General features: G+C 43.7%; 3 protein-coding genes across 3 annotated transcripts; 1 reads left to right on the top strand and 2 right to left on the bottom strand.

The window, feature by feature from the left end:
• Positions 1 to 19,163: 19,163 nt before the first annotated feature.
• SLC22A2 (solute carrier family 22 member 2) lies at positions 19,164 to 49,512 on the bottom strand. Its single transcript, XM_044242776.1, has 11 exons — positions 48,786 to 49,512; positions 47,104 to 47,207; positions 41,309 to 41,463; positions 39,018 to 39,186; positions 34,081 to 34,195; positions 32,713 to 32,819; positions 30,921 to 31,135; positions 29,959 to 30,067; positions 29,017 to 29,129; positions 26,606 to 26,705; positions 19,164 to 21,301 (listed from the first exon to the last, which is right to left on the bottom strand). Exons 1-11 carry the CDS (start codon positions 49,449 to 49,451, stop codon positions 21,235 to 21,237), a joined length of 1,920 nt encoding a protein of 639 aa, XP_044098711.1. The 5' UTR covers positions 49,452 to 49,512; the 3' UTR covers positions 19,164 to 21,234.
• A 59,284-nt stretch (positions 49,513 to 108,796) lies between these two features.
• SLC22A3 (solute carrier family 22 member 3) lies at positions 108,797 to 200,442 on the top strand. The gene is made up of 11 exons (XM_044242763.1): positions 108,797 to 109,207; positions 154,886 to 154,989; positions 157,192 to 157,346; positions 158,807 to 158,975; positions 159,844 to 159,961; positions 185,377 to 185,474; positions 185,594 to 185,808; positions 192,818 to 192,926; positions 193,896 to 194,008; positions 196,740 to 196,839; positions 198,854 to 200,442. Exons 1-11 carry the CDS (start codon positions 108,797 to 108,799, stop codon positions 198,912 to 198,914), a joined length of 1,653 nt encoding a protein of 550 aa, XP_044098698.1. The 3' UTR covers positions 198,915 to 200,442.
• A 663-nt stretch (positions 200,443 to 201,105) lies between these two features.
• PLG (plasminogen) lies at positions 201,106 to 238,686 on the bottom strand. Its single transcript, XM_044242753.1, has 20 exons — positions 238,676 to 238,686; positions 238,466 to 238,578; positions 234,165 to 234,300; positions 232,813 to 232,919; positions 230,017 to 230,131; positions 228,320 to 228,459; positions 225,987 to 226,107; positions 224,296 to 224,414; positions 222,455 to 222,617; positions 221,617 to 221,762; positions 217,164 to 217,323; positions 212,831 to 213,012; positions 212,135 to 212,283; positions 211,170 to 211,263; positions 208,994 to 209,114; positions 207,981 to 208,055; positions 207,256 to 207,396; positions 206,424 to 206,530; positions 202,822 to 202,967; positions 201,106 to 201,482 (listed from the first exon to the last, which is right to left on the bottom strand). Exons 2-20 carry the CDS (start codon positions 238,512 to 238,514, stop codon positions 201,321 to 201,323), a joined length of 2,433 nt encoding a protein of 810 aa, XP_044098688.1. The 5' UTR covers positions 238,515 to 238,578; positions 238,676 to 238,686; the 3' UTR covers positions 201,106 to 201,320.
• Between the last annotated feature and the right edge of the window lie 49,672 nt (positions 238,687 to 288,358).

Genomic DNA, 288,358 nt, shown 5'->3' with positions numbered 1-288,358 from the left:
AATTCATGCATTCCCCCCCCACTATTCTTTAGTCTTTCAATTTTATTTTCTCTCTTTTTTTTTTCAACCAATTTCTAATTATTTTTAAAAAAGATTTTATTTATTTATTTGACAGACAGAGATCACAGGTAGGCAGGAGAGACAGGCAGAGAGAGAAGGAAGCAGGCTCCCTGTCGAGCAGAGAGGCCAATTCAGGGCTCAATCCCAGGACCCCGGGACCATGACCTGAGCTGAAGGCAGAGGCCTTAACCCACTGAGCCACCCGGGCGCCCCCCAATTTCTAATTTTATCAACTCTTTTTAAAAAATCTTTTTTAATTTTCAGTTTTACAGTTACATTTTATAGTTTTGTTGTATTTAATTTAATTTTTGTATATATATAAGTTTTTCTTTCTTTACAATTTTGGGATCTAGTTTTACAATAAACAGACCAAAATACACACAGGATCCAGTGCATTGCTCTATGCTGATCACCTGTCTGACTATATTCTCTCTTTAAAAAAAATATTTTTTTCAGTTTTGGATCTCTTCTTGTTTGTTTAGTGTATATTTCTCTGGGGTTGTTGCTGCCATTTCAGTATTTTGTTCTTTTATTCATCTATTCTCTGGACAGAAAGATAAGGTGGGAAAACTCATCTCAAAAAGAGAGTAAGAGTACTGGCAGTAGTGACTGCCAGTGACATAATCAGTATGAATATAAATAAGATGTTGGAACTAAAGTTCAGAATAATAATTATAAAGATACTAGCTGGGCTTGAAAAAAGCATAGAAGACACTAGAGAATCCCTTTCTGGGGAAATAAAATAACTAAAATCTAATCAAGACAAAATTTAAAAGGCTATCACTGAGATGCAATAAAAAATGGAAGCTCTAACTGCTAGGTTAAATGAGACAGAAGAGAGAATTAGTGATATAGAAGACTAAACGATGGAGAATAAAGAAGCTGAGAAAAAGAGAGCTAAACAGCTACTGGGTCACAAAGGGAAAATTCCAGAGATAGTGATACCATAGAGTGAAATAATATTAGACTTATTGGGATCCCAGAAAAAGAGGAAAGAGAGAGAAGAGCAGAAGGTATATAGGAGCAAATTATAACACAGAACTTTCCTAATCTGAGGAAGGAAACATGCATTCAACTCTAGGAGGCACAGAGAACTCCCACTCAAAAATCAATAAAAATAAGTCAACATAGAATAGTGAAATTTGAAAATCTCAGAGACAAAGAGAAAATACTGAAAGAAGCTTGGAACAAGAGGTCTGTAACCTATAAGGGTAGAAACATTAGACTGGCAGTAGACCTATCCAAAGAGACTTGGCAGGCCAGAGAGGACTGGCATGATATATTCAGGGTGCTAAATGAGAAAAATATGCAGCCAATACTTTATCCAGCTAGGATGTCATTCAAAACAGGAGAATGATAAAGAGCTTCCAGGACAAACAGAAACTAAAAGAATTTGAGATCATCAAACCAACCCAACAAGGAATATTAAAAGGGATCCTTTAAGCAAAGAGAGAGCCCAAAGTAACGTAGACAAGAAAGGAGCAGAGACAATATACAGAAACAGTGACTGTACAGGCAATACAATGGCACTAAATTTATATATTTCAATAGTTATTCTGAATGTAAATGGTCTAAATGCGCCAATCCAAAGACACAGGGTATCAGATTGGATAAAAAAGCAAGACCCTCAGATATGCTGTCTGCAAGAGATTCATTTTAGACCAAAGGACACCTCTAGATTTAAAGTGAGGGAGAGGAAAAGCTTTGTCATGCTAATGGACATTAAAAGAAAGCTGGGGTGGCAATCCTTATATCAGACAAATTAGATTTTAAACCAAAGACTGTAATAAGAGACAAGAAAAGACACTATTTCATAATTAAAGTGTCTATCCAACAAGAAACCTGATAATTATAAATATTTATTCCCCTAAAATGGGAGCAGCTATTTATTTAAGCCAATTAGTAACAAAGTTAAAGAAACACATTGATAATTATAGAATAATAATAGGGGACTTTTACATCCCCCTCACTGCAATGGACAGATCACCTAAACAGAAGATCAACAAGGAAACAAAGGCTTTGAATGATACACTAGACCAGATGGACTTAAAAGACATATTCAGAACATTCCACCCTAAAGCAACAGAATACACTTTCTTCTCAAATGCACATGGAACATGCTCTAGAATAGATCACACACTGGGTCACAAATCAGGTCTCAACCAGTACCAAAAGACTGTGATAATTCCCTGCATATCTTTGGACCGCAATGCTTTGAAACTGGAACTCAATCACAAGAGGAAACTTGGAAAGAACTCAGTTCATGGAGGCTAAAGAGCATCTTACTAAACAATGAATGGGTCAACCCAGAAATTAAAGAAGCATTTAAAAAATTCATAGAAACAAATAAAAATGAAACACAACTGTTCAAAACCTTTGGGATGCAGAAAAGGTGATCCTAAGAGGGAAGTATATAGCAATACCAAGACTTTCTCAAGAAACAAGAAAGCTCTCCAATACACAACCTAACCCTATACCTAAAGGAGCTGGAGAAAGAACAGCAAATAAAGCCTAAACCCAGAAGGAGAAGAGATTAATAAATATTAGAGCAGAAATAAATGAAATAGAAACCAAAAGAGCAATAGAACAGAACAATAAAACAGGGAGCTGGTCTTTTGAAAGGATTAATAAGATTGATAAATCCTTGGCCAGACTTATCAAAAAGAAAAGAGAAAGGACCCAAATAAATAAAATCATGAATGAAAGAGGAGAGATCACAACTAACACCAAGGAAATACAAACAATTATAAGAACATATTAGTAGCAACTATATGACAACAAATTAGGCAATTTAGAAAAAAATGGATGCATTCCTAGAGAGTATAAGTTACCAAAACTGAACCAGGAAGAAACAAAAAATCTGCACAGGCCCATAAGCTGCAAGGAAACTGAAGCAGTAATCAAAACCCTCCCAACAAACAAAAGTACAGGCAGGATGACTTCCCAGGGGAATTCTATCAAACATTCGAAGAATTAATACCTACTCTTCTGAAAACTGTTTCAAAAGTTAGAAATGGAAGGAAAACTTTCAAACTCTTTCTATGAGGCCAGTATTACCTTGATCCCCAAACCAAAGTCTCAACCAAAATGGAGAATTACAGACCAATATCCCTGATGAATATGGATGCAAAAATTTTCACCAAACTACTAGCCAATAGGATCCAACAATACATTAAAAGAATTACTCACCACAACCAACTGGGATTTATTCCTAGGCTGCAAGAGTGGTTCAACATCTTCAAATCAATCAATGTGATAGTCTACATAAGTAAAAGAAAGGACCATATGATTCTCTCAATATATGCAGAAAAAGCATTAAGCAAAGTACAGTGTCCTTTCTTGATTAAAACTCTTCACAGTGTAAGGATAGAGGGAACATACCTGAATATCATAAACGCCAAACACGAAAAACCCACAGGAAATATCATTCTTAATGGGGGAAAAACTGAGGGAACATGGCAGGGATGTCCACTATCACCACTGCTGTTCAACATAGTACTAGAAGTCCTTGTCTCGAAAATCAGACAACAGAAAGAAATAAAAGGCATCTGAATCAGAAAATAAGAATTCTCACATTTTGTAGATGAAATGATATTCTATGTGGAAAAACCAAAAGATTCTACTCCAAAATTGCTGGAACTCATATGAGAAGTCAGTAAAGTGGCAGGTTACAAAACCAACACACAGAAATCTGTTGCATTTCTATACACCAACAATGACACAGAAGAAAGAGAATTTAAGGAGTCCATTCCATTTACAATTGCACCCAAAGCCATGAGATACCTAGGAATAAACCTAACCAAAGATACAAAGGATCTGTACTCAGAAAACTACTCATGAAATACTCATGAAAGAAATTAGAGGAAGACACAAAGAAATGGACAAAGATTCCATGCTCATGGATTAGAAAAACAAATATTATTAAAAGGTCTACACTACCTAGAACAATCTGTATATTCAATGTAATCCCTATCAAAATACCATCAACTTTTTTTAGAGTGGAACAAATAATCCTAAAATTTGTATGGAACCAGAAAAAACCCCAAATAGCCAAAGGAATATTGAAAAGGAAAACCAAAATTGGTGGCATCATAATTCTGGACTTCAAACTATATTACAAAGCTATAATCATCAAGACAGTATAGTAATGATACAAAAACAGACACATAGGTCAAGGGAACAGAATAGAGAACCTAAAAATGGACCCTCAACTCTATTGGTCAACTAATCTTGGACAAAGCAGGAAAGACTATCAATAGAAAATAAGACTGTCTCTTTAACAAATGGTGTTGGAAAATTGGACAGCCACATGCAGAAGAATGAAGCTGGACCATTTCATTATACCACACACAAAAATAGACTCAAAATGGATGAAAGACCTAAATATGAGACAGGAATCCATCAAAATCCTAGAGAAGAGCATAGGCAGCAACCTCTGTGACTGTGGACACAGCAACTTCTTGCTAGACATGTCTCCAAAGGCAAAGGAAACAAAGGCTAAAATGGACTATTGGGACTTCATTAAGATAAAAAGCTTTTGCACAGCAAAGGAAACAGTCAACAAAACCAAAAGACAACTGACAGAATGGGAGAAGATATTTGCAAGTGTCTTATCAGATAAAGGGCTAGTATCCAAAATCTACAAAGAACTTATCAAACTCAACACCCAAGAACAAATAATCCAATCAAGAAATGGGCAGAAGACATGAACAGACATTTCTCCAAAGACATCCAAATGGCCAACAGACACATGAAAAAGTGCTGAACATTACATGGCATCAGGGAAATATAAATCAAAATCACAATGAGATACCACACCAGTCAGAACAGCTAAAATTAACAAGTCAGGAAATGACAGATGTTGGCAGGATGCAGAGAAAGGGGAACCCCTCCTACACTCTGGAAAACAGCATGGAGGTTCCTCAAAAAGTTGAAAAAAGAACTATGGTAAGACCCAGCAATTGCTCTATTGAGTATTTACCCCAGAGATACAAATGCAGTGATTCAAAGTATCACCTACAGTCCAATACCCACAATAGCTAAACTATGGAAAGAGCTGAAATGTCCATGGAAAGATGAATGGATAAAGAAGATGTGGTACATATATATACACAATGGAATACTACTCGCCATCAAGAAAATGAAATTTGCTATTTGCAACGATGTGGATAGAACTAGAGAGTATTATGTAACTCAAAATGTGTCAATCAGAGAAATACAATTATCATATGATCTCACTCATATTTGGAATTTAAGAAAAAAACAAAGGATGATAGGGGAAGAGTGGAAAAAATAAAATAAGACAAAATCAGAGAGGGAGACAAGCCATAAGAGACTTTAACCATAAGACACAAACTGAGGGTTGCTGGAGGGGGTGGGTGGGTGGATGGAATAACTGGGTGATGAGCATTAAGGAGGGCACATATTGTAATAAGCACTGGGTATTATATAAGGCTGATAAATCACTGACTTCTACCTGTGAAACCAATAATACATTATATGTTAATTAATTGAATTTAAATTTTAAAAATTAAAAGAATAAATCCACTTGTCCATATCCAAAAACTTTGAAGAGTGACCTGCTCATTCTGTGTGTGTGTGTGTGTTACAGGTGACTGTGATGATAACCTTTTCATGTATTAGCCCATGGGCCTTGTGCAGAATCTTCATGAATCATCAAGAAACACATTCCAGGAAACTATCTCATCTACTAATTCTGGTGGGAATAATGTAATGCACCTGGGAAAAAGAAATGAGTAGAGAAAACATAGCCTAACATTTAAAAGATTCAGGAATTCAAGATAAAGTGACAATCTTGAAATAACATAGCAAATATTTCCTTTTAGAAAAGGTCCCCTACCCCAAAGGAGAAAACTTTAAAAAAAACCCTCCAATTCATGTTCTCTGCAAGTTTCTAGCAGATGAGGTCATGAAAAGGAATTTTTTTTTTAAAGTAGGCTTTTATTATTAGTATGGAAAAGTGGACTATCCCGAAAGGAAAATGGGTGAAAGACAAAAACAGTCATTCCATAATAAAAAGAAAATTGCCAATAAACAAGAAAACACATTTACCCTCACTACTGACAGAAATGTGGGTAAAACAGCCATGAGGTATCCTCTTTTGCTGGTCGGCTTTGCAAAGCTGTCTGTGTGGGCAATGCACACGTGTGTGTGAGAAGGAGAAGGAAGAGGCCCATGTGACAAGGATATGGAAAGGCTATACTCTGGTAGTGTGTTGGTGGAATTAATTTGTAACACATTCTAAAGGACAATTTGAAGTATTTCAAATTTGAAATATTGGAAGTATTTCCACAGCTACTGTGGAAAACCGTGGGTCCTCCAAAGATTAAACACAGAATTACCATAGGATCCAGTAATTCCACTTCTGGGTAAATATCCCAGAGAATTGAAAGCAGTGTCTTGAAGAGATATTTGCACACTCACTTTCATGGCAGCAGTATTCACAAACAATATTTGGTTGGATATTGTTTAGTCAAAAGAGGAAACAACTTAAGAGTCTACTGATGGATGAAAGGATATACAAAATGTGATATATTCATATAATGGAATAAAATTCAGCCTTAAAAAGGAAAGGAAATGATGACATTTGTGACAACATGGATGGACCTTGAGGACATAATGCTAAGTAAAATAAGCCAGTCACAAAAAGACACTCTGTGCACACACACATGAGGTGCCTAGGGATGTCAGATTTACAGAGACAAAGAGAAGGGTGGGCGCCAGGCAGTCGGGGGAAGGAGAACGCGGAGTTCACATTTAGTTTGAGTTTCCATTTGGCAAGCTGGAAAGAATTCAGGAGACGGATGGTGGTGGTTAAACAGCAGCAGGAATGTACCCCATGCCTCTGAACTTAGAAATGGTGAAAATGGTAAGCATTTTGTGTATCTTACCGCAATTTAAGAAAACGCGTCCAGTAAATACACCATGTGGACGTGACTTTTCTCCATGTAGGGCAGAACAGTCCCAAGTGATCCACGTGAGGGAAGGAGCTAGGTGGTCTTGCACGTGTTTGACTCCTGTCTGGGTATTTCGCACTCACCCTTGATCTCCGCGGAAGTCCCTCTGGCTCCCAGATGAGGTCAGACCTCTCTGTGATCCTTGCGCTTCCCTCTGGGCTGCCTGTGTTAATCACTTCTCTGTTCAAGATACCTGGCTAGGGGGCGCCTGGGTGGCTCAGTGGGTTAAGCCACTGCCTTCGGCTCAGGTCATGATCTCAGGGTCCTGGGATCGAGTCCCGCATCGGGCTCTCTGCTCAGCAGGGAGCCTGCTTCCCTCTCTCTCTCTCTCTCTCTCTCTGCCTGCCTCTCTGCCTACTTGTGATTTCTCTCTGTCAAATGAATAAATAAAATCTAAAAAAAAAAAAAATACCTGGCTAGGTGAGTGTGTTGGGTGACAACGCTGTACCCTGGGACTGTAACTCCTTGCTGAATGTTGTTTCTTCTGCTACAACATGAACTCCGTGACCTAAGAATAACATCTCCTGTTCCATGTGGAATCTCCATCCCCGGGACAGAACTTGCACACAGCAGACACTTAACAAGTGTGAGTCAAATAAACACGACGGTGAACGCCAGCAAAATGTCTATGAATGTTTCGCCTTGAAGATTTTAATACTTTTTTTCTTGTGCCTCGTGATTGACAGATGTTTTTTCAAAAATTCCTGGAGACTGCATTGAAAGTAGAAGTCCTCACACCACAGGCTGTTAAAATTATTCAGGGCAAATTCCATTTAGCCGCTTTTGGTACTGCCATAATCCTTAATGTGCATCTCTCATAGGTGCTGGTATTTTTAAGCACTGGCTTTGCTGTATTTCTTCTAGGCTTCCCAGGACCTAAATAAACAGCAAATGACTATTGATGTCCTTCCAGATGTTTTGTTTACATTATCCCTCTCCAAGGAGAGAAAAGGCTCAAATCTTGGATTTCATGATAGCCAAAGGTAGGTTGTGTTAATTTAGATTCATCCCTAGAGAGTACTTATGAAGTCTGGGGTTCACCAAAGGTCTCTAAGTTAGGCAGAAATGATGTTTCTCCCTGTGTATTTCTTTTACTTTATTCTTGTGGCTACTTCATCAGATCCCACTGGGATGACAGTTTATTCTCCCCCCACAGAGAAGCCCTGCAATGTATCAAGTATTTGAGGGAGTTTATCTTATTGTGGCTTTCACCCCACAGCCAGATGTCACAATATTTATTGGTTTAGTTCATCAAAGCAGGCCATTTAAAACTTTGTTGGCTAATGCTTGCTTTTATAATAGTCTCTGAGGTTAGGGAGAAACATTCTTACCCCCTCATTTAATCTTGCTGATGTGGTTAGGTTGCAACATATCCAAGTGATAGTTCCCTTCTATTCTAAATACTATAAGCTTTGTTTTTTAAAAGCATGTCAAAAAATCAGATGTTATTCAAAGTAATATTTTCATGTAATTATTACCAGATTTTTATTGTCATCATCCGGTCTGAATGAATAAAAACAAATAGTCCATTTAATCTGACTGCTTTCAAACTTCTAAGGATTATTGGGTCAAATGAATTAACATTGTTTCCTAGCATGTCAAAAGAGCTTGAAACTTCAATGACCAAAGAAACTTGAGGACCCCCATGTGTTTCTGTTTCTAGATTAACATTAAGTTACTACAGTTTGTTTTTATAGAACAGGAACTGGTAAGGTCTTCCCTTGGCTACCACCTGGCTCGATTAGTAGCTAAATCACATTTAATCCTGGTTAGGAAAGTACCTTTTCCTCAAAAAAAATGGAATGGTAGCTAATTGACATTATTACAGGATCAAATATGGTCAAGAAAGATTCACAGGTATAAGTACAGACAGCTACAAAGTATATAACTCGAGAAATAGTGCTTTAGGAATTTAAAACTCCACATGATGAATTATAACAGAAAGGTAAATTTTATAAGCGATAGAGATTTTGAACTCAAAATGAAATCTTTTTCTTTTGCAATGTGTTCTGTTTTTCTGAGCATAAATAAGTAATGAACAGGAAGACTTCCACTTCGGACTGTTTGGACTAGAGAGTTAGAAAAGGAACCACAGAATAAACTTACATAAGAAAAACGGAGATAAGCGGAAAAGCAGAAAATAATTAAATATAAAATGGAAATGAAGGGAGGTGAACCATGAGAGACTATGGACTCTGAAAAACAATCTGAGGGGTTTGAAGGGGCGGGGGGTGGGAGGTTGGGGTACCAGGTGGTGGGTATTATTGAGGGCACGGCTTGCATGGAGCACTGGGTGTGGTGAAAAAATAATGAATACTGTTTTTCTGAAAATAAATAAATTGAAAAAAAAATTAATCAATTAAAAAAAAACAGTCTGAGGGTTTTGAAGGGGCGGGGGGTGGGAGGTTGGGGTACCAGGTGGTGGGTATTATAGACGGCACGGATTGCATGGAGCACTGGGTGTGGTGCAAAAACAAGGAATACTGTTATGCTGAAAATAAATTTAAAAAAAAAGAGAGAGTGGGACGCCTGGGTGGCTCAGTTGGTTGGACGACTGCCTTCGGCTCAGGGCGTGATCCTGGAGTCCCGGAATCGAGTCCCGAATCAGGCTCCCAGCTCCATGGGGAGTCTGCTTCGCTCTCTGACCTTCCCCTCGCTCGTGCTCTCTCTCACTGTCTCTCTCTCTCAAATAAATAAATAAAATCTTTAAAAAAAAAAAAAGAGAGAGAAAAAATTCTGGAGGGAGAAAATTGCTTACCAAATCCCTTCAAAAAAAAAAAAAAAAAAAAAGTAGAACAGGCAAACCCAAACCAAAATGCTCATCTTCTTTTCCTAGCAACATGTTCATCCTTAATCTAAGTGGGTCATATGGAATAAAGTCCTAATAACAAATGTGGTGCTGCATTCCTATTAGGTGTACATAAAAGGAGACATATAAATAAAAATATGAAAATGAAAACAAAGTAGAGGTGCACACTTAGATATGTGTGTGTGTGTGTGAGAGAGAGAGAGAGAGAGAGAGAGAATATAAAAATAAGAAAATGAGATAGACAAAATCTGGAATAGTTGTGGACAAAAGGGAGCCCTCACACACTGTTGGTCGGAGTGGAAATTGGTGAGGTCTCTGTGGAGGATAGACTGGAGGTTTCCTTTAAAAGTTAAAAGGAGAACTACCAGGCTTTCCAGCAATTCCACTTCTAGATATTTATCTGAAGAAAACAAAAACACCAATTTAAAGAGATCTGTGCACCTGCTCTGTTCCTTGTAGCAGTGTTTACAACCACCATGGCACAGAGGCAACCTGTGTCTATTGATAGATGAGTGAATACAGAAGTTGTGGTTCACATACACACACGCACATGTGCACACACACACACACACACATACACACACAGGGAAATATTACTCAGCCATAAAAAGAATAAATCTTGTTATTTGTGACAACATAGAGGGTATTACACTAAGGGAAATCAGTCAGACAGAAAAAGACAAATACTGTACTTACAGTTACCTGTAGAATCTAAAAAACAAAACAAATGAGCAAACAAAAAAAAGAAACAGATTCAGATACAGAAAACAAAATATTGGTTACTAGAGTGGGGAGTGGTCAGGGTGGATGAAATCACTGAAGGGGATTAAGAGGTTCAAACATTCAGTTATAAAATAAATAAATCAAGGGGCTATAACCTATGGCATAAGAAATATAGTCAATGATACTGTAATATCTTTGTGTAGTTATAAATGGTAACAATGAGACTTATTGTGGGGACCATTTCATAATGTATAAAAAATGTTGAAACATTGTGATGTACACCTGAAACTAACCAGACATTGCATGTCAATTATACTTCAAAACAAGAAAAATCTCTCTCTTTTCTCGCTCTCTCTTTCATACACACACACCCCAAACCTGGAATAGTTGTTGCCTTTGGTGTGATGGAGGTAAACCAGGGAGTAATTAAGGAAGGAAGTAAGGAAGGAAGGCTTTACAGATGACTCATATACCACATCTGCGCTTTTGTATGCATCACATTTTGCCTAACAAATATATATACATATATATGATATATATATATATATATAATTATTGTGTGAGTGGGTGGGGAGGGACGGAGGAGAGAGAGAGAGGCAGAGAGAATCTCAAGCAGTTTCCCCACTGAGCAGGGAGCATGACGTGGGGCTCAGTCTCACACCTGAGCTGAAATCAAGGGTTGGACGTTTAACCAACTGAGCCACCCAAGCTCCCCTTAACAAATATATTTTTTAAAAATAATGCATTAAAGATAATTGAGGAAATGCCAAAATTATGAAGTAGAAAATTAAAAATTACTCTTGCTTTCAATCACCACACTATTTCTCTTAACCATTTTGGGTGAAACTGTTTCAGACATGTCTTTTATTTTTCTTTCTGAAAGTACTTTTAATGTACTTGAAGCTGTTTTTATGAGTTAGGGTTATTTTGTGTATAAAAACTACCATATCACTCTCAAAGACACTGATGGTCTCAGGACCTCTAGAATTGCCCCTTGATATCTGCTCTCATGTGAAATCCAGCTGCTGAGGGTTTGATGAGTTTCTGGTTTGTTTTCTTTTAGATTGTTACAGGATAATTCTTCTTGCTATACTCACCTTAATTAAATTCATCCCTTACCTTCAGGCCCCACATGGGATCAGTCTCTATGTTGTTTCTCTCCCTAAATCCCCTTCTCATCCACCCCCTTCTCATGGCCCATTGAGGGTCAGCCTGGGCTGCTCCTGACCTCCTGCGGCCTGTCCCGCCATTCACAGTTCTCTTCAAGACCACAATGGCAAGGGTCAAGGCCATGCACCTGATGCCCCCCCAGCTTTCCCCCTCCTGCATATGCAGTACCTCAACCACACAGCACCTCCCAAACCTGCCACTGTCTCCACAGAGAACATTCTCCCTCCTCTGTATGGCAAAGCCTGCAGATTTTTAGAATTAGAGCTGGGTACCAACTCCCCAGGGAAAATTGTCCCCACTCAGCAAGCAGGACCCAGTGACTGAGACCAGCGGCTTTCTTCCTGTCTGTTCCCAGGCTAGCTTTCCACACTGCGCTGTCATTGCTTCCTCCAAGCCTGTGACAGCAAACCCCACATCCGTCTTGTTCACCTTGTCCTGATGCCTCGCGTGAGGCTGACTGACATCATTAGTCAGTTAGCCAGTATTTACAGAGTGAAGAAGGTCCAGCCCACTCTGCTCTTTGGCTAGCGGTGTGAGAGAAACCGCACGCACACCCCAGTCTAGTGATGTGGCACCTACACGGTAGCTTGATGTGATCCAACTGTGGTCGCTGTTACTTTGTGAGCTCCAGTGGCTCAGGGGCTGGGCTTTACTCTTCCTGGTGTCCTTGACCCTAGTAGTTCTGGCTGACACAGATGTAGTCACTAATGATGACATTCCCCAAGTTTTCCGGAGGATGAGAAGATGGCTTGGGAAATGTGCGCATGCAGGATATGAATATGGGCTTTTTCAGAATTCTTCTTTTTTCAAGATCTAAGATAATATCATTTCAGTATGGACAGAAAAATCTCAGTAAGAATGGCTGTCTACGAGAAGACCTTTGGATGGGTAAGTGGCGATGTGTGGGGCCGGCAGAGTTCTGGGTTATGGCCGTTGATGTGGGAGTCCTAGCTGGTGCCTGGTGGTGGGAGCCAGGGCTGTCTAGGAGCCTCGGGGTACACAAGCACTTACATGATTGAAAGCCCGGGCACAGGGATAGAGGGGTTCCCAGAGCTCAGCCGGGTTGGTTTCCAGGACTGATGTCCTCTGCCCCCACACATCATTCAGTAGCAGAATCCTAAGATTCTGGGTCATAGAGTGCAGGTCTCCAGATGGGGGGCCAGGAGAGGAGACTGCTTAGTCAGTAGGTAGGGGAGAGGGGAGGAGAGGCAGCCCAAGGACAGGGGAACCTGAAGGTTTAGTCTCCGTTTTCCCAGGACTAGTCTTGATAGAAGGCAATCCTCCTGTGCTCTGCCCTTGAGGGAAAGCGTTCATGATGTAGGATTTGTTGTGTTCTAGGCTTGGCGGGGATGGTATGAAATCATGCAGTCCTATCATACACTGATTTTCATACATCGGTATCTTGCTCCACACCTTCCTGTCTTGAAGAAATTGTTGCTAGAGATGTCTAAATGTGGATGTGAGCCTCAGATCCGTTTGTCTGATGATGTCAAGTGGAGTTGTTGCCACAAAGAGGTCTTTGCCCAGTCACTTTTGATTCCAGAATTTAAAGGGGTCAGTCAGGCTCACAGTTTTAGAGTTCTTGTTACAGATCTGATGCTAAGATTTACCAAAGAGAAGAGAAGTGTTTTATTCTTGGCATTTGTTCAGGGTAGTTCTTGGACACATCGTCTTACTCATTGATACTTGTGTGAGAAAAATAAAGGTAATTCTATGTTTTACTTAAAATATTAGCATTTGGGCTCAGGAGAAGCTGGAAACCGGCCTCTCTACTTAGCTGGCTCACAGGGTTTTGCCTCCATGATGGTGGTTAATTTTGTGGGTCAGATTGACCAGGCCTTGGGATCCCCAACTTAAACATTATTTCTGAGTGTGTTTGCAAGGGTCTTTCTGGGTGACATTAGCATGTGAATCAGTGAACTCCATAGACTGTCCCCTCCCCAGCATGGGTGAACATCATCCAATCTGTCGATGGCCTGAAGAGAACAAAATGTGGAGGAAGGGAGTGTTCCTCCTTTCCTTCATGCCATCCTCTCTTCCTGCCTGCAGGAGCTCAGACATGTTGCCCGGGGAGGGACACCATCAGTTCCCCTGGTTCTCAGACCTGCAGGCTTGGACTGAATGAAGGGCACTGGCTTTTCTGGGCCTCTTGTTGGCAAATAGATCGTGAGACTTCTCAGACTCTGTAATGATGTGAGCCCATATTTCCTTTTATGTATAGATACAAACATACAAAATTGTACTGGTTTATCCTACATGCATACATCCTATTGGTTCTGTTCCTCTGCAGTACCCTGACTGATACATTTCTCTCCATAAAACCACCTGAAGAACCCTCAGCTCTGGCTAGGGGGCAACATTCTGGAATATTCACCCATCTGCATCTACCAGCTGAGTTATAGGCTGATCAAGAGCCAGCTACATTTGTTCCTACCTCTGTTTTTTCTCACTGCTGTAATAATTACCTAATTTGATGACATTATGTAACCTGATAAAACAGGAGTGTAAAAAATGAATTATATTTTTATTGTAATTTGATTAAAGTAAGTCGATGTTTTTCCTGATATTCAATAAAAACGAGTCACTAAAAATGTCTAAATGTGAGCTAGTCAAATGTAAAAGAAAAAGTATAGTAAAAACCCTGGACTTTGCATTTTAGACCTAACATTTAACATCATTGGAGCCAATTGTTGGGTACTGAGATATCAGTTCTTCGAAGATAAAGATTTTGAAGAGGTATGGGAGGAAGGAATACATTTTATAAAATGTTACAAGAAACTCACAAGTGACCCTTGAAGAGTAGGAGTGTTAGTGTGTTAAAAATCTGTAATGGACGTTAAGGGAATTACCAGACAGAGAGAGAAAAAGAAAAACACATGAGCTTGCCCAGCAAGGATTGCAGTAGAGATTTTGTCCTTATCAGATGGTTGTTGCAGTTTACATTCCTTATTGGAATGTATGTTGAACCATACAGTCTTCATAAGCTTTTCAGCAGGTGTACGTTGAACACCTCTGTTCATGGTCAAGGCAGGATCAGAGGCCATGCATACTGACAACTGATCTATTTTCCTCTGTCTTTTTCCATGACTAGATCTACTGCCTCGTCTTGATTTATAAACAAAGCCTGGAAAACTTACAAAGAGAAGTGTTTTGTGGTTTATCTAGGAATAATACAGAAAATATTGCTGTTATTTTTGGTGAAGAAAATCAATTTTGTATAGTTTATTTCAACTTAAATAAAATGTGAACTTTGTTTAAAGTTCAAAAAAAAAAATCCTGGACTTTGGATTCAGATTGTTTCAAAGTGTTCTGAGTGCTGGCTCTTCTTTAAAGAAATCAGAATGCCAAATTATAAATAATGTGTTATAAGTGTGGTTTATGCAAGAAGAGCATGGGGAACTCCCATCAGGAGACCTACTTTTATTTATTTATTTATTTATTTAAAAATTTATTTATTTATTTGACAGAGAAAGAGATATCACAAGAAGGCAGAGGGGCACACACACACACACACACACACACACACACACACACACAGAGGGAGAGAGAGAGAGAGGAGGAAGCAGGCTCCCTGCCGAACAGAAAGCCCAATGCAAGATTCCATCCCAGGACCCTGAGATCATGACCTGAGCTGAAGACAGACGCTTAACCCACTGAGACACCCAGGTGCCCCAGGAGACCTACTTTTAAAGAAACACCATTCATTAAAGAAATATAAATATATTCTTTTTGTTTTAGGCTAAATTAAATAAAATTTCTTTTTACTAAGTGGGCATTAGGTAATGGAGATTCTACTAAGCATATCTTGAATAATATGGAGAGAGGGGTCTGCCAGCCCTCCATTTGCAAGTCACCTCTCAGAGTCTGCATGGCCAACCCCTTTTTTTTCTTGTGTGGGGGCCTTTTGGCATCACCATGCCCTGAGCACATCCAGAGGTCCCTGGTCCTAGAGGTGGCAGCCCAGCCCATCTCAGTGCTGTCGGGAGAAATCGACACAGAAGGCCATGCCCCCAGAGGGCTGAGCACAGCCCACACACAAAGGTTCTCCATAAATGTGAGCAGTTTTTCCTTCCAAATCACTAGATTTCTATCTTTTTGCCTGCTTGCCTGCTTACAGAAAATGACGTTTAATTCCAGGCACACAGAAAGAGAAACTCAGAGTCTAGAATATTAAGAGTATCGCCTTCTCTGTGCTCTTATTATTTTTTTATTCCAATACTCCTTCTGGCTTCTAGAGGTGGAGTTCTACCCAGAGGTCACCAAATTTTCTCCATGAGGGGCTGGATAGTCAATATTTTAAGATTTGTGGGCCAGAGAATATGAAGCTATTCACTCTGTTGCTATGATTATGAAACAGCTGTAGACAGTCTAGAATGAATGGACTGGGCTATATATCAATAAAACTTTACTGAGAAAACAAGCAGCAGTCTGGACTTGGCCTATGGACTGTAGTTTGCTGAACCTAGTATCTATAACAAGCATTCCAAACTGAATGAGAGATCAGGAAAATCTGGGAGACTGTATGCAGATTTGGGGTATGTATTTTTCTGTACAGAGGAATCATAACTTTCTTCAGATTTCAAAAGCATTTTAATCAAGAACTTTAAGAAACATTGCTCTAAAGAAATTGTCTCTTCTAATCCCCCATGGCATTTAATTTTTAAAAAATACTGTAATTTTCATGATCTGTTTTTGAAACTTTATTTTGAAATAACTATAGAGTCACAAAAAGTTGTAAAGATTGTAGAGAAGTCCTGCGCCCCCTTCACCTAGTTCTCCCAGTGGTTACATCTTACGTAGTTACAGTATACTATTGAGATCAAGAAATTAATGTTGGTACAATATGTGAGTATAGCTTTCTGACATTTTATAACATGTGTAGACTTATGTAACCACTGCTGTAATCATTTTCCATCTCTGTAGATATTTTTCCTTTCATGAATGACCTTGTGAGATTGGCTTTTATCACTCTACATAATACCTCTGAGATCCACTCAAGTTGTGTATCATTAATTTGTTCCTTTTTCTTACTGAATCGTATTCCTCAGTCTGGATATACCATGGTTTGTTTAACCATTCACTCATTGAGGAATGTTTTGGTTATTTCCAGATTTTGGCTATTATACGTAAAGCTGCCATGAAAAATTGTGTATAAGATTTTGTATAGACATACATTCCTACTTCTAGGATAAATGGCCGGGTGTGCAATTGCTGGATCAAAGGGTAATTGCATATTTAAATTTTTAAGAAAGTATCAAAGTGTTTTCCAGAGTTAATAATTTATTTTTAAAAATGGCATGAACATATGTCATGAACATGTATAAGAAAACATAAAAATGTAAAAATTTATATCCAACAGAAATAAGCCTTTCCTTGGGATGCCTGGGTGGCTCAGTTGGTTAAGCATCTGCCTTAGGCTCAGGTCATGATCCCAGGGTTCTGGTATCAAGTCTCACATTGGACTCCTTGCTCAGCATGGAGCCTGCTTCTCCCTCTGCCTGCCACTTTCCCTGCTTTATGTTGTGTATCTGACAAATAAATAAATTCTTAAAAAAAATTCTCTCCTTATGCACTGTGCAGTCTGGGACTTCCTCTTCCTAGGTCATTATTTCTGTATTATTATTCCAAATGTTCTTCATTGTGGGGGTCTTTCCATAGAGTAGCTATAAATTGTTTTCAATCCTTTTTAACTGATGAGTAGATATACTGTAGTTTATTTGAGCATTCCTCATATTTAAAAACTGGTTATTTCCAATTTTGGCTGTCATCAGGAAATGATGGAACAACTTTCTCTGAGATGCTTCTGTGTGCACACTTATGTTTCTCAAAGACATACATTTCTGATATTATGGATGCTACCAAAGTGCCTTCTTAAAGACTGTATCAATCAATGTATAAGTGTCTTCACACCCACATCCACCCTCAATATGGACTTTATTAATTTATATTAATTTTACTGATTCATCTGAGTGCAGAATATTTTGTTGTTATTTGTATTTCCCTGGTTAACAATGAGGTTCCACATTTTTTCTTAACTTAATTAACCTTTTTACGTTATGTCTGTAAATAACTATTTGTACTCTTAAACAATTATTTTTTCTCTTACTGTCTTTTTCTTATTGATTTTTAGTAGCTCTTTATTTCTGTTGTATATTAACCTTTTGGAAAATTTTTATATATATAGAGTAACTATTTCTTCAAATCTGTCACTCGACTATTGAATTTGCTTTTGGGATGTGTGTGTGTGTGTGTTCATGTGATATGTGTGAGTTACACAGCCAACATCATTTAGTTTAGTTTTGTTTTGCATAGTCACATCAGTCAGTCTTTTACTTTACGTCTCTTAGATCTTATTCTTGCCCAAGAAGTCCTTCTTATTTCAAATTATGGAAATATTCCTTTATATCTTTTCTAATGTTTCTGGTCTGAAAACTACTGGAACTAATGCCAGGTGTTTCACCTGGTACATTAAACCTGGAATCTTAGATTAGAGCACCCATCTTGACAAATTGGACCTGATTCAACATTATTTCATCCTCCTGGGCTTAGTATCACTACAATTCATTCTTAAATTTTCCCCCAGATTTCTGCCGATGTTACAAAATCTTGAAATTCTTTTTGTGTGTAAGGTATCTCTTCCCCACACTTCTTATTTCTTTTCTTGAGACAGGCTGGAATCTACTCTAGGCATATTTGGGCACAATATGGTGGGTGGGCTAAAGGTGTCTTGTCATCCCCTCAAGGTAACTGTATAAGATGAGGTCATTAAAACTCTTTAAACAAGGGAAAGTGTTTTTGTTTTACAGAAAGGAAGAGAAGCACTGCTTCTTTTGGCCAAGGAGGTTCAGGGGACTTGGTGGCTCAAGATTCTCAGATTCATTTGTGTCCACTTACAGTTTCTATTTCATTTCTCAGGAGTCCATTCCTTCCCATCCATTCTGCAATTCACATTTCAGAGGCATGTCTAGGCTCTGAATTTAATCTGAGATATAATTCTTAACACATAAGTTTAAATTTTGAGACTGCTTTTCAGTGGTATCAGCCTTGCCTCTACAAAACTCAAGGTCTTGAAAGGCTGTCATAAGGACCTCCCAATTTCTCTGGCAATGCCTCAACTTGACATTTGAAAGACTAAAGTTTTTACATTCTGTTTTAAAATTTCTCCATTGGAGTCAGAAGCAATTGGCTCTATCCCAGAAATTCTGTGGCAACAGACTCCAGTGTGGTGATGAAATCCAGCAGTCCCTTGGCCTCCCAAAGTCTTGCTTTAAATAGGTTCTTCATTTCGGGTAGTCACAGCTTAAATTTAAGTAACTGTTTTCTGACTGAATGTCGTAGATAGATACTGTCAGTATCTCACTTTTCCCTGGCGGTTACGGCATCAATGTGTTCAATCCCAATCACATCATTTAACAAACTACAGATTTTCTTATTTGGATATCTATTTCCTCGGTGTGGTCCCCAAAAGAACATTAATTTATGCTGAATCAACAAAACAGAAACCACTGTAGGTATTTCAGAGAGAGACAATTTGATACAGGAACTCATTTACAAAATTGTTGAGCAAAAGAGAGAAAGCTATGCTAGAGAGAGAAGAGGGTGTATACATAAGACCAGGAAACAGCAATTGCTTCTGGCTGGGGCCTGAGACCCTGTTCTTGCCTTGAAGTCAATGAGGCAATGATGTTCCTGCTGCTACTGCTGTTAAAACTGTCCCACTCCCATTGAGCTGTGACCAGGAACTGACATTCCTTTGGCTCAGGTGGCCAGCAGCTGTTACTGCAGCTGCCCAAGACACCTTCATGATATGGAAGAAAGACCTCTCTTGCTCCTATCTTCCTATGTGGCTAATGCTACCCATTGGTGGAGCCTTATAAGAAGCCAGGTGGCAAAGGGCCAGGAATGTGTAGTTGTAACACCTAGTGTTACAGAAGAGAATTTAGGACAAGTATGTGCTCTTTCTCAGGACAATACTGGGAGATGTGCTTCTTCGAAATGAGGGAGAAGACCAAGAATGAGGAAGACTTCTGACCTATGACACAGGGAATCCCACCCAAGAAAGAGGCACGGGGATTGCTCAGGAAGGTGGGGAAAGGAGAGCCCAGGACAACAGCTGGGCAGTAGACCTTAATGTCAGCCAGGCTACACTGGACCAGAAGGGCTGCAGGCTCCAAGTGTGTTTAGAAAGTGGGAGGGCTCCCTGGAAGAAAGAGATGTGTTTGAATGCACTGAGAGAATCATTTGTTTTATCAGAGAATTGGGGGGAAAGTGATGGTGCATATATAGAAAACAAGCAATAAAAACCAACGCCCAAGAGAAATAAAATGCCGTGAAAGAGTAGAGGTGATCATTATATACTATGTGGCTCAGCTGTTAAAAATAGTGACACAGCCATAACAATGTGAATGTCAACTTTCGATTGAATAAAAACATGATAACACAGAGTTTGAAGAGAAGAGAAAAGTTGTGGGTTGGGATGAGGAGAAAGCTGAAGAAAGCTAAACGTTCATATTTTATATAAAAAAGATCAATAGGTAATGTAATATTTAAACCTAAGAAGGCAAACACCGTCAATTTAAAGCTAGTTATTCAGCTATATAAAGATAAATCACAAGGGGAAAAAAATCCAGCTAAACTAGTTGAAAATTATTCCAGAGGCATTGATAGAAGAAGAATGGATTAAGGAACTTCTGTTTTTCATTATAGGCTTTGAAATATTTAGCTTCTAAAAGCTTTTATTTACTATATTATCTTGGTAAAATATTAATATAATTTTTTAAACCACAAATTTAGAGCAATTTTTATTGGAGTGAAACATTACCATGTTGGTTTAATAAGCCAACTTCAATGCTGCTCTTTGTCAAACTCTTCTCGAGATTTTTTGTAAAAAGCACACATTTGTACTGATTCCGTCTAAATAGAGGAGATTTCGTGATTACTCAGGTTGCATTTCTGATTCTTTCACTTTAGGTTCCTTTAAAGTGTAACCCAGATAATAATGAATGTATTTTAAAAATTTTCACACATGACACTGAAAGGCCAATTTAAAGTTCCTGATGTTCCGGACAACTTGATATTGTTTAACTGTATTATATGTTTAAGAAAGCAAGGTCTCTCTGTTTCTACTTAATTGTTTTTCAGATTTTTTCTACTTTGTTTTTCTGGCCCACAATTCCCCTATGTGTTTTGGTTTGATACCATTGTGGAGAAAGGAATAAAATAAAGAAATACAAAGATGAAAACAATTCCCAGCACCCCAATAGCACTGTCCTAGGAATGCTGGGAATGGAGTGAGCTGGTAGGGTTTGGTAGGATCTGGTCCTATGGGAAGATTTTAATACAGTAGGACAACAAACTCTATTTGACTATAGACCTAAGTTAGTAGGGTTAAAAGGGGAGTGAGGTTGAGTTCCATTGGCTCTGTGGTGCTTGGAGAAACATCTGTTCTGGACTTGTATCATCACAGCAAGGTCATGGCAAGGGTGGTCTCTCTTCTTAGTTTAAGGGAATGTCTAGTTTCTTGACTTGGAGATAAATCATCTTTTCTTTATTATTTCTTGGTCTGCAGTAATTAAAAAAAACATGGAGAGGGTATAAAGAAATTGTGAGGAGGCTGAAAACCAAAATAAAGAGGTAAGAAATAAATGGAACAACAAACGGATGTAAACTTTGTCTAGGCACAGTATTGCAGTGTTCTGAGTGGTGATTCCTAAAAAGAAAATAGACAGAGCTTGGTGAGTAACTTATGTGATGGAACAGTTCCAAAAAAGCTCTTCTGGAAATGGGACTGGCCTATGTTCCTTACTTAAAGTGGTCACTTTTCTATGTAATAAAGGAGGTGGATAATGACTACATTTAATCTTATATCAGTTAAAAATGATGATTGCAAAATCTAGACACTGTTGTCATCAGTCTTTGCAAATACAATTTTAGAAATTATTCTTACCAATGCTTATTTACTTTCCAACAGTTGGGCAAGTGAAAAATCAAATTGCAAATTTTCTCAATCATCTTATCTTTATGAATACCAGGAAGTTGCAGATACTCATTATAGAAATGCTGCTTTCTTCATCCTGCTGTTCCCTGTTATGCCCTTTGGACATGCTCTGCCTGATAATAGTATTAAAATCTGGAGTGGGTCTGCTCCCATGTTCCCCAGCTCCACACAAAATTTTCCCCACGTGGTGGTGCTTAGTCCTGTCTCAGCTTCTGGGCCAGTCTGAGACAGGGAGTATAGCAGAAGCCCACCCAAATCCCCTGGCAACGCTGGGGTTCTCTCAGGCTCCAGATTTAGGGGCCCAAGGAAGTTGGTGGTGCTCCCAGGGTCTCTATGTCAACAACAGTAACAACAAAAGCAGCAGCAGCAATAGCAGAAACACTAATTACAACAGGAAGACCAGCAACAACAGAAATAATGCCAGAAACAGGAGCAGCAGCAGTAACAATAGTAACAACAGCGACAATAGCAGCAGCAATAGTAACAATGGCAACAACAGCAGCAACAATAGTAACCATAACAATAGGAAAAACAAGAGTAACAATAGTAATAACAGGAACCACATCAGCAACAATAGTGACAACAACAGGAACCACAGCAGCAGCAACAACATCAATAGTAACAATAGCAACAATAACAGCAACAATAGGAACAATGACAGCAGCAACAATAGTAACCACAGCAACAATAGTAGCAATAATAGTAACAACAGGAAAAACAGCAATGATAGTAACAACAGCAACAACCGGAATAATAGGAACAACAACAGCAGGAACAACACCAGGAGCAATAATAATAGTAACAACAGCAGCAACAATGGCAATAATAGCAACAACAGGAACAGCAGCAACAATAACAACAACAGCAACACCACCAGCAGCAACAGTAACAACAGAAACAATAGCAGCAGTCATAATAACAACAGTAACAACAGCAGTCATAGTAACAAAACGAACAACAGCAACAGCAGCAGTCATAGCAACAACAGCAGCAACAACAGCAACAATAGCAGCAACAACAGCAACAATAGCAGCAACAACAGCAACAATAGTAGCAACAACAGCAACAATAGCAGCAGCAACCATAGTAACCACCACCACCACAACAGGAACAGCAGGAGCAAGAGCAGCAGCAGCAACAGTAACAATAATAGCAAAAACAGCAACAACAGCAACAGCAACAATAGTAACCATAGCAACAGCAGCAGGAGCATTGACTGTAACCACAGTAACAACAGGAGCAGCAGCAGCAACAACAATAGTAAGCATAGCAACAACCATAGCAGCAGAAATAGTAACAAGAACAATAAAAACAGGAATGATGGCATCAATAATAGTAATAACAGGAACCATGGCAGCAACAATAGTGACAATAATAGGAACCACAGCAGCAGCAACAGTAATAATAGCAACAAAAGCAGCAACAATAGGAACAAAGACAGTAACAACAACAGTAAACAGAGCAACAACAGCAGCAATAATAGTAACAACAGGAACAACAGCAACAACAGGAACAACAGTAATGATAGTAACAACAATAACAACAACAGGAATAATGGCAGCAGTAATAGTAATAATAGGAACCATGACAGAAATAATAGTAACCATAGCAACAACAACAGCAATACCAACAGTAGCAACAGTAACAACAACAGCAATAACAGCAGCCATAGTAACAATAGTAACAACAGCAACAAAAGCACCAACAGCAGCATCAGCAGTCATAGTAACAGTAACAATAGCAGCAGTCATAACAGCGACAATAGCAGCAACAACAGCGACAATAGCAGCAGCAATAGAAATAATGGCAGCAACAACCATAGTAACCACAGCAACAATAGGAATAGCAGCAGTAAGAACAGCAGCAGCAACAGTAACAATAATAACAACAACAGCAACAATAGCAACAGCAACAATAGTAACAACCATATTAGCAACAATAGTAATAAGAACAACAACAATAGGAACAATGGCATCAATAATAGTAATAACAGGAACAACAGCAATGACGGCAGCAACAAAAGGAACAACAGCAGCAGTAGTAGCAGCAACAGTAACAACAGCAACAACAGGACCAGCAACAATAGCAGCAGCAACAGTAACAACAATAGCAACGACAGCAGCAGTCATAATAACAACAGCAACAACAGCAGCACAAATCTTCATAAAAGTATCTGTAGATCACAGAGAAGATCTACACATAAAAGTATCTGTACATCACACCAGGAGAAGGCATATAAACCAACAGCAGGAATAATCTTGGTGACATCTCCCAAACCGGATGAACAAGCCTGATGGGAAACCTCTTACAAGTAGACGTGTCTGTGTCTCTCACAGACCCATGCTTCCCTATCTCAAAACCATTCAGAATATGTTTTAAAATTTGATTTCCACTCAATCATCTAGGGACAAAATCATCTGTTTCACAAAGCAGCTATGGAAACTTCCGTGAATAATAGGATGGCTATTGGACATTTCCAAAGAGCCAGGCACTTTCCATGCATGTATCTCATTACAAAAATCCAATGAGTAGAAACTGTTGTCCCCATTTACAGATGAAGAAATCAAGGCTTGGAAGAGTTAAGGCCACATGATGGGAAATGTCAGGACCTGGCCTAACAGGCTCCTCCTCACAACACATTACTGCCTTCCCAGCTTGGAGCTGCTGCACAAGCCTGGAGAGCCCACGATTAGAGATGCTGTGGAAGGAGCTCAGCATTTAGTCCACAGCTCTATGGGAAGCACCTGGTCTGTGCCAAATCCTAGGGATACAACAGTAAATGCGGTATAGTCTGTGTCCAAAGGGAGGCTCGTGTACATGGGAAGGTTCACTGAGATAGAGATATGAGAGGCTAGGGGACAGTTGGTCTAGATCAAGGATCTCAAGCTCAAATGTCTGCATGCACCAGGCAGAAATAATAAATGTGCTAGGCACGAGATAGTGGGGAATGTAGCTCTGGGCCTCCTCCAACAGGCATGACCTTCCAAGCCTCCAGCCAACCCTCAGCTCCTGCAAACTACCAGTAAGAGGAAATGCCTGCTCTGGGTTACCAAATCCCTGGAATTTTTTTCTTTAATAGATCCTGGAAATCCAGCTTATGTGGAATTTCCCACTTTAAAAATACCATGTGTGTCAAGCAAAGCCCTTGAGGCCCTGATGTCTTGTGGGTCACCAATGTGTGACCTCTGGCTGAGCTCAAAGGCCTTTTGTAATGTTGAGCTCCAAGTTCTAGGAAAAGCCTTAGACCACAGCTATTCTTTGCAGCACCATCTGCATGGGTGCCGAGTGTGTTAAATGGGAACATTGTGTAGAATGGATAAAATTCAGTTCAGTTCATGGTCCCAGCAAGCCAGAACTGGAATACAATTAAAATGAGTAAAAACATCTAAGCATACCGCATAAAGAAATTGTGGGCAGTGTGTCCTATGTTTCTCTTCATTAGACTTTCTTAAGTTTAATTTTTGAATAGGTTCCCATGGTCCAAAATTCGGAAAGTAGGAAAAGGTATGCACTGGAAATCCCTCCCACCTGTGTTCTACAGCCACTGAACCCACAGACTGCCAACATTCTGGTTCTTGCATATTCTTCCAAAGACACAGGTAAAGATACAGGTAAATATATATATTTATCAAGTAGTTGCCAAGTGGGGCTTGAACCCAGGACCCCAAGATCAAGATCTGAACCCAGATTGAGTTGGATGCTTAATGGACTGAGCCACCCAAGTGTCCCCCTTTTTAAGATTAGTAATGTATCTTAGGAGACTTTCCTTATCAGTGTGTATAAAGCTGCCTTCTTCTTTTAATGGCTGTATAGTATTTTACTGAATGACATACCATAATTTTTATAACTGGACTCCTAATCAATGCGCATTTAGGTTGTTTCCAATCTTTTGTTACATAAAAAAATTGTCTTTAATAGTAATCTTGTACATATGTCATTTTGTACATGTAAATTCCTGGAAGTGTGGAATTGCTCGGTAAAAAGGAACACACAGGGGCACCAGGGTGGCTCAGTCGGTTAAGTGTCTGCCTTTGGCTCAGGTCGTGATCCTGGGGTCCTGGGATCAAGCCTTGCGTCAGGCTCCCTGCTCAGTAGGGGGTCTGCTTCTCCCTCTTCCTCTGCAGCTCTCTCTGCTTGTGCTCTTTCTCTCTCTCTCTCTCTCAGATAAATAAATAAAAATCTTAAAATAATAAATACACATTTTTTATACTTTTGTCATATTGCCATCATAGAGATTTCAGCTGTGTATTTCCGCAGGCAATGTAGGACACTGCTTCCTCACATTCTTCCCCAAAACAATGTTACCAAGTGGTTTTGGTCTTCAACAATCTAAGTTGGGAGGAGTGGTGGTCATTCGTATTTCTCTCGTTATGTAGGAAGTGAGCATATTTTCATATCTTTAAGAGCTGCTTTTATTTTCCTTTCACTGAATTATATGTTCAAATCCTTAACCCATTTTTTCTTTTGTGTGGTTCTCATATGGATTTGTTAGAGCTCCTTATATATTAAGAAAATTAGTTCCTTATAGAGGAGTAAATATATTCTCCACATTTGTTATTATTATTATTTTTTTTAAGCTTCTGTTAGTTTTTCAATGCAGAATTCTTTGTTTTTATAAAAGCAAACTTATAGATCTTTTAAAAAATGAGTCTTGGATTTTTTTTTTCTGTACTTACAGAGAGACCTTCCTCACTATGAAAGCATGAGTATTTTTCCATGATATGTTCATTATTTTACTGTTTCTTTTTGTTTTCCAGTCTTTGATCTCATGTGACTTGGATGGTATGAGGTATAAATTCAACCTCAGATTTTTTTCCAACTGGCTACAGAGTTGGCCCAGATGTGTATGGAGGAATTTGAGCTCCCTACCTCTGCATGTTTTCAGCTTCGTCAATAGTCTCAGGCAAAGCCTTCCCTTTGGTCTCCGGGAGCAGCAACACCAGTCCCCCAGCGACCAAGCCAACCGCCGCTGGAAGCCAAACAGACGCAAATCACATTAAGAACTAAAACATGCCGCCAAACTATGGAAAGAACCAAGATGCCCTTCAACAGATGAATGGATAAGGAAGATGTGGTCCATATACACTATGGAGTATTATGCCTCCATCAGAAAGGATGAATACCCAACTTTTGTAGCAACATGGACGGGACTGGAAGAGATTATGCTGAGTGGAATAAGTCAAGCAGAGAGTCAATTATCATATGGTTTCACTTATTTGTGGAGCATAACAAATAGCATGGAGGACAAGGGGCGTTAGAGAGGAGTAGGGAATTTGGGTAAATTGGAAGGGGAGGTGAACCATGAGAGACTATGGACTCTGAAAAACAGTCTGAGGGGTTTGAAGTGGCGGGGGGGTGGGAGGTTGGGGTACCAGGTGGTGGGTATTATAGAGGGCACGGCTTGCATGGAGCACTGGGTGTGGTGAAAAAATAATGAGTACTGTTTTTCTGAAAATAAATAAATTGGAAAAAAATTAAAAAAAAAAAGAACTAAAACATGCAGGCTTTATAATAGGAACTTCTTTAAAAAATTACTACTTCTTAAAAAGATTTTGCGTGTGTGATTTTCTATACTTACATATTTCTCTTTTATCTCTGACTGTCCTATAAATATTTTGCTGATTCTAAACTCTGTTGGATTATAATTCCTTATAGGGAGATGGAATACTCAACATTTCGAGTCAAGGTTATTCTAGGCTAGAGAACATTGCCATAATATTAAGATGCACGGAGTTAGAAAATAACTCAGAAAAAAAAATCAGCTCTAAGGAAAGGAAGAACATAACCCTGCCAGTATAAAGCACTTAGTAATGAAAATTAGTCAGAAACTTGGAGCACGACAAGAACCCAGAAGTCGTGAATCACATATCACTGTATCATGACTTTTAAAAAGCATAGCCAGGCCTATACTTTTAGTTCTGATTCGGGTGTTCGAGAAATTCCTTTTGTTCCTTTTTCCTTTGTCAGCAGCTGTAATGTTTTTACACATGCTGGGGAGTCATAGTAAACATTCGAGTGTTTATGTGTCTTTAAATTCCCATTGACATTTTGGGATTTTAAAATTATGTTTTATGTTTTGTGGTAACAGAATGCAGGAAGTAGATGTGGAGCTTTCACTGGTTTTGGAGTTCCAAAAAAAATGCACACTGGCCTCTGTTTTTACATCTTTACAGAATGACAGGAATCGGGGCCACGGAGAGAAGTTGAGGACTCTGGGGGCGCTCTGGGTGTCTGAGTTCTGAGCCCCCACTCGCTGGTCTCAGAGCCCTGGGAAATTTGGCACCAGGCTCGTGACCATAAAGTGGGTTGATACTCCCACCTCACACGCTTGTACTGAGACCGAAATACACGCCTGCTTGTTACATGGCAGAACTTGTCACAGAGTTATGAATGAAGTAGCCACCTTCAGAGTTTCTCCAAACATGTAAAGATTCACTTGGTTGTAACTTGTGCAAATTTTACACGTATTTGCTGGCTTTGATTCTCTGCAGTGAGTGAATTAGGAAGAGAATATATAATAGATTAATCGAATGATCATCTCTTTAGCTTTTTATATTTGCAAAGATAAGCCTCATTAACCAGGGTATCTCTTTTTAAAATTTTTTTAATTTTAATTTTCTTAAATTAAAATTTTTTTTTTATTTCTTTTCAGTGTAATGGTATTCATTGTTTTTTCACCACACCCAGTGCACCATGCAATCCGTGCCCTCTCTAATACCCACCACCTGGTTCCCCCAACCTCCCACCCCCTGCCCCTTCAAAACCCTCAGATTGTTTTTCAGATTGTTTTCACATCTACAGCAGTGGAAAATTTCTCCCTCATACATCCCTTGAGAAGAGGAATGAGCATGGGCGCCTGGGTGGCTCAGTGGGTTAAGCCGCTGCCTTCGGCTCAGGTCATGATCTCAGGGTCCAGGGATCGAGTCCCACATCGGGCTCTCTGCTCAGCAGGGAGCCTGCTTCCCTCTCTCTCTCTCTGCCTGCCTCTCTGTCTACTCGTGATCTCTGTCTGTCAAATAAACAAATAAAATCTTAAAAAAAAAAATTTAAAAAAAAAAAAAAGAAGAGGAATGAGCAGAGGTACTTGTGTGTGACCAATGCGTGGCATTAGGAGAAAAGCCAGCTGGAAGTGCCCCCAGTGTGCAGAGCATCTTGTCTTCCCTCCCCCCAAATTAAGTGAGGGTTGAGGAAAACTGTTCATGTCTGTTTAAACCCACTTTTCAATGGAGGTTCCTAGAAAAATAGGTTTTCATTTAAAGATATGTCTGAGGATTTCTCACCAAAAACCACCAGCGGGAGCTCATGCCAGACATCAGTGAGCCGGTAGACCAGGAACGGTGTGATGATGCCACCGATGTCACACATGGAGGAACAGACAAGGACACCCAGATTCCTGAAATACAGGGAGCTGATTTAATTTCCAGCTTCTACCATAGAGTACTTATTCCCACCCCACCCCCAAATAAATCCAAATAAATCCTCCTCAAATCGCTAAAGTGCTGTGAACTGAAAAAAATGGTGTTCACCTTGTTTTCAACACACATAAATGGTGCATGATTCATAATTCCACTCATATTCTGTTGTACTACTTTTATATTAGCCTTTTCTGAAGATTTTTAATGGGGGGAGCATTTTTCACTTTTTACTTTGGTCATCTGTCTTCCCTGTACTGTTCTATGGTCCTGTTCATACTGTTTTATTTCTTTTCTTTTCTTCCTTTCTTTTTTTTAAAAAAAATATTTATTTGAGAAAGAGTGAGTTGGAGAGATAGAATGAGCTGGAGAGAGTGAGGGCCCAAGGGAGAGGGAGAAGCAACCTCCCTGCTGATCAGGGAACCTGATGTGGGGCTCGATCCCAGGACCCTGGGATCATGACTTGAGGCAAAGGCAGACTCCTAACCTACTGTGCCACCCAGGCGACCCTTGTTTGTGCTGTTTCTGATCACTATTGCCTATGGCCATTTGGTAATCCCTCTCTTGAAACCAGTATCTTCTATTCTCACTACACAGTAACTGTATTTGACCCTACCCTGTAACTGTGAGTTGTGGTCTGGCTACTGCCTTTAAATGTTCTTACCCTCTCTCGCCCTGTGGTTTGTTTTGGTTTTCGGTTTTTCTTGCCCTGTGTTTTGAAAAGGAAGGTGCCATCTGCTGGCACTTGTAGTTCTAGCCCATAAGCCTACACCCCACCCATCTTCTTCATGTTGAGGAAAATGTGCTCACCTGATGAACGTGGGGTAAAGCTCTGCATTGACCAGGCAAACCATTTCGAAGGCCATTGTAATCCCCATTCTACCCAAACACGCAACTGTAACTCTTAGCCAATGGAGATCTGAAGGGCAAAAATGCACCAGTCACACACATTGTACACAATCCCTGGTCTGCAAAAAGTGCTCCGGATGGGAAAGTCCACATTCCAGAATGGGATGAGAATGCAATATTCTTCTTCTCTAAAATCAAGACTTTTGAGCAAAATTTCCCATCTCTGATAGTTGGAACCTTGGACAAGATTCTAACACTCCCTTTAGACCTCAGTCATTAATGACAACTGGATTATACCAGTTTACAAAGCACCAGCTCTAATTTATACAGGCCATCCCCCAAAAACAGCAAAATATGGGCATATTTTAAATAAATGCTATTAACTACAGTGCTCAAAGAAAGCTCCCTGCTGCCAATAGGATTCTGTTGTACAGGTTTTTGCTTCTCCTAATTGAGAAGGCATTTGAAAAGGGAAGAAAGGAACCAAATAATTGTGCATTGGTTACATTTCCTTAAACTTTCTTATTTGTTCTGCAGGATGGTGCAGGGAGCTCAAGGGGGGTTACCTAAATAGTATCTGGGAAATGCGGGTATAAGACTTTAAGCCTGGGCCTGCTCTACCCCAAAGCCTATGCTCTCTGTTCTGAGCCAGATCAATGGCCTACGGCATGTGTCCTCTTAGTCTCTTGTTACAGCACATTAGAGAACAATCATGATTATATCACAGCAGGCAAATGTTAGGTATAATTGTTCTTAAAGACAGGGTGACCATATGAGTTTGTTCAGAAAGGTCCCAGATACTGTGTTCATTCTTTCCAAATTGACTTGGAAGATGAATTACATCATCTCACTATCAGAAGGTTGTGACATCCCCTCTTCTTGGGGTCTTGGAAGACAAGACGTCATCGTGGCTTGACACTTACCATCAGGGATGAAAACTGAGGCGAGACAGGCTGCCCCGGCCACCATATTTGATGCAGCCCATGGATACCGACGACCTATACGATCAATGGTGAGGATGATGATGAGGGCGGCTGGGAATTCCACCAAGGCAGAGAAGAAGAAGTCCAAGTAGATATTGCTCCCTGCAAGGCCCATGTGCATGATGAGGCCTTGGTAGAGAACAGAGCTCGTGAACCTGAGCAAAGAGGAGAAGCTCAGGTCAAGCCAAGCTCCAGAAGCAAGTCATCAAAAAGGAGAGGCTTCTGGAAAAAGAAGAGTTGATTGTGGATCACCTTTCTGTGTCATCTTCTTATTGCTCTTCCCTTCATTCTACTGCTTTTACATGATCTGGCCCACCACAGTGGCTGACTGGGTCCCCAGAACAGGGACAGGAGAAGCAATCGATAGCACTCCCTGGCCAAATTGAAAAGTAGGAAGACATGTCTTTCTAAAGTGACTTAGTTGGTAAAACTGTCTCAGGTTATTAGTGGTTGTTAATTATTTCTTTCTTTGTGGTCTTCTAATGGAACTGGGATCAAAGGGATGGACTACTTAATTCAAATTTTAGGAAGTCAGAGACCCAAACGGGGTACCAAATCCCCAAATGGGTACAACGTCCCTTCTTGCTGATTTCTCCTCTAACACAATACATAGCATTTTGACGGTGTTTTTTGGTTGTGTTTTGTTGACTGGAAGTGTTCATTATCTATAATGACAAATAAGAGGATGCTGGGCAAGAGTCACAACTATCCAGAAAAGGAAAGAAGGGTACAAAGCCAAATTTCCTGGCTGTATTTTAAAGGCAGTGTTGATAAGGTTGCTAAATGACTTCCTGAGGAGCCTTGCTTCTGTCTGTGATTCCAAATCTTCTTGTGGCCAGCATGAATCCTGGGACACACTAAAAAGAAAGTGAGCTGCACTGAGGAAGGCTTGGTGCTGAGTGAATGGCTCACAGCTCCAGGAACAGCCTGCAGATAGCAGAAATGATCCCGCATCACCACTGGACTGTAGAGCTCATGGATTATTCCTTGTGGTTTTTTCTCCTTCGTAAGTTTACTTCTTTCTCCAATAGACAAGAAAGGGAAAAGACCCTTTCCTTGCTAGCTCTGTGCAATAAGGAGAGATCGATACTCATTACAGGTATAGAACCAGTAGTTCTCAGGTTGGGCTCTATATCAGACTCACCTGGAGAATGTCAAAATATTGGTGCCTAGACCCTTCTCTTGACCAATTCAATCAGTATTTTCTGGGGCCGGGGTGGGGGTTCTGGCATTGGTATTTTATAATCTCGCAGGAGATTCTAAAGCAATGCTAAGGTTGAGAACATACTTATCTATGCTTTGAGACTGTAAGCTGATTTCAAACGCCTATCTCAAAAACTGGTATCAGAAAACGTGGCTATAAACGAGATCCCTTGCTGTCCACTATCCATACTTGTACTGGATCTAGGCTGTGTGACAGTGCTTTCTTTGTTCCTCCCCTAATGTGGATGATAGGGATTTAAAATAAAGTAGGAAAGAAAGAAAGAAAGAAAGGGATTTTTTTTTTTTTAGATTTTATTTTATTTATTTGAGAGAGAGAGACAGTGAGAGAGAGAATGAGCGAGGAGAAGGTCAGAGAGCGAAGCAGACTCCCCATGGAGCTGGGAGCCTGATGTGGGACTCGATCCCGGGACTCCAGGATCACGCCCTGAGCCGGAGGCAGTCGTTTAACCAACTGCGCCACCCAGGCGTCCCGAAAGAAAGGGATTTTAAAGTAAAAAATTTTCCTTACCAGTTGTACATCAAGATCAAAGTATGTTTCCTTATCTGAGGGGTTCTGACCAAGTCAAGAAATGAAGGATTCAGCTTCTCGTCAACTTCCTCATCAGGTCTGAGGCTCTAGGATAAAAACAGCAGGAACAGCTTTGTGTGGTGAAAGACGGTGTCCCTGGGTAAGACAGGGAATCACGACAGTACCTGCCTGACACCTGCTGAGGCTTTCTAATGAGCCTTTCACACTTAGTAGCTCATTTAACCTTGGCTATCCTGGAAGTTCATTTCCATCTTTTTTTTTACCCCCTTCCAGAGAAGGGGAAGGTAGGCTAGGGGGAGTTAGGACACTCATGCGCGTATGTCCAGCAGCACTTGTCAAGCACAAGGGGGCAGAAGGAAGCCCAGCTCAGGGGTCCTGAGGGCTGATGGCACTGGGCATGCTCTTTGTTGGACCAGGAGGCTCTGCTCCGGGACCTTGGCATTCAAAGCATCTCCGTATCACCTAGAGCTTGTTAGAATGAAAGACCCGGGGCACCTGTCCAGACAGGCTGAACCACTCTGCATTTCTGCAAGGTCCCCAGGGGCATCCTGTGCACAGATATTAATTAAAGTTTGAGAAGCCCTATGCTGTAAGAAAACAGTAGGTGGTGGAGTTGAGATTCAATCTCCAGGGTTCGGGAAGCAAACCTTTGCGAAAACCACTCCTTCCTACAGCAACATGGGTGTGGTGGTGGTGGTGGTGGTGGGGGCTCTGCAAGTCATGAAAATCATAAGTACTTACAGGTAACCTATCTTAGCTCCTGGCACAGAGACGATTACTCTTACTTTGATGGGGTTTTCTAATCAGCTTGATTTTCACTTTCCCAGCCTCTGTTGGATCAAAAGGCTTCAGCTAAAGACGATGAGGTCTTCCAAAGGCAAATCCACAAAACGTGGAGAAAATGGATGGACACCCCCATGATATGTTTTATTTCAGAAGGCAGGAGACTGCTCAGAACATTCTGGGGCAAGTTTCTATCAAAAATATTTAAAATTCCAATAAATTATTTCTGTCTGAAGACTCTTCCCTCCTAGAAAGAGCCCCCTCCCTGAGCATGTCAATGAATACCCAGGGAAGGAAGACACGGGGTACCTGGGTACCAGTGACCCCACAGCCTTGGGCTGCACACAATAGAAGCTTCTCATTTGCCTTTAAGTGATTTTTACTTTCCTTTTAGTTTTATGTTTTTGATTGATTTAGAATTTTTGACCAGGAACCATGAAGCCTAGTGCAACAGAACTACCCTGTTGCCTATGGTGAGCCCCTTCTGTAACTCCCCACGGAGAATGGCTTTCTCAGACCCTCCTGTCACTGTTCCTTGATCTGAGAGTTCAGCTGCTTGCTCACCTGCAGGGAGGCAGGCAGAGGTTTTCCATTTTTCTTTGCGATGTACTTCATGACCCTCATGGCTTTAGCACTTTTGTTCTGGGCGATCAGCCACCTTGGAGACTCAGGGATGCACCTAAGGTTTAGCACAAGTGTTATCAGTGCTGTTCAGTATGGGGTGTAGGGGTCTTCCTGAGCCTCTGTCCCTGTGAGAGATCTTACACAGTGAGGTTCCGTTGGGTCTACAAAGGAGATAAAATTGTGTGGGAGCTGCCCAGCAAAGGAGAGCAACAAAATGAGAAAGCAGCCTACTGGATGAGAGAAAATATTTATAAATCATATATCAGGTAAGGAGTGAATATTCAAAATATACCAAGAGCTCATACAACGTAATAGCAAAACAACAACAACAAGAAACAAAAACCACATCTGATTTAAAAATGGGCGGAGGAGGGACACCTGGGTGGCTCAGTGGGTTAGGCTGCTGCCTTTGGCTCAGGTCGTGATCCCAGGGTCCCAGGATAGAGTCCTGCATCGGGCTCCTTGCTCAGCAAAGAGCCTGCTTCTCTCTCCCCCTCTGCCTGCGTCTCTGACTACTTGTATGTTCGCTCTCTCTTTCTGACAAATAAACAAATAAATAAAATCTTTTAAAAAAATGGGCAGAGGATCCTAATACACATTTTTCCAGAGAAGACATTCAGATGGCCAACAGGTGCGTGAGAAGACACTCAACGTCACTCATCACCAGGGAAATACAAATTGAAACCACAATGAGATGTTACTTCACATCTCTTAGAACGGCTAGAATAAAAAAGACGAGAAATAACAAAAGCTGACAAAGGTGTGAAGAAAGGGAAATGCTTACACACCACTGGTGGGAATGCAAACTGGGGCAGCCACTGGGGGAAACAGTGTAGAGGATCCTCAAAAGATTAAAAATAGAGTTACCATGTGATCAAGCCATTCCACTTCTGGGTGTTTATTAGAAGGACATGGAACTACTTAATTCAAAAAGGTATACACACCCCTGTATTTCTTGCAGCATTATTTATAAGAGCCAAGTCATGGAAACAACCTAAGGGGAAACAACCTAAGGGAAACAACTACACACACACATACACACACACACACACCACAATGGAATATTATTCAGCCATATAAAAGAATGATGTCTTGCCATTCCACTTCTGGGTGTTTATTAGAAGGACATGGAACTACTTAATTCAAAAAGGTATACACACCCCTGTATTTCTTGCAGCATTATTTATAAGAGCCAAGTCATGGAAACAACCTAAGGGGAAACAACTACACACACACATACACACACACACACCACAATGGAATATTATTCAGCCATATAAAAGAATGATGTCTTACCATCTGTGACAACATGGGTGGGCCTATAGGGTATTTTGCTAAGTGTGTAAGTCAGAGAAAGACAAATACTGTAAGATCTCACTTATACACTGAACCTAAAGCAAACAAAGCTCATAGATACAGGGAACAAATTAGTGGTTGTTAGGGGAGGAGGTGGACAAAATGGGTGAAGGGGTCAAAAGGCACAAACTTCCAGTTACAAAATAAATAAGTCCTAAGGATATAATGTATAGCATGGCGACTATAGTTAATAACACAATATTGCATGGGGTGCTTGGGTGCCTCAGTCAGTTGGGCATCTGCTTTTAACTCAAGTCATGATCCCAGGGTCCTGGGATTAAGCCCCACATCAGGCTCCCTACTCAGCGGGGAGGGGTTGTAGTATGTGGGTTTTTTCGTCTTCACCTGCTGACTTCTACTCAGCCTTGTACAGGAACCTTGCAGGTTCCCTCTTCAGAGAGTTCCCAGTTGCACTCTGCAAAGCAGAAGTCAACTGAATATCCACCCAGCCCTGTGCTAGAGGGAGGAGAAGTAGGTTGGCTTGGCTAGAGCTTGGCAAGTGCTGAGAGGTGACAGCTGGGGGGCAGGGGTGCAGGTGGAAGGATACAGTTCCATGCTGGGGGAAAGCAAGTATTTGCTTTACATCTATTATTCTGAGAGCTGATTTCTCAAAGAAAGGAGGTAAGAGTTTGAGGCAAGCTGGTGGATCTGGACAGACAGGGAATCCCTGTATCTCCTTGAGCAGGATGCTAGCCACTTGGATCTGTGTTTGGAGAGCACTCTTGGAACAGCTGCTCTGAGAGATGGGGCTTAAGGGAACTCAGGATGGAAGTTTGTGGGAGTGCAATGGAGACAGGAATCAATACAACTGATTAAGACTTGACATTAGGAATGGAATTGTGGTGAGCTCAGCCACAATCAGTTCACAGCTCACAGAGCACATCCTTTCTGTTGTAACACCATAGCGTAAATTTCCTAGATCACATTTGGTGCACAGGTTCAGCCCAGTCACCCACACCTCAGGAAGCAGAGTCAGTTCAGCCCTTTGTTGCATGAGCTGAAGGGCCAAGAGGGTGAAAGACTTGGGAACCAGGTCAGAGAAGACAGGAACCATAAATGGCCAATCCACAGGGGGAAAGTCTGGGTGGACTCTTAGAGGCATATCCAGATTGTTCAAGAACTTCCTGGGAGAATAGAAATGACTTTTTTTGAAGCTCTAAGTGAAGAATTTGTAGCTCTGGGTACAGTTTCTGGGAATGTAACTTCTGTCTCAAAAAGAAGTCTCTGGAACATGAGCTTTGGGTTCTACAGTAAAGTGGCTTGCTTGAAGATGAAGTAAGTTAGCCATAATAGTGCCGAAGTAGAGGGTGAATAATCATCTGCTGGGGGCATGGCTATGGGGCTCTGGCCCTGGACAGGAAACTGAGCCAGAGGGCCCCTAATGTTACCTGCCCTCTGATAGCTGATAGCCTACTGGGACAGACAGACAAGTCTCTCAATATCAAGTGAACAGTGGATTCCCAAAAAGCAGTAAGACATGAGAGTTACAGAGATGTGTGTGTAATGTCACTGGGCAAGGGACAGGAGCCCCACCTGGGCAGCCCGATTAAGGCCAGCCTTCGAGGAGTCCCTCCTCTGGTGACTACCACATCCCCTCTGCCCCCATATCTCCTCCCTTCTCATCATGGTAACCCCCACACCCCTGCCTTCTTCTGTCCTGGCTCCTCAGCGAGGCTTTCAGGATTTGGCGTTTTTTCATGATCTACCCCATTCCCTTCCTCTCCTGACTCTGCTCACTTTCTCTGAGTGATTGCCTCCATCCTGTATCTACAACAAAGTCGGGAATTTTACTTGAATTCCTGATCTTTAAGTTCAACTGCTCCTGGCTACATGCACGTTCATATCCTTTCCATATCTCCAATCCGGCATATCCCAAGTTTGCCCCATCATCCCACCTTCCAAACCCACTCCTCCTCCTGTGTTCCTCATCTCTGAATGGTGCCCCCAGCACATACAGACACACAAGCCTCTGCTCCACCCTCAAGGCACCTCTCTCTAAATCCTCACATTCAGTCTCCACCAAGCTCTGTCATTGCTACCTGATGAAATGAATTTAGTTTCCTTCACTCGCATTAATTCAGGTCCTGTCCTCTTTTGCAAGGATTATGACAATAGTCCCTTACCTAATCTCTTTATCCCCACTCTTCCCTGCAAACACCTGTTTTCTACTCTACATCACCGGTGATCTTTTAATAATGTGGTTGCATCATGGAGGTTGCAGACTTGTAAGTAAATTAAATTTGATTCTGTTGAGTAAAAATGGTAAGAAGGAAGTCTCCAGAGGTGGTCAGAACTTAGATAATGGGTGTGTCTTTTCTGTTGTGCTAAAGCATCAGGGAAACAAAACTGTTGAAAGACTTTGAGGGCAGGAGAGGAACATGGTGGATCTGGATTTTGGAAATGCAGCATGAAACATGGATTGGAGGATGGAAGAGCAAATGTCTAAGAGACAAGAAAGAGTCCATTGCAGGGTGGCTTCGGAGCCATAAATGAGGAAGAATGGATATGGGAGGGGGGTAAGTGTTGGTCTCAGAGTTTGACCAGCTTTTGGAGGAGACAGGCTTCCTGGGAAGGGTTGAAGTACTTAATTCTTGACAAGACGACTATGGGAAGAACAGGTGGATACATCCAGAAAGTAGTTTGTTGCAAGGGAGAGGGATTTGCTTGATAACCCAGCATCCATCTTGCTTTATTTCAGGTAACCTCGCATTAGGGATTTCTGATAGTTTTTGCTGTTTCCATTGCTTCCAATGTCCCTCAGCAGGGGTGACAAATGTATTTCACATGCCTTGGTGACTCTGATTGGCATGGTCTGTCTGGGGTGCCATATCGGCCTGATGTGGGATTGGGACTGGGATTGATTGGTGATGTCTGCCTTGGGCAGGGATATAGAGAAGAGGTGACACAGTGCCACACTCCATCTTCTCTTACACTAAAGTCTCCCCTGGGACAGAATAAGAATACTAATATTGTCAATCTCTGTCAAGGGCATCACAGTCACTAGAAGTTAATTGAAACACCACACAAATTGGGGCACCTTGGTGGCTCAGTCAGTTAAGTGTCCGACTCTTGATTTCGGCTCAGGTAGTCACCTCAGGGTCATGAAATCCAGCTCTGCATTGGGCTCTGAGCCCAGCGAGAAGTCTGTTTGAGATTCTCTCTCTCCCTCCCATTCTGTCCCTTCCCCACCCCATGTGTACTCTCTCTCTCTCAAAAGTGAATAAGTAAATCTTTAAAAAAATAAAATAAACACCACATAAATAATGTGAAAAGATTCAAATCTAAAACTCTTAAGCTCAAAGTAAAAGGACATTCAATTTCCAGAGAGGGAGATCCATTGGCGTTTGTGGTTTTGTTATTGTTTTTTTTTAATCCCTGAAACATGGACTTGGGCTTTTCATGAAAGGAAAGAATGAAGGACACCTTGGAATTTGGAAGGATGGTGTGCATTAAGGGAGGCAGCCTTCTCAGTAAATGAAATAGTTCAAGTTAGTTCCTTTTTTTGTTCCAAGTGCGCTTACCAGTAATAGAGCACAAAGCAGATGTTGGGCAGAGTAACCGTGAGCTGCAGCCACCTCCAGTGCGGAAGCACGTAAGCCACGCCAGCCAGCACCAGGAGCCCGACGGTGAAGGCCGCTTGGTAAACAATGCCCACTGTTCTCCGATAGCTCAGCCCGACAAATTCTGTAACTGCAGAGAGAGCCCAGATGGTCAATGCAAGTCGGTATGGCAATGAGTTGGCTGTCTAACCTTGGGGAGACTAGCATGCCAACCTCAAAAAAGAGATCAAATTCTAGAATTTTTAAAAACAACTTTCCAAAAATTTAAACGTTCTTTGGGTTCTATTACTGCTGTCACATCAATTAATATAAGATCTTGTAATTCCACATTGGGTGGGGTGACAGGATTGCCAGTGTGAGCAAAATGTTGGATTTAGAGAATAATTTCAAGGGCAAATGCAACTGATTTTGGAAACATGCAAAAAAATTTTCTGAAGCAATCCAAAGTTGTTTTTATTTTTTTTTAATTGTCTTTGCCTTTTTAAAAAAAGTAATCTGGTTGTTTTTATTTGCAAAATTTTGATCTAGAGTAAGAAGACAATGGTAGTTTAAGACCTGAATAAAGGGATCCAAAGATTGACTTGAGACTGTAGGTGGTTTTAATTAGGTGAACATCTCAATATAACTCATTTTCTTATATGAGTTAAATATTCTCTGGGCAATCATGATCATGTGTGTAAATGGCTTGGAAACCTGGTGGTGGGTTTAGTGGTTTTCCATACTGATTGGTTAGCTGGTACTGGCTTGCAAGAACTGATTTTTAAATTTCCAGGAATTTTACAATTTTGTTATTAAGCCCATTTTTGTCTTAAAGTGGGTTATGGTGGGTATTTACAATTTAGAAATCAGACAACACCAAAAATCAGGGGTTTTATTTTCCAAAAACCAGTTATCAGCACCCCACTGCAGGTGGTAAAATAATCAGCTTTCTCCCATTCCATGACTGCACCTTGACAGATGTGTGAAGCCCGCAGTACATGAATTTACGGGATAGTCATTTCTATATCACAAACATATTAGAATTTAAATTCCAGGTATTCCATGAGCCACAGACCTTTGGGTTTAAACATTCAGTAATCAAGTTAAAGACTTCAACTGTTTATAAATCATATAGAAATGCACCTGAAAAATATTTCTATATAATACTGCAAATGATCAAAAAGTCTTTAAAACAGAGTTAAACAAAAGTCTGTAAGAGCTCAATAAGTAGAAATATCTTGAAGTGGTTGGATTCACAGACAAGGTCTGAGGGTCATGGGGCAGAAGGTCAAACAGCAAGTTGTACCTCAAGGACATTTAGAAGGACTGGAGGGGAAATTAATGGGCAGAAGGCTGAAATTTATACAATTAATTTATCCATATTTCCACACATCATGTGTTCTAAAAACCAAATTATTGATTGAATAACTGTACATTAATTTCTTTGTTGCCCTCATGTAGATTAGATGCCTACCAGGACAGCTCATAATAGCCTCCAGCATCCTCCTTCTGCATTTCACAGAGTTCCCTGAATAACCTTTACCAGGTACAATTTTAAGCACACTATTCTAGATCTCATGGATAATGAAGCCTTTATGATGGTGATGATTTCAATTTCAAAGCATCCATTTCCTTTCATATGTTATTTGAATGTTACCAAGGGAAAGATAGAGTTCATTCCCAAGATCTAATTAGGATGCTGATTTTTCTTAATATGGCTTTAAAGATGCTATGCTGTTAGGATTCAAATGTTCTCCTATACTCCATACAGCTCCCGTATAACTCTGGCTATAGTAAGTGTTTCCTGGACAGACAAGTGGCTGGGGAACTTAGATTCCCCACAGAGCTCATATTCTCCCTTATGGTGCATATAGTTTGAGGTAAGAGAGACTTCCTAGAATCCATTTATGCAAAGCAATAAAGTCCCTTGTAAATCATAACTCTCACTGCGAATTTTCTTTATGTTCAGGCATAGTAGGCTAGATTTTCTCTCTGTGTAACACCCCAGGGTACAGAAAACCTTTTCCTAAGAAGTTATATTAGATTCTGGGTGGTATGACGTTTACCCTCATTTCTGCCTTCATTGCTTTCTTTAGAGGAAGAATGCAGAATGAATTGACTGAAAAGATTTTAGAGATCCTCTGATACAGAAAAAAAGAAAATCTCTCAACATTTTTTTGAGGTGGGGTCCATTTTGGTCCCCTCCTGTCTCCTGAGCGTTTTGGCAGCAATGTGGCTTTATTCCCACAGCCACAGCCACAAGCAAGTCTTACTCTGGATGTAGCCTATTAACCAGCCTGCCTTGCTGACCAGCCCTTGGATCAAACGGAAAATTAACACCCATGTATAGTTTGGGGAAACGGCCATGAGAACTCCAGATGCAGCATTTATGAGGATCGTGACCAAGAGGCAGAGCTTGCGGCCAAACCTGCAAGGGAGAGAAAGAGAGAGAACACAGAATTAGATTAGATTCATGAGGATTGTAGAAAAAGGCAGGGAAGCTATGGAAATCTTAAGGGGTGGTTAGCTCTGAATTATGCAAACTCAGGAGGCTCGGACTGGTGCCCACCAAGAGAATCACTGACTTCAGGTCAGTTCGCTTCAATACTTTTCCCAGGGCATTCTGTGAAAATTCTATTCACAACGAGCCCCATTCACCTCACGGCTAGCGAAACTTCTCAGTCCCACACTGTGGAGGGTATTCAGGCAGGGGGTGATTATTCCAGGCCACACAGTGCTGAATGCCCTAAGGGTCCGTCTGGGTCTTCCATCATCATAGCATCTGGGCCGTTGCACTAACAGTCTCAACCAACTGCCCACCCAAGAGAAGTTTTTACTTGAGGAAAAAGAAAATTCCGTGGTTAATGTAATCCCCCATCCATTTTCAACACTGCTTTTGGACTTTGTGTTATTTGCCCATCTCCATGGAAGAGGTCTCTGAAGTCAGCTGTGAGGTGGGAGTTGGGGGTCTTTGTCATGAAGTACCCCAGCCGGTAGCTTCCACCACACCTTCAGTCAGAGGGACTTGGGTTTCATCAGCTGAGGGACCTGGAGAGTGTACCAGGACACAGAGAAGGGAAAAACTTAGAAATCTGGTTGAATCTTGTCTTTACTACTTACTAGGACGTCGGCCGATTACTCAACATTTTTTTTAAAGATTTTATTTATTAATTTGACAGAGAGAGGTCATAAGTAGGCAGAGAGGCAGGCAGAGAGAGAGGAAGGGAAGCAGGCCCCCTGCTGAGCAGAGAGCCCGATGCAGGGCTCGATCGCAGGACCCTGAGATCGAAGGCAGCAGCTTAACCCACTGAGCCACCCAGGCGCCCCTACTCAACATTTCATTTCCTCATCTGGTAAAGACCTATCTGACTTAGCTGACAAGAGGATTAAGTGAGATGATACTACATGTAAAGAACTAGACACTTGGTCTCCCCCATTTCCTGCCTTCTATCTGTAAAGTAGGGTCTCTGAAACTTGACTTGGGACAACTTGTTCATATCGTCATCATGTCCACCTTGTTTTGTTCCAATTGGCCTAATTGGCCATTAATGGATATTTCAAAGATTCTTCATAGAAACCAGTGTTTTATTTAATCCTTGCTTATCTACTTCAAACTGAAGAGTCACTTTTTATCTCATTTGCTTTGCGCATTTGATGGTGGATGAACATTTTTTTACTAGTTGCTCTGCTTGGAGGGAGCTTTGTTCTAGTGACCATTTCAATATTAACTGACTATGTGAATATAATCCACAACATCATTAACAATTATTTGGGATGTGAATGTTTTAAATCTGAAATTTAGAGATCACGTAGTCTCACGAGTAATTAATGTAAATTGATAAATTTTTAAGACCCTGTTTTGGCAACTCATTTCTTAATTTTCAGTTTATGGTTTCTTACTATAAACATCTGCCTCATTGACCTTTTTTCATTTTTTTTTTAAGAGACAGAGAGAGAGAGAGCAAGCAGAGAGAGGAGCAGAGGGAGAGACACAAGCAGACTCTGCTCTGAGCATAGAGCCCAACGTGGGTCTCAATCTCACGACCCTGATATCATGACCTGAGTTGAAACCAAGAGTTAGAGTTTAACTGATTGAGTCACCTAGGCACCCTTGCCTCCTTGGCCTTCAATTTAGACTTCCCAAGTCACATTTCAACAAAGTATTTTAGCCTTTCTTCTCATCTTCTCCCACCAGACCCCTTCCTTTACCCTTTAGGAGTTTATAAACATTTGCTCAGGTGCTAGCTCTCTAGCTTCCAAAGTTGACTTGGGCATACGATACTAGTCATGCTCCTGAGGTGAATAAAATCCTGTGGCTGATAAGAGAGTATATTTACCATCGCAAACTTAGAGCATGGAAACCTTCAGAAAATCAAATCTATGATGAAAAATAACTTCAGTGGGGGACATGTTCCAAATAAGGACATAATGTTATTACAAAAATATGGAATGGCTGGAAGAAGATTTGGAGATCTGGGATTGCATTTTAAGACTTCTTCTCCCCACAGCAGAACCACATAAGTGATTAAATGAAAAACAAAGAGATAAAACAGGGGAGAGGGGTGGATTCCAGTACTGCTGCCTTCATAAGTCTATTAGCTACTTACTACTCAGTGTGGCCCAGGGCTTATCAGCATCACCAGGGAATGGCTAAACACAGGCTTGGACTCATTCTAGACCCACTGGATTAGAATCTGAGTTCTAACAAGATCTGAGTGGTTTATATGCACACTAAAATTGTGAAGAACCACTTTCATTTCACTGAATTTCCTCATCTGCAAATTGGGGATAAGAATATCATTTTTAAAAGGCTGTTAGTGGTGCAAAAACAATGAATCTTAGAACACTGAAAAAAAATTAAATTAAAGGTAAGTAAATAAATAAAAAATAAAAGGCTGTTAGGATCCTAAATGACATAGAACACATCAGGATGCCTAATACAGTGCCTGGCACATAGTCAGTGGTGGAGAGCTTATTTTGGAAGATTTCAGATAGTTGGGTAAGTTTGATGATGACCCTCTGGGACTCTGATTATGCTCTGATCTAGTTCCATCATGAAATATAGACAGAAGGTGCTGGCTCTTGATAGCTGATTATTAGGCTTTCAGAAAACCTGACAGCTAATTGTTAAACAGAATCATTGTTAAAAATTCTATCATGCACTTAAGTAAATTATGTTAAAAACATGTGTAATAAATATGCAAAAACATTGTTTCCTAATTATTTTACCATGTTTGAACATTATCTATGCTCATGAGATTATTTACCTCTGTCTGTTGTATTTGTACAGTGGAAATACTATAAAATGGTGAATATTTCTAGCCAAGCCTGTGTTCAGTGACCTCAATTTTGTAGCTAGAAATTACCATGGTGGGATTATATACACCATGGAAATCAGCAAGTGCTATACCAGGGCTTTATCCCTCAGGAGGCCAGGCATTAAACTTTTACAGGTATGCCACTAAATACAGAACATATAATTACTGATCAGTGGAGTAACAAATCTGGAATTGTGAGAGATTACTTTTTTGTGTTAGGTGATACTACAAAAAATTCCTTAGGAAGTTTGAATGATGATATCAATGAGATATATTACAAAAGGCTTATTTTCAGATTCTCTACCACATTCCCATTCTTTCTTCCTTCAGTCTATTTACAAACTGACTTTCAGAAAGTTGACGTGGTGTAAACCTCAGGATCCTTATTTACAACCTTTTCATAATATCCTTCTGGTTTTCCTCTTAAATGTACCTTAATCACTGTTCATATGTTTTGAAAACATCATAAAAGACAATCTGTTTTGTTTAATATTAGTTTAATCTGTAGCATAAAATGAGCTTCCATGAGATTCTTACCCCTTGTATAAAATCTGAATATTGGAGGGGGGTGGGATTATGGACATTGGGAGGGTATGTGCTTTGGTGAGTGCTATGAAGTGTGTAAACCTGGCGATTCACAGACCTGTACCCCTGGGACTAACAATACATTATACATTAATAAAAAATCTGAATATTGTCCAGAAATAGGCATTAAGTATGCAAAAGATAACTTGATCTTTCTTTTTCTCCCTCTGGCTGTTGTCTTGTTGCCCACTCTCACATGCATACCCAAGTAGAAGAGAAAAGAAGAGGCAACAACCACCCAAACTTCAGACAATTTAAGAAAAAGAAACGGAGTTTTGGATATTGTTTTTTGGGGAAGGATAATGAATCATCAGCTTTGCATAGGATATTTCAACAATAGGAACAAAGTAATGAGGTCATCCAAGAGGGTGGATAATTGACTGAGGTTTATAAATCAGGAATGCACTGTCAGTGGGGAATTATAACCGGTCTCCTACTCCTTGAGTGGGATGAGAATAATTAACTCATTTATTTAACCAGCCATGAGGCTCAGTCACCTATTTGCTCACTTCCATCCTGGCAGCTAAGTGTTAGTATCTTCGCCTTGCAGGGAATGCGGGAGAGGAGAGGGGGTGAGGATCCAACGGGCCAGACACTGTGGAGCAAGGCAGACTCTGGACTGCCCCTTGCCGGCAGCTCTCCTAACTTACAGAGTCATCTCCAAACCACAGACCTCACTTGTAGGGCAATAAAAATAAAAACCAATGACCTTCCCCTTTACCTCACAAGTCTCCCACACAAAGTCCCAGGAGAACCCTTGAAGGAAGGCTAAACAGACAGTTAAAGAAGTAAAGAAGTGTCATGTAGTACATGAAGGATGGAGCTGCCCTGAGGCCCAGTGGCCTCAACGGCATCCTGCTGCCACAGAAGTGGTAGGTGGGTGGTGAGGTGAGCAGGTTGTGAAACTGCAGATGCTCCTGGGAGAGCATAGATTAAGCTATTGTTATTAACCTTTAACTCATTTGCAAGTTTTCCTCCAGCCTAAAAATACAGCGCAGTCAAAGAAAATATTCGATTTACATTTAATATAATGCTCATAGGTTTGGGTTTATTTGCATCACAGATATAGTTGGGGAGAGCAACAAGCATAAAGTGTATTTGCCTTTTATTTTAGAATTAAATGTTTATTTATATTTTGTAATAAATGAAAATTTATCTTGTAATAAATATAAATTTATTAAACATATTAGACTATATATATTTATTCTATAGTTCTATATCACGAGCTCCTGGGTGACTGGTTATTAAAGAAAATGATACTGTCCAAACAGTTGAGCATGGTGCCTGGCACATGGACAACACCCAATAAATAGTATTATGAGTGCTAAAGTATCAACTACAAAGCAAATTTTTCTGTTCTTTTCCCTTTTCCTCAAAATATCTAATTGGCCATCAACCTGGGAAAGATACCTGTTATAAGGAACTTTCAGCACAGTGAATCTGGGATTACAAAGTGATGAAAAAGTAAGACATAAAGGCACAAATAGATTCACATGACTCACTGAAACTAGCTCCCTGAAGACACAGAACATTTAAGAGGACCATTTGCTGTATGTTCTACACAGGGAGGTCTTTTCTCATCTTTCTTCAGGGACACTGACGTTGTGGGTGTGGATATTTACATCTGTCACTGTAGATGAACCCAGTTTCCCTTTTACCAGATTGTGTCTGGGTTCCACACCTGTAATTACATCTGGAGCCCGGGCCCCAGTTCAGGACTCCTGCAATGCCAAGGGCCAGGCAGGGACCCCCACAGGGAGAGTCTATACTGGCTCTGGGTATAGAAGCAGCAGGCAGCGTAGAGAGAGCTCAGGGACCCCACAGGCTCACAGATGGGGGCGATGATGATGAGGTCAATGAACTGGGAGTCACAAAAAGGATCGAGTCATCGATGACTTTCCCTTCTGATCCTAGGACTCTGAATAACCCACAAGGAAAAACTGCTGCCTAGGATAGAAATAGTTCTCTACGGCCCCAGGGAATTAGAAAATACTCTCATCCGTTGTGCTGATGGAAGCAGGAGAAGAAACTGCAAATTGTCAAGATGACTGACACAAGGCCAGGAAACTGCGGTCTTCGTGCTTGGGGAAAGGATTCTATTCAAGCAGGGCCAGGTGAATCCCAGTGGACGACTCAAAATTCCACCACGTTCCCGGGGCACCTACCTGTCTGCGAGGTAGCCGATACCCACAGAACCGATAAAAAATCCTACATTCACAGCCGACTGAAACAGGTCCAGCATCCAGGAATTGGCACACACTAGGTTAAACTGCAGAGGGGTGAGAGGTTTCCCGGGTCAGCAGAGAAAACAAAGTCCTGTTAGATACAACTCAGCCCCGAGAACTCACTGAATATTCCTGCTGCATGGCATGGCAGAAAGCCAAGAACTCTTCTCTTGCTTATAAGAATTTTCTTCAGACAAATCTGAAGATTTGTCCCACAATTTATCCAGCATTCCCTCTGGACGTGTGTCGTTAAGCCAAATTCTGTTGGCTAAATCATCTGAAACCAGGTGAATACTCCACTTTCCCTTTCTTTTTAAAAAAGATTTTATTTATTTATTTGAGAGAGAGAGGCGGGAGGGGGCGGAGGGATAAGCAGGATCCCCACTGAGCAGGGAGCCCAAAGCAAGCTCCCTCCCACGACCCCGGGCTCCTGACCCGAGCGGAAGGCAGAGGCTTAGCCGACTGAGCCACCCAGGTGCCCCACACCTTCCCTTCCTAACTTTAATACCCAGAAGCAAATGGGTGTGTAAAGTGGATATAGAGACTGCCCCGAGGAAGCTGGGCTGTTCAGCTTCCCTTCACTGTCTCTTTAATGGCAGGGGGAAGCAGAAGCGTCTTCTCAGGCTCTTACATTTGCTCTCATTTGGAACAAGAAGCAACGTTGAAGGGAGAACAGGTGCTGGGCCGGAAGTGGGGGGATCCGATTTCTAGAGCGAACTGCTAGCTCGCACTCTGTGGCCTTGGGCAGAAGTTTTCTCTGTTCTGGGCCTCAGCTTCCTCATCTCTGCACAAAGGGATGAGATTAAGCCCTGCTGTAAAGCCTCTTTAAATTATACGGTGTTACGTCTCGGACCCAGGCCTATGGTTTCATGTGACCGTTGCACCCCTGAAGAGAAGCTGCTCTGCCTGAAAGTCTGTTCAGACAGAACGTCTTCTCATTATCCAAGCGCTCTGTTTAAATTAAGCCAGGCAGCTGGCTGTCTCTGGATTTTTAGAATAATTGTACCCTCCCATTTTGCTTTGTCTCCAATAAAAGCAGGCCTCCGCTTTTTTGGCTGTTTTCTCTATATTTATTAAAATGAGAGGCTTCATAATGAGATGCTAATGTCAACTGGAGTTTTTAATAAAGGAATTAGTGCCTTAGCAAAAGCTCCAGCCCTTGATGGTTTTATGCAAATGTTTTGAGCAAATCAAAGAGAGCAAAACAGCCATCAAGGGAAGAACATCTCCTGTCTCAGTGAGGCAACTTTCAGGTGAATTCCACGAGTGCTCACCTGTCCATCTGTTGTACAGCTGCCAGAACGGAGGGCTTCCAGAAACAAAAGAGGAGGCTTGACAATTTTCCTTTCCCTGGAATTATTTCCAGGAATTCTGCTTGCTTTTCCTTGTTTCTTACCCCTGAAACTTGCATACTCTGGAATCATTATTGTCAGAATTTGATGAAATTTAACTACCTCACCTATAGGCCAGGCAAATAAGAGGCTGCATGTTTTTGTTGGAAACTAGGATTTTATAAGATCCTCTGAGTCTAAAGAGCGTGTCCAGACATTGTAAGAACCAGGCCCTACCAGCCTCTTCCTTAAGAAAAGCTTTTTCCTAATGCAAAGCTTGCTCTCGCTTACCTCGGTCACGATGGACGAGCCGGGCGTGTCGTACACCCAGCCGTGCCGACAGGGCTCCAGCGGCAGGTGACTCCTATTGGCGGCCAGGCCGGCCAGCGGGTCCACGCAGCTGAGGCCGGTCCGGTTCCAGTCCACTTCATAGCCGTGGCACTGGTCGGGGAAGTTCTCGCCGGCGGCCCCCGGGCCGGGCACCGTGTAGTTCAGCTCCTCCGCCAGGCTCCAGCCGCATCGCCGGCTCAGCTCGGCCACCCCGGGGCTCAGGCAGCGGTGATCCGGGGTGAAAGCCAGGAAGACGATGCCCACGTAGACGGGGGTGAACGCTGCAGAGAGTAGAGCTAAGAGGAAAAATGTCTGTTTCTGGAAGAAGTTAAATTCCCCGATGTGCTCTAGAATGTCATCCACAGTTGGCATTATTACTGGAGACAGGAGAAGCCCTGACGCTTTTCCCTGGGCTGCTGAGTGTCCTGACCCAGGCTGCGGCCAGCTCAGCACAAGAGTCAAACGGTGGGAGGGAGCTGACTTCAGAAAGTGCCCAGCCTTTGATCCAGACCTTTCCTTGCTCAGGCTAATTTCCAACCATGCCCTCCTCCGGGGGGCGTGCGTCCTGCTGCTCTCCCGAAACGCCCCGAGCAAGCAGAAGGCCAGATGTTGTGTTTGTCGTAACATCACTCTCGGCAAATTTGTGTTACCTCATACCTGCACCACAAACAATCCCTCCTCTGTATCACTCGGGGAGAAATCAGAGAATGCTCACGTATCGCAGACCTGTTAATCTTTCCCTAGTCAACTCAGTGTCCAGGAAATTAATATATTCGTATCTCACCCACACAGCCAACTTTCTCTCTAAGGTGCTACAGAGAACGGACACGCATTTGCCTAGTGTAATGTGAATCATGGTCTTGGGTCAGAGCTCTTGTCTGCAAAGCGGTTTGCAAATTCTGCCCCGGGCCTCATTCTACAAACAACAGCGAGTACACTAGGGATCCCATGCTGTGGCTGCCTGTTTTGATTTTTTCCCCCCAGATTTTATAATTCTGCTTATTTAAAGATTTTAAAGAATGCCGATCTGGCATTCTTGCTTTTCAACCCTTAGGTGTCCGTCCCCTGACCCACTGGTGAGGAAGGAAGAAAATGTTCACTGCACGTGCAGGTCAAGTGCGAAAGCCAGCCAGAGTATCTTCATTCTTCTTTGGTCCTAGATATCTCTACCTGTGGTTTAGAATGGGGTTGGGTGCATCCAAACACAAGACAAGCAGCCCATCTTTCCTGGAGTGCAAAAGGATCCTTACTATAGAGGGAAGCTGCCCCATAGAAAAGGTGGCCTGTTAACAGATCTTCAATTTAAAATACCAGAAATTTAATCCAGTTTTCTTTCTTCCTTTTCTTCTGTTGAACAGTCAGTGGGTATGATAGCCTAGGTCTAAAAATAGTGGCTCCTCAGGATCGTCTTCCTTGCTGCAGCTTTGAAAGTCTTGGTTTTCTTGAAAAAGCAAGAAGCAGGTGCCTGTTGGGCCCCTGTCAACATCTGTTGCACCTTCATTGGCTCACAAGGGCACTCAGCTGAGTGACATCAGGCCAGGAAGATCACTACCTCTGCTGGCCCCAGTTTGCCACTGGCTAGGTGAGTAGGTTAAACTCTGTAGATCCAAGGGTTTGGGGGAGTATATTTCTGGCACAAAAGGTATAACGACAAAGCTCATCAGCAATTATACCCACTGACTATTCAGTAGAAAACAGAACAAAACTAACAAGAATGGATGACATTTCTGGTTGTATCATGACTAACCAAGGCCAGGGGTAGGATGCAGAGAATAGGAATCTCACCTTCGGGAGATTTCCAGACTTCTGGAAAGCTGTGGCTCATTCTGTGGCCATTGCAGGTGCCGGAAGCATTTATGCAAGATGAGGTTTGTGGCTTCATGTGGCCATGAATCTGAAACGCGTTCCAGTCCATGCCTGAGGAACTCCCTAGATGCAGAGATCGTTTTCAAATAAAAATTAAAAATTGTTGATAGACTAAAGGGAAGATAACAAAATAGTACCAACCAGCAAAAAGATAAGACAATGTTAAACAAGAAAAGTACATATTTAACTTTTGCTTCTAGGGAAAATGGAGGAGGTGCCACTTTTCTTTATTCTTCCCACCGAGTACAACAAAAATCCCTGGCTACTGTTCATGAACCAGTAGTAAGAGTTGCAACAGTAGAAAGAAAGCCAACTGACTACGGACCTCTAGGCCCAAAGACTCAGTGGTGAGTTTCCTCCCAGGGTTTTCTTTCTGCTTCCCATAAACTGACTGGGTGCTGGAGCAGCTGGCAAGCCTGGAATACCAATGAGCATGAACATCAAGAGTCTCAGGTAAAGCCTGCTCTTTCTAGAGTCCCAGGAATAGGTTAGGGCTTTTTAAAATGATCCCTGTGGGCATCTTGTCTCTCTTTTAAGTATTTGGTCATTCTTTTGTTAACTTCAAATCATGTTCATCTCCTAAATGTCTCTTAAAATCATCTTAAAGGAATGTCAGAACTCCATGAACACAATATTGCATTAAAAGTTGCTCTCTGCATCCCTGCAGTGTGATCTAGTCATCTGAACAAAGATACTGAACACCATGAACGTTAATCCCCCTAGCTAGGAAGAATCAGCAGGGACCAGTTACCACCTATACCAACCTCTGTCAAATGTATGGATCCCTCAGTAAGATCTTCAACACACACAGCCATTTGAACTTGGAGGCTGCCAGCTTCATTGTCTCAACATTTCTAGCTAATGGGAAAGTTCCATCTTAGATAACACTGGTGCCTGTCTCTGTACAATCTCTACCTGTTGGACTTTGTTGTCCCCTCCAGGATGACCAGAACCAGGGCCCCTTCCTCTTTGATGCCCATCACATGATAGAGGTCTGTACCATTGCAGTGGCTGACATGAAGAGATTGAGGTGGTCTGTGGTTTCTCCTAGGAGTCAAACATGGCCAGCTGTGGCTTTGGTTTTAGCACCACAACCTCCACCTCCAGCCTCTTCTCTGACCCCAGGGAACTGATGATGGAAACCAGAGGTGGACTTAATGAGCACCACTGCCCATGGCTGCAAGCATGGCAGGGAAGAGGGGGAAGAGGGAGCTCCGTCTCTGGAGCATGTGTCCTGCTCCACACTGTCTTTGAGGTGTTGTGTTCATGTGACTTTTTTCCTGTAATCTGAAGAACATCCCTGGGTGCTGATGTGAATGCTCCTTTTTCACAGTCAAGAACATTGGGGATCAGAGCAGAATAGGAATTCCTCAGTGTCGGCTAGCCAGTTGAGGAGGAGTCAGACCCTGATGCTGGGGTGCTCCCTTCCTCTGCCTCCCCTCATTCACCAGAAATGCCGATAGAGTAGAGTGAGCTCTTCAAAAGTGACCAAGGTCATGACACTTGACTCCAATCCCAGGAACCCAGAGGTGGTCCTGACTGCCACTTACTAGCACATTTTACAAATACTTGCATCCTGGATTTGACTCATTGACATGATCCATTTCAAGACACCAGGTCTTCATGCTGTGAGCAAGAGGGCACCAGGTGAGAGGCAAAAATGAGTGCCAAGGAGAAAGGGTATTGAAATTCACTATGAATTACTTAGAGTAAGCAATCAGATAAGGAGAAGGTAAAAGCTCATATCCCTTACAGCAGTCGTTTGCCTGCCATCAACAATTTTCCATTGACTACAAACATAGGGGCAAAGCCCACAGCATGGCTGCTGTAACATCCATCCTTGGCAGGTGACAGACTAGACTCCTCAGCAAAGCCATAAACAGTTGAACAACTAGATGAGAGAAACTACAGAATGAGGGCATGGGGGTGGTATAAGATACAACTCACTCAGAGTTACAATTTGAATCTGGTCTCTTGTGCACTATCACTTCCATTTGTGGTGGGAGGAGGTGGGGAGTTGGTGCTATACTTACAAGTATGATAAGGGGCTAATCTGATCCTATGGTGACTGATCATCTAATCCACATAATCTGATGATTATTGTAATTAATACCATAAGTATTTCTCAATCTTTTAACAGGTTCCTTTGCAATGTAAATAAATATTGTCCCCAGGCTGCTATCTTCTGGAGGAAGGCTGCTTGTGTCTACACTAACTTTCTCAGCTCTCCCCACTAGAGGACAAGAACTGGTTCAGGTGTTCAGTTAAACTCTTACCCAGCAGCAAGCCAGGATCCTTGGAAGTTGACAGGGCAGAAGCTAGTGACCCATTAGCAAGGGAGAGGGGGTTTCTTTGGTCCCATGCTATGCAGGATGGCTTTGACACTAGATACAGTGAAAAAGCAGGATGTGGTTTTGGGTCACCTCTGCCCCTTGGGTATGTTGGTGTCTACCTGAGACAAGAATGGCTAAAGAAAGATTGTCTCACAGTGATGTGTGTTGTGTACCCTGTGGTTCATGGGGATAATGACAGGAGGCCAGGCGGGGCCAGGAGGGGCAAGTCCATGTAGCCTAGACTGTGGTCCAGCCTTGCCCTAGAGCATCCATGTCATCTGGGCACTCTCCTAATTTGTAAACTAGTGACTGTACCCACATCAGAGAGCTGATGAGAAGGAACACACAGGGCTACTCAGCACAGTGGCTCACAATGGTCCATAGTCACTTATGAGACCTCCTCCCAACCCCGTTCTACCCCCTTCTCCCTTAGTTTTCTCCTCCTTGTGCCCCACCTCATTTTGTACTCGCTGGGGTCTTCTGCAGTTCCCTGCTGCTCATCACTGCCAGCTGATTAGGGATAGGCCCTGTGGCTAAGCATAGTGGCAAAAGATCTGCCTTGACCCACAATATCCAGGTGAAAAGGACCCAGAGGACATCAGAACAGCACTGTGCTTACATTCCTCAGAGACATCTGTTCCAAATAGTTTCACGCAAATGCTTCCTATGTCACGTGAGCCTGGTCCATTATGGGATATTACAGATTGGTGGAAAGATCTTCCTCATATTGTATCAGAGCTTGTCTTCCAGAATCTTCCACACACATGGACATTTGCTCCCTTTTAAGGTCAGGTAAGTTAAGTTAAAACTCTCTGACACAGAACTTCAGAGGTTTGAATATGATTTTCTTTGACCTTGGCCTCTTCTGTCTTCTGGAGTAGGTCACCCCATTCCCACAGAGCAGGTGTTCAATTCTCCCCACCTGCAGAGACAGCCCTGAAGTGCACCATAGCTCCTTTCTTCCCTTAATGCTTTGCCCCTGGGACCCTGCACACAGCTCCATTGGTGGCCACTTACTGAGATCCACAGCCAGGTGGTTACTTTCCAAGCAGGGATGGGGCTGAGGCCAGCAGAGGAGGTCACTCCTCAATCAGCCCACTGTAGTGACCTTCCTGCTGAGGCTGGCTGTAGGAGGGCTGGTGGGAATTCCCTTTGGGCTTCCTTCATCAATGACGTCTTTCATTTTGTTTACCTTTATTGGTTCTCTTCCTTACAAAATGAGGATCTTGTGCTTATTTCTTTGAAGTACGGAAGTCAGAGTCAGATGGGCATGAGGTCAGGAGACCTTGGCCAGGCGGGCGCCTTCCTCCTGTTGTTGCACCTTCTCTCTCCTCGCGCATGCTCGGCATCCATGCCCACGTTAGTAGCTGTGGGTGTCACAAAAGGCCCTGTGCTTCGAAATACAAGACACATGCTTGACACTGAACCGCGAAGGCAACCAGGTAGACTTTGCAGACTTAATTTGGAAAGCCACAGGGAAACTCTTTTTTTTTTTTAATTAACATGTAATGTATTATTCGCCCAAGGGGTACAGGTGTGTGAATCATCAGGCTTACACACTTCACAGCACTCACCATGGCCCTTACCCTCCCCAATGTCCATCATCCAGCCAACTCATCCCTCCCACCCCCCTCCCACTCCAGCAACCCTCAGTTTGTTTCCTGAGATTAAGAGTCTCTTAGGGTTAAAACACCCAGACAGTTAAGTACTCAGTTTCCTTCCTCACAGACAACACTTGTCTTTAAAGATTGTTTTGTTTCTTAATGTAAAATTAAATGCAGAGTGTTGGTTTGGCCTTAGGATCCTAAGTCAGGCTGAACATGCAGCTTCACGCTTGGGCCTTCAGGATTCAGAGCTCTTTGTTCTAGCACCTAAGGACCCTCACACAGTTTTGTTTGCCAAGGCAAACACCCGATTAATATCTAAATGCAATTAAAACTTTCATGGGTGTTTAACCTCTCCAAAATCCAGGAAAGAGTGAACTGGGCTGGACTGCTTTCTTCAAAGAGAGAGTGAATCTAGTTGATATGTTCATTTCCATAATTCTGAGGATAACAGCATTTGTAACCTCTCAGTTGCTTATGATGTGGGAATTTGGACACAGATGTACATGCCCTAATCAAAGGGCATACCTAACACTAATTTCAATTAATCCCAAACTGAGTAAAACAGACAAACAAGCAGCACTTCTCAGACCCATCTTTTTTTTTATAAATAATTTTTTTTAAATTTATTTATTTTCAGCGTAACAGTATCATTATTTTTTCACCACACCCAGTGCTCCATGCAATCCGAGCCCTCTCTAATACCCACCACCTGGTACCCCAATTTCCCACCCCCCCCGCCACTTCACACCCCTCAGATTGTTTTTCAGAGTCCATAGTCTCTCATGATTCACCTCCCCTTCCAATTTACCCCAACCCCCTTCTCTCTAACACCCCATGTCCTCCATGCTTTTTGTTATGCTCCACAAATAAGTGAAACCATATGATAACTGACTCTCTTTGCTTGACTTATTTCACTCAGCATAATCTCTTCCAGTCCTGTCCAGGTTGCTACAAAAGTTGGGTATTCATCCTTTCTGATGGAGGCATAATACTCCATAGTGTATATGGACCACATCTTCCTTATCCATTTGTCCATTGAAGGGCATCTTGGTTCTTTCCACAGTTTGGCGACCGTGGCCATTGCTGCTATAAACATTGGGGTACAGATGGCCCTTCTTTTCACTACATCTGTATCTTTGGAGTAAATACCCAGGAGTGCAATGGCAGGGTCATAGGGAAGTTCTATTTTTAATTTCTTGAGGAATCTCCACACTGTTCTCCAAAGAGACTGCACCAACTTGCATTCCCACCAACAGTGTAAGAGGGTTCCCCTTTCTCCACATCCTCTCCAACACATGTTGTTTCCTGTCTTACTAATTTTGGCCATTCTAACTGGTGTAAGGTGATATCTCAATGTAGTTTTAATTTGAATCTCCCTGATGGCTAGTAATGATGAACATTTTTTCATGTGTCTGATAGCCATTTGTATTTCTTGATTGGAGAAGTGTCTGTCCATATCCTTCTGCCCATTTTTTGATATGATTGTCTGTTTTGTGTGTGTTGAGTTTGAGGAGTTCTTTATAGATCCTGGATATCAACCTTTTGTCTGTACTGTCATTTGCAAATATCTTCTCCCATTCCTTGGGTTGCCTCTTTGTTTTCTTGACTGTTTCTTTTGCTGTGCAGAAGCTTTTGATTTTGATGAAGTCCCAAAAGTTCATCTTCGCTTTTGTTTCCTTTGCCTTTGGAGACATATCTTGAAAGAAGTTGCTGTGGCTGATATCGAAGAGATTACTGCGTATGTTCTCCTCTAGGATTCTGATGGATTCATGTCTCACATTGAGGTCTTTTATCCATTTTGAGTTGATCTTTGTGTACGGTGTAAGAGAATGGTCGAGTTTCATTCTTCTACATATAGCTGCCCAGTTTTCCCAGCACCATTTATTGAAGAGACTGTCTTTTTTCCACTGTATATTTTTTCCTGTTTTGTAGAAGATTATTTGACCATAGATTTGAGGGTCTATATCTGTTTTGTAGAAGATTATTTGGCCATAGAGTTGAGGCTCTCTACTCTGTTCCACTCATCTATGTGTCTGTTTTTATGCCAGTACCATGCTGTCTTGGAGATCACAGCTTTGTAATAAATCTTGAAATCAGGTAACGTGATGCCCCCAGCTTTATTTTTGTTTTTCAACATTTCCTTAGCAATTCAGGGTCTTTTCTGATTCCATACAAATTTCTGGGTTATTTGCTCCAGCTCTTTGAAGAATACCGGTGGAATTTTGATAGGAATAGCATTAAAAGTATAGATTGCTCTAGGCAGTATAGACATTTTAACAATGTTTATTCTTCCTATCCAAGAGCATGGAATGGCCTTCCATCTTTTTGTGTCTTCTTCAATTTCTTTCATGAGTGTTCTGTAGTTCCTCAAGTACAGATCCTTTACCTCTTTGGTTAGGTTTATTCCCAGGTATCTTATGGTTCTTGGTGCTATAGTAAATGGAATCGATTCTCTAATTTCCCTTTCTGTATTTTCATTATTAGTGTATAAGAAAGCCACTGATTTCTGTACACTGACTTTGTATCCTGCCACGTTGCTGAATTGCTGTATGAGTTCTAGTAGTTTGGGGGTGGAGTCTTTTGGGTTTTCCATATAAAGAATCATGCCATCTGCAAAGAGAGAGAGTTTGACTTCTTCATTACCAATTTGGATACCTTTTATTTCCCTTTGTTGTCTGATTGCTGTTGCTAGGACTTCTAATACTATGTTGAACAAGAGTGGTGAGAGTGGGCATCCTTGTCATGTTCCTGATCTCAATGGGAAGGATGCAGGCTTTTTCCCATTGAGGATGATATTTGTTGTGGGTCTTTCATAGATAGATTTGATGAAGGAAAATTTCTGAAGGAACTCAAACACCTGGAAGCTAAAGACCACCTTGCTTAAGAATGCTTGGATCAACCAGGAGATCAAGGAAGAACTGAAATAATTCACAGAAACCAATGAGAATGAAGACACTTTGGTCCAAAACCTATGGGATACAGCAAAGGCGGTCCTAAGGGGGAAATACATAGCCATCCAAGCCTCCCTCAAAAAAATTGAAAAATCCAGAACACAGCAGCTATCTCTACACCTTAAAGAACTGGAGAATCAACAACAAATCAAACCAACTCCACGCATAAGAAGGGAAATAATCAAGATTAGAGCTGAGATCGATGAGGTAGAAACCAGAGATACTGTAGAATGTATCAATGAAACTAGAAGCTGGTTTTTTGAAAGAATCAATAAGATCGATAAACCATTGGTGACACTAATCCAAAAGAAAAGAGAGAAAGCTCAAATACATAAAATTATGAATGAAAAGGGAGAGATCACAATGAACACCAAGGAAGTAGAAACAATCATCAGAAGTTATTATCAACAGTTATATGACAATAAGCTAAGCAACCTAGATGAAATGGGTGCATTCCTGGAAAACTATAAACTACCAACATTGAACCAGGAAGAAATTGACAACCTGAATAGACCAATATATAGTAAAGAGATTGAAGCAGTGATCAAAAACCTCCCAAAAAACAAGAGCCCAGGCCCTGATGGATTCCCCGGGGAATTCTACCAAACCTTCCAAGAAGAAATAACACCTATTCTCCTGAAGCTGTTTCAAAAAATTGAAGCAGAAGGAAAACTTCCTGACTCTTTCTATGAAGCCAGCATTACCCTGATCCCCAAACCAGGCAAAGACCCTACCAAAAAGGAGAATTTCAGACCAATATAGCTGATGAATATGGATGCTAAGATTCTCAACAAGATCCTAGCCAACAGGATCCAACAGCACATTAAAAAGATTATCCACCATGACCAGGTGGGATTCATCCCTGGGCTACAAGGATGGTTCAACATTCGCAAATCAATCAATGTGATAGAACAAATTAAGAAGAGAGAAGAACCACATGGTCCTCTCAATTGATGCAGAAAAAAGCATTTGACAAAATCCAGCATCCATTCCTGATTAAAACGCTTCAGAGTATAGGGATAGAGGGAACATTCCTGAACTTCATCAGACCCATCTTTTATTTCAGAGCAGACCCATAAGCTTTGACGCAGATACCTGAGGGCAAAGAAATCTGGTTAGAGAGGATGATATAATCAGTTAAGGTGAGGCTACTGGCATAGGGTGGGCCCTTAAGTCCATATGACTGATGTTGTCCTGAGAAGAGGAGTCCTAGGGAGAAGACCACCTGGAGACAGAGGCAGAGACTGGGTGCTGCTATTGCCAGCTGCCACCAGAAGCTAGAAATGGCAAGAAGAATTTTCTCTTAGAGACAGCATGGCCCTGGCCCTGCTGACACCTTGATTTCAGACTTCTCATCTTCAGGGCTGTGAGGGAATACATTTTCGTTGGTTGAAGCCATCCAGTTTGTGGCACTTTATTACATCAGCCCCAGCAAACTCATACAGCTAGCAAATGGGGGGAATGGCATCCATATGGCAGTTATTCTTGGTCTAGTTCATGTACACGAGGACCTGATGGGTTTCTCAGAAGTCTTCTGTACCCTCACACTTACACTATCTCTGTTTCCAGTGATGGAGCCCAAACTCTTCCCTCCTTGGCTTGCACCACTGCTCCCTTCTTGGTTAAAGAATGGAGAGAGACAAGTGGTACCCAGTGGCCCTAGACTGACACAGATGACACATACATCAGGGAACTTCCTGGGTTATGCCCTCCATTGTCCTCCAGCACCCTGCAGGCCTGCTTTGCCCCACTGTCCTCAGTCTTTCTCCTTTACCGTCTTTCACCTGACCCCCACCCGTACCCAGAGAGTGAAAATGCCCTCCTTCTTCCATTGTACCCAAAAGAGTCCTGATGATAAGTTTGGATTTTGTTTTAAGGAAATGACTTCCAATGTAGAGTGGAGTGTGGACCATTCTGACATGTCTACTCCATACTCATCGAAGTATCTAATCTCATAGAATTAGGTTATGAGTAAGAAAGCACAATAATATTTGGGAGAGGCAACATGTCTTATTAGAAAGTGTAGAATGAAACCACAAAAGACTTGAGAATAAGAAAAAGAAAAGCCATAGGATCCATTGACATTTCTTGAAGAACTTACATAATTTGTGTGTGTGTGTGTGTGTGTGTGTGTTTAAGATTATATTTATTTATTTCAGGTGCAGGGGAACACGGAGGGAAAGTGAGAGGAAGAATCAGATTCTCCACTGATCAGAGAGCTCAATCCCAGGACCCTGAGATAATGACCTGAGCTGAAGGCAGACACTTAACCAACTGAACCACCCAGGTACCCCAAGAACTTACATAATTTGGTGTCAGCACTGGGAAGTTAGTCATACTCATTTTCATCTTCCCTGAATTATTCATTGAACTGTTTCATAATGGTAGATTTTGAAAGCAGAAAAGGTTTTATCAAAGCACTTTTACTCTCCAGTATTTCCCAAGGTTTAGTCACAATGTTTAAAACACTTTTCTGTGTATTTTTCACTCTACTATTCGGTATTCTTGCTAATTTTGCAAACTTGAATTCACAGAAATCTCCAACATAAAAAAATTCTATCAATTCATAGATCTAATATGATGACTTTATTGTAAAATTAGTGAGAGAAATTTTGCAAAATATATTGTCTTTACTTGAGGTCCTGTAGCTAACCCAAGGGTCATACAGTAAGGGTTCAGTAAGTGTTTTTTGAGTGACTAACTGAATAAAATCCCGAAGTCTGGAGAGCTTGAACACAACGTCACCAGTTGGACAGTCCGTACTAAACATGGGACTTTAACTTCATTTATTTATTTGTGAGAGAGACCTAAGAGAGAGAAAGTAACATATCTATTTAAACCATTGTTTTTTTGATCCATATTATCTTGCCACTTATCACTTAGGAAATTCCAAATGTCTCACTCACTCATTTATCACGTCAATACCAATTCAGCAGCTCATAGTCTGAATGGCCATTTGAGAAAAAATTTAAGTCGGTATCAGGGTAATTCATTATAAAGTTTGGGCGATAGGATCAAATTCCACAGGGTTTTTGAAGTGATGGAAACGATTTGCTGATGTCCAAATTAGGGTTATGAAAGTCAATACCCAATGTTGGAGCCAAAAGAAGCCCAGTGAGCATTGTGTGGTACGAAGGTATATGTACTGGACAAGAAAAGAATCTGCCCTTTGTCCCAGATAGGCTATAACTCACCCAGTTATTTAATGGGTCTCGATTTCCTCATCCATAAATAGAAGAGAATGAACCAAATCTCTAGGAATCTTATAAATGCTATAATTTAAGGACTTTGTGATTTGCTAGTGGTAAATCCAATCTTTTATGTTGCACACAGATGAAGAGCCTTATAATGCTTACTTTGCTATAGACGTACTGGCACGGCATAAGTATATCTCAATATTTCCCTCTTTCTCTCAAACTTTCACTTTAACATAGGGAGAACCAAACTGCTTTGAGCAAGGTGTATGGGTCAACATCTACTCACATCCTCTTCATCTCCTTGGATTATCACTCTCACTAATTAGGAGAAAAAAAATATCAAGCATATCACCAATATAATTCCTTCCTCCAGAAACTCCTCACTTTTTTTTTTTTTTTTTAAGAAAGACAAATTCAAGTAGAAGGCTAGGAAAAATCTGTGGACTTCCAGTTGCAACAAGAGAGGATAGAAAGTGATTGAAGTGTTTTGTTTGTATTTGAGATTCCCTCAAGACCAGGTCTCAGCGTTTAGATTTCTTTGATTCAGGAATAGAAAGAACAGAGAGCCTAAGGCCATAGTTTTCATAGGATTGGAAGAAAATTAGGGGATCAGCAAGCCAAATCCATTTACCCAGAGCAAGCAAGAAAAGAACACGATGTGAAGTGTGTAATTGAAATTTTAAAAAAAATTTTAATTTTACCTCTTTTCTTCATATTAATGGGTAATTAATTCTTTAAAGAATTAATTTGTTCTAAAAGCTAAAATCAGTAAGTGTGAAAATGAACAAAAACCACCCAAATGAGAAGAAGCAAAGGTTACTGATTCAGTGCTTGCTTGTAGCAAGGGAGTCAGCCACCATCACCTGTGATTTGGTTCAAAGGCAGAAGGGTGGGAAGGCTTCTTAGGGAAGAAAGGAATGGCTTTAGGCATGCACTGAGGAAGGCTGCTCTGTCTCTCACAAACTAGTCATTTTTTAGAATAAGCTTTAGCTATTCTATGCAAAGAAACCAAACCAGCATTGGCTGGGGAGACAGAACCATATGATGGGGTTGTGGTCACAGAAAATAACATGGTGTCATGTTTGGGGGTGTGGTCTTCAGACCTCCTCAGAAAAAGCATCAAGAAAAATACAGATCTCAGAGTAGAGAGAATTTGCATGGAAGCAACTTTCTTCTAGTCTCTCCCAGACTTTATGTCTCTGAGATTGTAATAATGCAATCAGGAATCAAATTCTCCTGTTTCACTGAAGAAAAAGAGCCCTATCAATGTGAGGGGAGAAGTCTGGGAGGGGTCTTGATTCCAAAAAATTCTCTACCTTTTTTCCCTTCAAATATTACTTCTTTTTCCCCCCCTTTAAATATTATTTCCATTCCATCTCTTAACTGGAGTCTTTTCATAAAAATAAGTTGGAGTTTTTCATTCTTTCCTTCATTTAAAAAAAGTTTTTATTTTTTCCATCTTATTTCTCTGTATTAAAGTCTGTTATGTTCTCATATATATTTTCCTCTGATTAGTTTCCTCTTCTGCCTCTTCTGTTGTGTTTATTCTACAGTTTAACTTGTTTAAGAAATTTTATTTTAATGGCTAAATTTCTGTTTGGTACATTTTCAAGTTCCTTGTTCTTTTTTTTTTTTTTTTTAAAGATTTTGTTTATTTATTTGACAGGCAGAAATCACAAGTAGGCAGAGAGGCAGGCAGAGAGAGGGAGGAGGAAGCAGGCTCCCCACTGAGCAGAGAGCCCAATGTGGGGCTCTATCCCAGGACCCTGAGCCGAAGGCAGAGGCTTTAAGCCATTGAGCCACACATGCACCCCTCCTTGTTCTTTTTAATGTTATTTTGCATTCTTGCACTTGCAATATATATATATATATTTTTCACCTATTCAAAATTTTAAAACATAAGCATTTAAAAGTATTTTCTCCTTATTTTTGTGTTTCTAGGGATGAATTATCTCCCATTTTTAGATTTATTTTGGGAACTCAGTTTCAGCTGCTCATCACATACAGGGCTTAAGTCCACAATTTGCACTCTTCCTTAGGCAGTAAATTCCAGTGCCAGGGGGTTTATGGTACCCTATGGGTTCAACTCATGTTGAAACTCAAGAGCCACCTCTTTGATTTCAAATTCCTCGGTGACTCAGGCCTCTAGGGATATCCTTTCCTTGCTTTTGAGCTTGGCTCCCTACCCAACAACCCCATCCAACATTTCTCTGTGCGAGGAGCAGTGAGATCCACTAAGTCTGCCTTACTGACCACTGTCAACTAGTATTTATGGTGTGTCTGCTGTATACCTACCGTAGGTGCAGACGGTGAGAAATAACAAAACACAGCTTTCTTCCTCAGGACAAGCAGAGTCCAGAGAGCCAGACAGACAAGTGAAAATTTTATAATAAATACAAGAGGTCTAATGCTGCAAATATCTTGGGGTGGACCTGGGAGGGGGGGGTATCTGACTCGGGCTTTAGGGGAAGGGGAAGGGTCAACAAAGAAAATGCATATTTTTCTAAACAAAGGCTCTATTGGAAAAGATGAATGTGTATGACATTTGGTAGGGAAAACATTTTCAGCTTTATTTTATTTTAGAATCTCTGTGTGGGCCCAACACCCACAATCCCAGACAGAAGGTCTTGCCTCCCTGGATCCCACAGTCTGGATATTCACAAGCTTCCTGTTTCTTTCAGCACCAAAGATATTATTTGATGACTCATTCATTTGGCAAATATCATCCCAACAACTATTAAGGTAACTTCCCAAAGGATTAATTTTGCTGCTGGGATATAGGTTGTATCCTGGAAGACTGCATCATTGCCAACTGTCACTAAATATTTATTAGGAGGATGTTCCCAACGACTATGAAGCTTTATTCTGTTGTTGCTGTTAAACATCAAAAAAGCACTTATTATCACACATTTTTTGGTTACATGTGAAATTTAACATTTTTATTGAAGATAAATAATTTGGGACAATTAAAATAAGGGGTCTGCAATGGAAGAAATATGTTGAGCTGTCTCTGGAACCAGAGGATGTTAGTGCTGGATATTACTTTGTTGAAAATCTGCTCCAGTCTGGTTGAAACCAGGGTTTCTCAATCTAGCAGCATTCCTGGTCTCTTACCTACTAGATGATCTCTGTGCTACCCACACCCTAAGTCATGACAAATATTCCAGACACTGCTGTATGTCGCCAGTCCCTAGAAGCTCTTTTTTTTTTTTTTAATTTTACAGGTGAGAAATGGAGACCCAGCGAGGGTAAGTGATGAGTCTTAGATTTTGCAGTTAGTTGGAAACAGACCCTGGGAGAGGCACCCTGGTCTTCCACTGCCTCTCCTCCGGCTGTTTGCACAGAAATTGCAACAAGAGCTGCCATCTAATATATTGTTAACCAAGGCTTCCCGTCTGTATCAGAGCCCTGGGTTCAGACCCTCAAAATACTGTCACTTCTACTGAAAAACTCAGGCTTGGCAAGTTTGTACTATTTGAGTTATCTCCGATTCACTTAAGAACTAGGTTTATTGTGAAATTTCAATGAGACTCATTGAGTTGATTCTAAGTAACCAGAGTGTTCCTTCCAAGGTCACATTTCCTTTGTGAGAAAATATCTCTTCCCTACTCCTTCACTTGAGAAAAAACCAATGCCCTGAGCCCGTCTCTGAGGATTTTTGTATACCTGATCATTTTCCACGGGACTGGTGATTGGAGGACTGTATGCTCGCCGAACAGTAAATAAATCCGTACCCAGCTTCTGTTCATCTGATACATGGTTGTAATAAATACAGAGTTAGAGTTTGTTTCATGAAAACACCCCGTTTTAACTGAGGTCTTGTCTTCTAGTCAGTACATTCAGATGCCTAGGGGGAAAAAAAAAACCCAAATTCACATTTTGAAGCCCTGAGGTCCTGTCATTTGCTTCTTAGTCACCACGTTGACGAATAAGGAAAAGAGACAGCAAAGGGTGAATGAAAGCAGACTCCAGAATGTTCTTCCTTATCCTTAGAGATCGTACCTCTGTGAACCAGCCTTCCCTGTTCAGTGAGAAGCTTACTCGCTTCTAGGTTGCTTGGGGTCCCTTGGCAGGCCCGGCTGGGATTCTGACCCCGTAGAGCTGTTGTCACCGACTCCAGAGGCCTGCGGCTGGTAAAGACCGGCAGTGACGTTCTAGCTCTGCTCCAATTTATGCCAGTGTGCCAGTGACAACATTCACAACTTTTCCTCGGCGCTGGCGGCTATCTGTCTGACGGGGCAAACACTCAGGGACAGCCAGTGCCAGTGGCCACAGCAGGTGCTTCTTGCCCTTCGCTGAAACGGCCTGCAGCTCCGGGAGACAGCTCAGGAATGCTGCTGACGCCATCCAGGGCTCAGCACCCTTACCTGCTTACACTGCAACTCTGCCCGTCCCTAAGAGGAATTGCCTTTCCATATTGTGAGACGTCCTCATCGCACCAGATGATGAATTCTGTGCTGGCTTTGTGCAGAACCCAGAAATATCCATCGTCAAATTGATGTCTGGTGGTGGAAACAAGACCAGGTCAATGCTGCATGGTCAGCAGAGCCAGAGGCCCTCCAGAGCACCTATCCCCTTCCCCTGAATTACTACATTCTCGGTGCTGTTCCCAGAACCATGCTGTGTTTGAGGTCTATCTCCTGGTCTCTCTTCAGGCATAGCCTGAAGTAATCTCTGATGCAGTAATGTGGCACCGTGGGAGAGCAGGAGGATCACGAATGGAGACTAAAGGTCTGGATTCCATTCACACTCGGACAGTTTTTATGAGCTTGAGTAAGAAGCTCAGTTGCTGGGGGCTGTGTTTCCTCTCCCCTGTCTGGAACTGTGGCTTCTCACTGCTTTGGAAAGTCGAGTGCGCTAGCTCACGCAGCTGGGCCCTTCCCTGCAAGAATCTGGCCAACAGTTAATGTCACTTCTTTGGCTTCTGAAAACGTGGTTCGTTCAGACACTCCAGTTCCTAAGATTGTAATTTCGCTGCTTTATTTTATGTCCACTCAGGGTCACATCACATCTTCCGTGAAGAGCGAGCGCTGTTGCTCCTAGCCCTGCATCACAGAGCCTTTTCATCTGGACATGATATATGTATGTATGTATGTGTGTGGAGGTATGTTAGTAATGTAGAAATGTGGAGATTCTTGGTAATAAAACCTTCATTGTGAACCCAGATTTAGAAAATGTAAACATTTGGGCAAAATGATATATTTTCTGGAGGCTTGCGAGCAGGAATCCGGTCCTGATTTTTGTGAACGTGGTGTGAGGACAATGAGGCCCTTACTGGTAATCTCTCTGATACTCTGGAATTCTCCCTGCATATCCATTATGATGATGTGTCTTGGCTTGGAGAGCACCTGATCACATGTCACTGAGGTCACTTAAAAATATGGGGCAGCTGGTCTCTGCCCCATGGAAATTTTTGCAATGACTGCAGTGTGCTGTGTGTTCAGTATCCAGGATGCTAGCAAGTGGCTGCCAGTAGCTATCGACCCTTGAGATGTGACAAATGCAACTGAGGTATTGGACTTTAAATTTTACTTAATTTTAACTAATTTAAATTTAAAGCTATACAGACATGACCATACTGGACATCTCTACTATTTTTACTGTTTTCTATTTCATTGATCCGTTGTTCTTGTTCTGGTTTGTAGTATTTCCTTTTTTGGCTTACTTTGGGGTTAGTCTGCTCTATTTTTTCTAGTTTCTTAGGCTGAGATCTGAGGTCGTTGGCTTGGGAACTTTAATCCTTTCAAATATAGGCATTTAGTGTTATAAATTTCCCTCTAAGCACAGCGTTGGTGTTAGTCCACAGAACTGGTCTGTGATGTTTCCATTTTCATAAAGTTCAAAATAGTTTCTAATTTTCCTTTCGACTTCCTTACTGATTCATGGGTTATTTGGAGAGATCTTATTTAATTTCTAAATATTTGAGGATTTTTCAGTGGTCTTTCTGTTACTGATTTCCAGTTTAATTTCCCTGTGGTCAAAGAACATACTTTGTGTGACTTGAATGCTTTTAAACTTATTGAGATATATTTTATGGCCCAGAATAGGACTGTCTTGGTAAATGTTTGGTTCATACTTGACAGGAACATGTGTTCCATGATCGTTGGTTAGTGTATTCCATAAATGTCAACTAGGTTAGCTTGGTTGTTAGAGTTTTCATGTCTCATATATTCTTTACTTTCTGACTGCTTGTTTAATCAGTTATTGAGAGAGTGGTCCTTAACTCTCCGACTATAATTATAGATTTGTCCATTTCTCCTTCTATGTATACCAGGTTTTGCTTCATGTTTTTTGAAGTTCTGTTGTCAGGTATAGAAACTTTTAGGATTGTTATAGCCTCTTGATAGATTAATCCTTTATCGTATTGAAATAACCTTCTCATCTCTGGTAATACTATCTGCTCTATATAAACTTATTTTGTTTGATGTTAGTATCCACTGTAGCTTTCTTTTGACACTGTTAGCAAGTCATACTGTTTTCCACCCCTTTTCTTTTCACCTACTGTTTCTTTATATATAACGTGTACTTCCTGTAAGAGCATTTAGTTGGTGCTGCTGTATTTTCGCACTCTGACAGCATGTGCCTCTTACAACTCTTTTAACTGAGCTCTTTAATCATTTACATTTAATGCGATTACTTCATTGCTAGATATAAGTCTATCATCTTTCTCTTTCTCATCTTTTTGTTATTTTCCCTATGTTCTTTTTTCCTTTGGATTATTTATTATTTTTCAATTTAATATATCTTGTTGACTTCTTAGCTAAAACTTCTTGTTTTGCTATGTTAGTGATTGTTTTAGAGTTTACCATCTACATACTTCAAGAGATATTTTGTGACACCCATTTAAGCATGTTGATACAGTACTATATACAGAACTCTATTTTCCTTTTCCTGTTTTCATGGTATTGTAGACATACATTTTTACTTAAACCCTAAAACACAAAATTCACATTTTTTTGTTCTGTAGCTATTAAAATGCTAAAAACATCTTTTGTTTTAAAAGTTGAAAATTTAAGATTTAAATTATTTTTGCCTAAAAAGTCAGCTATCTTTTAGAATGATTCTTTTTAAGTAATCTCCATGCTCACCACCCCAAGATCACCCCCCAAATTAGCTATCTTTTAAAGAGATTTAAATAATAAGAAAAAAATCTGACATATTTACCAATGCTATAGCATTTATGGTGCCTCTCATTTTTTTGTGTAAATCAGTAGTTCTCAACTGGATGTGATTCTCAATTGTGTGTAATTTTGCCCACTGGGGACATTCAGCAATATCTGGATAAAGAATTATCCAGCCCCAAATGTCACCAGTGCCAAGCTTGAAAAAACACTAGTATGAATCCATGTTTTCGTTGTTTCACTTTCCTTTAGCCTGAAAGACTTCCTTTAACATTTCTTATAACGTGGATCTGCTGGTGAGGAATTCTTTCAACTTGTTTAGAGTTTGGTTTTTTATTTTGCCTTCATTTTTGAAAAGTACTGGGTGTAGAATTTTAGATTAAGGTTTTTTTTTTTTTCCTTTTTTCTTTTAGTACTCTGAAGATATTGTTCCATTATCTTCTTTACATTGTTTCCAAAAAGAAATCTGCTGTCCATGTATCTGTTTTTATGCCAGTACCATGCTGTCTTGGTGATCACAACTTTGTAGTAAAGCTTGAAATAAGGTAACGTGATGCCCCCTGTTTTATTTTTGTTTTTCAACATTTCCTTAGCGATTCGGGGTCTCTTCTGATTCCATACAAATTTTAGGATTATTTGCTCCAGCTCTTTGAAGAATACCGCTAGAATTTTGATCGGAATGGCATTAAAAGTATAGATTGCTCTAGGCAGTATAGACATTTTTAACAATGTTTATTCTTCCAATCCAAGAGCATGGAATGGTCTTCCATCTTTTTGTGTCTTCTTCAATTTCTTTCATGAGTGTTCTGTAGTTCCTCAAATACAGATCCTTTACCTCTTTGGTTAGGTTTATTCCCAGGTATCGTATGGTTCTTGGTGCTATAGTAAATGGAATCGATTCTCTAATTTCCTTTTCTCTATTTTCATTATTAGTGTATAAGAAAGCCACTGATTTCTGTACATTGACTTTGTATCCTGCCACGTTGCTGAATTGTTTGAATTCTAGTAGTTTGGGGGTAGAGTCTTTTGGGTTTTCCATATAAAGAATCATGTCATCTGTAAAGAGAGTTTGACTTCTTCATTACCAATTTGGATACCTTTTATTTCTCTTTGTTGTCTGATTGCTGTTGCTAGGACTTCTAATACTATGTTGAACAAGAGTGGTGAGAGTGGGCATCCTTGTCGTGTTCCTGATCTCAGCGGGAGGCTGCAAGCTCCCTGCATCCTCATCCCATTGAGGATGATATTTGCTGTGGGTCTTTCATAGATAGATTTTATGAAGTTCAGGAATGTTCCCTCTGTCCCTACACTTTGAAGCGTTTTAATCAGGAACGGATACTGGATTCCTCATCTTTGCTACTGATTGTGTCTTTTTCCTTTGGCTGCTCTCCAGATTTTATCAGCGGTTTGTGCAGTTTGAATATGAAGTGACTTTGTGTGATCTTTAAATATTTCTCATTCTCAGGATTAGATAAGCATCTTGAATCTGTCAATATACACTGTTCACCAAATTAGGAAAATTTTCATCTAATACTCTTTGAAATAGTTTTTCTGTTGTCCGTCTCTCTACTCTTCTTTAGGAACTCTAAATATATGTATATTGGGTTATTCAAAATTGTCCATAGTTCAGTGATTTTATAATTTTTTAAATTTCTTTTTTCATTTTTTTTTCATTTTCATTTTATTTCAATAAAATATGCCTTTTATTTTAGCATGCATGGCTATGTTTTCGAAGTCACTTACCTTTTTCTTTTGCAATGTCTGTCTGATCAGCTGCTAATCACATCCAGTATATTTTTCATTTAATAATTTGTAGTTTTCATCTCTAGAAGTTTGATTTGAGTGTACTTAACTTCTTGAACATCTAGAATGCAGTTATATGTAGTACTGTTTTGTGTCCTTGTCTGCTAATTCTAACATTTAATCAGTTCTTGGTTGGTTTGGACTGGTGGGATTTTCTCCTCATTATAAATACCTTCCTATTTCTTTGCTTGCTTGGTGAATTTTACTTTGGTGCTGAATATCTTTGTCTATCTGTAAACATTTTTAAGCTTTGGTTTGGGAATGCAGTTAAATCACTTGGAAAAAGTTTGATCCTTTTGGATCTTGCATTTAAGAATTTAGTTGGAACAGAGAAGCATTCATTCTTAGGCTAATTATTCCACACTATTGATAAAAGACTACTTTGAGTAGCCTTTCCAATAACCATTAATTATGAGGCTTCTAGTCTTGCCGTGGGGCAGGCAGTTTTTCTGGCCCTGTAGGGGTGCTTGGCACTTTTCCCTCAAACTCCTTCAGACAGTTCTTTCTCCCACCTCAGAGTTTCCCCATGTGCATAAGCCTATAAGTACTCTGCTGTATTCTTGAAGGGTTCCCTCCATAGATCTCAAGGATTCTCTCTTCCCACAGCTCTCTCTTCTCTGGCACTTTATTCTGCAAACCCAATACACCTTGGTCTCTTACATTTTCAACTCTATTTAGTCAGTAGAGCTGTGTTTAACCAGGGAGTCCTTGGGTACCACCTGGATTCCCCATCCTGCATTGTGGCCTGCAGACTCTCATGGCAGTGAGCTAGGGTGATCATAGGGCCCACCTTTTCCATTTTCCATTTCTCAGGATCACTCTCTTTCATTGTCTGATGTCCGGTGCCTTGAAAACTGCTGCTTGATAGATTTCATTTGATTGTTTCAGAAAGCAACCTGGTCTCTGTTACTTCATCTTTGTCAGAAGCAGAAGATACAAACAAATTTTATTTCCCTCTAACAAAGATGTATGCATGTGGTTATGATTTTACATTGTATGTGTTTTTAAAAATTGACGCTAGTTTTTTACTGGAACTGAGCAGATGAAAATTCATGGGGTTTGTCTGCCAGGTAAATCACACCTGTCAGGTACTAAATACATTAGAGACTTCTGTATCTGCCTGTTGTTGGTTTGCATTCAGAAACCTCTTTTCCTATGAAGGGAATTATTCTCTTCTCAATGAAATTCTTCTTTGTTCCTATTAATTACCCACTTGAAATTTACTTAAGTTCACTCTAAAATTTCACAAGTAAGTGAAACCATATGATAATTGACTCTCTCTGCTTGACTTATTTCACTCAGCATAATCTCCTCCAGTCCCATCCATGTTGATACAAAAGTTGGGTATTCATCCTTTCTGATGGAGGCATCATACTCCATAGTGTATACGGACCATATCTTCTTCATAAGGAATAACATGGAGGACATTGGGAGATGGACAGGAGAAGTGATTTGGAGGAAATCAGAGGGGGAGACGAACCATGAGAGACTGTGGACTCTGACAGTCTGAGGGTTTTGGAGGGGAGGGGGTTGGGGTTTGGGTGAGCCTTGTGGTGGGTATTAAGGAGGGCACATATTGCATGAAGCACTCGGTGCAGTGCATAAACAATGAATTTTGGAACACTGGTGAAAAAAATAAAATAAAAACCATTGTCACAACAACAACAACAACAAAAAATTACCAAAAAAGAAATAAATTTCTTTTGTTTATTAAAAAAATAAAATAAAATTTTAGTTTTTGATCTCTTGAGAATTTTATGAACTGACTTCTCTTAAAGGGACTAGAGCACACTTCTAGTTTTAAAAAGCTAAGCCTAAAGTAGTACAACTTCTCAAAATATGCTTACCATGATAAAATCCTCAAGCTTGGAAATGTCGAGATATTTTACATAGATATTCAGTAAGTAAATGGTTCACATGTAAATGGTGGGATTTCCATGGAAGGTGTTCCTATGTCTCCAGGGGGTCTACGGGCACAGTGATCTTGGAAGCAGAAATAGGAGCAGGACAGACCATACCAACACAGAAATAGTCTGTCTCTGCAGGAATGGAGACCAAGGCAAAGCCAGTACATTTTAGGAAGTTGCAGATTTATGCCAATGATTTTTTCCCAGCTTATTTTTGGCCTTTTTATTTTAAGGATTTTTAACTTACAAAGGTAATTAAAATTTAAATAGATACTTTTATTTTATTTCTTCCAGTGTTTCTGTTGTCTTGACATTCTTTGATTAGGGGTGTGTGATAAGAAAACAGTATTTTATTTTCCAAAATGTCAAGAAATGTTCCCAGCACTATTACTTTAAAAATACTCATCTCTATTGATTTGTTCTTTTTTTTTTTTTTAAGATTTTGTTTATTTATTTGACAGAGAGAGAGATCACAAGTAGGCAGAGAGGCAGGCAGAGCGAGGGGAAAGGAAGCAGGCTCCCTGCTGTGCAGAGAGCCCATTGCAGCGCTCTATCCCAGGATCCTGGGATCATGACCTGAGGCAAAGGCAGAGGCTTTAACCCACTGAGCCACCCAGGTGCCCCTCTATTGATCTGTGTTGCCATTTTTGTAAAATTATACTTCTTGGATATACTAAGACCTGTTATATTCTCATTCCTTTCATCTATTTTCCAGGTGCAATTTATGTTCAGCTTTTTCAGGTTTGAAAAAGAACCCACTGTTAATATTTTCTTTGGGATTAAATAGAACATCTCATGTCTTTGGGAGAAGAACATTCTTACAATACTTTAATCTTCTCAATCCTCCTATTCAGAAATTTGTGCAACTTGGTTATGTAAATATCTAAAATTATCTTTATACTTACTGAGATTAGTGTATATTTCCTGTGCATTTCTTACCAGCTTTTCCCCTTGTGTTGTTTTGTTATTATTGATAGTGCTGCTGAGAACTTTGGGTTTTAAACTGATTTTTGCTTGTTGATAGGAATGACATTGATGTCTGTATGTTTTCCATCAGATCACTTTAATCATTCCCTATAATGTTCAGTAAGTGCTGGATGGTGTTTTCTTTAATCAACAGGCCACTTGAAACTCTTAATATTCTCTTGATTTAGATTCTGGATAATGGCACCAGGGACCTCTATGAAATGCTGAGCTGGAGAGGGGGCCAGCACGAGCAGCAAACTTCTAAAACCTCCTCACTCCATGATGCATTTTGCTATAAAAATCCTGGAATTCCTCAGGGATGAGTAGAACTTAAGGTATAAGAAATTTAACTCTCATTTTCAGAGACCAAAACAGAGTCATCAATATGTAGCTGTTGTAATGCCAGATGCTGGGAGTGGGGGCAGGTTGGAGAAAGAAACATTAGCCCCCACCTTATAATGAGCAATCATCACAATTCCAGTACATTCCAGTATGGTTACACTTTTAATGTAACCATTTTTCTCCTTCAGTGATTTCAGCAGAGCCCAATTTTGACTCAAAATGCAGAGCAGAGGCAGAAAGAAAGGTTCCACTAGCTCCCCCAGGCTGTTTTTCTAGGCTGTTTTCTCAGTCCACAGCATGCCATGGGAAATCCTCCTGCACTGGCCATATCTCAGGGAGTGTCCATGATGGCCAATGCAAATAGACTGTGAACCTGCAAATAGAAACTCAGTGCTCTAGAGTCACGTTTGTCTGGGGGCTTGGCGGGGGGAGGGGAGGGTGACTGGAACTCAGGGCAGCCCCATAGGAATAGACCCTGATGGGAACTTGTACCCTTAAAACCACTAAAAATCCTTTAAGGACCTCTGCGTGTGCACACCCTGAAGGATGGGGAAATTCAGATCCCCGGGAGGGAGCCAGCTTTGCACAGTGGTTGATGAGAGCCCAGAGATCAGGAGACAAATAAGAAAGACTTTTTTCACAATCTCATGCTCTTCACATCATCTTTGCTCCTGTTTTGGTTGAAGCCCCTCTGAAAAAAATTCCCTGGAGGGAGAAATGAGCTGATCAGGGGCAGCCAGTCTGCCCTGTTGTCCCCGAGACACCTCATTTTTGAAGCTTAACCTCCGAAGTTCACAGAAAAGGGGAAAGGAATGGGTTCTCTAGCTTCATAGAAAGCATTCATTAACTTATTCAACAGCTACAGAGTGAACTTGTTATGTGCCCAAGACTGAGGTACAGAGGACGCAGGAGACCAGGTCACAGGCATCAGGGGAATCATTAACTAAGTGTGTCCAGGAAGTACAGAGAGATCCCCATTCAACTCCAGAGACTTTATTATTTCCACCTGTAAGTGCAAGTGTTGAGCACTGAGTTAGAGGTGAAACATGTACAGGTAGGGGGGAGTAGGTTATCAATGAGCATATCACGTGGGGAGTTCATAATGGGTGAAAACTAGTGGCATCTATCCGAACACCGGGGCTGAAATCTGTGCTCTTACCACCCGTATGACATGGAACACCTGGACGTCAGTTTCCTCTTCTGTAAAATGGAAATAATTGCGTTTATACCATAAAGCTACGGAGACATTTATTGAGAAAATGTGTGTGGGTAAGAGTTTCGTAAACAGAAGCTCCCCCGCCAGTATGGGTCTGAGCGGTAGGTTCTGGCAGAAATAGCTTAGTTCAAATTCACCAACATTTGCTGTCACAGCGCTAACTACCGTCAGAGTGAAGCTCCCGGAAGTGTATAATGAACAATTAGTATTATAAGCGTTTGCGGCAATTTATTTTCCTAACCACAGGTTAATATTATGATCTTATATGTATATTTTACATATACATATACGTATATACGTATATGTATATTTTACATATACATATACGTATATACGTATATGTATATTTTACAGAGCCTGTGTATATAACCTCTATTCTGCCAGGCTCAATAAAACTTCCCCCGAAAGAGCACACATCAGTCGAGTAAACCCTGGCTTTAAGGGTTTAGAGGGAAGACTGACTATTTTGGTGGTTGATGGACCTCGGTAAAGTGTATACAAACCATACGCATGTGTGCCAAGTGGCTCCCAAGTGGGTTATGTAAGGCAGGATGACTCAGGAAGACGTGCTGGGAGAGGTGGTTTCTGGCAGAGGTGAGGGAGGCAGAGCCCCGAGGAAGCCTGAGACACACACTCGCACCAGGAAACTTTCTACTTTTTTCTTGGGGTGGTGGAGCACGCCCTCCACACTCTGAGACAGTGGTCAGTGTCCGTGATGGAGTCATTCAGACCCTTGGCACACAGAGTCCCCTTAAAGGTACAGGTTCGTGGCCATCTGTGCTGTCGCCATCTTCAGTTACAAAGCAGGAAAAGAAGTGTTTTCCAATGAAAACAAAGAACCCAGACTGTGGTTATTAGCCAAAACCAGGACTCAGCCCTTCCTGCTTAAACAAACTTTAGAACTTGAGAGTGTTGTTTCATGGATTATCAGGGACCTGGCCTCAAGGTCTCAAAAGAAGAATTGTCTTCTCCTATGGGTCCATTAGACTGGATTATTCCATAGCCTATATCACTAAATTTTTTTGATGAATAAGTTAATATTCCACATTAGTATAAACCAACTGTTTTTATCTGTATACACCCATGGAGTATGTGTTGACTGTCCATGCCTCCTGGGTCACCTCTTACTAGATCCTGAGCCGGGCGAGGGTGGGCAAGGTTGATGCTGATCACCTGTGTGCTCAGTCCGGACCACTGCGCCGGGAATGGGGTAGGTTTCAATAAAGGCCTGAGTGAGATAATGTAGAGAAGGTAGAGGAAACGGGGCACGTTCCCTGTCCACTGTGAGCTAGTGGCAACTGGGCGGCGCTCGAAGTGGCGGCTTCACGCATCTGGTCTGGGCGGCTGGGCGAGCAGGGCGGGGCTCCCTGCCACCCCACTTTCTGCAGGGTGCCGGAGGGTGGTGATCCCACGTGGCAGGGAGCCTGCTCTCTGATCGGGGGCAGAGCTCCAGAGCTCTCTTTCTGAAGGAGGCTGAGCCCTTGACTCCACCGTGTGGCGTTTGCGGAGAAGACCCAAGGCGAAGCAAACACAGCAAGAGGCCACTCAGGAGTGCACTTGACTCTCAAGGAGGAGCTAGGGGGCCAGTGAGATTTGGTTACAAAATTCCAGGATCCAAAGCTCCCAGGAGCTGTGGGCTCTGCTCCCCTGACCTAACCTCACGGAGCGGCGCCCCTGGTGAGATGGCCAAACAGGCTAGTAAAGGGTGCGGGAAATGCTGTCTGATGTCCCCTGGAGAGTCCAGCGGAGGAACCGACTGCCGTGAGGGTGGCTTCCTTATCCTCGTTTTCCCAGTGAGTGATCTGAGGGTCAGAGGAAAGTGCTGAGGGAGAGGCGGATGCCGGGGTCCCTGCCTTGCCGCCAGCCCCCACCTCTCCATCACATGACGCACCTCTCACCTCCTGTTTGCAGGGGGCTCTGCCATCAATGGGCTCATTCGTGTCCGATCCACAGCCTCACAGGCCGTCCAGTGCAGACATAAGCAGGAGCGCCCTTGTCCACAACACAGGTGCGGAGCTGGACAGGTGCGGCCGTCCATCGAGTGAACGGCAGAGCGGGCTGGACCAGGGCCAGGGCTCTTGGGGCTCCACCAGAGGCGACGTGTTTGGAATCCATCCGCTGCTGCTGCCGAGGGCCCTCACAAATCATCCACACTCCCAGCCCCCCTTTGGTTTGAAGAATGAAACAACATATAACCGGTACAACTTCGTCTACTTAGCAGAGCTATGTGGGGGACTCGATTTCCGTCTACTTTGTGGATTGCCCATTCCGTTGGAGAGACTGGAAGAGGGAAAAGGAGAGAGCTGCAGGCTTATCACAGACATTTCTAGGGCCAGCCAAGCTCTTCCCACATCTCTGAAGATATGACAAGACCGGGAATTGAGACGCCGTAACACCAAATCCACAATGAGCATTCCAAGGAAAATGCAGATTTTGTTTTGTTTTGTTTTTAATAAATCGGGCTTTGGAAACTGTGTTATTTTCTTTCTTTGGGTTGTGTTGGACTATTCATTCAGCATGGGTATATGTGGGACTTTCTTTTGGGAGAAGATAGTTCCAAAGGCATAGAACTGATCTACGCAAAACCAAAAAGTGTAGGGGAAAGAAATCTAGGTGGGGACAGGGGGCATGAAGTTGCCTTGAAGATCTCAGAGAGCGATATACGGGACAAAGACATGATAGGAGCAAAGGTATAAACTTCAGGGCAAGTTGCACTGTTACTGAGTGGCTGACTTGTGACCTCCCACCATTTCACCCCAAACAGAAGAGGACTCTGGCTGTAGTTTCATAAACGTCCTGTTACCAGAGCGGACTACCCAAACCCTCATCATTTACTTAGTCTGGATTTACCTAAAATGAAGAAAGACTCACTATTGCTTTCAATTGGAATTAAGAAAACTCAGGAAACAAACCTATAAAAATATATCTTTTTTTTTTAAGAGCATAAGTCACAGGGGTGCCTGGGTGGCTCAGTGGGTTAAAGCCTCAGGTCATGATCCCGGAGTCCTGGGATCAATCTCCGCATTGGGCTCTCTGCCCGGCGGAAGTCCTGCTTCCTCCTCTCTCTCTGCCTGCCTCTCTGTCTACTTGTGATTTCTGCCAAATAAATGGATAAAATCTTTAAAAAAATAATAAATAAAAGCACAAGTCACCAAATCTTTTTCAACAAGAAATTCAGAACAAGTCCCAGTGGATGCTTGCTCAGACTGGGAACACACCGGCTGATCAGGCCGGCGTGCGCACACACTCACACGTATTTGTACTGATTTGGGCTGTGTCCTGTCCCTCCCACATTTTTCTGTGGAAGTTCAAACCCTTAGTACCTCAGAATGTGATAGTATTTGGAAACAGAGACTTTAAAGAAGCAAGAAAGAGGCTATTAGGGTGGTGTTTTTATAAGGAGGGAATTTGGACACCTACAGAGACCCTGGGGTTGCACACGTGTGTGAGGAAGGACCGCGTGAGGGGGAACACAGAGAAGACAGCTGTCTGCAGGTCCAGGGGAGCCCTTTGAATGACACCAACTCTGCTGACACATCAATATTGGACTTCCGGCTTCCAGAACTATAAGAAAATAAATCCATGTTCAAGACACCCAATCCGTGGTGTCTTCTTTTGGCAGCAGACCAGCACACACACATTATTTTACATTAAGTGAAGATAATGATGGTTTACACAACACATTTTAAATTTTTAATGTCATCTTCTTCAAGTTCTTCTTATGCTTATTCCTTCCCTCTTTATTTCTGCTGCCACCCAAGGTGACCCGTGCAACTCATCACGTAGGAGTCCATATTTCTCTGTATTGTCTGCATTGAGCAACACATACATCCTTGTGTCTGTTATGTGAGGTTGGGTCCCTGTTTTACACAGTTAGGATCATGTTTCACACAGTTTTTAACATCTTGCTTTGAATTACTCTTTACATCTTTTATATTTTGAAGCAATTTCAAACTTACCGGAAGTTGCAAGTGCGATACAAAATATCCATTGTTGTTGTTTTTAAGCCCTGATCCATTCAGACTTAGGGGCAGCCGTGATGTCTCATCACCTCGGCTTACTTTGGTGCGTACTTCCTGCGAACAGGTTGGTGTCGTCGGCAGGAAGATTACGGAGATGATGAGGGCTCCTCTCTCGGAGCCCCATCTGTGGTGCCCAGGTGCACGGACCGTTACTGCCCACATTCACTTTGATCGCTTGATCAAGATGGCATCTGCCAGTATTTTTTCTTTTTCTTTTTTCTTAACCATGCACTTTTCCCCTTTGTAATTAATAGTTTGTGCAGAGGCATCTTGACAATGTGTAAATATCTTGTTTCTCGTCAAATGTTCAGTTTACTCATTTATTTATGTCACAAAACTCAGTTTCCTTTTGTATTTAATAGGTCATAATCTGTTAGCTATTGCTATATATTTTGACCTCCCTGTCTGTGTCCTTTTGGCACATCCTATCATTGGTTGAATACCTTCTTGTTTTCTCATGCAAGTTGTTTCTGGCCCATCTCGCACTTTTCCCCAGCGTGGAATCTGCCCCTTCTCTAAGGATCTTCAATTCCTTTTGCAGAGGTGGTAGTTAGAAGCCAAGATCTGGGAATGCCTGGGTGTCTCAGTTGGTTAAGCGTCTGACTCTTGATTTCTGCTCAGGACATGATCTTTGGGTTTGTGAGACGGAGCCCTGTGTCGGGCTCTAGGCACTGGGACTGGAGCCTGTTTAAAATTATTTCTCTCCTTCTGCACCTCCTTGCTTGTGTGTTCTCTTTCTCTAAAACAAACAAACAAAAAACCAAAGTTAAACAAAAAATAAATAAACAAAAATAAAAGCCAAGATCTGAGTGCTCGATGCTCATTGTTACAGATGGGTGGCTGGCCCCAGCCAATAGAGTTAGAGATTACATATAGTTGTATAGATGTACACACACACACACACACACACACACACATTCACAGAGACGTGCACACACATATGTATCCACACATACACACATTAGAATCTATATTTATCATGTATATTGACAACCATGAACTCACATTAAGACCTCTGCTTCCAATTTAAAACTGCTGGGTTTACTGCAGTTTCTGAGGATTCCTATCTGTAAGCCCCATCTCTTACAGGGAAGAATATTCTCAATACGCCTTCTTGGGTGACAGGTCCCCTTGCATGTAAACCATCTCCCATTGTGCGTCTACATCCTCACTCCCCACCTGCACACCACATTATGCCCCTGCCCCCACCTCCAGCTTGGGTCTCCAGCACCCACATGCTGGGCAGACTCCCTCTTGCCCCATACTGGGACACCTCCATGCAAGCTCTTCCTCCCCCTTCTGGGGCTCTGAGATCCCAGGCCAGGCTCCCCCTGCTGCAGAACCTCTCTTTTCCACTGAGTCTCTGACACACCTTGCCAGGGTAACACTTGTAAATAGATGCTCTTCTCACTCCCTGAGGTTCTGACCCTCCCATTGGGCCACCCCCTTATGTGTTCACCCTCCTCTCTCTGCGTAGGGTCTCCGGTGCATGGACACCCTCCACACTCTGTTCAGAATCTGACTTGTCCCACAAGGATTCCCTCCTCCCCTTGACCAGGCCCCAACATCCCAACATGTGTGGCTGGCTGCCCACCGTGCTCAGCTCCACCAAAGACTTTAGGGCTGAGTTGCTCTGGAAGAGACGAGAAGGGTCAGGGAAGAAAGAAGCACATCTTACTGCTCCCATTCACCAAGACATCAGGCAAATCATACCAGTCCCTTTGCAGAGGTAGGGCAGTCCTCTCCCCAGTACCAGGTGCACCCTGTGGTGTGGATCCGTCACAGCTGCTCTGTGTGGACCCATCAATAGCATTCCTGTTGTTTCCAGTGTTTTACCACCACAAACGAAGCTGCAACAAACATCCTGGTATATGACTATTGTTACGTACTCTTATTTCTATGGGACAGAGTCTCAGGAATGGAATTTCTGGATCAAAGCTAAAGATTTTAATAATGTCTGGCTATCGGGGCATCTGGGTGGCTCAATGGGTTAAGCCTCTGTTTTCGGCCCTGGTCATAATCTCAGGGTCCTGGGATTGAGCCCCGCATCAGGCTCTCTGCTTAGCAGGGAGCCTGCTTCTGCCTCTCTCTCTGCCTGCCTCTCTGCCTACTTGTGATCTCTGTCTCTCTTCAAATAAATAAATAAAATCTTTAGGTTTTGTTAACTGTTTCCTTTGCTGTGCAAAAGCTTTTGGTCTTGATGAAATCCCAATAGTTCATTTTTGTCCTTGCTTCCCTTGCTTTTGGCGATGTTCCTAGGAAGATGTTGCTGCGGCTGAGGTCAAAGTGGTTGCTGCCTGTGTTCTCCTCAAGGATTTTGATGGATTCCTTTCTCACATTGAGTTCCTTTATCCATTTTGAGTCTATTTTCATGTGTGGTGTAAGGAAATGGTCCAACTTCATTTTTCTGCATGTGGCTGTCCAATTTTCCCAACACCATTTATTGAAGAGGCTGTCTTTTTTCCATTGGACATTCTTTCCTGCTTTGTTGAAGATTAGTTGACCATAGAGTTGAGAAAATCTTAAAAAAAACATCTGGCTATCCTGTGATGGTCTCTGAGAAACCGAGGCTTCAGTTCTTCATGTGGGGACACTGCAGTGCTGAGAGCTGTCTGAGATCCTTCGTAACCATCGAGCCTTGGTAGCGCATAAGCCCCGAGATGCTGGAATTTTTTCCAATGGCCATGCCAGCCAAAAAGGGTTCTCTCTAATCCTTGTAGGTTCCCAATAGGTGAAGAATACACCCCCTCACCAACCCCCCAACATTCAGCAGACAGTGACTTGAAGGCTGACTGAATTCTGGGCCTGGAGCCGGCCACTGGGGAACAGACCTACAGGCTCGCTGCCCACTGGAGAGGTTGACCAGCAAGCCAATCCTTGTTCCTACATGTGCCACAACTATGGGGATGCAGGACAGGGGCAGGTGAGATACCAATGCTGGCAGCAAGGTCAGCGAGGGCTTCCTAGAAGAGAGATGCATGATCCTGGTCTTGAAGGTTGGATAGGTGCCAGCTGGGCAAAGGTAGATGCAGGGTGTGTTCCTTGGAGCAAACAGGTGGGAGGGAGCAGTGGCCCAGGATAAATGCAGGGTGTATACACTCCACTGAGATGCCAGGGCCTCAACCTCCTTCTGTACCTCCCTCCACCTGGGCCCTGCTTCTCAATGACCCCCAAATGCAGTAGCTGGCACCCCTTAGCCTCCAGTCTTTACTCCCACCCTTCTTCCCAAGCAAAGCTACTTTCCCAAGACTTGGCTCCCAGCTCTCATGTGAAGTCTTTCCTGGCTGCTGCAGGTCACACTTATCTCTTGGCCCTGGAACAGCGAGTCCAGTGCCTGGCACATGGTGTTTATCCAACCCTTGCAGCACTTACCCTTGGGAACTTGCCTGTGCTGCAAGGCGGGTTTGAGGTTTCCTGCTCCCCAGCTAGAGAGAAGCTCATTGAGAGGCCAGCCGTCACTGTGCACAGATGGGGCTCAGCTGGCTGGGTGCTGAGAAGGAACAGCCCAGTTCAGTCATCTGTAGACATTACAGATGCCTCATCTGCAGAGAACCTTCTACACTGCTAGAGCTTTTGCTGGGAATGTGGATGCATGGGCTAGAACCTCCTCCAGCTTTTGTTGTTTGCAAAGTGAGCACTAAGACACAAAGGAACCAAATGTTGGTGAGCTGAGAAATCCCTACGTCTCATGAGCTTGTTAGGATTCAGCTTAATTATTTGGCTCAGGGAACTTTCAGGAAGTTCAGAAACACGTTGTGAATATAGCTTGTCGAGTTAGCACAACTCCAAACTGGTGAGTGGAGGAAGCGGGGTCAGGAGCAACCCCACTGCTGGGCTCCTCTGGTTCCAGAGATTTCCCTGCACTGGGCGGGCAGCCCTGTGCTTCCAGTATGTCACCGTTGACTGAGCAGCCGCTGACTACCATCCTGCCAGTGATAGATGGGGACAGCTGGGACCTACTCATACTGCTGAGACAGAGCCCATTTGGCATTTTTGAGGTCTTCCCTTTGAAACGGTTACAAAACTTGTCAGTAAATCTGACTTCTAAAGGCCACTTTCTGTGGTCAGTATTTTATGGTCTAAACCAAAGTTGCACTGTATCTTAAATTGAAATAACAAAAATAAAGTCCAATTTGTTGGTGGAAGTCATAGCATAAAAAGGAATAAGATGTTTATGCTAAGTATGTGCATCTAGGGCACTGTGGTTTGAAATAAGTGTGTTGGGCTGCTCAAAAGGACTAATGAACTTTCTGAAATTATTAGACATTGAAGGCCTGTTCTATCCATAGGGCAGACCATTTGCAGGTGCAAAGTGTGTGTGTGTGTGTGTGTGTGTGTGTGTGTGTGTAGGGGGTATGATTTCAAGGATCCAACTAAGGACCTGCCTTAGAAATGGCTAGCTCATGGGGCACTGGGTGGCTCAGTAAGTGAAGCAACTGCCTTTGGCTCAGATCATGATCCCGGGGTCCAGGGACTAAGCCCAATGCCGGGCTCCCCGCTCTGCAGAGAGTCTGCTTCTCCTTTTCCCTCTGCCTGCCGCCTCCCCTTGCTTGTGCTCACTGTCTCGCTGTGTCAAATGAATAGATAAAATCTTTTGAAAAAGTTAAGAAAGAAAAAGAAAGAAGGAAAGAAAGAAAGGAAGAAAAAAAGAAAGGAAGGCAGGAAAAAAAAAAGGCTAACTCAGAGAATTTTGATGAGTTCCAGGAAGAGGCAATTCGTAGGAAAACTGCTCCGTCTAGCCAATCTCTCTGAGGACTCTTTATCTGAGAGGCGTCACCTGATTAGATTCTGAAACACCCAGTAGGGGTTAAGTCAGTGCAGTGAAACCAGTGGGAGGTTCTCCTGGAAATTGAGGTGGGAGAGATGTGTGCGCCCTGTCACGGACACTGGCAGGAAGAGATAGGAGGCTGGGGCTAGTCCCTGCTTTTCCCTGAAGCAGCTTTGCAACCTTGGGCATATCACTTAGCCTCCAAGACTTTTTTCAGTCCTAAATGTTCTGATTCATTAACTTTTCAGAGGCAGTTACAATGGATTGTGTAGGGGAAAACACGGCTGAGGAGAAAAAGAGAAACGTGTATTCAGCGCAGGTTTTGCTTTCTATTCCGAGCTGGTCCCATTTCTCTGTATTAATGTTATCAGGTTGTAATCACTTAGATTACAGTGACTGGAACAGGGTGCAGCAATTCAGGAAAGGACTGTGATAATAAGCAAGTCTTCACCTGAGCTTAGAGAGAAGGGAGGAGCCTAGCCTGGAATGGGAGGGATATTCCAGAAGGGGATTAGTTTATCTGGTGCCTTGGAGAAGCACCAGCCGAGTGGGCACTAGGGTTTGAGCGAGGAGGGAAAGATTGAGGGACTGAGGTCATAGTAAATGGCCTTGAGTTAATTTGCTGAAATAGCACACAGACTCGTTGGCAGCAGGCAACAGTGGACTCGAATGAGAAATCCTGTACTTGAGATTGAGAATTTCTAAATTCTAAATGAGAATTTAGAAAAAGAATAAATGCAGCTCTAAAACATTTCAGCAACATTGATTTTTCATATCTTGTCCACATTTTAACAGAAGTCAGCAAAAGCTGCCAGAGGCCAGCCCCATGATCCAAGTGACCCATTTTACAGACAAACCGAGGCTGGGAGACAGACTCTCCCACAACGTACCTTTACTGTCATGTAAGTTCTCCAACTTACAAAGCAAGATCTCTGAAAAGAAGGGATGTGTCTGGCTTTTATTTGCAGGAGATGGTTGCGGCGGGGGTGGAGGGGTACTTCGCGAGAGATCTAGACTTCATACTCTAGCTCTAAATCCTGAAGTATCTGGTTAAGTCAGAACCTTTACCGTTAGACTTGTATAACTATGGAAATACGCAACCTCACAGGTCTGGTTTGTCTTCCCATTTAGTGGATGATGAGTTGACGGAGCCTGTGGAGATGTAGTCATGGTTGGTTCACCTTGGTTGCAGACCCAGAGTTGGACATGCAGGCCCACACCAGAGCTCAGAAGCCATGTGCTGACCACTGGTGTTACATTAAAATAATTACGATTAATAGTTGTGGGGAAGGGGAGCATATCCAGTTGGAACTTTTCTATGTGAATGCTTATTGTAGAAACACATTAAATAGGGGATAATTTAAAATCATTACAGCATTGATGCCTGTGGAAGAACTCTAAGGTAAATGTCCCACAATATTGATGTGCTACACTAACTCCCTTTTTAAAAAAAATTTTAAAAAACATTTTATTTATTTATTTGAGAGAGAGAGAGAGTGCACAAGCAGGGGGAGTGGCGGAGGGAGAAGCAGTCTCCCTGCTCAGCAGGGAGCCCAAGGCAGGGCTTGATCCCAGGACCCTAGGCTCATGACCTGAGCCGGACACAGATGCTTAACCGACTGAGCCACCCAGGCACCCCAACTTCTTAATGAAGCTGGCTAAGGACTACAGGCAGTAGCATAGGGGAGCATGGACACTCTCCAGCTCACCTGCTGTGTGTTCCCTGGGGAAAGGACAGGGGCACTGGACAGTAGGGGCAGGCAGGTTGATCCCCCAGGATGCCAAGCTGGGTCTGCGCCAGCTTGCAGCCAGCCAGACAACACAGCGGGGCTGTGGAGCTTTCATAAGAACGGAACACAGAAGGATCATTCTAGGTCTCCCCCATGGACTGGAAATCGTTACTCACACCACACGCTGCTAAAGGAAGCCCTGCCTTAAAAAGAGGAACACTTTAAAAATAGAAGTCCTACCTCGTGCATGGAAAGTACCTCTGCTAGACCAGACAGCATCACATCTGCCTTCTTATTTGATCCCCACAATGACCCAACAAAGTTGATAGGGGCGTAGAAGCTATCCAGGAGAGGGAATAACTCATTTCTGGGCCAGGTATCAGGCAAGAGCTCGGCTAATGCTTGAGTAAAGGAAGAAAGGATGGGAGGAAGGGAGGGAGGGAGGGATTGAGGATGACACTGGTGTCCTGATTTTACAGAGGAGGAAACCCCCTAGGGAGAAGATGATCTACCCAATGTGACACCACTGCTTGCACGGGGAGCAAGGTGGGGCTGTGGACTCCTGGTCTAGTGCTCCTCTTTCCCAGGACCCTTCCAACGTCTCTCAGCAATTTGCTGACAGGTGCATTTGGGGTGATCTTTTAAGTAGTTTAGCCCACAGGATCCCATGTCTGGGACTGATGTCTGTAAAGGGGGTAAACCTACCCTTCTATAAAGTACGCAGAGGCCCAGCTGTTCCCAGGAAATGTCTCAGAGAGAGCAGCATGGTGGCTGTGTGATGTGACCAAAGGATTTCAGGTTATGTCCACTCGGTGATAAAAGTGCACAGTGTGTCTTGCCAATCTCTGACCCTCTCCGGGCCATAGTTTTCTCAGGGATATAATCATGACCACCATATTCTTCATGACCAGCATATCCTTTCCAGTCTCCATCCTCTGCCTCTAACGTCCATCCTGGGTGCCTTCCAGAAGTGTTCCATCTTGCCGATGGCCAAGTCTCCCATACTCTGCCCAGCATTGACCCCAGGAGAATGCCGTGTTGGTGGGGAGAGAAGGCTGCCCGATCCTTGGGGTGCCTATCACCATCACCTCAAAAGTGTCTGCTGCCCTCCCTTCCCCTGTGGCCTTGTTGGCGTAAAAGAGATCCTGCAGCCAACAATCAACATCAGTGGTCCCCACAATAAGATCGCTTAGTGTTCAGACTTGTATATATAAAATATATACAAAAAAATTAAAAAATATATATACAAAAAATATAAAAAAATAAAAGATTTTTTTTAAGATTTTAAGATTTCTTAAGGTTTTATTTATGTTTTAAAGATTTTTATTTAAGATTTTAAGATTATATTTAAGATATAAAAAATTAAGATTTATTTTTTTTAAGATTTTTTTTTTTAAGATTTTAAATTTCCCGGAAACTCATTATATGCTGGGTTCTGGATGGACCCACAGGAAGCTTTCACACATGTGGCAGTCTTCACCCTTACAGAGTCATGAAGTCTTTGGCCAAACAATAACTTGCTTATGAACAGAGTAAACTTATCAGCCCGAGAAGCTGCTGAGAAATCTGAGCTCCACAAAGATGATGGAGACTGGCTGATGCTGAAAGTCATGGGCAGCCAGCCAGAGTGGAGAGAGCTCACCGAACATCCTTGCTTTCAGCTAATGCATGGGAAAGGCCACACTTACAAGCACGGCTAGTCTGGTTAGAGTATGGGCTACTCTAAACTCATCCTAATCAAGTTTCAAATCAAGCCTCATAAGAATCAGCCTGATCTATCAATAAATTAACTGCCTATTGGCACAAAAATAGATGGTTGCTAGATGAAGTCATCAAAATTTGGAGTCTTAACAATGCAGCATTCATAATTCTAGCATAAAGTCATAAATCAAGGGACACATGTGATAAGCAGGAAAATGTGACCCATAATTAAGACAAGAGCAGCCAATGGAAAATTATCCTGAAATAACCCAAATGTGAAAACTAGAACGAAACAAGGAATTTTAAAAAGCCATTATGAATATATTAAGGAATTAAAGGGAAAAACTGCTTATAATAAAAAGATATTTACAATATTTCAGTAGAGTAATAGAAACTGCAAAAAGAACCAAATGGACATTTTACAACTGAAAAGTAAAATATCCGAAATGAAAATTGGATAGACCTAAGAGCAGATTACATGATACAAAATAGTCAGTGAACTTGCAGATTGATTAATGAAAACAATCAATTCTTAAAAAATGAAGAAATGGACTGAAAAGATGTTAACTTGAGAGATGAGATAAAGCAATCTAAAAATGTGTAACTTAAGTGCTAGGAGGAGAAATGTGGGGCAAAAAAATATTATTTGAAAAACTTACAATTGAAATGTTTTCAAATTTGATGAAAACCCATAGCCTTATAGATCTGAATAATTCAGTGAACCAAAGATGGATGAATACCACGAAACTCACACCTTGGCATGTTGTAGTCAATCTGCTGAAAATCAAAAATAAAGAGAAAATCTTGGAAATGGCAAAACAAACAAAAAAACAAAAAAACAAGCCCACAATTACTATAGGGAAGCAAAAATATGAATAGTGACTGACCTCACAGCAGAAAAAATGGAGACAAGAGTATAATGGAGCAACAACTGGAAAGTGCATAATAAAAATACCAGCCAACCAAGAATGAATGAATTAATTAATTAATTACTACCGTTCAAAAACAAAGGTGAAGACCTTTTCAGACGTCTGACAATTGACAGACTCTGTTACCAGCAGATCTACATTATAAGAAATAGAAGACGTTCTTCAAGCTGAAGAGAATTGACCCCAAAGAGGCATTTAGAGCTACAGGGAAAAAAGAGAGAGAGAGAGCACCAGGAATAGTAAATATGCCAGAAAGTATAAAGGAATACCTAGTTTTAACTCTCTTGATTTCTTTAAAAGTCTTAATATATGTACCCCTGTGGGGGTGGTTATAAAGGATGTAGCTGTGACAACAATAGAACCAAGGATGGTGCTAAATGGAACAATATTGCAACAAGGTTCTTATAGGTTCTAAGAAGTGGTGGAATAGGAACTCTGAGTAGATTGTGAGGAGTTTAGGGTTTGCTTTGTAATCCCTACGGGAACAGCTGGAAGAGAGAAAACCAGTGGAGGATTGACAGATGCTGACCTGTGACTCCTACCTGCCCCTTCAATGAGAGACTCGTTGCCCAGGGGCTGGGAGTGCCGTTGGCAGATGTTACCTACAGAGAGCCGACTTGCCCTTCCCTTTCTTGGGCAGCACATGTGAAATGACTGATCCATTGAGAAATATAAAGTTCTGGCTAATTTGTCCCACTCAGGAGAACTCTGGAGGACCAGTGTAGTTCTAGAAGTTTCTGCGGGTCTTCTGAGGCTGCTATTGGACCAGCAATGCAGCTCAACCTCTCCCTATGCTCCATTCTTCTTCTTTCTCCTTTCTTCCCCCGGCATCGCTCTCATGGGCATTCCCGAACAAGCCCTGTGCAAGCTAGATTTCATCACAAAGACTTTTCCAGGGAACCCAATCTGCAACAATCGGTAGCCAGAATGTGCTGAGCAAACAGGTGGGAAAAGAATGGAGTTTTGGAGTGGGCACACTCACTTGTCTGGCTGACAGTGAGGACCCCATCATAGCCCCTGGCAGAAGACAATAGTCTAATGGTTTAAACTTTCTCTAGTGGTGGACTAGGTTGGCATAATAGGAAGAGAGATGTGTTATAATATAGGTGATGTGGTATATCAGGTATTTAAGAGAAAAATACAGACTGAGATTGCTTAACAAGCAACTGAAAACTACCTTGGGTAACATACCAAGATGCTCCCATCTCCTGCAGCAGCAGGGAACACAAAGCTGAGCTATGAAAACCCAAACTTAATTATCAGAGTAGCTAAGCTCCAGAGAAGGTTAAATGCAAACCAAGGCAGGATGTAATGCCAGACTTGGGAAACTCACAGGAAAGAATATGACCAGGCAGGACTCATGGAATAAGGACTAGAAGTCAGTGTTCCTCCAAATATTTTAAAAATATAGATCAAAACATTTTTTGGAGATAAAATTTGCCATCATAATGATTTTGAGTCTCCAATTCAGTGGCTTTTATTGTATTCAAAATGTGCATCCATCACCACAATCTAATTCCAGAATATTGTCATCATACCCAAAAGAAACCATGCCACCTCCAATTTCCTCTTCCTCCCATGCCCTGGAAACCCCTAATTTACTCTCTGTCTCTATAAATTTGCCGATTCTGGACATTTCACACAAATGGAGTCTTATGAAATGTGGTGTTGGAGCTTCTGTCATGTAGCATAATGTTTTACAGCTCTTCTAGGTTGTGGCATGCCTCGGGTCACTAAAAATTACACCCACATTTCCTCCTAAGAAGTTTATGATCTTAGGTCTCTCTTGAGGTCTCTGATTCATTTTGAGTTAATTTTGTATATGGTGTGAGGTGGGACTCCAAATCCATTCTTTTGCAAGTAGATTTCCAGTTGTTCTAGTGCCATGTATTAAAAGATTCCTTTCTCTTTTGAATGGTCTTGGCATCCTTGACAAATATCAGTCTATCAGATGTATGGGCTAATTTCTGGACTTTTCACTTCTATTCCATTGGGTTTATGTGTTTATTTGAAACCCATATCACAGTATTTTGAAAACTAACTTTTTAGTATGTTTAGTATGTCTTACTATGTTTTGAAGCATACTACTTTGTTCTTTTTTAAAATTTCTTTCAGGTAATTGGGGTCATTTATATTTTCCATGTGAGATTTAGGATCATCCTGTCCATCTGCAAAAAAAAAAAAAAATGGAAATTTGATAGGGATTGAATGGAATCTGTGGGCAATTTGGAGAATATTGTCATTCTAACAATATTAAGTCTTCCAATCCACAAAAGAGATATGTTTCCATTTATTTAGTCCTCCTTTAGTATTTTGCAATAATGTTTTATAGTCCTTGACGTACAAGTGTTTGGCACTTTTGTGATAAGATTTATTTCTAAATATTTTATTATTTTTGCTGCTGTTATAAGAATTTTTTAAACTTCATTTTTGGGTTGTTGATTGTTAGTGGATAGAAATACAACTGATAGTTGCATATTGACCTGGTATCTTGCAACTTTTCTGAACTCACTTATTACCTCTTAATTTTTTTTTTTTTATTTGTCTGTAAATGTTTTTGACAAATGCTTCCAGAGAGTGGCTTTAACTCTAGGTGTGTTCCAAGTTAGGCCCCATGAAGGAAAGCATTTTGAGCTGGTCTTCCAGGGATCCAGCAGACTGATCAGAACAAATAATACAATTCTTTGTGAATAAGTCTGTTCTGCTCCCGCTGTACTGTGGCAGGGATACAGGATGGGGTTTTCAAGGCTATCACTGGCCTGGGGCATGGTGGATGGGATTTGGCTAAATTAAAAAGCCACCAAGCTTGTCTTTTTTTTTTTTTTCTTTTTTTGGCCAAGATTTAACTGTTTTTCTTGAGTAAGTGTTCCCTTGGTTACTGCAAGCTTTTCGTTAGTTTCCAGAGTTCTGAAACGCTGATTCTGCTAGTTTTTGTCCGTTTTTTTCATTGCTTTTATGAAAGGATGGACTTTTGGAAGTTTCTGCTCCACCATTTTTGCGGAGATCAAGCTCCCTGCCACGCCCCACCTCCCCTTACCCCTTCTTCCCTCATCTTGAATCTGGATTCTTGTGAATTCCTCTGAGCCTATGGAAGTGGCTTACCCTCCCTTTTATTTGCAAACAATGAGGAGGCCACTGCCTCATAAGACAATCCGTGGCCCCTCAGCTCCGTAGCCACCTCCCCCCTAGCACCAGGTCTGTAGCAAGTTTCAATTGCAGGGTTCGGAGACAGGGGTACACGGATTCTGAAGAGGGAGGAAAGGGATTACCCCAAAGAAGAATGATCAGCACTGTAAGTGTGGGAGCCGGAAGGGTACACGTAAGACTGGATTCTGTGGTTTTGAACAAAGAAGCCAAAACATAAGTTTGGACAAAGGAGAGTTTATTGATTTTAGAGCGGTTTTCCAGGTTATAAGATTTAAGACTCTGGCAAGGACCTCAGAATATAGTGTGAACTCACTACTGTGGGGATTCCAAGAAGCCTGGAAATAGTGATGGTCCATTCCAGGTGATGGAAATGCCAGAAGTACCATGGCTGACATTGGAGAAGATGAAAAGGCTCAGAGGAGTGGGTAGGCTGGGGTGGATAGACTCTGTAAGACGGGGAACCCACTAAATGTAAATGTGCCATGGGATGGTCTTGCCGATTTGCCAGGGCCATGAGGAGTGCACTGATGAGGGGCACCAGGATTACTGACAAATCTGATGGATCCCCTCCGTAGGCCAGGGCTGATCTGGGGAGAGGTTGTGACAGAATTTGGCTCACTGATATCAATAGGGAAAGACCCCAAATTGGTCATCCTCACTTTCAAAAGCTAGCGGCCCACTGAGAGATTTGGATGGTGATGGACTTGTGAGGGAGTACATCTGAGAATCAGAGAGATTTATTCCTCACTTAGGAGTCGTCCATGTCATTGTCCGCATTGGAGGTCTTATCACGCTTGACAGAGGGTAGTAAAAAGGTGGAACATTAGTGTTGGAAAAATGCCAATGGTCTTCTGTGGTTGAGCCAGGAGACACGCTCTAGGATTCTAGGACAAGAAATAGAGATGAATAGCTTTACTTAAATAGGGAAAACGAAATTATTCTGTAGTCATAAAATACTTAGAAGATTATAGGAGAGGAATACTTTATCTTTTGCAGAAGAGGGTCAATGGACTCTGCCAAGATTTGTTAAACAAGAAATGGAAGCATAGACTTATAGTTGCACATTACAGTGGTAACTTCCAGTAGGACTGAAAATGCAAATCACTAAAAATGGTCAGCTCTGGGGGACATGGAAGGGTCGTATGGGGAGATTGTTCCCCCTTTCCCTTCTGTATCACTTAATTTTCTTCCATGTGTATGTATTATTTTAACTAAAAATTTTTAAATGAAAAATTCCAATGGTCAAGTGTATTTTTGGGGTAGAAGTAAAAGGTCAGAGGAGGCAGTACAGTCATGAGTTGGGCCCCCTGGCTCTCCCTCCCATTTCCGGGTATCAGGTACCTGTCCTCAGAAAGGACATCTTGTAATGGGCTCAAGAATTCTTGGAAGGTTTTCAGTGTCATGGAGTTCCTGGTTGTACTTATGCTCAAAAACCCACATCTCACAAAGCCACCTTTGGAAGCACCAAGGTGTATCAGCGCAAAGCCTGGGCTTGGATCGCCAATCTGTGAAGACAGGAAAAACAGGAGAATTTATAGATTGACGAAAGCAGCCCCTGAATGTGGGATACTTGTAGATAGGAATAGCTACCCTGGTGAAGTATAACTGCTCCTGAGTTCGTTCAAGAAGATACCACTGGCATTAATATTGGTAGCATTTATGGGCTTGCAAGACACCAGAGAACCCTGGATGTTTTTGACATTGGGAGGGCTAATACATTTGTTTAGAGAAGAGTAATTTCCATCTAGTTTCCTCCGATTTTCTCTCTTCCTCCCCACTCCATTTAGATTTCCTTTCAGAGGTGGATTTGGAGACCTAAGTTTAATTCATTGGGGGCTATGTAGTTGTGTCTATCAAGCACTGAAGTGAATGGGCCTTTCTACTAGAGGCTGGAGAAGCATGTGTCCAGAAATGCAAGGATCTATGTGTTGTGCAACACTTTTGGGGGTGAAATTCTATTTTCTATATTCTTGGCCAGGTTGACTCGAGAATTCAGGAAGTAACAATTTTTTATTTAGAGCAATAAGGAGGACCTTTCCTGAGACCGACTTGGGAGCCAAACAGAGTGTGGCTGACATCGGCAGTGATCCCTGGGCTTTCCCTGGGGCTCTGTCTGAGTCCCTTTTGGTCAAACGTTAATTACTTTGCACATGTAGAGTCAGGAACTTGGGAAACTCATGGTGAATGTTGATAAAGATACAAAATAGACTAATATAAAAAGGACTTTGAACTTTGGTTGCAGACTTATAAACCTGAGTCTGAATCTCAACACTATCTCTTACGGATGGTTGACTTGTTCTTGTTTGAACTTCAGTCTTTCTGAAAGAGAAAAAAGAGCACAAGCAGGTGGGAAAGCCATCAGATTTAGAATTTGACAGGCTTGGATTCTGGTTCTGTCCTTGTTATGTTTTGGGTGAATTAACGGTCTCTAAATCTTGGTTTTCTCTGTTAAAAATAGCATAACAGTTTAAATGAGATGAAGTATGTGAAAAATATCGAGAACATTCCAGTTTCTGTTCCACCAAAAGTGGTAAGAGTAGAGGGAGTACAAACAAACAAAAATTTTGCCTCCCAAAATAGGAGGAGGAGGGAAAGGGGGTGGGAGTAAGAGAGTGGCAAATCTGGGAACATGAGAGACAAGGCTCCGAGTTGCTCCTCGAATGTACAAAAGCAAGCACTCATTAGCTCTGAGGCATTGTATATTTGGGGTACATTTGGTACTGTAGCCACCACTGCCTTAATATGAATAGTTGGAGCCATGGGGCTATTGAGACTTGCCAAGGAGAGTTTTAGGATGAGAAGAGGAGAGGAATTTGCAGGGAAGCTTGTGGCATGTCCACGTGGAAGGAGTGGACAGGAGGAAATGACCCGACAAGAAGTCTAAGGAGTGGGTTTGGGGGCCCCACAGAATCCAAGGGAAGGAAGTGCTTCCAGAATGAGGAAGAGTTCAGTAGCACCGAAGCTGGCTAGGAAGTCAAAGATGAATGGAGTTCTTATTCATTGGATTTAGCTGAAAAGATTTTGTAAAATTCTGGTGTAGTTAACATACAGTATTATCTTAGTTTCAGGTGTACAATATAATGATTCAACACTTCCATACATTACTCAGCACTGGTCGTGATAAATGCCCTCTAAACCTCCATCGTCTATTTCCCCATCCCCCCACTCCCCGCCCCTCCCCTCTGATGACCATCTATTTGTTCTCTATAGTTAAGAGTCTGTTTCTTGGTTTGTCTCCTTCCCCCACTTTGTTTGTTTTGTTTCTTAAATTCCACACATGAGTCAAATCATAGGGTATTTGTCTTTCTCTGACTGGCTTAATTCACTTAACATTGTACTTCCTGGGTCTACCCATGTTGTTGCGAATGGCGCACCAAAAGGAGGTCCTCAATGATCTTGCCATCACAGTCTTAGTGGAGTGGTGAGTCCAAGGGAAATGACAGCAGTGGAGGACTGAGTTGGGGAGAAGGGGCGGCCAGGCCAAAGGAGGGGCAGCGCCCTGGAGGAATGGGGTTTTAGGAAGCTTGGCTTCTTCCTTCTTCCTCCGCTCTTCTCACCCTTTTTCCTCTCTTGATTCCCTTCCATCTCCCTCCCTTCTTTTCCTTCTCTGAGTAGAGAGACTTAAGCATGCTTAAATAATAATGAAAAAAGACATTGAAGATATAGGCAAATAATTTCCCAAGCTCTGACCTGCTACCCAGATGGCTTTCTCCTATAACCCGTAAATTGCTAGTCAAACAGCTCCATCTGGATGTTCCCTGGGGGCTTGAAGTTCAACATGCCTAAAACAGATTTTCCCCTTCTCTCCTAGCTTTCTGCTTTTTTAGGCTCTTGACTGGCACCACCGTCCATTCCCCCGGCTGCCGAGTCAAATGCCTGTGGTCACCCCAGATTCTCAGTGCCTTCCTACAATCTCCTCAACATCTCTCCCATCCTTCAGTCTTCTCTGTCCCCACTGTCATTCCTAAGTGTAGCTCCCACTTCCTCTCCCTTCTCCCTCAGACCCCCTAAATGGCCATCTTGCCTCAAGTCTCATATCCTTAAAGAAATTTCCCTCAATTTAGCAACCTCATCTTTCAAAGGAATTTCTTCATTCTGAATCCCAGCTGTAGGAAGAGTTTGCAGCCTTCCAAATGTGACATGTGGCTTCCTTGTCTTTGCCTTTGTATGTGCATCCTCCTCAGTCTGGAATGCCCCTCACCCCATGAGTCACACGGAGCTGAAGGGGTTGTCTGACTCCCAGGCAGAACTAACTGACACCCCTCCTTTATGTCACCTGTGCTCCAGCCTCTGATCTGAGGTCACGTGCCTCTCATCCTTTCTACTGTAGAGAGTAAGCTCCTTAAAGAAAAGAATAGTATTTTATCTCTGTGCCTCCAGCACTTGGCCCAATAATGGGACTCAATGAATGAGTGAATGAATGAATGAAAATGAAGACAGGACTAATTGTGATTTTGTGGAACTGATTCCTGGTCACCCTTTTTGGGCTTGGTTCTCTAACTAGCCATAAAGCCACCAAGTTACATTGGTGCTGTCCCGCCATACTTCTCTTACCCACAGGAGACTGTCGGAGACGGTGACCTCATCAAGCTATTGGCTGCATTGTGTGTGTGATCTGTGGTAGAAGGATTCCATGGTCAACATAAGTAGCCAAGACCATGCACACCACATTCCCCTCTTGGTAATATACAATGCACCCTGAGGGCTCTGGGAAGTTTTACAGTAAAAAAGTAAAATTGGGTTAAAAAGCCTGTGCAAATTTATTTGAATCCTTTTTTCCTTTCAAGTCACACCTTGAAATCTTAATATCTTTTAAAGCTTGCCTAAGAGAGTCTTACAGTTTACTGACACAGTGGGGTTATTCTAGTAACATCAGAGGTGATTTGTATTTGACTCCGAGCCGCTGATTTTTTAGTGGCATCTGGCAGTTTCTATAATATCTATTTTACAAAAAGCAATGTATTTTGAGATTATGACAAGTTTCAGGAATTAATGATTTTTTCCTCCATTAGGAAGAACCTATGCCTACCCAAAAGTTTCCACTTATTTTGTGAAGTTTGTGTTTGTTCTGTACAAAACTTTTTGTTCTTCCCAATGGCTTGGGGATTCAACAAAATAAGATCTATAAGGTTACTATTTTGATTTATTTGAAATGTCAGTGGGTTCAAGTCAGGTCTTGCCTCCTTTGGGGTTTCACGTCAGCCTTGTCAGGAAGGACAAGAATTATTTTCCAACATGTCTGGATGGCAGACTTTAAACCTAAACATTTTAGGTATTTAAATTGGAGATTTTGGAAATCTAGGGTGTATCTACATGCGCCTCCAAAACCATAATCCACAGATCCTGTTTAAAAGTTGAAAGGTACTTCATGTAAAAAAGTCCACCCGCCTAGCTGATTCCTACCGGTGAGCTTACACCGCGTTAAACGGCCCACGCTCTTCATTCCCCCAACGCAGGGACCGTCTCCACTGCGCCCATCCACGAGCGGAGCTTTCCTGAAAGGATAATGCTGATCTCAGCTCCCACCGCAGAGCTAGTAGTTCAAGCTCAGTTTCACATTTCCCCCCCCCAGGCCACATTTCCTAAATATTTGTGTTAACAAATGCCACGAAGAAGGGACTGGCCCTCTGAAAAGTCCTCCTCAGAATTATGATTCCCATGGAGTTTGCGTCACCGAACATCTGAGCGAGGATTATGCTAATCACTTCAGACAAACATCTGCGGAGATTTGTTTGAGGTTCTCCAGCGGAGATTTCACAGTCATAAAATAGCCAACTGGGACGCGTTCTCGAAAATCAGCTTGTCTGTCGTTGTATCTGGTGCCTGAAAGGCGCTCCTCTCCACCGACATCTACCATCAAGGCAAACGGAGGACCTCCCAGACTGGGTCTATATAATAACCTGCAAGGGCGCTAAGGCATAAATCACCCGGCGCCCTGCCAAGTTTCCTTTGTAACTTGTTTTTTGGCATTACCAACTCATGACGGGCAGATCAGAAGCACATCAGAAAACGTCAGTGGAGCAATAATTAGGAACAGCGTCAGGCATCTGGGCCCATTTTGATAATGTGAGCTCATGGCTTTCTTGCTCTTGGATAAACAGGGAAGCCTGGTTTCTGGAAACCACAGAGGACTAATTTATTTTTCTCACTTGTATATAGGGGAAGGTATTATTAAATCAAAGTCTTAAAAAAATAGTGTTTCAGAGAATATGAGTATTCAGAACGATTAACTGAAGGGGTCATTCAGTTTCCCTTAAAGTGACACAGAGACCCAGTGGATTCTTTGTAGAATATCTTGTGAAAAGTCCAGCATTACGCTGGGAAATATATACGAGAGAACTACAGAATGCAGTCTTGTTCGTCAGGGAGGTTAAGGAGGCACTAACAACTTGCAGGGCACAGTTAGAAACAGTCCCTCCTGCCAGGTGCTGTGTATTGAGGGTAGGCACTAGGACATGGCCGTAAATGGCCCGGAGTCAAGAGAACTATCTGTAGGGAGGGGACTGGGACGAGGTAGGATTGAGAGCCGCCTAGAGATGGGAAACATTCTAGAGAACAGTTAACATGGAACCCTTCCTTTTGTCCAATACTGTGTTAAGCAGTCAACTTCCAGGTTCCATTTATTTCTCCCTATAATCCTGTGGGCTTGATACTGTTCTTTACCCTCATTTCAGGAAGAATGACACTGAGATTCAGTGGAGGTCTGTCATGTGTCTGAGACACCCAGCAAATAAATGACGTAGAATTATTGTAGGGCCATTTCTAGAAGTGAACCACCTTGCTATGGTAGCTTGCTGTGTTATGAAGGACATGGGGATGTGAATAGAGATGTAAGTGTGTGTGTGTGTGTGTGTGTGTGTGTGTATACACAACATACCTTGTACATATATATAGGATGTGTGTTTGTGTGTATGTATAATGTATATAAATATATATCCTATATATATAGGATGTGACATAGGCAGGAGACAGTGATAGAGCATTTCAGATGTAAAAGAAGGATTAAGCGTAACTAGGAGAGTAGTTGGCGTGGGTATGAGGAGGGATCTGAGGATACCTCACTGAGTAACTGGAAAGGAGGGCTTGCCTTGGGAAGGATTAGAGGCTAGGGGGTTGGCTTATGGAAGACCCAGGTAGAAGGCCAGCGTTAGCATGTGACAGGGAGTTTGGGCTGCGTCTAGAGCTGAGATTCAGGTATGTACTGGCTGGCCAAAAAGTAGTCATCCTAGTTTGTCTGTGCGCTTTGGACACACGGACAGATTATTTAGGGACAAGTGCCCTGGCGTGCCCTCTGATTGACTGTACCACGGGAGGCCTGTGGCAAAGACCTTGAACCCTGACTGTTTGGAAGGATAAACACATGCAGATCTGAGGGGTAAGCCAGGGGGGGGGGCAGTGGAAATCAGGGGGAAGCTGATCATCTAGCCTCCCCCCAACTGTCACTCAGGGAACCGAGGCCTCCAGGGAGTCTGGACCAGTGCAGTGGTCCTTCCCTGGCATTTGCGAGCTTCCCAGGGGCACACATCACCATTCCCCCGCTGTAGTTCCCAGCAAGATGATCCCCCAGTGCACGCCAATGCTTCACTTGGTCCCCGAGCAGAGGAACCATCATCTGATCTTGTTCTGGAGCGCTGAAGAAGACTCTCAAGCAAGATTTTTGACTATATGCTCTTTCCTCTGTGTGCTCTTTCTTGAGAACAGAACCCGTGAGTAAGATGTAATTCTCCAGTGAGAACGTCCACCCCACCCTACTGCAGTCATAGAGATTCTTGGGGGTACACGAAGGGGAAAGTTCCAGCACTGCCAATATGGTCTGTGGGGTGCACATAAAAGACAGCACCCAGGGATTCCCAGAAAAGCTTGGGGTTGGGACCTTCTGCAGAAATGGGGATGGTGGTGGTGGTTAAGGCTGCAAAGATTCACACAGTAACCCTGATGGCTGCATTGGTGAGCCCGGGCGGAAGGTGCCCAGTACAGCCACTTATCAGATACAAACTGTTCTGGAGTGTCTCCAGGGGTGTTACGGGATGTGCACACAAAACCCTACACACATGTGTACGTAAGCAAGGACAGCGAGATCACCAATGCCAAGGACTGCAACAGTCAAAGAGCAGAAGCAACAAAAAGACCTTTTTAAATTTTTTGTTTGTGCCTTTGATTTTCGGTCACAGACTTCTTCTAAGACTTTGGCTTTGACAAGATATGATTGATCGCCTATTGGCCACCCTTCCTTCTTTGTCTGTCCCAGACGAATGCTCATTTCAAAATGGAAGAAATCCATAGCTTATGGTTTTGGTTTCACTTGTCCTTTGCACTGAGCCCAAGGTCACACTCAAGACAGCACACACACAAAACAACCCTCAATTCACAAATGGGCAGGGCTCCTAAAGCGCACTTGTAAATTGGGTCCCGGAGCACAGGAGCGTTTCCTCAAGGACGCAGTGGTAAGAAGGAGTTCTCCACTCTCTGGCCAGCCTGTACCACTCTAGTTAACCCCCTGAGGTTTGAAGTTGGTTCCTCGGGAGACAGAGGATGGAGCTGGGCCAGGGAGCGGGGTGCTGGGTTTGGAGCACAGGGATTGTCCTGTCCTTGAAAGGAAGAACTCAACGGCACAGTCATTTTGGACACAAAATTTTCAGGACGAGTTGTCATAGCAATATATCAATACTTTTTCTAAAAATAACTTTTTATTTTGAAATAGTTTAGGACTCACGAGAAGTTGCAAAAATAGGACGGAGAGTTACTGTGTTCCCTTCACCCAGTTTGTCCCATGATCATACCTTACATAACCGTGGTGTATTGTCAAAACCAGGAAGCTGAGCTTGTCACGGTCCTACTCACCCAGGTGGGGGGACTCGGACATGCCCAGTCATCCTCCTTCTCCGCCTACACAAACATAATGCTTTGGGATTACTAAGCTCATTTTATTTTTCTATTGTTACAAATGCTAAGAATCTTTATTTTTGCAACAAAATCTCCCATTCTTCACCATAAAAAATTTAACTGATAATGTTATTTCCATGAAGAATGAGTAGGCTTTGAAATTTTGACATTGAAAGGCAAATTTTGACATTGAAAGGCAAAGATTTTGACATTGAAATTAATTTTGACATTGAAAGGCCAAGATTTTCAAAGTTTCTACAATATGCCATATTGGTAGTCAAAAGAATAATTTATGAAATGACAGCTTCACAAGGTAAGCTGAGTCAGTGCTTGATTACGTAGAGTGTGGGCTGGGTCCTGCTCCTAGTGGGCCGCAAACTGAATGAAGTCCTGTTAGCTGAGTTACTTCTCTCTTTGGTCCTTAATTACTTGATTGCAAAATAAGGAAACTGGACTACACGACTTCTTCTTTTTTTAAGATTTTATTTATTTATTTGATGAAGAGATAGAGCTCAAGTACGCAGAGCGGCAAGCAGAAGGAGAGGGAGAGGCAGGCTCTCCGCTGAGCAAGGAGTCTGATGTGGGGGGGCTCCATCCCAGGACCCTGGGATCATGACCTGGTCCACCCAGGCGCCCTGACTACACAACTTCTAAAATGTCTTTCAGTTAAAACAGAACCCCCACAATAGCTTTTGTCAGAAGTATTGTACAGAGATCATTATAGAAAGCAAAAGATGGTTTTACTTAAAACAAAACAAAAACAGATCCAGGTCTAAAGCAAAAGCAAAAAACGTCTTGTACTCACATGAAGGTCATAAGAAAAGTACAAAAGGAAATTGCAAAGGCAGCATCTCGGCTGTGGGGACGAGGAGACCCATCTGCAGGTGGCCGGGGACGCAGTAACAGTCTGCATTCCCCATAAGCTGCTGACACTTGGGGGACATTTGGACAAATTATGCTCATCTTTCCAAGCCTATGTTTTTCCTCTGTCAAGGGACCATATTCCTGGGTGAGTGTGGTTCTCAGGAGCAGAAGGGATGGAGAGGGGAAAGCCACCGCTTGTCCTGGGCAGAGTCTGGGTCCGTAAATGTTACCAGAGAGCCTGAGCGTCGGGGGTGAAGGGGTTAGGAAAGACGGGCTGGGAGAGGTTTTCATTTAGATGGAAAGACTGAAAAGGAACAGTAGCCTGCCTTTTGGTGCAGTGAGCTTCCATGGGGAGCCTCTGCTTTCCGAGACGCCTCTCGAGGAAAGCATGTTATGGGGCCCAAAGGGGGGTGTCACCCTGGCCACTCACTGAAGCCCGAGTCTGAGCTGAGGAAGGTGATGGACCTTCCCCCACGAGGCACGAGAGAGTCCCGTGGTCTCAGCGGCCCTGACCTGGCAGAGAGACAGAAATGAGTAACACAGAGAGCTCTAATCTGTTTTTAGGACAAGTAAACATGTCCCACGTACTTTTTATCTCACTGTATGTTTGGGATTAGAATTTAGACTCCAGATTCCAGAGTGTAAGACATCTTAATAAGAAAATGCAATAGAGATTTATTATCCTCTCTCCATCTTGCAGCTTAGACTAGTTTCCTATCTATAAACATCTTCTTTTCCGCCTGGCCTTTTCTCCTAATATTTATAGTGGTGTCTCAAACACAGCCACGCAATTGCTATACTCAGGATAAATGGCAAAATCACGTAGACCACAATTAATTCAATAAAAATATAAGAAAAAACCCCAGAAATATTTGTGTATACTCCTGTCCAGTAGCCAGGTATCATTTATATAAAAATTTCATCCTGGGTATTCTTATACTCCATTTACTATTCCTTTAGGCCACATTTTAAAAAGGTTTCACTTTGAATTTTTCAGGTAGCTTTCACCTTTTCATGTTAAGACAGAGCTTTAAAATCTCACAAAATTGGATATTCTGTCTAACAGCTTTCCATAACCTGTGTTAGAACACCAGGGCTAATACACACAGGCAAACTGCACTAAAAAGGACCCAGATAACTGCAATTGATACATTTTGTCTTTAAAGGAATTATTCAAAGGAAAGGAGCACTTGAACTCATTGCATCTTAGTGCGAGGAAAAGATCTAAGAATCTTCATTTTATTGTACTTTTAGAAAGAAATCACTTATCGGCCCAACCAGAACTAGAAATTACTTATTGACTTCAGTATGGACTGAGAAAGTAAACACCTGTGATTTAACAAACAAAAATTAATTCCAAAAGGAAAGTAATCTACACATAGAAAGCCTTTAGCTCAGGGAGCCTGGGTGGCTCAGTGGGTTAAGCCTCTCCCTTCAGCTCAGGTCATGATCTCAGGGTCCTGGGATTGAGCCCTGCAGTAGGTTCTCTGCTTGGCAGGGAGCTTGCTTCTCCCTCTCTCTCTGCCTGCCTCTCTGTCTACTTGTGATCTCTGTCTGTCAAATAAATAAATAAAATCTTAAAAAAAAAAAAAAGGAAAAAAAAGAAAGACTTTAGCTCATGAAATCAGCTAAGCATTCAAATGCCCTTGGTGTGACTTTGTGAACATGGAGATCACCCTTCTTTCATGCATATGTACACTCTGGAGATGTCGTTCAATCCAGAAATACTTGCAGGAGGCCTGCAGTGTTAGAACATCTATTTGTGTACCCAGGGTACAACATAGACCTCTCACGGAAACATAAATATAATGTTATTTTACCAAAAACTGGTTGCGTAGTCTACACTATTAGACCCGGTCTATGAATTGCTGTCTTCAGTCTGCATCAGGTTGCTGCAGAGATTGGGAGTAAGCCTTTAGAAACTTTTATACACTGTGACATCACCACGAAGTGAGTGACTAGTGAACAGACCTCCTTGAACAGAGTGTAGACCAGTCCCGATGTTGTTGAATTTGCCTTGGGGTTGTATGTGCTGTGAGCTTCAAGCTACTCATGCTCAGTAAAACCACATTTTGGTCTGCAATAGATGGGAAACAGACAACCACAGGGAGGTCGGGGGGCACTGATCTCAAATGCAGTCTTCGTCACCTGTGTCTTCTATGGAACGGGTTGTGGGCATCCTAACTATGTTTCTAGAATGTCATTTTCAATGAAGGTGTTATTCTTCAGATTTTAAGTTTGATTCATTGAGAGGTGACTTGAGTTTTAATGGACACTTGCCTCTTTCCCAAGACTGCCTGCTCTCATTCGAAGATTGCATTAATGGGATATATGTGTGATGGTAGTGAGATTCAGAAACAGTGTGTCTCTCTTGAATGTTCAGCCCAGGGGAACCACTTGCAAACTATCAAAGGCACCCTACTAAAGGACAATTTCATCCATGAGGATGTTCAATAGCAGAAACCTCTGGATGATATTTTAGCAATTAATCGCTACAGTGACCTTTCATCAAGACCTTCGCATTGGAGACCCAGAGGGAGTATTCTGGCAATTTGGCACTTGTCAGGCTGCACTGGCTAACAGAAGGATGACCACTGTTTTACACTTGTACCCAGTCCCCCTCTCCTCTATCTCACATTACCAATCAATCATGGACTGTTTGGGACTCAACTTCAAAGTTGTCCTCAATAAAGGTATCCTCTAGATAACTTCTGCCAAAAGATGGGGGAGGGGAGGACATAAGAAGGAACCCACTTGCCATTCCTCGACTGAAACCATTTCTGATGAAAAGGTTTCCAAGAGTTGCAATGCACTTCACCTTGCACTTGTGAGAACAGCACAAAACCCACAAGTACTGGAGGGGAAGTGGTGAAGGGTTTGCTGCCGTATGCATTAGCAGAGTAAACAGGAACTCTCCAAGCCTCTTTGGTTTCACTAACTTTTTCTACCTTGTCAAAATTCAATTCTGGAATATTTCACCAGATTTTCTCCAAGGCTATACCTTCTCTAAAGAGGGTTTTAAGTCTAAGTTCCTAGATGTTCAAGTATAGAATGATCATTGATTTCAAAAGGATAATAGTATGTATAATGGTTCCCCCCAAGCCAGAAACTTTCTTATAGGGAAGTCCAAATTGTAATCAACCAGCAAATTGTAATCAACCAGCAAGTAAACCAGCAAGAGATGGATCAGAAAAAGACCCATTGAATAGCGCTCAATCTAAATCAATGTTAGGGTTGGTATTTAGGCCATATAATAATAGGACTGACTTGTAGCTTTTACTACATTCACAAACTAAGTTAAAAAATAGCTACTCTGTGCCAAATATGGTAAGAATGAGAGTGTTTCAGGTATTCTTACCTATTTATTAAAAAACAAGAAAGAAAATACAATTCCTATTTTTTTTTCCTAAGCCCTGAGCACATGTACAAATTCCCTTGCTGAGTTTTCTTTCAATGTACCTTTTTGAAAAGTTTTATGTCAAGATTTACTATAGTATTCTTTTTTTAAAAAAGATTTTATTTATTCATTTGACAGACAGAGATCACAAGTAGACAGAGAGGCAGGCAGAGAAAGAGGAAGGGAAGCAGGCTCCCCACCAAGCAGAGAGCCCAACACAGGGCTCAATCCCAGGACCCTGAGATCATTACCTGAGCCGAAGGCAGAGGCTTTAACCCACTGAGCCACCCAGGTGCCCCAAGATTTACTATAGTATTCTTAAGTAAACCAATTTTTTGTGCTTTACAAATAGCGTAAATGTCACTATAACATATTTTGGTACCTCAATATGGGGTGAATATACTCTAATACTTGGTATATCCACTCTTGAATGCAATAGTAAATTCCAACCTTAAACTTTAATGTGAAACACCCCAAAAATTATCTTTTCAAGAACAAAGTCAGTATGTTTTAAAAAGGCTGAAGATTATGGGCCAATTGATTCTTACTATGTCTCTTCAGGAAACATTTAATGATCACTATGTCTAGATCAGCCTGCCCAACAGAAATTCCTGTGGTGATGGAAATGTTCTGTATTGGCTTAGTTCAATATGATGGCCATTAGCCACATTGACTATTGAGCACTTGAAACATGGCTCATGAAGAACAGAATTCTTTATTTCACTTACTTTTAATTAAATTACATTTAAATAGTCACATGTGCAGATAGAAAATAGATACCAATGGGTTAGGATAGAAGAATGAAAATGATTTGGAATTTCTCTCAAAAATCTACCAAGAAATGGGAGAAATAGCATGCAAACAGAGCTCTACCTTGAAATCCCAGCTGAATTTTTATGGTCCTTAATAAAGTAGAGATCTTATATGGAAGAAAAAAGCCCCCAAATCACCACGATAATTCTGAAGAGGAACAAGGTTAGGGAGAGGAGGTGGGACTTGCCCTACGAGATAATCAGAGTTTTTCTAGAACTCTCATAATTAACAAGGAAATATTGGCACAGAGCTAGTGTAGTAGAACAGAATGAGAATCCAGAAACATTTATGCAGGATTTTCTTTTTTTAAGAAAAGTACAAAAAAAGGGGGGGCTATAAGGAAAATTAATATATTTTACTATATCTGAACTCAAACTTTTTGTAGTTAGCAAGACACTATAAACAAAGTTAACAGACTGAGAAGACAGAATCTATACCGTTGGTAAAGGAGCAGAATACATAAATAAACAAATTAACTTCCCAAAAGTTCAATTAAAAAAAAATAACAAAGAGAATGCAGGCAGAGGATATGAAGGGGCCTCTCCCAGAAGATGAAACCTGAATGATGAGTAAGCATGACTATATCAGGGACTGTATCAGGGACATGCAAATCAGAACAATGAGACTGCATATTCTACCAGAGCATCTGCTAGTGGGCTTGAGTTTAACAAAGCCAAAAGTCAGCACAGAGGTGGACGCTGGCAGGATGCATGGTGGGATCACCCCTCCGAAAGCAATTTGGCAATGTCTGGTGAAACTCCAAAGATGTGCACTCTAGGCCCTGCTAACCTATTTCTAGGCATTTGCCTTCTGTCAATTCTTGCACAAGTGCACAAGGGAACTTGCACAACAAGTTCAGTGCAGTGTTACTTGTAACTGTGGAAAAGTAAAAATGAGCTAGATGTCTCTCAGTTGAGGAAGGATAAATTGTCGTGAGGTCTTTCAAAAGGTTGACCCATAGCAGATGCCCATAGCAGATGGAGCAAATGAGCTGGATCCGCGTTCATCGAGGCTGATGGGTCTCAAAACTATAATGTGCTGTGAAGAAGAGAAGTGACAGGGAAAAATGGGGAGTATGGGGCCAGTTTTGTAAATGTCAGAGCACCCCAAGTACTATGAATTTTTCGCATGGGATACCTGTGTTTTAGAAGGATGAAAACTGGACAAGATGAATATTAACAACTTCATGATAGCTACACCTGGACAAGAGAGGTCTTGTGCCTTTGGGAATGGAGCTCTGGCCTTCCAGGGCTAAGGGGTTGTACCCACCTGAGGCCCATCTCCGCTCCGTCTCTGCAGTGCACCCCTCCCACTCTCACCCTGGGAGCTGGAACCCCCAAGATTCCCTGTCCAATGGTCCAAGGCCTCTTCCTGGGCCTGCGTAGGCCTTTCGCCCTGGCCTGCCTTCTCAAGAAAGGGCCTGGTGTCTGCCTCGGAGGCAGGGGCAAGGAACAGGATCTGAAGGCATCTGAAGGAGACTTCAGCTGTGTCTAGGAATGTTAGTTCTTCGTAACCATATACCTAAAACAAACACAACAACATGACCTTGCTAATTCTGGGGCTAGGGGTTTTTTGTTTTTTGTTTTTTGTTTTTGGCTCTTTTTAATAGCTGACTTATATATATCACTTACCATGTTTCAAGTACTATTCTAAGTGATTCACCTTTAAAATTAGATCGTTTATTCCTACTAAGTTTTATGGAAGACAACTAAATGACTTGCCGAGGTCACTCACTGCAAAAGGAAGGGAATCTGGACCCAGTAGGTTTGGCTTCAAATTCCATGATCGTAGCTATACTCTAGGTCCACTTGACCATACACTACATTAAAAAAAAAAAAAAATTAAAATACTCGGACAAATACAGCCCAAAGAAAAAGGTGGTGAAATTTTGTGAGAAGGTTCTTAGATGTGTGAAGAGCACAGACGAAGAGGGCTTTACCCGGGAAGGAAGGCCGTCGCGGTGGCGGGGTAGGCTTCATGAACCAGCTGCCCCCTTTCTGCCCTGGCCTTGCTGGGCAGTGGGCAGGGAAGGGCAGGCGAGTGAAACGCCAGGAAGAGGGAACTTTGTGTATACAGGGATCAATTTAGGAAAGTTCAAGAAGGATTTGAGGATTAGCAAGTAGCTATGTTTGGCTGTTACAGGAGGGGACCACTTGGTGAGGGACATAGGTTGGGATCTTTAAAGGGAGCGTTAGACAGGATTTGATCTGGAAGGCAAGACAGGCTCCGCAAGCTACACCGTGGCCATGGCTGGCAGGCCAGCTGAGGGTGAGGAACCCCCAGGGGCTCTGGCGGGGGACCCTGAGGGGCCGAGTCAAGAAGCAGTCAGGTATGCTCACCTCCGGTGAACCGGGCATTCGTCAGGTGGTGGGTGCTGGGAGTGAACAAAATAGAAGTTTCTGCCCTCACGAAACCTGCATTCTAGTGGAGGAACACAGCTAAGATAAATACGCGGGATCTACAGCAAACAAAGGGATACGGAAATGCATCTGCGAGACGGAGAAAGCAGGGAAGGGCGCTAGGAAGGACGGCCTGTGCGCGTGTATGCGTGTCACGCGTGGTGGTGGGCGGTGGAGCGAGCTGAGGGGCCGTGGGAGGAAAAGCCTGCACGCTGAGGGGGGCTGCGAGGGTCCGGAGACTCAGAGCCTGGGGCAGGGCCACCGTTCCACCACAAGGAGGGGCAGGAGGAAGAGCCCGGTGGGAGGAAGACAGATTGAGCCTGGGGTCCAGGGGGGCAGTTAAAAATAGGGGCCAGAGCCCCGAGCGTGAGACACATCCACCCAAGAGTCACCGCTAACTTGGTGATGGATGGTGATAGATATGCTTTATTTTAGTAGCTAAGATCAAGGAACAAGAGAGCAACAGAAACTGGTCAATCAGAGCGTCCCTGCTGTGGGCCCCCCGCACTCTGGGGTGTTTTAGTCCACACAGTACCTGTAATGCTAAGGACATCCCTGCGGCCCACATAGAGTTAATTCAGCACAAATAACACCAGCAACAGTAGCCCACCCCAAACAGGTTATGGACTACTTGCATGAGACCCTTTCCCGGTCCTTTATACGTGTTATAATATGTTAATTCATTCCGTTTTTACAGAGACCAGGAGGGTACTAATTGGCCTCATTTGACAGGTGAGAATGCCCCGCTGGCCAGGGAAGTGGCCCAAGGTCACAGGCTGGTGAGGGGATGAAGGAAAGGTTGAAGAGAGCCGCCTGGCTCCAGAGTTCTTGTTCTGGAAGGAGGGAACCTCTCAGCCCTCCAAGAAAAGCAAGAAGCTGAAGGCACAAAGCCTTTCTGAGGATGGGGCGTGGGTCTGGGGAGAAGAACTAGAGAGATTCTCAGGTGACAAGGGCGGGAGAGGAGGCTGGGCCGGGGCAGGGAGAACGCGGTCCGCTCTGCAGCCCCGGGGCGGCCCGCGAAGACCGAGCACCGAGCCGGATCAGGCCCGCACACGGCAGCCCAAAGGGACGCAAGCAGAGTCCCGGAGGCCAGAGGCCCGTGCGGACGCGCTCTGCGGACCTCTGGGAGCGGATAAAGAAGTGAAAACCAATCCTCAAACCAACCAAACACCCTTTCTGAGCGGTTTCAGGCCCGGAAAGTCAGTCTGAAGGCCCCGGCTGAGGAAACCTGTTTCTCTCTGGAGGTCCCTTACCACTTTGAATCTGAACGAGAGGCTTCAACTCTAGATTGCCCAGCTGCGTCTTTGAAAAAGTTGGGCGACCTCTTAGATGTGACCAGAATCCCCCCCCCCCTCCTGGATCCGGCTCGGCAGTGGGTCGCCAAGCGGCCTTTGAGCACTGAGGGCTGGAGGGCTGGAGGGGGTGTCCCCGCGGCACAGGCGCGGGACCCGGAGCGCACGTCCTCCGTCCCCCGCCCTCCCGTGCGCCCTCGAGACCTCCGAGAGGCCGCGACCGAGGAGCCCAGAAAGTCGTGGGTGACCCTGGAACTTTCCGATGGGGCGCGCGACCCGGGGCGGAGCGCAGAGCAGGCTGCTGGCAGGGACCGAATGGAGCTCCGCGCCAGGCCGGAGGCTGTGCCCGTCACTCGCAGTCCCGGGCCGGGTGGCCGGCGCGCGGTGGCGCTGAGCCAGGCCGCGCCGCCCGGGCACCGCCGCGCGCCCACCCCGACCCCGCCGCCGCGTCCCCAGGGAGCGCCGCCCCGGCCGCCGCGGGCGCCCGAGGTCGGGAGGCGGGGGCGGCGGGCGCGAAGGCCCCGGGGGCCGAAGGGCCGGCGACGGCTGGCGCGGCGCCCGGGGCTGTGAGGCGGGAGCGCCGTGCGGAGGGGGGTGGGGGGGGGAGCGGCAGGGGTGAGGCGGCGGCCGGCGGGGCCCGCGCTCACTCGGAGGCCGGGCGGCCGGCGGCAGGACGCGCTCGCGGAGTCGGGCCCGGCGGCGGCCGGCCGCGCGCACCATGCCGTCCTTCGACGAGGCGCTGCAGAGGGCCGGCGAGTTCGGGCGCTTCCAGCGGCGCGTGTTCCTGCTGCTGTGCCTGACGGGCGTCACCTTCGCCTTCCTCTTCGTCGGCGTGGTCTTCCTGGGCAGCCAGCCCGAGCGCTACTGGTGCCGCGGCCCGAGCGCCGCCGCGCTGGCCGAGCGCTGCGGCTGGAGCCCGGAGGAGGAGTGGAACCGCACGGCGCCCCCCGAGCGCCGCGGCGACGGCAGCTGCCGGCGGTACCTGCTGGAGGCGGCCAACGCCAGCGCCGCGCCCGACGCGCTCAGCTGCGCCGACCCGCTCGCCGCCTTCCCCAACCGCTCGGCGCCGCTCGTGCCGTGCCGGGGCGGCTGGCGCTACGCCCAGACCCACTCCACCATCGTCAGCGAGGTAAGCGGGTGGGCACGGGGGGCCCGCGCGACGGGACGGCGCCCTGCTGCCCCCGGACGCGGCGAGGGCGGGAAGCCGGCCTCCGCGGCCGGCCCGGGGAGGCTGGCACCTGTTGGTGGCCTCTGGGGACCGACCGGGGGCATCCCGCTCTCGAAGCGCCGCGCGCGACAGGCCCGGACAACGCTGTCGCTGATTGCCCTCTGCGAGCGAGCGGACCGAGAGATGCTTGGGTTTCGGGTGTGAACCACGGGTGGGGACAGGTGCTAAGTTCGCGGATGCTCCGCGCGCACCTCCTCCGGCATCCGAGCGTCCCGTACGACGGACGTTGTCGTCGGGGTGGTTAGTGCAAAAGTGGGAAATTACGGTCCCACTCGCGGTGGAGACCCGCGGCCCCTGGGGCGAGAAACTTGGTTGGGCCGGGCAGGATTGCTCTGTGGTCTTCAGGGGGTAAAGGAAGGGCAGAACGTCAACTGGTTGCCCAAAAGATGATCGGAAATGCACGGGGACAGAGGTCAAGACTCTCCGTGGGCACGAATTTAGCAAAACTGCTCTGGGGCAAAGAGCAACATCTCAGAGAAATTGGGAAAGCTGTGGGTTTCAATGAAGGGTTTTAATTTTAATTTATTTTTTTTCGTGTTAGTAAATTACAGGAAGGCAGCAGAAAGGGCTACAAGCCTTACAAGGCAGATCCCCCTTCCCAGGGGGCCGCCTGGCTGTGTTTGGGCCGACAGCGCATTGGTTAGCGGCCGCTCAGCCTTGGCCGAAGCACTGTTGCCACGCTGGGCTGGGATGGCAATTTCTTCCTCATCTTTGTGCCTTAGCTGTGGGGACTGCCTCCACGGAGGCTGGGTCACAGGAACCAGCCGTTTCTTTGAACTTCATGGGCAATCAGAGATCAATTTAATTTCCGAAAAGAATGATTGAATGTGTTCTGGCAAATTAGAAAAGAAACATTTTTATCTTCAGTTATTGTCATAAACGTTTTTTAAGCACTTCCTTGAATGGGGGGGAAACTCTAGATATGAAGTTAGCGATGCCTCTTCCATCACTGTTCATGGTGGCCTCATCTCTCTGGTGTTGGGATTCTAGATCTTTGAGGTCATGCATGTTCTATAGTGCCATGTGTGTATGGTCCTGTGCTAAGTGGTGTGGAGATAAAACCTGTGGCCACCCAGCCAGGCAATGTGTCTGTCTATTCGGGGTACTTTAATTTCTACTTGATCTTTGGGTAGTGATGGCAACTGCTTCATAAACTACGTGGGGTTGCTGTTAGGGATTTTACAGATGAAATGGAAAGGGTGTGGACTACAGTGGCACTGGGCATTATCCGTAGTACTTCCTCCGAGCTGTTCGATGGCTGCTGGTATCCCATTTAGCATGGCTGCTTAGTCCTTACTTCCCAGGAAAATTAGAGGATAAGCCTTGGAGAGAGGACACCGGATTTTTGAAGACATTTAAGCCTCAGAGAATAAAATGAGCCCTCAAAGCGAAATGCACATGCGCTCAAGTGGGGTTTCTGTGGGCCAGTGTGATCCCTGGACATCAGAGAAGGAAGACATAGAAATCTGTGAGTTAGTGCCTGGACAGATACTTGCAAAATATTCTGGGGTTCTGGAGTTGTGTCAGATGACCTGGCGTTATTTCAAGGAGGGACAGGTGATCTTATGAAGGTCAGTGGCTCCCAAAAGGCAATGTGGAAAGCGGAAGGTCAGGAGACCTGATGTGGTACTGTCTGCAGCTAGCTGTGTGGCTTGGTTGAGTCACTTAACCTCTCTGGGCTTAGCTTTCTCATCTGTAAAATCAGAGGCTGGACTAAGCCCTTTATAGTCTTACAGATGCCACCGGTGTTATGGCTGGATGGATGCTCAGGGTGCCCAGAACAACAATACAAATTTTCAAGGAAAAGTAGAATGTCACTCAGCATGCACTGCTGAAGGCCACCAACAGGTCTTTGAAGTATATTGGAGAGATTTTTTTTTTTTTTTAAATCCCAAACTGGTCACTTTTTCTGGTTCGTTCGTTTGTTTGTTTTTTAAAGATTTTATTTATTTATTTGACAGAGAGAGATCACAAGTAGGCAGAGAGGCAGGCAGAGAGAGAGAGGAGGAAGCAGGCTCCCCGCTGAGCAGAGAGCCCGATGCGGGACTCGATCCCAGGACCCCGAGATCATGACCTGAGCCGAAGGCAGCGGCACAACCCACTGAGCCACCCAGGTGCCCCTGGTTTGTTTGTTTTTAATGCTTTGATTCTTAGGCGAACCCCCTCCCCCGCCATCCATTCAGGAAATACAACCATTCAGAGCAACTCATTCTCAGAGTTCTGCCTGGCTCTCACTTCACTGACTTTGGTTTTGAAGATGGTCCATTTAGTTTTTGTTTTTTCATATTCTGTCGGGATTAAAGGAACTTTACTTCTATCTTTGGTTCACACTGTACCCAATGTGTTTCTACAGACTTAAAGATTAAGGTATTAATCATGGAAAGGAGGTGAATTGAGAGAGTTTCGAAGATGGAAGGGCAGACCAGATTCCAGAATGTCCCCATATGGCTATTCCACTTCATCCTTGCACCAGTGGGGGGGGAGATATCATTGTCTTAGCTTTGTAGAAGAGGTACCTGAGTCAGGAGATGTGGAAGGACCTGCCAGAGTCCCAGACCTTCTAAGTGGCCCAGATGGGTTGAGATCCAAGGGTCATGAGGGTGAATCATTCTCCGTTCCTCTAGGTAGTGCTCAAAGTCTTGGGGACGAGTCCACACAAAATAAGCACTCGCATTTTAGAAGCTGCAGGAAATTACTTGGAACCTTCATATTTACTTCATTCTTCTGGCCAATCTGCCATTGTATTCCATGTCATAGCAGGAGGGGCACAGTCAGCCATAATCATCCAGACCAGCCAGGAATGTCTCGCTCCTCTTGACATGAACATTACTGAGTGGGCACCTGAAACTCACCCACTGTTTTTCCTTCTTACAAAGCGAAATGGCTCCAAGGAATGAAGTCAAAGTCAATGCCTAGTGCAGGGCTGTTTCAGTCCAGCCCCTCACTTACTTCTCTTGCTCAAGATGAGGCAGTAGATTTTTCACTGATAGGTAACTTCCGCAGGGCGGACTTTCTAATGTTTGCGTCTCAGCCTTGCGCGCTTGTCAGACGCTGGCCAGCGTAGAGCGTGACAGAACGCAGGAAAGTCTGAGCCTCCTCCACTCGCACACTTCAGTTCCTTGCCTAGGAGTGAGTCTTTGAAATGGATGTTAGGACTTTTAAATGTCTGCTTGTATGCCATAAATGGAAATTTTTTAAAAAGGAGAAAAAGAAGGAAGGAAAGAAAAAGAGCTTCTCCTTAGTGCCTCAGTGAACCTGGGTTCAGAGCACCTTTTAAAAATAGTCCGAATCAGTCTCATTTTTCCTTTCCAGGTCATTTTCCCCCAGTAAAAGGAATGCCCTTATGAGGGAAGTAGCTGCCACACTGGAGAGAGTGGGGCAGCTTGGCTTTGTAGGGTTTCACGTGTCTCTGCTTTGCTCTAACTTGTCTATCCCACGACACAGGCCAACGCTGTCGGTTAACCCACAGACATCAGAGGCGCCAGCATCCTCTCTTCCCTGAATGTCAAGTGTGGAAAGTCTCTCCAGACCCACGTTTTAGTCTGGGCTCAGTCTCTGCTGTGCTCTGGGCACTTGAGAAAGATCTTGCTTCGGCACCGCTTTTATTGCTAGTTATTATTGGGGCCTCCCTCGTTTCTTGCTGAATCAACCTCACCAGGAGGACATCTGCTTCATCATTACTTCTAAGACCCACATAGGTCACTGTTCCTTTTTATCTCATTAATTTCTCCTCTTTATTATTTGCTCTTGTTTCCCGGATTGACTTTTGGTATGCTTCTTTCAATGGAAGTTTGATGCATATCTCAGTTATTTTCAGTCTTTCTTCTTTTGTAGCATAAATATTTAAAGCTATAGATCCCCTTCTGTGTACTTTTTTGACCATACCCGACAAGTTTTGAAATGCAGGTTTCTTTTTATTTTTTATTTTTTTTTTATTTTTTATTTTTTTTTATTTTTTTAAACATGTATTTATTTATTTAAGTCATCTCCACACCCAACACAGGGCTCAAACTCACAACCATAAGATCAAGAGTTCCATGACTTTTTTTTTTTTTTTTACAGTTGGATTTTTTTTTTCCTCCCAATTTATTTATTTTCAGAAAAACAGTATTCATTATTTTTTCACCACACCCAGTGCTCCATGCAAGCTGTGCCCTCTATAATACCCACCACCTGGTACCCCAACCTCCCACCCCCCCGCCACTTCAAACCCCTCAGACTGAAATGCAGGTTTCAATTATTATTCTATTCTCGGTATTTGTAATTTCCATTATTTTTTCATCTTTGGCCCGTGACGTTTTTTAATCTTTTTTAGTTGTTACCTTGCAGTTTAGCTTTGGTGTGTCAGAGAACGTGGTCTGTGTGATGCTGCTTCTTTGGACTTCATTGAAGTTTGCTTTTTGGCCTTTAAGAGGTCAATTTTCATAAATGTTCTGTACATGCTCTAGAAGAATGTGCAGTCCTTAGCTATTGGGGGCAGGGTTTATAGACGTCCCATATTTGAAGCTTGTTTCTTGTGCTGTTAAAATATTCTAGATTTTAATTAACTTTCCGTTAGCTTTGTCTGTTGAGATTAACAAGTACTGGAATTAGCCATTATGTTGGTGCATCTGTCAGTTCCTCCCTGTATCTCCAGCAGGCTTAAAAAGTTACATACATGGGACAATTTTATTGGGTGTGTGTATCTACAAATTTAGATTTTGCTTGTAACCTACATAGTGAATTGAACCTTTTGTCAGAGTTTGGAGACCCGGTCTAAAATCTGAATTATATTGTCTTGCTGTCTATTTTGTCTCATACTAATGTAGCCATTCCAGCTTTCTTTTAGTTAATATTTACCTATTGTATCTTTTGTTTCCCGTTACTTTCAAACTTCCCATGTTCTAAGAGTTTAGATGTATCTCTTATAAAATGCATATAACTCGATTTTGTTTTCAACTGGTACACAGTCTCTTTACATTTATTTTATTCATTGATATATTTGAGCTTGTTATATTATTTTTTCATATTTTTCATATTATGTAATATATAGAATTTTATATATTATTTTTGTATGTTTTTCATATTTTTCTTATATTATTCTATTATACTTATTATTTCCATGCTTTTTTTCCTCCCTTTAAAAAATGATTTTTCAATTTGTTTTTCTTATTCTATTTTGTTCCTTCCTTTACTTATTTGGAATTTAGATCCTTTATTTCAGCTCTTTTAGTGGTTATCCTTGACATTTTACTAGGCTGACTTAACAGCACCTAAATTTAATACTGCAATCTTCTCAACAATTCAGGAAGTTTCAGCACTTTCACTCAGTCTCTCACCTCGTGTATCACAGGTGTTTGTAGACAATATCCTAGGTCTTTCTTTTTAGTCTTATTTTATGGGCTCTGTGTAGGTCACACATGCTTGGGTTTACACTGTTCATCATTTCATACAGTATCTCCATTTCCTCCTTCCTTTTGATATGAATCTTTAAAATTTGTCTTTAGTGCATATCTCTAGCTGGTCCATGTTCTCAGTTTTTGTTTATATGGAAATGTCTTTGTTTCCTCATTCTTAAAAAAAAAATTATTTTTAGGTAATCTCTACCCCAACATGGGGCTCGAACACTCAACCCAGAGATCAAGAGTCACATGTTCCACTGACCAAACCGGCCATTATTCACCATTATTCTTGAAAGACCGGTTTTGCTAGGAAAATAATTCCATGTTGCCAACTGTTTTCCCTCAGCCCTGTCTTACAGCTTTCATTTTGCTTTGGAAAAATCTGCTATCGGTCTCACTGTCCTTTTTGCTGAGGTTGTATTTAAGTGGGTATTTCTTTTATTTGCCCAGATTGGTGCATATTGCCCTAAAGGGCATCTGGCACATAATAGACATCCAAAAAATAGTCACTGAATGAACCAATTGTGTATTACCTTTAACTGAATTTTGGGAAATTCTCAGCCAGTGTCTCTTCTGTGTTCCCTTTTCCTGTTCTCTTCTTTCCTTAATTAGACATAAGTTGGACCTTCTTTTGGACCTTCTTTTGCTATCCTTCATGACTCTTAATGTCTCCCTCATATTTTCCACTTCCTTATCTATATGTATCATTGAGATGTTTTTTCAGACCTACCTTCTAGAATACTGCCTTCATATTCAGCAGTATCAGCTCTGCTATTTAATTCATCCACTCAACTTTGTAGTTCAACAATTATCTTTCTCATTTGTTGAAGTTATATTTGTTATCTATCAAATATGCCTGGCCATTTATTGTTAGTCTCTTATTTCTTGCCCATTTTTCAATTTCTTTAAGTGTTTTATACATGATTACTCTAAAGTTTGTATCTGGTACTTATACTACTTCAAACCCTTGGGGTTCTAAATCTTTCATTTGCTGTTTGTCATATGTTTTGCGATTGGTGTTTGTTGATTGTAAGCTCTCAGGTGGTTGATCTCTTTGGGAAACCTGAGAGGATTTTCCTTTGGGGGAAAGGAGCTGGGGAGCAGTACTGATCTGGAATCATTTTCTCCCTTCCAGACTTCCTGGGTGAATTTACAACAGCTGAATCTGTCACTGTTGTTTGTTTATTTTTATCAGAGGTGTGTGGTTTTCCCCCACTTCCTGAAACACCAGTAATTCAACACAAATTATATTTTATGCTGAACCTTATTTTTCATCACCAGTGAGGTGAGGTGATAGGTGTAGTGAATGGATACCTTCTGAGTGAATATAAATCAAGGCAGAATGGGCACTGACCTTGACCTCAACCTCAGAGGACAAGGAGGAATGGGAGAGGAGTATACGAGGAACAGGATGTTTCATTCTCTCCCTCTCTTGTCTTCATTATCATTTTCCCTGTAGCCATTTATTAAATGCCCTCTGGAGCACTGGTTGGTGTGTATTCCTAGCACCCACCCACAGAGAGTTGGAATCAAAAGATTGAGGTGGGGTCAGGGCATCTTCATTTTTCACAGGCATGCAAAGCCCATGCAGGTGGTCCATGGGAACTCGTGGAGATGCACTGGGTGTTTCTTTATGAGGAGTGTGATGAGAATGTCGTGAGTGGAACTGCTTTATGTGTGGCTGAAACAAGTGCCGGTTCCCCTGAACTCACTCTGTAGACTTTGGGACAGAAGCATCATCTCTTTACCTGAAGGCAGGAGCCCCAGATTTTATCTGGTGAAATGCTGCCATTCACCTACAGAAAGCTTGAAGCTATCAGTGATGGGCTGGCCAGATGTGGCTGACCATAAAGTCCTGTAATTGATGAGAATAGGGTGCCCACAGCTGAACCACACTCCCGGCAAGTTTTGGCAAACTGTAGAGTGGAGCTTTTCACAGAGGCAGGGCACAACTAAGTGGGATATCTAACAGATAAGACATTGATATATGTCTATATGTTTTGATGTATCTTTGAGATTCGGTAGATCTGGCCCTAAATGTCAGCTCCTCTGTATTTCAACTTCAAGGGCAAGTCACAGAACCTGCCTCAGCCTTGGTGTCCTCAGCTCTAGAACGGAAGTAATAACACCTACCACAGTGCTTGGTCTGACATCTGCATCAGAGTGCCTGTCATTGTGCCTGGCCAGAAGTCATGTGCAGAAGTACTGGTTTCTATTAACATGTACAGACTCTTGAGCTGGATAGGGGTAACGGGGAGAAAGTGAGGAAGTGGTGTGTCAGATCTGACCCTGGGGCTATAGTTTGCTGAACTCAAATCTAGAAAAATTAACTTTCCTTAAATATTTAAACAAAACAAAACACATCTCTTGGACACGAATTTGCCCTTAGTGCAGAGAATACCCTGCATTTTTCCTTCCTGACCCAGAGCCAGGTCGTATTTCCCAGCTTCTCTTGCCGCTGGTGGGTCATGAGGCAGAGTCCTGGTCAGTGAAGATGGGAGAAGTAATATGGGGCACTGTCAGGCCTGCAGCCAGACAGCCTTCGTTCTGGTAATCCCACTCTCTACCTTGCTTCCTTCACCTGCCAGCAGAGAATGCTGAAGCCCTCAAATGTGGTGGAGTCCTTAGATAGAAGGAGCTCCATTCCTGAAAGCCTGTGCGGAGGGGAGTCCCTGTCCTCCTCCCCTCCAGCTCCCCTGCATGGGAATGGGAAATTAATGAGAAGTAAACTTTCTTGTATTAAACCACTGAGATTTGGGGCTGTTTGTCGCAACTCTTAGAGTGAACCAGACTAATATAACATTTGGGTATATTTCCTGTAGGTTGCATGTACCTGATTAAATGGTATGCTCCCCTTCAAGACAATGCTTCCCTTGGTCTGGTCACGAGGCCACCTTGTCCTGGTCCATGGGCGTCTATGGCCCAACAGGCCGCTGGCCTCTTCAATGCCCAGTGCTCCAGCCCCTCTGGGACATGTCCAGCTGCTCTCCCCAGGCTTTGGAACATGCTGTTTCTTTTTCTCAAAATACCTTTCTTCTTTCTCCATATGGCCATTCCATTTTGTTTTTAAGCTTCTTAAAAATATATTTTTAGAGAGAGAGAGCAAGCAGGGGGAGGAATGGAGGGGGTGAGCGGGGGAGGGGAAAGAATCTTGAACAGACTCTGCATTGAGTGCAGAGCCTGATGCAGGACTCGATCTCACAGCCCTGAGATCATGACCTGAGTCAAAACCAAGAGTCAGACACTTAACTGACTGAGCTGCCCAGGCGCCTCATGGTCATTCTATTACGCAGTTAGGAGTTACCTGTTCTAGAAGTACCTTCATAATTTCCACCCGCCCCCTGCAACCCTCCCCAGACACCTGCTGATTGTGTTCATCATGACCTCCCTTGTCAGACTGCAGGTGTCTTGAGGGTGGAGACCATGTTCAGTAAGTATTTGTGATGAAATTACATGGTGTGTAACAATTTTTTGTGGGTCAGTTAGTGAGTCAGTGTGAAAAGGGTTAGGTGACAAATTTGACCCCTTTTATAATGTTGGTTAAGCCAACCCTGAAATTGTTTAATCTTCATAGATTAAAATAAGCTCTTCTCCCCAACAGGGCTGCTCCTTGTTCTTTCTCTTTCACAGTACTTTTATGTTTTAATTTAGAGAAAATGGACATTTTAACAACTTTGGTATATTGAATGTGATATATTTGATATCATTTGAATTGAAATATTGCTGCATTTTCTTAGGCATAATTCAGTTTCTCTCAGCAGTGTTTTGTTTTTTTCAGTGAGGATCTTACACAAATTTCACTAGTTTTATCCCCAAGTGTTTGCTGTTTCATGAATAGCATTGTACATACGGGCTTCCCCTCACACCCGTGATTTCTGGCAGATCCTCAGGGGCTACGGCCCTGTAGAAACTGCCCTCTTCCCCCGAACCCCCACCCAGAGCAGAGGGGCAGCGGACTATACCCCTGCCCCTGTCTCTTGTCCCCAGAATCCTAATTTGGGGGGTGTGACCTGGAACACAGAAGGAACCAGGGACCAGAACCGCTGGCTCTTTGGGGCCCTAATTGTTATGTGCTGACGTTCACTGTGCAGAAAAGGCTATGTGTTCAGCTGTCCCGGCTCTTTTTGGCACATCTGTGTCTTCAACCTAGCCACACTCCAGAAGCCTCTGGGCACAGGCACAGGGCCCGGGTCAGCAAGGGGCATACAGGGGCCTGGCTCTCAACACTTCAGAGACCAGGTGCTAAGCCCTCCAAAGCTGGCGGGGGAGGGGGGGGAAGGCGGGCAGACACTGCTTACCTCTCAGAACAAAGTAAAACCTTTCTAACACTCTTCCTCCTTTTTTCCTTTGTTGACCCATAGCCAAGGAAGGATGTTTATTTCTCCTCTAGAAGGAAAAGGCAAAGTTCCTTATGGAGCTTTCTGGAACGACAGATGTGGTCCGTGCCATGGTGTCTGGCTGAGAGATCAGTAACATGGGTTTTCAAGGACTGGTTTGTGTTTGGAATAAAACAAAGCAATTTGGGGGCTGGCACTTGTGTGGTAATCAAGAAGAGCATTGTGGGATGCAGTTTAAGGGCCAGTAAGGCAAATGAGAGACGTGATTTTCACAAATTCTTGCATGAAATTCTGCAGGTAGTGGGGATCCTGTGAAGCACATCATTCGAAGTGTAAGATTGATTCAGTAATATAACTTCAAAAACTGTGTTTAGGGGAAATTAAAAATGAATGTCAGGGAATAAGCACAATGATTATTGTTAGATATTTTTAAAAGCTTGGACCGAGGCCTCTGATTACTCATTGGAGCTGATCCAAGACTCAGAGCCCCATCTCGGTTTACTGTGAGCTACTAGGGACAGTGGGCAACATCAGCAGGACCTCTGCTTCCTCTTCAGAGGAAAGTAGTCAACTGTCAACAGATTTCCAAGGTTCCTCTGTCCTGGTTACTCTACAACCAAATTCACTTTTGGGTTCCTGATGTATTTAATTCCCGGGCTCACAGTTGTCACATTCACACAAGAGTGGGAACATGTCTTGGAATGAAGCTCACTTAAAGCCTAGAGATGTTAGTTTCTGGAAATCAGGATGGATTCCACCCCCCTCCCCGGGCACCTTTCTTCCTGGTGGGCACGGTGTTGTGTGAGTGATGTCTGCAAAGAGCAGAGGGGCTGCGGGGGATGTGTGTCCCTTCCCTCGGAACCAGGTGCCCATCCTGCCTTCTTTCGCTTTGACTTTAGTCCCTGGGGCCTCAGGGGGAATCTGAGGGGGGGCATACCATGGGCCACCCACACACTGAAAATGCCCACGGGAGGTCGGTTGAACTTTAGAAACGTAGGTGATTAGGTTACTGTCAGATCCTGTCTCAGGAGGCAAGTGACTCCTTGTAGGATTGCTGTAAGGCAGGAGCAGGGGAGATAACCAAGTGACAGGTGCGTCTCTGGCTTTCCATTTTAACAGCGATCCCTGGGGCCAGAAGTGGGGACAGTAATATGGAAAAATGAACCGGAGTTTCACCAGCCTGTCCAGACTCACAGCCTTTGGCCTCAATTATCTGATCATTAACACTCAGCCATTAAAACTTAACACTGAAAGCTCAATATGTTAAAACATTTAAGTATTTTAAAGAAATTCTGCCAAGGTTTAGGGGGGAATATAACATTTCTTTTCTGGGTTTTGTTTACTTATGTTGTTCTTATTTGTAATAAAAGCTAAAAATAAGAGTGGGAGTCCGTGTTTTCTAGAAAACAGTTATGAGACAAGCTTCGGAGGTTTCAGAGAACATGAGTGTTTGATGCACACGCCCTCCTGGGTGCAGAACATGAGTGTTTGATGCACACGCCCTCCCGGGTACAGAACATGAGTGATGCACACGCGCTCCCGGGTACAGAACATGAGGGTTTGATGCACACACCCTCCCGGGTACAGGTGACAGGAAACCAGCACTCTCGCTGTCTTCACCCAAAGGATCAGGGAGTTTTCTCTTGTTGGGGTGCTGTCAGTCATTTTCGCAGTTCTGTTTTGAGATAGAATTGTTTTTTTTTTCCCAATTTATTTATTTTCAGAGAAACAGTATTCATTATTTTTTCACCACACCCAGTGCTCCATGCAAGCTGTGCCCTCTATAATACCCACCACCTGGTACCCCAACCTCCCACCCCCCCCGCCACTTCAAACCCCTCAGACTGTTTTTCAGAGTCCATAGTCTCTCATGGTTCACCTCCCCTTCCAATTTACCCAAATTCCCTACTCCTCTCTAACGCCCCTTGTCCTCCATGCTATTGGTTATGCTCCACAAATGAGTGAAACCATATGATAATTGACTCTCTCTGCTTGACTGATTTCACTCAGCATAATCTCTTCCAGTCCCGTCCATGTTGCTACAAAAGTTGGATATTCGTCCTTTCTGATGGAGGCGTAATACTCCATAGTGTATATGGACCACATCTTCCTTATCCATTCATCCGTTGAAGGGCATCTTGGTTCTTTCCATAGTTTGGCGACTGTGGCCATTGCTGCTATAAACATTGGGGTACAGATGGCCCTTCTTTTCACGACATCTGTATCTTTGGGGTAAATACCCAGGAGTGCAATTGCAGGGTCGTAGGGAAGCTCTATTTTTAATTTCTTGAGGAATCTCCACACTGTTCTCCAAAGAGGCTGCACCAACTTGCATTCCCACCAACAGTGTAAGAGGGTTCCCGTTTCTCACATCCTCTCCAACACATGTTGTTTCCTGTTTTGTTAATTTTGGCCATTCTAACTGGTGTAAGGTGATATCTCAATGTGGTTTTAATTTGAATCTCCCTGAGGGCTAATGATGATGAGCATTTTTTCATGTGTCTGATAGCCATTTGTATTTCTTGATTGGAGAAGTGTCTGTTCATATCTTCTGCCCATTTTTTGATGTGTTTGTCTGTTTCGTGTGGGTTGAGTTTGAGGAGTTCATTATAGATCCTGGATATCAACCTTTTGTCTGTACTGTCATTTGCGAATATCTTCTCCCATTCCGTGGGTTGCCTCTTTGTTTTTTTGACTGTTTCCTTTGCTGTGCAGAAGCTTTTGATTTTGATGAAGTCCCAGAAGTTTATTTTCGCTTTTGTTTCCTTTGCCTTTGGAGACGTATCTTGAAAGAAGTTGCTGTGGCTGATATCAAAGAGATTACTGCCTATGTTCTCCTCTAAGATTCTGATAGATTCCTGTCTCACGTTGAGGTCTTTTATCCATTTTGAGTTGATCTTTGTGTACGGTGTAAGAGAATGGTCGAGTTTCATTCTTCTACATATAGCTGTCCAGTTTTCCCAGCACCATTTATTGAAGAGACTGTCTTTTTTCCACTGTATATTTTTTCCTGTTTTGTCGAAGATTAATTGACTATAGAGTTGAGGGTCCATATCAGAGCTCTCTACTCTGTTCCACTGGTCTATGTGTGTTTTTATGCCAGTACCATGCTGTCTTGGTGATCACAGCTTTGTAATAAAGCTTAAAATCAGGTAAGGTGATGCCGCCAGCTTTATTTTTGTTTTTCAACATTTCCTTAGCGATTCGGGGTCTCTTCTGATTCCATACAAATTTTAGGATTATTTGCTCCAGCTCTTTGAAGAATGCCGGTGGAATTTTGATCGGAATGGCATTAAAAGTATAGATTGCTCTAGGCAGTATAGACATTTTTAACAATGTTTATTCTTCCGATCCAAGAGCATGGAATGGTCTTCCATCTTTTTGTGTCTTCTTCAATTTCTTTCATGAGTGATCTATAGTTCCTCAAGTATAGATCCTTTACCTCTTTAGTTAGGTTTATTCCCAGGTATCGTATGGTTCTTGGTGCTATAGTAAATGGAATCGATTCTCTAATTTCCCTTTCTGTATTTTCATTGTTAGTGTATAAGAAAGCCACTGATTTCTGCACATTGACTTTGTATCCTGCCACGCTGCTGAATTGCCGTATGAGTTCTAGTAGTTTGGGGGTGGAGTCTTTTGGGTTTTCCATATAAAGAATCATGTCATCTGCGAAGAGAGAGAGTTTGACTTCTTCATTACCAATTTGGATACCTTTTATTTCTCTCTGTTGTCTGATTGCTGTTGCTAGGACTTCTAATACTATGTTGAACAAGAGTGGTGAAAGTGGGCATCCTTGTCTTGTTCCTGATCTCAATGGGAAGGCAGAATTGTTAATTTTTCTTGACTTCATAATGCAGAAATAAGAGTTTCACCTCTAAGATTTAAATGAGCATCTTATTGTATGGGATGCTGTGTTATTTTCTATGGAATCAAAGTGTATTTTATGACTGCTTGCATAACACAGAGGCAGGTTTTTGAAAAACGGTGGTTTTCTATGAAATGCCATCAATCCAGTTATGCCCGGCTTGAGAGGCCCAAGTAAGGTCTCTGTAGAAGTTAGAGGAAGCTAAGGCTTTGGCAGGTGAGGATGGGAAAGAGATTACTAGCCCTGATTCTTAGGCAGTAGGACCCACGAGGCTGTTGGGTCTTAACAAAATCTGAAGCCTCTGAAAGTTTTTGCTGGGGGTGTTGTCGCGATTCTGGAATCACAGGCCACCTCCTCATGAGCTAAGGAGGCCGAGGGTAGTGCAGCCCTCCCGAGAGAAGACAGAACGTCCATGATGTGCTTGGGTACCTGGACAGTGCGTCCCTAAAGCCACCCAGACCCCCTCCCAGGAGCGGGATGGAGGCTCCCCCAGGAGCACAGCTCCTGTCTTACGTGTCCTCCTCATCCTCTCCACTTGACAGTGTCTCATGTCTCAGACGCCTTTCTCAGTTGTTGCTTAGATCCCACGTACGCACAGGGCGGCTCTGATTTCATGGGGCTCCTGCCAACTGGACGCGTTGCGCTGCCCACGGCACAAGACGAAAGACAGCGTGTGTGTCTCCACTCCCCGGGAGGGACGCCATAAGCCAAAGCCTCGGAGACACAAACAGAAGGGATGGGTGCCAGGACCTCCTCTTCTGAAGATGGACTGTAGTACATTTAGGGGAATTGAAAGAGTGTGGGAGCAAACAGTGTGTGCGTTTACTAGGGATGATTTTCTAGAATCAATGTTTTATAGACATCTGTTGAGAAATTAGTTCCCTTTCATTGTTCTCAAATGAGTGTTTTCAAAACAAACGCTCATATGGAAGTCATGGGGATAATTGAAAATACTAACTCTCCAGGGTAGAGGAGAAAATTTTGTTGAAACTAAAATTAATGTGGCCTCAACTTTTAAAAAGTCAAAGAAAGAAAGAAATTTTGGAGTTCCTGTAGAATAAAGGAACTTGTTCCAAGATCCTACCCCACAGAAGTTCTTTGTGTCCTGGTAACTTTGTAATGAGGTGATAGATTGATCTGGGGCCTCCTTTTCTTGGTCACGCAGCATCCTAATAGGATTTCTGTGACCCCTATCTAGTGTGTATGTGTATAAGGCACGTGCAGAAGAATTTTGATTTTAAACGAAACCAAGTGAAATGTGTTATCAGACCACATGGGATTGCCTTCTTATTTACTGCTGTATAGATGCTTAGATAATGACCATTTATGGTTGCAAAATTCTATGAAGAAATGATCACATTTTAGATCTGAATGTGAGGCCTATCTCTAAGGCAAATGAGTGGTGAGAACACTGCCTTGCTGGTTGTGTGAAGATGGGCAGATTGCTGTTAGAGATGTTGCCAAGCTCGGATTCTTATAAAAAGGAATCCTAGCTGCTGTGTGCCATTGATGGGAGGCTTATACACTTCCTGGGGGCACAGCGCTTGTCCCCTTGTCAGCCCCTCCCTCCCAAGCGCTGAGTGACCAGTTGTTGATGAAGATACTTAGGAAATTGACGCAGAGACGCAGCTTGGGTCTGGGAATTAGAGGGGATGACAAACGTGTAGGTCCAAGGAAGCTTTTGTTGGGCAGGCCACCGAGATTCCAGCACTGAGAGACATGGCAGGGATCCACTGTCTGGAGCTGCTACAGCTGGGACTTAGTAATAAAGACCACGGAAAGATCCAGGGTACAAGGTCAGAGCTACCAGCTTTGGCAAAACTTCCCAGGGCTCCTTGTTCCAGTCTTGACCTGGAATTGACCATCTCCACCCCCGTCTAGGTGGCTCAGGGGGCTACTCAAGGTAGTGTGCTGAGGGAAGGCCCTGAGCCCACGTCATCCCCGCCTTCTTACTCTTTGTCGCTGAACATGGCCCCCAAGTGCTGAGTGTGCCTGGTCTGGGCTGGGGTGGCGGGACCCAGAGTGCCTCAGTCTCCACGGGCTGCTGTAGACAGAGCAGAGAACCGCTGAGCTGGGGCCTTGAACTTCCCTAAAACAGGGCACGGGCAGAAAACCTGGCAGTATCCAAGGCTGGTTTAATGTGCATTTTATGTAAAAGACCTTTCCCGATGAGGTTATAACTGTTTTATTTGTTGCTGTTTGTGGGTAGGAGGCGTTGTTGGAGGCAAGTGATGGCTTGAGCTGTGTTGTTGGAACTGGTGTGTTCTGTGTCCCCACAGGGCAGGTTGCTGCCCAGGGACTGTCTCTGGTGAGCGTAGGCAGACAGAGGCACCTACCTCCGGCCCCAGGCTAGAAAGTGCTTCTCTGGTTCTCTGGCTGGGTGGGATGGCAGCCTGGCACCTGGGATGTCCACAGCGGCCAGTTCCCTAGGTCCCATATAGCTCTGGGGGGAGAGGAAGGTCACTGTGCTTGGTCACTCAGAGCCATGCACACAACTCTGCCGACTGCCACCTCCCCTGGCCCCATTTTGAGTGAAGGGTTTTGAGAAGAACTAAAGCATCATCATAACACGAAGCCTTCTCCGTCACATGCTGCCTTTGTAAGCACCAGAAATCCTTCACTAAATATGCACAGTAAAGGTTCCCTAAGAGGGTTGTGTTGGAATGCACCAGTGCAGGTCATGCTTATTTTCCCGGCAGGTCAATAAGACAAATTTGCCTCGGAGCGCCTGGGTGGCTAAGTCGGTTGGGCATCTGCCTTCCGCTCAGGTCATGATCCCAGGGTCCTGGGACCAAGCCAGTGTCGGGCTGCTTGCTCAGTGGAGAGCCAGCTTCTCCTTCACCTCTGCTGCTCCCCCTGCTGTGTTCTCTCTCTCTCTCTCCATCAAATAAATAAAATCTAAAAAAAAAAAAAAGAAAGAAAGAAAGAAAGAAAAATTTGCCTTATATTTTTGGGCAGTTTTCAGTCGCTGTCTCGTGTCACAGTTTGCTTGTCCTGTCGTGAGAAAGTGGCCTCAGAGAGAAAAGACCAAAGGAGTATTCCCCGACCTCCTGCCGACTATGAAAAGAGCACACGACCATGGTGGGGGGCAGTAATCATAAATACTGGGATTCGGGTTGGGGTTGAGGTGAATTTGGACTAAATTGCTTTATATATTAAGCAATCCAGTGTCTTGACATTGAATAGACACTAAAATCTAATCCATAAAAGTAGCGTAATTCCCAATAGGGATACAAAACCATACTGTAATCTACTACATATAACCTTATAGTTATTAATGCACCTTCCTGCTTGGAATTTTTTTTCTTATTTAATTACCAAAAACATTAAAACATAGTAAATAGCCGACTCACTTAATCCTCATGCACCTTCCTTTGTAGGGAAGGAAAATAGGATACAGGAAGATTAAGTAACTTGTCCCATATATGGAGCTCTAGAAGGGAGAATTGGAAAAGATATTTTTGATGTCTGAACCGACAAGAGATTCACTGATGTCTCTAGAATATAAAAAGGACTTCTATAAATCAACAAGAAAGAGGTAACAAGTCTTATAGAAGAACTGACAAAGAGTATGGACAGTTTTCATGAAAGTAGATCGTGAAGGCCCTTAAGCATAAGAAGCAATGCAGATCCATTCATGATCAGAGAAACAAAAATGCAAACAAGACAGTGCTTTACATGCATTAGGCCTGTTAGAAACTACAGAGCCCAGTGATGCCAAGTGTTACAGGGTAACTGCTAGAGGACGTGTGCAGCTACTTTCCACAATAGTCCTGAACTACTGATGCCAATCAGGTGCCCACATATGTGTTCTGTGATCCTGTAATTCCACTCCTGTGCATAAGTCCCAAAGGAAATTCTCAAACCCACCCATCTGTCCATTCATCCATCCATCCATCCGTCCATCCATCAGGAGTCAGACATGTTCTCTGCAGCATTCCTTGGGTGACAGAGAGTTGGAGGTGATCTGGGAGAGAGGGAATGTCAAATCCAGTGGATACACCCCATGCAGTAGGCAGAAATGATGGGTTAGATGTTCACATAGCATCACAGATGGCCTGTAATGCATAGGGCAGAATGAAAAGTAAGAAATAGAGTGAGGTATAGGATACAATATCATTTACATAAAATTGAAAGTGTATGCATATAAAACAGGATCAATTCTACAAGAAGACAAACAAAAGATACACCTAAACACATCAGGATGATTGCTTCGTGGGGATGGAATGAAAATAGGAGTAGCAATAAAATGGAATCAATCTATAAAATATGATAGGGGTCTTCTATAACCAGTGACTAAAATACCTTATAATCAACTCAACCTTCTTCCCTTAAGACTATTTTTGTGTGTGTATTATGTTAGTCATCATAAAATACATCATTAGTTTTTGATGCAGTGTTCCATGATTCATTGTTTCTGCACAATAGTCAGTGCTCCATGCAATACGTGCCCTCCTTGATACCCACCACCAGGCTCACCCATCCTCCTGCCCCCTCCCCTCCAAAACCCCCAGTTTGTTTCCAAGTCCACAGTCTAACATGGTTCATCTCCCCCTCTGATTTCCTCCCCTTCGTTTTTCCTTTCCTTCTCCAAATGTCCTCTGTGCTATTCCTTATGTTCCACAAGTAAGTGAAACCATATGGTAATTTACTTTCTCTGCTTGACTTATTTCACTCAGCATAATCTCCTCCAGTCCCATCCATGTTGATACAAAAGTGGGGTATTCATCCTTTCTGATAAACCACATCTTCTTTATCCATTCATCTGTTGAAAGGCATATTGGCCCTTTTCACAGTTTGGCTATCTTGGACATTGCTGCTATGCACATTGGGGTGCACATGGCCCTTCTTTTCACTATATCTGTATCTTTGTGGTAAATACCCAGTAGTGCAATTGCCGGGTTGTAGGGTAGCTCTATTTTTAATTTTTGAGGAATATCCACATTGTTTTCCAAAGTGGCTGCACCAACTTGCATTCCCACCAACAGTGTAAGAGGGTTCCCCTTGCAAAAGACACAAGGGGGTAAAAAGAAAGAAATGGTTTTTTTTGCAAAAGACATTGAGGGGGTCTTGTAAGACAGATTCCTTAGAAACCACCTGGCCCTTGGCCTGTTGGATGGGTTGGCCTGTAACTTAGAAATCTAGATAGGATCTCGCTAGGGTTGTTGCAGACTGTGTTTGTCCAATCTTTGGCTTTGCCATACCCACCTCTTTCAGCAGAGTAATTCTACTTCTACCAATTTTATTTTGGTGGTAAGATTATTTTGTTTTCTGAGGGAGCCAGAGTTCTTCTGTTCAGAATAACACGGGATAAATCTTCCCCAGGATCCATTCCTGACCTAAAATTCTACATTTTAATTAAAACAACCAATTTAACTAAAAGTGTCTTAAAACTTGGAGTCTGAAGTGTCAGGCCCACATGTGTTTGTATAGAAGACATTTTCTTGGGATGGTGTTGGGCACTCACTATTCCTAAAGTTTGTTCAGTTTCTCTCTGTTAAATTCCAGGACGCCATGGAACATTACCATTGAAAGTAAACCTCTGCATAGATTTGCACCTTGGAGACTAAATATGTCTCAAGTGTCCTGAAATGGCAGGTCTCTTTGTCCGCTGTGACAGCTGGCCTGACATGTCGCCCAGAGCTGTCTGGGACAGGGACAGCGCTGCTGAAGGACAGAGGGGACTCACTGGTCCCCTGGGGATGCTGTGTCCCCAGATGCAGACCACTGGGGCAGACAGAAGGCCTTTCCTGAACACATCACATGGAAGGTGTCTCTCAGTGTCCGTCTCAAAAGCCTAATATAAAATGTAACAGTTCAATCAAGTCTAATAGTGGCAGTCCCAACATTGCTTTTAGTTAATCCACAGTTTTTATTATGCTTTTATGTGTTCTCAGATATAGAATTCAAGGCATTGCTTTTGTCTCCCATGATCATATAATCTTCCTATTTAGGAAGACCAAGGAAGAAGATACTGTTCAAAATCTTCAGGAGAACTGGGTTCTCAAAGTCCTGTGACTGGGCAAATCCGTAGGCCTTCCAGAAACAAGATGTTCTGGCCTGTCATTACTTTCCTTTTTAATTTCCCTTCTTTCATTGTCATTGGTTCTTCAGTGAGGGACTGTACCTCTGGTACCTCTGAGTTGCCCAGAAAACAGTCTGAGACGAAGGTTTGCATATGCGCTATTTAATGCGTTAAGACAGCCAGGGAACAGAAGTGGGGGAAAGAGAGTCAAGTGGGAAGGGAGTATGCCGCCTCACCATTACATCTTATAAGCCATGTGCCACCTGTCCCCAAGAACCAGGCCAAGAAGGGGGGAACAGAGAGCACTGAAAGAGAAAAGGGGAAGACTTCATCCAGTGGGTCCTGTCTCCCAGTGGTTGGTTTCCCTCTGCAGGCATTAACTTGCTCAGGCTTTAAGGTTACCAGGCAGAGGGTGTGTGGTAGCTTGGAGGTTGAAGGTTGAAGGTATAGGGCAAGAACAGGAGGCCAGGATCTGGGAGAGGGAGCCTGCATCAGGCAGTCAGAGCTCACAGGGCCAGTTAGGAGGCAAGTGAGCCTAGAAGATTGGAGGGGTGCAGAGAGAGTCCAATCCCGAGACCTGTAGATCATTAGGTCCTGCACAGATGCTGTCCTGAAACTTAGTGGGGCCCTACTCACTGGATATTTGCCTCTCTCTTCCCAGACCTGGGTGTGGTAGATCCCGGCCACCATCTTTTGCCCAACTTCCTGTTAGACTCCCTTGTTCCCCCACCACCACCCCCGGCCTCCTTGCAGAGAGCTTCCTTGGATCCCCCAGTTTTCTTGTGGAAACTCTGGAGTTTTCCCCTTATAACACTGTGATCTGCATTCCAGCCCCTACTTTGTTCTACCGTTTGCACCTGGGGCTCTCCTAGGGTGACCAGCTCTCCTAGTTTGCCTGGCATTGAGGGGGTTTCCTGTGACGTAGGACTTTCAGTGCTGGATCTGGCAGAGTTCCCAGCAAGCTGGGACAGTGGGGCACCTCGGGTGCTCTACAGGCAGAAAAAGTGATTCACAAGGGGTATAAAAAAATAAAAACCTGTGAACAACTTGGTTGTGTAATAGGAGGGGATATGGTTAAATAAACACAGTGTACCCATTTGATACACTATGACAGAGATGATAAAACTGTGTTTACAAAGTAATAATGTGGAAATGCTTAAGCTACAGTATCAAGTTAGGATATCAATATATACAGTATCAAGTTGGGATATCAGTATGAATCTATTGCATGATTTCAATCATATATTTAAAACCTCTGCCTAGAGAAAGACAACTACCATATGATCTCCCTGATATGAGGAAGTGGTGATGCAACATGGGGGCTTAAGTGGGTAGGAGAAGAATGAATGAAACAAGATGGGATTGGGAGGAAGACAAACCATAAGTGACTCTTAATCTCACAAAACAAACTGAGGGTTGCTGGGGGAGGGGGGTTTGGAGAAGGGGGGTGGGGATATGGACATTGGGGAGGGTATGTGCTTTGGTGAGTGCTGTGAAGTGTGTAAACCTGGCGATTCACAGACCTGTACCCCTGGGGATAAAAATATATGTTTATAAAAAATAAAAAATTAAAAAAAATAAAAAAATAAAACCTCTGCCTAGAAAATCAGTTATGCAAAGGCCTTAAAAGGAGAGACATTTATTGCTCCTTACATTTCTTAATTGAGATATTCTCTTAATTGAGATATTCTCAAGTCAGTGCTAAAGTAGAGAGAAAGCCAAGTTAACATTGTGGTCATGCCACATTTAAAATTGATGAGCAAATGAACGTAGATCATTCAAATTAACTGCAGTTTTTTATTGTTGTTGTTGTTCAACTTGATAGGATTTCTGAGAAGTCAAATTGCAAAAACTTAGAGCATGTGAATAAGACTAGGTTTTCAGCGAAGGAAAAAACCACTATATTCCTTCTCAATAAGGCACACTTACTAGGGGTTGTGAAATCCTATAGCTAGTGAAAGAACACTATTCATAATTTCTTATCCAAAACAATTATTTTGTTGCTTACATGAAAACCTCCAGAAAAGAGGGGGGCAGTGTAGAGAAAATATTCTGGGGAGAACAACCCTCTGGCTTTGCCAGTCCAGAAACTGTCATACGGTGACAAGAGGACTTTTCTTCACCCAACACAAGATCAGAAAACAAAGCTAAACCTGTACTTGCCTCGCTTGCTCTGAATTATCAAAAAGGGGATTGCTTCACTTAGCAGGAATTAAGGTTGAGTCAGACCTAGCTTTAATATCTAATCTGTTTGCATGTGTCAGAGACCTTATTATATTTTGCATCGTCCAGTTTATACCATTTTATATCAGTAACTTTTTTTTAACTATGTGACAAGCCTCCTTTACTTGATTCATAAACCATTTATTTATGTGTTTGAGATTGTGTACTATTTGGGGTGATTTTGGTTACCGAATTTTATTTCCATCATGAGATCGTAGTAGCTAGATATGTTCTGGGGGCTTTGAATATATTATGTTAGCGTCAAAAAAGTCTTAATGATGGAAGTAGTTATTTTCCTGTTGCCAAAGGGTGGAGTTGCAGCTGTGAAGATAGGCCAGTGTGAGCTGGATTCCTTCTGAGGTCAGCCTCACCCAAGCCAATGACATGTCCCTACCCACCTGTCTCCAGAACAGTGGCTCGAAAAGTCTAGAACCACCTGGAAGGCATGTGAGGACTGAGACTGCTATGCTCCACCGCAGAGTTTCTGAGTCAGTTGGGCTAAGGTGGGCCTGAGAATCTGCATTCTCAGAGACCAAGTCTCCATGTCTTACTGATGCTGTGAGCCCCAGGACCACACTTTGAGAACCACTTGGTCTAGAAGGAGGCTGGCTTTAGCTCATGATTTTTCATTAGGTGATGACTGGCTATCATTACACTTGAATGGAAAACATGACTCTTTTTTTTTAGATTTTATTTATTCATTTGACAGGCAGAGATCCAAGAAGGTAGAGCAGCAGGCAGAGAGGAGGAAGCAGACACCCGCCAAGCAGAGAGCCCAATTCGGGGCTCGATCCCAGGACCCCGGGATCATGACCTGAGCCAAAGGCAGACGCTTTAACACACTGAGCCACCCAGGTGCCCCAAAACATGACTCTTTTTTTTAAATTTTTATTTATTTACTTGATAGACAGAGAGAGATCACAAGTAGGCAGAGAGTCAGGCAGAGAGAGAGGGGGAAGCAGGCTCCCTGCTGAGCAGAGAGCCCGATGCGGGGCTCGATCCCAGGACCCTGAGATCATGACCTGAGTTGAAGGCAGGGGCCCAAACCACTGAGCCACCCAGGCGCCCCCAAAACATGACTCTTTAAGTAAGCTTCATATCAGGTTTGGTTCTTCTTAAAAATGCAGCTTACTGCTGCTCCTCAATGTGGGTTCTTTCTTGGTGGTGTTCCCTTCTAGCCCAGCGTGCATGTCACCAGATGAGTCCCATGCACACAGCATATTGGTCACAGCATGGTTCTATTCACAGAGCCACCAAGGCTCCCTTCTGTCCATGAAACAAAGCTCAGGTACTGGAGTCTGGCGTTGATCTCACATGCCTGTGAGCGGATGGTCGAATGTGATGGAGACTTCCTCTGCTCTGACAATGACCGTGTCCAGGCCAGCTGCACTGCACCCAGAGTTCACCACCCAAGCTATCGCAGGAGCCCTGTATCCCCTGGAATGTGGTTCTGGGGGAGATATCTACAGAGTGGCCAGTGTGGGCCAGATGTGTCCTAGGTGCTGGACGCCCCTTGAGCAGGACATGTGGACCGCTCACCTGCACACCTGTTGTTACAGGCTGCAACTTCCACTGGGTCTCGGGCGTCTGGTACTGCCTGGTCTCCCTCACTCTGGAGACTCCTCCCAGCTGCTCTCCCCACACCCACCCTTGCCTCTCAGTCCCAGCACTTTCCACTTTCTGGACATAGAAGACTTGGAACTAGAAACTGCTGGAGTATTCTACCGCCCATATGAGCACTGATCCATGTTCGCTCTCGTCCTTTCCTCCTGACACCCCTCCCCAAGGAAGGTTGCACCGCCCCCCCGCCCCGGTCTTGCCCACTTCTCTGGATTACTGCCTCCACCACCCGCCTGGCTCCTGTGTCCTTCACTAGCAGTTCTGCCCACCCACATTGAAAGGTGCTCAAGTGTATCTCATCTGTAGAACACCCTTTCCAGTGCCTGAGTCTCTCCGCAGCTGAAGCATATTTCTCCCTGCCAGAAGCATATTTCCTGAAAGGACCGTTGTTCTCATTGCTCCCACATCCCCACTGCTCTCTCTGTCCCCACCATCTACAGAATCAGCTCTTACTGAGGTCGCCAGGGACCCTGGGGCAGCTGTTCACCCCACCCTCATTCCTGGTCCCGCGTATCACACCAAGCATCATTAGTGCTTGAGGGAGGGGCAGGATTTGTACCCTCAGTGACCCTGCTGTCATGGTCACCAGTTCATATTTCACTGTTCTGCGCATCCTGTACCCTTAGTACTACCTCTGTCTAACCTCTGCCCGCTCACCCCACTGTCTGCTGAGGCCAAGCGCATCCACACAGATGGGCACAACCAGGCCAGGGGCCCCCATCTGCTGCCTTCTCCATACTCTCAGGAACCACGATCCGAAATCTGGAGATAGTCCACAGAAAATATTCAATTTAGTTGAAGTAATTAAGTTAACTCTCATGGATCTTGTTATCTCCACCATTGCTGATATTTCTGAGTGCCTGCTTGGAACGTGGATGCTCTTAGGAGATTTTCTTACTGATGATTTCATTTTCTTACTGTTCTTTACTTTTTCATTAACACTGCATCTGTAAACAGCCCAAGCCACAATGACTGACTAAGCGTATTAGCGAATTATCCCCAAATGCCTGTGTTTACTTGTTTAACCTTCTCAGTGAGGCCAAAATCCATTAGCATTTCAAAAAAATCTTGTACATCATGTTGCTGTAGCATGCTGACATTTTCCAGGCTATTAGGGAACTCTTCCATTCATGTATAAGGAATGGGAACCAATACGGGACTACCACTGCGTGGCACCATTATTGGAACAATTCCATTGACAGGTGCTTGGGACTCTATGGGGCCACTTTATGGAGACTTTCATCTCCATCACTGAGTCCTTAAGAGCACAAAATAGGGGCGCCTGGGTGGCTCAGTGGGTTAAGCCTCTGCCTTCAGCTCAGGTCATGATCTCAGGGTCCTGGGATCGAGCCCCACATCGGGCTCTCTGCTCAGCAGGGAGCCTGCTTCCCCCTCTCTCTCTGCCTACTTGTGATCTCTCTCTATCAAATAAATAAATAAAAATCTAAAAAAAAAAAAAGAGCACAAAATAAAATACAAAGAGCCTTACATGTGAGTCTTTTGGAATCTCTTTGTTTTTTAATGTTAGCCTTACAAATTTAGTGGAAATTCTGGCAATTTGTATTTTATGTAAACTTTTCAATGAAAAAATACAAAATTTTAAACATTCACCTATCACTGTCCAAAATGAACAAATGTCAGTATTTTGTCATATTTACTTTAGTTTTTTTTAAAGAAATAAACCATTACAGACCAGTGTGAGATCCCACTTAATACTGCTGTTTGAGAAATTATGCTAAAACCTAGTGACTTGTGACAACCATTGTCTTGTAGTCATAAATTCTGTGGGACAGACGTTCAGAACAGGCCCAACAGGGCATGCTCGTCTCCGTTTCATGTTGCATGGCTTCAGATAGGAAGGCTCACAGACTGAGATGACCCGATGGCCAGCCCCAGGAACCATCTGGCAGGTAGAAGTGGAACCCGAAACCAAATGGACCAGAAATCTACCCCAACAGGGGTGCACTGTTGCAGCTACCTGAAGACTGGCCCATTTGTAATAATTGTCCGACATAGGTGGGCGTCCTCATGAACGTCTTCTTGTTGTATCTCCATCTTTCTAAAAATGAATCCCTGAGAGCCACGAACAGCCAGTGTTAGAACCAGGCATCGTTAGTGCTCTCACATGATTATCTGTCAACCATGGCAGGGGGAGCGTAGCATCAGGTCATATATACGTCTGTCGAATTACACTTTATTCTCTACTTTCCCACACTCTCTATCGTTAGTAAAAGTATTCCTGCCTTAGTGTAGTCTTTTACAGTGTTTACACGACATTCACATTTATTTCTGCAGTTGAGGTTTGATGAAAACCAAAGTCATTTGAATCTCAAGGCTTATGTTCGAAACAAAAATGACGGAGGATAAAATGCTTTGGGAGCTGTACAGAGCTACGAGGATGCCCCTTGCTATTCAGTCTCTTGGTCACGCTTTCTGGCGAGTGAGGTCTGCACTCCAGTCCTGCCCGACCCTTCCCCTCCGGTATCTCCTTGCTGGCCCCGCCTGCTTCGCTCCCACCACATCTCTGTGCACCCACATACGGCCAGCTATTCCTGGCCTGGCTCAAATGCCGTCTCCTCCAAAGCGCCTTTGCCGCCATGTGTGTTCCAGCTGGAACTCGTCTCTGTGCTGTGCTTATGCAGCATTCTGTGGGTCTCGTAGGGCATTTAAACACATTCCACTTTGTGTTCTCTTTCGTACACTACATCACTGATGCTTCACTGGAAGCTTCTGGCAAACCAGAGCCTAGCCGTGATCTCCTGTCAGTGCACAGCAGTGTGCCTCACAGCCCGGAGCAGTCCACAGATGTCTTTAGAATGAATGAGTGAGAGAAGGAATGAATGAACCCTCTTGATGCCAGGCTTAGCTCCCTTGTACCTCTCTCAGGCTCGGACCGGACAAGGGCTGGGAATATTATCACTGTGGCGGTATCTGCTGGGACACAGGAATCCTCCTTGGCTTACCCTGGATTGCACAGCTCTAGTGAAAATGTGCTGGCTTTTCTGACACCAGCCTTTCCCACGGTTCACACCTTCCCGGCACCAGGGCTGTCATCTCTGGGGGCTCTGGTGTCCAGTTCGGAGCAGATGTGGATTGGGAAAGGCCACTAAAAAGGAAAAAAAGACTTGGCAGCTGGGAGGTGGTTTAGGCTTTCTCTAGGATGGGTGCCAACCTCTCGTTAAAGTAAACGAGTATGTGTCTTGTCTCTTCGCACTTGTCCCCTCTGCAGCGTCTCCGCGTCCCAGGTACAGCCCACGTATTGACCACGAGTGGAGGCCACATGACTAGCTTTGCAGGTCCAACACCTGCTGCTTTCCCAAGTGGGTAGGCAGACAGCACCACAGGAAAGACCACAGGGTCACCTTACACCTTGGTGGCAGCCTCTCTTTCCAGGAATCTATCAGACCAGATATGAATCAGATCTGGCTCACAAATGGCCAGATCCACCTCCATGCCCAGAGCTAGCATGACCGCCTTTCTGAAATGCCTCGTGAAGTTTCAACATTATAAATACAGCCTTACAGATGCCTGTAAGCATCTGTAAGTCAAGCCTTTCTTGACTTCTGGGTCAAGAAAAAGATATAAACAGCCAAGGTGATGCTCTACTCTAGACCCTTCTCTCCTTTTCAAAACAAACGTAATTTTAAGACCAGGGTGCATAACTCTCGTAGTCAAGGGCTTGCACCTTCTTTCCCCCAAGCAGTTGGTTCTAAGAGCAATATCAAGCTGCTAGAACACCGTTTGAAGATAGTGAGAAATCAGACTGGTACGATACCAACTTTTTTTTTCTTTCTTTCTTTTTTTTTTTTTACATTATACCAGTTGCAGAAAATTTTAGAGCAAATATGAGACAATAGTTATTTGGCAAAAATATGATGGCAGTAGCTCACTTACTAAGAAGAGATAATTTAATGAAGTCTATGTCATTATTAATGCTTAGTTATTTAAAGGAAAATGACAAGACTTTTTTAAAAGTTGCCCAAACAAGAGAATTTTGGGTATTTGCTGCACTATACATCGATCCAAGTGAAACCAGTTTAAGAAGGATCTGTAGCACCTGCTTAAATGAAGAATGTATATTTCAGCAATTTTTTTTTTTAATTTCAGCAATTTTTAGAAACTGCATTTCCTAGTAAAAGGCTGCAGGGGTCAAGGGTTGGCTGTAGTCTGGGGTGTACTTGGGTGTGAAGGGGTGGGTTTGATAATCCGCCTACTGATTAGTCTGAAACTGCTGACTCACTTCCTGATCTCTAAAACCAGTTTCCTCAGCTGTACAATGGTGGTAATAATCACATCTAGCTCACAGGGTTGCTGGAGGGCTTCAAGGGGGCAGCGTGTACAAGCTAATCAAAGGCCTGGGCCACAGTGAATGCCAGGTGTCAGTGGCAGTCAGTTTCAGCCCCTGGATTCCAGATGTGAAGCCTGCCACCGTCCTCACAGTCAGGCATTATCTGTGTCCTTACTCCCCGGGCACCTGGATGTGTAGAATCATGGGGCCAAGTTGTTGATGCTGCTTACTTACTTTGCTTACTAAATTACTGTTGTGTGTTTGGGGGTTCTCTCTATCCTCAGTGATACCTCCTTGAAGGGGCCTTAAAACAAGGTCTTTGTGAACTCCATCTATATTTATGGTTTCAATAACTCCAAGTAATCCTATTGAAAACAATTTGTTTTAAATATGAATTAAGAAGGAAATATTTTCTTTTTTTAGATTTTATTTTATTTGAGAGAGAGAGAATGAGTAGTGGGAAGGTGCAGTGGGGGGAAGAGAGAGAGAGAAAGAAGCAGACTCCCTGCTGGGCATGAAGCTCGATGTGGGACTCGATCCTAGAACCTGGAGATCATGAGCTAAAGGCAGATGCTTAACCGACTGAGCCACTCAGGCTCCCCAAGAAGGAAATATTTTCAACTCAGGGCCTTGTAAGACTAAACATAATGTTATCTTGCGTCCCTCGACATACGAGAATGGCTGTCCTGATGCAGCCAAGGTCAAAGTGCATCCCAAGCCTGGAAGGGGACCTGGGAGGCCTTTCATGTCTTCCTTCTAACCCACTTACACCTGGGCAAGGACAGTGCAGGGAATCCTCAGCGCCTGGGGACAGACACTGCTGGGCACAGAGGGTGCATGTGTGCTAGAACATTTAGAGAGATAGCCGAGTTGGGTCTGCACCTCAGGTCAAATAATTCTAAACTTTACAGTCACAACAAGGAAACATTTGCAGAGCTGTGCTGTCCAGCAGGAGTTCAATCAGTGATCCCATTGTCCCAGGACTCCCCTGGAGCTCTCTACCAAAAATCCTGGCCAAAACTCTCCCAAGATAAAGCATTTCTCAAATCTCTTTCCTGATTCCCAACGACTGGAAATGTTATGAAAATAAATCTCTTGTCAAGTCCCATTTATTCTTGCTTTCAAACACAAACCACCAAGAGAACAAAAAACAAAGTAGAAGAACACAAGACACAAAGGAAGGCAGAGGCCCTCTGCACCGGCTGCTGAGAAGCTCGGGTTTGGCTCAAAGAGATCGGTTTGTTTGTTTGAATCAGTTTTAACCTACTGGGAATTTGTCAACTTAACACAGACAACAGCTTCTGCTCTTCCCGTTGGTTTATTTAATGCTGTTTCTCCTCAAAAACTTTTCATTGTCGGTTTCTCTCCTAATCAAGTAGCAGTTATTTTAAGGATGTGAGTAATGTGGTGTTTCTCTTCTGACACTCACTCCACATTCACAGAATCGGAAACCATCTGAATAGGAAAGCTCAGACCTTCAAGAGTGTCTGTTGAGTGTCTCCAATGGGAGGTGTGAACAAAAGGAAAGCCTCGATGATTCTAGAATGGAGAGTCAAGATCAGAAAGGTGGTAATAGGATATTCATACCAAAACCCAGTGATTTTTAAAAGAAGTTTAAGAAAGATACATGTTAAGCTGGGAAAATAACCAAAGATTTAAAATCTGTGAGCTACCTTTCATATTTTGGCTAAGTCGATTTTTATGTGGCAACGTTGCTGTGTTTCATCAGCTTGGCCAACTATGTCATAAGAGTGTGTTCTTAGAAAACACAGGCTTTGGCAGACTTTGAAACGTGTACACGTTACTCCATGTTCAGACTAGATTATGAAAATCTTTGGCAACCATGGTTTCCAAGTGGAGAAAACATGGTGCCAACGATTTTGAAACACAGAAACCAAAATCTAGTAAAATGTGCTGGGTCTCCTTCCCCACCCTGGAATTCCTCTGTAAGGAACGTTTGATGGGCTTAATATATATCAGGAAATCTTTGACATATCAAAATGGCAGATTTCTCAAAGGAACTGGAGTCTAGCTGTGCTGGGAGAAGCGCCAGTAGTTAACAGAACCCATATCACACCCTCATATATGAGGTGGGGAAGGGGAGTCTGTCTTTCTTTCCAAAGGACAGATAGAAAATGTATGTGTTTATGTTTCTCAGAAGGGATGATAAAGTTCATTGTGGGATTTATCACCATCATCATTATTTGGTTTTCCTCTGTTGGTTTCACCCAACCTATACTCAGATGACTTATGACGTTGTTCCTACACCTTCCAGATGTTTCCTACAACCTAGAAAGCTGCCCAAATATCACTTTTGTTTGTATTTGAGAAAATTTCCAGTAGTGAAATATTTCTTGGTGCTGTTTTCAAAATTCCAAGTAGATGTGTTAGAACTACTTTTGGTACCCATAAATATCTCCAAGCCTCTTACTGCATAATAGGTTAATTTGGTACCTTCTTTTTCTGAAACCAAAGAATCATAAAATGTAGCCAAACTTCTATTATTATGATTATTTATAAATTTTATAATGTTTCTAAAGATAAATCCTGTGTGTTTTTTCCCCTTTAGTAGTTACAGTTATCAAACAGTTGGTCTATTTTTGTGCTAATTGTTGTGAGATTTCAAATACAAGTCAGTCCTTACATGTAATTGCAGTTAGAGTTTATGAGCAAGGAGCTATGATTCACGCCAAACACTTGCCATTGTTTCTGAGTCTGTCTCATCATTTCTTACCCCTGCTCACAAATCACATGCAGATAAATACATCAAAAGTATATGGGCTGAGCATGTCACCTGTTTTTATTTTTCCCATCATCTAGCCTAGAAAACCTGTTTCCAAAATATGGAGTCATTTCATATATACTGATCATGTCCTTTACATGTCTTCATATCTCCTAATTATTTTAGAGGACTATTTTCTCATTAAGGGTTATAGAATCAGTTCCAGGAAGAACCTGTGGTTCTCACTAACACTGAGGCTAATCTGTACAGATCCTACATTTAATTTTTTTTTAAATGGGGGTGAGAAGCTTTGTGAGGGAAAAAGAGATTTCTATGGAAAATCGTGCCTATTTTATTTAGGGGGTCAATGTAAGACTTTTACCGAAGAATCTGCGATCCATATAAATTTTGCAAGTTGCTTTACATAATCTTTTTTAAAACTTGTTTTATAATCATTTGGGATATGGGAATATATTTTGTTTTCTCTGGCCTACTTTATTGTAAGAATATAGTACATAATACGTAAAACATACAAAATAGATGTTAATTGACTATTTATGTCATTGGTGGGGCTTCCAGAAAACAGTAATAGGCTATTAGTAATTCAGGTTGAGGGTAGTCAAATGAACATGAATTTTCAACTTCACAGTGGATTGTACCTCTAACCCCTGCATTGTTTAAGGGTCAAGTGGGCATTCAGATTCTAGCATTCATGATTCTTTGTCCTCCTGCTTCTGGGGAAGCTCACTTACTTAACTTCTAACTTTTCACCCAGTTCAAGGCTCTGGTCTCTTACGTTGTTATGTCCTTAGCCAATAGGGTTTTTGCTTTCTCTCACCCAAGCCGTATGCAGGTCAGTGAATACACTCAGTTAATACATGAAAAAGTGAATCTGGATTTTTATTTTCTTTTTCTAAGGCAAATAAAGTTGGATAAAATTGGGATTTATCATACTTTGGTGCTAGTAGTAACATAATACCTACATGATAATAATGAATTTTCCACATTTAAAGACCACATGAAGTGAGCTTTCAGGCTATAAAATAATTGTAAAAGCAGTGTTTTTTTTTAAAGATTTTATTTATTTATTTGACAGACAAAGATCACAAGTAGGCAGAGAGGCAGGCAGAGAGAGATAGAGGAGGAAGCAGGCTCCCCACTGAGCAGGAAGCTTGATGTGGGGCTCGATCCCAGGACCCTGAGATCATGACCAGAGCCGAAGGCTGAGGCTTTAACCCACTGAGCCACCCAGGTGCCCCAAGTGTTTTCTTTCATAAGAAGACTCGGTAGCACCTATGGATAGGGATCTGGCCTTTACAATTTTCGATTTTAAAAATTGTCTCTGTTCCACTGGACTCATGGGAGATAGAATTAAAAGAAGTGCAATGCGGTTACATGCAACATTTTATCACAGAGTAGAGAGATTTCCAACTGCCACAGAACCCGGCTAAAAGAGGCAGCTTCCAGCAATGTGATTGAGTTATCGTGTGTTACAGTGAGTTAATGTATGACTGAGTTAATGTCTGTACATTGCAAGTTACTGTTCAGTGACTCTACATCCCAGGGGTGTCAGAGTTTGCAGTGGGAGCCCAGATAACTTCCTACCAGAACAAGAGTCTACAATCCTTAGAGAGCACAGAGGATTCAGAGAGGCTGCAGTGACTACTACCTACCAGCTTGAAGCCCTGTCCTTTGTCATCTCGAGCAGTAAGACATGCAGAGAAACAGGAAGTGTGATCATGCTGGAGGGCAGCGGGTGGAGAAGAGCAGCCACCAGAGACTGACTCTGATGGTCCCGGGCATTAGATGGAGCAGGCGAGGCCTTCTCAGTGACGGTTATCAATAAATACATTCAACCAATTATATGACGTTCAAAGAATTAAAGGAAAAGTGGTCTTGATGAATGAGCTGAAAATCTCAACAGAGGAATGGAAACTGTTTTTCAAAAGGAAATTCTAGAGCTGGAAAGTGCAATAACGGAGACGAGAAGTTCACGAAATGGGCTCAGCAGCAGATTGGAGATGGCAGAAGGAAGAAGAAGTGATTGTGAAGGTGGATCAACGGAGACAACGCAGTCCTAAGAAGAGAAAGAGAAAAGATTGAAGACAAACAATGCCCCCAGAGACCTGAAGGATAGTATCAAAGGTCCAGTACACAAAATCCCAGTTCTGCCTGATCATTCGGCTTCAGACCAGGTAGGAATGGCAGTGAGAGCGTGCTGCGTTCTGCCATGAAAGCTCACTTTCCAGAACTGGATTTGCCAGGAATAAGAATGGGCTTGCATTCGACATCAGGGCTTCAGCTGAACCTTAGGAGATGTTCTTGATTTGTGTTTCTGCATTTTTAATTATTTCATATATATATATATATATATATATATATATATATATATGTATATATATACACATACATATATATAATCTCCCCACCTGACTCTCACTCGTCCCTAATTCTATACTAGGAATTATCTCAAACATAATTACTGGGAAGAGCTCCCCACTCCACCCCATACCAGCCTTTGACACACAGTTACATCCAACTCTGGAAACCCCTTCACCCTTCTTCCTCTCGCCTTGCCATGCTTACATTACTTCCCTCCACCAATCTCCTTCCCCACCCTTCTAATATGTAGCTTTATAGTCAGTATAGAATTTTTCCAAAGTGGGCATAGTTTTATGTTTTTCTAATAAAACACATAAAAATAGTACATGCTCAATGCAAAAACAACTGAGAAAACACACAAAAAAGTATGAAAACAAAATTACCTATCCTCCCAGCACTCAGAATTTTTCAATTAGCTTAATGACATTTTCTGTACATTTGCATAAATACAGATTACTTTATGACCATTTTTGTATTTTATTAGACAAGGATGTTCAGAGAGACTTGATACATGAGAAGGGCTTGATACAGCATCACAGGCTTTGAAGGTGGAGGGGACCACACGGAAGGGGCCTGATAGTAGCCACTAGCTGCTGAGAACAACTCTCGGCCTGCAACAGCAAGAAAACAGGACCCCAATTCCACAACCACAAAGAACTAGATTTTTCCAACAGCCTGGATGGGCATGGAAGCAGATTCTTCCCAGAGTTTGTACATGGGAGCCCAGGCAGGCTGATACCATATGTATGAGAGACTGAGCAGGGAACACAGCCAAGCCTGCCCAGACTTCTGACCTACAGAGCTGTGAGATAATGAATGGGTGTTGACAAAAAAAAAAAAAAAAATGAATGGGTGTTAACCTATGCTGCTGAGCTTGTGGTTAATTAGTCACGCAGCGACTGAGGACTAATGCACTAAGCAAAACTAATACAGTGCCTGTGCATTCCTTTAAGAAGCCTGTAGCAATACCCCCTCGGCTTCCCCTTGGCCAACAGTCCATGTCAGAGTGTCCAATCTGAAAAATTACTAATGTAAACAGTATGTTAGAGTCTGTGTTTCTCAAACTTGAAATTATGTGCAGCAGAATCCCCCCAGAAGTCTTGGTCAAACACAGATTTTTGGACTCTACCCCAGAGTTTCTGATTCAGAGGTCTAAGGTAGACCCCAAGAATCTGCATTTCTCACAAATTTCCAGATGATGTTGTTGCTGCTGGTCCAGCCAGACACTTCAAGAACCACTGTAGTAGGTCACTTAAATTATGAAGAGAATGGTTTACCAAGATGCTGTTTATTTCTAAAGCTCTACTTCAATGGTTTATTTTCTAGTAAAAAAAAATATATATATATATATAGTAAACCACTCAGAAAGGTGCATTTCACTGTGAGCCTAATCCCCATGTGGCTATTGCTCTATGCTATTCTTTTGAATTTAGTCATCTTTCCCTTTGAGAACTATAATCCCTCTTCTTCATTATTTTTATTTTCTTAGAAATCAGCTTTATCAGAAAGCGTGGCTATGTTATTTGGGGACATAGCTTAAGAAGTCAACAGCAATTATGTGCAATAAAAATAAACATCATTAAAATAAAAATTTACCTGATTGCAGTTATTTACTAAAGACAAAGGTAAAAAGAAAGAATAAGTGGAAAGCCTCATTGTGTCTGAATAGTAAAGGTATGAGACCTGGATTGGAAAATAAAAGAATCTGGCAACATGGACCTATGGGGCACTGGCTGTCAGTCATCCCAAGTCAAGAAGCAACAGCCCCCCCGCCGCCCTCAGCCTCCCACAAAAGTTAACGTGTTAGATATTCGCTAGCTAGTACATTGTTTTGTTCATCTTCCCAGAACATCCATTGTCAAGTGGCATAATGAAGTACCTGAGACTGTAGACGCTCACTTGATTAAGAAGTCTTGTGACTTGGTTCTGACAGTTGATCTTCAATCATGAGCCATTTCGTTTAAGTCTTATAGTAATATTGATTGCCTTATACCATTTTTTTTTTTTTTGGAATAGCTGACTGATGAATCAGTCAGTGAACCAACATCTATTGCAGAGTGTCAAGCAAGAAAATACCGGTTCTATCATTTAACCCTGAGCTCAGCTCAATTCAGGCCATGTGGTAGCTTTGGCGAGGGGAGGCAGAGCACCTTGACTGATGGTCCCCATTGCTGTTCACAGTGTGTGGGGCGGGGGGCAAGTTCCCAGAAGTCAGTCAAGCAGTGCTACCAGGGAGGCATGAATGGATGCTGGGAGACAGAACAGCTAATGTGTCCTGCATGTGAGGCCAAGGTGAGCCTGGGCACCTATAATTCTGCTGAGTCTCTTCTAGCCCACGGGTCTAGCAGGTCAGATACGGGTTCCTTCTTGACCATTCTTGCTCCCAGTGTTGCAGGTGCTCATACACAGATGGTCAGAGCCAGGCTGAGTAATTTCCTAAGTCATGTCCTGATTTAGCATAGGGGCCCCTTTCTAGAAAGGGGCACACCTGGTAACATCAGGTTTGGGGCCACAAGATCTGCTGGTCAGCCTGGTGTCAGGGGATTTACTCCTGAACATCCAGAAGTGGCTCCAACACGGAAGGCCAGGAATCCAGAGAGTGAAGCCTAGAATGGCTGCTCCTGGATGAGACTTTGCATGGGTCTTTCCTCCTAGACGGAACTGCATTAAGGCAAAGTGGCAACTGAAGATGGTTAATTCATGGAAAATAGGAGCTATGATTGTCACTATTTGTTTCCTCAGTAATTCAAAACTGATGACTCACGTGTTAAAATGCATCATTTTGAACAAACTCCTCCACACCCAGAATCGTGAATTTACGATAGAGTAGTGCTTGTTCAAAGGATCGCGAGTTGCTGCCTAAGCATTCCTTAACCTGGCTTCCCTGAATAATAGAGCCTAGGACAAGAGCTTGCATACTAATTCTTTATCAGGACCTGCAACCCCAGGGAAGGGACAGTGAAGGAGGCAGGGATGGAGGGAGGGCAGTTCGCAGGGGTGGAGCCTCACGCTGGCCACAGGTCCACAGCAAACATTGCACAGTGCTCGGCCTTCAGGCGTCTCCCCTGAGGTCATGTGGACCGGCGACATCTCAGAGCAGCCACGAAGGGGTAGGACTCCTCTCTTCTCCCATCTCCCACCCCGTGTTGGTCAGTCTGAACCAGGAGGCTTCAGTTCCTTCCCGTGTCTGGGTTATCATGCTCTCTCTGCCTGGGCAGCCAGCACGTTTGACGGCTCAGGCTGGCCCCCGGGCAGGTGTACCAAATTGTACACAGAAAGCCTTCATGCTGGATCCCTCAGCCCGGCAGCGTGGTGGCTGTCCTTTCCAGTGAGAGAAGGATCCGTGCTTTCTTCAGGATGCTAGACCAGGGAAGCAAGATGGACCCCTGAGGGAAATGCTACTGTGCAAATCTAGATCCAGTACGAAGCTCACCCCTGTATTCCAAGCGGCAAGGATCAGGAAGGGAGAGCTGTCTTTTTTTTTTTTTTTTTTAAACGCTTCATCTTATGTGGAAACTTTGAAAATATCCCAATTGATATGTGTGTTAGTTTACTAGGGCTGGCATCACTACAATTAATACAAACTGGGTTGTGTTAACAGCAGAGATTTATTCTTTCATCATTCTGGAGGCCGAAAGTCTGCAGTCTGATTTCAGAGGTCTGCTCCCTCCAGTAGCTCTGTAGGGGAGAATCTGCTCCTTGCCTGTTGCCTTCTGGTGCTGGTGGCTCTGACGGGCTGAGATGTATTCATCCCCCGCTCCCAATTCATAGGTACCTCAGACTGTGCCTGTGTTTGGAGACAGACTCTTCAGGAGAAAGCAAGCCGAAATGAAGTCGTCAGGGTGAGTTCTAATCCAGTGACAGTGACCCTGTTAGAAGAGGATGTCAGGACACAGACACACACAGACGGAGCCCACGCAAAGGCATGGGGAGGAGGGGGCCGTCTACAGGTCAAGGCAAGAGGCCTCACCAGCCCTGCTGATGCCTCCATCTCAGACATGCAGCCTCCAGAATGCTGACAAACTAAATTTCTGTGGTTTCAGCTATAGCCTGAGGTACTCTGTCATGGTAACCCCTCAGGTGAATACAGGTGATCCTTGGTGTTCCTTAGCAGCATCTCCTACACCTTCCCATGCTGTTCTCCCCGTGTGTGTGTCTGTGTCTGCTTTCTCTCTGTATAAGAACACCAGTCACGGATTAGGGCCCTCCTGATCTAGTATGACGCCATTCTACCTAATTACATCTGCAAATAGGTCATATTCTGAAGATCTAGACAGACAACAATTAGGGAGAGGCACTATTCAATCCAATATAATATGCAAAATATGCAAAAATTAACTGTCCCCCAGCCGCTATTTACATAGCTGAGAACCTTGACACCCGTGGGTTTCCATCGTGGCTACTCATTAGACTAGATTCCAACTGAATTGGGTCTGGAGGGGGCTTAGACATTGTTTTCAGTTATCCCTGTGGTTCTAATGAGCAGCTTGGAAAACTGTATCTTAAAACCACCAGGAATGTCATTTACTATTATCATTATCATTATATCCCTAATCCTAATACGATTGGTAATGTTTATCAGACATTTAATATATCTCAGCACTGAGTAAAGTACTCTATCTATTTTATTTCAAAGATATCATCATTCCAATCCATACCCTCATTTTATAGATGGCAACACAGAAGGTCAAAGAGGTTAAGAACACAGGGCTAGCAGTGGTGGACAACCAGATGGCTGACCCCAGCCTTGTGGCTCCTCTGCTCTTAGATGTGCACAAATGCAGAGACTTTCATCGTCCTCTGGTCTTAGATATCCTAGTTGATGTACAGAAATCATAAAACACTTTAAGATGAGTAACTGCACATCTTCTCTACAAAGAAATAAAATGGTTTGAGCTTCTAAGATTGGAGAGTGAGTGGCGGAGCATAAGTTAATAAACCACCAGAAGCTATTACTATTAGAGTAATTTCAGTTTTGCATTTTTCTTTATTTCACAAGCCCAGACAAAAAGCCATGCACTTAAAGAACATCTTTCCATTATATTTTGAGGTTATCTGGTTAGCTATACCTGAAGGCATGGCTACTGTCACTCTTGGAGGACAGCTTAGGTGACAGCTTGTATGAGCCTCTTCTCATATATGGTGCCTCTTCATGCCAGGTGATGTGATATGTCAGGTGTTCTAGGTGACCGTGGCAGATATTAGCTTTCCTCTCCTGGTCTTGCTCTCATCTTCCTGGAATCTTGTGCTGTCTTGGAGCCAGAACATCTGCTCTGGGCCTTTCCATTTGCAACTTTGCAGATTCTTCCTCTGTCCTCTGGAACTTCCTCCTCCCTCTGTTCTGAAATCTCTTGATGTCTCTGGTTTCCTGAGAAAGAAACTTTCCCACTCCTGGGATTCGCACGGCATTCCTGTTGGGTGGAGGCAGTTCCTCAACTTCAAATTGGAGCTTGACACTCCCATGTGCTGTAAGCAGACCCAAACCTATTGGCATTCATGCTTCTATGCCTTGGGCTGCCCATCACTCTGCTCGATACCTTCCCCGTCCCCCTTTTTTCCTTCTAAGTCCAGCTCATTATTGAAGAATCTAATTATATCCCACCTTCTTCATGTATCTGACTGCTTTGGACCCAGTCATTTCTTTTTCTGAGCCTGTCTGCATTTTATAGTTAATCCCTTTCAGCAACACATTTGCCTCACCTACGTTGACCTTGGCTCTCTAAACTACGTAATATAGGAATGCAAGCTGGTGCAACCACTCTGGAAAACAGTAGGGAGGTTCCTCAAAAAATTGAAAATAGAACTACCCTATGACCCAGCAATCACACTCCTGGATATTTACGCTAAAGACACAAAGGCAGTGATCGGAAGGGGCACGTGCACCCGAATGTTTATAGCAGCAATGTCCACAATAGCCAAACTGTGGAAAGGACCTAGATATCCATCAGCAGATGAATGGATAAAGAAGATGTGGTGTATATATACACAATGGAATACTATGCAGCCCTCAAAAGAAATGAAATCTGGCCATTTGCAACAATGAATGGAACTAGAGGGTATTATGCTGAGCAAAATAAGTCAATCAGAGAAAGAAAACTATCCTATGATCTCCCTGATATGAAGAATTTGAGAGGCAATGTGGGGCGTTTGGGGGGGTAGGGAAGGAAAAAAATGAAACAAGATAGGACCAGGGAGGGAGACAAACCATAAGAGACTCTTAATGTTACAAAACAAACTGAAGGTTGCTCGGGGAAAGGGGGTAGAGAGAGGGTGGTTGGGTTATGGATATTGGGGAGGGTATGTGCTATGGTGAGTGCTGTGAAGTGTGTAACCCTTGTGATTCACAGACCTGTACCCCTGGAGCAAATAATACATTAAGTGTTAATAAAAAATAAAAATTTTTATTTTTTTATTTATTTTTTTTTAAAGATTTTATTTATTTAACAGAGAGAAATCACAAGTAGACGGAGAGGCAGGCAGAGAGAGAGAGAGGGGGAAGCAGGCTCTTCGCTGAGCAGAGAGCCCGATGCGGGACTCGATCCCAGTGAGATCATGACCTGAGCCGAAGGCAGCGGCTTAACCCACTGAGCCACCCAGGCGCCCAAAAATAAAAATTTTTAAACTATGTAATAAGCTCCTCACAGAGGCAGACAAAAAGTGTACAAATCACTGGTCTTCTCTGAGCCTCGTCTGTCTACACACACCACTGGAAGCTTCTGTAAATACCTAATGATTAGTTCTTACAGCTGCAGTTTATTGTGATGGTTTGTACATGTCAGAAAATCATTAACTATTTGATAGTAAGATGCCCATATAAGGCCACTTAAGTAGCTCAGTCGGTTAAGTGTCTGACTCTTTATTCCAGCTGACTTTATTTCAGCTCAGGTCGTGATCTCAGGGTTGTGAGATCGAGCCCTGCATTGGCTTCCACACTCAGCACGGAGTCTGCTTAAGATTCTCTCTCTCATTCTCTGCCCCTCCCTGCCCTCCTCACACTCTGTCTTTCTCTCTCTCTAAGAAGAGAGAGAGAGAAGAAAAAAAAAAGATGCCCATATAAGTGATCAGATCATGTTAAAGAAATTTTCATTATGACTAGAATTACTAGTGATATCCTTTCCCCTCATGGAAGCCCAGCCCACATCATTTTCTTTATGATGACAATAAATTTTAACCATTATTAGGCTCTGTTACAGTGGCTTGGTGTTGACTAGCAATGAAACCTTCCCATGGAGACGGATGCATAATTGGCCAATGCTAAATATAGCCTGGGCACCCCGTACCTGATGTCAAACCAAAGGCACTCATGCAGATTTGAATACTGATGAAGAGTTTAATGGCCACTAATTTCGAACTGAAAGTTGATTGGGAATGGTTTGATTAAGAGCTCTTCCTTAGTAGATAGGAGCAAAGGCATATATGTCTGGTCCTTTGACGTCAGAGACATCCCTTTCTCTTCCCACAGCAGTATGAACAGCTTATGAGGACTGTTCCTCATGGATATGACTGGAGTCAGATAATGTGTTGTCCTCTAACCTTAGACACTCTTACCTGACAGTTGGTTCCATAGACATCTGTGGAAAAGCCAGCCTCTGTGTCCCCTCTCTGTGGCTTAAGGAGTAGGCACGCCCCTTCCAGAGTTTCTAAGTTTTTTTCACACCTGCATTATTTTTACCTTGCATATTGCCTTTGACCTTTGTATACTGGAGATATTCTGGTGCTCTAGTTTTAAGGATAATCTGGAAATCAAAACTTTAACACTTAAAACTTTAAAACACTTAAAACTTTAACATTTAAAACTTTTTTATCTAACAGTAACTTGTTCCAGCATTTTATCACTATGGCTCAAATTAACATAATGTCTGTTTGGATTGTAACAGCTGGGAAAAGCAGAGAAATACCCCTGGTTAGAAGCCTTTCAAAAGTATCTCATTAGGCTGGAGTTGTGCTTTCTGTAAACTGAAGCAATGTAATCCTTCTGACATTACATGAGGAGTTATTGGAGTGTTTTATCTGATGGGCTTTCTGCTTATGCCAAGCAGAGTAATTCCTTTTGTGTAAAAGTGATTTTGAAGATTAGGAATGAACAGAATGGGTACACATGGATTTATGAGTATTTAAAAATAATTTTTAGATGTCTTTGCATGTACACACTTAAAAAATAAAAAGGAGATATCTCACTTTTTTCTTGATAAATTGCCTTATGAGAAAGACATAAATGCTTGTGTCCTTGATTGAGACTTTGGTGAGTCTGACAAGAGGTAGTTTTTAGGTCTCTCTGGAAACTACAACAAACCTTTTATTTCAGGAAAAAATCCTTAGCCTACGAAGCTCATGGTCTTCATTGCCTGTTAACCTCTCTTTAAACATGAAAACATATCACAGACCCAGAGCTATTGACATAGCAGGCAATGAGCTCGGAGCTGATCAGAAATGCCAGACCCAAGAGGCAGTAGTCTCCCTCCTGGGTGTATGAGTAAGAGCCAAAACCAAGCCCCTGAATCCTTGCGTCTGCTGTATTGGTCCCTGTACTGGAAACACAAGCGTGTGTTTGTGTGTGTACGCATTTCCTTACATGTACATAATTCAAGCTAATTTATTTTGTGCTTTGATAGATAGCATGCTCCCAGTCATAAAGCCAGAAACCAGGCTAGGTATTTCAGGCAGGAAGGGATTTAGTAAAAGGATCTGGATTTGAGTTGTTTTGGAAGGCTAGTAAAGCACAGAGGAGAGATCAAGAAGGACAGCACCTGCAGAGCCCTTGCCCTGCCCTTGCCCTGTTACCCCAGGCATTACAGAGCCAGCATCCCTTTGCTCTCCTGTGGATGGGGAGTGGTTAGAAACGCTGACTGACCTCTACAGCCACCAGCCGCCGTTGTCACTGCCACTATTAGAGCTGGAACTGCTACCACATCCAGAAGCAGCATCACCACTACCTCCTTCTTGTTTTCTGATCTTGCACTTAGTCTCCCCTCCCCAACTAGCAGAACCTAAATAGAACCTTGCAGGCAAGGGATTCTGGGAAACGTAGTTTCCACACCTCCAGCCCCTGGGCTGCAGAACAAAACACGGAGAGCTGACAGTATGTAGCCCAAATGGCATCATACTAGTTTAGATATTGTTATTGCAGAACTTTAGCCACTTGGACATTTATTTTCAGTTAAAACATGAAAAATATTTATTTTAATATGAAGTATAAAAAATTCTTTTTGACAGTTTCTCTTATGGGAGAATGAAAAAGATAATCAGTTTTATGTTAAAGAATATTTTGTGTATTTAAAGACTATGGGAGGGATATTTTAACTCATACAATTCAAAAGCAGCTAAACAAATGCACTGAAGATAGCTTTTTCAGGGCCTTGCTATGTCATCAGTGAAAAGCTTTCCTGCCTCCCCAGCTAATCTGAAGTCCAGCTGGAGGAGGCAAATTCTGCTCTTTGGGAATTTCTATTTGACACTGGCTGCTACTTTTCTGAAGCAAAATGTTTTCTCTGGCAGTTAAATTGCCTGTTTGGTTTCTGAGATGTGATATACTTTTATTCTTAGTGCATTATTTTTTTTATTCTTAGTGCATTCTTTCGTGTGTTTGTTTTTATGAAGTTTGTATCTTAATTCCAGTGTAGTTAACATACAGTGTTATGTTACTGTCCGGTAGACAATATGATGGTTCGGCAGTTCCATGCATCACTGGAACTCAACATAACAGGTGCCCTCCTTCATCCCCATCACTTATGTCCCCCATCCCTCCACCCATCTCCCCTCTGGTCACCCCCGGTTTGTTGTCTAGAGTTAAGAGTTTGTTTCTTGGTTTGTCTCTCTCTCTCCTCTCTCTCTCTCTTTTTGTTTTGTTTCTTAAATTCCATATATGAGTAAAATCATGAGGCATTTGTCTTTCTCTGATTGACTTATTTCGCTTACCATTATACTCTCTAGCTCCATCCATGTTGTTGCAAATGGAAAGATTTCATTCTTTTTTATGGCTGCATAACATTCCGTTGTGTGTGTATACCACATCTTGTTTATCCATTCACCTATCGGTGGACTTGGGCTGCTTCCATAGTTTGGCTATTATAAATAATGCTGCAATAAACATTGGGGTTTATATATACTTTTCAATTAGTGTTTTTGGATTTTTTGGGTAGATACACAGTAGTGAATTACTGGATGAAAGGGTAATTCTACTTTTAACTTTTTGAGGAACCTCCACACTCCTTTCCACAGTGGCTGCACCAGTTTGCATTCTCACCAAGAGGGTTCCTTTTTCTTTACATCTTTGCCAACACTTGTTTCTTGTGTTTTGGGTTTTAGCTATTCTGACAGGTGTGAGGTGGTATCTCATTGTGGTTTTAAATTGCATTTCCCTGATGATGAGTGATGTTGAACATCTTTTCATGTGTCTGTTGGTCATCTGGATGTCTTCTTTCTTTCTTTATTTACTTTGGATGTGTTTTCATGTCTTCTGCTCATTTTTATAATTTTTAAAATTTTTAAAAAAGATTTATCTATCTGAGAGAGAGAGAGCGCTCAGGGAAAGGGGCAGAGGGATAGAGAGATGCAGACTTTCCTCTGAATGTGGAGCCTGATGTGGGGCTCAATCCCACAATCCTGACATCATGATCTCAGCTGAAGTCAAACACGTAACGGACCGATGCACCCACGTGCCCCCCATGTCTTCTGCTCATTTTTAAATTGGATTATTTGTTCTTGGGTTTTAAGTTTTATAAGTTTTATGTATATTTTGGGTATTAACCCTTTATCGGATATGTCATTTGCAAATATCTTCTCCCATTCTGTAAGTTGCCTTTTAGTTTTGTTGATTGTTTCCTTTGCTGTGCAGAAGCTTTTTATTTTGATGAAATCCCAACAGTTTATTTTTGCTTGTATTTCTCTTGCCTCAGGAGACACATCTACAAAAATGTTGCTATAGCCAATGTCAGAGAAATTACTGCCTGTGTTTTCTTCTAGAATTTTTATGGTTTCAGGCCTCATGTTTAGGCCCTTAATCCATTTTTAGTTTATTTTTGTATATGGTGTAAAAAAGCCATCCAGTTTCATTCTTTGGTGTGTGGCTGTCCTCTAATTGCATTCTCTGTACATTTAATTCCAATGGGAAATTATTTCAGATAATTAATCATCTGCAAGTTTACTTAAAATAAAACTGTTCTGTCCTGAGAAAGTAGTACCTAAATGGATGATAAAACTCCTTTAAATCACCACAGTTCCTACTAACGTGTGTATATGTAAATCTTTTTTACTTTTTTAATCTCTGTAAGTCTTTCCAGCAACTCTGTGAGGTGGGCTAGCTACTCATACTCCTGGTTTTTTTCCAGCTGTGTTAAGTGACAGATCATTAGCCATAAAACCAAGACAAGAAGTTAGGTTCCGTAAATAAGTGTGACAGTTTGCTAATGAATGTGTATTTACTAAAGGTCCTTAAGCTGGGGCGAGCTTGCCATTTGGAGGTATACAAAGACAGTCACAAGGTGAAGCGTCAGGGTACTTTGAAGCAAGTCCACTGCCAAGTGCCTCAGCTTCTATAGGTCCAAAATGGATCTTCCTGAGTACAATGAAGATACAGGTCCTTTTTCCTAATGAGCTTCTCCCACGTTGCTAAAGGAATCCTACCTCTCTCCTGCCCCTCTGTGATGCACCAACCCAAGGTTTAAAAAACTGTGGGGAACCAAACAACAGGACAGTTTGGACTGTTGGTTTGGGTACTAAGAAGGTAATGAAGAAAGTAAATTACCTTAGTATTTGATGAAACAACTTTTTGTAAGTGTGGTGGCTTCCTTTTCCTTCCATGTAGCAAAATTATAGGAGAACTTAAATGGCCTGTTAGTTAACAGAAAAGTAAAACTAATTTTGATGATAGATTGCTGTGTGAGTCTCAGCATGTACCTGAGAAGGAGCCAGAAGAACTGAATGATGTTGCTTTAACTAAACTCTCTCCATTCTCATTAATTTACTTATACAAACAAATTTTTCTGGCACACACATTTTTAAAAATGAAAAAAGGGAACAGAATTGGTGTTTAGCTTTAAGTGGTTCTGGCAATAAACAGTGTCCCTCTGCAGATTACATGAACTAGCTGGAAAACCCCAGCTTTTCTTAACATTCTTCTAGAAATACAGAGGTACATTTCCAATAAAATGTTATTCCCATGCAATAAATCTTTTTCAAAATTCCTCATATTTTGTGTTTTCATCCATTGTGGCCTAATAACTGTAATTATAACCCAATGAGAAAGGATGCAGATATTTAGAGACAGTGTCACAGGGAAAATTTTTTAATTGAATGTCAATTTATGTACATAATTTTTACACACAGAAGTATTTATTTACCTCACCATTAATGCAATACACATTAATGCAAAATACAATAAAACATGTTCTACTTATAATATTAGGATGTAAGTATGTGGGATCAAAAATAAGAATTCAAAGAGAAAAAATAATTGACTTCAGATTGAGAATATTGAATAGCTTGCTTTTACGGGGTGATGGTGGCTGGCTAACGGCTCCTGTATTTAGACTGTTGTATACAGTGAATTACATCTTTGGCTGTTATTGAAACTGACAAAACATTTATATATCAATATAAGAATATGCATGTGATACATTTAAAAGTTTTAAGGAGTGTTTGGGCAAATGTTTAACGATCGTTGACTGAGACAGAAGATCGGGTGTCTTGAGGATAAGCAGGGTCACATATCTCCTGTGTATTTGCTTTGTTTTCCCAGTTTGACCTCGTGTGTGGCAATGCTTGGATGCTGGACCTCACACAAGCCATCCTAAACCTGGGCTTCTTGGCTGGAGCCTTCACCTTGGGCTATGCTGCAGACAGGTAGGTGCAGGTGTGATAGCCCTCGACAGCACTAGAACACGATGCACACGTGTGGAGGTGGAAATGTTTGATGTTAACCGTTAGAAAACAATTTCTGCTAAACTTGGAAAAAGTCTTAATTTTACTACTTGGGACATTCATGCTGATTTGGTTGGACTAATTCTCTCCTGTTCAGCTCCATCTGCTCACTCCTTGAACTGCACAAAAGGATGGGGCTGCTCCCGGTGGGACTGCACGCATCGGACTGGAAACCCACACCAGAAAGGCAGTCGCTTCATCATGGAGCAGATGCTGGCTGGCCAAACCCTGGAGAGTCGATTCTATGTGCTTCCATAACTCACTGGTTGTGGCCTGATTAATTTAGCCAGAGTCTGCCCCTTCCAAATACGTTTCACTTAATGATTTTTTTAAAGAAATCCCTGTATTTTATTCTACAAGTTAAAAACCCTGCGAAAAGAGTTTTTCCAAAGACTATTAAAAGAATTTTATCTATCATTTAATATTCATAAATATACCGGTTAATGGCAGACAAGGTAAGTGTGTATACTGAGGATAGTCATGCTTTTCATTCAAATATTCCTGTTTGAAACATTATTTTTTTTGTTTGAAACATTATTGATGTTGGTTATTGTATTCATTCCATTCCTTTATCCCAATTTTAACTATGAAAATATATGCAGTAGTTTATTCCTTCTATGTCCCTTAGGACAGGAGTAGGAAGCTTTGGCTATTGGCCTTGTCTGGCTAATTGTCGCTCCGGTCAGGCCAGCCCAGCCCAGGTGGGTCCTTGTGGCCATGCTCACGGTGCGCAGTGCTGAGGGTATGTCTTGGAGAACTGCCCACTGCTATTACTTAGCTCATTGAAGACAATAAAAATGCCCCAAATGCTTTAGCCAATAGATGGTCTGCGTGTAACCAGACCAGGACTTCAGAGCGGGTCGAAGCCTTGGTTTCTTTTTCTGCTCCTTCATCTCTCAGTTTTCTGTTGCAGCCCCTGACACCCTCTTCTGCATGTGACTTTCTCCTTCTCTCTCCTTCTTTCTCTCTCTCTTCTTTCTCCTGCTTCTCTCTCACAATCAGCAAACATATTCTCCAAAGAAAAGTAACTCAACTAAAGGAGGGAGGGCTTTTCCCACCTGTGTCTCAGCAGGGGACTGAGTGGCTGTCCTCAGAGATGACTCAGCGCTTTGGAGGGGAGGACAGTCCCATGGATGAGTTTGCCTCACGGCTGGCCAGCCATCCGTCGACTCCTTCTCTTCTTCAGGTCGTTGAAGGAAAGGACAAGAAACAGTTTAATAGACCACATAGCTAGGAGAGGACAGTGTAGGAAGGACAGACGGTGAATTTCAAAACCTAGATAAACCAGGACTACTTCTGTCTCCACTCCACTGACCAAAGCAAGACGCTGCATATGTGAACTTGGTGGGAGTTTCTATGGGAAATTTTTTTTTTTCAAATCTCTGAAAGGTCATGGATAACAGACTTCCACCAGCCAATAATTTGGCACAACTATACCGAACCACTTAATATCAGAATCCCAGAATATGGCACATAATGATCTGTGCCCCTTGTCTATGCTTCTAACCATAGTTATGTAAATGGTGAGGATAAAATGCCAAACTTAAGAAGAGCTCCCATTGTTCATGAAGTCCGTAGTTTGTAAGGAGCTAGACATCAGCATCTCATTTGAGCCTGTACAACCTCATTGTAGAAGGGGATGGGGGTGGGGGGCAACCCACAAGCAAAAAACAACAAAATCTGAGTCTGGGATTGTTGAAGAAGTGGACCCAAGGTTGCAGGGCTGGCTGTTGTTTGAGCCAAAACTGAAACCTGGGCCTGGAGCCTTCTCCCTTTCCCCTTCCCATCCCACTCACAAAAATTCTATAAAGTGTTCAGGCTGTGCCACTGGGGGCACTGGACGTGATGGAGAGTGACATCTTTCTGGAAATTGCAATCCCGAAGATTGCATTCTGTGCCTTACATTTTGTCATGTTATTTCAGACACACATGTTCTTATTTGCCCTGGTTTTGCTATAAAACAAAACATAGAATTTTCAACAATCCTGTACCTGGCAGTAATGCAGTCTTAAAAACAAAATTTTTGTACTTAAACCTCTTTTCACAACGCTTCTAATGATAGTCTTTCTCATTGTGTCGAAGGAAATGTTGAAGGTGACTTCTTCCTCTCTCTTTCTCAAAAAGGTACGGCAGACTAGTCATTTACCTAATCTCCTGTTTCGGTGTTGGCGTCACCGGTGTTGTGGTGGCATTTGCACCCAATTTCCCTGTGTTTGTGGTCTTCCGCTTCCTACAAGGTGTGTTTGGAAAAGGGACATGGATGACCTGCTACGTGATTGGTAAGACATTGCTACGCCTCTGTGTCTCTGTGACAGCCAGGGGCAGGTGGCTGGGTGGTGCTGGCCAGTCAGCCCTCCTGGGGCTTGTATGTGGAGGCTTGGCGGCTGCCACAGTAATGATCTCTGCAGATAAGAAGGTGTGGGGGTGAGATTCTGACTCTTGGGAAACTAAACACCCCCTTGCCAAATATGGAATATCACGAAGTACTTGGGTGAACCAACCACTTTCTAGCATGGCCGTACCACTAACACCTTACTGCTTTGCTTCATCAGAGTTCAATTTTTATAAAAATTTCAGTGGTTCTTAAAACACTTTTAATATGCATTTTCTGTGTATTTCTGTGATAGGGGTTGAGATGACATTCCTGTGTTCTCAGATACTATTTCTTAATTCTACTTTTGCTCAAGTGGAGAACTTGTTACCGTGAAGGAGATCTGACCTAAAAACGTAACTAGAAAGTTTGACCTTCAGGGTATGAAAGAAAGAAAAACTTTGCGTTGCTCTTTGCTCATTTTACTGAGAAAAGTCCTGGCTGCTACTTTGCTTCTGTCTCTGGTGAGGTTCAGGACCAGCTACCTGCTCTGAGGGTCACGGCGGATTTGTGAGTAGGGAGATGCAAATGCTTGTTTTTGATTATTGCTCCAGATTGTTAGGCTTCTAGTCCCTTTCATTACTGCTAGACAGTTCATCCCCAAGCAGTGCCCACTTTGGGGACCCTCTGAAGATCTTTTCATGGGGAAGGAGAGAGAGTGCTGGGCCGTTGCCTATCGCCGGCTGGGGCAAAAGGGATAACTTTGGAATGTGAAGTATTTTTAAGGAAATTTTTAAAGTTGTGATCTTAGGGCACCACTAAGGTAGCACATCCCAGGATCGTCAGAATAGAATAAATGACAGATACAAAAGGATAAGTTTGGGGAGATAGAGGGGGAGAAGATATGCAGTAAAATCCCCCCATGTGATTTTTAAAGAAATATCACATAAATGGAAAGTCCAATGCTGTGGGGAGAATTATCATTTAATAGAAACTATGTGGTGATCTTGAAAAAAATTATTTGTAGGATTATAATGCTCAAGAATGCTTACAAATAATCTCCTAAGGAGACTACAATAGGAAAATCTTTAGAACTACTGTGATAGAAAGCTAGCCAGTTGATTCTAGTTCTGTGTTGATAAAATAGGCATCACTTACGCTTTCCTAAAATCAACACGTGTGTTCTTTGTATACCCAGAAGAGTGCTGGCGTGGGTGTGTGGGATGAGCGTGGCACACGCTTGCCGATAACTGGCAGAGGAGAGAGTGAGCAGAAAGCATAGTGCCAGCACGTATGGAAGCCGTGGTACCTTTCAGAGTTTGGTAGCATTCTAGCAATGCGAATGGATATGACAGATGTAATGTCTCTGTTTGTTTATTTTGGAGCTGGTCTTCAGCTTCCCTAACCTCTGTGTTTGTTTTCCTTCAGTAACAGAAATAGTAGGTTCGAAGCAAAGGAGAATTGTGGGAATAGTGGTCCAAATGTTCTTCACCCTTGGAATCATAATTCTCCCTGGAATTGCCTACTTTATCCCAAATTGGCAAGGGATCCAGCTAGCCATAACGCTGCCCAGCTTTCTCTTCCTCCTTTATTACTGGTAAAGTGGTTTTGGTCATTATTGAACTTATTCTTATTCCAAAGAATTGTAGAGTCTGCACTTCTAAACCACCAGGAAAATGAAAGCAACTAAGATTTCCTAACATCTCCAGAATGACTATGGGCTTTGAGTATTTCTAGAGAATTGAGAATTTATAGAGATTATTATTTGACTCATAGTTGTTATTAAAATAACTTAACAAAGTATCCAAGCAGAAAATCTAAATAAAGTGTTAATTATGTTTTGTTATTTTGTAATATCTTCTTGAACACTATAAGGCAACATACCATATCTGCCAATATTTCAACATGCAAATTAAATGCAATGAAATTGATTTGCTTCTCTCTGTGTTCTATTAAGCAAATTAATATTATTTGGGAATCTCCTGAGGAATATGAAAATGTTAAGAGCATGAGAAAATTAAGTTATCAGAAAACTACAGCTTATATGCATTTGACTCTTATTGTAGTGAATGTATTTTGATCATTCCTCTAATTTAATTTTAATATATAGGGCAATCAGTTTACATGAATTGGGTCTTCATCTTTTCCTAAATGCTCATTAAATCCCAGCTCTTTTCATAATGTATAATCAAGGACACTGTGTTCTAGGACAGCCTGGTTTTACAAGAGCAATGCAATATTAATTATTTTTATTACGACCAATGATTCAGTTATCAAGTAAGCATTTTTCCCTTCCATTATAAAATTTTTTAGATAATTTATGTTGCAGAGAGTCTATTCTAAACTCTCAGAATCTCCTAAACTTATACCTAATCACAGATCCATTTTGATAGAGAAATTCAAGCCATTAACTTTTAGGTGTTGAAATTACTAGATAAAACTCAAAAAAGTTCTCTTCTTGCCAGGGTGGTTCCTGAGTCTCCCCGCTGGCTGATTACACGGAAGAAAGGAGATAAAGCATTAAAAATCCTGAGGAGCATTGCCAAGTGCAATGGGAAATATCTCTCACCAAATTACTCAGAGGTAATCTTACTTATTACTAGTAAGAAGCATTATTAAAGTGGGTGAATTGATTTGTCTCTAATGTACATATTATCAAAGAGCTGATTAAGTCATTTTTAGTTTGGCTTTAAAAAGGGAGAAAAGAAAAACCTTTGGGAAGAATCACAAGGTGCATTAAAGAAGACATGGTTGTGAAATTGTGATAGCACCAGAATGAAGGCCAGCTGGCCCCTTGGTCCATTTTTCAGTAGTTGCACCGCGTTCCTTGGGTAATTACACTTACTGTGTATTTACTTACTGTGGCCCGATACTATGAAGTCATTCATTCATCTTAATTTACACAAACTATACATCTTTTCTTGACATTCAGGGTAGTCTAAAGATTTGTCTTTAAATGTAATCTTGGAAATACTATTTGTTTGAATGAAAGCATGAGCAATGATGCAATATTCAGCCTTCAGGCAGAGAGGCAGGCAGAGAGAGAGAGAGGAAGGGAAGCAGAGAGTCCGATGCGGGGCTCGATCCCAGCACCCTGGGATCATGACCCGAGCCGAAGGCAGAGGTTTTAACCCACTGAGCCACCCAGGCGCCCCAACATCAAGGTTTTTAAAAATAGAGAGAAAAACAGTGTGTGCTGGTGGCTTAGGAAGGCAAATAAATAGGTATGTGGTGTGTTGTCGTGAGTACTGCTGAGTGGTCACAGGATGAGTCCCAGAAGCAGCTGCTCTTACGTCCCCAGGTGTCTGGTTCAACGCTGCTCCCCTACACCCATAGACCCACTTCTTTTTTTTTTTTTAAATATTATCTAACGTGTTTCTTCTTATACATTACAGACTTACAAAATCTATGCAATTCTTTTTTTTTTAAGATTTTTTTTCCAATTTATTTATTTTCAGTAAAACAGTATTCATTATTTTTTCACCACACCCAGTGCTCCATGCAAGCCGTGCCCTCTATAATACCCACCACCTGGTACCCCAACCTCCCACCCCCCCGCCACTTCAGGAAGATGTGGTCCATATACACTATGGAGTATTATGCCTCCATCAGAAAGGATGAATACCCAACTTTTGTAGCAACATGGACGGGACTGGAAGAGATTATGCTGAGTGAAATAAGTCAAGCAGGGAGAGTCAATTATCACATGGTTTCACTTATTTGTGGAGCATAACAAATAGCATGGAGGACAAGGGGCGTTAGAGAGGAGTAGGGAATTTGGGTAAATTGGAAGGGGAGGTGAACCATAGACCCACTTCTAATTCACAGGCACTCTAGAGATTTCAGCGGGGAAGCAGTTCAAGGTGCGACATGGTTGTGCTCGTGAAAGATCATGAACATGGTTGTGCTCGTGAAAGATCGTGGACCCCGTGGCCTCCAAGACGTGTTAACTCTGGTTTTAAGCAGTTAAACAATCCCCATTTGAAAGTCAGGTTTGAAGTCAGACATGAGTTTCTCTTGGGAGTTCAGCACCCAAGCCACCGCTATGCCTGAAGATTGCGTACTGGGATGGGCTGATAAACCTCTTCGGTCTCTAGTCTGTAGGTTCCTGTTCTTTTCTTTTCCTTGCAACCTTGGGGGTAAAGAATGTTAGGGTTTCTTTTTGGCTTTTTTTCTGTAGACTTTTCTGCAGTCTAAATTGGGGTTAATTTTATCCTTAAGATCCTTTAACATGACCCTCTGTCTCTTGTGTTCCCTGACAGTCGGCAGGTAGATCTAGAGGTAAATCAGGTTTAGATGTGATACTCTAGGCAATCCTCCTTCGTAACTGACTTAGTACATTTCCATTAAGAAACATCTCATGTCTTCCCGTCTCTTCTTCTGCGGTGTAAGCTGCCGTGGATCATTGTTGCCTGCATTTATTAATTCATCAGAGGTTGCAAATGACAATATTGATAATATTGCCATTTTATCATTATGTCTTCATTTGTTACTGGAATACGTACATAAAGACTAACTTCTCCCATCATTTGTTTGGTCACTCTGAGCTACAGTTCTTACAGGAAAGGCAGGATACATGTGTAACTTCTTTTCAAAATAACAAGTTGGTTCCCTGCATTCTCCAACAGCAATCAGTGACTTGTGTGTTGTGGGGTTTCTTGATGCCTCCTTCTGAATGTCTGGATTTGAACCTATAATTCCCTCTTTCACAGGTTTTGTTATTCTCTTTATTGGTGCTCAAATTGCCCCATTTTTGGACCAACCAGTCTCCTCTTTAATGGTTCTGGGGTCCTTCTGTCACACCCCTAGGAGTTCCAGAATGCTTCTTTGCTTCTTTAGCACGATGATATTTTCCAGGCTTATCTTGTAGGGTCTTAACTTTTGAAATCACCTACTTCTCAAAGGGTGCTTTGAGTTTTGGACCTATCCATCTTCAACTTTTTAAACTGTAGAACATAAGCAGAAAAGCCAAGTATTGTCTTCAAAAAGAGAAGGAATTAACATTTCAGTTTAAAACTCCTTGCTAATATCAGAAGTCAGTCAAATTATAGGCTAAACCATGATTTTCTATTTCAGGGATCCCAGTGTTCCCACAAAGAATAATAATGTGCAAATTACCTCTTTATAGTACTCGGGAGTACTGACCAATAGTGCAGGCTTTGCACCCCAAGGCCAAAATCAGTCCTATTATGACTTCTGCATACCACTATCAATTACTCACTTTTGGTGACTCAGCTAACTAATTGACCACATCAGTGTTAGGGTCGTCTTGAAACCTTGTGTCTATATAGTCACTTCGAACCTTCTGCATCCTTTGCTGCCTTAGCTGGTACCCCCGCTTCTGGATATAACCTCAAGGGCTCCCATGCTCAAGGCTAATTATCCAGTGCTCTGCCTTCTCGTGTCATAGAATCTCTTTTCAATAAATCGTGACTTTTGAGAGAAGTTATTATCGTGTAAGTTACCACATCCTGCAAGACCGGTCCAAATCCCTCCTCATCCTACGTGTTGATCACCACATCACAGATTGCCGTGAGGCCAGAAGGAAGTGGAAAGGATCTGCTTGATGCAAGTGGGAGGCCTGGCAGTGATGCTGTCTTCCTTAGCCACCTCCCAACCCCAGCCTGTTCCATCCCTGGTATCAGAGATCCTCATCTATTTTAGGGGGGATTGAAAGCCCTAGCTTAAACTGATGCTCTGTATTACATAAGAGAACCTAAATTCACCACAATCTAGGGCTACACCGGTCCCCTGGGCTTTGTGAATAGGAGGAGGATATGGGGTTCTTGGATTTCATGGCAACATTCAACCAGGTGGGTTATTCTGAGGGTTGGCCGCCCAGCAAACAATCTCAGTTATATTTCATATGGACGTTACTCATTTCATGGGCGAATAAACTCTGGATGTCTGTCTCACTGGTCCCTAGGCTTCCATTCGCCAAAATTCCCAGCTAGCTTCTGACTTGGTTGAAGCCACAGCTAGAAGCTAGAAACACAGGTGATGAGAACATCAGGCTCTCTGAATATACCAACAGTGTAACTATTATATCCTGATGAGAAAAGTCCCAAAATGTAAAATCAATGCAAATGAGGCAGGTGGGTAGAGTTTAGAGGAAGTTGAAGAAATACAGAAAAATGGAAAGAATCAAAGTGTATAGAAACTGGAAAGAATCGAAGGATGGGCTGAGCGTCAAACACTAGGCAGTGACCCAGTGCAGAAGGACACTTAGCTCAGATACGTGCACGGGCGCCTTTGCAATGTTTAAGGCACACTTGATAAAATAAAAGCAAACTATTAGCAGGTCAACAGTCCTTACAGCCCAGGCACGACTGTAGCACAGCAGTGTGTCCTGAGGCCTCCGGAGCATCCACAAGCATCCTCTGACCCGGGGAGCATGTTGGTGATAGCACTGTTTCCTGCCCTGGTGGTCCCCGCAGATTTGCTCGTAAGGTCAAGTTCTTACATGTTGCAGTTAAGTTTTTCTTTAGCATCAGTTTGACGTTACTTCCTCCCTGTTACCCGGAGTGCGCTGGTTCTTGCCTCACACCTGGTAAGTTACCGATCAGTCCGACTTTGCTCACTCACCCGCTGCCGTGTATCCAGTTGAACAATGCATCGCATGAGGATGCTGGTCTGAAGAGACAGCATTGCCCTAAAAACTGAATGTGTATTTCACAAAGTAGATGAGAAAGTGGGCAAGTATTGAAGAGTGCTCGGGCTTTTGATCGTAGTAGACTAGATCTCCGGGTAAATAGTGGAGAGCTGGGGCTGTTGCTCAGGGACCTTTCCTTACCATGAAGTGCTGCTGTGACAGAAGCGTTCTTGTTCCCAGATCTTCAGCCCTTTTTGTAGGAGGATCCCACACCCCCTCTCGTGGCCGTGGGACTCACAGCAGTGCGTCTCTGAGGGCACACGGATTTTCCCCACGGAGTCAGGCTCAGCCGGCTGACTTGCGGGCCTGAGGCACCAGTTCAGAGCAGAAGCTGTAAAAGCATCATGCGTTTCTGACGCTTTCTTGCCCTTTCCATCTCCCACAAGAATAGCATACCCTACATGGGTGGTGTTCCTTCAGCGTGGGTCTCGGAATGAGAAGAGCCACAACTTGGAACAGAGCTGCAGAAGCTGAGCTAGAGCGGCCGCGTGGAATGTGGCCAAGAAATAACTGTTTTCTCAGTAAACTGCAGTCTGCTAAATGTGTCTCAGTGTGTTTCGGAGATTGGAGGGTGTTTGTCTTTGTGGCCAAAGCTAACTAATATATAGCTAACGGCGTTGTGTCAATTGCCAGGGTAGGGTTGAGTGATTCAACACATTTTTAGTTGTTGAGGTGACAGAGGAAGGGGCTCATTTAGGTTATTGTTTGAAATATTCATGCCCTCCCCCTCATTTCCATTGGATGAAAATGCTTTGGGGTTCCTTTGATATCGGGCATGCCAGTGTAACTTGCTTTGATCCCATGGTGGGTAGAATGTATATCCTGCCCTTTGACTTTGAGCTTGACCGTGTGAGTTGCTTTGTCTGTTGGTAGATTACCACCAGACGTGCTGCAGTAGAATCTTGAAATGTTCTGTGTGGTTGGGCTTGGTCTCTGTGCTTTAGCCATCACCATGAGAAGAATATTCCCAGGCTTGTCTCCCGGCCCCAGAGGAGGCTGAGAGGCGTCCGGAGTAGAGCTTGTTTAGCAAAACTTCCCCAAACCTACATCAGCTGTCTCTCAGCCAACCCATAAACATATGAGTGAAATGAAGGCTTATTACTTTATGTCGCTAAGCTTGATGGTTGTTCTGCAGCATTATTTAACCAATATACGGGTTAAATAGCTTTTGTCACTTACAGACCCAGGTTATACAACTACATAGGTAGTAACTGTGGCTTGGTTTTGCTTTCATTTTTTTCTAAAGGATTTTAAAAAGCCCTTATCCTAAATAGACCCCTCTCCTCCCCTACTCCTCCACTTCTTTTCTTCGTGTGGGATATGTTCATGGAAAAGAGTATGTTGCAGCTCTAGTTAACAAGGAGCCTCTAGCAGCCTAGAACTGAGTGTGTCCATATTTGTTCGTGATATTGTTTTCCTCTGTTGGCCCAACAAACCTATAAGGCTTGACCATAATTTCCCTATTTTAATGATATATAGTTTTGTTCATAGTTAGTCTGCAACTTATTAACATATAAGTATGGGGTGTTATATTGGTAGCCAGTCATGCATAAACACACACCCATGGGTGATTTCCCTGGTGGCGCGTTTAGGGAACGTCAAGAACGGACATTTGCGCTTTCTGATCCCAAGGGGTCATCACTGATGATCCCACTGTTAGATAAATATATAAGAAATAGAAAATAGAAAAAGATTAGAACTTCATTAGGGAGTATTAGGTTAAGTTTTTTATTGCCTCACTGACCAGAGAGACGTCCAACTCCTAATCACTGCCATCTTTATTGTATGGTAATGAATTGTCATGCAGACAATGTCTACAGAGAGGGACTTTCCAGCTTTGGGAATGTCTGCTTATGACAGTTCCTTTCAGGGGGGTTTTATAAACACAATTTTTGTTCTTCCAAAGAAGGAACCACACCATGATTCTGGCTGTCATGAAGCCCATGTGGGGTATGGTTTTCAGTCCAGTTATTGTACTGTCTTTGTGAACGCTGTATTTAATGGCCATCCAAGGCTTGGGATGGAATACTGTCTTCACTTAATTCATTTCAAAAGATCCAGAAAACGTAACTTAATCCCAGGCAGTGCCCCAGGAGGGCTCTAGTCCAGTTCCTGTGACAGAAAGAGACAGAAAGGTGTGAGTCTAGAAACTAGTGAAGGATATTGGACAGAAAGTCACTGGAAACTCATACACTGCTTTCCCTTAATAGGATTAAATCTTCTTTCTTTGACATCACAGAGAATAAATGGTGCCAATCCACCCAACAAAGCCATGATCCTCAAAAGTGACATGTAAGAGTTGTTACTGTCTAATGCATGCTACCACATTAGCTTTCATTTAGAATATTTTTGAATGCTTAAAAATGACAGGACGTGGGGCACCTGGGTGGCTCAGTTGGTTAAATGTCCGACTCTTGATTTCAGCTCAGGGTTGTCAGATCGAGCCCCATGCCAGGCTCCGCACTCAGTGCCAAGTCTGCTTGGGATTCTCTCTCTTCCTCTCCCTCTGCCCCTACCCCTACCCCTACCCCACCCCTACCCCTACCCCCACCCCTACTCATGCACATGCATGTGCTCGCTCTCTCTCTCTCATAAATAAATAAATAAAATCTTTTTTTAAATGACAGGACACTTCATATAGCTAAAACGGACCTTTGGAACTGAGAGTTAGTAGTTTTGTACCTAAATACGTTTTCACAAATATCCTGAGTTCTACAATTGGCCTATACTTAAATGGGTTGTTTATTTATTTCCTACACCTTAACCTAAAAAAAAAATACAATATTGCATGAAAAGGGGAAATGTTGCTTCAAGAAAAATGCCGCATGAAAAGAGAAATAGTGCCACATTTAAAAAGCCATAAAAACAGTACTGATGGACTTTTGAATCCAGAGTCAGCCCCTTTCCCAAGCTGCTGATTAAATGATAAATTCCTTTCACTAAAGGGAATTCTGCCTAAAATCTTCCTGGTCCGTAGACTCTCATTTAACCCATACAGGGGAGGGGAGGATGTTCCAGAGCGTCACGTGGCTTTAACTGAACTAGGAATCCAAGTGACCTATGTTTGCGGAATGAGATTATAGCCTTGGAGCGGGCGAGGCAGGTTTTCAGGATACCTCCCCCAAGAGCAGCATCTCAAGTGAGGAACCCTGGGGAGACAGGGCCTTCCTCCTCTACCAGAAGACAGGGCCTTCCTCCTCTACGCTCTTAAAATAATTGGGCCATTTACCTTTGTCAGAATCTTAGCTACTTCATCTAAATACAAGTTAAAGCTTGAAAAACATCCATCAGAAGTGGGAGAGGAAACACGCCCTGTTACTGTGACACACACTCCCGTGTGCTCAACGCCACCCATCCGTCTGGGTGTTTGATGACCCGTCACTCATGCGTGATGGGATCTACAGAACCCTGGACCCTGGACTCAGGTGGTGACTCGTAGGGTGACCAGCTGTACCCATGTGCCCAGAGCTGGGGGGATTCCTGGGAAGTGAGAGTTTCAGAGCTGAATCTGAGGGAGTCTCAGGCAAACTGGGACAAGCTGGTCAGGCCTCGTCTTCCAGGCTGTGCTCAGGTTTACACTGGTGAGCTCAGATTTGCCTGTCTGCCCGCGGACTCTGATGCCTGTGAGGGATTCCTGGTCTCACTAGAGACTGGGCTCTGTTTACTCGTCGGACTGGTCCCAGAGGGTGACTCCGGCCGTCCCTCCTGGGGCCTCTGTCTTCCCACCCCTCATCAATCCCTAGTTTCGTTTCATTTCTTTTTCTTTCTTTTTTTTTTTTTTAACTTTTATCGCCTTTATTTGAAGTCCCAACATGAAATGATATTCCTTAAAAAAAAAAAAAACTTTGTTGACATTTGATAAACACAAAATACACACACATATTTGATTTATTCAACTTGCTCACTCCCCAGCTTCTATTCTAGTTCTTTTTTTTTTTTTAAGACTTTATTTATTTGACAGACAGAGATCACAAGTAGGCAGAGAGGCAGACAGAGAGAGCTCCCTGCTGAGCAGAGAGCCCGATGCAGGGCTCCATCCCAGCACCCTGGGATCATGACCTGAGCCGAAGGCAGAGGCTTTAACCCACTGAGCCACCCAGGCGCCCCTCTATTCCAGTTCTTAATCTGGGCCCGAACCCTAGCTTGTTTGACTGGGGCCCTGTCCCCTTATAATTTCTGCCCTTCTTTCTCCTGAAAATAGGATCCTAGCGCTTTTCCCTTCGCTCGTCCGCTGTCTGAAAGCTAGATGCTGCACTCTCTTGATGACTGGTACTTGTTCTTTCTAGAGACTGCTGCTCCTAAGAACCCCTTCTCCAGATGTGTCCCAGACCACGGACAGCAGTGCTGGCCCATAGACAACCTGTTTTTGACCTCCCCTGCACTGGCCTCTCCACCTACAGGCCCTAGTCCCATTCATGGCCAGGTGCAGAGCACCAGCCCCTTCCATTCGCACTTGACCTGATGCCCCTACTGCTGAGATTCCAGCAAACTTTCCAAGCAAGGCTGTATGGATGATGATACTGGGGGAGAGCTCTGAGATTTACCTAGTGACGTTCAGAGTCATTTCAACTAGCCATTCATTAGTTATGTAATCTGGGAATCATGGACTCCCCCCCTTTTCCTTCTCAAATGCTGACCCTTGCCTTTAAGAGCAATGGTCCGCTCCTTCTAGCCCCAGCACCCTGTGGGATGCAGAGGAGTGTTTGCCTCCTTCTGTCTAGCCCAAGCCCTGGTGGCATTACAAACAAAATTAATTAAAATATAAAACAAGAGGAATAAGCCACACAGGCTTATTCTGTTCTGTTAATATTGGTAGCTCTCTTCTGTGGGCATTGTGACAATGCCTCCTTCAATTATTTTAATTCTGGTTCTCTCGCTCATAGAATAGGGGAGTGGGTTTGCTTTTTTCTTTTTCTTTTTTCAAGCATTTGCCAAGAGAATGGCCCTCTAATACTGTCTTTGAAATGTTCACGCTCTGTGTGAGAGAGAAAGATGGTCAGCTTTTCCAAGTGTTTTGTTCCTGTGCCATTTGGCCCTTTCTTGTGTTTTTGGCAAAATCAGTTTCTGCAATCCAAATTGCTGTGCTTCCCTGCTGTGAATAAATGAGAAAATACTAGCTCTTTGTGAGCGCCTTCCCTGCTGTGGAGGCGATGATGGGTACAATGTCCAGAACCCTGCGTATCCAGCTCCTGGCAGGAATTCCCAGGCGTTATTCTGAACCCAGAGCTGCTGTTACCATGACAAAACTGCTTGCTCAATCTTCGTCCCACTAGGAAAATCGCCCTTGTTTATGAAATAATCCTAAGAAAAGTGATGCAGACTGGGGAGCAGGTGAAATCATTTAAATTCTGCAAGGCGAAGTTGATTGCTGCTGCACACAGATGTGCTCCGTTGCTGCAGATAAACACTGCAGGAAATTGTGCTGAATGGTAAAGGAGAGAGCACACCAAGATCCCTTTGTTGCTATCCCTCGACGTCCCATCCAGGAAGATGGTAACAAAGATATCAGGTCCTAGATGTCTTCGTGGGACAAGTCCTCCTTTCCCTGCGAGGGCACCCAGATGGCCCGATGATGATCAGTGGTCATGTTGCCATGGCAACACTCCTTCATGGGGTGCAGATGCGAAGGGAACTAGGTCCACACACTCCAGAGATGGCTAGATGCCTTGTGTTGGGACAAATAATACGGACCTGTGCTGTTTTCTCTTTTTCTTTGAATTTGGTGCTATGGAAGGGGGACGTGATTGAGAAGAAGCCTTCCTTCTGCATGTGGTGAGCGCACTCCTCTTGAGGGGGCTGGATGGAGGAGGACCGAGAGAGTGGAGAAGCCGTTCTGTCCCTCTCAGGAGACAGACATGGGGAATGTTGGGGGAAATGGCCAACCAAAGCCACTTTCTCTGCTAGAGGAAGCTTTCCTATTAAAAGCAAAACTTTGTCACCTTCCCTAGTGATGGGCATAGAGGGCGACCAGATAGAAAACCTTGATAAGCAGGGTGGCTAACACACTCCTGTCACCCAGCAGCTGTAACTTTAGCCCCACGGTTGACGGGATAATCGTAAGGCAGTCTGTCCCAATGGGTCACAGGTCCTTGGGGACCATGGAGTTATTGCGAAAGTCCTCAAACCATTTGCAACCAAGCCTTATCTGTAGAGTGAGTTAATATATCTTGGGTAAATATGTACTGTTTTTTTCAGAATAAAAGTGGTTGTGATTGTTGTTAATAACTGATGAGTTGAATGGTGTTATTAAGTTTATAATAAATTTATGTTATTATGTGGTCTCAATGAACAGAAATTTTTTTAAGATTTAATTTATTTATTTGACAGAGATCACAAGTAGGCAGAGAGGCAGGCGAGGGGGGTAGGAAGCAGGCTCCCCGCTGAGCAGAGATCCCGATGTGGGGCTCGATCCCAGGACCCTGAGATCATGACCTGAGCGGAAGGCAGAGGCTTTAACCTACTGAGCCACCCAGGCGCCCCGTCAATGAACAGAAATTTAAAAGCACGGTTCCTGTCATTTGGACAAAACTGTTACATTGTTTGGTATTAGCCAGGCGTCTTCATACTCAGGAAGGAGAGGAGTCGCGGATCTGTCCTCACATGTGGGATTAGTCTTCATCTGTTAAACAACCATTGCCTGATCTCTCACAGTTAAAGTTATACGATGTTCTCAGGAAAAGCCAAAGGACCTCTTCACAAACAGAATTCTTGACAACTTCCAAGATTCGTTAACTTTTTGATTCAATAAAGTGAACTAAAGTTCATTATATTCTGCTCTTTCACTCGTCCTATGGACAAGCTCTACATGCTAAGTAGGAAGAATTGAGTAACTGGGTGTACAGTTGCCTTACTACCTCTCGAAGGTGAATCCTTGTTTTCTTCCCTGCTTGCATTTCCAAACCAATACACCACTAAGGGTCTACATCTTGAGGAAGACTGAGGAAGGCATCTTGAATGAATGCTCAGCATGATTACTTTTATGGCACAGAATGCAATAGAGTTTAAGTACTTAGCCTCATGTTTTGATCCATCTGTGTAGTCTCCAGGCTTAAATAGTTGTGTTTGAGAACTTAGAGAAATTTTGCTGTATTGATACAGGCCGCTCTAAAATTAGCAGGGGACAGACTTTTTGATGGCAGCTGAGTGAACTGGAGGGTCTACTTCATGTAGTTTGTTTTTTTGTTTGTTTGTTTGTTTGTTTGTTTTTTACCATATCATTTCTTCCTACGTTCTGTAAACTATTTGGTAGGCTTTGTTCCCTAAAAATAACCAGCTTCTTCAGTTCAACAAGTTCATTGATCATTTCAGTGAAAATATTTTTCACATTACAAAGTGAATCACAGAAATTGTACTTGGTACTCATATAATTAGAAAAATCATTTAAGGTTAACTGACATGAAGCTGGCTCAGAAATAAAGGGGCACCTACTCACCTGGTGTAGCAGGTGATTTGTACATCCATTTCATTTTCATTTGTACATGCATTAGTTAGCAAACAGTTACTGAGTGCTGTGTTCAAAACATCTGCCTTTTAAACAATCTCTCTATAATATTCACTTTCAAAAATGTCTCTTGACATGCATTGAAGATGCTTTGTATTTTTTCCGATTCTTTGTCATTGCTTTTCTTTTTCTTTTTTCTTTTTTGAACTGTATTCAGTTTCCTCTACTAGTTCCCTGTCTGTTCAGCTATACTCATCTTCATGATATAGGAAAGAGCTAAATCAAAGTTCTTACCATTTAAAGTTGAAGATCAGCTGGGATCTCATATGCAGAGTTTGGAAACCATTTCCGTGTGTTTTTGTATTGATTACATTTGTTTCTAAGTGGAAAGGTATTCTAGGGGCACCCGGGTGGCTCAGTGGGTTAAGCCTCTGCCTTCGGCTCAGGTTATGATCCCGGGGTCCTGGGATTGAGCCCCAAATTGGGCTCTCTGCTCAGCAGGTAGCCTGTTTCTCCCTCTCTCTGCCCCCCTCTCTGCCTATTAGTGATCTCTGTAAATAAATAAATAAAATCTTTAAAAAAAAAAAGGTATTCTAACTGTATCTCAATCAGTATATCTGTTAATGATGAAAACTAACATCTATTTTTTGAGATATAAAAAGCAATTCATAAGTCAAAGTTAGGGTTAAAAGTGAACACAGCCCAACATTAATGCACCTCACTATGGCCCAGAGTCAAGCCACGAGACTGAACATGCTTCACTCCCGAAAACCTCCAGAAACAGAATTCCAGGGATGGCAGGTGCCCCCTGCTCATGGCTCAGACAGAGAAGCATCTTATCCCTCACTGAAGGCTCTTCTGTCTTGAACAATAAAGGGCATACCAGTGAGAAATAAGTAACTGTGTACAAAAATATTTTGCACATCAATAAAAGGGAGCCACTTGCAAATTGCAGAACACACCACGGATCGTGATGTTTATTAAGGTGCGTTTCAACTGGTCTTTTAACTGTTTAGTTGTACTAGACTTTCATCAGAGAAGCTTCTTAGCATTCCCCAATGCGAGCAAATAAACATGAAACTAAGGATTTTCTGGGATATAGAAGGAAGCCAAAATCTGGACAGTTGGGAAATGTGGAAGCTCTGAAAATGGACGAAATTCCAGCGCGGCCTCAACGTGACTGGAGATTGTTTTGGTTTTTGTCATTTCTCTTTGAGCACAACGTTGACTTAATCGTGCCTCTCTGCGCATGGCACAGCCATGACTGGGCCGTGCAAGGGTCCTCTGGTGTCTCATTTTACTTTCCCTTTCTCCTCTCTCCCCATGTGCACTCTCAACAGGTTTCCAACAGAATGTGCTTGATGTGTGCCCTTTGATATTTACGTGCCCTTAAAAACTAGAAGCTGTTGCTTGTGCGTTTAGGCGACATAGATAGAACTGTGCTGCTCTAGACCTTGCTGTATTTCTTTTTCATGCAGCAGTACATTTTAAAACATATCGATCCAATTACATCCAGTCAAAATACCTTTCTACCATCTTGCGCACATGTGAGTGCTGTGTGGTTTTCAACAGTATCATCTGCTGTGTTTCATGTGCCCATCCTGCTAATGAGAAGCAGGCGGGTTGTTTTCCAGTCATTGTCATACGTGTCCCCTTGGAACCTTTGTGAGGTTCCTCATGGAGTTTAATACCTTGAAGTGGAACTGTTGGGTCCTGGGATGCGTGCAGGCTTTGTGCCCTGAGTAATGCCAGAATGTTTTCTGCGTACTCCCCCTGACTGTCCTATTTGTCCACACATTTGGTATTTTCTGACTTTCTATTGGGCCAGCCTCCTGAGTGTTTTAAGTTGCACATCTCTGGTTACTAGTGAAATTCAGCATATCTCCGTGCATCTCACTTTGCTGTTTGGGTTCCTTCTCTGTGGATGGCCTTGCCGTCTCCTTGCCCATGGGTATTGGATTTTATGGAATTTGTCTCCTTCCATTTATAAAACTCCTTTCATGTGTTGAATACCACCCCCTTGTTGGTGCTAGACATTGCAAGTACATGCTCTTCAGTGTTTTAGCTAGTCTTTGGCTTTCCTACTTTTTTCTTCATTGGACAAAAATTCTTAAAGCCTTAAACTTATCTGATACTGGCCAATCTGTGCGTATTTTTGGCTATTGATTATATTATGGGTTTTGTTCAAGAAATATTCTTCTAAGGGCACTTGGGTGGCTCAGATGGTTAAGCGTCTGCCTTCGGCTTGGGTCCTGATCTCAGGGTCCTGGGATCGAGCCCCGCATTGGGTTCCCTGTGTGGCAGGGAGCCTGTTTCTCTCTCTCCCTCTGCTGTTCCCCCCGCTTGTGCTCTCTCATTCTCTCTGTCAAATAAATATAAATAAATAAATCTTAAAAAAGAAAGAACTATTCTTTTACATCCAAGGGCCACAGAGATACTCCCCTATTAGCTTATGGCTTTAGCTGTCTCAGTTATGCCCAGATTCCTCTGGAGCCCAGCACCATTCTGACTGGGAAGCAGGGATCCACCTTGATTTGTATCAGTGCTCAGGCAGGTTTTTTGTTGCTTTCCTTTTTTTTTTTTTTTTTTTTTTTTGAGATCTAGCTAATAAGCAGATTCCTCATTCATCAAGTTCCTGTTTCAGAGTCTGAATTAGTTTACAGCCCAAGAGCTGCCTACAGTTCTTAAGGAACCCCAGTAATTCGTGACTGAAACATGTGCTTCTGTGCAGCAGACCTGAGCCAGGACACAGGCAGGTTGCCGGGGATCCGTAAAGATAGCCTTCTTGGGGAACTCCGTGTGGATGAAGAAATGGGTAATAAACCACTGCATTTGGACCCCAGGTCCATATACCGCTACCAGCCATCTTCACATTCTTGGCCTTAAAAGGTAGAAATGTTTTTGTTAGTAAGTGCCCCAAAGACTTCTCTTCTGCGGCACCCTTCATGACTCTGCTCCTCCCTGACAGGAAGCAGAGCTACTCTTCGGAGCCGAAATGTCAGTAATGCGAAGACAGACGTGTTAGGATCGTTCCTCCAAATCCTTCTCACTTCTTTACATAATGAGGTTTGCTCTCTGCGCCAATAACGCCTGCCCCCGTCCCTCTTAAAAAGGGGTGCTGTGGAAGAGCACACTTCTGAAATGTGAAAAGAGATCACGGTTCTTAGACCCACCGACACCTCCGTGACATCTGCCCAGGGCTGCGGTTGGATTTGTTAACTTGTCCTTTACCGGGTGCTGCGCCGGCTCTCAGCCTTTGGCGGGAGGGGCAGGGGGCGTTCTAGCCAGGGTTCTCTCCGCCTCAGTGCTATACTTTGATGGTTAAGTTCTGTGATAAATTGATTAGTGCCTGTAAGTTGAAAATGCAGAAGAAATAGTCCTCATTTCTTTTAGGAGTTTTTTTTATGATTAATTATCTTTATTAACATATAATGTATTATTTGCCCCAGGTCTGTGAATCGACTCTTTTTAGAAGTTTTAACGGTGTGATTTTGTCAAAAGGAGTTATTGACTCTAAGTAAGAAACAAATCGTAAAATTTGCATTTTTTCCAAATTTAAATTGAATGGTCTAAGTATAATTACTTCAAGTAGAAATGTAAGACTTAGCATAATAAATTCCTGTCGAGAGGAGGTGGGGACCAGAGGTTTTTTTGGGTAAGCTTGAGAAATCCACAGACTATCACTCAAGATAAGCTAAGTGTCTGTGTAACAAACATTACCAAAATCTCAGTGTCTGTTGTCTCTGCCCCATAGTTTCCCTGGGGCCTCCTCTCCTTGGAGCACGGTCCTCCTCCTATAATCCACGTTGTCTCAGCAGCTGCTGCCTGGACTATTGAGAAAAGAGAATTCTAGGGGATCTTGCTTTGGCAATCACATGCCCACAAGTCCGTGGCACATTTGGGTCGGTGGTCCCACCCAGTCACAGAGAGTCAAGAAATGCAATCTTATCCTGCCCCCAAAATGGGGTAAGGAGGGAGGTGGGGAAGCAAAAATATTCCGCAGACGGTGCCAGTGAGTGCCACCCCATGGGCCTCTTTTAAAAGAGAATGAACGATTAAGAATACACGAGTCAATCTGAGAAACACTCACTCAGGAAGACAAATGCTTTTCAATTCAAATTATTGCTACGAAGTAGGTTTCACCTTCATCACTGGTAAAATAATAATAATAATAATAATAGTTTAGTCAAAGCGTAAACACAATTTTAAAAGTTGTTATGGAAAAATACAGTGGAGGGGCGCCAGGGTGGCTCAGTGGGTTAAAGCCTCTGCCTTCAGCTCAGGTCATGATCCCAGGGTCCTGGGATCGAGCCCCACATCCAGTTCCCTGCTCGGCAGGGAGCCTGCTTCCCTTCCTCTCTCTCTGCCTGCCTCTCTGTCTACTTATGATCTCTCTCTCTCTCTCTGTCAAATAAATAATTAAATAAATAAATAAAATCTTTAAAAAAAAATTTTTTTTAAAAAAAAAGAAAGAAAGAAAAATACAGTGGATATTATGAAGACCCGTTTCCTATCAGAGACACCGCAGCCACAGGGCCCCTTGGGAGCAGAAGGAAGGCCAGGCCAAGGGGGACAAATGCCAGGAACCCAGGGCCATCAAGGCAGTGGAAGGGCGGGCAGGCCTCTCCCCAGGCATAGCCGGTTCAGGGCAAGGATCCAGACAGATGCCCTGAAGAGATGCCTGAGAACCCAGCTTAGCACGGCGAGCTATGCAGGGACCCCATCTCAGCTTGCGGAGACGTTGTGAAGGGCAGAAAGAGGGAAAAGAGGAGAGGGACCCAGGCCTCTGGCACAAATACAGGAGGCAGCCAGTGCCAGCCTGCAGGCTCTCTGAGAACACTGTCCTGGACATGCCCCATCACTGTGGCCCTGGGCACTTGCGTGACAGAGTCTCATGTCGTCTGGCTGCCCTTGGCCTGTACAGAAAGGGCTGCCAAGCCAGAGGAGGGGCAGGAGCGAGCACTTTACGCCCACAGGCCTGGGCAGAAAGACACCTGCCAGGAATCTAACTGGGCCAAGTTGCCTTTTTGCTGGCGTCCTGCAAACACCTGAATGCCCGGGAAAGAGAGCTGGCGTGGGCAACAGCTAACAGAACCCAGTGGCCACCATCCCCCAGCCGGTGAGGGGAACAGCCCGTGCCTGAGTCCAAATCCTGTTCCAGTCACGTTTAAGACCTCATTCTGATTCAGACTATTTCAGAAGCATCCAGAAGACTACTGAGAAATGATGAGTGGGACCTGGGGTTTGGCTTTTGTTTGGACCTATCGGATGACTTCCTTTCATTCACTCATTAGCTTTTCCCTCTATTTAAAAAAAAAAAAAAATCCTTGGCTACCTACTGACTTACAGATGCTCAGTTTGCGTATTCATAGAACTAAAAATCTTGAGTGTTTGAACGTGCTACTATAGTGTGAGACTCTGGATGTCCTTTAACATGTGATATTTGGAACTTTTCTTTTTCAGTAATCATCACTGACGTTTATGCTGTTGGAGGGTTCCCTGAATTTAATTCAGTCCCTTAACAGCACATCTTGGTGTTTCCTTCCCCAAGTTCTGAGTCTTTAGGGTTAGAGTTGTTGTTGTTGTTCTTTAAGATTTATTTCTTTGTTTGACAGAGAGAGAGAGTCAGGAAGAGAGGGAACACAGGCAGGGGGAGTGGGAGAGAGAGAAGCAGATTCCCGCCGAGCAGGGAGCCCGATGTGGGGCTCGATGTGGGACTCAATCCCAGGGCCCTAGGATCCTGACCTGAGCCAAAGGCAGACGCTTAACAACTCAGCCACCCAGGCGCTCCTCAGGCTAGAGTTTTAGATCTGAGAGTGCCTTTTCTTCTCTCTCTCTCTTTCTCTTACTTTAACACCTCCCCCACCCCCCCAAAAAACTCTCTCAGTTTGTTTTTAAGAAATGAAAAAATGTTCCAACACGTGACCCACAGCTGCAACCCGTTAACCTTTGCTAATATTAAGTCTGCACTTTGGATCCCTCCTGGGACCAAATGGATGGATGCACTTTGCTGTTCTAGGCGGCGTGCCTGCTTGGGGAGGGGCAGGGAGGGACGCTTTCCAGCCAGACTCAAAACGAGTGGAATAAATATCTTCTCTGCGCATCCTCATAGAAGACCTGGCTGGACCCCAGGTGCTCGGGAGCCACCGTGTCCACTACAGTCGCCGCTAGCCTTGTGCGGCCACGGAGCCTTGAACTGTGGCTAGTCTGAGCCACGATGAGCCGTAAGAGGAGATCGCATGGTGATTTCGTAGAGCATGTAAAAGATCTCCTTCACAGTTTCTTATTAACTGCATGTTGAAATGGTAGTATTTTGGACACATTGGAGTCAGTGGAACATTTTATTAAAATTAATTTTACCTGTTTATTTTACCCTTTTTAATGTGGCTTCTGGAAAACTTAAACCGAACTCTGTGACTCGGCTATATTTTCATTAGATGGCACTGGTCTAGGTGACTGAGATTTGTCTTTAACTACTTTGCTAAGCTGCAAATATGCATCATGATTTTAATACACACTTTTATTTATAATATGAACTCTGTATGGTAAATATTTTATCTACTCTTGTTTCAAAGTATAATGAAGTTTTTAACCAAGTCCCAAGGCACTATGGGTTGTTTGACAAATTAACTTTTATGGATACCAGGTAGCGCTGTGACTACCCAGAAGCTAGCCTAGGCTTTATAAGGTGCAACACTTACCCTTGGATCTTCTGGTGTCGGCCTTCGTCTCACTGATGGGGGCATCCGTGATGTGGTGGGATGGGGGCATGGGTCCCCCGGCAGTTGCCAGTGGATTCCTCCTACTCATGGACGTCTTCCAGCCCCTGATGCTTGTATGAAAGACCTGCAGGTAGTTGAACTTTGAAGATGGCCCCTGGTCCTCCAGATCAGTGAGCCCCAAATCCTCAAGTCATATTTTATTCCCCCTGGTTTCTGGAAAATTAAAGACTTCTAGAGAACAGAGCCGTAGGAAACTGGTGAAAATGATTACATCACAGGATTGGACTCAAGAACAGAGAAGTGTCCCCTTCTCATCCATGGCTTTGCTTTTCCTTGTGAAATATGGCAACAGACGAAAAATCCACCTCTTCGGAACAACCAGATGAAACTGCAAGCCCACCTGACGTTGCCCCCCCCCCGCCCCGCTGCCCCCAACTGCCCTGGCAGGCCCCATGGAGCGTAGTTTGTCCTCTAAAGCCTGGGGCACTTGTACTGCGTCTCAGCCTGGGAAGAGTAAACACTAGGAGTCAGCTCTGAGGCAGGACAATTCCTTGACCATCAGTGCTTCTCACACGAGTCTCCCTGGATGTTCTGAAAAGGAAGATGCCGATTCTCTAACCTGGGCTAGGGTGTGTCTAACAAGCTCCCAGGTGACAGCCACACTGCTAATTCATGGACTGCACACATTTTGAGGACCACTCTCAGTAAGTGTCGCTTGCGGGAACATTCGCGAAAAGTTACCCAGCCTAAGGCATGGGGGATCAACAGTGCCAAACCGACATAAAATATACCTGGTACACTTTTAAAAACCAGTACAAAAAGAAATCCATTCCTTTAAAAAGGAAAAAAAAAAAGGGCACAATGAACATTCTTCTCTTTACGGAGGGGCTCAAGTCAGGCAATCTTTATTTTTTATTTTTTTAAAGATTTTATTTATTAATTTGACAGACAGAGATCACAAGTAGGCAGAGAGGCAGGCAGAGAGAGAGGAGGAGGCAGGCTCCCTGCTGAGCAGAGATCCTGATGCGGGGCTTGATCCCAGGACCCTGAGATCATGACCTGAGCCGAAGGCAGAGGCTTTAACCCACTGAGCCACCCAGGCGCCCAAGCAATCTTTAAAATAACCTCCCCTTGGGGCACGATAGCGTCAGCTACGGTTTACTAATGAAAAAGATAAAGAAGTGCCAAGTGAGTCATCATCTGGAAGTTAACACGTCTCTGAAATGATACAAAACAGCAATGGTCCTGCTGCCCGCGTCCACGAGCTCTTCCTGTGTGTGGCGGGCGTGTGGATGTGTGCGACCCAGTGGAATCTCAAAGTACTAGTGAAGTGAGAAATATTGCTATCCTCAGGCTCCTGGGGAGAGAAGTAAGGTTTGCAGAGTTGAGGTCACGTACCAGTTTTCTAACCCCATGACTCTCTCCCGGTCCTGACTCGTTGTCCTTCTTGGCCAGAAAGCAGCCCCACATCAGGGGACTTCTTGAGCACCATATTTAGAACAGACAGTAATTTATAATGTCTTTCTCTTCCTTGGCAATTTAAGTGAAAACATCGACTTGAAAACAGGTTTCAGAAAGGCACCAGGAAGCATGGTACGTGCTGCTAGATTAATCACAGTTAGATGAACAAAGTACATTTTCAACACGGGCGACATCACTGTTAATGTAACACAAAAGTCTTGGAAGAGCTGCAAGACCGTTAGGCGACAGCTGGAACAAACAGCAGGCAGCTCAGTCGATAAACACTAGGAAACTGACTGACGCAGCTTACCTGTGAGCATCCCTTTTCCTACGAGTGACATTACTAGGCAACAAGACTCCAAACACACAAATGTTACCACGAGCCTTTCCTATCTTCCTTTGCTCCAAACTGGAGCAGGCAGACACCACTTAGATGACAGAAACATACGACAAAATATCATACCAAGCTAGATACAAAAGACAACATTCTGTATGGTTCCATTCACATGAAATTCTGAAAAAAGCGAAACTGTAATGACACTGAGAAGACGGGGGAGGGGTGTTGCCTGGGGCTAAGAGTCGGGGGAGAGGGTGACTGTCGAGTCGGGAGGAAACCTCCTGAGGATAATGGAGACGGTTCTGTATCATGACGGTGGTCGTGGTTCATGGACTCTACACATCCGTCTAGATTCGCTCAAGTGCACCTGAACTTGCTGAATTCTATTGTATGAACGCTATATCTCAATAAAGCAAACTGACGTATGTACATATAATAACCCTGATCTAGACTTTCTACTCTTTTGTATCTGACTCAGAGTAAGCGAAATTTGGTAACCCTTTGGCAACACAAAATAAACACAGCTTAATTTCAAAATTCAGAACTGGGAGTTGTTGTAGAAGAAGAATAGCTTCAGCAGCCACAGCACATGAGTTGCCAAGACTGTACTGGACGTATGCCCATCCCAAGACACGGCGTTCAGTCTCTCAAGGTCTTCGGTCACCCAGAAAGTGGGTCATCTTTCAGAATATCTGCGTCACGATGGGGGACATGTCAGTAAATCAAAAACCAGCTGGATTTATTCTTAAATTGGCAAAATGCATACTTGCTTGGATGTACTATTAATCCTTTCATTCACTGGACAGGGAAGATTGGCTTTTACGGTCTTGGTTACCTTTGGTTTTATCAGTACCTCATATTCTTTTGGTAAAGGGTATGTGTTAGGGATGAAACTTGTGCTTTGGGAAAGCAGAGATCATGTGACAGCTTGATTCTCAATCTTAAAAGTTTGAAATGAAGACTAATAATAAATATTTTTACTGAGTAAGTCGGAACACTCAAGCAATTATTTTAATTCTTTAATACAATATTATGTTGCCTAAAATACACAATTATTGCAAAAGAATTGTTCTGGACCGAATTCTCCAGAAAATTCTGCTTTAGGCAACAAGTTACAGAAAAACAACTTAAATGGGCTTAAACAATAAACCCATTTCCTGGCTCATGTATCTTGAATTCCAGGGCTAATAGCAGCATTTGGGGTTGGCTGAACCTGGCTGTCAACAGTCCCAGCCGTGGTTTTCTCCCGCCCCACTCTGCCGACAGAGTGACTTCATCTTCACACGTTGGCCTCCTGGGCGTAAGTTAGGTGCTAAGTTCTACTTGGGCCCACTGTTTTCTCATTAATTCCCTGAGGGTAGAGAGAGAAGATTCCTTCAGGAACGGCTGACTTAAGGTCAGTGAAGGACTTTATTTTTTTGTTTGTTTTATTTGAAGATTTTATTTATTAGAGCGAGAGAGAGAGAGAGAGAAGCAGAATCCTCGCTGAGCAGAGAGCCTGATGCAGGGCTGGAGGGCAGGACTCCAAGAGCAGGACCTGAGCTGAAGGCAGGTGCTCAACCGACTGTGCACCCGTGCCCCCAGTGAAGGACTTTCTTGAGACGATTTCTCATTGGTTCAAATTGGGTCTCGTGCCCAGTCACTGGCACAGGGGGTAGAATTGCCCTTTGGCAACCAGGTCTCCCCTGCAGTTGGAAACAGAATCAGCTCCCCTGAGAATGGGAACTGATGGCGGGAGGCACAGTGAGGGTTCTATTAAGACCAAGAAAAGGAGAATGACACAGAGCCAACAACAAAAAAGGTACACTAGGATCTCACTTAAATCCGTTATTTGAAAGGTGAGCTATAGTTCTTCTTGTTAGGAAAAGGCCTTTCGGTTTAAATTTCAATTTTAAGAGAATATTTATAGCAAAAAGGAAGAAAGTAAAACCCACCATAATCTTACTACCCTGTGAGAATCACTAATGATACAAGCTTATTTTTCAACATTAAAATAAATATTATACTCTGCCTACTGCAGACACAGTAGAGCATAATGGTTAGTAACATACAGACGTGGGTGTCCACCTCCTGGTTCATCTACTTACTGTCTGTGGGTCCTCTGTGGGGAAGCTACTTATCTTTCCTGTGCCTCAACTTCTTCCTCTCTGTGATGGGTATAAGAATATCATTTATAAGTTCCAACAGCACTAACCTTCTAGTTCAGAAGACGGCAGTCTACAGCCTGCGGGCCAGACCTGGCTTGCTGCCCGTTTTTATAAATAGAGTTTTATTGGGATCCGGCCATAGCCATCCATTTGTGTATCCATCTGTGGCTGCTTTCACACTGCGATAGCAAAGTTAAATAGCTCCAACAGAGACTGCATTGCCCACAAAACCAAAAGTACTTATAATCTGGTTCTTTGCAGAAAAAAAAAAAAAAAGTGTGCTGACCTCTGGGTCAGACCAGTAGGCTTCTATTGTCTTGTCAAAATCTATCATGTCATAATTCTGTGGTTGTGTAGTAACTTAACCAGCCTGAAGATACGATCAAGAAAAAGTGACATTGGCAGAGATACCACAGAAACAAGAGATGCGCAGCTGTTTTATCAGGTAGAGATAGTTCTAAGAACCGCAAGTGACTGAAAAAATCTACAGAAGTGCTGAAATGTCAAGTTATCTTCCTGAACTGACCAGCGATCTTGAAATATATGATACATGATCTCCTTTTAACTCTGGGGGTTTGACCCTGGGACGAGAATGAAAGCGAATTTGTAGTCTTATCTAGTCGATAGAGGTCATAGCTGTGAGGAGAAGATAAGAAGACTGAAGAAGGAATGAAAGAGAAACCGTAACAAATTGTGGCAAATACCGCTTTAGTAAAGAAAAGATCGTCACCATCTGTGTGCTCCGGGGAGCAGTGGTACAGACGTGTGGACGGGCAGAGCAACCGGACCCGGGACTCCCGAGAGAGAAGGTCAAGCTGACCCACGTCTGAGCGCGGAGGACCCACAGTGAGTGGAAAGAAAAGACTCCTGGGAAACAGTGAAATATCCACGGACTCAGCTGCGCTCAGTCTGGGGAGTTTTGATCTTGAATTTGAAGGTCCTCAAGCTCTAGATTTTAGTCAAATCCAATGTTTCCATAAAATTATGTTTTAACTAAAGGTTAGCTTTTTGGCCAAATGTGTAACATCCTTCCTGGAAAAGGAAGTGACCATCAGTTACACGGAAGTTTTCTAAAAAAGCCTCGAATCCATTCAGCAGTGATGTGATCAGTAAGAATAAAGGGTCCCTATCAACTGCCTGATGGCAGATCCCGGCTCAACCGCCTTCCCGTTAACCCTTCAAGTCCTGAGCCTTGTTTTTCTTATTTATAAAACAGGATTGATAACTTTGGAGGATTTTGAGAGAATCAAATGAAATAATCCATGTAAGGTAGTTAGCCCAGAATCCAACAAGTATTACATGCTTTTTAGAAATGAACCTTTTTTTTGAAGAAGAAGAAGATTTTATTTATTTATTTGAGAGAGAGAAAGAGAGAACGAGTCAGGGGGAGGGGCAGAAGGAGAAGCAGACTCCCCACTGAGCAGGGAGCCCAATGGGGGGTTCAATGCTGGGACTCTGGGATCATGATCTGAACAGAAGGCAGACACTTAACTGACTGAGACACCCAGGCAGAAGTGGATTATTTTAACATGGACAAGGTAGGAGAGTAATTGTGGAAAACATTTTGATAACCAACCATATAATGATACGTTGTTGTAATACCTGAAGTTCTTTCATTTTTGGTGTTTCTGCCTTATTTTTGGAGCGGCAAAGGTCTTAAAAATTCTTAGAATTTAGAAAAGTAGATTGGGGAACATTTTCATAAGCATTGTATTCATTTAGAGTACAGGTCAACTTACTGCTGAAACAGAGACCCCAAAAATATAATGACCAAAGAAAAACAAGGGAAGAAAGAAAGAAAGAAAAAGGAAGGAGGGAGGGAAGGAAGGAAGGAAGGAAAGTGTCTTTCTCTTGAACGTGCTCACCCAGAGGTAAGCAGCCCAGCACTAGAAGGCAGCTCTGGTCCCTGACTGCCTCCAGGACCCAGGTTCCAGTTATCTTGTTTCCACAACTGTTACCTGCAACAGGCTGTCAAGGAGAAGCTAATTCACCAGCATCTCCTTCCATCCCTTAGGAGAGGGAAGACAGTGAATAAAGAGAAAAGCCTTTCTTTTTTAAAGGATTGGATCTAGAACCTGCGTACATGGCTTTTATTCCCACCTCATTACTGAGAGCTTAATCACAGGGCTGCCCGTAGTTGAGGGAGAGGCTAGAAGATGTGACTTGTCGAGGTATCCACGTGCCAAACTGAAATGCGGTGGATTCTGTTATCAAAAGGGAGAAAGAAAGAATGGATGGTAGAACCAATGAGCAGTCTCCCGCAGGCATTATCATGGAAACTAGTTTTGTGTCACTGACTCTAAGACCCTATTGATTGTAAGACCCGTCATTTTATGTACCACTAAGTAAGAAAAACCATGCTTTGAAACATATTATTAAACGTATTGTTTTCTTTTCAGCTCAGTTGTATTCATCCCAATTTAGGAAAGGTTAAAATGTGAAACATACGTATCTTGGGATAGAAGAGATTCCAGTATTGGGAGAGAAGGTGATCCAAAGGCATTGACTTTGCAGTCTTCTTTTGCTTGGGACCATCCCTGGGGCAAGTAGACAGGAGATACCAAGCTTTGTTGATCTCATCCAGTGTCGTGCTTAGCCTCGGTGACTGACAAAGTACCTGCTTTTTGGCTTTGTTTCCCTGATAGTGCCTTCTAAATCATAAGCACCAGCAATATTTGTTTCATGCAATGAAAGAAAAGACCAACTTCTTGGATGACCAAATAGAGATGAGCTGGATTTTCCAGGATCGAAAAGACACTTGATTCAAATAAATGGACCAAAGTAAACGGACACCTTTGGGGCCCTGCTTGCTCTTGAGTTTAAGACAGTCTTATTTAACATCAGGTTGATAATTTAATAAAGAAACACTCATTTGGATCCTAGCTGCTTATGCCATTTTTACATTTGTTTTCTCCAGTTGAATAATAAGCACACATGTCTTGTACTTTAAAACACACCTTTTGTCCCTGGTGAGTCCGAGTAGATTAACATACAGGACCCCTGTTCCTTGCCTCAAAACAGCCTCTCCTGCAGCAACCATATCTTTGTGAATCTGACCTTTTACGACGGCGAAGGAATCCAACTCTCCGTTCTCAGGTTTTAAGACGTAGTCATGAAAGACTCTGGTCGATTCAGTCAGATCATTTGACTTGGTGGCTTTGAATCTGGTCAATGAAAATCTATAATATGCAGGTGTGTCTTGCTGTATTTGCTACTGAAATCTGCTTCTCTTATATAGATCACTGTTACAGATGAGGAGGTTAGTAACCCATCCTTTTTAGATCTGGTGAGGACTCCCCAAATGAGGAAGTGCACACTTATTCTTATGTTTGCTTGGTAAGTCTGACTTGTGATGGGCTCAAAAGCTTGTATCGAATTTATAATGCGCCCCTTCCTTTGGAGCAGGCTGAAGTTATGCCTTACTTGGTCTCCATTGTTTTTCACTGTTGCTCCAGGTTCACAAGCGCGGTGGTATATCAGGGACTCGTCATGCGCCTGGGAATTATAGGAGGCAACCTCTATATCGACTTTTTCATCTCAGGAGTTGTGGAGTTGCCCGCGGCCCTCCTGATCTTACTGACCATTGAGCGTTTTGGACGACGCCTTCCCTTCGCAGGAAGCAACATAGTGGCGGGGGTGGCCTGCCTTGTCACTGCATTCTTACCCGAAGGTAATAGTCCCCCAGATCTGTCCGGCACTCAAGAACGCGAAATAGTCCTACATCAAAATAATCAAGAATGGGGAACTTCTTGTCCTTCAAAAATGTACCACCCTCAATATCCTGGTACCGGTCAACCTATAGTGATGTCACCCAGTTTTCTTCTGAAGTGCTGTAATGACTCTGCGTGTAGGGATTGGTTCTACAGATTTTTCTGTTTTCTCCACTTTAGGTTCATTTATGGATGGAATAGCTGTCATGCAGAGTCTAGCTTATAGTGATATCGGTTATGACTGATCACTTTTATTCAACTGGCTCGCATGCAGTCCTTGACCATGGTTACTGTATTTCCTGATTACCTGCGGTATCGCTGGCCCCATGCAAAATACCAGGGTTACAAAAGGAAGAAAGGAAGACAACTGTTGACTCCAGAAGGTTCATAAACTAGGAAGGAGTATGGATACTCCATTTTTAAAAATTTGCTTTTCTTCCAAGTTCTTCTAACTAAATTCTAGTTAGTTAACATACATTGTAATGTTAGTTTGAGATGTAGAATTTTGGGATCTGTTGCTTACATAGGACACCCAGTGCTCATCGCAAGGCCCTCCTTAATGCCCACCACCCATCTAGCCCATCCCCTCACTCCCCTCCCCTCCAGCAACCCTCGGTTTGTTCTCTATAGTTAAGAGTCTGTTTCTAGTTTTGCCTCTTTCCCCCTCCCCACATTCAACTGTTATGTTTCTTAAATTCTACATATGAGTGAGATCATATGGTATTTGTCTTTCTCTGACTGACCGATTCCACTTAGCATTATACTCTCTAGTTCTAACTACACCATTGCAAATGGCAAGATTTTATTCTTTCATTCTTTTATATGGCTGAGTAGTATTCCCTTGCGCGCGTGTGTGCGCGCACACACACACACACACACACCCCACATTTTCTTTATCCATTTATCAGTTGATGGACATATGGATATCTGGGCTCTTTACATAACTTGGCTTTTGTTGATAATGTTGCTATAAACATTGATATAGATATTTTAATGTTTTCACAACTCCCTGTGATAAATGAAATAATAGAATTAGTTAGAGGTAGACCTTGTCATTAGGGGTAGGGCATGCTGACTCATTGCATGAGCAAAAACCTGCATAGAACTTTTCACTCCTCAGAAACTGAACTGCTAATAGTCTACTGTTATCTAGAAGCCTTACCTATAACAAAAGAGTCGACAAATGCATATTGTGTATTCATATGCCTTATATACTATATTCTCACAATGAAGTTAGGGAAAAGAAAATGTTACCAAGAAAATCATAAGGAAGAGAAAAATACTGTAATGTAGTTGAAATACTGTCTGCACGTAGGTAGACCCACACAGTTTAAACCTGTTGTTCTGGAGCCAACTGTACCAGATTCAGAAAAATAAAGCTCTCTGAAGGCTTTACATGATTAAAAAAAAAAATAGGTACACGGAGTCTTATGCATGGAGTGGTCAGCAAAACCACTCAGAAGCGAGAACTAGGCGCGTATGAAAGAGGAGGAGAGAGGTACTGGACAGGGGGACCTGGTTGGCTCAGTCAGCCTGATCTCAGGGTCATGAGTTTGAGCCCCACTTTGGGTGTAGAGATTACTAAAAATAAATAAATAAGCAAACTTTATAAAAGAAAAAAGAAATCCCCTTGACAGAAGGCAAGGATAGGAGAGATGTTTTTTTCAAAGCAGAGCATGGCTCTCAGAAGTATGAGCCATCTTTGAGGGATCTGGGATCACACGTTCTCTGTTATTGCTCAAGTTTCCAAAAAAAGGGGGCTGAAAGATAGCCTGCCACCAGCGGCGACTGGCCTCACGGGCCATGCCAGGAGCCTGGGCATGGCCCTGCGAGCTTCCTCATAGTCGCATGAGGTTGGCTGGTAGCAGTGAGGAGGGAGGGATGCCGAGAGCAGGAGTCAGTGTCATGGCAGTCGGCCCCGGGCGAGAGAGGATGATTTCAGGGATGTGTCAGAGGTCAGGGTTGCTCAATGACCATAGCTTGCTGCAGAGGGGGCAGTGACCCCAGATGCATGGGTTGTACAACCCGCATCATCTCTGCCCCAGGACACAGCGGACCCTGGATGGGGAAGCCCTGCCAAGTCCCATGGCATGTGCGAATCAGAGCAAGTTCATTATTTCCAGGTGCCACGCAGGCGAGGTGGAGGTTCCTGAGAGGGTGGGTTCTCCGGGAGTCCTTGTGTCGGCCCCAGAGAGACTGTCTTTTCTTAGGAGAATCATCTGAGGGTCAAGAAAGAAGGCATAATATTGTGGAAGTGAAAACAGGCATTTACAGATGAGTTTATTAATTATATGATGGTTTATGAAGTCCCCAAACCCTACTTGAATAAAATTACAAAAATGTCCCTCTTCAGACCAGAAATTTTTAAAAAGATGTAAAGTCTTCAGTCTTACTGATTTGGTCGATGATTAACAGAACTGATTATTTACACTGATCTCATTTTCCTCGACTATACTAGTTTCTTAGGGCTATAGTAACCAAGTATCACGCCCTGGGGGGGGGCTTGAAACAACAGAAATATATTCTCTCGCAGGCCCAGAGGCTGGAGGTCTGAAATCCCAGGGTGGACAGGGCCAGCCTCTCTCTGAAGGCTCCTCTTCCTAACTTCTGGGGGTTGCGGGTAACCCCCCAGGCATTCCTTGACATTATCCCAATGTCTGCCCCCATCTTCATAGGACCCTGTCTTCTCTGCATCTTAACTATCACATCTGCAAAGACCCGTTTAGAAATACACTCACATTCTGGGTTCTAGGTGGACATGGGCTTTGGGGAACACTATTCAACCCACTACATTGAGTTAAAACATTTTTCTAAGAGTTGGACAATCTGTGTAACACCTATTGGTCAATGCATGTCTGTTTAGTATCTATGAATGGCCACCACTAAACTAGGAGTAGGAACAGAGCAGTGAACAAGATGGACATAACTTCTGCCCTTGGCGATAGTGTTCAATTTAAGCAGAAGGGGAACAAATGGAGGATGCTGGACTTCACTGTTGTTTCCATTTTACTTTAACATTGTATCATTTGAGGTTGAATATCCTACCAGGAGGTCTTCTGTTCTCAGGGCACATGGAGTAAGAAGTATTTGTTGCACATGAAATTAGGGAATGGGTTAAGGACTTATGGGTGGAGAAAGGTTAAGGATTTATGGATGGCCCATCATTTCATGGTATAACGTTCCCCTGGAAGATTCTGTCTGGGCTCAGACCGATTGGGGTGATTTTGACGTGCGCAGCGTTCTACATGATCCCAGAGAGCATTCTAGACCATATGCCCGCACCAACACTGGAGTAAATAGATGAACGGGAATCAGGCGATTTTGTAGAGAACACTTTCCTATATGGAAAAATGTTAGGCAAAGTAGAGACTTTTCCGTGTCATCTGAACAGTCTTATTTTAAAGATACCATTTCCTGATTTCAGCTGTAGAATTGTTCTCAGCAATCCTGAAAAATAATTATTACGCTCTTATTCTGGACGCAGATTGTGCATTTCCAGATAGTCATATGTCAGTCGTGATGGGCAAGAATAAATTCACATCCTAATGCTCCTTGTGAGTAACCACAGTTTAGGGGCAGTTCTCACTCCTTTGGCAGCCCTTCTCCTGAAGGAAGCTTTTGGACTTGGTTACTTGGGCTGATGAATTAACATTAGAAAGACTTTTCCTCTCAGTCATTCTTGACGTCAGGAACAGGAGGATGGCCCATGCCGAGAATGCTGATTAGCCTTTTAGAGGAATCAGCTCTAAAATTATTGAGAGCAGTTTAACTGGCTTCCCCTCCACTAAGCACAACTTTTTATGGCCTGAAGAATGAGATTCTGGAAAAAGAAAGCCTTTCTGGCTGTACGTTCACTTAAACCTCACTGCTTTTGACCCACATTATTGAACTCTGATTAAAGTCGGAAAACTGGAAGGTTTTCTTTGTCTACAGTGGTCTGGCCTGAGTCTTTCATTTGGATTTGTTTGGGACGGCTACAGACCTAACCGCCTGGTTAAGTACCCCCCTTTGAAACAGAAAGGCTGCCTTTTGCTTTTATTTCTCTCTTAAGTGAAAAACCAGCCAATGTACCTTAATTTACACATCTCTAGTACAAATTTTCGCTACATTTTATTTCAGAACTCAAAGCAGATGGTACATTCAGAGGAGACGTCAAATAGCGTTTCTTTAAAATCCTGTTTCCTGCTTTTCAAAACTTGCGGTCTTACTCCCGGTAATCTCCCGTCTCTTGACCCAACCCCTGTTCAGAGGGACCTTCTTTCCGTGTCCTCGGGACTCCGTGGAGAGGGTGCCAGCCTCAGTCCTCATTTGTCAATTGTCCTGTGTTCCTTTGTCATTGCCACGAAAGGTGTCTGCCGCCGCTCCAAGTTGAAGGCAGCTTATCACTGGGATGATGGGAAGTTTCTGTTTGCGTACGTGATAGTCACGCATCCTTTGCACTTCCCAACAAACGGCTTTCGGTTCACTCTCCGTGCCTCTGGTTCTCGTGTGCTATTACACATCCCACCCAGGTCTCTAGCTCAGTGTGGTCAGACAGTGGCCTCTGCTGCTCAGGAGTCGAGAGGCTGTCAGAGTCCAGCCCACGTGGAGGAGAACCCACGGCTCCTCCCGGGCCTCCGCGGACAGCGTTTTCTGAACATTGTACTCGCTTGACTGGGCATTTACCTGTATTCACTGAGCTAATCACATGTTTTATGTGCACACGTGTGTGTTTTCATTTGGTTTCTGGGTTTTTGTGTGGTTCTTCCCAGCAAACAGTTCCAGCCTCCGTCGTAATCTTAAACTGTCCTTGAACTTGTCAGTGGGGACTCCCTTACAGAGTTGTCTTGATTCAGTAGGAAAAAAAAGACCTAAAACTTAAGAACTTAACCTGTATAATCAAGCTGTTTCCCCAGTAGCAGGCGGCGTTCTTTGCAGCCCGAGAGCAGTGAAAGGTTGCCCGGTCAGGCTGGGACCCAGGGAATCTGGGCAAGAGCTGCCACGTTCCGTTCCCTGGCCCCGCACTGCCCCACCTGCTCATGGAAGCCTGGGGCGGAATGCATTTCCTGGTCCCCCTCCCTGGCCTTCGTGAAAAGGCAAAGCCTAAATAAAACACATGTTGACAACCGTTCCGTGCCCGAGCAGACGGCAGCCCGGCACAGGGGCGCAAGGCGGACACTCCTCACCCCTGATGGAGCTGTTGATACTGGAGCGCTGCAGGTGCCGTCGTCCGGGAGAAACGTCAAGTCCGTCAGGACGTCCGTCCACAACCAGTGTGCAAGCAGAGCGCAGTGCTGTAGTCAGAAGCCGGAGCCTCCCAGCAATGACCTGAAACTCTTTTTCTGTGCCGCCCTCCTAGGCAATGTAGTGTTTAGTGAGTTTTCGGGGTTTTTTTCTTTGTTGACTCTTCTGCAGAGATTGCCCGTACATCTATTGATCTTGATTCTCTTCCGTCCTCCTCTGCATTCATGCCTAAGTGTCCACTTAAAAAAAAAAATCATTGTTCACGAAGGGGCAGTCCTTCTCCACGGAGATAAGAGAGCCGCTTCGTGCTGAGCGAGCATGAGTAGGGGTGTGAAAGGGAAGGGTTTCCTTTTCAAAGATGGAAGTCAGAGCATCCTTAGCTTCGCTTTGGAGAACAGACTCGAGCCTATTTGTGAGGTCACATGTCCTCACACCCGTGGCCACTGAAGAAGGAAGGCGTAAACTGCGCAACCCTTAAGAGATTTAGAGCACTCACTTTGTAGGGCAAAAATGGTTTACTCCTTCTTCCTTTAAACCTTGAAAGAAAGAAAATATTGAATGAGGAACACTTGGCTTTTTCCACTAGTTACTGTGGAGAAAAGGAGAATTTCCTCATCTAACCAATGCAACCCTCAAACAGTTCATTTTTAAATGAAGGAACCAACTAATTTTTAAGAAGCCGTCTCCTCTGGGTGATTTCTTGGGGGAAGCAGCAAGATGGGGGACATACACTCTAGTGATAACACAAGGCATAGGTGTCCCCTTCCAAAGGGTCTGGTCCTCAAAGCCTTGGCTAGCCTTCAGAAACCAACACCAGCTTCCTGTCCAGATTTCTCCTGGTCTGGCAGGAACAGCTCTGCCGTGTGCTGTCACTGGGAGTGGGAACGGACAGAGGACAGATGGGTACCAGGCTGCAGTAATGGTTCTCAAGGCCCCAGTGAAGACCACCTTCCAGACAGACATCCAGTGCAGTCAGGCCCTCTAGGAAAGCAATGCCTGGAACACTGTTTTCAGTCGAGTGGCCATTCAAGAAATGGTTCTTGAATTGTATTCCCATCATCTAACCCTGCTCAGAAGGGCGACTAGCACACTAAGTATTAGCTCTCATCCTGGTGGTTGTTGCTGTTAAAATTTGGCTATGATAGGGCGCCTGGGTGGCTCAGTCATTAAGCTTCTGCCTTGGGTTCAGGTCATGAATTCAGGGTCCTGGGACTGAGCCCCAGGTTGATCTCCCTGCTCAGTGGGGAGTCTGCTCCTCCTCCCCCCCTCCCCAACTTGTGCCCTCTCTCAGATAAATAAATAAAATCTTTAAAAAAAAAAAAGGAATTCCCTGGAGAGTGAGATTATTAAAAATTTATCTCTCTTAAGTAGCACTAATAATCATGTCTACTGGGATGCTTGGGTGGCTCAGTCAGTTAAGCATCTGCCTTCAGCTCAGGTCATGATCCCGGGGTCCTGGGATCAAATCCTGCATCAGGCTTCCTGCTCAGCGAGAGGCTTGCTTCTCACTCTCCCCTCCCCCTGCTTGTGTTCCCTCTCTCGCTGTCTCTCTCTCTTTGTCAAATAAATAAAATCTTAAAAAAAAATTTTTGGCTACAATATTAGGAGGTATCTGTCATTTGTGCTTTAAATTGGCAAAGACTTAGGGCCTGGGAAAATCTCTAAGCAAATGCCTTCTGTTGATTTGTGGTATTTTACTGAAAGCAGACCCCTAACTGTTTCCTTCCAAATTTTCTGTGTTCACAGGAATACCCTGGTTGAGAACCACAGTTGCTACCCTGGGAAGACTAGGGATAACCATGGCCTTTGAAATTGTTTATTTGGTAAATTCAGAATTGTACCCAACAACATTACGGTAATTCCAACCTATATGTCATTGTTTCTCCTAAGTAATTCTGCAGCCAAATGTTTTGACTTCAAAGCCATTAAATTGTTTCCTTAACTGGGCGATATGTTAGCCAGGGCTGAATTCAGCCAGGAAAGAAGATGTGCTTTGAGTTAGGGCTGCTTTCTGCATTGTTATGTTCCGCATTTTTTTGATAGAAGTATTTCCCATACCAGTATCTTTATACTCGGCTGTGGTTTTGTGGCATCAGATAATGTGATTACAGTACTTGCTTAGATGTGGGTTAAAACTGTCTGCATCAGCGTCATCCTGTTCAAAGGCTACAGCCTCTGTTCTGACCACACTCCCTGTCTTGCCGCTGTGAGCCGCTGATTTAATAATGCAGGACAGAGTGAAACTGTGTGCATGGGCTGCAACGGCCTCCTTCCCTGGGGGAATACTCGTGGGCACACCTCACTGTCAGGTGAGGGAGTCAAGTCAGCCCATCAACATCGCGGAGTGGGCTGGGGAGTGAGACGTCGGGGGGAGGGTTTCCACCGCTCAGTCTTCACTGCGACTCAGCCTTTGCCCAGATGTGAAATGGGGCAGAATGGAAACAATTTGCTTCGAATGTGGGAGGAATAGTCATTTTCAGAGTTAAAAACTATAGAAATGGGGGATGCCTGGGTGGCTCAGTCGGTTAGATAACTGCCGTCAGCTCAGGTCATGATCCTAGGGTCCTAGGATCAAGTCCCACATCAGGCTCCTCGCTCGGCAGGGAGCCTGCTTCCTCCTCTGCCTGCTCTGCCGCTGTTCCCCCTGCTCTTGCGTGCTCTACCTCTCACTCTGTCTCTGTTAAATAAATAAATAAAATTTTTTAAAGAAAAACTATAGAAATGGGAAATATTACTAAAATTTATTACTTGTATATCTGAATATTTTTCTTATCTTGAATATAATTAAATATACTTTATTTAAAATAATTTTTTTACCCTACAGAAACTTTGGAGTTTCTCTTTGCTCAGGTTTATGTGATTTTGGGGGAATCATAGCCCCGTTTCTGCTCTTCCGGCTGGCGGCCATTTGGCTGGAACTACCTCTTATCATCTTTGGTAAGAACTCGTTTTATACATTATTTCTAAATATGTTCATCTATATTCCCTGTAGTAATAGAACTTGATGGTGATTATTCCACTTGCTATTAAGGAGATCATTTAATTTTTTAAAGACAGCTGCTTGAGTTTTGAGTTTCCCATCTGATGACATGGCAGTGTGAAAGCCTAAATGCTTTTAATTTATTTTCTATCAAAGGGTCATGATGAATCATGTTCAATTTAGCTTTCTTTGTTTAGGTTCTGAGTTAAAGCCCAGTGCTCTAAAAGTCTTATGATATTGGGGAACAGAGCCAATAATTTTCAGTGGATGAACTCGGACCTTCCGTTTGTTTCAAAATAGCCTCAAATCTGATTATAGTTTTAAATGTTCTGTATCTCTTGAGATCACATTTTCATTTGCTCTGATGCAGACCTTGCTGTGTAGGAAGAACAGAGGAGACAGAATCCCTTGCCCGAGTACCCAGTAGCCTCTGTTCTGGCCCTCGGGTTCACACTCTCCTTCCTGCTCCAACCTCCACAGGCCGCACGAGGGGATAGAACCAAAGTTTAGGGGCAGGGGGCTCAGGATAACTCAGTGCTTCTTGGGTGCTGTTCCAACCTTTCTGCCTGGGTCTCATACCCGCCTCTGCCCTCCTTGGCAAGGAAGCACCCGGGGGTCCCTTTCTCACATGTCTTTCCACCAGCTCCATGTCCTCACTCCTGGTAGAGAATGTTTTATGTTTTTCACGTGTTGCTCTGCAGTTTAAATAATGAAAATATCGAATCCATGAGGCCATACGTCCTAAGTAATGCACAACTCCCAATGGTGCTAGCCGGGGATAGTAAAGCTTCTAACCACCGGACATCACCAAATTCAGCACAAGATTATCTCCAAATTATTTCACGGGATCTGAAAAATTAGCTCAGTGTCGGTTCTCCAGCCAGCACAGAAAAACAAAGGGTGCCATTGTTCAACCAAGACCAAGTGGTCGGGGAGTCCAGTGGTTCAAGGTCTCGGCCGGGGAGAGAGCTACTCTTCCAAACCCTCGGTCACATCACAGTGTGATAGACACCGAAAGCAGAGGCACTGGAGGTGCGTAACACGGGGACTCCCCAGCTGCCTGAGCCAAGGAGGAAGGAAGGATGTCTAGTTGAGATCGGAGACGAGTAGAAACTGGCCACGTGGGGAGTGTGGCCGGGGCTCCAGGCAGTGGGAAGGCCAGTTAGAGGATGGAGGCCGTGTGTGCGGTGGAGCCGGGATGGAAGGTGACGCCACGAGCCAGATCATGGTCTTCCTAGCTCTGCGATTTGCTCTTTATCCAAACAATCGTGGACGCTAAGAGCTCTAAGCTGGGATTCACAGTGCTAGGTTTGCACTGTAGAAGGCTGACTCTGATGGCCCCTCCGCCCGTAGGTTGGACGGGGACGGTGCGGGTCGTCAGCCAGGTCATCAGGTAAGGGCTGACGGCAGCGGGGTCAAGGGGATGCCACAGGGAGTGCTGGGCATGGAGACATTCGAGAAATAAAGTAAAGTAAAACCAGCGAGAGGGATGACGGAGTGGGCTTGCTTGAGCCGGAGGAAGGTGTGAGGCCGGGCTCCCAGCTGGGAAAGGGGGAGCCTGCCGGGCCCCAGCAGCAGAGCCTGTGTCTCTGGAGCTCATGGAGGAGGGCAGGAGCTCCGGGGCAAGAGAGAGCAGGCAGAGGCGAAGCCTGGCCCGCGGCGGTGAGTGCCGGAGCTCGAGCTGGTGGCACCCACCTGCCAAGGCCACTTGTGAAGTTTTCAGGAGTGTTGGAGCCCGGTGGTTAACATAGCCATTATTAAAACACATATATCAACTAGGTTAAAAACAGGTCATAAATACCCCAAACTCATTTACATCTCACCTGAGGGTGTTTTTCCGGTGATTTTGCCGAGTGTATCCTTCTGAAGGAAATGCCAGACACAGGGCATCACTGCATGGCCCTTCCCAGCGCCTCGTGTGTTGATGTCGGGGCACTAGCTCGGGTGTCCCCGGGGAGAGCCCTTGCACCATGGAAATTGGCAAATGCTGTGCGTTGGGGCTTGATCTTCTGGAGAGCCCGTCGGTAAACAGTCAGCAGCTTAAGTGGGCAGAATGGGGTAGGATGCTTCCTGAATCTCTGCTCTGAAGGGGGGGATGGTAACTGGAGGACCCTGCGAGGTGGGGAGAAGGGCCCCTGCCGATGAAAGGCTCCGTCCCCTTTGGCGCTTCCAGCAGCTGGAGGCTGAGGGTTCCTGGGTCCATGGAGGAGCCCAGAAAGACTCTGAGAGATGGCGGGGGGCTGCAGCGGGGACAAGTCAGACTGTGTGACGTGACCCAGTAAGGAAAGGAGGGGAGATCAGGCAGTCAAGCTCGTGGCCGGGAAAAGGAAACCGAGGGGATGCCTATCTGGTGGCTGCCATTTCCCCGAGAGGCAGAAGGTGGGATCTTCTCTACAGGGTCGGCACTGAGGCACCTGTTGAGTGACTGTTCGGGGAGTGAAGGAATGGATGTGCGGAGAGTGCCAGGATGGGGGGGCTGCCCGGCCTCGGAGGAAGGGAGGAAACACTTCCCATTGCGGCAGAGGAGAGCTGGAGAGCTGGTTAGGGTGCCCCGAGGGCTGCGGCTGGCGAGGGCTGGTTACAGTGAGTGGGCACAGCTGCTGCAAGGTGGCGGGGGAGGGGCAACGAGAGGGGGTCGCTGGCCGCGCCTTCCTGACGCTCTCCTGCCTGCCGTTCCCTATTCCCTAGGTGTCCTGGCATCGGTCTGTGGTGGGCTCGTGATGCTTTTGCCCGAAACCAAGGGTATTGCCTTGCCAGAAACAGTGGATGATGTAGAAAAACTTGGCAGGTATTGTATAAATTTCAGTGCATCTTACATAAAATCAGCATTTCAAACTCCTGGGGGAAAAAATGCATGGAGAAAATTGAACACTCATGGGGAGGGGAGTAATATGAATTCCCAACTCACATCCTAGGCAGAAAACTCAAAGTTGATTTAGGAAGTTAATGTAAGGGTTGTCTGGGTGGCTCAGTTGGTGAAGCATCTGCCCTCAGCTCAGGTCATGATCCCACGGTCCTGGGGTGGAGTCCCGGCATCAGGCTGCCTGCTTAGTGGCGAGTCTGCTTCGTGATCTCTCTCTGACTCTCTCTCGCGCGTGCACGTTCTCTCAAATAAATAATCTTTGGGGGAAAGAAAAGGTAGGCTAATATAAAAAGAGAAGAACCATAAAAGAATGTGTGTTATTTTTTAAATGTGGTTAGGAAGAGGGAAACCTTTCTAAGTAAGGTGTTAAAGCTCAGAAACAATCTAAAGAAAAGGACAGCTAAAGGAAAGTAGAAATAACTTACATTTGCATCAGTAGGAAAGGGATGATGGAAATTCTAATGTGTTCCTGGTGTGGATTACTATGTCGAGGTTAGAAGAATTGAGATGTATCCGTGTGGAATGACATGGTCACGTCTTCACGCTGGGTCACAAAGTGAAAAGTTGCTGAACAATATGTTATAGTAATTATTAAAAAATCAAAACAATAGGAACTTTTCTCTGTAGCTAGATGGAAAGAGAGGGGATGGAAAGAGAGAGATGATGGTTAGACGGACGGGTGGATGGATGGATAAAAGGAGACAGAAGACTGGGAAGGAGAGAGGGAGAGATCATGAGAGAGAGAGAAGAGCATCTAACTCATGTGCAAGGAAGGTTAATACCCAGCCAGTACATAGACATGAAGAATTATATCAACAAAAATTCACAGAACACAAATTCTAATTTCCTCTGCTTAAAAAATGCTTCATAACAAAAAGAGGAAGAGAAGATATGGATATGAGGATGTGTAGCAAAAGATCTAATATTGTAATATAGACCCGCTGAGGATAGAAGTGAATTGGGAAGAAGACATCACTTTTACACTCTGTAGGCTTTCGTATTATTTTTTTTCTAATTACAACCCATGGCCTTGCATTATCTGCATAATTCAAAAAATAATGTAACAGCTAACTTTTAAAATAAAATCAGTTGTCTAAATAAAGACCTAGAAATTGAGGATGTGGATCCCTGAACTTAAAAATTATTGCATCAAAAATATTTATAAGAAGACTAAACTGTGAGTAATTTCATGGCTGTTCACTCGTAGATGGAGGACAGAGTAGATGCTGACATTTGTAAAGTGCCTATATGATCCCAGAACTTTCCTAAGAAAAACTTCATGTATTTAAAATAAAACCATCAGCTCATTCTCACCAGTTGACTTATAATAGGACTGGCCGGTCAGCGGACAAGGGGACCTTTGCCCCAGGAAGTCATCCAAACAGATTCCGCGGCTTGCTTGGAAATCGAGTGATGAATAATGGCTTATTTCTCACCCAAAGCTCTACCTATTTTTCACCCTAGAACAATGCTACCTGAAATTCGGAGTGAGATGGAAGATTCTCTTTAAGATCTTGCCATTTTGCCGATCAAAATTAAGAAATGTATAAAAGGTGTTAAAACTGTGTGGACTCCTCTTGTGCGTTATACCATTGTAAGGTCCTGCCTCCTCCAGAAAAGAGGAACCTTTTGCTAACCTAGACAATTGCTTGGTTTGTATTCGAGCTTGGGGGCCATGTCACGGTGGGTGGCATCCCGTCTAAAGAACGTAGATGCTGCAATGCTACTTAACCCCTGCCTAGCGACCGAAAACAGGTTTAAAAAAAGAGAAAAGAAAAACCCAGGAGATCCGTCACTTTCACTACCTTTGAATTGCGTGTTTATGCATGAGTGTGTTTCATGAAAAGCAGCTGTAATGTTGAGTATTAGCAAGAAAACTCTGTTGGAATGAGTTGTATGATATTTCATAAGGACTTTCTTTTTCTCCTTGTTTTCATAGTCCATATTCCTATAAATGTGGCAGGAAAAAGAAAACTCAAGTGTCCAGCTCTCACCTTTGAGGCCCGCTGCCAAAGACGAAAGGAAGGAGCTCTTTGGGTTGACCTCTCCCAAGGAACCGATGTGCCTTGCAGACACGTGTGTGTCCTTTTCAGCGACGTCAGGCTGTGTGGCTCCAAGTGTTTGTCGTCCTGTACAAAGACATTCAAACTATCCAGAGTATTTTTATATAATGTGGGATGAATTAGGATTTAGAGTGCTGTTGACGTGTCTGGGAACATGGTGCGTGGCTGGTTTAGCAAAGACAAGAGCCTGTTGTGTGGACATCGCTGCCTGAGCTTTCCTCTGAAGCTAGAGCCATGTCTCTGACCCAGTCGGGGATAGCCGGACAAGAGAAGCCTTCCCTGAATTCTCACGGCTGCTCACTCTGCCACGGAGGCAAGATGTTGCCAAGTGGGGTTCTGGGAACAGGATGCAGCGATGGGTTCTTCAGACCTGGGCGAGGGACTAAAGCTCTGACCTGAGAGCTCTGAAGACTGGGGGGAGGTTGAAGATCTGAAAATTCCGTTCACGAAGAGGCTGAATTGAAGAACCTTGGGCCCCACGATACTGAGCCTTTCCTTTCCCTTCTTGCTTCGAGCTCTGTAAGCCACCATGGCATCTGGGCTTGCCAGCGTCTTCAAGCCTGACTCTGTAATTAGCAACAAATCCTCCGTCCAATTCGAAGATTTGGCTCTATTATTTCTTCCATCGGTTTTGGGCATGCGACGACCGGGGAGAGTTTGGGTCCTGCCTTTGTGAACATCTAAAGCCACACACTCAGTTCTTCACCGAACGAAATCCATGAACTATGATTTCATGGGTCTTAATTTTGATCTTAAAGGGTTATTTATCTCGTACGTGTGAGTTCAGTTCTAGGACGCTGCCCGTGGTCAAGAGTGAAAAACATGGACTGTTCAATCTCGACCCTTTTAACCTGTCTTGGGAAGAAGCTTACATTTTAATTTAAAAGGAAGGTCAGTTATTATCCACACATAAAAGAATTAGCAGAAGCTTTGTAAGTGATGTTACAGACACTAATAGGAGGGATCTGATCTTTGTTTTGTTACGGAGACTTTTGAAATGTGGAGCTACCATGCAAATATGCTCTCTTTTTTCTGTTGTTCTGCTTTACCTGGTACATTTCTCGTATTTTCAGACTCCGTATATATCTCATGCAGATTTTTGTAACGAACTATTTTGTGTGGACAGACAAAACGGGCACCAAGGGAAATCTTGCCAATGAAGAAGAAACTCCTACGCGAACGCGACAATTATGTACGACGTGGGTGCCGATTGCAAACTAAGATTTTAATCCTTAAAGCACAACGGAACTGAGTATGGATGTTTGACTTTCCAGTGAGATCAGCACCCCTCTTCGAGGACTTCACGCCGCAGTCACCCCTTCTCCGCGGGCACGCACGTTTTCTCTCTCTTTGCAGCCGTCTTTGCTGTAAGATGGCTGTTCCTCCTTGATACGCTCACCTTGGAGCTGTACCCTGAGTTGGTATTTTGGTTCTGGTAACAATAAAGAGTTTTCAATTGTCAGGTAACTTCGGTGTCTTTTCTCTCGCTTCCTGCTGAACGCTGTCACTGTAAAACTGTCCCCACGTGACAGTGTGTATTTCCTATCTGGGCAGTCAATTAGCGAAGGAAATTAAACCATCCACCTTCAATTTATGTTCGTTGTCCCTTCACGGGCTCTTGGTCCCATTCCTGGATTCAGACGTGACCCAGAATAGCACTCAGCCTCTCTACTGGTCTTGTATTACACTTGTAATGCCTGTTCCCTGCACCGCGTACAGCTTTCTGCCCAGCATCCCCTGTGCTGGGCTCAGGTCAAGTCATCAGTAACAGATTTCATTCCCAAGAATAGAATTTGTTCTCATGACTCCCCATACATGTTGCAGCTCTGAAAACATTCGACCCTTCATCTCAGTGCCAGGATAAAGACCTTAAAAGATGTATGTCAAGCCATCTTTCGCAGGCAAGGTGAATATATGGGTGATTTACGGGACTTCTCTGTTCCCTTCTCTATGATCTTACAGGCTTCTTGGTTCTTTTTTGGAACTATGCCTTATGAGAAAGAGAGAAATCACCTACGTCTGCAAGAGGTACATTATTTAAAACTGGTAGTATAAACGAAGAACATGAAAACAATGAAGTTCAAAAAAATTAAATCAAAGGAAGGACAGAGTTTATTTTCAACAAATGTTATAGATGTTTTACTTTATTATTACAGTATGCAACAGTCCACGGGTGGGGAAAACTTATCCACAACAATACTAAAATACGTTGAGGTTTGGCAGTGGATGGCGTAAGTACAGTGTCTTAGCTTGATTACGGTCAATGATTTCTGAGCACGCTGACTTCCCTACCCGTGTTCCAGCTTCTAGATATGTCGGGGAATCACTCTGTCTCCCATTCACTTAATTATTTCTCATTATTCCTTCAATCCAAGTAACAAACCTTGACACACGAACATAGACACCAGGCTTATTGGGGCGGGCACAGCCAAGACCCCACGAAGTGACTCCTTGTAAAATGTACTTGTCCTTCTCAAAGCAAACCAGAGGCCCTCCACTGTCACCCTATACAGAGAAGGGGGGAAAAAAAACAAACACGTGAAGATTAAACCACAAGGGAACACTCCTACATTGTTGATGGGAATGCAAGCTGGTGCAGCCACTCTGGAAAACAGTATAGAGGTTCTTTAAAAAGTTGAAAATAGACCTACCCTATGACCCAGCAATCGCACTACTGGGTGTTCACACTAAAGATATAAATGTAGTGGTCCAAAGGGGCATATGCACCCAATGTTTATAGCATATGCACCCAATGTTTGTAGCAGCAATGTCCATGATAGCTAAACTATGGAAAGAACCTAGACGTCCATCAACAGATGAATGGATCAAGAAGATGTGGTGTATATACACAATGGAATACTATGCAGCCATCAAAAGAAATGACATCTTGCCATTTGCAATGGCGTGGATAGAACTAGAGGGTACTATGCTGAGTGAAATAAGTCAATCAGAGAAAGACAATTATCACATGATCTCTTTGATTATGAGGAATTTGAGAGGCAGGGTGGGGGTTCGTTGGTGGGGGGGAAGAGAGGAAAAATGAAACAAGATGGAACCAAGGAGGGAGACAAACCATAAGAGACTCTTAAGCCCAGGAAACAAACTGAGAATTACTGGTGGGGGGGTGGGCAGGGATGGGGTGGCTGAGTTAAGGGCATCAGGGAGGGTATGTGCTATGGTGAGAGCTATGAATTGTGTAAGACTGATGAATCACAGACCTGTACCCCCAAAACAAATATACATTGTACGTTAATTAACAAAACAGAAAAATAAAAATAAATAAACAAACCACCATCCTTTTATTATGGAATGTCATCCTTCTGTTACCCAGATGTAACTTGACCCAATATTTGAACATTCTCTTCCAATTAGAAAGGAACTCATTAATACATTATTTGAATATCTACTGTATTCAGTACTTAACAAAATGTATTTATCAAAACCCACACTATTGAGTGTTCCCAGGGAGAAACTCCCTTGTGAATGTTATACTTATCCCTTCCCGCATTGGGGTTTCTCTTAGGCAGATGAAACCCCCAAAGCAATTGCAAAGTGATCTTTGTCTCACACTCTCCCTGGCCTCCCTGCTGGAAAGAGCACCACGTGAGTCGCGGCTCCCTCCCCTGTGGCAGGGATGGTTCGTAACTCCTCCCTTACCATCGATCTGGAACTTAGGGCCCAAGAAATCCCCTTCGGGGATCTCAATCCGGATGCAGGGACAGACCTAAAATCTTTCTGGGTAGCATTTGGACGGTAGCCTGCAGTTGGTAAAGCCTTCCGGAATTTGCTGTTCGGAGGCTGAAATATCTAAGAGGCCAAGCCGGGAGACTGACACGGTGCTTACCTGACAACTGTCGGTGCCTCCAGCCAGATTCCCAGCACAGAGCTCTGTCGATTTGACTCTTCCGTTCAGATACTCATAGCGATTACACACCTTGTTCTCAATCACAGGCAGCTGCGCTTCCTTGAGGAGCCCCGCGCCAAAGGTGCCTGTGTTTAAAAAGATTAAAGAAATGGTTTTACGGGATCCCCAACGTGACCACAAGGGGACACCTTCCAGAACAGCAGAGCAGCAGTGACAGATCTCGTTTGTCCATGAGGTTATATAAAGCAAGAAGTCAGTTCCAGACACTACCGGAATGCTTTTCATTTTAACCTTGAAGGTACAGATATTATGTAAGATTTCATGTTCCCAAGACCTGGATTTAATAATCTGGAATTAATATTTCTTGATGGTGCCTGGGGATACGTGTTATTTTTGTTTAACTATGAAGAAGTATTTTGGGGGGCACCTGGGTGGCTCAGCTGGTTAAGCATCTGCTCTCAGCTCAGAATCAAGCTCCCCGGGATCCTGGGATCAAGCCCCACATCAGGCTCCCTGCTCAGCGCCCCCCTTACTTGTGCTCTCTAGCCCTCACTCTGTCAAATTAATAAATTTTTTTAAATACTTTTCAATATGTAAAGGGAGATTGAGGAATGTGTTACTATAACATCTATTCATTTTCAGTCTCTTTTAGATGATTTTTTCTTCTACTTATATGGCGAGATTTTATATCCTGATTGCTTTCACACAATGCTATATAGTAAGGGCCTTTCTAGAATGCTGCAATCTTCATAATCAGTATTTAATGGGGGAATGACTGCGTCAGGAGTGGGGATTTCCTTTTAAGGTTAGGAAAGTGTTCTGCAAACAGGGGTGGTGGTTGTACAACACTGAGACTGTCCTAAATGCCACGGAGCCATACAGGCAGTCCAGTTTGCCCAAGATCACCCAGCAAGTCTGCAGAGGAGCTGGGATTTGCACTTGGGTCTGTGACGTCATTGCCCAATTCTTCACTCCCCTACTCCCAGGCTCCTACAGTGGCTTCCAACTTTCCACGTCTTTGTTCATGCATTTTATTTATATTCCTTAATATTTTCTTAGCTCTGAGTTCCCATAAATTATATAGACATATTTAGGGCTCCCAGTGAACACTGCCAAATTATTTCCTAAAAGGGTATGACAGCGTAAAATTTCACTAGGAAAAAGAAGGCCACATCAACCCCCCATGTCTGAGTATTTAATATTTTTTAAATACCTGCTAATATAATAGGTGGAAATTATCCAAATTCATTTCCTAATTTGCTTTTCTTTCCCAATTAGGAAAAGTAAACATTCTCCTATGTATTTAGTTTAATTGTGGTATTTGTTCTTTCAGGAAAAACTGCTTTTTTTTTTTTCCCACTTTGGCAAATCAAAATGGAACACTTGCAAAATAGCCAGAGGAAATGCTGCTTTCCCAGACAGACACCCCCGGGCATATCTCCCTGTTTTCACAAATGATCCCATTTTCCAATTTTGCAAGCCCAACTTGAATGCATTCTGCAAAAAAAAATCTTTGCCAGCATGGAACGGCCAAGGGATGCGGTGCTGTTTCTTCTCCAAAGACTTTGAATACATTTGGAAAGCTGTCTTCAGTTCGGAAAACTTGGCATTCGATCCGGAGTTGACAGAAACACGTAGGAGGAACACCATTTTGGAAGGAGAGGCCTGCCCTAGGGCCTGAGGAAGCACTGGGTTGGGAGTGCATGACTTGAGTGGAGGCATGCAGGGACCAGCCTTCTCAGAATCTTTTGCTGCGAGTTCATATATCCAAGTGTCTTGCTCCTGCATCTGCGTTCTGAGCAAGGAAAGATCCTGATGCTGGGGACAAAACCCACCGGGAGTGGACAGGAAGTGGATGTGGTCTGTGCGGAAGTGCTGCCATCGTGTGGCCACAGTGGAGACGACACATCCAAGGGCCGGGAGGCTGAGGGTGACCGGCGATGGAGCCCGAATTTCAGGGCCGGTGGGGAGCAGGAAGCAGGAGCTCTGACACCGCCCCAGACGGCTGATGAGGGGCTAACCTGAATGAGCCCCTGGCCCTGGACATTTACCTCGCTTGGAAATATCAAAGTCAGGGAAAGCCTGCAGACCAAATGGGAGGACAGGCCAATTTTTAGCTCACCGAGAAGCTGAGGACACTGATCTGATGTGACTATTGCCAAAAGATCCATAAGACCTGACTTCTGCTTCGGGATTCCTCCCCGTTAGTGAACGTACTGAGAATGGTCTTCTCCCCGTGGCTGCGAGGGTGAGGCCAGGGTCGATGGCGGAGCACAGTACAGGTCAGTAGTTTGCAAAGTGTGGGTGGAATGGAAGGAACGGGTGGAACAGAAGGAACGGGTGGAACAGAAGGAATGGCAGAGGGGTCAGGCCCCCCGGGGTTCAAGGTCCAGCTACACACGGGCTGTGTGTGTGTGTGTGCTTCCCAGGACACTGCCCTGCCGGCCTTGGAGCCTCGGATCCCTCATTTGCAAAATGGGAACAAACATATCAAAGTCACAGGGGTTTGTGGTGTTTAAATTTGTTTTGAGTGTGAAACACTGGAAGGGCCCATCACCTCCACAGGGATAGCGCCATTTGCGATGTTCCCCTTCACTTCTTGATGCTCACAGCCCCCAAAGTGCAGAGAAGGGGTAAGGGGGAACGTGCAAAATCCAGGAGGTGTGGTTTTACAGATGTAGGAAAAATGCGGAAAGGAGGAAGACAAATTTAAAGTGATTCAGACCAGTAGTTTTAAACCTTTTTTTTAAAACCACAAGTGCTATCTTGAAATGAAAGCGAAAGCAAAAGAATAACATGCAAACCACAGTTTAAAAACCCAGGTTTTACACAAGACTTTCTTCCAGGCCAAACGGCACAAAGAGGTAAGGTGACGGGTCCCGTTTGCCCAGCGAGGGCAGAGGCCCAACTGCTTCTCAGGGCTCCCGACTCCCCTTCTGTGCCCTCACCAACACTTCTGAGAAAGCAAGGCAGCGATGGAAGACATCCTCACAACATTACGAGGCCTGAGTCTGATGGGGTGTAATTACTATGAGGGCCTAGTGCAGAGAAGATGGGGTTCCCCAAATGTAATAAGGGGTGCTAATACAGGACCATGCGTGAAGGTTTCCCCTCTCACATACACCCCAACAACCAATACGAAAACCATCCTAGGACTGGGACCCTTCTTCCTTTCCCCTAGCTGTCATTCTGTCCCACCACCGACAGCCTCTCCACACATATGACAGGCATGTGCGTATCTGGGGAGACGAGCTTCACGGGAATTCTTGTTTCACACTGTGTCTGAGAGCTCGGTATGGCTAACTTCACATGGATAATAATCGAATGGTCTCAATTTGTAGGCTTGCTTCAGAACTTACATGGAGATGGGATATTAACATTGAATTTCTGGGCCAACAGACTCAGAGAAACACTACCCCGTCCCTCACCCATGTCCCTTAATGACTGATTACGGAGACTTGGGCAGGACCCCAGCCGAAGCTCGGAGAGGCGGACCTCACCACTAGCAGACATTTGCACACACGGACATGATCTCAAGGAGACTAAACCAGTTCCTGTGAGAGTCACGGGATTGATCTCACCTTGGGTTTCTCCCCAGCCAGTGATGTAGCACAATGTCCGGTCAGCAACCACGTAATTGGCGGATGGCAGACAAGCTGGGATCACCTTCGAGGTGATGACGGCGGGGCTGAAAGAGAACGATCCAGGGTTCCACGTGCCTGCCCCACCACGGCGCTTCTGCCATCCACCCGCGGGTCGCGCCCAACAGGGTGCCACAGCGCCCGTGTTCTCTGCGCCTTGTTGACTCACCCAAATGGGTCTGTTCTCAGAATCACTGTTCATTTTGCTTTCTCTACTGGGACCTGTTTCCAAATATCACTAACTTTACGTAACATAAGCAAATTCACCATTCTGTCAGACTTAGTAAAATTCTATTTCAACAGGGAAAATAAATCAAGGACAGGAAGAAGAATTCGCGTGTGTGAACTGCGTGTGGATGTCTCCGTGTGTGTTTGTACTGTCGCTTTTTAAGTGCCCTGAAATACGTCCTTTCACTTGATTTCCACCAAACACATTACCGTCCTGAGAGGAGAAATGTCAAGCGGCAGGACGTGAAGAATCCTCTGGTTATGAATGTGTATCTGCTGACCAGTGACCATTAAGCCAGCGTTTCGGGAGTAACTCTTTCTCCACACAGGGAAACTGAATCCCGAACCTTCCCTTCAAGAGCACAACCAGAATGGGGCCGACTGGCAGAATGGGGCTGAGCCCAGATTTTCCCAGTTCCCCAAAGCCTCGTACCTTTCATGTCCCCCACCCCCGCCTCCCCCACAAGCCTGTGTCATGCTGCTCTTCCTACATAAACGAATGTCTTCACTGATGTTGGGGTGAAGAGCGTGGGTGAGCTCGTACCTGCTCAGCTTTATCAAGGCGATGTCCGCACGGGTGGGCTCCAGGAACAGCTTGGATGCCTCTATCTCCTGCACGTCTGATTCGAGATTGATTTCTCGGTGTGCACCCAGGATGATCTTGTATGAGGCAGGCCTTGAGGATCTAGGAAAAGATGGTGACATTAGAAACAAAATAGCATACCAGCCCCTTTATCAAGTGCCCTTCTGAGTCATAAACATGTAATCTTCTCCCCACTTGGCTAACCACCATCAATGACCTCTGAGTAGCAAGAAAGCTGTTCACTGTTTACCTAAATCTGGCCATGAAGGAATGCCCTTGGGCTGCTTTTGGCCTAACTGCAGAGGAAGAATGAAATCAATAGTGAAGTCGGTACAAGGACAGACACCCATCTCAGGAGAACCAGTGCCTGTCCCAATGAGCAAGTCTTCCTGCCGTGGACCCAGGCCTCCAAACCTACCGAACTGGGTTTTCCTTCTTTGTTCTCTATAGAAATGCTCCCTTCCTTCCTCATCCGATGGCCCTGGCAATTCTGCCTCAGCCTTCACATCTGTTCCTTGGTCCCTAGTGTCACTGCCATGGAGGGAAGGAGGAAGGGGAAGGGAAGGCAAGGGAAGGAAGGGAAGGGAAGGGAAGGGATGAGGGATGGAGGAGAGTGAGAAAGGAGAAGGGGAGGGAGCAGGGCGTCTTTAAGACAAGTGCTCATATCCACTGTCCCCTGGACATACCTCTCCAGGCAGTGGGCAGCCGTCAGCACCCACTCTGGGGATATTAAAGTCCCTCCACAGAAGTGCTTTCCAAATCTAGAAGAAAAACGTGCCAGAATTTTAGTTCAAACCTGATGGTATGTCGTACAGAAAGCCAGAAAGAACAGTTCACTCGATTTTGATAATGTTGATGTTCCCAAAGGAAAAGGCTTCCAGCCCATCATCAGGATGCCCAGAACTTTGAGTTGGACTTCAACAGTGGATTTTCCAGAAGGTCTCATCCTCACCACACTTTAGATAGTGGGGGAAGGCTCAGGCACAGCTTGTCCATAGGAGAGCAAAGTCACGTGGTGGAAACAGGATGCCCAAGCCCACGGGTTTGGACTTGCTGGCCTTCGACTCCGACAGAAGCGATCAGCTAAAGATCATCCCCCTGAGGCCTCTTCTATTTTTTTTAAGAAAAGACCTCTGCAAGGCTTGATGAGTCCTTCTTCAGGGAGCCAACGGTGACCCTAAACAGCTGTGATTCCTGGGAGTCTTCTCATTTTACCCTCTTGGTGTGAGCTGCCTTGAATAAAGCCCATCGTAACAGCAGCAGGCAGGGTAATCAGCAGTCAGGAGACAGAGAACACCCCAGTTTGGGAAAGACAGAATCTGAAATATGTAAAAGGTGAAGGTTGTACAGCAAGGAGCTTACAAATGAGAAGGTAAAGAAAGGCAAGGCAACTCAACAAAACAAAGAGCTATAAAACCCTCCAGCATCTTCCACACTTCTCCAGCGAGACTGGGACGTGCTGTCCGTTGCTTCATCTATAGATTTCGACAACAGCCGCCCAGATCAGGGAAAACTACTCCAAGGTGGGCTACTGTCAAGGGGGAGAATCTAGAAAAACATAATGTAAAAAATTTTTGTGGACTTCCTTCCTCCTAAGATCGACTATAAAAGCAGGTACAGATCCCCGAGCTGTGTGGATTGGACGTAGAAAGGACGTAGAAAGAAGCATGAAACTAACCTTTTCTGGAAATACCATTACCTTGTTCTAAGGCTGATTTGCCAGGGCCAGGAATGTGGGTTGGCCACGCACCCACCTACAACCCTTCCAGGACATTTCTTTGGCTCCACCTGGGGCTTCCCGCAATCGAATGAACCAGAGGCTGCACCACAGAGTGGAAACAAGAGTCACATTTCAAGAAGGGAAAGCAATTCTGTCACACAACTCAAGAGCAATCAGTAGGCCACCACCAAAGCACTGAGGTTTCGACATCTCAGAGCCCAAACTAAATAGCGAGATCATTAAGCACATTGAAGGACATTTTATTCTAAGTTTCAAAAGTGACAGTAGACAGCACAGAACCTTCTCCTTTCAGGAAAGTCTAAGGACTTCTGTATTATCTGTAGGGGAGTGGGGAGGAGAGGGACTAAGCAGATTGGTAGAAATAAGCGGTAGAGTGGGAGCTTTGCTGAAAGGACCTGACTGGTACCAGTTATTCTTCTGACTCGATGTGACAGATCTAGGTTCCCGTCTTCATCCCCCTCCTCACCTTCTTTGTCATCATGATTGCCCCCTGAACCACATCAAGTTTACTGAAAATCATAGTTGTCATCTCCGCTGAAAGGCACCATGGGTATTTTTTAATGTGAAGCTCTGTATGTGCATATATGCACACGTGTGTGTTTGTGTGTGATTGTGTGGAACAGAGCTAACCGTCCTGAACATCTCTCAGCCAGCTTCTGGAGAGGACTTCCAGGAGCTTCCCAAGACTAACCCAATGCCCTGGGGATGACTGACATTCACTTGCCCGTATGCTCTACCTACCTCCTACCTTCCCACCTAGACAATAGGGGTCGTGTCCCATCTTTGGTACCCCGCACTAATGCCCAAACAGCTCCAGTCTCTAGAAGGCTAGAGTATCTGGTGGGGGCCAAGAGCTGCCCCCGGGGAAGTTACTGTACTTCTCCTCCATGGGAATCGAAGAGTGTCAGCCCAGCTGCGGTGCCCGTGGCGGGAATGTCAATCCTGTCAAGCAGGCAGCCTGTCCGACATGGAGAACCTGGCCACAATGAGGCAGCAAGGTGTTCCAGAAGGGGCAGAGCTGAAGATTGGGAGTGACCAGCTGAAGGGGAGGCACTAACCCCACTCAGGGCCTTTCAGATGAAGGGGCCACCAAGAGAGCTTCTACAGAACAGAGAACAGCCACTTAAGAAGGATTCAGCAGTTAAACTCACCCTAAATCCAGACAAGGAGCCAAGTGAAATCTTGCCCATCACCCTGGCCTCTCCTTCCTCCCCACTGCTCTACCCAGGGGTGGCCCAAGTGCAAACCCTGCAAAGTGGCTCCTGTGCTCTACCCCACCATACCCCAAACTCCTCCTAACCACCTCTGCTTGCTTGTCTACACTGCCTTTGCAGCTAAAGCTTCTCCCTCCTTCGCTCCAGCCCCTCCACATGGCAGACAAAAGCATCTGCAACCAAGCTGTGCAAAAGAGAAGTCCAGCCTCGTTTTCTGTAACCAAGACAAGTGCTCTTTGCAAAGACAGGTCAGCAGAAAAGTTAACAGGGTCCAAATCGAAGCGGCTTACATCATTCTCCAGAAGTACCCATGGATTTGTTATTCTGAACTTGTCTCCTTTCCAAGCTTCTTCCTCCCAGAAAATCTCAAGAGAAATGAGGAAAGAACCCAGACACGTTTTCTCTAAGTTCTATGGGTAAGGTGTGGGTCACGAATAGTAATCTTAGGATAAAGGAGATCTGGGGCTTAGTAAAAATCGACATTCCTTCTCACTGAATTCTCAGGATGACAATTTATAGGTTTACAACGTACATTATACGCTCAGCTGATTCATGGTGTTTGTGTGTTTTCTGACTTCTCAGGCGCTGAAAGGGAGAGCTTTCGATCCAGGACTTCCAATTTGTTTCCCAGGCATCCCCCATGGGACACGGGGAGCTCGGTGAGAGCATCCTGGGGCCGACGGGATCACCTATTTGCTCTTTTGGAGGACTGTGTATTTACGTTATTTAAGGTGTCAGGGAAGGGGGACTCCCTAGTAACTGGAGCCACCAGGAGGACAGATCCAAGAGGCCCGTGAGGAAGAGAGGGCAGCCCAGCTGAGGTGCTCAGTGTTCAGCCCTCCTTCTGCAAATCCGTATCCGGGAGGTGCTGCCGCATTTATGTGAGAAGTCATTTCCTTACACAGAGGAAGGCAACTTACCACACTGAGGGATATCACAGTAGTCAAAAAGCTTCCTCGGATTCGTCGTGTAGCACCAAGGACCATTGACATCACCGTCAGGATTACGGCAGTACTGGAGGGGGGTGGAGACAGGTGTATAGGACACCAGGCGCAGGGGACAGAGAAGGGCAGAGAAGGTGTTCTGACAACAAGCCCCTGCTGTCTTTAGAGTATGAAAGGTAGCGTTCCCAGTTGTTTGCGGTGGGGGGCAAAGTTACTCTTGCTTTTGACTCAGCTTGTTCAAAGAAGCTGTGGGTGACTCCCCTGGAAAGAGGGGTCCTGAGGGGCCCTGAGGGAGGTGACATAAAGGGGCCTCCCCTCCAGCAGCCTGTCAGGGGGCCTCTGAGAGAGCAAGCCAGAGAGGACCATGGGCCATGGCTGACTCGTCTTGTCCCCGGTTCCCATCAGCCATCTACTCCCCAGTGACACCTGTTCGCTCTTGCTTCAGAAATTGTTCCAAGAACTGGGCACACTCCATGGGTCCAGCCACGGGAAGGCAATGTCTCCCTTTTCCTCTCCTATACGTCCCCCCCCCCAAGTAAACCATCCCATAGCGTGTGTGAGATTAGCGGAAACCCTACTGCGTGGAGTCCGCATGGCCCATCCATATCCTTTTCTAGAAAAATTTGACTAAAAGGTCATGAAGGTCATCCTTGACTAAGAGCGCAGAAGACAAACACTAGGAACTAGAAACAGCACACGGTACTAAACATTGGCAGGGAATGCTCCAAACGCAAACAAAACGAAGAGCCCGAGGACAGCGGTCATGGGCAGGAGGTCTGCTGGCCATGCAACCAACGGAGGCTTGTTCCCGAGCCTTCCTCCCATCCCCTCTGCCGCCACCAGGGACTGGTCTGGGCTGCCTTGCCGAGACACGGGGCCAATTCTGTTTGCAAAGATTGGTCAGCAAGAGGCGAAAGAGAGTTCCAGTCAAAGCGGCTTACATTTTTCTCCAGACCTGCCCGTGGGTTTGTCTCCGGAGTGAAAATATTGTGTCTGTGGGGCTCCTGGGCAGCCCACGCCTGGCAGGGGACGCCCAGAACCGTGGTAGCCTTCTTGCCCCGGTACCCTTTGCCGATCCCAAACATGCAATCTGCGGAAGGAAGGAGAACCGGGTGGCGATTGTCTGACACAGACCAGGACGCTGGGAGCCGTCGCAGACGCGCTCAGACTCTCAAATGACAGTCTCTGGGGTCACAGCCTGAGAGCACAAGTTACCAGAAACACTACTGCCTGGGAAATAATCGCCAAGGCAAGATGTTAGTATAGACATTCTGAGCAGGACACGAAGACAGTCACTTTGATAACGAGCTGAGTGTAAGTCAGAGCCCCCGGAGGAGTCGCCTCAAACAGACGCCGCTCGGACCTGCCGGGTGACCGCGAACGCCTCACCCTCAACATGGGTGGGGTAAAAAGAGCAAATTAAAGAGAATTTTTTATAAAAGATAGTATTTTGGCTAGAGCTGTGCTGTGAGTTTCCACCCTTTGGGGTGAAGGGGCTCATGGAGAGACGACTGGGGTTGCCTCCATGTGGCAGACCCTCGGGGGGGGGTGCGGGGGGGCATCTCCCCCCATAACGTGGTCCACCCCTTATCATCCCGATGCCCACGTGTCTACAGGTCTGGTCACGGACTTCCCACCTGACTCAGAGGGGTCATTTCCACTCGGAGCTTGGGGCACCGTCGGGGAGTGGGTGTCACTCTCTGCTGTGTCTAAGCACTTCTTCAAGTTACAGAACTCCCAGCGGACAGATGGGTCAGTGGTGTAACACCAGGGGCTTTTGTCACCATCTGGATTTCTGCAGTAGTTCATGGTCAAGCCGCTGTAAATTCCACAACACAGGCCATGAGAAGTGGAGACCTTCCGGAGCATCCCCGTACCCGCACATTTTGTTATAACAGAGGGTTCATAAGTGACCTAGAAATATTTCCATTAAAGAGACCATGGGTACCAATTTTTATATAATGTGACAAACACAGATGGTTCTCAGCTTCTAAACAACTGGGGACATTTGAAACAGATTCTAATTTTTACTTAAAACATCAAAAGTAGTATGAGCTCCATATAAAAACTGAGACAGTATAAAAATGTGTAAATGAAAGTACCCGAATGTCTTCCTTTCCCTGGGAGTGGGACATACATTCTACAGGAATGACCAATATTGAATTTAAAGTGCACATTTTACTTTTTTTTCTATGCACATTCCTCTCTCTCTCTCTCTCGCTTGCTCACTCTTTGTATGAGTACCCAGAGCTGTGTAAGTTGGAATTAAAACTTATTTCCCATCACATGCCAGTGTGATGACTCTCTCAGACCACTCCCCTCCATCCACTGACCCCCAAAGTTGCTAAAATGCTGTGCACTTAGCGTGAAAATACTGTAAATATCCCATCAGGCAGGTTTGCGCTTTGAAAGACTTATGGAAGCTTGCCTGGGAAACCAGCTCCCAGGCAGGATGTGTTTCTGAAGGACACCTTCCAGGGAGATGAGAGGATGGGGAGGGGAAGGGAGGGGGCAACACGGGGAATCCAGCCTCCCCTCACTCCATACCCTGCCTCGCTGCAGCCACATAGGATGGAGGAATGCAGAAGTCACTAGAGGAGGAATAATGGGAGACACATGGGTGCACAAGAGAGGCTGAGACTTACGGGAAACTTGCCTCTTCTAGAACCTCATATAAATAGACTCACATAGTGCATACTCTTCTGGTCCTGACTTCTTTCCTCGGTGAGACTTCTGAGCTTCATCTGTGCTATTGGAGAGTATCAGTAGCTTGTTCCTTTTTATTGCTGAATGTATTCCATTGTATGACTATACCCCCAACGACTGATTCACTGTCTCATTGATGGACCCTGAAATCAATCTTCAGTTTTGGGCTATTATGACTAAAGTTGCCATGAATAATCTGGTAGGTATTTTTGTGAACCCGTGTTTTCATTTCCCTTGGGTCAATATTCAGTGACGGGACTGCAGGTATTTTAGGGTAGAGCATGTCTCTGCTTTTGGAATGTTCTTTTCTCTATTTGTGTATCTTTCTGCCAGTACCTCTGTGTCTTGATCACTGTACTTTTATAGTTAAGTCTTTGAATCAGGGTGGGTAAGTCCTCCCTGATAGATTGTTTTGGTGAGTCTAGGTCCTTTGCATATAGATTTTGTTTCTTTTTCCAAAAAGGAAAAAAAGAAGAAAAAAAAGCTACAGGAATTTTGCTCGAATGTAGGCTAAATCCAAAATCCAATTTGGTAAGAATTAGTATTGACTCTTTAAAGCCATAAACAGTATATCTTTATTTAGATCTTTTAAATTTCTCTCAACAACATTTTGTAGTATGTAGCATGTAGTTCTTGTACACACTTTCTTAAATTTATCATTAAATGTTTTGGTTTTGATACCACTGTCAATGATATTGTTTTAAAAATTTTCTTTTCTAACTAGTTATTTCAGGTGTACAGAAATACAATAGACTTTTGTATGTTGATATTGCATATCCTTTTGCATCTTTTGATTTTACAAAATTCACTTTTTTGTCCTTAGGATTCTGTATCTATTAATGTAGTTGTCTATGAATAAAGACAGATGTATTGATTCCTTTCTAAACTTCAGGCTCTTTATTTCTTTTCCTTGTTCCCAATCTTACGGAGAAAGTGTTCATCTTTCCTCATTAATATATTAGCTGGAAGATTTTTACAGATGGTGTTGATCAAACTGAGGAGGTTCCCTTCTATTCCTAGTTTGCTAAGACTTTTTAAAATCATGGATGAGTGTTAAATTTTGTCTAATGTTCTCCTTTATCTATTGCTATAACCACATGACTTGTCACTTTTATTCTGTTAACATGTCGTATTAAGTTGATTGTTGGTAAATGTTAAAACAACCCTGCATTCAATTCACTAATTTTTGTTAAGTTTTTTTGTCTACATTCACAACAGAAAGTACTCTAGTTTCTTGCAATAATTCTTGTTTACTTTTTGTATCTCAGTTTTTTGGGCCTCACAAACTGAGTTGAGAAGTATTCCCTCCTCTTCTATTCTCTGTATTGTTTCCTTCTTAAATATTTGATAAAATTTGAAAATTCTACTGGTTCATTGAGCTTCTTGAGCCTCTAAGTTTATAATTTTCTTCCTATTTGGAAAAATTTTAGCCATCACTGCTTCAAGTAATTTTTTCTATTTCAGTTATTTTTTTCTCCTCCAGGGACTTGATTTAAACATGTGTTAGACCTTTTGATGTTTTTCCAGAGATCCATGAAGTTCTGTTTATCTTCTTTCAGTCTTTGTTTTGATTTTGTGCTGCAGGCTGTACAGCTTATACTGTATTATTTTCAAGTTAAACTGTTCTTCTGTCATGTCTAACCTGATGGGAAGACCATCCAGTGAATTTTTCATTTAATATATACTTTTAAAAATCCTGTCTTTTCCATTTGGCCATTTTATAGCTTTCTTTTCTCTTTAGAACATCTAATTTTCTCTTTTATATTCATATTTTCCTTTCAATCCTTGAATATAATTATTATATCTTTTTAAATTTCTGGCTGCTAATTCCATCATGTCTATCATTTCTGGGTCTGCTTGTTTTGAGTGATTTTTCTCTTGACTCTGGACACATTTAATGATCTTTGTATGTCTGGTAATTTTAAAATTTGTAGATGCCACATGACTGAGTGACTGGATTTTGTTGTTTTCCTCTAAAGAGAGTTGAGTTTATGTGTGACAAACAGTTAATTTACTTACAGATTATTCTGATCCTTTTAGGATTGTTTCTAAGCTTTGCTAGAAGCTGTTTCTAGAGTAGTAGAAGGTGTTTTTAGAGTAGCCTTTATTTTAGGAATACACTAATTCTACTCCTGAAGTGTGACTCTTTAAAATTCTCTACTGAATGCTTACGGTATCCCATGAGGTCTCTACTCTCTGTCGGAATCTCAAATCTCTGAATACAGAGTCTCCCAATGCTGTGCAGGTTCTGTAATTCCTGTTTATCTCACCACTCTCAGTTGTTCTTTCCTCAGTAACTGTTCTTTGTCCTGTGAACCTCGTGGAATCTCTCCCTGTGTGTGTGTGTGTGTGTGTGTGTGTGTGTACCTTTATATTCAGCCACGGATTTAAGAAGAGCTGTGCATATTTTTTGAGATCCTTCTCTGCACAGATGTGTTCTTCTTATTATTTATTATTATTACCCAGCCTATAAAATCCCAGCTGCCTCAGTAAGCCCAATTACTAATTTGCTACTAGTAATTTATTTCTCCTTCTAAAAGTTCTCAGTCCTGTGATACCTGTTGTCCATCATATAGACAGCTTATCCCCTACATTTTATAAATGTTTATGGCAGAAATGCTGGTCTTTGTCCATCTACCTATACAGTTTGCCTATCAGCATCTGTGTACTTCCTGACACTCATCTGCCCTCCTGCTTTTGAGCTTCATGTCCTGGCAACTCTTACCACTGCCAACAACTCATGCTCAAGACCCATGTGTCAATACAACTTAAGTGAAATGTCCTAGATGATATACATTTTTTTCAAGCATATATATATATATATATATACACACACACACACACACACACACACATATATATCTGTGATCCAATGACAAACACATACTTCTCTTTAGAGGTTACAGTTTGGAATGATAAAATCCCACAGTTCAAAGATTGTACTGATCTTTACCAGGGCTGTGGAATGGTACCATTTCTGGTCATCAAGTTTTTGGTCATTTGTTCTCCTGAGCTTTCCGCTAGCATGTACTCAACACCTCTATACATCTCCTTTTTCTCTCACAAAAGTACCAGGAAAGATAGTCAGTCTCTAACTTCTCTTTTTTCAGAGCTTTTGCTCAAAAGCAAAGTGCCTAAGACATTTTGCCTCACATTCTGGAGTCAAGAGAAATTTGGTTCTAAGAAGTTAGTTTAAAGCGTGGACCTCCTCACAGAAATTTAGGTTGGCTATTGTTCCTCTCAAGGTTAAAAGCAAAGACATACGCATCTGGGAAGTGTTGTGGGGTCTTCTCATGTCGGTGCGGTGTCATAGACGACCAAGACTGACATTTCTTTCCTGTGATAGTAGTGGATGATGTGCCTCGGTAACTCTGTCCATTACCATGGTAGCACTCCTGGACCACAGGAGTTTGTTCAGGTGGTACTGAAGCAGAAAACAGAAGGTAATCAACTAAGTAATGACTAGAACAGAGATAGGTAAAGCAACTGATGACACCAATAGAACAGCAGTCTCTGGGAATTAACTCTGCTTTCTTTTCCATATTGGTAAGCAAATGGACTTGCAAAGAAAGCAATAGCTCAATCACACTATAGAACTTTAGTCACCTAACTTTAAAACTCAGGGAAAAACACATGGGTCAAAGTTCTTATAATTGGAAATTGCACTCATGTGCAAGTTCCTGCATATGGATGTCTACTGGGTATTCATGAGAACAACTGGGAAGGAGTTCGGAAGTACATTCAGTGGTGCAGGCTGCATGTAGCAATTGGTTCCAGTGGGAGGCAGAAATGAGATCTTTTTGTGTTTTCTCACAAAAAGGAAAGCCTTTTCTTTTTCTTTATTTTTTTTTAAGATTTTTATTTATTTATTTATTGGGAGAGAGGCAGTGAGAGAGAGCACGAGCAAGGAGAAGGTCAGAGGGAGAAGCAGACTCCCTGTAGAACTGGGAGCCTGATGCGGGACTCCATCCTGGGACTCCCGGATCATGACCTGAGCTAAAGGCAGTTGTCCAACCAACTGAGCCACCCAGGCGTCCTGGAAAGTGTTTTCTTTTCTTGTCTTTCTTTCTTTTTTTTTTTTTTTTAAGATTTTTATTTATTTGACAGAAAGAGACACAGAGAGAAAGGAAACACAACCAAGGGAAGTGGGGGAGGGGGAAGCAGGCTTCCCACCAAGCAGAAAGCCTGATGTGGGACTCAATCCCACGATCCTGGGATCATGACCTGAGACAAAGGCAGATGCCCAAGGACTGAGCCACACAGGCGCCCCAAGCCTTTTCTTATATACAAAGCCAAAGCCTTAAGCTGTTGGAGGATGGGGCAGGAAACAGGTCTACATTCAAGAGTGCAGACAAAATATCCTTTGCTTCTCAGAGAGGGATAGAGGCAAAAATCTATTCCTCTAGAGGAGGGCCCAGGAATTCTTTAGCCAAGATCCTTCACTGACACAGAGCAGAAGTCTGCTACTCTTCTCCTTAAGAACCACCACAGATACAAGTTAGAATTTAGTTCCATGGAAAGAAGTGGGAAGAACATTAAGAAAACACTGCCTTCAAAGCCCAGGTGCATCGAGACCATTTAAGACATCAGGGAAATCAGAAAAGTAGAGACTGCCTACTTCCATCAAAAGATTAACACTGAGAAATAAGAAAAAGCAGTCTGTCATGAAAGTCTGGTTTAGAGCAAGACTGCTTTGTGGTGCAAGCATTCAGTGACTGCTGAAAATTGAGACTAACTTAGGATCCTAAGAAAACTCTTGAGCACCCCCAAACAGTATGCTAAGGAATGTGAAGGAGAGTGAAGGGGAAATGAGAAATGAGATGCCTACTTAAAAAAAAATGCAGTTGAAATAAGTCAAGCAGAGAGAGTCAATTATCATATGGTTTCACTTATTTGTGGAGCGTAACAAATAGCATGGTGGACATGGGGGGTTAGGAGAAGGGATTTGGGGGAAATTGGAAGTGGAGGTGAATCATGAGAGCCTATGGACTCTGAAAAACAATCTGAGGGGTTTTAAGTGGGGGGGGGGTGGGAGGTTGGGGGAACCAGGTGGTGGGTGTAAGAGAGGGCACGGATTGCATGGAGCACTGGGTGTGGTGCAAAAACAATGAATACTATTGTGCTGAAAATAAATTAAAAATAAATTTTTAAAAAAAGGCAGTTCATCCACTGACTAGATTGACTTAATTACCCACACAACATGCTTATAAAAGGAGGGTTTCCATTTCAAAGTGGAAGTAATATTAACTGTAATCTCTGCTATTCTGCCACACATCATGTCCGGTATTTGATGAAAAATCAGAAGACATACCAAAAAAAGAAAGAGAAATCAACAGAGTCATATTCAGAGATGACTATAGCAGACTATTAGAGACCATGAGGTAGCTATGATAATATCCTGAAGCATTTTACACCAGAGGGGAGCGATACAGATGGATAGGTGAAGAATTTCAGCAGAGATGGAAACTATTTAAAAAAAAAAAAAAGGAAAACATGCAAATGCTAGAAATAAAAACCATGGTATTAGAGATGAAGAATCCCTCTGATGGGCTGATCAGCAGACTAGACGCAACTGAAAAGATAATCAGTGAATTTGAAAATAGGTTAATAGAAATTACCTAAACTGAAATGCAAAGAGAGAAAAAAAAAAAGTGGGGGGAGGCGGACTATGACAAACATACAAGAGTAAGAGATAATATGAAAGGGTAAATGTGGTCTAAAAAAAGGAAAACCAAAAAAAGAGAGCAAGCAAGCAAGGGAAAAATTTATATACTAATGGCTGAGAATTTTATAAAAGTAACGAAAATCAACAATCCACAAATTTAAGAAGTTAAGAGAACCTCAAGCAAGATAAACATAAAAAATAAATAGGGGCGCCTGGGTGGCTCAGTGGGTTAAGCCTCTGTCTTCGGCTCAGGTCACCATCTCAGGGTCCTGGGATCAAGCCCTACATCGGGCTCTCTGCTCAGCAGGGGGCCTGCTTCCTCCACTCTCTCTGCCTGCCTCTCTGCCTGTTTGTGATCTCTGTCTGTCAAATAAATAAATAAAATCTTTAAAAATAAACTAAAACAAACAAACATCACATGAGGACACATCACAATCGAACTGCTTAAAACCAAAGATGATAGAAAGCCTTAAAGGCACCCAGAGAAGAAAGAAATGTGAAATACATGGGAACAAAGATAAGATTTCTGGTCAGAAGCTATTTAGAACAGAATATAATGGAATAACATTTTTAAAGTGGTAAAAGGAAAAAATTTTGAGCCCAGAATTCTATACCCAACAAAATTATTTTTTTAACTGAAGGCAAAATAAAGACTTTTTTCAAACATACAAATTTGATATTAGCAGCATATCTGTACTACAAAAAAATGTTAAAGGTTAAGGTTTTTTATAGAAGGAATATGACACCAGACAGAAATTTGAATCTCCAAAAGGAAATGAAAAGCATAAAAAATGATATACATAGATAAATAGATATTTTTAATTTACAATCACTTTGAAAAATGTGACTATTCAGGCAAAAATAGTATCAATATACTGTGAGATTTATAACATAGTAGAAATAAGCTCTTTGAGACCAGTAGTAAAACACTTTGGAAGAAGGAACAGAAATATGCCTAAGGTTATTACATTCATAGCATCACTTGAAGGTAGAATATGCTAAGTTAAGAATGTATATTCTAAATATTTGGAAAAAAACCCTAAAAACATAAAAAATGGTTTAACTAATAAGCAAATAGCGCTAATAAAAGAATCAGAAAATATTGAATGAACGCACAAAGGTAGAGGAAGATTTAAAAAGGAAAAATGTTCAAACAGGACAAGTCAAAACAAGTTTTAAATCGAATCATATTAACAATTACATTAAATGCAAATGGTAAACATCTCAATTAAAAGGCTGAGGAAAGGGGCGCCTGGGTTGGCTCAGTTGGTTAAGTGACTGCCTTCGGCTTAGGTCATGATCCCAGGGTCGTGGGATCGAGCCCTTCATGGGGCTCCCTGCTCAGTGGGGAGCCTGCTTCTCCCTCTCCCTCTGCTGCTCTACCTGCTTGTGTCTCTTGCTCTGTCAAATAAATAAATAAAATCTTTAAAAAAAACAAAAAGCAGTTAAAAAATGGCTGAGGAAAAAAAGATCTCATACAAACACTAGTAAACATGGAATTGCAAGGGCTATATTCTTCAGGAAAAGTAGACCACAGCAGGCAGTATTTCCAAATACATTACATAATGATAAAGGGGGTCATTTCTTTAAGAAGCTATTAACAATCCTAAATGTCCATATGCCTAAGAGAGTTCCAGAATAGATAAAGCGAAGACCAAAAAGATATGGACGAATGGACAGCCAAAGTTGGAGATGTCACTGTTCATCTCTGTAATCAGTAGAACAGAGATTTAAAAAAATAAAAAGAATAAGGATTGAGAAGAGCCAAACCATACTACCCCACCTGTCCTAACTGGCCTTTACAGAACACTTCCCCCAACACCAGCAGGGAGACACTCTTTCCAAGAGCACAGGGCACATTCACCAAGATGACCACATTCTGTACCTGAAAACAGGCCTCAGCAGAGGAACAGAATTGAAACCACAGAAGCAAGTCCTCTGACCAGAATAGAACTGAACTGGAAGCAAAGCTGCGGTTCATTGTGATCCCACAGGACGCCGAAGCTGAGAGCACCCTGGGGTGCTCGGTCGGCTCTCACTCCCCTCTCTTACCTGCGGTGTCTGCAGGCTCCGAGGTTAATGGAGGGGACTCACAGGACGGAATCCTGCAGTGCTCCCACCTCACCTCGCTGTCGGTTGTGTAACACCATGGGGCGGATTCTCCATCAGGGTTGCGACAGTAGTTTTCAACCAAATCTCTGAAAAAGAAGTGGTCGTGAGTTTGTCTTTCCAAACAGGCTCAAAGAATAATGGTGCAAGCATGCTTATTCATGGTAAGACTGGGGATGTGTCCAGCCGATTCTGCAGATTTACAAAAACCTAATGACAGGTGGAAACCAAAGAGGAGCGGGATCCCACAGGGTCCACGGAATCACGGCACTGACGCTGTCTGCTGCTAAGTGATGGGAATATATGCCTTGACTGCTGGTAGTCAAGCAAAATCAATCTTTCGCTGTGTGCTATGTGCCCCGCTCCATGCTGAAAGCACAATGGGTATTCTCCACACCATTCCTGCCTTAAGGACACATCAGAGCCCTGGAATTGAAGTGTTCTCAAACTGCACTGTGCATTTAGTGGAGGGCTTCTCAGAACATATTGCTGGGACCCACTCCCGAGTTTCTGATTTAGTAGATCTGGACAGGGCCCAAGAATTTGCATTTCTAACAAATTCTGCTGATGCCAATGCGGCTGGTCCGGTGAGCGTTCAAGGAAAATCTTTGAGAATGAGTGTTAGAGGAAAACCAGTGCAAAATTTCACCCCCCACCCCTTGCCGATGACTTGGCCAGTTTTCATTCCAGAATACTTGGACGTGGGCTCTTCCATGAACAAAACCAAGGCCACATCAGTGGGATTTCACAAACCATTCAGCAGGCAGAAATGCGGACTTACTTGCAAGGGAAGTTTTCCGGGGTCCTGTTGTGCTTGTGAGGAGTCTGTTCACTCCAGCGCTGACATGTATGTCCAGATACAGTGACGGACACCGTCCCCCGATAGCTCTCTCCTTTGCCCTTCAGACACTGATATGTTGGGCCAGAGGAGGGTGGCGGTGTCGCTTGGGGGTAATACATTACAATGAATATTTTTACAGTGAAGAATGCACAGACAGATGTTGTAGGGGAATGGATGCAGGGAACATCTTCTGCTCCTCTTCCCTTAGAATTTGGGACTTGAAAATTGTCTACTATCTCCAAAAGAAATTAACCTGGTAGAATCTTTGTTTATGAGATCATCTTATGAGGAACTCCTCCCAGGACAAGACCCTGGGAGCAGATGCTTCTTTCTGTATTTCCCCTGCTTAGTTCATCATACATGGTCAGGGTCACATACACCCATGATACAACTTCCTTTGTGATGAATCATAAAGGAGAGTACCGGATAACCTTCAGAGTCCCTAAGGATGATGGTCAGATCAAAGAACAGGAAGCCACCATCAGGGTCTCCTGCATCTTTTTAACTTTTAATCTCTGTCCTTGTCTAAATGTTGAGTCCTTCGCTCCAAATTCTCACAGAAGGAAAATACAAAGTTGTTCCTTCCAAGTCATTCCTTCCAAGTCTCCCTTAATGCTCTTCTCCTGCGACTTTCTCACAACTCACTGAAAAATGCACATCGGGAGAAATTTATTTCTAAATAAAGCATCAGTTACAAGGAACTCCGATATGAAGTCTGTGTACCTGAAAGCCCATATCTGCTGCCCTTTAGCACCAGAGAAGAGCAGGCTATCAGAGCTACTTCCCGCAAACCTACATTCAACCGTACTCAGAAGAGGCAGGAAAAACAACAACAAATACATGACCAGTAGGAGCTCTGATTAGTTACCTGGAGTAACTGCTTTAGAAAAGCGATCCCCTCCCCCAGGACGGGGAGGGCAGTTTCCAAGCACAGCACTCAAGCACAGACTCAAAAGTCTATAACATGTGTTGGAGAGGATGTGGAGAAAGGGGAACCCTTTTACACTGTTGGTGGGAATGCAAGTTGGTGCAGCCTCTTTGGAGAACAGTGTGGAGATTCCTCAAGAAATTAAAAATAGAGCTTCCCTATGACCCTGCAATTGCACTCCTGGGTATTTACCCCAAAGACACAGATGTCGTGAAAAGAAGGGCCATCTGTACCCCAATGTTTATAGCAGCAATGGCCACAGTCGCCAAACTATGGAAAGAACCAAGATGCCCTTCAACGGATGAATGGATAAGGAAGATGTGGTCCATATACACTATGGTGTATTATGCCTCCATCAGAAAGGATGAATACCCAACTTTTGTAGCAACATGGACGGGACTGGAAGAGATTATGCTGAGTGAAATAAGTCAAGCAGAGAGAGTCAATTATCATATGGTTTCACTTATTTGTGGAGCATAACCAATAGCATGGAGGACAAGGGGCGTTAGAGAGGAGTAGGGAATTTGGGTAAACTGGAAGGGGAGGTGAACCATGAGAGACTATGGACTCTGAAAAACAGTCTGAGGGGTTTGAAGTGGCGGGGGGGGTGGGAGGTTGGGGTACCAGGTGGTGGGTATTATAGAGGGCACGGCTTGCATGGAGCACTGGGTGTGGTGCAAAAATAATGAATACTGTTTTTCTGAAAATAAATAAATTGGAAAAAAAATACAAAAAAAAAAAGTCTGCATTTGTTTGTCTTTTGGGTTTTTTGTTGTTGTTTGCTTGTACGTTTGTGTTTATTCCAAGGAGAGAACAGGTGAGGATGCCGGAGCACTGGGTACGCCACACTTACCGCAGCGCGGGATGTCACAGAACTCCCAGCGCTTGTTGGGATCCGTGGTGAAACACCACGGGCGAGGCTCCCCATCCGGGTTGCGGCAGTAATTCATCTTCAAGTTCTTGTTCGGAAATCTGAATGGGCAAGAAGGATTTTAATAGCACTGAACATTCACATTTAAGACTAGGAACCACTTCAAGTGAGCAAATATTGAGCACCTGCTGTGTGCAAGGTACAATCAGGCGTCCAAGGAAATGACTGGATGCCGGCTATCTCAGAGACAACAGTCTCATTGGAAAGATTAGCTCGATATTCTAAGGGCCCTTTAAGAGTTTACATATGCCAAAATCACAGAACTTTATCATTTCGGCCAACCGGAAAATTAATTGGAAGCGAACTCCAGTGATTTAGTTGGAAATGACAGCATTTTTACAACACAAAGTATTCACTGACCAGGGATAGTCATCTAATACCCAGTATGGTCAAGAAGTTGACATCTTCATAATGTAAAGGGATGATCCTTCTTGTCTGCCAGGTTTTAGCCCTGCCAGCCTTCCAGCTTAGAGAAACTGGGAGGGATAATTTTTTATAATTTCTTTTTCATTTAAATTCAATTAATTTCATTTTATTTAATTTCACTTAAATTCAATTAATTAACATACAGTGTATTATTAGTTTCAGAAGTAGAGTTCAGTGATTCATTTAGTCTTACATAATACCCAGTGCTCATGACTTCTAAACTGGGAGGCATAATTATGCTCCTGGGAGAGAGAGACCTCAGCAGGGACCCAGTAACTAAGACTGGCACAGAAGGCCTGTGGCCCTCTCGGACGCCACAGATACTCATTCGGGATGGAGAGCACAACTGGCAGTGGCTTGAGCAAAGCTCTTCTAGTCTCTGGAAAGTTAATTTACCCAGTGTGGGCCTTGAGGACTTTACCCTACTTCTTCATTGAAGGAAAATGGCAAAGCTGTGTTTTAAGCTAGCTCTATGGAATGGCAGGTACAGAAATTCAGAGGAGCTGGTGAAATCTATGGCTTGGTCCCACTTCTTATGAGTTTTGTAAGCCCCACTCTATGGTCACAGAACGAAGACTGCAGAGCAGACATTTTCCAGTAAAATTAAGGTCCTCTACTGTAGGAATCATCATTACTTTCTAGATCGTGGATTCTGCCTCCTACTATAAATTCATGGTCCCCTTTAAAGCTCTGCTGGAACTTGGGAATCCTTACCCCAGAAGAAGGCATGGATATGTCCATTTATACATAAAACATTGGGGGGAGTCACAAAATCCCTAAAGCCCATCCACAGATCACACATTAGGAAGCCTTGAAACTCATCAGTGTAAAGGAAAAGGAAAAGGAGTAAGGAGAAGAAGGAAATACTAGAAAGTACAAAAGTGAGATGTATCCTTATTTCTCAAAATTTAATGTGCATATGAATCAGCCAGGAATCTGTTTATAATGCAAATTCAGACTCACTGCATTTCTAACAAACTCACAGAGGGCATCACTCCCCATGAGCCACGTTTTGAGGAACAAGAATGTATACCTCATTTGCAGTCACGTGGGAAGACACAAATTTTGAAATGCAAAACTTCAGACACGTTCGATTCCCGAGGAATACGAAAATACCCCACTAACATTAAATGTCCCATAGACCTGCAGAGTGGTAAACATCTCATTTCCTTCCCAACGAGACTTACTTGGAAGGAATATATCCGTGAGCATGGGGGGTTTGGGAGTTCCAGGCTTGGCACTCGAGTCCAGACATAGTCTTGGAAATCTTGCCCTCGTAATTTTCCCCACTGCAATGCATGCACTCCTCTGCACGGAGGATGAAAGGAGGAAGAAAAACTGAAATGAATGAATCACAGAAGAGTAAACCTAGCAATGTCTCAAATACCACCTGCGACTTCTTCATTTGTTTTTTCCAGGAATCGCTTGGGAACGAAATTGGCTGTAAAGGCTCTTCTAACACAATCCAAATTGTTGTTCCCTATTCCAATGGTAAAACCAGCATGCTTTGGTCAGTACCTTCTGTTATAGTCATGACTTCATCCAGAAATTCCATAATGCTATCCTCAAACCGGGATGCGCTGGCCCTTGGTGGGTGGGAGGGGGATGGGGAGAAGGTGCATAAGTCTCAGAAATCTGAGACTTCGATCTTTGTTTCACTAGCAGCCTTTCAAGACATCTATTAAATCATTCTGATCATGAGGATGACAGCCTCCCAGGATTTCTGGGCTTGAGTTTTGGTTTGTACCCACAACCTCCCTGAGGACCAAGACTCTCCTAAAGGGACAGTGCCCCTCTTCTCCGGGGTGTTGCCTTCTGTGTATCTGTTACATGCAGTGAACAGTCCGGAACATGATCCAACTGCCGTAACATCACTACGCCTACACACTGCCCTCACTTCCTCTCAGCACATGGGCACATTATCATCTCTCATCCCCACAAAAGAAGGGAGAATACAGTCCCGTAAGACATGATGGTGGGGAGACCACATTCACATAAGCTCCATTATGGCACACTGTCATCATCGTTCTTTGTCCTTAGTTAGTTATTATTGCTCATCTCTTTCTGTGCCTAACTGGTGAATTCAACTTGGCTGTATGCTCTTAGAGGGAGAGGAAACCGTGGTATCCACAGGGTTCTGTACTCTCTGCAGTTTCAGGCATCCACAAGGGTCTCAGAACGTGTTCCCTGCAGATAACGGGGCACTCCTCTACCAAGAAGCATGCCTGGTTGGGGTTTTTTTTGTTTTTTGTTTTTTTTTTTTTGCTTTCTTACATTATTTTAAAACTGCAACTTTGGTTTTGGAATTATCGGAATAACATGGCGCAGCAGAGGAATAAATGATTTGAACTTTTTTAGGTACTAATAAAGGACACTGAGGCGGACTGATACAAGCCTGTCCTCTTGTGTGGATTGAGGGCCGGATGACCTCACAACACCGCACACCAATAAGGCATCTGAGGTTGAAACAAAGACGGGAGACCTGAGCCGTCGCCTGGTGCAAACACTATTCACGCCGTCGCACAAATTCCTCCCTCATCCTTCCCCCTTTCCGCCAATAAACATAGCAGAAAATATGAAATGAAGAAAATTTTTTCAACAGGAGGTGTTTAACGTTTTTAGGATTTACTCTCGAGGTACACTATTAAATTGGTTCATGAAGACAATGGATTCCTGGTTTAAAAACTGGTTCATAGGGTGCCCGAGTGGCTGAGTCAGGTAAGCATCTGCTTTTGGCTCAGGTCATGATCTCGGGGTCTGGGATGGAGCCCTGCATGGGGCTCCCTGCTCAGAGGGAGTCTGCTTCTCCCTCTGCCCTTATCCTTTGCCCTGCTCATGCTTTCATTCTCTCTCTCTCTCTCTCTCTCTGTCAAATAAATAAACAAAACCTCGAAAAATAAAAAATAAAAACTGGTTCATTGCTTAGCTTCGATGAAAAGCAAGTCTACCCCATTAGATTCATACATTTATTTGCATTTTATTGACTCTCTGGTTTCATTAAAAAAAAAAAAACAAAACTTATTTGAGAGAAAGAGAAAAGAGAGGGGGGGTGGTTAGGGGGAGCAGAGGAAGAAAAACTCCGAGTGGTTCCTACTGAGTGCAGAGCCTGACACAGGACTCAATCTCGGGACCCTGGGCCAAAACCAAGAGTTTGCCAGATGCTCAATTGACTTGCACCGTCCAGGTGCCCTGATTTGGTGGTTTCATTTTACTACAGAATTACAAGTCTGTTTCTGGCTTATGCCGTGTAAGAACTTGAAGCTTAAGAAATTATATCTAGAATTTGTATCTAGTTGATTATTTGTACATATCAATGTAACATTTTAATGAAATAATTAAGTTCAAAAAGGAAGGGGGTCTGAGCAAATTTTCGGTCTTTTCTAAGAGGTACAGACCTCACACAATTTTGTCGAACGTGTCCACTAGTTGGTTTTTAACGATATCCCTGTATGGGAATCACTTTACAGCAAATTACAGATAAAGAGCAGATGTGCAAGCAGTTTCTAGATGCGCGTCTGACCTTCACACTCTGGAATGTTGCAGTAGTCGAACCTCTGGTCTGGGTCTGTGGTGTAGCACCAGGGCCCCTTCTCGTCGTTGTCGGGGTTCCTGCAGTAGTTCTCCTCCAGCCCCTCCCTGGGGTACTTCTGGGGCGTAAAGCTGTGGAGGGCGGCAAAGAATCCCTCACTATCCAGTGGACCCCTGAACAGCATGGGTAGGAGCTGTGTGGCTCCAGTACAGGTGGATTTTTTGCAATAAATACGGTACACTGTTGTAATGGTTTTTTCTCTTCCCTGTGATTTTCTCAGGAATACTGTCTTTTCTCTAGCCTTCTTTATTCTAAGAACACAGCACATGATGCATGAAATATACAAAATGTGTATTCGTTGACCGGTATGGTCTCGGGAAGTCTGCCAGTAAAGGTGCGCTATTACTGGTTCAGTGTGGGGTGGGGGAGTCAAAATCCATACACGGATTTTCAATGGCACAGGGGGTCAGCGGCCCTAACCCTATGTTGTTCAAGGGCCAAATGTATTTGAAAGATCAATATGTTGGTGGGTATTATGGAGGGCACGGATTGCATGGAGCACTGGGTATGGTGCATAAACAATGAAATCTGGAACACTGAAAAGAAATAAAATAAAATAAAATGTAAAATAAAAACAGTATGTTATTAGGAAGGCAGAATAAGAGGCTATTTCCATGAGGTTCATGCATTTCTGCTCTCTGTTGTCTGATTTCTGGTTCTCTGCTGGCAGGTAGCTATTTGTCCAGTAGCTAATATTACCATTATGACGATATGGACAGTAGAGTCTTACAAGTAGAGCTAAAGGGTTTTTATGCACAGTCACCAGAAATACAAAGGCCTCAAAAGCCTGCCAACTTCTTGATTCCTTCCAAACACCTGCTTTTGTCAGTTGCCCTCTCCATGTAAAAACGGTCCTAGTTAATGCCGTCGGGTCTGTGACTCTGCACTGGGCAATACTGGAAACTTTCTACACACCCTCTCATTTAGCCTTAGCAAAACCCCTATTGGGAAGGCCTTATTATCCCTATTTTAAGGATGAGAAAATTGGAGCCCAATGTCAAACAGAATTTATCTTGCCTCAGTGCAAATACCTAGAAAGTAGCATCTCAAGTTGAATCCACCTGACTGATTCCGTATGTGTGGGGTCGGTAGAGCTAACTCACTTCCAGTTCTAGAAATGAGTTGCTGTGCAGAGATAAAATTCGATCAAAAGACTGAGACTTAGAATCCAGATGGCAGATTTCGTTTCTGTGCTTTGATGCACCTGGGTTTGTCAAGTGCACTTCTCAGGACCTCAATGTCCTCCTCTGCCAGGGTCAAGATGGCCTCGACTGTCTCTAGAGCACGTGACACTCCATGATTTGGAGTGCCATTTGGTTACATCGTTTTTTCTCTATGAACTCTGTGTGTTGGGAACACTTCATCTGCCCATCTCATAGAGATAATAAAGGCAATCTGATGGGGGAGGGGTTAGTGGACACTAAACTAACTTCCTACTTGATAAGCATTGCCACTGAGAATGGAATGCTATCCTGCAGGAAAGCAGAAAATAATAGGCAAGTTGCGAGATCATCTGGTTTTCATCTGGTTTGCTCCTTCATATTCTATCTGCTCCTTTGCAAAGGTCTGATTGAGAGGAAATGGATCATTCTTAACATCAGAGGTGAACATGGAGATCAAAGTCTTACTTTGGTTTGTGCGGAGAATTGTCACTCCATTTTTGACAGGTAACGCCATTCTTCGTTTTGGACATTGTCCCCCTGTAGGCCTTCCCATTTCCAGTCTTGCACTCTGAAAGATAGACTGAAGGGGGGATCCACACGGTGGGCAAGCCCTCCCCAAGAAACACCATGAAGCAGCTTTGCACTGCTCAGTTATGTTGAAAGGACTCGCATAGGAGACACCCTTTCCCAGTCTCCTAAAAGACAGTCTTATGCCTCTCCCATCTGAGGAAGGGCTGCAGTTCACGGAGCTACTGAGGCTATTATTTATTTGTTCAAAACTACAGCCCTTCTGTGTACCAGGTACTGTGCTGGGAGCTAGAACGGAGCCCCTACCCTCAAGGAGCTTTTATTTTAGTGGACTCAGAGGGGCTGGCAGGTCACCCGGTATGAAACGAGGTAACCTCACAGTGACGTACCTAACAGAGAAAACAAACAGTATGAGGATGGAGTGAAAGGCAATGGGGACAGGGGCTTTTCAGCAGACTTTTCAGAGGTAGAAAGAGATCCAAGCCACGTCTATTTTTTGAGGCTTCTGGTATTTTAAATATGAAAAACTGCCGAACAGAGTTACACACTTTAAATGTGGACAGTCGACATGCTCAAATAGCTTCCACTTAGCCAACTCACTGGTTAGCCAAGGGGCTCCAACCTATTTTTAAAACACACGGTCTGATGCTCACCTGTGTCCCACAAGTGGTAAGGTGGACACCCGGGGCTGGCAGGTCGCACTTTCCAGTGTGCCCCCCAACTTCTGTCCCCACCAGGTGGGGTTTATGTTTACAAGAGTCAACTATTTTCATCGTCAAAACTTTTTATACAGCTACAGTAGATTAAAGATGATCTAAACTGAGAAATGAATGTGAAAAAAATTGCTTTAAAAAACAAAACCAAGGTGAATGCTCTTAAGGACTTGAAGACTTGAATAGTGTTTTAAAAGGCTGTCAAGTCCATTGAAGGTAATCCAGTTATACAGCTGGCTATAGAATTTTGGGTGGGAAATCCTAAAAATACAAAGATATTTTTACAGTCAGATTAATAGATGTTTCTAGACCTTGCTCTGCTTCAAAAAGAAGGAAACCAATTCTAGACAACACACACAGAGCACTGCTGATGCAAAGACAGATCATCGTTGATGCAAGGAATGCCCAGATAACAGCTGTCAGTGGCCCCGTATTTCAAAGAAAGCAGCCTCTACATAAAAGGGACCAGTGTAAATTGCATTTCTATGAGAACATAAAATATTTAAGGTGTATGTGTGTCATCTTTCATGATTTCCCACCTTAGTCAAGTGTTTTAATTCATCGATCAATTACCTGGGGAGCCGCCTTCTACCATACCAATAGCAAACAAATGCTTTTAACCCTAGACTATGTATAAAGACTGCAAATGTGTCTTCCCTGAGACCGACCATTCCACTAGACGCATTACACTGATAAGAAGCGTAAATTCAAAGTACTTTGGGGGCCCAGGGGTGAGGGGAGGCTTTTCAGAGAAGGTGATGCTTGAGCTGAGACGTGGGAGATGAGAACAGAAGAGGGGGCTTGGCAGAGGGTGTGTGTGCCTGAAACGTGGGAGGAACGCACACAGCCCCGGTGTAGAGAAGCCTCGTGAACCCAGCAGATGGGGTGGGCTTAAACAACGCAGGCTCCTGTAGCGTTCGGTTAAGTATCTGGATTTTATTCTAAGGGCACAAGGAGTTGAAAACGGGGCAGTTACAGCCCATTGGCTAACACGGCCCGGCCAGGGACGGTGACCACTGAGACCACAGTGAAGGAGCAACGGCCACGCAGGCCAGGGGCAGACGCAGATGGAGCTGGCATGGAGCGTCCCTAGAAAAACCAGCAGCGGGTCGATGGGCCACGGTAGAGAAGCAAGCGCCACAGAGTGGCTGACTTTTGACTTTTTACCTCTCTTCTGTTTGTATGTACCCGCCAGAGTTTACATAACCCTTTGATCCTGCCTTCACCTTGAAAACCAGCGTCTGTGGGACTGTCCAAACTAAGCCCGGTGGTCACCTCCCTGTTCTTTCTGGTTAACAATTTACAAATGATTTATTCAAATGTTAGCATTTTGCAGGGAAAATCACACCAGCACCTCCCCCCCCCCTTTTTTCAATCCAGTAGGTAACCCTATAGAACTCATTCTTTGCTCTTTGTAAAAATCAGGCACTTCGACAGATACACTTTTGAGTTGCTCTGTGCTTGAATCTCAAGAATTGGGGATAAACAGTGATACCAGGAGGGCGGCAGGCACACAGTTAATTCAACCTAAGAAGATGGATCTTAACACTGGAAATGTTAAAAAATGAAAGTAAGGATTTTGTCTCTATCCAAATGTTACTGGAGGACTTAAGACACCTCACTTTTTCTATTTCCGCAGGCTTCGGCCCAGAACCTAGGGCCCAGGGACCATGGTCCCTGCAGCCCAAAAGCAAGATCCTGGGAACGCTTAGATTCCCCTATCCTCAAAAATAAAATAAAATACTATCATATTTTCGGGGCCCGAGAGGTAGATGTGACTTTTGTCAGTCCCATCGTTCCTTTTCAAACCAAGAAGAATGAAATCTGAAAGGTGAACTTGACAGATGGGATTAGTGACCAAATCTCATCCTGAGTCTGAATTCCCAGGCAGGCCAGCGCGCCTCCCTTCTCTGGTCTGATAAGCTACACAGAAGAGCAGGGGGAGGACAGGAGAAAGGGGAACCGAAGGGGGAAGGGTGGGGAGGCGGGGGGGGGAGGAGAAAGAAAGCATTGTACCCACTTTTCTTTTCGAATAAAACCACATCTCTCATCCTTAAGACTGCAGACGACTTGCTGTTTTCAGCCATGACCACACACTGTTGCTCTTTGCTGTGATACTGGAATGACCTGCAGAAGAAAATCAGGAAATCCCCCCCCAACATGTTTTCTGCCACTTAAGGAAAGTAAACTTCTGTTAATAATTAAGAGACTCCAAAGATAACTGTATCTCTTGATGGGTCAGGGAGTTTGGAACGGTCACTTCCGTTACATTTGGCCCAGTCCAGGAAGTGCTGGAAAAGGATGCCTGCACTGGTCATTCCTTGTTTCCTTCTACCTTCACCTTCTCTTCCACCAAATATTCTGTTTCAACGACTTGGCTCTTTCTTCACTTATGTGCTAGAATATTTGCTTTTGTGTTGGAAAGAAGCAACTCTTGATTGCTATGAACCCTTTTCCAAAATGGTCTATGTTGACTTCTGGTCTCCTAGAATTTCCCTTTCCCAGAAAGTCTTGACTTTAGCCTCTACAGGTCATCTCCTCTCCCTTCACCTCACCCATCCCCGTGGTCCTGCTGTGACATGCAGTCTGGCATTCAAAGCCATCCACGACGGTCTTTCCAGCCCCATCTCCTCCATGAGCCCTTCTATAGCTGATGTGGTCCACCGGGTCCTGTTCACAGGGCCACGTGGCTCTCTGGGCCCAGAACACCTCCCGCCTGGTCAGTACATGACACTCACCCTTCCAAGCCCTGCTCAGTGCCTCCCCCTCCCCAGGCCTTCTCCAGCCCTCTCAACCCTTAGGAATTACTCTTTCCTCTGAATCTGGAGAGAGCACATAGGACTATGTCACTTATGGACACCTCACACTGCATGTGTTTTTTAAAATTTTTACATTTTATCCAACTTCTGTGACAACACCATAAATACAAAGAGGCGAGCACTGGACTGTGCAACTACACAGCGATCTGTCATATACGGACAGAGATCATATATATCCTGTATGTTGGGTCACTGTGTCTCTGCTTCTTTGTTCCTTAGTCTGGGACCCCCAGTCACAAGGATCCTCATTAAATATTTACCAACAATGATGTCAAAAACCAATGCTCGGAATGGCAGTTGGTGATGTCATGTGTACAGGTAACAGCCTTTGGCATTTTTTCTGAAGGGGTTGAGGGTAAACTAACAACCCACTGTTCCTATGGCTTCCGATCCAGGGAGTAGACATGGATCCCCAACTCCAATCCCGTGAAATGCTTTTCTTGCCTATTAAATGCTATTTTCATTAATAAATCCCCAGGCAAACTTCTCGTTACCAAAGAGCAGTGTCTCCAATGGGAACGTTTCTGCCCGTGAGCAGCCCCGGCAAGAGTACCTGCAAACGAACTCGGTCTCCTCCTCGCACTTCCCCGCACATTCCTGTACGCTTCCCGCCCACAGCTGCTTCTTCGTGAAGCTGAGCACGGACGCCCCCTGCGTGTTCACGTAGTCATCCAGGGGGTCTCCGCGGCCTGCGAACGGAGGATGGAGTGCGATAACGGGCTGAGATTCATCAACACCACTGTGCGGTCAGCAGGCCTTTGAAATCCTCTATCTGCTGTGCATCCACCACATAAAATCTGCTCCTTTCCTAGACAGCAGAACGGCTGTCGCGAGTAAAACCGTTGAGTCAAGACAACAGTTCTGCTCGGAGGTGGCGTTGTATTAAAAGGGCAAGTAGACTGATGGATTAATCGATTAGGATTATTTAACAACTTCTGTAACTACGTTCACGGCCATGAAACCTTAAATAAGAATAAATTTATTTGCTGTGGCTTGCCACGCCATGACAGAACAGTTAGAAGCCCATCAGCGGGCCCCGTGTTCGCCACCGCTGGTGTTGATTTGTCCAACCCTGGCTATAAACCCAACTTGGAGGCCATGACCTGACTGCTAACAGTGTAAGCTTCGGTTGTGACTGTTTCTTAAGCTGATGTGACATTCTCTGAATGGTTCCACCATGAGATATAAAAATGTTGGTGAGTTGCAGGCCTGGAGACGGCGGCCTCCCTAATTTTGGTGTGGAACCCTAGTGACCGTCCCAGGGTGAGAAGCCAGAAGAGGTTAATGAAGACAGCCAAGCTGCCTGAAGTTTGCCTAAATGGGATTAGGCAACATGGCAGCCTTGACCACCGCCAGGGGAGTGGTGTGGACCCAAGCCAGGCTGAGCGGGTTGGAGAGTGACCAGGGGAAGCCAGTGGAGCCAGATGAGAAGACAAGCCTTCAGGAGCCTAGCTGGGAAAGGAGCTCTTGTAGTCAAGGAATTTTTTTTTTTTTTCAAGATGAGACATTTGGGAGCATGTTTAGATACTGATGAAAATTATCCAGTAGGAAGGAATATTAGGGGTCAGCCCCTCATTCGCAGAAAGGCCCGTCCTGCCCACCTGGAAACACATGGGGCACGGGGCCAGTGCAGAGACTAGTCCTCTCCCGGAGGCCACGCTCCCTTCCCCCTGCTCTCTGTCCTCCCCCAACTAAACATACTCCAAACCAGAAGGTGGCTCTTTAACAGGAAGTTGGCTGCTGTAACTTAAATTTAAGGGACCAGAAAGAACTAGAAAAAGGTTTCAAAAGATTATGGAGAAGTAGAGGTTTTAGACCCAGGTCCATGACTTCATTCCGTATTCCTCCCCCCCCCCATTTGAACTCTCATTTCCAAGAAAAGGTGTATTTGGGTAAATTCTATAGATCAGGATGTGATTTAAAAAACAAACACGGTGGGGTGGGGGGCGGGGCGGCGCATCTGGGCGGCTCAGCGGATTAAAATGTCTGCCTTCCGCTCAGGGCCTGACAGGACTGAGCTGAGTGGGGCTCCCTGCTTAGCGGGGAGTCTGCTTCTCCCTCTCCCTTTACCCTTCCCTTGCTTGTGCTCTCTGTCAAATACATACATACATACATACACACAAACATACATACAGTCTTTAAAAAAATACAGCAAACAGTAACTCTGGAAAATAAATCCTACAAAGACTTAAATTAGACTTTCCGAAGAGTTCTTAGAAAGTTGAGGAGGCTAAGGTAGAAATGATACCAAGGCAAGAAGACTTCCATTTATATCCCCCTTTAATTAAGCTTCCTTTGATTATGTTATTATATTTCACAGCAAAAAGCTGCTGAGACCACCTTAGGAGCTGATATCCCAAAGAAATATCCCCAAAGAGAATACATTTTTTTCTTTGGTGCTTGAAAAGTTCTCCCGCATTATTTCATTTTCTTCAGCTTGAGGGCTCCGTGACAGTGGAGTGTCCTACAGTGTACTGATTGACCAAGAGATATTAAACATATCGTTTTAGTGAGAAATTATTTTTAGGGCACCTGGGTAACTCAGTCGGTTATGTGCCTTTGGCTCAGGTCATGATCCTGGGGTCCTGGGATCAAGCCCCACATTGGGCTCCCTGCTCAGCAGGGAGTCTGCTCCTCCCCCTCCCCCTCCCCGCTAAGGTTTTTTTCTTTCCCTCTTTCTCAAATAAATAAATAAAAGACTTTTTAAAAAGAAAGGTATTCTTATATTCGAGGCCCAATGTAGATGTATGTAGCTACCAAAACATATGTATTACATTAATAATGTGGGTTTATTTATCACCATGGTGTGTACATTTACACCCACGATCATGCACTTGCAAAAAAAAAAAAAAAAAAGTCTTAGTGGTTTATGAAACTATGGAGAACAGCTGTAAAACGATTTCTTTTTTTCCTTCCACCAGTCACGTCTATGCCCTGGAAAGGTGAAACTCGTCCACAGAAAGAGTAAATGCCTTCCTCTCAAAAAGAGCTTATAAAAGTCTCCCCCTTTGGCAAAAAAAACCTATGTTAATCCTGTAACAGAAGAGTCTGGTCTCCCATCCTGGTGTGAGTCACTGGGTGAGCTGACAGCATTTTGGATCCCGTTGTCCACAGGCTAACACACAGAATGCACATACCCGACCGACCCCCACCATGGGCCACCACTTCCCGCAGAAATCCCTGTGCAATCCTCCGCTCTCTGTTTTCGTTGGTATTTCTTGAAATGGCTCTAATGACTCTAAATATATTTAACTCTCAAGTACAGCTTACAAGATTTTATCTGGCAATTTATAAACCGAATTTCAGGTATCCATACATTGCTTATGGGAAGGGTTACCAGCATGTATGATTCCATTCAGATGAAATGTCCAAAAGAGACAAATCAGAGACAGAAAGTCCCCTGGCGACTGCCAGGAGCCAGGCGGGGATGCAGGTGGGGGAGGGGTGCGGCGTTTCTTTCCAGAACGTGTTGTGCTGCTGATGGCCCAACTCTGCAGACCACGGCTACGTATGCTCGAAATGGGTGAACTGTATGTGAATTACATGTCCGTAAAGCTGTCAAAACACCACACAAAACTCTAAGGACATGTTTAGAATATTTTTTTTAATTTTTTTTTTTTTAATTTAACAGACAGAGATCACAAGTAGGCAGAGAGGCAGAGAGAGATGGGGAAGCAGGCTCCCTGCTCAGCAGAGAGCCCGATGTGGGGCTCGATCCCAGGACCCTGGGACCATGACCTGAGCCGAAGGCAGCGGCTTAACCCACTGAGCCACCCAGGCGCCCCTGTTTAGAATATTTTTAAAGGAAGTTTAAACAAAGCTGGAAAGGGAGAAGGGCACCGGATTCCTTCCAGAGAACTTCGGGTTTACATTCTGCTATCCTCACTGCCTGGATTTAGGAGTTTGGTCAAAAGAGAAGTAACCTGATTTTCCTAAGGATGGATTTCCTCCTCTGTAAAATGGGGGTGAAGATACTCACCTACCTACTGTATCAGCTGAATAAGCAAGTATTATCTAAGGACACACACTCACACGCAAATAAAAACGTGCCTAGCTTTTCCCAAGCACTATGTGAAGGTTTCTGGAATTCCTATATGCATACATCATCTGGCAATCGACGCGTGTGGTTTCTCCAGGCATAAGGAAGAAACCTAGACGTATCAAAGGCTCATGTCAAGCCTCAGCAGGCAAGGACCCTCCAGACACTGGCCAGAGAATGCAAAGAAGTATTTCACTGCTTTCATCTGAAAGTGAAGAGAATATGACATGCTAACGAAAATGGTCTCCATTAACGGAACTGAGCACCGGGCAAGGGCGCCCCCAACTTTTTGGGTTGCTAGCTCTGCAGGCTCTTGTTTCAGCTACAACAACCGTCTCTGGCAGGCAATCTTGTCGATTTAAACGGTCATTCATCATTTCCCCTGCCCACTGGTCTTTATCACGCATGAAGAAATTAAGCTCAGTTCTTAAGTAATTTTTCTTTCTTTTTTTCTTAATGTTTATTGTTTTTTGTAAGATTTTATTTATTTATTTGAGAGATAGTGAGAGGGAGAGAGAAAGATACAGAGGGCTTGAGCAGGGAGAAGGAGCAGAAGGAGAGGGAGAAGCAGGCTCCCCGCTGAGCAGGGAACCTGACGCAGGACTCTGAACCAAAGGCAGATGCTTAACTGACTGAGCCACCCAGGCACCCCCTTAAAGAATTTTTCAATCATACATGTAGATTTTGATTTGGGATGCTCGTGAATCAAAAGCTAATTTAAACTAGCTATACAGAAAGCCATCATGTTATCTATTTTTAGGACATCGCTAGGAAAAACATTTTAATTAAAAATTTTTAAAAATCCTTTGTCTTACCTGATTTCAGAAATAAAAGAAGTAGAAGCAGCACTTCCTTAAGTTCCATTTTGGGACTAGTCAGTGGTGCCCAGAAAACTCAGCGTCCCAGTCCTGAGATGTTATTGACTTACCTGAGAGAAAACACATCCACAAATAAGATAATCACAGGGAGTTAATTATTTTCTGAGACGCCCATTGCCAGTGCACTCTGAAGGGTTCAAACATTACCTCGGCCTGTGGATCTTACAAAATCCCCATCTGTAATAGATGCTGGGAAGTGGTGAAAGCAGGCCCGCCCCTCACTGCCCCAGGCTGCCTGCTTTCTTTCCCCTGGTTCTTTCCATCATCTTCTGATAGCCACTTCCATCATCCTTCAATCGCTGCTTTCCTCTCTCCGGTTGGTTTCCTTCCTCTCCTTCTTTCCCGGCTTGAGGTAAAAAAGGAAAAACAGAAAGAAAAATCACACTAATAGCCAAACTTTGCTGAGAACTTATCATTCCACAAGCAATATTAATATTTCCACTTTAATGAGAGAACTCGGGCTTAAAAAGTTCAACTGTCAAGGTTACTCAGCCACCAATGGTTGAGACCCTATAGGCCTTAAGATTATAAACATAAGCTAGGGCCTTGTCGTTCACATCCCCACATCCTACCAAACAACGCAGAGATTACTAGAAAGTTTAAATACTTTATTATTATTATCAAAATGTCTTTATGTCCAGTGGGCTCACATGTTTTCCATAATTATAAATTATGTTGTAAAAATGTTGGTCTTTTCCCCAAATAAATTCACAGTGCGTTACATTCTCACCCTCAGGAAATAAAGCAAGAGGGGCAAAATTGGGTTTGAAGAGTCTGTGTGAAGTTTAATTGTTGGTTCTGTACTTTTCCCCTGACTTAAGGCCACAATCACCAGGTTATTACACACTCGGAAACTATTTTAGGGTTCAAAAATATTTAGGAGTAGTTCAGTGGATTCTATTTTACTTGCAAAATAAGAACAAGAAACACTCCTCTCTCTAGGCTATGAAATTTCTTTCTGTAAATTAACTAGCAAAGTGTAGAGGTCAGCACCAAGCCTCCAACATAATTTCCTGGGATGAAAAGGCACTGTGCAGAATTCTCAAGAGCAAATTCTCTTCTCAGAGAACAAGACGGTGGCCTATTGTGAGCAGCAGGGATGAGCGAATCACATTTCCTGGTTTTCTACTGATCCTAGGTTTCTTCTCTCCTCAAAGTCTCCCCCTCACCTCTCCCTGTCCCCAGTGGCCTGGTGTACTATAGGGGACACAGTGTAGAAGCAAGTTGAGGAGTCAAAACTGAGAAGACTCTTTTTCTTAAAATAATCAAAAGGTCTTTTAGGGGGATTATGTTGACATTTGAGAAAGTTCTTTGGGGGGGAAAAACAGATTTTACCAAAACATGATGCTTTCCATATGCGTTTATTTCTATTTAATATATTTTACTAGTGGGGCAACGTGGGTGGCACAACTGGTTAAGCATTCACCTCTAGATCTCTGCTCTTGATCTCAGATCTTGATCTCACAGTTGGGGAGCATACTTAAAAATTAATTAATTAATTAGTTAATTAATTAAATGGTAAAATATTTTGGTTCTGCCTCATGCATGAAGCATCTCAGGAACAGTGTGATCAGAAATTCTATATCCATGCAATGTTCCTTTTCCTATTTTATTGCTTTATTTGGGTGGTGGTGGTAGGCATTTTGCCCCCTTTCCTCCCTGAAGCTTTTAGGACGATTTGATTCTGCAAAGGTTTCTTGGGAATCAGGTTGCCCTGCTATGGCCTCGTGACTACACATTCTGCACCTTCTTTGTAATACATTGGCACCGTGAGAGCACAGAGACGTGATGCAGAGTCAGGCGCGTGTGCCAACAGATACTGTCGTGTGTAAGGGGAAGGGCTCAGAGGAACATATACTGGACGTATATGTATACTGAACGTGTACTGGAGTGGGGGCATGGAGACCTCCATTAGGGCGTGGCCCTCCATGATTTAGCTCCAGGGGCAGAGGGTAGGCATGAAGCAATGGACTATTCTAGATTGTTCACAGGAACCCACAACGGCACTCTTGGATGGATGTCGGGCCGTGGCTTTGCCCAACGCTTTGAAGAGAATTCAAAGTAAGTCACTTTCCACTTGAAGCAGTGGCAAAAACTGAGGAAAGAACTAAAGAGAGATCATCTCTGCACAGTGTCAGCAGGTTGAACGGCTTCTGAGATGCGGGTTCTCACTGGATTCTACTCATTGAGAACTTACCACATACTGTGTGTTGGAGTCTTTGGAGATTATATAAAAGGTACATAGCACAGTCTCTACTTAAAGGAACTCCAGGAAACTTCTGGATCTAAGATTTCTGAAGGTGTCTCCTCGCTCTGGAGCCAACAGTAAGGACATCAGGGTAAGATGGACGATGACGCTCTGGAGCCAACAGTAAGGACATCAGGGTAAGATGGACGATGACGCTAACTTCCTTAGCTCCGCCCAGCACGGGGTGGACTGCCTAGACCCCTTTGGGTTCCCACAGGAAGGAAAGAATTAGCACCCTCCCTCCGGGTATTTAAATTGCGAGTTCCTTGCAAGTCCCTTAGAGGTAAGTTATGAACACCCTGCGAAGACCACCTCACCAGGAGAGTGAGGCGGACGTCCCCCCTCTGTACCACCTGCACCCACCTTGTCTGAAGGGGAAGCCATGACCGGGTCACAACTTCCCAGGTGACATGTTACCACAATGCGTGAACCTTATGTTGCTGGCCTAACTTTTGCACCTGTCACCTTTCTCTACTGACTGTCCCCTTTCCTCCAGCCCCGGCAGAGTTCCTCCCAGCCCAGGCTTTCCCCTCCAGGACCTGTCATTCTAAGACAGCTCATCCCTTTACCGTGACCATCTTTGAGTATCCCCAATAAGACCATTTTTTTCAAAATGAAACTAGCCCCAAATTAATGAATCCATTAAGGGTTCAAACGAAGTCTACCTTCAGGGTTGCAAGGGTTCTAAGCAGTTTTTCTTTGCCCTTGACGTCAGTGTGCAGACTGCCTTTACTGTGTGAATTTAGTAGGGAAGATCACCTTGGAAACATGGCCTCATTAATCTGACAGCGGTGTTCATTTCTGTATCTGACCTTTCTTTCAAATTTGTTAGCCTTTGTTCCTTAGTCTCTGGGACTGTGGAATGAGATCCTTATCAGCTCTCGGGCCTGCCGGTAAAGAGACCGCGGGGCAGCTCAGTTAGCACAGGGGTTAAACTGTAACCGGTCCGGGCGTACTTTCTAAGTAAGACCTGACTCACTCATTCAGTGTTAAGCAAGGTGATATTTTCTTAATTGAGTTGTGCTTGCAGAAATCAAGATGCTTATTCATTTTTGAAAAACAAATGAGTCTTTATCAGATGCAGAAAAGAAAATAGTAACTCTCAGATCATTTTCCAGCCACACCAAGTCGGCACTAGGACTCCCCAGAGACTCAGGCAAGCGTGCTTTCTGCTCCGAGGTCCAGATTCACTCCAGATCAGACGGAGAGAGAAACCAGATCGTCTATCCATCTTCAACATTCATTGTTGTCTAAGTGAATCGTCACAAAAGTCTTCTTTTGTAGTCGTGGCAAGGAACAAGACCTGTAGAAAACATGAAAATATTTTAAGAAAAAATGAGTATATATAAAAACAAGTGAAATCTGAGCAAGGTCTGTGGACGAGTTCGTTACACTGTATAGACAGCAGTTTCCTGGTATTGATAATGAACTTTGGCTCTGTTATGTTTTTGCCTTTGGAGGAGCTGAGTGGTGGGTAATGGGGATACCAAACCTCTTAGCATTATTTTTGTAACTTCTTATGTGTTTATAATTATTTCAAAATAAAAAATAAGAGTATCTATCTGTATATGCATATATGTATATATTAGTATATATGTTGATATATTTGTATGTATGTGTATATATTTTGTGTGTATGTGTATATACTTGTCTATACGCGTATATATTTGGATGCCCATGCATACGTATTTTGGAATGTATGCATATATTTGGATATATGTGTATATATTTGGACATACATATATATATTTAAGAGAACTCAGGATGATGTAGATGCTTCCATAATATTAGGAAGTACTCCTGAAATAGAGAAACTTGTCCAGGGAGAATCTAAAGCTTTCGAGTTTCTAAATACGAGTGCAGAGCTCACCCTCTGGCTGATTTCTGTGGTGGGGGGGAAGCCGGAGTGCGATGGGAAAGGCCCCCTCCACCACCTTCACTACCCCTCCTCCAAGGTCAGACCACTACGTGGCCTGGCTGAGCTCCAGGGCTGCAGCAGCCCTCCCTGCCTGTGCGTCTCCAAGGCCGAGGCTGGAGGAGTCCAGCCTCCGAGGTGCTCAAGGACTGGCGCCATCTCTGCACACAAGCAAAACACCCCAAACGGAGTGGACCCCACATAATGACACCTCCGTCGTCTCTCTCTCAGTCCTCCAACTTCACAGTCCGGCAGAGGCGAGGCGTGAGAAGGTCCTCAAGTGAAGCCTGAGGTTGGGGCGGAGGGTTTGGTTTCCATGAAAAGGGAAGTTGCTCTGGGCAGTCCTCCTGGGTCGAAGCCTTTCCAGGGTCCGCCGTGTTTAACGCTGTGCCGAGAGCAGGGCAAACGAGGGAAGGAGCCAGGAGCCCCCTGTCAGGGAGTTGTCCGCTTCGTGGACATGGGGCCAATGTGCAGCTGTAAGTTGGATCGTGGAGCAGTGTGCTGAGTGCTCAGACCGCTGAGGTCCAGTTTCCCTGGAGCAGGCAGAGCGACGCCTTGCCTCGTCTTCAAGTGTGAGCTCACACTTCCCAGAGGGAGAGTCATCCAGGACAAGTAGGAGGGATGAGAAGTGAGGAAAAGGAATAAGTGTGCCAAGTCCTAGAGGCAAGAAGTCCAGGCAGCTGAAAGTAATTTAGGCTGGAAGGGGGAACTGGTGGCTAATTGAGCTGGGGTCCAATCCTGCTGGCCTCTTACACAGTGCAAGTGTTCCAGCAGAGAGCTATAGGATTTATTTTATTTTATTTTATTATTTTAGTCACCATACGAAAATTCATTAGTTTTTGATGTAGTGTTCCATGATTCATTGTTTGTGTATAACACCCAGTGCTCCGTGCAATATGTGCCCTCCTTAAAATACCCATCACTGGGCTCACCCATCCCCTCAGCCCCCTCCAAAACATTCAGTTTGTTTCCCGGAGTCTGTAGTCTGTCATGACTTGTCTCCCACTCCGATTCTCTCCCTTCATTTTTCCCTTCCTTCTCCCAATGTCCTCCATGCTATTCCTTATGTTCCACAAGTAAGTGAAACCATATGGTTATTGACTTTCTCTTCTTGATTTATCTCATTTAACCTAATCTCCTCCAGTCCTGTCCGTGTTGATGCAAATGGTGGGTATTCATCCTTTCTGATGGCTGCGTAATACTCCATCGTATATATGGACCACATCTTTATCCATTCGTCTGTTGAAGGGCACTTCAGGTCTTTCCACAGTTTGGCCATCGTGGATATTGCTGCTATGAACACCGGGGTGCATATAGCCCTTCTTTTCACTCCATCTGTATCTTGGGGGTAAAGACCCCATAGTGCAGTTGCTGGGTCATAGGGTAGTTCTACGCTATAGGGTTTTAGATTGGAAGAGTGGCACCGTCCTTCTGCGGGCAGCATGGCAAAGGGTAGTGAGAAGCAAGGGGCCCAAAGGGGGGACAGTGGTCTCAAAGAAGGCGGCAGAGAAAGAGAAAAGCGACCGGATTAGGGAGATGATTAGAAAGCAGAATGGAGGGGATTTTGCGACTGACCGACTGAGTCTGGGTATGAAATGGAGGCTGGCGCTGCATTTCTGTCCTGGGCATCTGGCAGACAGTAGTACCGTTGGTTGAGAAGGCACACGGAGCAGAGGAGACGAAGTTTGTTCAGACATGCTGTGTTTGGGAACTTGCGAAAGTCTAGGGGGAAATTTCCTGAAGTAGCAGGGTATTTGGGTGAAGAGCAGGCCTTGTCAAACTTTGCCTGCCCCCCCCCAACCCGCAGCCTCCTGTGTCTGTAAATAATGTGACAGGGATTGACAAAAAGCCACGCCCACCACTTGACGCTAGGCCGCCTCATTTGCATAACAAGGAGAGAGCCAGAAGAAGGGGGAAAAGCGGGCGCGGGAGATGTAGGGTCTGGGGTTGCACGGACAATACAGGGCATGGACATGAGGGGAGAGGGCTGAGGGAGCCTGAAAGATGAAAGTGGGCCTGGACGGACCCCGGAAACTCACGAATACCCAGAGGTAGAGACATCTCTCCAGGCTACCAGGACCGGTTAGCTGGAGAGGAGATGTGACCCGAGCTTCCAAGAAGCCAAGGGAAGGGAGGGCTTTTAAAGGTGGGAGTGGCCAACAGGGCTGAGCTCCATGGTCCCCCCCGCCCCCATGAAGTTCACTCTGTCCACTGCTGCTGCCACCAGATGGTACGAAACCCAGGAAAATGGCCTATTTTTATCAAATTCATGAGCCACCTCTGTAATACTCTTTCCCTAACATGTTTGGCTGTGTATTTTTTTATTGAATCCTCATACAATAAAGGTTTTGGAACATCAGATTCTATGACAGAATAGAAAAATAATTCATTCTCTCCCTTGCATTTTATTATTGATACACTGTAAGTTTCCCTTCCATAGCTTATTATTCATAAGAAAAGATAAATGTTCAGGATGACAGTCAAATTTGGGAAAGCCTCTGTTGTACTATTTTTATGTATGAGCTGTAAGATCTGGAATAATTCCCACAGACTCTCTTCTAGCTTGGTGTATTTCAAATCCACAGATCATACACATGTTGTCACGACACAGTCCACGGTCCCAAACATTCCTGTTGCACCACCAAGCCCACACAGTAGTTGTGTGGAATATTCTGGAAGCTATTTGCACTGGGGCAGCCGGTACTAACATACACAGAAGTGACTCCACAGCACACAAATCACCCCACTGAGCCCAAATTAAATAAACCCCTACTAAGTTTGTCTTAACCAAATTCCAAAAATGCCCACAGCCACTCTAATGCCATTTAACTTGAAGAGTCGGAGGGGAGGTTGGGGTAGAAAGAGACAGAGATTTTAACCCATTGTGGCTAAAATATCTTACTTTTGCAAATTTTACAAAAGCATGTGATCACATGAATACATTGCTAGGGCCCTTCCAGAGCCTCCTAGGGGCCTGCTAAAATTATTTATTGCTGTGGAATGAATCACCCCCCCCCACCAAACATGGCGATTTACAGTAAGGGCGATTACTTTTATGATGTCTTACAATTATGCAAGTTGGCTGGGCTTGCCTTGGTGGTCCTCTTACTTGGGGTCTCTCCGACATTGCAGTCAGATGGTGGCTAGGACTGGAGTCATCTCAGCAGCGTCCTCACTGCCACGTCTTGTAGTGCATCCTGCCCATCACTGGGACCACACTGGGACTCTGGGCCAGAACACCTGCAGCTTCTCCACGTATCTTGGGCTTCCTGGCTGTGGGGTTGCTGGGTTCCAAGAGGATCAGGCAGAATTTTTATCTCCTTTATGACCTGGAAAGTCACATGTGTCACCACCACTGTGGTCACAGGTCTGCCCAGACTTCTGGCATTAGCCCCTTATCCCTTTTTTTTTTTTTTAAAGATTTTATTTATTTATTTGACAGAGAGAGATCACAAGTAGGCAGAGAGGCAGGCAGAGAGAGAGGGGGAAGCAGGCTCCCCGCTGAGCAGAGAGCCCAATGTGGGGCTCGATCCCAGGACCCTGAGACTATGACCTGAGCTGAAGGCAGAGGCTTAAATCACTGAGCCACCCAGGCATCCCTAGCCCCTTATTCTGTCTGGAATCACAAGTCCCTCCAACCTGACATCATGGTGTTGGGGTAGACCTTTGGTATACGTTCCTTCCCCCCTTTAAGGTACATTCTCTCTCGGGCATCCTGAGTGCTTTCCCGCACATTGGTCACCGCTTTATCTCCTTGACCGTCAACAGGTGTTAGAGTGTAGACATCCCAGTATTTTTCTCCCAGGCAGCTCCTCTGCCTCCAGGTCCGTCCAGGAGATGAAGACAGGGCAGGAGGGTCTCGCAGCTCTCCATGCGTATTTAAGCCCCGTTGTAGAAGCCTTGAAGGAAACCCAAACTCTCTTCTCTCTCCGGTGCTGTTGGAGCTCCAGCATCTACCCAACCCTAAATGTTGGGTGTCCCTTCATAAGGATAAGGACCAAAAAATGCTCATTGAGCTTAGCAACAAGAGGGTCAGCAGAGCGGTGGGAGTAGAAGCCGGGCCATCGCTGAAGCATGGAAACGGAAACAACACGCAGGCAGCTCTTTCGGGAACTGGGGGGTTGCAGAGGGAGGGATGGGGGGGAGCTGGAGGGAGCCGCGGAGAGAAGGCCTCATTGCAGGGCTGATGGGAGGGCGCGTGGGTGATGAGGAGGCCGGAACAGAGGGCCCTGACCAGCCGGGCCAGCAGAGGCCCCAGCAGAGGGGGAATCCTGACTGGTGATGGAGAGTTTGCCGTCCCCGGTTCAGGAAGCAGAGTGCGCTCCTTCAGGGCCCTCGTTCCTTCCCAGAGGAGAAGGACTATGAAGGGGACAGGCTGAGGCAGGAGATGAGAGGAAGTCGGGAAGCCTTGAGCCAGTCCATAAGGAGGCTCACGGTGGGACTGAGAGGGACCCTGGGCTGGCCACCCGGAGATGCAGTCTGGACTCTGGAGCCGGCAACCCCTCTTGCTTCTCAGGAGGATGTGGCCTAGCCTGTTTGGATCACATCATCAGGGGTGCTGTGCGCAGACCAATTTTTGGTTTCCAGCACGTTCCCCCCTGCCCCCCGCCCCCACTGGAAACATCTCCTGGGCCTGCCTGAGCTGCTCTGAATCTAGGTTGGGGGAGCGGAAGCAGCTCAGAGGAAAGTGACCGTGAGTTTGGGTTTGTGTGGTTTGCAGGAGTGACAGTGATTTAGTTTGCTCATGTCGATGCTTTTAAAAGCTGTGTTTGGCTCTGCTCGGGACTCACCGACCGGCCCAGCCCTCGAAAGCATCTGGGCAGCGAGTCCTGGTTAGAGCCAAAGCGGGTGAGCAGCGAGGAGGGAGGGACGGTAAGGGTGGAAAATCAGGCTGGGGTCAGATGAGCATGCAGGGCGTTTGCTAAATCCTGTGAGTGAAAGGAAAGGCCCCGACTTGAGGTATGTTGTGCCACACACTTCGGGAGCTCCGGGTTCCTCAGAAAAGAAAAGGCTGCCAGGTATGGAGAAAAGGAGGGAGAGTCCTTCCTTTTCTAGGCTCATCTGACCATTAAAGATGAGTTTCTTGGGGGCGTGGTCTTAGAGCATGCATCAGAAAGTAGTTCCCTGCTATAAACATTGTTTATAGCAGCAATGGCCACGGTCGCCAAACTATGGAAAGAACCAAGATGCCCTTCAACGGATGAATGGATAAGGAAGATGTGGTCTTGCCCTTCAACGGATGAATGGATAAGGAAGATGTGGTCTATATACATTATGGAGTATTATGCCTCCATCAGAAAGGATGAATACCCAACTTTTGTAGCAACATGGATGGGACTGGAAGAGATTATGCTGAGTGAAATAAGTCAAGCAGAGAGAGTCAATTATCATATGGTTTCACTTATTTGTGGAGCATAACAAATAGCATGGAGGACAAGGGGTGTTAGAGAGGAGAAGGGAGTTGGGGTAAATTGGAAGGGGAGGTGAATCATGAGAGATTGTGGACTCTGAAAAACAATCTGAGGGGTTTGAAGTGGCAGGGGGGTGGGAGGTTGGGGTACCAGGTGGTGGGTATTATAGATGGCACGGATTGCATGGAGCACTGGGTGTGGTGAAAAAATAATGAATACTGTTTTTCTGAAAATAAATAAATTGAAAAAAAAAACAACAATGTGCAAATTCTCTTAAGTTTATTCTGTAGTGTGTTTAAATAAAAATTTGGCTTAAAAAAAAAAAAGAAAGTAGTTCCCTGGATTTTTAAAAAACCCTTTTCTGAGTCACTCCAACCTGGCTTCTTGAGTCCCTAAGAGCGGCCAGAGAGAAGAAGAAATCACGAGGTTGGGATTCCAATTCAGTCACTTGTATATGAGTATTGTCTTGAAAGGATATGCAGGTAAGGAATTACTAACTAGCATCTCACTGCAGGCTCCTCCCGCCCAGATCCTTCCAGAATCCTTCGCGGTCACCAAGGAGTGCCAGATGACAGCAAACTCTGTTCCGCGTTATTTGACCAATTTGACGAACCAAATGCCATATATGAATAGCTCTAAGTGCTAAAAGGTTACGGATGCATTTGGTTTTTCTGAGAAGTCTTTCTGGCCATGCAGGCCGTAATCCCCGGTCATCACCATCCAAAGTCCCTGAGATGCTTCTTTAGAAATGACTGCAGACACAGAGAAAGTGCCATTGACAGCCACCGACCTTCATATCACAGAGTTCAGACGCTGGCAGTTGGCTAAGAATTAACTTTCCGCTAAGTGAATAGATGGCAAAGTGAAGTAAGACAAAGGCTCATGCTACCTCAGGGGACAATGTAGCCCTGGTGGCTGAGTAAACACATCCTTTAAAAACACTTATTTTACCACTAGCTACCACTTATCGTAGGCCTGTCCACTCTGCACCGCGTGCAAACAATTCTAGGAATTCAGTACAGTACGACCCCACATCGTGACCTAACCACCCTATTCATCTCTATTATAATTACTGCCATTTTATAGATCAGGGCATTAAAACTCACTTGCCCAGTGTTAGGCCAGTGGAAATTGGCAGAACCCGGTTCCCACCCGACTTTGTGGGTCTCAAGTGATCACTTTTAATTCCGGCATTGCCACGCACTTGGGGAAGAAGGAAGAGCCGTGGTAACACCAGCGTTGCTAACAACACTGGCTGAGTACTGGCTACTACCAGGATGTGTCCCAAACACTCTACAGACGGTATTTCATTCACTCTTCATTCTCACCCTAAGAAGGAGGGACTGTTGTTATCATTTAAGTTTTGCTAACAAAGAAATGAGAAGTTCCTACGTGGTCTGGTGTCACACAGCTAGTGAGGCTGGACGGGGCAGGGATTGACTGGGCATTGCATGCGGGAGCCAGACCCTCCCACCCCACCGCGGCAGAAAGCCTCCAGCGGCTCATCACCGCACAGCCAGCAAGCACGGCGCCCAGAATGAGCACTTATGGAGCGCCTACTGCATTTGCAGAACTCTGTGACCATCCAAGAAGCCATAGCCATGAGGCCAAGCCCAGGACTGGTAGACAAAGTGGAATCCAAACCCGGGTCCACTGCCTAATGCACGCTGCCTAGACCGGCTTAGTCTTGAGCCACGGGCCAGGGACGAGCGGCCTGTTTCTGCACTGAGTCTGCCACCTGCTGTGCAGAGTGCCGGCTGCTTTCCGTGTCTACGAGGGATGGACGATGGACGTCCCCAAGCCCGGAGGACCCCCAGGGCTCCCGTTATTTCTGTCTCTGTCCCCAGAGCTGCAGAGGGCGTTTCGGTGCGCAAGTGAAACCCGAGCCGGGGACCGAACCTTCCTTTTCCCATCTCCTTCCTCAGGAGGTCGTTCACATCCACACGTGCGTTTTTTGTTTTTTGTTTTTTTTTTTAATATTTTTTAAATTTATTTGACAGAGAGAGAGATCACAAGTAGGCAGAGAGGCAGGCAGAGAGAGAGAGAGAGAGGAGGAAGCAGGCTCCCCGCTGAGCAGAGAGCCCGATGCGGGACTCGATCCCAGGACCCCGAGATCATGACCTGAGCCGAAGGCAGTGGCTTAACCCACTGCGCCACACATCCACACGTGCGTTTAAGGGCATCCATGGGGTGCGGCGGAGACTCCTCGGCCAGGAGGCAGCCCCGCCGGTTTTCTTTCCTAGGAAAACTTCGCCAGCCTGATCTGCGCGGCGGCTGCTCTGGAGCCGGCCAACCCGCGGCGGCGACGCGTGCTGTTACCTGCCCCACGTGGAAGGTGGGCTTCGGGCTGCAGCGCGGAATTCCCAGACACGCGGCCGTGAAGAAACCTCCGCTCGGGCGCTCCCGGCGCCGGGGGCGACACCGCAGACGCGCGGACACCCGACTCCAAGCCCCGGAGGCGCGCCGGCCCCGGTCTCCGCGCCGTGGACCGGCTGCGCGTCCCGGGCGCTCCCGGCCGGTTCGGCAGACGCGCGCGGCGGCCGGCAGGGGGCAGCAGACCCCGGCGTTTCCCGCCGCCGAGGCCGGGCGTCGCGCCTCCCGGGTCCGAGTTCCCGGGTCTCCAGACCTGCCGCGCGTTTCATGCCCAGCGACTCCGGCAGCGGATGGGTTAATTCCCTTCTGAGGCCGCAGACCCCGCTGGGGGCTGGGGGCTGGTGCGGGCGCGGGTCGTTCCTGAGGACGATTCGTGCCTGGGATCCCGGCGGAAGCCCCCGCGAGCCCCGGGCCCGCGGGCCGGCACGTCGGGTCACGTTCCCGCGAAGTGACGCGTTGGCGGCGGGAGCCCGCATCCCCCCACGCCCCCACCACCGAGGATTCGCGGGCGGGAGGCCCAGGGAGGAGCCCTGCGCCCCGCTGCGGGGCGGGGTGCGCGGTGCGTCGTCCGTCCGGCGCTCCAGGGCCGCGCACCCCGCTCAGTCCGAGAGCCGGCCCGGGCCCGACCGCGCCCCGCGGGGCTCTGCACCGCCCGAGGCGGGGACCCGAACGCGGCTCCGGGGGCGGGGCGGGGCTCTCACCTGCGCGTGCGCAGAAGCGGGCCGGGGGGCTCCGGACCCCGCAGCTCGGGGACGCCGCGCTCTGTCCTTCTCCGCTTTGACACGGTTTCGGCGAAGGTGCGCGGAGGCCCGGGCGGGCTGAGTCGGGGACGGAGCGTCGGGGAGTTCGCGCTGGAGTTTTGACCCCAAGAATCCAAACCCCGGGCAAGCCGGCGCCGCTCTTCGCCAGGCCCGCGGGATGGGTCGTCGCCTGCTCCGCGCTTGCCTCGCTGGGCGGGAGAGCCGTGCTCCGGGGAGGCCGCGCAGGACGCCCTTCCTTATGGAAGGAAGAAGTAGCTTACCGTGGGGGTCTGCTGATCCCAGGCAAGAGGGATTTCTGTACCGTGAATGAAATATGAGAGTTCTGCGCTCTGGCTGCTTCATGTTCCGTAGAACTACAGATGAGATGATTTTTTTCTAAGTGATTTTCAGAATTGTGAGCTGGTTACTTCATGGTTATATTGGGGGGGGGGCTTGCTATTTTCTCTTTAAATCTCTCTCTCCTCGGGGCTCAGTGGGTTAAGCCTCTGCCTTCGGCTCAGGTCAGGATCTCAGGGTCCTGGGATGGAGCCTGCATTGGTCTCTCTGCTCAGCAGGGAGCTGCTTCCTCCTCCCTCTCTCTGCCTGCCTCTCTGCCTACTTGTGATCTCTCTCTTTGACAAATAAATAAATGAAATCTAAAAAAAATTTTTTTTATATCTCTTTCTCCTCATTTGCAGAAGAGGGAATAAAGGAAAAACCTTTTTACTTCGACCCATTTAACATTTATCCCCTACTCTTCTGAAGTTTAAGCTTCAATAAATTAAAATAATATGTAGAGTAAAAATTAATACTCTAAAAATTAATACTCTAAAGTAAATACCCTACAAAATAATACTCTAAGTCAGAAAGCATTCCAGTTTCTAAAAATCTTATTCCATCTAGTACTTTGACCTATTTGGTATACATGTGTATGTGTGTATAATTACGCAGATACCTTCATAAGAAAAGGTCCATTCATTGTACTAAGTTTATACTTTTACTGCCCATCACTAAACCCTTTTTAAATTAAAAAAGTGGACTATACAGATCTGTGAAATAACAAGAAGAAGGGCGCCTGGGTGGCTCAGTGGGTTAAAGCCTCTGCCTTGTGGGATCGAGCCCCACATCGGGCTCTCTGCTCAACAGGGAGCCTACTTCCCCCTCTCTCTCTGCTCGCCTTTCTGCCTACTTGTGATCTCTGTCAAATAGATAAATAGAATCTTTAAAAAATAAATAAATAAGTAAATAACAAGAAGAAAAACATTGCCTGTTTTTGTGATTACATAAACACACTGAAAAGGTGAAAGCAGTCATGGAAACTAGTGACCAAGCATTCATTATGTTACCACTATCCGCTGTCAGTAATTAAAATGCAGATAAATGCAAAAGACCAAATCCAGATACCCTCGCTGTCATACGTTGGAAATTGCTCTTTTGCACAGATTACTGGTATTTTTTATTATTTGTCTTTCCTACAAAAGTAGGAAACAAGTGTAAAAAAATTGCACTTAGGAAATGGAAATTTCACAGCATTCTGCTATAGAAGGTGATCAAAAAATGTCTCAGTGATAAGGACCAGATGGACTGGACCAGTCTTCCCTCCCTCCCTCTTGTAGATGACAGTCTTCCTGACATCTGCAGGCAGCTCCCAGACCAAGCATCCCCCAGGGTAACAGATCTCCCATGTCCCTTATCAACATCGCCTAAAAATGCACCACCTTAGAGAAGACCGCAGCCTCTAGGCATGGTCTGGAGAACTAAGACAGAGCGCCAGGGGTCTTTATTATGGATCCCATCATTGGGATACCCAATTTCTATGAATTTTGCAGCCATTTTTAAAAAGACCATTCATTTTAAACCAGTAGCTCAGTTGTCCTGTGTGTGAACTGCACTGAAGCTAGCTCTCCATCCCCAATTGCATAGCTAATTACAGAGTTCATTGTAATATGTTAATTTAAGAAATGTTAACTATACCAAAGAGTACAGATTAAAAAATACCAGAGCCATTTACCGACTTTCCCACAATCTAGAATGAACGACTGTGAACATTTCATCCTTTAAACATTATTTTAAAAAGCAAAAGATGAGATGCTCTCTATTCTCCTACCCCATCTCTGGGCCCTGGGCCACGGTCTCATCTTGTTCCTAATCCAAGCTCCACAGTGCTGTCAGGATGCAGTGTGTACCCAACCAATCTATTTTGGCATGAACATTTTTCTTTTAATTTGGTTTTTAAAAACTCGACTTTTATATGTGTACATAGTTTAGAGAGTCAAAAAGTTCTCAAAGAAGGTCTGCATTCCCCTCTTTCCAAAGGCAACCCTTAAACGGATTCTATTGGCATTTACCTTCAGATCTCTAAGTAACACTCCAATCCCGGTACTTTTAGATTTTCTTCAGTTTTAATCATTATCTGTTGACTTCCCACTTTGCAACATTAGGATTTAACTCACTTATCAACATCACAACACACACCACACACACACACACACACACGTGCGCATGTTTCTTTTTCCCATATACTCCCAATTATATAATTACATTGTAATTTTGGTTATAAATCTTCAGTTTTGTATTTTTTATAAGATTTTATTTATTTGACAGAGAAGACACAGTGAGAGAGGGAACACAAGCAGGGGGAGTGGGAGGGGGAGAAGCAGGCTTCCTGCTGAGCAGAGAGCCCAATACGGGGCTTGATCCCAGGACCCTGGGATCATGACTTGAGCCAAAGGCAGACACAACGACTGAGCTGCCCGGGGGCCCCCAGTGTTCATATCTTTAACCACTGAAAATATGGTATTTTTAAGTGGGTCACGTAGGATACTTTAATGTTTCTCCCTAGAATTAATAATTGACTTTCAGTAAATTTTTTGTGTATTTTCACTAATTCCACCCCAAATTCTCTACCAATTTTACAAATCTTTCCCATATACACCCGAATCGATTAGGCAGTCTAGTGACTTTTTCTCCCACCTGGACGGGTGGCTTGGGCCTGCTGCACACTTTTCCCTTGATCTCCGTATCTTGTCATCCAGAAGCTCCCTTTGCCTCCTTATTTGATCCCCTGTTTCCTGGACCCCGTATCTTCCTCTTTTTTTTCTTTTAATTACTTCTTCATTTTAGTGGAGCAAACAAATCTTCCGGTATCATTCTTAGAAAAGATGCATGAAATTTTTTTTTAATTGAGATAAAATTCACGTAACAAAATCGACCACCTTAAAGTGAAAAATTCATTGTCCAAAAAAAAGTGAAAAATTCATTGTCAGTTATTATATCGTAGTGTATCTCTAATGCCGGGCAACCATACCCTCTATCTGGCTGTAAAGCATTTCTGTCACCCCAAAATAAACTTCTGTACCCACTGAGCAATTGCTCTCCATTTCCCCCTCCCCCAGCCTCAGCAGCCAGGAACCAGCAGCCACTTAGCATAATGTTCTCCAGGGTCAGCCATCTTGGAGGGTGTATCAGTGTTTTGTTCCTTTTTATGGTTTAATGATATTATCTTGTGCCACAATTTGTTTATTGGATTATTTCCACCTTTTGGCTATTGCAGTAGTGTTGCTATGAACATTTGTGCACAATTACTTGTTTGAGCACCTGTTGTCAGTTAGTTGGGGGATATACCTAGGGGTAGAATTGCTGAGCCCTATGCTAATTCTATTTAACCTTTTGAGGAGCTGCCAAGCCTTTTTCATGGCAGCTGAACCTCTTACATTCCTACCAGCGATGAACAAGCGTTGTGACTTCTCTGTCTTCTCACTAGCACTTGTTATTTTCCATTTTCTTAAGCTATAGCCATCCTAGTGGGTGTGAAGTGATAGTTCATCGTGCTTTTGATATGCCTTTCCTTCATGACTAATGATACAGAACATCATTTCATCTACTTGGTAGCTATTTGTGTATCTTCTCTGGAGAACCTGAACCGTCTACTCAAATCCTGTCTTTATTTTTTAAATGGGGTTGTTTGTCTTTTTGTTGTTGAGTTGTAAAAGTTCTTTTATTTTTTTAAGATTTATTTGTGTCTTGGTCAGAGAGAGAACGTACAAGCAGGGGGAGAAGCGGGCTCCCCACTGAGCAAGGAGCCCAATGAAGGACTTGATCCCAGGACCGCGAGGTCATGACCTGAGCTGAGGGCAGACACTTAACAGACTGAGCGACCCAGGTGCCCCCCCCTTTTAAAGTTCTTTATATATTGTGGGTACTAGGCCTTCTCAGATGTATGATTTGTAAATATTCTCTCTCTGTTCTGTTGGTTGCTTTTTACTTTGTGGATAATGTTCTTTGATGCACAACAGTTTTTAATTTTGAAGAAGTCCAATTTATCTATTTTTGGTTTGTTGTTTGTGCTTTTAGTGTCCTATCTAAGAATCCCTTCTCAAATTCAAGACCATGAAGATTTACCTCTGTTTTCTTCTAAAAGCTTTATGCTTTTAGGTCTTGTGTTTAGATTGTCTGTTTTGAGTTAATTTTTGCATATGGCATGAGGTAGGGGTCCATCTTCATGGCCAGTGGTTTCAGCACCATTTGTGGAAGAAACTGTTCTTTCCCAGTTAGATGTCTTGGAACCTTGGCTAAATATCAATTGAGACAGTAGATTTTTAATATCTTCTATGTCTGAAAATGTCTTAACTCTATCTTTACACCTAACTGACAGTTTGGGTGGGTAAACATTTCATTTAGGAAATTAAGGACTGAAGCCAGTGCCTATGGAGATTTCAGGAGAAAGTTCCCCCAAAGGGGTGAAAGGTAGAACCCATTCACTAGTTAATTCTGATGATTGAGTTTGTCAGTGATAATGACAGTACATAATGGGCTGTGAAAGGCCGCATGGAGCACTTAGAAGGAAACAGGTGATCCCTCTGAGAAAATCAGGCAGGCGGATCCTGATGATCGGCAGGAAATAGTGGAGGGAGAATAGTAGAGGCAGAATAGTAGAGGGAAAAGTTTTAACTGCTTTATAACTGGATCTTGAAGCTGAAAATGGAAATCAACGTCAAAATGGTCAGTTCACTGGGTAGGTGTAGCCCCTAACTTCCATTGACCTTTGCTTGTTTGTTTTAACTTTGATTTGGGGTCTCATAAGGTTGTGCTTCCTTGTCGTGCTGTCCTGGCCACCCACCACACTGCCCCTAACCCTTTCAAGGAGGGCTCCTTCGGCGTTGACCCAGGCCACCTCATGATTTTTCTCCCCATTGGACATTGCCTCCCTCTGCCTCATCCCTGTCTTCCAGGGCTCACCCCAGGGCTTCTCTTGGGAAGCGGATCTTAGCCTTTGTTCCGTTAGAATGAGGAGGTATCACACATTATGGCAGTTTACTTCTCTTCTCGCAATTTCTTCTTTAGAAAATCTTCCCATTTATTTCCTTCGAAATGATTTTTGAGCTCTTGCTTTGTCCCACTCCCCTGGAACACCCTGGCTTGTTTACTTTGTCTTCTTTTGTCAAAATACTTTGAGCCGTTCCTCATGCTGACTCCTTATTTAGGTATGATTGACGCTTCTCTCTTCCCTGGACTACTTTTCCATGTGACCTTCTTTCAGTCTTTCCGGAAAGATTTTCTTTCAGTACATGCTTAATATGGCCTCTTTGTATATATATATATTTTTACTACCCCCTATTTTGATACATTTTCCCCTGTGCTATAGAAGGGAAGGTTTTGGTAATAAAAAGAGACCTTTAAAAATAAAATCAACAAGAGGTCAGCCTTTCCCATTTCAATAAGAAAATTGAGGGCAGCAAATTCTTGGAAGGTGTATAGAAAATGTTACAGGGTGGGCGCCTGGGTGGCTCAGGGGTTAAACCCTCTGCCTTCGGCTCAGGTCATGATCTCAGGGTCCTGGGATCGTGCCCCGCATCAGGCTCTCTGCTCAGCAGGGAGCCTGCCTCCTCCTCTCTCTGCCTGCCTCTCAGCCTACTTGTGATCTCTCTCTGTCAAATAAATAAATAAAATCTTTAAAAAGAAAAAAAAAATGCTACGGGGGAATGGTTTACATACTTTTTTTTTTTTTTTTTTTTTTGAGAGACATTGAGAGAGAGAGAGAGGGAGGGAGAGAGCATGTGTGTGTGGCGGGGGCAGAGGGAGAGGGAGAGAGGGAATCCGGCAGGCTCCGGGTCCAGCACGGAGCTCATCTCAGGGCTCCATCTTACCACTCTGACACCGTGACCTGTGCTGAAATCAAGAGTCAGATGCTTAGCCAACTTAACCACCCAGACACCCCATATGTACTTTTGATTAAAGAGAATTGAGGCCTTACTGCCATAAACCATTGACTATTGACTGCTTTGCCTTTTGGGGTCAATATAACTATCAGTATGTTTTGAATATGAGAATTTTCTGTGACCTTAAGTATGTATTGGAGCAACTATTAACACTATGTAATCTAAGTCAGTCAGAGAAAGAGGAAAGCTGTATGATTTCACTCAGACGTGCAATTTAGGAAACAAAACAAACAAGCAAAGGAAGAAAAGAGAGAGGCAAACCAAGACAGAGACTCTTCACTGTAGGGAACAAACTGATGGTTACCAGAGAGGAGGGAGTGGGGGGATGGGTGAGATCGGTGAGGGGGATGGAGGAGGTCACAGCTGGTGATGAGCCCGGGGTGCTGCATGGGATTGTTGAATCACTGGATTGCGATTCACCTGAATTTAATATTACACTAGGTTAACTATACTGGAATTAAAATGAAAACAATTTAAAAAATCAAACTGGAAAAATAATAAAATAAAATTGCTCTCAGACACTTAAAAAAAAAAAAGAAAGAAACAGCAAACCATATGTAATCTATTGGCTATTTCACAAATGCATTTCCCAAAGCAAAAGAAGAATTTTACTTCTAGTCTATGTTCAGATCTTGTCTTACTTTGCCTGGACTTACAACCTAAAGATCACTTACAATGTCAATGTGCCAATAGCCAGGGGAAAGGTCAACATCATTACCAGTATTTCTAAACAACGACTGTTATAGAGCAAATAGTAGGATTTTTTTTTCTTTCATGTCCTTAATGAAACCAACTCCCCTTGTATCACCAAATTTGTTTCCAGTCAGAAAGAGGACTTGACATCACTTGTCAAAATCTCTCAAAGGTTAATTTACCTGATTTGGTTTTAGGAATCTATGACATCTAAAAATTTCAGATGACTTCCATTTCTTACTTTCATGGGTTGAATAGTTACTGCCCAGTAGTTATGGGATAAATAAGTATAGCTTCAATTTTTGTTCATTAACCAGGCTGTGAAAATGATCAGTTAAATCTGAGAGATATTTTTACAGCTTTTTTTTTTAATTAACATATAATGTATTATTTGCTTCAGGGGTACAGGTCTGCTAATCATCAGTCTTAACACAATTCACAGCACTCACACCCTCCCCAATGTCCATAACCCAGCCACCCTATCCCACCCCTCTTACACCCAGCAACCCTCAGTTTGTTTCCTGAGATTAAGAGTTTCTTATGGTTTGTTTCCCTCCCCAGTCCCATCCTGTTTCATTTATCCCTCCCTTTCCTCCATGACCCCCTGCCCTGCCTCTCAAATTCCTCATATTAGAGAGATCATAGGATAATTGTCTTTCTCTGATTGACTTATTTTGCTTAGCATAATACCCTCTAGTTCCATCCACGTCATTGAAAATGGCAGGAGGTCAATTTTTGATGGCTGCATAGTAGTCCATTGTATATATATACCACATCTTCTTTAGCCATTCATCTGTCGATGGACATCTGGGCTCTTTCCATAGTTTGGCTATAATGGACATTGCTGCTATAAGCATTCAGGTGTATGTGCCCCTTGAGATCGTTACATTTGTATCTTTAGGGTAAATACCCAGTAGTGCGATTGCGGGGTCGTAGGGTAGCTCTATTTTCAACTTCTTGAGGAACCTTCATAATGTTTTCCATGGTAGCTGTACCACTTTGCATTCCCACCAACAGTGTAGGAGGGTTCCCCGTTTGTCTGCATCCTTGCCAACATCTGTCATTTTCTGACTTCTTAGTTTTTGTCAGAAACTTTCTAGTTTCTGACTTTCTTAGTTTCTCTATTACCTCTCTTAGCCATTCTGACTGGTGTGAGGTGGTATCTCACTGTGATTTTGATCTGTATCTCCCTGATGCCGAGTGATGTGGAGCACTTTTTCATGTGTCTGTTGGCCATTTGGATGTCTTCTTTGCAGAAATGTCTGTTCATGTCTCCTGCCCATTTCTTGACTGGATTATTTGTTTTTTGGGTGTTGAGTTTGATAAGTTCTTTATGGTGGTGGCCTTCTGGCTAACTGCATTATTACTAAATGGTATCTTAATTTGGGGAAGAATTTTAACTCACAGATATAGGACTAACTAAACTGGAAAGACACATTTCTGGATCATCATGGTCTCTTTTTGTTTAATATAAAAATCAAGATTTACATTACACTCTGGTTATACTGACAGTGGCATATCCCATCAGCCCTCCATGGATAATTTTTTACCTCTCAGATATTTTCATATTTTGGTTGAAAGAAAAATACTAACAAAATTATACAAAATATTTATTTCCATTATTTAATGATCCTAGCCAAAGTCACTAAGAGACTCATTTTAGCTAAAATCGTACTGTAAATATTGCTTCCCCTACTTACCTCATACCATTCCTATATCACATGTATGTACCTGAGTCCTCCCCCACCCTCATTAACACAAAAGGGCCATCCTCAATTAATCTACAACAAAGGAGGCGAGCCTATACAACAGGGAAAGAAGGTCCCGCCAATAAATGATCCCAGGAAAATTGGACAGCTACATGCAAAAGAATGAAACTAGATCCCTTCCTTCTACTACACACAAAAATAAATTCAAAATGGATTAAAGACCTAAACATGAAACCATAAACCTGAAACCATAAAACTCCTAGAAGAAAACATAGGTAGTAATCTCTTTAATATCAGCCTTATCAACATTTTTCTAGGTAGGTCTCTTCAGGGAAGGGAAACAAAAGCAAATATAAACTATTAGGACTACACCAAAATAAATAGCTTTTGCACAATGAGGGAACCCATCAACAAAAAGTCAGCCTGCTGAGTGGGAGAAGGTATTTGTAAATGATATATCCAGTAGGGGTTAAATATCCAAAATACATGAAGAACTTACACAGCTCAACACCAAAAAAAGAAATAATCTGATTAAAAATGGGCAGAAGAGCTGAATAGACCTTTTTTTTTTTCAAAGAAGACATGCAGATAACCAACAGATACATGAAAAGATGCTCAGCACTACTAATAACCAGGGAAATGCAGATCAAAATCACAATCAGATATCACCTTATACCTGTCAGAATATCTAGTATCGAAAAGACAGGAAAGAACAAGTGTTGGCCAGGATGTAGAGAGAAATCAACCCTCATGCACTATTGGTGGGAATGTAAATTTGGACAACTATTGTGGAAACCAGTATGGAGTTTCCTTAAAAAATGAAAAATTGAAATATCATACCTTCCAGTAATTCCAGTACGGGATATTATACCCAAAGAAAATGAAAACACTAATTCGGTAAGATATACATAGCATTATTCACAGTAGCCAAGATATGGAAGCAATTTAAATGTCCCTCAATAGATGAATGGGTAAAAAAGATGTGGCATATATGTATATATATTACTCAGCCATAAAAAGGAATGAGACCTTGCCATTTCTGACAACATAGATGAACCTAGAAGGTTTTATGCTAAATAAGTCAGACAGAGAAAGACAAATACTATATGATTTCACTTATATGTGAGATCTAAACACACACACACACACACACACACACACACCCAAAAGCAAAAAGCAGATAAAGATCTCAAAATACAGAGAACAAACTGGTGGTTGCCAGAGGGGAGAGAATGGGGCAGTGGGCAAAATGGATGAAAGGGCGTGGGAGGTAGAGACCTCCAGTTAAGGACTGAGTAAGTCATGGACATGAAAAGTGTTGGAATAGCCATTTCTAATGACAGACGGGAGCTACAATTTCAACGAGCGTGACTATGGAGTTGTCCAATCACTATGTTGTACACCTGAAGCTAGTCAACCATACTTCAATAAAACGAATACAAAACGAAACAAAACCAAAAAGGACCAGCCCAGGGCAAAGTAAAATCCTGGCCAGGTAGAAATGAAACAGCAAGGGAATATCTGCAAATCCGGTGTTAGATGCCAGAGAGCACTAGATACCCATAATTTTTTTGTTTTTTAGATACCCATAATTTTAAAAGAACACAGATTTAGGTTTCTAGATCCTAGATATTCTAGATACTGAAAGAATCAGATTCATTTTTCTTGATATTTTGTATATTTTTTGAAGTTTTACATTTATGTAACAAAATCAGTATTTATTATGTATACAATTTCTTGAAAACATTTCAGCAACAATTTACATTCTAGTTTTTGTTGAAGAACTCACTAAAGGCTTCTGTCTTTTTTTTTTTTTTGAGCCAAAGTTATCATTTTCCAACCATGTGGTACAAAGTACGCATAGGCAAGTATGAACCAACATACAATCACACAGCCTTAATATTTAAGGGCAGAAAGCTTTTTTTTTTTTTCCTGAAGACCTATTTTTAGGTGAATTCTGCACCAAACTCTACTATTTCATTTTTTTTAAGTTTAAAGCAATATTTCATTAAAATTTTTTTTAAATAGATGTTTGAGCCTTCTTGAGAATAATCCAACTGTTCAGCTGACACCCCCGCCCCCCCCTTTTTTTTCAAGGTTACAGAACTACAAAGAGTAGATTCAATTTGTGACATAAAGGATATACATAGAGAAGACTGGATTACTTCTAGTTACCAAGTTCTTTGCTATTCAGGTAACAGTTTATCACCATTTGACAAGATACGCTTTTTAAATTTGGGCTTGAGAAGGAAGGTCAAAAATAGCTCTGGGCGGAAAGGAAAGGCTCACGTAGAAGCATATAACATCTTTCCATGTGATAATTTACTCCACACCCGTATTATAAATAAACACCACTGGAGTATGGTATAAAAGTCCTCCAGACACCCGCTGTGCTGAAACGCAAGCAAGTGTGCTGTATATATTAAGAGAAATGGTACACATGTTTGCATTTGTAGGCATTGGCTGCTCATTTTTTTCCCCCATAGTGATTGTATAATTTGCAATTTGAAGTTCAGATTTACATCCGGTTGGAGAACAGTCCCTTTTCATTTATAAAATGTGCAGATGATCAGTGAACAGTGAACAATGAACAGGTTGTTCACTCTCTCTGGTAATCATTTGAAAGTCTAGCTGGCCTCGGTTTTCTGCCTACACGTTTTCTAAAGTTTCAGCCCTTCCAGAGACTTCCCTCCATGTCCCAGCAGTGTTTACAAAATAGGAACTAATTTTGAAGATGGGGGAAACTACTCAGAGAAATGAAGGTCAATGGGTGCTGTGGCAGTCATCTGCTGTTTTGGGTGGTGACATCCCCGGGCGGTGTGTCACTTATGGAGCCGAGCCCAGGTGCCTGGCTCCTACATTTGTTGACCTCACAACATTCGCGAAACAAGGAGGCTGTGACGCAGGACTTGTGCTGTGCTAGTTTTTAGCGCTTAGAATAATTCACCAGAGTACATACTGATTTTATCTCTTTAATAATGAAACAGTTGTCTTCTGATAATATAGACAGCTTTAGGTGTTATGATCTTTCTAACCAAACCCAGTAACTTTGAGGAAACTTAAATCAGCAATTCCACTTTGGGGAAACCAGAAACCTATTCTTTTGCTTCCACATGTATCAGTCTGGACTGCCTGCCCCTGGGCTGAGCATTGCCTACATGTAATTTCTGCAACAATCATTCTTGCCTTAAGCAAACAGGTATTGACATCCTGTTGTGTATCAGGACTGTGCTAGGTGCTGAGCATGCAAAGGTGAGCGAGGCAATCCTTGTCCTCTAGGAGGTAAAAAGCTAGGGACGGATGCCATAGACAGATGGCCATAGTTCCATGTGGACGATGCTGGGTATTAGGGGACAGAGAGAAGCATTCCTAACTTAGCTGCTGGGAAGTTTGCCAGAGGAAAGATAACTGAATTGAGTCAGAGAGGATGAACATCAGCGTGTCTCCCACCAGGATGGATGGGGGTGAGGGGGTTGGTGGGGAAGGGGCAGAGACAGCCCTAGTGAGTGACAGCAAAGATGCATTAAACTGCAGGCTGGACTCCAAGGAGGTAGAGCAGTAGGGCCTTGTTGCTCTGTCAAGTGAAGGAGATGAAAGCTGGAAAGAAGCTGGGAAAGTAGGCCAGGCTGACCCCTGGATGCTTTGGGGCCAAGTTGATAAGCTTGGACTTCATCTTTAGCTGGGCAACAGGGAGCTGGCAAAAGTTTTCAGAGTTGCATTTTAGACAGATTCATGGACAGAAGACAGGACTGAAGAGAGCAAGACTGAACCCCAGGAAAAGTGCTTTGAGACTCCACTAGGAGTTGGGGTGAGACGTGGACTAGATGGTGTTAGGGATGGAGGAAGGAGACAGCCTCGAGAACGATGAGCATCTGATCTCCAGAACGTGAGGATTTCCTGGACGTGAGGGTGAAGGAGCCAGAGAAGTCAAGGGGACTCCCAGCATTCTGGCTCAGGAGTTCGGATGGATGGCAAGATTGGCAATAAGTAAGGTCTGTTCTGAGGGCAGATGATGAGTGAGGCTTTGCCTATACCTGCCACCCACCTAAGCACACGTGTGATTTTTAAATCTCCCACGGTGAGCACGATTTTTGCTTCCACGGGGCACCATGCTCCCCTACAGGAATGTCGTTGTACTTCATTTTTATTACTTGTTTAATTGTCCTCTTCTCACTAGACGGCAGGCTCCTTGAGGATGGGAATCTTAACAATCATTCCCGCAGTTAGCAGGCTGCCTGGCACATAGAGGCATATGTATAAAAGGAATGAGTTCAGTTTTTAGATCATAATTAAGTGTGAGCCATACATTTTCAGTTAGTTTTCTACAACCTTTTTTTTTCTTTACTTTTTTTTCCAATGACAGCCCTGCTACAGACACCAGTCAGCCTGGGGTCCAGCCCCTGCTCTGCCCTTGCCAGCTTTGTGGTACTGGGTGAGGGATGTACCCTCTCCTGGGTATTGTTTCTTCATGAAAATACTCAGGAACTTGGACAGGTATGATGAATGAAGTCGTTCCCAGCCCTAATGTTTTATAAGAAAGGGAGGCATTTTATTGAACTGGCTAAAAAGAGTAAAATAGTAATACATTAAACCTTTTATTGAGCGGGGAAAAAAAAAACCCTCAGGAAAACAGAAAGCCCATGCTGTGTGTACAACTTACCATTAAATTGTTCACGCTTTTCCAATCTTCTTGATGTATATGGACTTACTGAGTGAAAGAAAGATCGACTCTGGGATACTTGTTCTGTGTCTCCGTGTGTTGTAGCTCTTGCCCCAAGGTCTTAGGGTTCCAGTGGTTGAACAAGTTAAGGAATAGTTTCGACGACACCATTGACGTTCATGGTGTGTCTGACTTTCCCCACAGCATCGCTGTATGTGCTGCAAACCCTCTTTGTCACCAATGTCTCTCTGTCCCTAAGAATCCCTGCATTGATTCCGCTTCTAAATGGTTTCCCCTTCTTGCCAAGCATCATTATACTCTGTAGGAAAGAATGCGAGCTCAGAGGCGTCTTTGTCCAAAAAAACTTTGAAGGCAAATTCCTTGAACTTTCGAGACATTCAGCAGACAGTAGCTCCTTTCCTTATGGACGCATATGTTTGACACTGGCAGGAACCTTTGACGTATTTTTCCATAGTTCATTTATTGGGACTTCCTAGAGACATTTGACTTTTGAAAATTTAACTAGATTAGGAAGTATGGTTTTAAACCAGCTTGGAAAACCCTTTTGTCTTTACGCTATATATTTGATGATAACCTTTCTTTTTTTTTTTTTTTGGATGATAACCTTAAGACAACCATGGGTATACCTTGTTTACATAAAACCGTGTGCTGAAGTGATGTGCACAGTTTCCGTGACTGGAAATATACTAGGCAAGATGGTTGGTTGCAGGAGCTAGCCATGCTCTTTTCTAAAGTGAAAATCTACTTTGGGGCACCTGGGGGGCTCAGTCAGTTAAGCGTCTGACTTTGGCTCAGGTCATGATCTTGGGTTAGGGCTCCCCACTCAGTGGGGAGTCTGCTTCTTCTGCCCCACCCCCTGCTCATGTTCTCTCTCTCTCTCTCTCTCCCGAATAAATAAATAAATAAAACCTTTAGAAAATCTGCTCTAGAGGGAAGTCTCCTGACTTATCTGTTTGCTAATCCTGTAGACAGATCGAGTAACTGCTTCTCTTGACCTTGACTCTGATTCTCGGCATCTCTGTTTCTCCATCTGGACGATCGTTATAACATCGTGACTGGCCCTTTACTTCTGTCCTGGTTCCAAATCCAGCAGCCAGAATGATCCTTACATGGTCCCTACAATCCAGGAGCACTCGTCTCTGTGAGCGCAGCAGGCACACTTCTCCCTCGGGGTGTCTGTGCTGTGGGTCCTCCCACCTGCAGTCTCTTCCCAGACACCACTGCCCTTCGGTCCTTCAGGATGTGCCCCCGTGTGACCAACATAGGGACGCTGATGGAGACCACCCAATTTAAAACCGAAGTCTTCAATCCCACTCTGAACACTTCATGCTCTTTCCCCGCTCTGTTTTGGGCCTTACCACCTTCTGACATACCACATTTTTGCTTATTGATTGTGCTTATTGTTTTCATTAATAAACCATAAGCTAAATGAAAGCAGAATTTTGTGTGTTTTTGCTGGGTGCTCTCTCTCCAGTGCCTCGCACGGTGCCGGCACATAGTAGGGGCTCTAACTATTTGTGGAATGAATGAATGAGTCAATTGGGTGTTTTTCATGCTTGCTCTCAGTGGAGTCCAACTTTTACTTTCTGTTTAGTTTAAATCTATGTGGTAAGGGTAACATGAACCCACATGTATGTTTTTAAAATTATTTGTGACTGGCTCACAAGGACAGTCTTTATGGCATAAAGAATCATGAGGACGAGGTGCAAACTCAGCGAGGCATAGAAGATTGTAGATGGAGAGCGCAGACAGGGCTTCGCCAGAGCCTTTGATCTCAGTGTTTGCCTCGGGGAAGTGTGCACAGTGATGCTTGGCACTGTAGGAAGGATCACAGATAACAGATATCGAGTGTCTGCCCCACAGTGCTACTTGCCACAGAAGAGGAATCATCAGAAGCTTTGTGTCTTCAGAGCATCCTGGAGATTGTCTCAGCTGTTGCAGCGACTTGAGGCTTCTCAGCACACAAACAAACAAGCCCATCTCCTAGCTGGAAGCCCTCAGTCCACCACGCCCCTGGGGGGCCCCCTCTGGGACCGGAGAAGAGCACAGCACAGAAGCTCTGCACCCACACTGCTCTTAAGAACAGAAAATGAGTGAAGGAACAGCCGCTGGAGAAAGCGCAGGATAAAGCAGAAGCTTCCTTTGGTCCATTTTATACGCCTAGCATTGTCCAAGTGTGCAGTGCCTTTGAGGTTTGCAAGATAAGGAAGCAACAGTCCCTCAGTGCTGAGTTCTCAGTAGCTTGCCTGTGGGTATAAGGTGTCCTCAATGCCAGAAAAGTGTTCTTTTTACCATTTATAGCTTTCCTCCATTTATGCAATGAATATTTGACTGCTTATTGCACGCCAGACACAGTTCCTGGCCCTGGGAATACAATGGGGTCTCTGTCCTTGTAGAGGGCACATTCTAGTGGAGGGGGGAGACCATAACAGACAGCAAGTAAACCTGCAGCGTGCCAGGTAGAGATTGCTGCTCTGCAGAGGAATGAAGCAGGATGAGAAGCATCACTTGTTATCTGATATTGTTATCTGATGTTGGACAACCGCGGAAAGTGTCGTGGAGAAGGTGGCATTTGGGCAGAGGCTGCCTTGAGCTTGCAGACATCTGGAAAGTGATGCAGGGAAGGAACAGCAGGCACACAGCCCCCAAAGCATGTCTGGACATTGGAAACATGGCAAGGAGGCCAGAGTGGCTGGAGCAGGTGGGAGAGAGGGCAGAGGCCCAGGCCACCGTAGAAATTTCCAGGCTATTGTAGAACTCTGACTTGTACTCCAGGTGAGATGCAAGCAGAGAGGGTTTTGGGGAGAGGGGTTTATTCTGTTGCTGTGTTGAGAAGACTGAAGGGAGGCAGGGGGAGCCAGCGGAGCAGCTGGCGGCGGGGCCCAGAGCCTGTTGCCATGGAGGCGTGGAGAGTGGTTCATTCTGGATGGAAATTGCAGGTAGAACTGCAAAAATCTGGCTGAAAGTTTGGAAGTGGGGTTCAAGGGAAATAGAGAATTCCAAGCTCTTAGCTCAAGCCCCTGGAAGAATGGCGTTGCCATATACCCCAAAGGGAGAGATCGCAGGTGGAGCAGGGCTTTGTCGGTCTGAGTGCTCCTTTGAGGGACACAAGTGAAATCAGGAGTTCCATCTGGGGCTTGTGGCATTTATCCGATATCTGGGCGGAGTCTGGTCCACTCATGCATTGGCTGGTGTGACTCAGATAGGAGCCAACGGCCTGTCTGGGTCAGAGACATGGATTCGGCTACATCAGTGTAGAGATGCTGTTTAAACCGGTGAAGGGAGATGGAACTCTCTGGAAAGAGCATGTGAACAGGGAAGTGGCGATGGTCAGAGACCTGTAGCACTCCAACATTTGCCAGTTAGCAGATGGCAAGGAACCAGCAAAGGAGGAGAGAGCGTGACCGTGGCGGGGAGAGCAGGGAGAGAGTGTCCAGGAAGCGAGGGAGGAAAGTGAAGGGTGGTCAGACGCTCCCAGTAGGTCAAATGTCCAGAGGTCTGAGATGTGAACAACTCTAGCAAGGTGCAAGTAACATCAGTGGGAAGACAGTCTGTTCTTTCTCTTTCTCAGTGTCAGAAGTCCTGTTAAAACACAGTAACAACAGCAGGAGCTTGATCTTTTTATTTTTGCATTGTACTAAAAAGTTTGACTTCTAGAAATATATGCTTCATGTGAGAGCAAAGAAGTATGAAAAGCAAAGGGAAAGAAAAAAAATTGCCCATAATGCAACCATTCATAGACAGTTTTTAATGCATTTTTCTCATATATTTGAGACCATAATATGAATATATATTAGTGAATATGTACACTTTTCTTTTATAAGCTTAGTATTGCATCATATATTCGCAGGTCATTGAGAGTGCTGTGTAAACATTATTTGCAGTGACTGGACTGCACAGTACCTTACTGTAGATCATAATTTAATTATTCTGCTACTTCTGGCCATTTAAGTTCCCAAATTTTTAATATTATAAATAACACAACGTCTTAGGGGCTCAGTTAGTTGGTTAAATGTCTGCCTTCAGCTCAGGTCGTGATCCCAAGGTCCTGGAATTGAGCCCTGAGTCAGGCTCCCTGCTCAGTGGGGAGCCTGCTTCTCCCTCTCCCTCTGCCTCTTCCCCTGCTCATGCTCTCTCTCTCAAATAAATAAATAAAATCTTTAGAAAAAAAAAAAGAAAAGAAAAGAACATCTTAGTTTTCATCGGAAGCTAATTCTTGGGCTAGCTAGCCAGAAATGATAGAAGTCAAGGAGAGTCAAGGGGTTAAGCATTTGAGAACACTTGCTGAGTATTGCCAAGTTGCTTTTGAGAAAGTTTGTGGGAATATACATGCCCACCCAAAATAAGTGGGAAATGCTTTTTTTCTACAGTTCCTTCTGGCAGTGAGTACTATTAATTGTGTTGGTTTTTTTTTCTAATTATTAAAGCAAAGTCTTTTACTGAAGAAAACTTGAATCATCAGAAGTGAATAGGGAATTTTAAAACAAACAAACTAATAGGACATTGATACTTTTGGTGATGTCTTTATGCTTATTCATTTTTTTTTCAAAGTAAAACCAAGATGGTTTATTATCGAGGGGAATGATACAATATGTTTTTATATAAGATTGAGGGTAGATTGAATATACAAATAAAATACTGGGCAGACTCATACTACCATTTCCACACTTATGGGGATCACTTTTCCCCTGTCACCATTAGACCTACCCCCTAAATTCCCTCAAGCCAGCATTTCCTAACATCCTGAACTGCCCATCATTAGGATGGGGCTCTTATTCATTTTTGACAAAATGTGTATATATGTATATTTTTGTCTTCTCAATTTGACATTGCTTCATGAAGCATTTTCTGTCTCATTATTTCAAATTCTCGTCTGTGGAATCTGAAACTGGAAACAAACATCTGATTGTTAGGTGTTTGTATCAATTTTCGGTATCATAAATAATGCTTGTATGGAGGTCATTGTGTGCATCTTTTGATACCTCAGAATTAAGTTTCTAGAAACGGAGTTACAAGGCCAAGAGTGAATATGTATTACAAATGTCCCTCTAGAAAGGCCAGACCAATTTTTGCTCCTCCTGGCTTTGTGAAAGAAGAATGATCATTTTACCATGGCTTCACCAACATTGTGTCTTAGACGTCTTTCTTTTCTTTTCTCTTTTTTTGTCAGTAGAGTTAGAATTATCAATGAGGTTTGCATTTTTTTCAGGAGCTTATTACAGCTTTGTATACCTTTTGTTCATGTCTTCTGTCAATTTACTTGTCAAAGTCTTACCTTTTTGTTAGTTACTTCACCAAAACACCAGAACAGTAAGATTTTGCCATATCTGGGGGTAAATATCTTCCTTGGCTGTCTGCATTTTGGTTTTATAATGACATTATATGACCGACAAAGTTGTAATATTTTACACAAATTGACCAATATTTTCCTTTTCTTTTAAATTTAGAAAATTATTTGCTATCTGAAAGTAATACCTATCTGTAGATATATATATAGAGATAGATATATCTATCTATATAGTTTAACTCAAAATTTCTAAATTTTAAATGTTTTAAAGTTATTTATTTTTATGTGTAGTTAAAGGTAAGACCCTTAACTGTCTTCTTCCCCAGAAGTAACCAAATCTTTTCCCCCACCTCAGGAATTCTGACTCTATGTCCTATATTCAGCCTCTCTTTAAATGCTTCTAGAACAAGGCAGCATGAATAGCAAATAGTCTGTCCCAACTGTTCAAATTGCCTAGGTTTTTTTGGTCCCAAATCTCCTTCGATGTCATTTCCACGTTAGGTAGGATATAAGAGGATGTGCTGCAGGAATCTACAGCCCCTGGAATCATACCTGCCGCTGCCTCCCGTACTGCATTGACCAGAGCTGGTCATGTGGTCCTCCTTATCTGTGCCCAGAAGCAAATGGAATGCTCGGGGTAACTGCTCCTTCTGTCTCAGCTTCCTGCCACATGTTCTAGTGTTGGCCTCAAGAACAAAGCATAAGACTTTCCCACACGTGCTTTCAAGTATTTGAAAAGAGCAGTCACTTTACTCTACCCCACATGCACACACCCTGTGCCCTCCACAGTCCTCTGGTTCTTAGGAAAACAAAACTCTAATCTTCTGGTCATTCTTTCTATGACTTAGATTCTTGCCACCTTGTCAGCCCAGTTACCGTTTTCTGGAGGCATCATGACTCATTAATGTCACTTATTAATACTCCGAATATCTTGTCATTTATAGAGATGTGTATGATAGTCTTGTATTCTTGAAGGCAGAACCGTTATCTTCTTCTTGAGATCCTGTTTGTACACCTTCCTTCTTTCCAGCCAGCACAGGATCCGCACAGAGTCACCCAAATGGCTGACTAGACAGTATGTTAATGGTTCCTGTTGACTCAAGACCGATTTGAGATGTTGTATCCCAGAGCCATGACCAAATTATCAGTTCCTCAAGATTCTCTGTTTTTTGATAGAGTTCGCTCCAGCCATGCAGTCCCCGCCAATGTCTGTGTTTCTGCACTTCAGTGCTTTCTGCTGTCACATGCCTTTGCCTCGGCCTGGTGAACCGGGGCTGCCAGGAACAGCCCAGGGAAACAATGTCACTGATCTGATAGTGGGTGTCAGACAGGTGAATGAAGACTGAAGTCTTCAGTGTCTGTGGACTGAGAATGGGGACCAGAATAGACTTCCGAAGGCTCTGTTCTCCAACTCCTTCCATGATGTTGAGATAGGAGAAGTTGCCTTGATGGGTCTTGTGCTTCTTGAACCTAAAAGCTTTCCTTTTTGCCTCCCTTGCCTCACACCCAGAGGTTTCACTGTTCCTGAGAGGCAGACGGTGACAGTGGTCCAGAGGGCTCTGCAGGACTTCTTTACAGTGCTTCTGATAAGAGGATTGACTGTGGTGACATATGAGAAGGTTTACAGGACAATACAGAGTGGGCTTCTGTATTACCTGTTATCTGTGCCTCATCTGTCTTCACAAACTATCGAAAATGCTACATAGAAATACCTATACCTTACAACCCGTTAAGTGCTGTGTTAAAAATCTGTGTGATTGCTAATCTTGGGTACGATTGTTTGTCATTCATGTGATAGCTAGTCACACATGTGATGGCTGGCCACACATGTGACAGCTTGTGATACATGTGAAGCTAGTCATACATGAGATGACCAGCCATATATGTGATAATCGTACATGTGACAGCTAGCCGCACATGTGGTTGTTAACCATACATGTGATGGCCAGTCATAATGTGATAATCATACATGTGACAGCTAGCTACACATGTGATTCCTAGCCACACGTGTGATGGTCTGTCATATATGTGGTAGCTAGTCACACATGTGATCATGGCTAATCATACATGTGATGGCTACTCGTACCTATATATTAAATCCTTGTCTGGACTCAGAGACGTGTTTTTTTCTAAGACTTCCATGGAGACACTCAAGGATATTTGAGCCTAAACTTCATGTGTCTTTCAACATACCTAGTAGTTTCCAAATACACGTTCAGCCGCTGCCATCTCCTGCCTCCCTTTGCCATTATAATCGAACAATAAGACTCTTTTTCTGGAGTGAAGATGTCATGAAGCCTCTCTCGAAACCAGTCAAGTCAGACCCATGTCAAACTACGCTCATTAACCGCATGATGAGCAAATCTCACAAAGCCAACGGCTCCATGTGTTCTCCTAAAGGTATTTTCAAACTATTTCCAAAACATGTTTTTATTCCAAGTAACAATTAACTAATTTCCAGGCAAGCCTGAAATATCCAAGGTTGCTCGCCAGAGATGACCGGGCATTAAAGAGTGGGGACTCTTGTTTTAAAATTCAGCTGTGTTGATTTTACAATTTCAGGACTGGAAAATGGCCAAAAGACTGGATTAACCTTCTTTTCAATCTTTCCTAAGAATTCTCTTATATCTAGGATGCCAAGAATGCATGTTAAATCTATTGTGCCTGAGGGAGGCACGCTGCTCTCAGTAGAGTTAGCTGCAATGGGTAGGAGTTAGGGACGGGAAGAGCGAAAAAAAAAAAAAAAAGTCATTGTTTTAACCCAAGGGTAACGCATCTGTGTCACCTGGCATCACAGTCAAGTTCAGGACTACCCAGGGGCTTGTGTGAGGCTCAAAAAAGAGGAAGGAAGTTCCAACACACATCTGCTGCTTGGGGCTTAGCCCCTGATTACTTGGGATTACTTCGTTTTCAGTCCATTCTCTCTCTCTTTCTTTTTTTCTTTTTTCTGAGAGCGTGAGCTCATATGCAAGTGGCGGTGGGGGACCAGAGAGAGAGGGAGAGACAATCTTAAGCAGGCTCCGGGCTCAGTGTGGAGCCCGATGCAGGCCTCGATCTCACAACCATGAGATCATATCTGGAGCCAAAACCAAGAGTCAGTCACTTAACCGTCTGAGCCACCCAGGCAACCCTGCAGCCCATTCTCCTGACTAAAATTTTAGTTCCTATTACCTTGGCCTTCAGATTTATAGGTTGGAATCCTAATAGCTGTAGCTTTGCTTCTCCATTCCCGTCTCTGGAACCTTCTCTCCTTGTGCCACAGGACTCTATCCCTCATCCATCCCAGCTCTGAGGAGGGGCTCTTCAGGGCTGCACTCCCCAAGTTTAAAGTGCCTGCTCTTATCGCTCAGAACGTTGCCGAGAAAGCTCAGATAGAAGATCTGTCTCTTGCTTTGTCTCTGTCTCTCTCCCTCTTATTTTTGCCCCTTTGCTTGTTTGTTTTGTCTAAAGTATTATCTATTCTTATGCTTAAACTTTGATATTGATTTCAAAGATCATTTTGTATCTGCTCGTGCTTTTTTTTTTTTTAATCCCACAAACTTATTTGGCCCAAAGTGATACATTTCTACCTTGATCTGACAATGCCAGTTTTTAGCAGGCGGAAGAAAAGTTATGAACAACTGTGTCTATTCCCCCATCTCACTTCAAGGAAAAGTGTGTGTTCCTCTTACGGTGTGCATCAAATCAACGGTGGGTGTCGGGCTACATTTTAGATTCACGGCGTTCTGAATCTTTAATGATTGGGTCTGAGATTTAACAGTACTTTATTTCTCAGGGCACCTGGATGGCTCAGTAGGTTACCACCTGACTTTGGCTCAGGTCATGATCTAAGGTCCTGGGATCGAGCCCCGCATCGGGCTCTCCGCTCAGCAGAGGATTCTGCTTCTCCCTCTGCCTCTCCCCCTGCTTTTTCTCTCTTGAATAAATAAATAAAATCTTTTAAAAAACGCATTATTTTATACCTCAGGGAGCTTAACACAATGTCTTCTTGATAGGTTTAATAAACTGATATTTGCATTAAAAAGAAATACAGAAATAAGCTGTGAGAGCCCTTTCAGGACAAGATATGACTGGGCAAGTACTTTGACTTAGTTCAGCTCAGCTGGAAAGACATAAGGGAAAGGAGCTAGGATAGCAGATTGGCTCAGTGAGTTACCAGATTGCATTTTGTTGGTAGTGACAAGGATCGTTTATATGGTCGATTAAAATGAATTATTTTAAGGGCTTGGTCTTTTTCCAAGTAATAAGTGTTCACATTGTTATAACCCAGCAATTTGTTACATTTGTAATGCTGTCAAGTTGCCTCAGAGTTACTGTTGATTCATATCAATATGGGCCTGCAAGTATCAATATTAAGTATCAATATCAAGTATCAAGTATCAATATTTCTGCAAGTAAATAGCTGTATTTTATCATTTTTTTGCAGATAGATCAGAATGATGCTAATACTTGTTAGTTCTTTCTCTACGTGTTTTATAGTGGGAAGAACTTCAGAGTCAAGTTTACATGGGTTCAAATCCTGGCTCTACTCCGTTGACTCACATAGTGACATAGGTAATGTCTCCAAGCCTCAGTTCCTAACAAATGAAAATGGGTTAGGGACACTTACTTCCAGGATATTTGGAAGGCTGAGATGCAGTAACGCGTATAAAACGCTTACACCGTGCTGTGTGTGAAGTGGCTAACAAACACTAATTTCGGCAGCTAATCCAGCTGCATTTAATTTATTTGTCTTCTCCAATCGTCTTCTTCCTCCACTTCACATACGAGCTTTAATTCCTAGATCCTTCTGAGTTGACTAGCATATTTTGTGATTTCATTTGTCTGCACGGGGCAAGACAAAACTTACAGTGTCATCCAGGACAACATCTCTTAGGGATTCTGCCCATTTACGGTCCTTGCCGGCAAGACACACTTGCTGGTGGCACATCCTTCCCACCCTGCCCCGCCTCCAAAGCCATTACGGGTCGGACCCGAGTTGGGCGTCTGACTCAGGGTAAACAGATCTGTGAGCTGGCCAGTGACATACGGTCTTAAAAGATGGGTTGGGCCAAGACAGTCATCTCTGTAGGGAATGTGAATTGGTGAATGCTGGGGTAGCGGCTGGAAGGATGTCATGGGTGGTCAGGGCCGAGCAGTCTGAGGCTGTAAGTGAGAAAAGCTATGATTATAGCAGAGGATGCTGGCCAGGAGACAGAGTGGCGTTAGACCATGGAGTCGCCAAGCTTCCGTGGGGTTGTGCATCAGCCCCTAGACCTGCCTTCTATATCCCGTTCCACTCCATTTTCCTTATGTCCTTATGATAAGATCCACTTTTCCTGAGTGGATTAAAGCAGGCTTCTGTTCCTTGCAGCAACTTTCTGCGAGGCGTCCGGAAAACATACAGTCCTCCAGTGAAGATGACTCACCCGTGCCAGGTTCCTGGGGAGGAATTCCTTCAAAATCACTGGCTTTGAGGGATAATTAAGGACACTATGGCATGAAGAGTTAAGTGTCATCTAAAGGTTAGGCTTAAGACTGTGATATTTTTAGAATCAGATATAATCTCAGAATAGAGAATAGGAAGGGGGTTGTAGTGTCGGTGACAGCCGTCGGGTTCTTGACGAATGAGCTTCGGTAAGCCGCGTGTTTACGCATCTGCCTGTGTGGTCGCAGAGGCAGAGCGTCAAGAACCCAGGGTGCACCGTGCCGGCTGAGTGGCAGCATCCTCATTTTACGGGGCAGTGAGTCGTGCACATTAATTTGTTATCAGACTGTGTCAGCCCCGGTGTTGGGGGAGAAGCACCAACCAAAACACGGGTGCCTCCTGCTCGTGTGTTTGCCACTCACCCGCGTGTTGAACTTGATAAAGTGCATCGACAAGGGCCCTGCCAAACCTTAAAGAAAGCAGCTGTGAGATCTCATCCGGGGAACTCGACTGGCCACCCAAGCAGGGTAGCTGATAGCACCGAGTATCAGTATATGCTAAGACAGGGTGTGGGCTGTCTCCTTCTGTGGGCACTTGGCCTTTTGGGTGGCTCACGGGCACACGCGTAGAGATCGAGAGGGTGTACAGGGCCTTTTAGGAGAAGCGGCAGGGTGGCCGTCAACACTGACACATTCGTGCTTCCACTCAGAGTTCTAAGTGGTTTGAACTGTCTCTTCTCATTTATTTTACTCCTTTCATCTTTGCTAGATATGTTCATTTGCAAATATGGGCTTAGCGCCTGCTATGCAATAATCCAGCAGAGAATTTCCAGATAGTATCGGTAGCATATTGTTTCACTCTGCATTTCTTCCATTGGGAACTCCATAAGGTCCCAGGTTTGTGTTTTCCATTTGTGAATCCCACCGTTGGAAGGCAGGGAGGGGAAGGGCCTGGCTCATAAAAGGGACTCGAAATGTAGTTATTGAATGAACTACTTTGTGATGTGTTGGTCTTCAAAAGGGATTGGATCCTTTAAAGTTAGTTGTATGTAATTGAAGCAAAGAGCATTTAGAAAGCGAATGGACTAAAAGTGCAAGTTCATATGCTTGCTTTCCTGTTTATTAGCTGGACCACGACCAGGGAGGTGACCTCCTAACCTGAACAACGCGAGCAAGGTAAGTGTCCCACAAGTTTCTCCTGAGGATGGAAGGAAGGAGTGTATGTGAGGTTCCCCGCCCAAACTGATACTCATGGTCATTGTTACAAGCATGACAGGAGCCGAGGGCTGAGAAGGAAGGCTTCGGAATCAGACCTCGGCTCTAGTCTCGGTCGACCGTTGTCTTGCTGTGAGGTCTGTGGAAGTTAGATGGTGCTCTGCCTAGCACACAGCGAGTGGGTGATAAATTGGTATTATTATGAACAATAAAAGGCAATTGTCATTATGGCTGTTATTAGTATTAAATTACTTCTCTACAAAGACATACAAAACAGATATATTCAAATCCATTGAGAAGGGAGAGAAATTTTAGAGGAACTCGGGATGAGAAAATCTCTGTAATCGAGCACCAAATTTAGCTTTGGGTTTCCTGGCAACTAGTGCAACAAAAAGAAACAAACAGTTTATATAATTATTATTATCAGTTATAATTGTCAGTCAGTGCTGTGGTGTCTAATATGGTAACCAGGAACCACATGAGGCGCTGCTTGAGTGTGAAGATGGGCCCATCAGAATTGAAATGTTTGGTAAAAGTTAAAAACACTGGGTTTGGGGGCACCTGGGTGGCTCAGTGGGTTAAAACCTCTGCCTTCAGACAGGTGGTGGGCACCAAATATAGCTCAATAAATAGGTATTGGAATGAATGAATAAGGTCTCCCCTTCCCTGTGACATCACCTCCTCTGTGAGACACAGTTCTCTTAAGTCTCAGAACAGCCGAACATACAAAAATACATGAAATTTGGGGATAAACTGTTACCTGAATCTCTGTTGTGTATGTGGTGTGAAGTCTGCAGGAAGAACTTGGTCCAAGAATTGAGAATTGTCTGCTCACCTAAGCCTGAGTGTGTCAAGGTAAACAGAGTTAAAATCACTAAAGAATTGGCTATTTCCTACGGGTAAAAGGCATCTCTTAATTTTTTGGATATGCTTGCGTATTTTGCAGAAAGGTATTACAGCTTGTTTTGAACCTGAGTACGTTTATTACAAAGAATAAACGTTTCTTGACAAGAGGTAGAAGCATAAAAGAGCAAATGAATCTGATCTGTAACCCCCAATCTGATCTCTACGGCCTGCTGCCGTGAAAGACAGAAACTGCAATTTAGGAAGATAAAATTTAACTCCAAGACATAAAAAGATGTACCCATTGCAAGAAGAGCCAGAACAATGCTGCCTCTCTTGTAGGTTTCTCAACTTGCGGAGAGAGAGAAAACAGAAAGCATTCCAAGAGACAGAGGGATGATGACAGGTTTGGGAAATAGGGCTAATGAGCAAAGAATGGGGTCGTGTTTTCGGAGGCAAAGAGAGGAACTCAGTAGTGCTGGAGGGTGGGGGACATTACTGCAAAGATTCTAGTACATGGTAGGATTCCCCCTGCACGGATGCTGGGCAGAAGGCATGGTCTGATGCATCAGTTTCCCATTTAAAGCTCAAAGAATTTCTTCACAATCTGAGCTGTGACCGATGGTCTAGGCAGCAGGGGAAGGGAACGAATCTTTCTGAAGGTCCTTCAGCAAGTGCATCTGTCTGCTCCTGTGATAGTTCCGGGGTGTTGTGGGTTCCCAGATGGTAGGAGCAGCAAGGCCAACTTACTTGTCCCCACCAGGTATGTAGAGGACAGCTTTCTGGAATCAGACATCTTCACCCATGGCTCATTCTCAAAATACGAGTTGAGAAAAGGAGACAGGGAGGGTCAGACACCAGCTCTTCATCAGACAGGTAGACCCAGGGTCATGGAGAAAACTCCTCACGGCAGACTCAAGACTGTGAGACAGTTTGCAGAAATACATTTTGGGTGTGAAGCTCTCTACATTGCAGTGTTTATATTCAAACTCAAAACTTCCTGTGCCTAACCAGCATAAAGTACGAGGCAGTGTTTCACATGTCCCCGAGGCCACTTTTGAGGAGTTGATGGAGGCCTAAGAAGGTCCTGTGTTGACTCCTGAGGTCCACAGCCTAGACGACCCCGGGGCCATCCACACCCTCACGCCACTCAGACCGTGAATCCTTCTCATCAGAGCAGCGAGATTCTTCAGCTTAAAAGCCACCGTACTTGGCTTCAGCAAACTATAGTACCTTATCGCAGTACAGAAATCTCTGGAACACCGCTGTTGCTCAGAATTGGAAACTGCAAGGAACTGACGTATTCGCCACCCAGACATTGGTGGTTTTTAATAGCTGCCTCTGTGCAGGCTTGGTAGAATTTAGAAATTCATTTCCAGCAGACCTGCGGGGCTGCTCCAAACACCTTCAGAGCCATGATGCACTTTGATTCATGAGTGTGGAAGTGGCTCTTAGGCACATTAGAGTGAGATAAAAATGGATTTTTTAGAAAGACATGTGGAAATAAGGAAAGAACGTTGTCAACATCAGAGAATGCAAAAGAAATGTAAATCTTGGTCCCCCCAAAGATTGGGGGAGCCACCCAGCCCAGGGACAGATGCAGCACATACGGGACAATCGAGTCAAAAGTAAAGGATGTACACCAGGAAGTGACAGAATGAGCCATGAATATGGGAACCCAGGCCAGGAGAGATGGGCCACCTGGAGAGGCCGAGGACCATGTCGCAGAGGAAGTGGGGCCTGGGCCAGATCCAGAAGGGTGGGCAAGGAGCAGAGCAGAGCTTACTGCCTCAATCATTTCTTGAATTACCCACACTTGTTTGACCTGCACACTCCCAGGAGAGAGTGACCTTTCCCTCCGTGACCAGCACAGAGCTGTGCATACAGTAGGTGAATAATAATCTCCCCTGGAATGAGTTGTCATGAAGGTGCTCAGAAATCCAGGGTGGAAGTTTAATTTGCGAGGACAGAAATGGTTACTGTTGCTAATAGGACATCGCTTTAAAAATCTTTAAAAGGATTTTCTGTTACCCTCCTGTAAACATTTCGATGACAGTCATCGCGATAAAGCCAGAGATTTCTTTCTAATGCTTATCTTCAATTATTATTTATTTTATGCTCTGATGTGGACAACGTTCTTTCTTAAACTCCACATGAGTATTTAAAAAAACCTGCTTTATCCCCATCTTGAGTGCCTAAGAGCCACTTCTAGGGAGGCTGGTTTCCAAGACATGTCCTAGATAAGCTGGCTGAAGAGTTTTATAACCAAATTTTAATAATTAGGAGATGACATCATAGAATTTGGAAGCCTGATGACTGTGGTCAGTGGTCTGTAGACCCCAGATAAGAGGAGTGGCCCAGGAGTGTGCGTGGAGAGAGTCGGCAAGTGACGGGCCTCCCTGTCCTGTCTACCTCTCTGGACTCAGGTGACAGAGCAGAGACAGGGAAGGGGACCAAGGATCTGCAGAAGCTCGTATCTGCAGGACAAAGGTCATCTTCACACTCATGCATTATTCCTACTTTTCACTGACTAGCTGCTTTTATCTCAGATGGCTAAGCACGCTGGTTTCAGTGTTTTCCAAAGAGGAAACGGGAGCAGACCCAGCGCGCAGATAAAGTAACCAGAACACTCTCCCACACATCTGGCCCCGTGTGCCTGAGGTGTTAGGACAGTTCGTAAACACGCCATGGCGATGACCTAATAATAACAAACGCCAGTCCCTGGCAGGCGGCAGGGGACATGAGGACGTTTGGCCTGAAAGCCTCTGACGTGTCCAAGCCTCACGCTCTGGTTCTGTGTTCACCCAGTTCCCAAGCGCCCAGCCGAGCGGGACCCGGGGAGGCTCTGACGGGGGATCGGGTGTGAATGAATCACAGCGCAGGCTGCCAGCTCAGAGGGAGATTTACAGTCTCCAGCCTGAAGGGTTCCGAGTCTCAGCCGCGGCCGGGGGTGTGAGCCCGCTCCTGACGTGGCGCGGGCTGCAGGCCCAGGCCGACCTCGTCACTCAGCGCTGCTGAGAGGGTTACTACGGCCACTGCCAAATGCCTTTTAATCCGTCCTCTTATTGGGATACTTTGTATTGTCCTCAGATGTTACAACCGAGACTCTATAAACGGAGAAGAATCACTCCAGGGCTGTGGTTTGCACACGAAGTACAGACTAACATTTGAAATCCGGTACTTTCTACTCCCCAGCCAGGGCCCTCCCTTACCACCATGTCCTCGTCTGGACTGCCTGGGCCCCAACCCTGCACGCTCCTTCGCTCCCCGTCCTTCCCTGTCCCTCGATGTCCATGGATCCCTACGCCAGGGCCACCTCCTGCCCCAGACTGTCGCTCAGCAGCTTCCTTCCAGAAAGGCCCACAGGTAGTGCTTTGTGACAGATGTCCTTGGTAGAATGGACACTTTGGCCAGTCTAGATCTGCACTTGATTGGTCAACATGAGGTCTTGAACTCGCTTTGTGGCACCAGGGGAATTTGTTTAAAATAAAGATGGCTGGGGCCTACCCCACGGGTTCTGAGTCACTGATTCCTGGAGAGGGCCCTGTGATTTGCATTTCTGTTTAGGGGTTCCAGTGCTGGTGGTATAAAGATCCTGCCCAGAGAAACACAGACCTAAGATGTGCCAACATGCCCCTACCTCCCCTCCCCTGTTCCCTTCATTAGCCTGCTCTCAGTGCCAGACTCGATGAGATGCCTTTGTGATGGCTAGTTTTATGTGTCAGCTTTGCTGGGCTGCAGTAACCAGATATGTGGTCAACATTATTCTTGATGTTTCTGTGAATGTGTTTGGGATGAGATTAATATTAAAATTGGTAAACTTTGAGTAAAACAAATGACCTTCCATAGTGTGGGTGGGCCTCGTCTAATCAGTTGTCAGCATGCATAGACCAAAAGCCTGACCTCCGCTGAACATGAGACAATTCTGACAGAAGGTGGCCTCTGGATTTTATCTGCAATATTTGCCCTTCCCTGGGTTTCCAGCCTTCTAGCACGTAGCCTGGATGTGAGACTTGTCAACCTCCCTAATCTTGGGAGCCAATTTCTTTTAAAATCTCTCTTAAAATTACACAGGCAAACACACACACATGCATGCACACACACATATTTTTCCTATTGATTCTGTTTCTCTGGAGAACCCTAATACACCCTGTGAGAATTTGAACTCAGCTCCTCACTGCAAAATCTATGCAGTCAGAGCTCAGACCAGTCTTGCCAGTGTGCAGAGAGCATGGCCTGAACCCATCAGAATGACCCAGGAGCCCTGGAAAATGCTTGTTCCCAGTCTGCATCCCCAGAGACTCTGACCCAGCAGCGCCTGGTAGGCCCTGAAGTCTGGCTCGTGCTCAGTCCATGACTCTAATTCATGTCTAAGTGTGCATTGCAGTGGTGTAGAGCATGGTCGAAGGCACAGAGGTACATACGTAACAATCCATCTGGCAGGGGGTTTGCAAGCCAAGTGAGGATTTCTAATGTGGAGTATTTTAGAGTGACGGGCCACACTGATTCATTGCATTGGGTTGAACAGCATCACCCTAAATTCTTGTCCTGGGCAGAACCTCAGAATACGACCCTACCAGTGACAGAGTTGTTGTTGATGTAATGAGTCAAGGTGAGTCAGACTGGAGTAGGGTGGGCTCCTTGTCCAGTGTGCCTGGTGGCACTTAGGAGAAGAGAAGAGACCACGGAGACAGAGAGAAGACAGCCACATGACAGCGTTGACAGAGAAGCCATGCCTACCTCAAGCTAAGGAATGCCAGGGATTGCTAGCCACGGCCAGAATCCAGGAGGGAGGCCTGGAGCAGATTCTCCCTCTGAGTCCCCAGGAAGGAAGCAGCTAGGCTGACTTCTTGATTTTGGACACCTGGATCAGAGCTGGGACAGAATAAAGTTCTGTTGTCTTAAGCTGCCCTGTTTGTTGTACTTTGTGAGAGCGGCCCTGGAACACGAGTACGCCCACCCACTATAAACAAAGGAAAATGGGTCAAAATATATCAAGCCTCTGTTTGCAAACCTCGGACAAGTGGGAGCACAGGTCTGTGATCCATGGGGGAAGGCAAACACACGGGATGCGAACACCGACACAGTCTGTGAGGCTAGCTGGAAAGTTCTGTTTGCAGTACCCAGGTCCCAGCCAGCAGCTGGATATCCAGCCCGTTTGCCCCCGGTATTCCCAGCTCTAGGCTACACAGTGTTGTTCACATCAGTCCCAAAGTACATCGTTGAGGCATACGCTCAGACCATGTTTCGTAAGCCCATCCTGCAGTTGAAACTGTGGGTCTATAGCAGCAGATCTGACCCTGGCTAGATGTTAGAATCATCGGGGGAATTTCCTCCACCCATGGATGCCGGGGCCCTCTCCCAGACCAGTTAAACTTAGATGTAGAAGATGGGTGGGACCCGAGCATTAATGTGTTTTTCAAACTTCCCCGAGTGATTCTGTCATGGAGCTAAAGGGAGACCCACTGATCAATACCTTCCTTTCCAAACCTCTTTTACTATTCCTGCAAAAACCTAACGTCAACAGATTTTTTCCCCACATAAGTTGCTCGTCTGCTCTGATATAAATGCATTCTGCCCTGAATTATCCCAAGCGGGTGACCTTCGTCTCATGGCTATTATCCTGTGGGTTCTCCCACCCATCCTAGGCACTTGCCCTCATGGACCACCACACAGCTGCCTGGCCTTCCCACGGTGATTTCCTGGAGGGGCTGCGGGTTCTCCCACTCTCTGCATGCCACATAAGTGTATCAGTATCCGAAGGCTGTCCAGCAAAGTGCCACAAACCCAGTGGCTTCGAGGAATAGATGTGGATGCTGTCATAGTTCCGGAGGCCAGAAGTCCAAAACCAAGGTGTTTGCAGTGCCAGGGTCCCATGGAAGCCTCTAGGGGAGGATCCTTCCCTGCCTCATCCTAGCTTCTGACATTTGCCAGCAATCATGGATTGGCTTGTAGATATGTCACTCCAGTCTCGGTCTCCACTGTCCTATTGCCTTCTGGTGTTGAATTAAGGGCCCGATGTATTCTGGTATGGCTTCAGCTTCAGCCTCATTTACATCTTAAATGCATCTGCCAAGATCCCATTTCCAAATAAGGTCACATTCACAGGTATCGGGGTTAGGGCTTCAAGGTACTTTTCTGAGGGACGTAGTTCAACCCACAATACCACGATCATCATATACTTGCTGTTTGCCCCTGACCAAGGGGCTTAGTTCCCTTTCCTTGAAATAAACACCTCCATCTTTTCTTTTGGTCATTTCTTGTAAGCACAGTTCTGTGATGTATCCAAGCAGCCTTCTATATACTTGCAGTTCCAAGCATGGCCCACCTTCGGGCAGCATCCAGAGTGCTTGGGAGCTTGTTAAAAATGCAGACTCTCTGTTCCTGTTCTAAACCTACTGATCTGGGAATCTGCAGTTTAACACGCTCTCCTGGTGATGGACATAGACTTTTCAAATTTTGAAAAGTGGTGGTCCAAATAACAAATTTTTTTCTTTTTCTTCACCTTCCTTTTACACTGGTGAATGGTCCTGGTGGCTGTGAACACACAATGTCCTTTGTTTAAATAGGAGAATTAACAATTACACGTCCTTTTCTTAAACATACTTTGATTATACTTTGTAATGTACATGAAGTGAAAATGTTCTGAGGTTATGATTTTAAATTCTGTGATTAGTTTAATCAAAACGATGCTAATCAAACCTGAATTGTCAAGTAAACCGCAGTAAGAGAACTCCTCCAGGGGAGTCATCTCCAGCCTTATACTACCGAAGTCTGACGTGGAGGGGAGAGGATGATTAATCTGGAAAAAAATTTTTTTAGAGAAATTTTAGAAAAAAAAATTTTGTTGTTGCCATTTTTGGGGAGAGCCACAAAATAGCTGTTCTCAAATGCCAAACATTTATTTTGTGTTGTCTTAGAACATTGGGTAGATGTGTTAAGGAGGCAGGTTTGGAATTATTACAAACACTGATTTCCAAAAAATAAGAGTTGTCAAAATACAGACTAGACTGTCTTACGAAACCAGGAAATTCAAGCTTTGGATACTTCTGTGATTAATGAAGAGAAAAATCTTGTGCTGAGAAGATGGTTAGATTAGGCGACTTTGAAGAATGTTTTCTCTGTGTTTGTGTGTGTGTGTGTGAGAGAGAAAGTGATGGGGGGACGGGGAAGTGAAGAGGGAGAGAGAGAATCTTAAGCAGGCTCTGTGTCCAGTGTGGAGCCCCCCGGGGGTTGGGGTGGGGCTTGATCCCACAGCTGTGAGACCAGGACCTGAACTGAAGTCAAGAGTTGGATGCTTAGCGAAATAAGCTTACCCAGGGGGCCCCAAAGAATGTTTTTAATTCAAAGATTTCATGTTGTTGCAAAACTACTCTAAAAATGTAAACTTCAGAAGGATTGGTCTTTAGCTTTTTGGAACTTCTTTCTGGACTTGGTTATAAGTCCATCGGCTCCAAATGTTTTTGAGGTGCATCAGAGTCATATCTCAGTAAAAATTAGTGTTTTACATTCCATTTTGATATTTATCCATGACTACTGTTCTTTTACTTTAACCAGAAAAAAGTAAGAGCCTTTTTCTTTTTCTTTTTTCTTTTTTTTGGTGTATAAGTCTGTATACCCAGACAACCAAAGGGGTCATTAAGAGTCTTCATATGGTTCACTATAAGAATCCAGGTTATTTCTGTTCTAATTTTTTTGTGTGACTTAAAGCTTCACATAATATGAATTAACATTGCTTTTTACCCCCTGTACTGAATGTCTATTTATTATGTAACTTTTCTTCCTTACTGAGGTCCACCTTGATTGTCTCTGACCCTTTAGAACATCTGTTAGTTACACTTTTAAAAAAAATCTGCCTTGTGATACTTCTTAGAGTCTGTGTGTACCACAGTCATTTTTATCATAGGCTCATTTCCCCAAATAGGTCCATCCATCTGTCCATCTGTCCATATATTCATTTATCCATCCAGTTCATGTTTCCAACATTTTACTGAACATGTACTATGTGCTGAAGAGACAGTATAGCAAGAAGTAATGCTTGCTCTCCCTAGAAGGTCACAGGTGAGGAAAGACACATGTAATTAACCAATGCAGTGAGTTGCAGTTAGGGAGGAAGACAGGGTTCACGCAAGGTGTTAGGGGCCAATTGTCAGTTTAGGACAGACGGGTGGTGGAGCTCTAAAACGTCTTCCCAGAGTGGTTTGGGAGAACTTGAACTGCGTTTGGAAGGACTGACTTTGGCATGAGTAAGTGAAGAGCAGAAGCCTCGGGCCAACCTTCTCTCTGGTTCAGACATCCTTTCTATGTACCTGGTTCCATGTCACGTGCAAAGTATGCGCTTACAGATTGGAGGGATCCGAAAATCATTCAGGAACTGTGCTTGTGGTTTCATAGTTCTCTAAAGCTCGCACCTGGACGTCTGAAAGAGGAACGGAAGGGAGAGGGTCAGGCAAGTTCTGGAGACATGTTAGTGGGGAAATGAGAGAAAATTTTTGGCTGGCACGAAGAGTGGGCTTCCGCAGGGATTTAATTGCTTAAAGGTGTCATTGGCAGGACTCTGGAGAGGTGAATTGAGAAGTCAGAACAGGGGTGAAGAAGTGTGGGCTCTCTTGACTTTTACTGCCTGCCAGTAGGAAAAGGACTGGCATGCTCTTCAGGCTGGGGACCTCTGGACCTCCGCCCCCCTTCTCTGACCTAACTTTTCACTTGTTGGAGGACACGGCCTTTCCCCTGGTGGTCTCCTTCATACTCTTATAACCACTGAAAAAGAGAGTTTTTATCCTTTGTTCAGAGTCCTCGGGGGCTCATCTGAGACCCTTTGTTCCTATAGAGGAGAATGTCTGAAATAAGGGATGATTTGGGTCCTGGTTGAGAAATAATAAAAACAGGCAAATCACCTGTCAGAGAAACCAGGGGAGATTTTACCTAACTTGTCACTACTCACCAGACAAGGGTGAAGCTTAAATGTTACAAGGACCATTGAAAAAGTACAGTAACTAATAATCTTTTGTATATATCCAGTATTTTTTGTGTTTTACTGGACAGTAGAAATTGATGTCATTGTATCATTACAAAAAAAAGTAATCTATGTAAGTAATGCTCAGTTCACAGAGGAGTGAAGTTCTTACTGCTGTCTCAGTTGACTTTCTCCCTGTGTGTGCTGGAGTGGAAATAAGCCAGCCCCCGCCGGACCCGAGCAGACTGGGAGGTCTGCGTCCTCGTCTTTCTACCTCTGCAGAGCTGGACAGAGCTGCCAAGGAGGCGCTGGAGAGGACAGGGACTGGCTGGGGACGTCTGTCTTGGCTTCGCACAGGAATTTGGATGGGAAGCTCATGAATACCACGGGGAGGGGAGGAACTGATGCTAAGTCGAGTGTAGCCCCATGCTCATAATAATTTGAAAAAGCTATAGCCTCAAAATTTTGTTTTGTTGTTGTTGTTGTTGTTTAACAAAGACATGACCCTATTTATAGCACAGCTTGGCATATAAATTTGGTTTGCAGCAGCTTTTTGAATCAGCTTGCAAAAAAACCCATGAAATCGACTTTTTGCTCATATACCCACCTTGATAAGATGCTAAGGTGTTAAGAGTGGTGGTCTTTGAGACCCTGAGGTGCCACAGTGATGCCCTTTACATGGACCGTCTTTGTCATATCTTTGTTATAAAAAACAGAACCCCAAACTCCAGATATATGTATATCTTTAATAATAAATATTTACATAATATTTAATATATATATTTTATACATTTATGTAAACTATATAAATATATATTTTATATATATATATAAAATATATATATTCATTTGAGACTTCAAACTGGGCCTGAAACTCATGGCAAGCGAGTTAAAAATGTTACATAGCTCAATGTAAACTGGATCTTTAGTAAAACTTTAATCTTGCTTTCGTAACCCATTTTAAAGTAGAGGCATTTAATAAGGGCCACAGGGAGTCAGTCTTCAGGCCTGAGAGTGAGGGGCTATTCTCTGCGGATCATGTCGTCACTGGTTTTGAGACCATGATGAAAGGCAAGGAGGCCAGTCATATGACAAGAGTGATAAATTTAGAGACCAAAATCTGATTGCAATAGTAGTTCATTAGGGTTAAAAATAAAAACACCTACATCCTGAGCACAATAGTATTTACTGGCTTTGATGAATTATGGAGCACAGGGCTGGGCACCAGAGACGACCAGATGAAAGCTCGGGCCCCTTCCCTCCAGCACTGTTCACTTGGTCATTTGGAGTCACCGCGGGGGATCGCAGAAGGAGGATCCTAGCGTGAAGGAGCACACGCTCCAGTGGGAGAAGGCAGAAAAGGAATCTGAGGGCTGGAGGGGGTGGGTGCTGTGGGGGCCTGGGTTGGGGCAGGCCGTTCCTGTGCTTATCTTGACCATTCAGCCTCTTACGTGTGGTTTCTATACAAGACACCTTACATGATGGCTTATGTGTAAATTTGTCTGGTTCCCACTGGATTAGAGAGTACTCTTAAGTGGGAAGTAAGATAGCCACAGGAAGTCACTCCCTGATTCGTATTTGTGGAGTATTTTTGTGCCTTGGGTGTTCATGTGTGTACGGTAGGTCCATCAAATTCAGTTGTCACCTTTGGTTGGAATACCAGTGTCGAAGGATATATGGTACAGGGCTGTGTACAGGAGAGAGATTTATCTGATCGTATACTATGTAAAACTTCTAATGTGCCTTCCAAGAAGGGCTCTGGCCCAGAAACTTACAAAGAAGAGAACCAGAATTACAGGAAGCTGGGGAATACTTTGTTGAGCTTTCTTCACACAATGGAAATGAATTATGATCATATATCTCCCTCTCGAACAAATATTTTTAAATTATGATTTGAATGGATGCCGATTCTTAGCCTGCCAGAGTGCCGGGCTCTCACTCCCGCCCCCAGAATAGCCCGGAGCGGGTGGAAAGGGCTGTGTGATAGCATAGGAACTACTTGGACACAATCCTAGTCCCGAGACCAACTATGCAGCTTTTGAAGAACCCAGAAGTTTCTTTATGGACTCTATTCTGAGAGCAGTGGGACGTCAATAAAATGAATTAGGTAAGAGGGTGACATGCTTGGATCGAGA

The sequence above is a fragment of the Neovison vison genome, chromosome 1, assembly GCF_020171115.1.
Source record: "Neovison vison isolate M4711 chromosome 1, ASM_NN_V1, whole genome shotgun sequence".
In the NCBI taxonomy this organism is placed as follows: domain Eukaryota; kingdom Metazoa; phylum Chordata; class Mammalia; order Carnivora; family Mustelidae; genus Neogale; species Neogale vison.
Note: the sequence above shows the minus strand (reverse complement) of the source record. Positions and strands in the feature narration are given on the sequence as shown.

Coding starts and splice junctions, on each gene's coding strand:
- PLG (XM_044242753.1), bottom strand. CDS start 238,514: ATGGAACTTAAGGAAGTGCTGCTTCTACTTCTTTTATTTCTGAAATCA. Junction 232,920..234,164: donor GAGACCGAGTTCGTTTGCAG/GTACTCTTGCCG, acceptor TTTCTTCTGCAG/GTCATTCCAGTATCACAGCA. Junction 213,013..217,163: donor CCACAACACTTCCCAGATGC/GTATGTCTTTGC, acceptor TGGAATTTACAG/CGGCTTGACCATGAACTACT.
- SLC22A2 (XM_044242776.1), bottom strand. CDS start 49,451: ATGTTACGACAAACACAACATCTGGCCTTCTGCTTGCTCGGGGCGTTT. Junction 29,130..29,958: donor CTTTACCCCACGTTCATCAG/GTGAGCACATTT, acceptor CCTGTATTTCAG/GAATCTGGGTGTCCTTGTCT. Junction 21,302..26,605: donor GAAGCTGAAAACATGCAGAG/GTAGGGAGCTCA, acceptor TAATTACTGCAG/ACCAAGAAATAATAAAGAAA.
- SLC22A3 (XM_044242763.1), top strand. CDS start 108,797: ATGCCGTCCTTCGACGAGGCGCTGCAGAGGGCCGGCGAGTTCGGGCGC. Junction 157,347..158,806: donor GATGACCTGCTACGTGATTG/GTAAGACATTGC, acceptor GTTTTCCTTCAG/TAACAGAAATAGTAGGTTCG. Junction 185,475..185,593: donor CTTATTCTTATGTTTGCTTG/GTAAGTCTGACT, acceptor CTGTTGCTCCAG/GTTCACAAGCGCGGTGGTAT.